At 39.3% G+C, this 288,358-nt stretch overlaps 15 protein-coding genes, 1 long non-coding RNA gene and 1 other non-coding gene across 21 annotated transcripts in view; 7 read left to right on the top strand and 10 right to left on the bottom strand.

Annotated features, from left to right (window-relative positions):
* The window catches only part of plekhf2 (pleckstrin homology domain containing, family F (with FYVE domain) member 2), a 25,281-nt gene extending 12,028 nt beyond the window's left edge, over positions 1-13,253 (top strand). The window contains exons 2-3 of one of the 2 annotated variants that reach the window (XM_075466118.1): positions 1,057-1,200; positions 11,153-13,253. In XM_075466118.1, coding sequence (XP_075322233.1) covers positions 11,164-11,892 — 729 coding nt within the window. In that variant the 5' untranslated portion in view covers positions 1,057-1,200; positions 11,153-11,163 and the 3' untranslated portion in view covers positions 11,893-13,253. The remainder of the gene's footprint in view (positions 1-1,056; positions 1,201-11,152) is intronic. The other variant, XM_075466117.1, reaches the window with a different exon arrangement.
* An 18,013-nt stretch (positions 13,254-31,266) lies between these two features.
* Positions 31,267-45,777, bottom strand: wdr73 (WD repeat domain 73). 4 transcript variants are annotated; one of them, XM_075466801.1, is made up of 10 exons: positions 45,671-45,777; positions 42,034-42,186; positions 36,727-36,905; positions 35,891-35,982; positions 35,593-35,678; positions 35,423-35,511; positions 34,203-34,270; positions 33,597-33,791; positions 33,145-33,510; positions 31,267-31,696 (listed from the first exon to the last, which is right to left on the bottom strand). In XM_075466801.1, the coding sequence occupies exons 3-10, from the start codon at positions 36,783-36,785 to the stop codon at positions 31,431-31,433; spliced, it is 1,221 nt and encodes a 406-aa protein (XP_075322916.1). In that variant the 5' UTR covers positions 36,786-36,905; positions 42,034-42,186; positions 45,671-45,777; the 3' UTR covers positions 31,267-31,430. The 4 variants fall into 4 exon arrangements, with proteins under 4 accessions (XP_075322916.1, XP_075322917.1, XP_075322918.1 ...); XM_075466802.1 differs by lacking the exon at positions 45,671-45,777 and having other exon boundaries at positions 35,891-35,958; positions 42,034-42,270; XM_075466803.1 differs by lacking the exon at positions 45,671-45,777 and having other exon boundaries at positions 33,597-33,761; positions 42,034-42,269.
* Positions 45,778-52,217: 6,440 nt separating this feature from the next.
* On the bottom strand, positions 52,218-68,188 carry cfap418 (cilia and flagella associated protein 418). The gene is made up of 6 exons (XM_075466800.1): positions 67,996-68,188; positions 67,387-67,489; positions 66,492-66,556; positions 66,046-66,111; positions 65,765-65,860; positions 52,218-54,140 (listed from the first exon to the last, which is right to left on the bottom strand). The coding sequence occupies exons 1-6, from the start codon at positions 68,124-68,126 to the stop codon at positions 53,981-53,983; spliced, it is 621 nt and encodes a 206-aa protein (XP_075322915.1). The 5' UTR covers positions 68,127-68,188; the 3' UTR covers positions 52,218-53,980.
* Positions 68,189-70,267: 2,079 nt separating this feature from the next.
* Positions 70,268-70,349, bottom strand: trnas-aga (transfer RNA serine (anticodon AGA)). The gene has a single exon. It is a non-coding gene; the product is annotated as a tRNA-Ser (tRNA).
* Positions 70,350-71,477: 1,128 nt separating this feature from the next.
* Positions 71,478-75,552, bottom strand: LOC142380340 (uncharacterized). The gene is made up of 5 exons (XM_075466116.1): positions 75,447-75,552; positions 75,145-75,278; positions 74,218-74,446; positions 73,205-73,368; positions 71,478-72,993 (listed from the first exon to the last, which is right to left on the bottom strand). The coding sequence occupies exons 1-5, from the start codon at positions 75,520-75,522 to the stop codon at positions 72,841-72,843; spliced, it is 756 nt and encodes a 251-aa protein (XP_075322231.1). The 5' UTR covers positions 75,523-75,552; the 3' UTR covers positions 71,478-72,840.
* Positions 75,553-91,256: 15,704 nt separating this feature from the next.
* LOC142380607 (uncharacterized) lies at positions 91,257-102,386 on the bottom strand. The gene is made up of 12 exons (XM_075466519.1): positions 102,354-102,386; positions 101,835-101,888; positions 101,557-101,610; positions 101,051-101,104; positions 100,060-100,113; positions 99,136-99,189; positions 98,876-98,929; positions 98,168-98,275; positions 93,468-93,521; positions 93,313-93,366; positions 92,526-92,579; positions 91,257-91,280 (listed from the first exon to the last, which is right to left on the bottom strand). Exons 1-12 carry the CDS (start codon positions 102,384-102,386, stop codon positions 91,257-91,259), a joined length of 651 nt encoding a protein of 216 aa, XP_075322634.1.
* Positions 102,387-111,324: 8,938 nt separating this feature from the next.
* On the bottom strand, positions 111,325-115,832 carry snrnp48 (small nuclear ribonucleoprotein 48 (U11/U12)). Its single transcript, XM_075466114.1, has 9 exons — positions 115,538-115,832; positions 114,588-114,701; positions 114,375-114,435; positions 113,961-114,041; positions 112,613-112,786; positions 112,373-112,494; positions 111,980-112,083; positions 111,758-111,871; positions 111,325-111,520 (listed from the first exon to the last, which is right to left on the bottom strand). Exons 1-9 carry the CDS (start codon positions 115,682-115,684, stop codon positions 111,436-111,438), a joined length of 1,002 nt encoding a protein of 333 aa, XP_075322229.1. The 5' UTR covers positions 115,685-115,832; the 3' UTR covers positions 111,325-111,435.
* A 3,650-nt stretch (positions 115,833-119,482) lies between these two features.
* sri (sorcin) lies at positions 119,483-126,682 on the top strand. Its single transcript, XM_075466115.1, has 8 exons — positions 119,483-119,712; positions 121,007-121,051; positions 121,235-121,304; positions 121,452-121,495; positions 123,144-123,291; positions 124,706-124,819; positions 125,260-125,318; positions 126,283-126,682. The coding sequence occupies exons 1-8, from the start codon at positions 119,644-119,646 to the stop codon at positions 126,307-126,309; spliced, it is 576 nt and encodes a 191-aa protein (XP_075322230.1). The 5' UTR covers positions 119,483-119,643; the 3' UTR covers positions 126,310-126,682.
* A 16,937-nt stretch (positions 126,683-143,619) lies between these two features.
* On the bottom strand, positions 143,620-144,370 carry LOC142380858 (uncharacterized). Its single transcript, XR_012769874.1, has 3 exons — positions 144,238-144,370; positions 143,891-144,076; positions 143,620-143,804 (listed from the first exon to the last, which is right to left on the bottom strand). It is a non-coding gene; the product is annotated as an uncharacterized LOC142380858 (long non-coding RNA).
* A 629-nt stretch (positions 144,371-144,999) lies between these two features.
* On the top strand, positions 145,000-161,070 carry LOC142380335 (NACHT, LRR and PYD domains-containing protein 3-like). The gene is made up of 15 exons (XM_075466110.1): positions 145,000-145,089; positions 146,177-146,279; positions 146,941-147,045; positions 148,719-148,823; positions 149,707-149,811; positions 150,284-150,388; positions 151,025-151,129; positions 151,541-151,636; positions 152,231-152,336; positions 153,200-153,428; positions 154,947-156,738; positions 157,810-157,983; positions 158,590-158,763; positions 158,990-159,036; positions 159,507-161,070. Exons 2-15 carry the CDS (start codon positions 146,191-146,193, stop codon positions 160,031-160,033), a joined length of 3,759 nt encoding a protein of 1,252 aa, XP_075322225.1. The 5' UTR covers positions 145,000-145,089; positions 146,177-146,190; the 3' UTR covers positions 160,034-161,070.
* A 943-nt stretch (positions 161,071-162,013) lies between these two features.
* Positions 162,014-175,576, top strand: LOC142380336 (protein NLRC3-like). The gene is made up of 10 exons (XM_075466111.1): positions 162,014-162,245; positions 163,310-163,413; positions 164,487-164,609; positions 165,326-165,395; positions 167,207-167,405; positions 168,208-169,993; positions 170,080-170,253; positions 171,519-171,677; positions 173,350-173,396; positions 174,105-175,576. Exons 2-10 carry the CDS (start codon positions 163,325-163,327, stop codon positions 174,641-174,643), a joined length of 3,186 nt encoding a protein of 1,061 aa, XP_075322226.1. The 5' UTR covers positions 162,014-162,245; positions 163,310-163,324; the 3' UTR covers positions 174,644-175,576.
* Positions 175,577-175,703: 127 nt separating this feature from the next.
* LOC142380606 (penta-EF hand domain-containing protein 1-like) lies at positions 175,704-179,915 on the bottom strand. The gene is made up of 8 exons (XM_075466518.1): positions 179,904-179,915; positions 179,834-179,851; positions 179,416-179,479; positions 179,279-179,322; positions 178,353-178,503; positions 177,881-177,994; positions 177,351-177,418; positions 175,704-175,907 (listed from the first exon to the last, which is right to left on the bottom strand). Exons 1-8 carry the CDS (start codon positions 179,913-179,915, stop codon positions 175,884-175,886), a joined length of 495 nt encoding a protein of 164 aa, XP_075322633.1. The 3' UTR covers positions 175,704-175,883.
* An 8,792-nt stretch (positions 179,916-188,707) lies between these two features.
* On the bottom strand, positions 188,708-193,435 carry mettl25b (methyltransferase like 25B). The gene is made up of 9 exons (XM_075466108.1): positions 193,375-193,435; positions 193,052-193,128; positions 192,753-192,871; positions 191,659-191,875; positions 191,476-191,538; positions 191,110-191,247; positions 189,578-190,383; positions 189,253-189,437; positions 188,708-189,173 (listed from the first exon to the last, which is right to left on the bottom strand). The coding sequence occupies exons 1-9, from the start codon at positions 193,403-193,405 to the stop codon at positions 189,085-189,087; spliced, it is 1,725 nt and encodes a 574-aa protein (XP_075322223.1). The 5' UTR covers positions 193,406-193,435; the 3' UTR covers positions 188,708-189,084.
* Positions 193,436-194,828: 1,393 nt separating this feature from the next.
* Positions 194,829-200,574, top strand: isg20l2 (interferon stimulated exonuclease gene 20-like 2). Its single transcript, XM_075466109.1, has 4 exons — positions 194,829-194,887; positions 196,729-197,513; positions 197,728-197,928; positions 198,240-200,574. The coding sequence occupies exons 2-4, from the start codon at positions 196,857-196,859 to the stop codon at positions 198,351-198,353; spliced, it is 972 nt and encodes a 323-aa protein (XP_075322224.1). The 5' UTR covers positions 194,829-194,887; positions 196,729-196,856; the 3' UTR covers positions 198,354-200,574.
* A 3,953-nt stretch (positions 200,575-204,527) lies between these two features.
* On the top strand, positions 204,528-243,263 carry bcan (brevican). The gene is made up of 15 exons (XM_075466107.1): positions 204,528-204,670; positions 213,514-213,596; positions 213,978-214,370; positions 214,461-214,635; positions 215,016-215,143; positions 216,081-216,374; positions 216,525-217,427; positions 217,746-218,480; positions 219,276-219,506; positions 221,343-221,447; positions 221,562-221,720; positions 239,165-239,247; positions 239,414-239,558; positions 239,677-239,859; positions 240,521-243,263. The coding sequence occupies exons 1-15, from the start codon at positions 204,666-204,668 to the stop codon at positions 240,634-240,636; spliced, it is 3,738 nt and encodes a 1,245-aa protein (XP_075322222.1). The 5' UTR covers positions 204,528-204,665; the 3' UTR covers positions 240,637-243,263.
* Positions 243,264-243,942: 679 nt separating this feature from the next.
* Positions 243,943-260,499, bottom strand: hapln2 (hyaluronan and proteoglycan link protein 2). Its single transcript, XM_075466112.1, has 8 exons — positions 260,359-260,499; positions 252,836-252,898; positions 248,064-248,389; positions 247,818-247,922; positions 245,874-246,239; positions 245,543-245,659; positions 245,270-245,452; positions 243,943-244,977 (listed from the first exon to the last, which is right to left on the bottom strand). Exons 3-8 carry the CDS (start codon positions 248,095-248,097, stop codon positions 244,700-244,702), a joined length of 1,083 nt encoding a protein of 360 aa, XP_075322227.1. The 5' UTR covers positions 248,098-248,389; positions 252,836-252,898; positions 260,359-260,499; the 3' UTR covers positions 243,943-244,699.
* A 2,197-nt stretch (positions 260,500-262,696) lies between these two features.
* Positions 262,697-273,175, top strand: rhbg (Rh family B glycoprotein). Its single transcript, XM_075466106.1, has 10 exons — positions 262,697-263,087; positions 266,448-266,634; positions 267,479-267,629; positions 267,837-267,984; positions 268,273-268,439; positions 269,123-269,260; positions 269,482-269,615; positions 270,040-270,161; positions 270,918-270,991; positions 272,308-273,175. Exons 1-10 carry the CDS (start codon positions 262,895-262,897, stop codon positions 272,383-272,385), a joined length of 1,392 nt encoding a protein of 463 aa, XP_075322221.1. The 5' UTR covers positions 262,697-262,894; the 3' UTR covers positions 272,386-273,175.
* The last annotated feature ends 15,183 nt before the right edge of the window (positions 273,176-288,358 follow it).

Here is a 288,358-nt window from a genome sequence, read left to right as displayed (position 1 = left end):
TTGCACCGGACCTACATTTGTTGACAACAATCTAAAGGTATCATGTGGCATTTCTGTTTTTATTACCTGGTACATTTGTTTTCACGTCAAACAGTACAAATCCAGCACTTCTCTGGTGGACTTTAAGATTGGCAAAAAGTTTTTAGAAAAAAGAGGAAAAATGCTTACGCACTGGTGCATAAAGGTGGAAATACTGTAATTCCTTTTCTTTTGGAGTTATACAAAATCTCTATCTAGCAACTTGGAGAAATGTACATGTCTACACTGTTTATAGAGCCACAGCAGGTGGCTGTTCTCGTACAAGTGCTGTTTCTGTTCAACTGGCTGTGGTCGCGCACGGTCTCGCAGTGGGAAGAAGGCTTGCTGAGTTTTTAGACGTCCAGCTTTCTAATTGTTGTGGGGTTTTTTTTTTTTTCTGAAATACCTGCTCAAACGATGAACCACGAGCAAGTCATTAATAGATAATGGTGTCGTGCGTCACTTCGAGGCCTTATTTTTATTACATGGACTAAGGTTGATAGCATCTTTCCTCTCGTGTACAGAAAGCCTTTAATTTTTTTAACTTCTTTAACTTTTTTACATCTTTCTCTATTATTTCCTCAGCACCTCATTACCATTTGTGCTTGATCAGACAGTGTAGGGGAAAAAATGCTGTGCGATTAAAGCAGCTGAGTTCCCAAAGCATTAAAATGCTAATCCATGAGACTGTAAAATTTAAGTTTTTAAATTCCTGTGAGTGTTTCCTAAAGAAAAATGTAAGCTTGTGCCTGACAATCCGAGCTACTTGGAAAATGCCAACAGGACATAGTACATACCTCAAGTTCTTTGATTCAATAAGCAACAGATAATCTATATAATCTCTCAGCTTTATTGCAAAACTTTTTTCTGTTCTACACCCCCTAAATCTGTGAATGTACTTGTTTTCACTTTAATAGCAAACAGTTTGGATTCTTTGTAGGAAATGTGCCAGAGATAATAAGAAAATAACAGACTTGTAAAATCGCATTGCTTTGTTGCCTTGACCTGGCTCAGTTTAAGCTCCATCTGTCTTTCTAGGAAGCCACAGATGGGTAATCGATGTGTTATGTGAGAACAGACACACAACAGCTGGTAAATTTTACCTCTAAAGAGGAGGGTGCCGGCACAAAGAGTTCAGGCCACTTCCCTCCAGCTGTCTTACGAGCCCGGTCGGTCCCAAAGGTGAGAAACTGACACCAAGTAGAGACGTAATGCAAATAAATAATTGCTTCTGGCTGTGAAGATAAGCCTTTTTGATGTGGAACCACTTACTCAGCTCAGTTAAAAGCAAAGTTGAGTCAATGTATGATCACAGCGGGACAATTTAACTGGACCACCATCATCTTAACTGTATACATGTACAAGAGCGGTATCGAGTTATTGTCCAAAATACAGTGTGAGAAAATATTCTCTGTGGTAGATCTTCGTACATGTGTAGCCAAACTGAATTTAATTTGTGATTTTGGCAGATGTGGTTATAAAATCAGGGTTTATATGAGGAGCAGAGCGGCCTGGAAATGTTTTAAGCAAACACAAGTTGACACTTAGAATGAGCTGAACTGAATTTACTTAACGTGTTCTGACCCGTTTAGCCGTCTGACGAAATTAACAAAAGCATATGTGAACGAGAGCTGCTTCAGTGGGAATTTGGCTGTATGAATATACATGTACTGTTTGTACAAAAAGAAGGAACTTTGGAGCATGTGCAGAGCACCTAGGCTCATTGAACCTAGAGCAGTGACTTGACCCCCAACCACATCATCGGCGAGTGTTAGTCTGGTTTTGAGAAGCTATATTTCACACAATTTCAGTCCGACTAACATGTTTACATGTGTTTTAAGTTTTGTTTAGGTGGGACTTTGCAGTTTGTTTGTTCTCATGTCATGAAAATGTGCTTTCTGAGCGTTTTCTTATCATAATTATTAAGAGATTAAAGTTGGCTGCTTGCATTTACTTCAGAATGGAGAGCTTTTGTAGCAATGGTAGATGCGTATTGAGTTTCACTATACCTCATATACATGGTGATGGTAATTCTAACCGTACGTACACTGAATAGATTAACATGAAAATGATTGTCTCATCACATTCATTGACACTTATGGAGTCAATCTGTTTTAAAAGGTTATAAGTATATTCATCCAGGTGTTAATGTTGCTCCCAAAGCAGATGACATGCAACACGGCAATACTGCGCCAGGCACTGATCCTGTTGTTTGAATTATGAGATCAAACATAAAGAAGTTTTCATAAAGTAGTTTGTGACATGATTTGGAAATTTGGAAAACTTAAACCACTTTCTTAAACAAAATACGTTTATCTTCTAATGTTTTTAAACTGGGATTCGCATTATAACCATTTAGGCTAGCAATTCTAAGGTCGTGAGCAATAGTTGGAAAATAAATAATTGGTGTGCTGCGCAAACAAAGTGACTTCTCTTTTTTTTAATTTAGCTTTCATTCTGTGTAATTGGGGAGTCGCGGTCACTTTGATCTCTGTTAACATAATTTGAATATTATTCGGATGGTTATACGTGGTTCTTTTTCTGCAATACTGATGAGTGTGGATTTTGTTGCACCAGATTTAGTGGGTAGTTTTTGAGGAAAGGTGAGTGATATTGCAATTTTTCACTGAACTGGAGGATTGTTGAGTTGGTCTAAGGTGGCAGAGCAGCTGGTGTAAACGAGGGCAGTGGATTTAAGTTTGCCTCTAAACACAGAATGAGAAGTTAAGCTCAGATCCTGGCGTATCTAACACCTTTTTTATGCCTTTATTTAGCAGCATTCAAACCACAGAGGCCTCTTTGCATGAAAGCGTTGAGAAATCATGTGTAATACTACATCCTCCGTTTCTAAATGGGCCACTAAAAGCTTGATGAAAATAGTCGATAACCGAATAAGTAAAGTGACATGAAGTTAATCAGCTTGGGAGCAGGATTGTTGTGTGAAGATTTGGGAATAACATGCATTTTAAGAATAGAATAGTCATGTTCATGTTCAGATTTACATAAGAAACCAGGTTACTTATGCTGGTATTTAACTAGATAAGAGGGCAACTGACGATATTAAAAATCGTTCTGCAGCCCCTGTATGGGTCATCAGAATTATTATGCAGGAACAGCAAAGATGTTTAAAGGGAAGATAGAGCTGGTATTTTAAGACGGGCAGAAAAAAGCAATTTAAACACATTGTTGCAAATGAATAGGCGTTGATGTAGTGCTGGGCGGTATGACCAAAAATACATATCACGGTATTTTTTCACGGTTTCACGGTATATCACGGTATTTTTTTTTTCATGCATAATTAGGTGTTCACAGCATTTTCTACAGATTGAGAACAGAATTAAAAATAAAATAAAAATTCTTCAAAATAATTCCTTCGTTAATAATTGGTCACACAGAACTTTATTGTATTAATATTCACATCTTCATTGTAAACAAATGAATAACATAGCTAATTACACTGGTCGGACTGTTCAGCTGTTTCAGACTGATACCTCCGGTTCAGGCTGGTCCTCGATCATCCTCAACACGCACGTCTCTTTTTCAATCGCGGAAAATATTTTTCAATACTCATCTGGATTGAAGCAGCAAACATTCAGTGTAAGAGTTTAACCTACTTTATTTGATTCACAGCTGCTAGTGTTTAGACCTCGACAAACCTAACTACATTTTTTTTTTTTTTTTATACGGCAAACTTGCGACTAGTTAACTTTATAAAGAAGGCGTAATCGCTTGTTTGCTATGGTCAGGTCGGGACGGGACAACATTGTATTAAAAATATTTTTATAGGACCTTTTAATGTGTGATTTTATAAAGTTGCACGTGATACCAACCTTTTGTGAATTTCACCAGCCGTCTTCTTTCGGTTGAGCTAATCTAACGCGACGCTGAAGCTAGCAAGCTTCCACGCTTCCAGGGATGATATCGCTGATGGAGACACACGCGGTGTGCACGGAGGGGAGGGGCTGTGTGTGTGTGTGTGTGTGTGTGTGTGTGTGTGGGCTATGTGAGAGAGACGCGTGACTGACTGAGAGACGGAGGGAGAGCAGGGAAAGGAAATGCAGCCTAACGAATACGAGTATTTTTTAAATAGCGTTAAAGATAATAATAATAACGAAACGCAATATGTGGCGGCCGGTGTTGAATCTTTGGCGCACCGCCACGAATTATGTGTGGGAAACACTGCTATCCACCTTCACCTTCGTGCACCCATAGACAGTAAACATGCGTGTTTAGAAGCGCAACACTGAAAAGGGTCCCGTCTCAAACAATGTCGCGCGACGCAGCGTTCCCCACGTTGTATAATCAAATACACCGGTATGGCGGTATATTAAAAATTCATATCATAACGAAATTATAAACCGTTATTCGGTGTGAACCGGTATACCGCCCAGCACTACGTTGATGACATGTATTACTTTTACTGTTCCATTATTTGTCTTATTATGAAATGAGCCAAAGTGCAGTGGTATCCACTTATCACGTCCTTGACCTTTTCAGATCATATTAGTCTTTAGCAGGGGGAGGATTCTTGCAGCTGGGTTTTATTCTCATGCAGATGCTTTATAGTAGGAAATAAGTTATTGAAGTCTATTGACTCACCTTTGTTAGTTTCATGTCATCATTTAATGGGTTGATCACTGTGACGGTAATCATGGTAAATGGTTTCTACTTTACTTTATTTAACACGCAAACCAAGATTTCAGATTAATTTTTAACAATACCAGAAACCCTCAGTGTGCACAAGAACGAGCAGTAGCCAATAAAACTCGGGGCATCACATCCCTTTAGTGCCCAGAATCCCGTGTGTGGTAAAACTTTTATGAGGCCTATAAACCAGTCCACTCTCTGGCTTCATGTCGGCCGACACTCAACCGTTGTCCCTCTGGAATTTCTTCACTCCTTTCTTTCAGTAAAGCTTGACAGCCTGAATGAAGAAAGAAAGGGAAAGAAAGGGTCAACGTTACACACTATCCACGAGCCTGAATGAGAGCACAAACCGTTACCACTTGTCATGAAAACTGTGAGCCACCTGCAGCAGAAAGATGCACCTCAGCTTATATTTCAAAGTGAATTTGCATCATAGAGATGTAAATGTGACATGTTATCATTAGCATGTCGATTTGCAATTTTTGGCCATTGGTTGGACCAAACAGGCAATCTGAAAACACCATTTTTTGATTAATTACATTTGTTTCTGACCTTTTAAAGACCAGATAATTGAATATACTTGATGGGCTAATTGGGAATGGATTTTTTGTTTTTTCTTGCTTGTAGTGCTTTTTTTTGCATTCTTTCCAGTACAAAGGCTTAAAAGTGTTCCTGAGGTAAGTGTTAAACATCTTTTGAGAAGTTAAAGACATCAGCTTCATTAAGTATTATATTAAAGAAACGTGTATTGCAGTAAAGTACTCAGATTTTAATTTGTTTCCCATGACTGAGTTCACCATGATTTCCATTAATTACTGCAAAAATGTCTTTTTTATTTTCCTTCTTTAGTATTTTTTAGGTTCCTCTTTTGTCCTGCTCAGATTTGCTTTCATTACTGGTTTGGGAAACTCCAGCATGTATTTATATTGCTCTTTCTCTCTGAAGCCTCATGCGCTTTGTGCCCTCGGCTTTTTGATGATGGGAGTTACCCAGCAGTGGGCAACAAGCCCTCAGTAACAGGGCTGACATGTCAGCAGCCCCACTGTCCTCTCTAGGGCTTTCAAGGCAGCTCGCTTCCTCACTCTGGGTTATTAGTGTGCAGATCACTGGGGAGTCGACCCAGGCTGTGCTGGCATTTGCTGCCTAATTAGCATAGTTTCTACATCTGTGGTTTTGTGTTTTTTTTCTGTTTTTAAAGGGCAGGAAACAAGAGTCTTATCCCACCTACACTTTGTTTCCTGCATGTTGCAGTTAAGTTAATGGAGTTTGTTCAAGTGCGGTCAACCCGCCCATCGATAAACAAGTTTATATTCAAAAGTCAGAGCACTGACTCGGGAGCTTGCTTGTTTTACAAACGCATGGTTACTTTTTTTCAGGGAAAACAGAAAGTTAAGACAACAAATGTCACTCTGGTTTCAGCTCCTCGTGTGAGGATCTTTTGCTTTGCCTCGGTTTTTGTCTTTATTAACGTAATATCTGGGGTATGAGAGAGAGTGTGACAACCACTCTTACTGACACCTACAATAAAGCCCCTTTCACATATCTATCGTGCCTTTCAGTGTGAAAATGATCTCCTTGTTAACCCGGTGCTTTTCCTCATCTTTAATGCAAACATGCCACACAGAGGCGGCTCAGCCTGACATGTGTGTGCGCTTACACACATCAAGCAGGAGTCGGCTAAGTGACGACACTTTGTATTTTGGTTGGTAAATATCTTGAGACTTGGGACCTTACAATCACTGACCAAGTTGGTAACCTCGGAGTGTTGATAGACTCAGATCTGACTTTCAGCAGCCACATCAAAGCTGTCACCAAGGCAGCTTTTTACCACCTCAGAAACATCAACAGAATTAAAGGTTTCCTCTCCCAAAAAGACCAGGAGAAACTCATCCATGCATTCATCTCCAGTAGACTCGATTACTGTAACGCTCTTTTAACTGGACTTCCCAAAAAGAGCATTAAACATCTGCAGCTCATCCAGAACGCTGCTGCTAGAGTTTTAACTCGGACTAAGAGATCTGAACACGTCACACCAGTTTTAAAATCTTTACACTGGCTTCCAGTCAGTCACAGAATAGATTTTAAAAGCCTGCTGATGGTTTACAAATCCCAGAATGGTTTAGGCCCAAAATACATCTGTGATCTGTTCAGAGAATATAAACCCAGCAGAGCTCTTAGATCCAAGGACTCAGGCCAGCTGGTCCAGTCCAGAGTCCAGACTAAACATGGAGAAGCAGCATTTAGCTGTTATGCTGCAAATAAGTGGAACAAACTGCCAGTGGAGATTAAACTTTCACCAAATGTAGACATTTTTAAATCCAGGTTATAAACATTTCTTTTCTCATGTGTCTATGCATGAAATATCTTTTAACTTATCTAGACTGTTGCCTGATTTTAAATTCATTTAAATTATTTTATTTGTTTCTCTTTATATTATTTTATGTATTTTTAATGCTTCTTCCACTCCCTGCTGCAATGCTTTTATTTTATGTGAAGCACTTAACTGTTTGTACATAAAATGTGCTATACAAATAAATTTGATTTGATTTGATTTATTTTCACTCATGATGCAGATGCCCAACGAGGGCACATCAGTCCCGGCTTGAAAAGCACGTGTGAAAAGACCTTCTCTTATAGTCCGAGTCTGCTTTGAACTCCATGTTCTCAGCATCAACCCTGATAGGCTGTAATAGCCGCTGAAGACGTACTATATTTACTATTTTCACAATCGTAGTTCAGTGTTTTAACATTAACATTAATTTTAACATTAATTAGCATTTAATTACTATTTACAGCTCGAACTGATGAGAATATCATTAGTTTGGCTTGTAGTCAATTATAAACTACATAAAATACTGCAGAGTTTTAACATTTTGATGGGGTAAAGCAGTGGGAAGAAGTCAAAGTTTAAGTCAAATTGAGTTAATTTTTTGTAAATTCATGAAGTGATTTTTAAAATCACTGAGGCTACCTTTACACGGAAACGATCTGAAACCAAAAGGCAAAAGTGGCGTTTCGTTTTCACTTTTAAATCTGCATTTAGACGAGCGTTTTAGGGTGAAAATCTGCGTGCATACGGAAACGCAAAAGTGTGTGACGGTTCATATTTATCGATGCAGTAAACACGCCAGATGGCTAGGTGGCAACACTACCAAGACCAAGTCTTTCTACTTTCTATGTGACGAGAAACGCAGTTTTGCGTTTTTCATCCTTTACACGGTGGCGCGACAGTGGAGCGTTTTCAAGAATTCCACTCTGGAGGGCGGTTTCACTTTTTTTGCGTTTTCATGCCCCCAAAACGCCGTTACCATCTAAACGATATAGTGCATCTGCAAAAAAGTTTAGCGTTTTTAACCCGTTTTCGTTTCCGTGTAAAGTGCCCCTGAGCTGAGTTGGATAAATCCTCAACGATGATGAAGGTCTGTACAAAATCTGAGGCAATATGTGAAAGAATGAAATATTTCGGTGATAACCAAAGTGCCCAACCGACGGACTCGATGGTAAACAGTGATATCAGTGAACATAATGCTTAGTGTTGTGCTTTAGGCCAGTTCACTGAGACATTGACTCAGTTCTCATCATTTCATTGTCTTAATGTCTTTACAGGCATAGAACATTTTGTGTGAAGGTATGTCATTTGACTTTGACAGTTGTTTATTGGTGAGCTGTCTAACACAAAGGAACCGCATTATTCAATTGTAGATGTTTATTTTTTGTGTTACTCTGTCATGAGTTCTGCTTCTTAGCCTGCCAACTCCAAAGGAAAAATATCAGGCCCTAAGTGCTAAAAGCTTCCATGTGTTCACCAGCTGCTCTTAAACGGAGCCTGCTTATTGTTTGATGCTGAGCAGGTGCTGCGAAGGGTGTTTTTAGGCTTCTTTTTCATCCAGTGGAACTACTCTACGACAAATGGTGCCTCTGAACTGGCTGTGTGCAACAGTTGTTGACATCTTATTGCTTCAAGGAGGAGTTAACACTGATGTATTGCAATTTTCTGCAGTTAATAATCTGTCCCTTGCTTACATGTTTAGAAATTCTTGCAGCAGTTTAGCAGTGAATCACGTTGCCACGCAGGAATAAGTTTAATTCAAGCCGACTGGCCAGCACCAAATAAAATGCAGGAAAAACAGATCAGTCCTTAGTATTCACGGCAGTTGGAAGCAATAGATACGTAGAATTAAAAAAAATAAAGGCTTAAGAATGCAAGAATGAATTTCACCCGAGGGATTTTGCTGTACATATCTGCACGAATTGTGTTTGCTCTTGTGCCCGTACTTAACTTTGTGTGTGTTTTTCTGAGATCACCACTCTGCACTCACCCCTCGGGCTTGCCAGAGAGAGCCAGAGACCCTTTCATCGCTACTCTATTATCACTGACATTTGACCTCCATCGATGTGCTTTAAGCCAAAGGAAGGAGCTCGGCTGTGCTACCATGTGGGTCACGGCATAAAAGAGAAACCTGTCGGTGTTTGATCCTTTGTCTCCATTGAATTTTTCTCCGGAAAGCTTCAGATGGGGAGTCATTTAAAAGCAAAACCTTTATTTACAAAGGACACCATGTCCCTAACATTTTCCTTAATATAGCTTGTATAACAGCTTGGTAAATGTTCAAGAATTTTCTTTGTACCAAGATGAGCTGAACATCCAAACAACTCAGAGAAAAGTGAGTTAATTGCTGTTTTTAAAGGTCTGACTTGCAGATGTTGATCTGGTCAGATTCTGATGATCTTTCCTGTTATGTAGAATCGAGAGCATACAAAATAATTTGTGTGTTTGGTTCATGGAAAATTCAGCTGCACTTGTAATAAACAACTGATGATGAATAACTTTTACAGGCTCTTTGTCTTTCTGAATCTAACGACAGAGCTGCTGTAAAAATGTGCACCAAATAACAAGACGTACAATTTTATTTACAAACCTTCAAATGAAAGTTAACGAGATTTAAAAAGAGAAGAATGTACCAAGTTTTCATGATTTCCTTGAGGCTTGAGCTGTTCATGCGTTCATGTTAGCTTTGATTTTAGCCTCTTTGCTGTATCCGTCTGATCCGTGCCCTGCGGGGTGATGCTGCTTTAAGAGTCAGATTCAGTTTGTTATTCCAGGCATTTTGGTGGTTGTTCTTTCACAGCTTAAAGACATTTCATGGTTCACAAGAAGCAGAACTACATACATGCTTCTTTTCAGGAGAGACTTGACAGGGAAGTTGCCATTATCCACACCTCTACAATGTCCTGTTGACTGATTACACGTCAGTCTGAGCACACGTTCCCAGCCTTATTTTGTCCTCATAGATACAAAAAATTGACGACTTCAACATCAAAGACATGCTTGTGGTTTATCTGAGTCTAATTTGCTGGTCAGCTGTCGGACATCTCTGTAATGGAGGCTGACACCACATGCAATGTTCCTCATGTTTTGAACAGATTTCATCATTTGTCATTTCATTCTCCAGCAATATTCACACAAAGGCAGAGGCTGGGCAGTAGATAAATATGGACTTTGGTCCTGGGTGGGTGTATGTCTTGTACAGTTAACACTTTTCACCAAAAAGTCTGGGCTGTTTGTTGATGTTAGTGCGAGAAGTCACCAGAATAAAACAGATTGGGAAGTGAAGTTGCGGTGTTACTTGTGTGTGTTCTTTCTATTAAGACGTTATCTCGTGTTGTCCGAGCTGAAAGCCTTACTGAATTGTGGATGTTACCATTGAGTGCATGTGCACTGAGGCCATTTTAAGAGCCATTTAAAAGTCTGGGAGAGGAAGATGAGAAGTTTTTATTAAGCGGTGTGAATGAGCAGGTTGCTACTTGAGGTAATATTTTCATTTCCAGTAAACAGACACATTGTGTAATGGTTAGATTAGCTGGTACAAAGCTAATATGTAACAGATGTCTTGATTACATCAGATGGTTGTGGAAAATTTGGTGGCTTGGCACTATAGCAGTACCACAGTGAGTTGAATTAGGAAAGAGGAACAGTGAATTCAAGTATGATTTCATTAGATGGAGTAGCACAGGTACATGTAATTGTAGAAATATAGTTATACAGGTTTCATTGATGGGGAATGACAGTAAAAGCATAATGTTTTAGCAGAGAATGGGGGAAATACACCATTGAAACAGAAGTATCTTCTCATTTGAGGCATAGTGTAGCTCTTTATGTGCATATCTTTCTTTCCCCACTTTTAAAGATTAAAAGCACTGTTTGCAGAAAAAAAAACTGAGTTGTGAAAAGATGAACTAAATGAATTGCTATGGTTTATAAACTGGGCGGGTGTACAGCCAATGCAGTGAACATGACCATGAGTGAAAAATGGATTTGAGGGTCACTTATTGTGGAAACAAAGTGATGAATGATGTTGGAGAAAACAAAATGTCATTTGTCATCAAAGTGTATGTGAGTTGGAGTAACAACATGTGAGCATCATTGATGTGAAATGCATTTAGAAGAACTGTTCTCAGTCTTTCCTCTCATTCTGTTTTCCAACAGGTGAGGTGAAGATGGTGGACCGGCTTGCTAACAGCGAGGCCAACTCCAAGCGGATCGCAATGGTGGAGAGCTGCTTCGGAGCTGCGGGCCAGCCGCTAATCATCCCGGGCCGCGTGCTGATCGGAGAGGGTGTCCTCACCAAGCTCTGCCGCAAGAAGCCCAAGGCGCGGCAGTTTTTCCTCTTCAACGACATCCTGGTCTACGGCAACATCGTAATCCAGAAGAAGAAGTACAACAAGCAGCACATCATCCCTCTGGAGAGCGTCACCATCGACACGGTGCCGGACGAGGGCGACCTGCGCAACGGTTGGCTCATCAAGACGCCCACTAAGTCGTTTGCCGTCTATGCCGCCACCGCCACAGAAAAGTCAGAGTGGATGAACCACATCGGGAAGTGTGTGGGAGATTTGCTGCAGAAGAGCGGCAAGTCCCCGACTGGCGAGCACGCCGCTGTGTGGGTGCCTGACTCTGAGGCCACCATGTGTATGCGCTGTAAGAAGGTAAAGTTCACGCCGGTCAGCCGCCGCCACCACTGCAGAAAGTGCGGCTTTGTGGTTTGCGGGCCGTGTTCGGAAAAGAAGTACCTCCTGCCCAGCCAGTCGTCCAAACCGGTTCGTGTTTGCGAGTTCTGCTACGGGCAGCTGATGTCCGGAGGCCTCGCGCCGCGTTCAGACTCCATCGGCCGCTCAGGGTTCAACAACCCGTCAGACGATGACGACGAAGACGACAGCAGTGACTGAGGAGCCGCCCTGAGCTGCTCCGCCTCTGCTCTGAGGAGGAAACACTCTTCTCTCATGCTATTACTTTACTACTTTCTCCTTTGGTTTTCTTCTTTCTCCCTGATTGAATCATGATTCACTGTGAGAAGAATTCCACTTCTGAGGAATAATTCATTAACTCGCTCTGGAATATAAGTATTTTCTATGAACCTAAATGTCTATTTTTCTTCCTCTAATTCCAGGAGGACTAAATATTTACGTGAACACAGTGATTAATCAGTAACATGTGGAATTAACTGGGTGAAGAGCAGAACTCTGGGATTGATTCTGACTGTTCATCACAGCCACTCTGCTCAGTCCGCCCTTCTCTCACGCCTCTGAATTAGGCTGCAATTAGTCACTACAGAAAACAACGGTGCTAATGAGGCTTCTCCTCTGCGCTGCCCTCATAAGTTAATTACATCTTGATGTTTTTGGGTTTTTTTTTTTTTTTTTCTGCCATGCTTGCTTTCTGTCCATGAACTAAAACACAGTCATTGTTTACAATGTCTACAGGGAAACAGAAAATATTTAGGCTATTTCCTCTTGTCTCCTCTGTCCAAACAGGAGTCTATTCTGGCATTTTGTCTGTCCCAGTTATGTTTTAAAGTTTCTCAGTAAAATGCAAAAAAGACAAAATATAGATATGCAAAACCAACAGATTCTCTAGTTGACCTTATGTAGTTGCTTCTGACAAATCAACTAAAGCTTTTCTTGAATTGAGTGTTAATCTCTCTTAACACACTTTAGGGAGTAGCTGTCAAAAACCTAACTCAAGCCCCAGCCTATACGATCACGTTGTGCCTTCTGGAAGACTTCACTCAGTCTTGGAAAAAGGAAGAGGTTATTGGTAAGTGAAACCAGGCTGTTTAAAAAAAGAAAAAAAAAAAAGAACAGGAACTTCATGATAGGTTGGCTCTGAAACGCTTTAAGCTGGGTGTGTGGTTTGTGTGTCAGCGGCACAGATTACTGACCAGCCGGCACGATAGAAAGGTTGAGTTTGGTCACGGAAATGCTCGACAGACACTTGAAGCAGCCATCCCATGTTAAAAAGAATCTGTGAGGATTAAGTTGAACGTTGTGCTTTGTCCTTCCACTTTGTTTTGTGCACACAGTCCTCAGGTTACTTAGATGAAAAACAAGGCAGCAGAACATTTTCTGAAGCTGAATGTCATCTGAATATGGTACTGCTCCCCTGCGGGGCTTTGCCTGAGCACACGTCCTGTGCTGTTAAGTATGTTTCTGTGCTGCACAGACCTGAAAATTCCTGGAACCTGGATTTAGTAGCATCTCATGGGTGGAGTACAATGGAAACAAAACAAAAAAGGTGGTGGGGGGGGGGGGGGGGTAGGGCTCATAGCTTCATTGTGAGCCAATACAGTTTTGAAGTGGGAAAAATGGAAGATAAACGAAGATTTAAAGTTTTCCTCAGACCTGGATGGATTATTTTTTCCAGCGTGTCAGACTCTGTCTGGCCTGGTTTAACGCTCTGACTTCCTGTTGGTGTTACACTAATTAAGAATCCTGACAGAGAGTAGGGAAATGATTCGTCGGTGTACAGCTCAGCTCAAGTGCTTGTATGAAATATTCTGAAATGCAATAACCAGGAAGTGGAAGGGCTTGTTTTGTATGTGCTGCACATAATTCAGCACACACTCAGTGGCAGAGGTGGTTTTCTGGAATGAAAGTCAGGAAACCAGTGTGTCGTCTTCCTGCCGGGGACTCCTCCCTGTGCCGCTCTGAGGTCAGATGGCCACACTGACTCATAAAACAAACGCACCTCCTCTGAACTCGGCTCCTATGCAAGTTTTTTTAAACCAGCAGAACTTTCCAATGAAACGCTCAGCCTGTTGATCACATGACACTGTCTGTGATGTAAGTCATGTGATCACTCACCGAACCAGGAACTGAAAAAGGCTGTTGAGAGGAATTAGGACAAACTACCGGCGTCAGCCTGCAGAGACTTCAGGTCCCAGTGATTCTCTAAGATGTTCATGTCCTCACTTTCAGCCGGAGCTTCTCTTCCCGCTGAGTCCCGGAAGAGTTTAGGAAAAGTCAGAGTCCACTGCAAATTAATTTGATTCACAAGTTAGTGTGACCAAGTCTAAATGAATGTCTTCTCTTTTATTGGTTTTCCCTCTCTTCTTGATATTTCAATCTTTAAGATCCCAGGGGCTGGTTAATGGGCTCGAGGTTTCAGGTCCAGATTCGGGTCAACGGGGGGGAAAGGTGCCCACTTTTCTGCCATCTCAGAAATGCCGCAGTTGCATCAGGTCTTGGTTACTCTTCCTTAAACTGGTGTTCAGACCAAAAGCAGCGCATGTTGAAACAGGAGGTTCTGTTTGACGTTTAACAGAGATTAAATGCTAGCCAAAAACATGTTGTTGTTGTCAGTTTAAACTAGAAACGCATTATGGGGCCGGTGGTTATATTAGACTGCGTGATCTGTTTTTGTTTTACAAAAGTTGACCAGAACTTCGTGCGCATCCCCTGACTTTGCAATGTGAAGCGGCACATCAGCAGCAACTTCTGTCTTCTGTCAGTGTTAGTCCTGTAGTTCAGAGGAGGATGGACTTAAAAAAGATCCAGCTGTGTGGAAGATGTGACCCGTTACAGCTGGTTTAGATGATTAGATAATAATTTCACTTCATAATCAGACAAACTAGCAGACATCTGTGGATAAGCTGTCACACCAGCCTCAGTCATACCAAAGCCTCAGGGTTATCTTTTATCAATTGTTCATGTTCCAGGAGATTTTGTTAGGGTCATTTACAGGATTGTGGATTCGTGATGACATATGGTCACCAGTGTTTTGGAATGAAACTCCTCAGAGCGATATAAAACACTGTATAAAACACCAAATAATAGAAGGGATCCGATTTATATTGTTCATGAATGGAAATAGAAACCACAAAAATCTTTTTTACGCTTGATTCTGAGTTTGTTTAGGGGAAAAAAAAACAAGTTTTAGATGCTTTTAACTGAACGCTTAGTCTTTGTCTTCTTGTTTCCATTTATTTTTGTTTTAGTTTTTTTCTGCAGTGTCAGCGTTACTCAATGCCTCGTCTGAACTGCAACTCAAAGGAGCACAAAAAGAAGGAGGAAAGGGATTGTTTTCTTTTTTTGTCCTTGTGATTTTAAGGATTTCATTTGCTGTTGATATTCATGTTGCGACAGTAAAAGCAACCTAAGTGATTAGAAGAACTAACGCGTTAATGATCACTAACTAGCTGTCCTTTATACTCACTGTGGCTGAGGTGCTGACGGAGGAGACGACTTCATTGTCCAACCCAGAAGCACAAAGTCAGGCCTCAGGTTTGCTGTGGATTGCACTTAAAGTTGGCACATGGACTCTGATCCAGGTCGTTACCACATACTGTCAGATCCACAGTGACTCATATTCTTTTAATCCTGATGATTTTTGTACATTTGTACAGATTTCTTTTGAGTTATGCTTTTGTTGTACAGTTCTGAAATCACACTCTTCCTCTTCCTCCCCCCCGCCTGTCGCAGAGATCTGCAGCTCTTAAAACGCTCATCTCAATCACAAAAGGAGCGAGGAAGTGTCTTTATATACCGGCGGCAGATCATTCCTGAATGCGGCTGAACTCTGATGGTGTCTCACAGCCGACTACATCTTTATTTCAATTATCTCGTTTTCTCAGAGAGGTCAAAGTTCAGCAGCTGAGGGGAATTCAATCCATCGATCTAAGGGACCAGAACGTTCGGGATCCTGTGCTTTCATGTGCACTTTGGTAACTGCTCGCACTCAGCTTTCCACGGTAAACTGATTTCTTGAAACACCGGTCCTTGTTTTTTCAGCAGAGCAGGCAGTAGAGAAACACGGTGACATGCTCTGGTGTTTCAAAAACTCCATCCAAAGTCCAAATGAAGCCAACAAAGCCCAACATGTTCTGTGATGAATGATTACTGCCTCATCAGACACAGAAACAGAATAGAAATCTGGTGAATTTTCTGATTAAGCTTCATAGCAGGAGTGAATCTGGTAACTATCGCGCTGCGTGTGTATTGATTTAAAGGACGCATTACACAACAACGTGGTTACCTGAGTGCATATGAACTCATGTTTGCGTGATTCTGCTGCAGTCTGAAACACAACAGCAGATCCTCTAAGTGTTGGCTGCTCGCGCGCTTTGCTGGCGTTCTTTTCTTTTCCTTTCTGGTCAGAAATGTCGTGCTCTGAGTAACACTGTTCAGCTTTTTGTGTGTTCACACTGCGAGCAACATGGTTTAAACATGACTCTGCTCTTGCTGATTGTACATTGAAGGTTCTTTGATGACATTGTGCTTTTTTTCTTCTTTTTTTTTTTAACTGTTCAGCTTTGATTACAAAAATGATATGTAAACAAATCGTACATGTAATTACTTTGATTTCATTGTTATGTGGAGGGTTTATTTTAAGTAGCTAAACAAGTGCAGAAATGGTCGCATTAATAAACATTCAAAAATTTGCCTCAAGAGTCCATGTAATGTGTATTTCTTTTAGAAACCTGGCGATGACTCCGTTCTGCTGATCTGATCGCTCCTCCGATCCAAGGTCACGGCCGGGTAAATGCTCACAAACTGATGAAGCAGCGACAAAGCTGCTGATGGTTGTAAATATTCAAATATTAACTCCAGGTTTTGTTTCATGGACGCGCTGAGGCTTAATCATTTGTATGGAAACAGCCCTGCTTCACTGGCTGGGAGCGTGACAGAGCCATTCAGTTTGTAGGTAGAATTAAAGGTGGGGTCTGAGATCTTGGAAAAACGGTTCCTGCTAATATTTCTAATTATGGTCATTTCTATTAAAACAGCACCACCCCATATGAGTTGTAAGGTGCTTGACAGTAGACTTTACACATCCAAAAGCTTAAATATCTACATTTTGTGAAGAATTAAAACTTCACAACTTAAAAAAAAGGATCAACTTTAGTCTGAAGACAAGAAGAAAATCTTGATATTGATACATTTAATGTTCCATCATTCATTGACTGAATGATGGAGCCTAATGGTTCTTAACCTCTAATGTTCTGATGATATCTGGTTATTATATTTATTGGTTCCTCCTCACCCCAAATAGCTTGAAGAAATCTAAAATGTAAGTCAAACCAAAGCTCGGGTGTTGGAAGGTTATACATATGAGAAGAAAAACAGAAAATCCCACAGCGTTTGAATGCTGCTCGGCTCATGTTGCTCACATTGTGAACACCGATCTGTGAAGGTTTACGTCATCGTAAAGTGAAGCGAGCTGCAGATCCTGAGGAAAACGCTTTTTTTTCTTGTTTCAATTCTTTTTTTAAAAAAGGGCTTCAACCTGAATGTAATCCTGCTTATCTTAGATCCTAAATATTTCAGAAATACTTAATGAGTATATATATTCTGTATAAATAACGTACTGCTTAAAGTTTGGTGTCTCCTGCCGTCTTTGTTCTGCTCCTCTGAATTCTTCCAGGAAACAAAGAAGAAACGCAACAACAAAAACTGAATGAACTGGATGAGCAACAGTTTGGTGTTATTTGATAAAGCGTGTTCGCAGTGTGGAATATGTCTCAAAACAGGTAAAAGAAATTAAGAAATTACCTGAAAACAATCGGGGATACAAGAATTGGACTCAAATGGGACAAATGGGATGTATTCAGCCCACCTGCATCTGAATAAGCTGAGCTGGTTTGCAGAGGTTTGCTTTTTGATTTCATCTTCCCCGCCTCGGTTTCTGTTCTGCTCGCCTTTGGAGCCCAGTCTCTGTTCTCTAGGCCTCTTGGGGCCTTGAAATGTCATCACAGGGAAGCTGATAACTGATAGCAGTCAAAGGTTACCTTACACCTTCTTTTTAAGGACAGCAAAGATCTGAGAACACTCAGGTTTATCACACAAATTGAGTGATGTAGCATTAACAAGGCATATTTAAGATGCCTACTAAATGGTTTATTATAGTTTTATTGTAGATGCAAACTCTGCATGTTATGGAATGATTAAATATAATTTGATTTAATGTTTTATGTTGAATTGAGCAGATTTATTGACTGATAGGATTAATTTGTGTGTTTGAACTCACTATTTAAAAAAAATATTGGCTGCGATGTGATGCAAATGTTGAGGGTTTTAGTTTTTAAGAACTTCTAGTGAGGTCTGAAATATTGAAAATAAAGGTTTTTGCAGTCAGCAGGTGCTACACATTTTCCTGCTTCTCAGAATTATAATAGAAAGGAGAAAAATCTTCACAGACGTTCAAAAAAACTAACCATCCCTTCCCCGTTATCAAAACTATTCCCTGACGTGCCAAAACACAGAGTTTGGGAATCAAATATGAATTGTCTATCAATAATACACACTCAACTGACACTGAACAATGGTCTAACTTCTTTGATACCTCCATCCAAGCTGCTGTCGCTGTCAAGGAGAGTACCGCATAACTTAGAATGGGGGGGAAAGGTTTTATCTTTAAAATATTTATAAAAGCAGTGAAGAAAATATCAAATGCGGTTCTACTGAGGCAGATCTTGGACTTTAGATGGTTCATCTGAAAGACGAAGTCAAAGTTTTCTTTTCTATAGCACGTTTAAACCAACCACAGCAGACTAAGGTGCTGTACATGCTGAACAAACATAAATACAAATATAATTTAGTAGTTTATTATTGATTCTTAAAAACCTAAATTATACTGGTGCCTTACAAAGGGAGAGGAAAGTACAAAAGCATGCCACGTGTATTACAGTACTCACCATTTTTATGCTCAGTTTCATTCTCCATGTCACTTCAGAGGGAAATAATACACTCTGAACTCCTGTTTAGACATAACTGATGTAATGATTTACTTTGCAGAAAGTATTTAAATAAGCATACAGTGTGAGTTTTACCATAAAGGAAAAATTAAAATATGAAAATCAATTTCAAATAATTATGAGCTGATAAGCAGTGATGATATTTAAAACCATGATACTTATTATAGCCACTCAGAAATTACATCTTAGACTATCTTAAATGGGGAAGAATTACTGACTCTTAAATTGATGATAAGAAACCATCATTTTAAAACATATATTGTCCCAAATATGATTTAATATGACCAAAAATAAAGGAAACTAGTTAACAGACGATGTTCATGACATGGCAGTAAAAGATGAATAAAGACAAATGCTCTAAAATTGTCATAATTGTTATCAAATGTTCATGGATCCTAAAAGCATTAACTGTGCACCACATGCGGTTACCATCGCCGCCACTGGGGGCGCAGTTACACACAAACAGAGCCGTGATGACGGACAGCGAGACGTCTTGGAAGAAAGGTCAAAGGTCAACACTCAGGGTAAACATAAACTAACGGCCTTAAATTGAACTGATTAACATTGAGAAATAGATAACTGCATCGTCAACTTGGAAGAAGATGACGAAGAGGTTATTTTCTTTAGGTTGACTGAGTCTGAAGCCGCCGTTGATGCTAACAACTAAAGTCCAAACAGTGGAGCTCGTTAGCTCACCTGTCCAGCCGCACCTGCTCCAAATAAAACATTTTATATGTTGTTTTATATGATGATGGAAGCTCCCGTTAAAAATGAGGACAAATTCACCCGACCTGAGGTAAGACAGAAGTATTTTGCTATGCTTTTATGAGGGTTCTATTTTTAATTTTGTGTAAAACAAAGTTTTGATGTTTCAGACTACTGTTTCATGAGTAGTTGAAAAAAAAAAACATATAGATAAATGCTCTACACCCAGATATTAGATTTACTCTTGATGAACCTAATTTTCAACAATATTTTTATTTTATTTTTTTCTTCTCCCCACCCCTTTTCAGTTTTATATTAAGATGTTTAAAGTTTTGTCAATGCAGCTTAAGTAAAAGCATGAATTGAGTGAAATTCATGAAATCATATGCTTCGAAGCATGTGATTTAAAACATGTACTTGAAAGCAGGGCTGGGGATCCATTGATTTCCCTCATTTGTTTATTAATTTAGGGATCTTTTATGTGATATTTCTAATTTAGCTTGAATATAAACATGCGTAATAGGTTGCTCCGTTTTGGTCTTATGTGAAAATTAATTGTAAAATGATTATGAAAAATGTTTTATCGTTTAACTTTTAAGTGAGTCTACAAATTGATTGATTGTCTCCACTATCTATCTCATATATATATATATATGCATGCATTTTTTTTTTTATTGAAAGTTTTGCAGAGCAAAAACTAATTTGACTTGAGTATGAATGAAGGACAAAGATCAGAAACAGAAAAGATGGATAAGAACCCGAATCAAACTTGGACATAATTGTCAGGTTACTTATTGTTCCTCTCACCCCAATCTATAGTCTGAAGACCGCTTCTGCTCCCCCAGACAGTCACTTGACGTGCTAATATTTAGATCCATCTGCCTAATAAAAAATGATGGATGAATAATTTTCTGGCAGGGCCCGAGTCCAGCATCTCTGTGAGTGACAGCTAATTGAAGCAAGCAGTAGCCATTAGTAAGCTGCGAATGGAGGATAATAGCGGTAATTATGTAGGTTATCTCAAAGCTATATTAATCCTGCATTACACGGGTGCTGTATGATTTTGAAACTCCAGGTCAGACTGAGGCTGCGTGCTCTAACTACAGCCAGGAGCTAAAAAAGTCAAATGTACTTTACGCTATTAAAGAACATGTTTGTTTTTACACCGGATCTAGACAAGTGTGAGCTAAGTTTCCTTGAAATTCACTCCACTGATATTTACAGTCCTGCTTGATAACAAAAGATTTGTATTATTCCTGAAAGTTTCCTTTAGAGCTATTATTGGAGCTAAAGTTTCCCACGACAAGCAGTTCTGTTGATGCTAAGACATGTAAAAGTTTTGGCCATTCCCTACTTTCATCTGAGAAAACCTGTGATGGGGCTCGGTGGTCTGAACATTTTGATTCTATTATCTCTTTAAAGAGAATAAAGGATTTAAAATCAGAATCAGTACCTTTTATGTCAAAATAGGAGGAGGCAGCGATGGATAAATATGAAGTCCTGCCTGCGTGCTCTCCTGACCCTGTGATTTTTGTCCGCTGAGTCTTTAAAATCAAATCAAAAGCAACCGCAATCAAATATAGTGATGTAGGGCAATCTGTGGCTATTCCTGTTTAAAGATGGTCGACAGTAAAATGAGCTGTTGCCCCCCCCCCTCATCTCTGCAGCCTGGGAGCAGCTTCTAACTCTCCCAGGCATTTTATATGTAAACAGCCCAAATTAAAGGGATAAAAGGGTTTGTGAAGTACTTATGAGCAGTGGGTGTCTTAATGAAATGGACAGGTTAAAAAAAATAAATATACAAATGTAAAAAAAAATTCTTGACAAAATTCTTTTTCATCAAAGCCTGCATTCTGGGAGACCCTTTAAACTTAATCTGACCACAACTGTTGTTTATAAGTGGAAAATCCTTCAATTTATTTAGCATTTCAGACATTGACAGAAGTTGTAATTCTGTAATTGTTGAATAAACCGAATATTCATGAAGAAAGAATTGTGTTTTTCAGAGGAAAATGGCCACAGAAGCAGATTATAAACGCTGTACACCTGGTTGTGGTTGTTTCCTTTCATTAGCTTCAACAGGAGATTATTTTAATGAACATTGCAACAGTTTTTGTTTTAATTGAAAACCAGAGCTGCAGCTTCATGATAATAAAAGGGACAAAAAAAAAAACTCCTGCAAAGATGGAAGAAAACATTTGTTGTGAAAGTACAACGGGCTCAACACACTGAACTGTAATTTAGAAGAATGAACAGCCATGTTTTCTCTCTTTTGACTGGATCAGTGCAGCTTCTTCACCGAGTCATCCTCAAAGAAAATGATGAAACTGTTGTATTGTACAAAGACTTGTAATTTCATTGAGGCTCTTTCAGGGGCAGAAACGAGCTCTTTACAGATGATTGCAGATGTTAATCAGCTTGATGGGGAAGGAGTTCTTGCAGGTTTCCATAAAAAGTCAGATTTCATATCTCTAAAGATGTTCTGTCAGCCAGCAGCTGCTATATTCAGCTCAGAATGGGATTATTTTAACTGTTCGATGTTGGTTTCTAAAGTTTCTTTTGGTTCGTTTGTTTTTATCCCAGAAAAAGACCCAGGTTTGTTTTTTTTTTTTTTAAACAATCAAATATTCATTTTACCACCACAGTGGACCGATGAATATTTGCATAAATGGAACCAGGCTATTGGCATATTTTCATAAAAATGCATCAGTTTTATCGTTCAGATAAACAAGTGTGAAACGCTGGTATCTTTTACCACAGCTCTAATGTACACAGCTCTAATGTATGTACCACAGCTCTAATGTGTGTAGGTGTCGCGTGGTAAATCTTTAGCAATAAATCAAATAATAGGCTGAGGCTGTAGTTGCCTTTGACTTTTGTGTCTGCTGTGTCGCAAACTGAAAGCTTTTCATTCAAATTTGCCGTTTATGACTGTTTGTATGAAAATCATTTGCTTTTCCTTTTTAATATGCACTGCAGATGGTTTCCTTGTGCTTTCATAGGTCAGACTCGCCTCCAAAACAAAATGGCTGCTCTCCTCAGTTATTTTAGTTCGGTTTTGTGACCTCAGACTCAGGAACGAGAAATGACACGTTGCAAAAATGTGTTTTTGTAGGCTGTTGCTGCCAAAGATGGGAGCACAACCAATTAATTTCAACACCTCAGAGAGGTGGGAGAAATGCTGCAGCAGGCCTTAAACTCCCCCGTTACGGGAGTCGTTTTCATAGTGTATCATAAGAAAGGGGGGGAAAGCCATCAAGGATGTGGTCGCGTTGCATATCGCTAAAGCTGTAGCGGCCATATATACGGTGGAAAAGCCCGACTTTATTCACATGCTGAAAACTTAAGACATCATGTAGGTGCCAACAAGCATCTGTGCTCCACATACATCTGCACACGTGAAAAGATGACGGCAGGGCAGCAGGGAGGAGGTGTATTTCAGTTGGTTTGAAGTTGCACAGTGTGGGGTGTATTCTGAGAAACTCGCATCCTGAAAGCTTGTCGTTTCTTGTTACAATGGCAGGGTCCGCCATCTTGTTTTACACACGTTTTAAATTTCGTGTTTAGTTGCACTTTATATTTGGATAAACTCCCAGAAAAGATGGTCAAAATAAATGTCAAACTTGTTGAGTCATTTCTGTTTTTGAAGAAAGGAAAGAATAAAAAATGCTAAATTGAGATCTTATTTTTATGTCATCACCCGGCACTAGTTTTACTTTCTTGTTTTAAACTTTGAAGATTTGTAGAGGTCAGGTTTAACGGTGCGTTCTCATCTCATCAGTGTTTGTGATTGGACATGTTCTGCGTTTAGCTTGCAAGCAATCATGGGCACGTAAACGCCACTTTCACTGCCTCATCAAAGGGAGCCACTCGGGTGAGCTGATGCTGTTTAAATGGCGTAAAGACTCGTCTCATTAGTGCTGCCTTCTCACCGTTACACTGTTTACTGTAATCTGCTGCAACACCTCATTCTACCAGGTTTTGGCATGTTGGCGCCTGTTAGTGGTGGCGTAGGTTTGTTTGACTTGATGAGTGTTCATAAAGCATCATTGCACTCCTCTTTTTTTTTTTTTTTTTTTTTTAAGTTTAGAAAATTGAGCCGACACACGCAAGCACGGGCTTGCGTCGCGTCTTGCGTCACCGACCATAAATTGACTTTTAGGCTACGGCTACACGAAAACGAAACGAGTTTTTTTTTGAAAACGGGTTCGAAAATTCTTGCGACCACACGGAAACGCGCTGCTGTCCAGACGACAACGATGAAACGATACAATACACACGCCACTGTGTCACGCCACGCTGTGAGACAATAGAGAAGTGTTAAAATTGGCTCCCAGCGTCAACGTGTGACTGACGCAAAAACGTTTTAGCTGTAACAATGGAAACGAAACGAGGCCGTTTTCAAACTTTCCCACTCTGGAACCCGTTTTCAAAAACTATCGTTTTGGGGTAGTGGGAACGCCGGCTCCGTGTGGCCGCGACAGCGAAACGATAAGAAAAAGTATCGTTTACAGTGAAAAACGTTTTCGTGTAGCCGCAGCCAGACGGTTGAAACTCCCTTAGCGGAATGAAAGGTGTGTGTTTTCACACCCTTGGACTGCATTCCTGCATTCCTGCTTCCCAGAGAGGGTGTTTCTTCTTATCATTTGAGTTTTACCTTAACAAATGAATGAATAGTTCAGCATTTGTTATAACAAGGGTTCATATCAGCAGCTGGCAATTAAAGGTAGGGTAGGAGATCCTGGATTTTGAGTCCAGTGAAGCTGCATTTTGAAAATACACAGGTAAAAAGTCCCAACCCTTTTCTTCACTTTTCCCCCCCGAAGGCACGCCTCTAGAGTACATGAACGCGCACGAGCACGAAGGTGCACGAGCGCTGTTCTGACAGCAAGCATCGATCGTTGCCGTATTTAGTATTTAGTTTATGCTAACTATACGTTTAATAATGCTAGGTGCTAGCCAAGCAGGCTCTAGTTTAGCTTCCTGCCAAGCTTCGTTCACGGAGCAGGGTACGCGCACAGGGGGAAGGAGGGGGAAGGAGGGGGAGGGGGAGGGAGGAGCAGATTGCAGTTTGATAGACGGCATCAGAATCCAATCATTGTGAACGGTCCGTTCACAATGATTGGATACTGTTTTTCCTAGATTGTACGTTCTAGAGGCCACTAAAACTTTTCATATTTGTGTCAAAACTTTTAATTAATTGGTTGCAATGGGGGTGTGAAGAGTATTTCAAGCAATATGTAAAAAAATGTTCCAGAAAAAGATCCCCTACCCTGCCTTTAAGTATTTAAAGCGAGACTGTGCAAGCTTTGAAAGATGAAACAGACCACCCTTATCTTAATTAAAAGTCTAATTCCCAGACAGTTAATCACTTTTTTCCCACGTTTTACACTCTGCTGTCCTTGCAGATGTGGCCGCGGTTAGCAAAAGTTGCTTGTGTCTATGTTGATGAAAAATATGTCGTTGAACTCGAGTCGGTGAGTTTGTGCTCATCTGTTTGTGCTGCAGTTGCATTACGACGCACACGGTGGTCATCAGGCCGCTGATGTAGCTGTGTGAAGGTAAAGCTGAAAGTTCTCATTATGCAGAACAGAATTTTAGCTTTCTAAAGAATCCTATTACAATACATTTATGAAACTTCCTGGACAAAAGAATGGAAAAAAAAACAACTTTTGAGTGAAACTCTAAATCTTTCTGGTGAAGAATGAGTCATTACTGCAGTGCTCTGTGATTTTTCTCCAGGCAACATTTTCTTATTAAAGCACGATGACGCAAAGGTGAAATCACTTTGTGTATAAGCTGTTAGAACACCAGTTATTACCAACACGGCACAGCTCTCCACTTCGTTCTCAGCAGAATGGAGTCTAATCAGGGGCTCATTCAGAGCCAAGCCGGTTCACAACCACTGACACAAATTCATTGTGTGTGTGTGTGTGTGTGTGTGTGTGTGTGTGTGTGTGTGTGTGTGTGTGTGTGTGTGTGTGTGCATTAGCCACATTCTGTGTCCTTGGAGGGCTGACTGTTTGGGACACTTTTTTTTTTTTTTCTCTTTAAATACGCTTTATTTTCTCTTCAAGGGGTTCATATGAAAAAACATAATTGCTGTCTCACCTGGGCAAATGTCTCGATATGATGTAAACCTTCCCATCCCGACAGCTTTAAAAACATTTAGATTCAGTGTCTTCAGAGATCATCGGTTATCCTGCTGAAATTTATGGAGGACTGAAACTCCAATGAAGGAGGAGAAAATGCAAATAAAATTCATGTGAATTTAAAAGATTTGCACTGATTTAATGTTAAAAAATAATGGAAATGATAATGCAGGAATAAAAAAAAAAGTAAAATAGATGTTTTGATACATTGATGATAAATTATATCAAAGTGGAAGTTAAAGCAGATATGTCCATTTCCCAGTATATGCATTCAATAGTGCACAAATAATTTTTTTAACTTTTATTTTAGTTGCATTTATTGGCATATTGATTAATTGATGCCTTTATATATTTAGGATTCTGGCAGTTTTAGAAACTGGATGAGCAGAGAATGGATGTGACTCATTATGATCGCTTAGTGAAGATCTGCCATAATGGCAGAGAATAGAGTTCAGCCTCGCAGCTCGCTACTCTGTCAGTCAATATAATTATAGACTCGTATCATTTCAAAAGCCTCTTCATCTTTATCTCCAAAAACACGGACGCACACGGTAAAAGTTCTCAGAAGTGTCCTCCAGACCTTGTTTGCAGCTGATTTAAATCTGATTTAAAAACCTTCGAGCAATACATTTTGGTGTAATTTTTAAAAAATATATTTTTACATAAAAGCTTTAGTAATGACTTCATGTTTGTGCCCGCTAATTGGAACCAAAATGCTTTAAAATATCCTTGATGGTGTATTAAAAGAAACTCATAAGATTAAAATCTGAGGCTAAATTAAAAAGAGGCACATTAAAAAGTGCATTTAACTCCGAATTCAACTTAAACCTTTTTGTGTGACATTCACCTTTTGGTGTTGATTCATCGATCTGTTTATCACCGCTTCATGTCATTTCTTGCTCCTTCGAAGGTGGAGAAATGGAAAACTCAACTGGAACCTTTGCCCAGAGTTTCTTCATTGTGCACTCAGTTGGTCAATCGGTTAGTGTTTTTGTGTTTTGTCTTAATTGACTTATCGCGTCAGTTCCTAAAACTCTGTCGATTGCTTTGGATTTTCAGTATATCAAGCCAGTTTTTGAATTTCTAACTTGCTTTTAACATCAAACGGTAAGAGACTCGGCATGCACTCGTCTGTTGTGACGCCTTGTTTTTCTGAAGAGTTTGAGACGGAGTGAACTTCCTCTCAGTATTTCTCCTCCTTCATGCATTCAGGCCCCTTCTCTGCTGGAAGCTCAGTGTTTTGCAGTAATAAATGTATTTTGATGTGATGGCCGGACACATTGGCTGGCTGTTCGTTTGTGCTGAGCAACAGACTGACCTAAAATAAGTAACTGAGATGAATAAATGTAATTTCTGTCTAACTTTGAGATCTTTTTCTCAGCTTCACACATTAACATTTGCATTCCTCTTCCACTCATTATTATTAGAATTATTGTTGTTCTTTTCCACACTCCAAATGTGTTTGAAGAGAGCAGAAAAAACTTAAAATAACTCCATTGCTGCTGTTACATCTGTCCCAGAGCACCAATTAATTGTCGTTCTTCAAGCTTCGCAGCTTCATTGTTATCGTGTTTTAATTGAAAGGAAACCAAACGTTTATTCTTCATTTATTTTGGCTTATGAAACGGATGAGCTCAGCAGCTGCTCAGAAACGTATTAAAATTTTAGCCATCATGCTGTGCTAATATATTAAGACATGAAAACTTGAAATTCCTCACATTGTAAAGTGGAGCATGTTGGAACTTTAGCCTCTGACTGAAATCTAATTATTTTTTTTAGTTTTTTTTTTATAGGCAGTATAAAAAAAATTTTCAGCAGTACACAAAGGCTTGTTCACATCTGACATTAAAGGGAAATGTCTGAATTTTCTGTGCTTTAAAAACACATCCAGGCATTTTGTTTTGGGCCGCATAGGTTTAAAGATATCTCACAACTTTCATCACTCGTCAGTTTCACTCCACCTCCTCTGAGCCCCACCTGCTTGCATTCACCCTGTAGACCGATGAAGCTTCGCTTGGAAATGTTCGGTCAGCTGTGCTGAGGAGCATGCATCTTACATCCACCACCACCCTCAGAAGATAAACTATATTTGAGGGTAATGTTTCAGCAAGAGTTTGCATACTAAAGACTGTCTGTGCAGCAACCACTTTTTATCAAACTGTTTTAACAACTTATACCGGTTCAACGCTGGACTGAAGAAATTAGGTCTGCGACCAGTGACAGGTGAACTCTTTCTGTAGATGTTATGGATGTAAACCCACAGCTAGTAGTTCAATGTCCCCGGTACAAATCCTCTCCTTCAGTAACATGTCCAGGATTACACCATCTGATGTTAACGAGCACCGCGATGCCTCCACCTTTGCTTTTGTAGCCGTTTCTGTTGGCTCGGATCGTCTTGAAGCGGAATAAAGAGGCGTATATGATCCTCCGTCCATGTCTTTTTTTTTTGTTTGTTTTTTTTTTTTATTTTTTTTTTTTTTAGATAATCTGTGTCCCTGAGCGCTCCTGTCCATTTTATTTTCTAGCAGTTTGACATTCCCCATCAGTATCAAGGGAACACCTTCCCTGAACTAGCTCCTCCCTGCCATTTCTGGCTTTAGTTGAGCTAAACTTTCTAAACAAGTCTTGCGTTGGCATGGTAACTAAACATAACAGATATTGAAAAGTGTCAAAAATACGAGAATACACTTAATTGGCACAGCTTCCAACCGATGCGGTAAAAAATCCCAACCAAGTGTGGTTCATATTAGGCTTCTTCAGCTATTCTGTCATCCAGAGAGATACAGGAGGTCATTCCTACCAGCAGCAAAAGCTTATGATTGTTTTAATAAGAGGGGGAACAAAAAATACTGGAACAATATGATTTCCCTTTGGGATAGTCTGCTACTAACATCAGTGAATTTGAAAGGAACATTTGCTCAGCTATGACGGAGGTGAATAACACTTGGGTGCAGGGCAGAGCTGTAGGGTTAGTCATAATTTAGTGACATTAGTGTTGGAGGTGAGTCCAATGAAACGTTTAAGAGGTGACAAAGGAGGCGGTAAAGTATGAAATTAAGTTTTGTCTGCTTGATTTCCATTTCATGGAGCTATTTTTTTATTTTGCAGTGCTTTGGAAACTGTGGTTGTCCAATTTGTTTTCCATTTTTAACATCTGACAGCATGACTGGCATTTGTTCCACTGTGCGAGTCCGTTTCATCATGCAGAAGCAGGAAATACTACAAAGGAAGCTTCAAATACTGTCAGGTGTGTGTGTATGCCTGTTTTATCAGTGAGTAACCATTTAATCATGATTTGACACCAGTTTTGTTGTTGCAAACATCATTAGTTTAGGCCCTCTGTAAACGACCTACCTGCTTGTCCCATACTTTATAAATCTTTGTCCTCTTTGATTAGATGCCTGTTTTCAGTGTCAATGTTGTTAATCTCTCTGAAGTCCACTTTACTCAGATAATGGCTATTCAGCTGGCTTTACTCATTTAATCCTTTTCCTGCACTTTAATTAGACTGAAGGCTGCAGGTAGAGCCATTTCAGCTGGTGAAACCTGAGCTTTTTCACAAACCAATATGTCCACAGATCCTTATCTGCGAAAGCTTTCATTGATTTGGTGATGCTCTTCCCTCTCCCAGCGAGAGCGAATTCTTTACAGATTACTTGGGCTGCTTTCGTGTTTACAGGCTAATGCAAGACATTCAACAGAGTTTAGAAAGTATAAATGGAATATACATTTAAGACTTAACTTTAACTTATAGTAATTTTCTGTGTACATTTTTGTCTAAACGGCACAGTTCCACCATATTTTGTTCAGATTTGAATCCTTAACCCAACGGTGAGCCAGTGTGGTCATAGTCTAAAGTACAGGAAGCTTGTGGAGTTTAGTAGGTGTTCTCCACTATTCACCCTGATCGAAGATCTTCCCTCCGAGGGTAAATGAAACCGGAGCCGTTGATACAAACAAGTCGTGTGAATAAATAATTAAAGGTAGGGTAGGAGATCCTGGATTTTGAGTCCAGAGAAGCTGCATTTTGAAAATACACAGGTAAAAAGTCCCAACCCTTTTCTTCACTTTCCCCCCGAAGGCACGCCTCTAGAGTACATGAACGAGCATGAAGGTGCATGAGCGCTGTTCTGACAGCAAGCATCAATCGTTGCCGAATTTAGTATATGCTAACTATACGTTTAATAATGCTAGGTGCTAGCCAAGCTGGCTCTAGTTTAGCTGGACGCGTAATTCGTTCACGGAGCAGGGTACGTGCACAGGGGGAAGGAGGGGGAGGGAGGAGCAGATTGCAGTTTGATAGACGCATCAGAATCCAATCATTGTGAACGGTCCGTTCACAATGATTGGATACTGTTTTTCCTAAATTGTACGTTCTAGAGGCCACTAAAACTTTTCATATTTGTGTCAAAACTTTTAATTAATTGGTTGCAATGGGGTGTGAAGAGTATTTCAAGCAATATGTAAAAAAATGTTCCAGAAAAAGATCCCCTACCCCACCTTTAACTTATTGCCTCATTGCGTCAGACTGACAGAACGGCTCCGTTTCCTCTGATGTTTTGATGCTCCGTGGCTGTCGGTAATCATTTCTTTACTGAGAATTTACCGGCATGCTTGTTCCTGTGTACATCACCGCAGACGCTAATTTAGATTAAGATGTGGAACCAAAACCTTTCAAGATTGGAGGCAGATGAGAAGTCTACAAATGTAGTGACTAACTCACCAGCAGTGGTCTGTGCACATGTGTCTGCTTGATCAGTAAAAGGAAAAATCCTTTTTTTTTCTTGTCTTTCTTGGAATTTTGTCATAATCTTGTTTGTTCAGTACTTTACAAAAAAAAAAAAAAAATCTTTATAAGAAACTAAAGTAATTCATTGGGTTTGATAACCGACTGTTGTGGTGTGCATTAGACTTTATTTTACTGATTTTTTTTTTTTTTTTTTTTTTTTTTTTTTTTTTTTTTAAGCTTAAAAACATCCCATTTTGATGTAATTTATTTATTTTTTTACATAAAAGCTTCAGTAATGACTTCATGTTTGTGCCCCACTAATTGGAACCAAAACACATTGAAATATCCTTGATGGTGTATTAAAAGAAAATCATAAGATAAAATCTGAGACGAAATGAAAAGGAGGCACATTTAAAAAGTGCATTTAACTCCGAATTTAACTTAAAAACAAAACCTTTTTGTGCCATTGTTGTCCTTCTCGACTCGGTGTTGATTCATCGATCTGTTTATCACTGCTTCACCTTTTGTTTTTAGAGCTTCTTAAACATCTGTTTAACTTCTAATGTGCTTTTTGACAATGTCATTTCTTATTGTGCTCCTTAGAGGGTGGAGAAATGGAAAACTCAACTGAAACCTTTGCCCAGAATTTCTAAAGAGGACTTTCTATAAATTGGGTTATGAGTGTCGATACAGGAAAATGTGAAATGATGCCAAACGATGGAATAAACAACACAATTCTCCAAGGAGCAAAACGGCTTTGCTTTGTTTAGATCTACATGTCTGCAGTGATTCTTTAACTTAATGAAAAAGAAACGTATTTGAGATTGTAGAAAATTGTATTTTAAAAAAAAGTTTAGGCCAGATTCACAAAGGAGTCTTTGAACTTGTGGCTAACACAAATTAAACTAAACCTCTAGGATTTAACTTGTGCCTAAACACCAGCACAAATGTGTATTTAAATGAGAGCAGTTACCAGGAACAGCTGTGAATGCAATTTATTTTCAATTTACAAAAGGCAACGTTCCATATATTCCTGTGAAATCATTTTGCAGTTTTGTGTTCTTGAGTTGTTCAGAAGCAGAAACTGATCCTATTTTCTTGCTCGGCACCTCAGCCATCGCTTCGAGTTAATTTTAGTAAACTGAATTCTCACTTTGTTTCTAGTGTTGGATCATCAGCAACTGATCCATCTGGGTTCACCCAGTCCCAGACGTGAACAGAACCATCTGAGGCTGCAGACAGCAGCGTCCGCGGCCGCTCGGGATGCCAAACGTGGGAGGTGACGAAGACGGGGACGCAGCCGTCGGCCTGCTGGGATGAAACCACATGTCCACGATGCTGAAACAGCGGCTGAGCTTCCCCTAGCTCGGTTTTCCAGGCAGACGCGTCGTAGATCTGAACAACTCCACTGAAACCTGGCGGAGAGGACGGTAAGAAGTTTTAAGGGTTAACTGAACAGCTCGGTTAGTTTTTCACAACTACAGCTCCTATTTGTAATGGTTCAGGCTGGAAATGAGACGTTTATTATCTAAAGTCAGATTAATACTATACAAGATGTAGCTCAACAAATCCTCCCCTCCAGACTACTTTAAAACATTAAACATGCCAGGTATTTAGTGCGATAACTAGTGAACAAAGTGCCTCAGATCAGAGCCATTTGCCTGCGATTTGTCTTGCATAATGATCAAGGCTTTAATCCCTTTTTAAATCGGCGTACAGGAAGACTGTAGTAGGAGTTTGATTCTGGACAAAGACCGTATCCATGTCACAGCTGATTTTATTTAAAGATTAAATTCAATTTACAAGTAACCAGCAACTGATCTTCCTGTCGGGCTGCATATAATTTATCCTTCAAAACAGTTCGTAAAGTACATCCACGTTTCTTCATCCATCACTATGACAACCAGATAAAGTAAGATGTTTCAGTCAGCTTAATGGGCCTCTACATGTGGTGTTAGGTGATCAGAGCACAGCACTAAACACTCAGGCCGTTTTTGGATTTAAATTTGTTTAATAGTCTGAATAGAATTAGCCTCGGGAATGGCTGCTGGCCTGACAGAACTCAACACGAGAAGTAGATTTAGAAGATTAAAGGTTCGCTGTTTTTTTTTTTGTTTTTTTTTTTTTCCAGCAGTAAATTAGTTATAATTAATTATACAATAAATTTGACTCTCTGATCTCATGTACGTATGTGTGGTTTCAGAGAAACATCAGTATGCACGACTGGAAGAAAGGTGTCGGTGAGGAGCTACAGCCAATGAGAGCGTAGCAGACGGCATCAGGGAACACAACAGAAGTATCATGACGGGCTCGAGAGAGGCTGCAGATAAACTGGGCTCATTAAAAGGAGATGAGACGGATCCAGAGCAGCTTAGTTCACGTTCAACTAAGCTGCACAAAATGGAGGTTCTGAGTTTTAAAGCTGCTTTTTGCACAAATATTTTTATGGAAGGCAGGAGGAGGAAAACTGAGCCAAACAACTCTGTTTGGTGTCTGAGCTGCTTGCATAGAGTCATGTCAGGTTATGGACTGTGATCACATGTTTAGATGAAGGTGTCTCAGACCGCCTGCGACATCCATGTTAAGCGTGTTCACGCCTGTAACTAGTCCCGTCTGCTTCTTACCTGACCGGAGAAGCGTGGCGGATGTTTGAGTTTTCAGGATCATCTCAGACCCGTCTCAATCAGCAGGTTGTTACTAATATACGTAATTACGTCCTAGAACACCATGCATTAAATTTTTTCTTGAATTGTTTGATGTTTCAGCACTAAAATGTGTCCATGAGGGTGTAGCTTAATGAACTGACTTGGCTTGTGGTTACATTTCAGAACAAGCATCTGGATGGCTGCATGTTTAAACTGACCTGACACTGAGATGCAGTCGCCCAGCGTCGGCGCCCACGACACTCTGACATCATCCAGTTGGCAACGGTGTGTTTGGACGTCCAGCTGAGCCTGACACACGGCTCCTCCCAGATTCCTCAAGTCTGAAATCACTGCCTGTCCACAGGAAGACAGTCTGACAAGCCTGCAGCTGGACTGCTGTGCACCCACAGAGGCGTCCGTCCACCACAGGACTGCTTCGCCTGGAGATGCTGGTGGAGGTGAAAGCTGAGGAGCTCCAGACGTCCGTGTGTCTGCGACATAAACGCTCCCGTTACAGCAGCCGGCGATGAAAACCGTGTCGCCCACAAACTGTAAAGAACTGAGAGGCTCTGCTGAGCTGGTCTCTGTTGGGACAAAATAACGCAGTGAAACACCAAATACATCAGAGTATTAGGACCATCAGTTACCTGCGCAGAGTTAGTAGGTTCACCTAGTTCATACAGACTCTGTCCTGAGGTCAGCTCAGTCAGCTGGACATCGCTGCTCTGAGCTCCATGAAGGACTTGAGGCAGGGACGCGTCTCGAGCTGCGATCCTGCTGCCAGTCTCTGAAACCTTGCTCCTGCCCTCGACACTTCCCTTTTTCTTGATCACATCTGCCGTTGGACGACAAGACAGCAACTGAGCTGGTGGTCAAGGCGTTAAATTTCATTTTAAACACACTTATGTGTTTTCTTACCAGCTGTTAGACGGTGACATTTAATTCCTACTGCAGCTCTATTGATCTAATGTTAAAAAAAAAGACTAAAGATGGTTTGTAGAATTTAAACTTTTTTTTTTTTTTTTTTTTTTTTTTTTAAAATAGTGATGTGATTTATTCTGTGGAGTTCTAATGATCTACAAACTTTATTCAGCCGAACTCTGCAGGAACCTGCTTCCTAATAAAGTTTCAAACATTACTGCTGAATGAGGAAAAACTGAGAAGTGGGTTTTCTCTGTGAATTAGTAGTTTCCATCAATATTAGATGGAAAGTCTGTGTGTGGTTTGTTTTGTCTGAAATTGATCCGTCACAGAAGTTCAGGCAAATAAAACTCACCGCTGTCGTCTCCTCCGAGGTCCCACACCTGCAGGTCAGAGCTCCGCCCATCATTGGTTACAACACACCTGACAGAACAACGATTCTAATCAGAAATATCCTCCCATTATAAATAATGTCTTAGATACAAGAAGTTCTTCTGTCCACACAAGCAAAGACTCTAAACCAGCATCCGATAGGGAGAACTGCCGCTAATTAATTTACATCAGTCGATGTAATTATTGTCCTCGTTAATCTTTTGGTCTTTAAAATGTCAAAACTGTTCAGCCAGTATAATAAATAACTAATTGTGTCGGCTTCTGTTCGGTCGAGGATAAAGACGGATTTAATGCAGTTTAACACAATTAAGCAAAGATGACTGATGATTGTAAATGTTGCTGCCCTCCAGCTTCAGGGGAGGTAAAGAAATACTACATCAGTCATCCAAAGAATAACTTTGATGTTTATGTAGGATGTATTAGTTTTTCCCAAAGTCAAACTAAGAAATTCTTCAGAACAAACAGTTTAGTGGAGATTTATCAGTGCACCTTGTATGTTCTGTTGAATTCATGTTGCAAATTGTTAATAAATAAAATATATACTCTTTCTTTGCTCATTTTCAACTTGTCATGATTCATTTTGTGGCTTAGTTCATGAAGTTACTTTGAACGTCTTTTTTTTTTTTTTTAAAGATGGAAAATATGGTGGCCAACGTGCAAACAGCAAAACAAATCCAACAGCAAAAAACTGCAAGAGAAAAATGCGGCAATCAAAAACGACCGGAGCACACGCGCTGCAAATTTCAGAACACACGCAAGAAAGAAAAACAACTGAAGTTCGCCAGGCCAGCAGGGGGTCTCGAGCTGTGTGGGATAGGGTTCATCCAATAGGCCATGATAATGAAGGAGAAGAAAGTCTAAAGGTACGTTGTCCTTTGATGCCAAGTGTTTAAAAAAAGACCTAAAGGACAACGTACCTTTATACGTTATTCTCCTTCGTTACTCCTCTGATCTCACAGTCAATCCCCTATCCCAAAGGTTGAGACCCCCTAGTGGCCTGGCGAACTTCCGTTGTGTTTTGAGTGAACTTACAGCGTTTCTCTCTTGCAGCATTTTACTGTTAGATTTGTTTGCGTTTGCACGTGTCGGCCACCGTAGGGAAACACCACAGAGCTCAGACATCAGTTAAGGAGAGGTAAGAATGAGGGAATTCAGCTGAATTGTCTCTGTGCCAGAACTCACCTCGTTCCTGGGATGTGTCTGAGGCAGCGAATGGGGCCTTCTGTGAAACCACCGTGGACAACTTTGAAATCCCGTTCAGCACAGAGACCCTGAACTCGCCAACAGACACAGACAGACTCAGTGACATCTAGATCACCTGCTCATTATAATAATCGGACGCTGATTTTCACCTTGTTTTCATCAGCCAAAAGTTTCAGCGGCAAACGAAGCTCCAAAATTTCATTTCTGGACGAACTGTAGCCGGCGACACAAACAGCTGAAAACACAACAAACGCACATAAATACGGTTTGATGCTGTGCATCACTGTAAAGATTGTGCAACATAATCAATAGTGTACAACACCAAATAAATAATAGAAACATACAAGAACTTCACATGACAACAAATAAAATTGGTAGGTGAGTGTCAGGTGTCTCTGGCAAAGCCCGATGACAATGATGATCGTTACATGAAATAAATCCACTCACTCTTCCCTGATGTCCACTCGATGACCTGGGTGGGGTGTTCCAGCTGGTAAACATGAAGATCTTTGTACCTGCAGGACCCAGAGAATACGTTTCTGCACAGATGATAGATAACAGAGAAACACAACTTTACATTGTCGCATTACCTACTGTAACCTGGAGATTCACTCATTTCTAAGCTTCAAATTAATCTTTAGAATTAACCAAGGGTGTTGATAACTCAACTAATTACTGCACATAATTTTTTGTGCAACAATAGCTTAATTATCAAATGGGACATAGCAGAATTAAACTGAAAAGGTTTATCATCAACCTACATTCAAATAAAGTGAGAGAAAACACAGTTCAACAAAAAACAAGTTTCCTCTTCCTTTATCCGTCATGTAAAACTAATCAAACAGTTTCAGGTTTAGTTCATCAGAATAGTACTTTAACTAAACTAAACTCGTAACTATTTGCATGTAAACAGCCGTAATATTGATAAAGACAATTGTCTGACTGTATCATTTAATTCGTCTTCAAAATGACGCTTCAATTTCGGAGCTTTATTTTTAAAAAATGATCCAGTTTGGTCGTAACTCATCGCGGTTTATGTCGGAATTGGCGCAGCTGAAGTTAAGTTTTAACGACATTGTTGCTACTTGATCAAATATGAGCAAGCCGAATTTAAAAATAATACAATGTGTACAAGTAACTCTTTTGGTTAGGTCTTTATGATGAATCTTAATTTCCTGGTAAGCAGAATTACTAAACTTTATGGAAAGCGCTTTGAAAGGAGAGCCTCGGTCGTTAGCAAGATAAACAAGACGGCTTAACAAAGGTAATAAAAGTTCACTCACGTTTTCAGGGACTCGATAAACCAGTCATCTAAAATATCATCTAACTCTGTGTTGTCCATCTCTCTCAGGCATGATGCTCCACTTCCTCAGTCTTTAACTCAGCTGCTGCTTCAGTCCATTTAGACTGTTGCTGGAGGGAGACAGCGCCACCTGCTGGTATGGAGTTTCTGCAGTCACTCCTAAGAAACTATCGAGAGGTTCTTCTTGTTAGTTTTAGCGCAGAAATCTTTACCAAAATGCAGAAAATGTGATACAACTAACATGAGAATATGTTAACACTGTGAAACGCCATCTGGGAACAGATTGGAATCAACTAATCTCTTGTTAAATCAACTTGATCATTTGAGAAATTGTATCAATTCCGACTTGAAAAATATGGTGAATTTCTTCATTTATTTTCCACTCAGTTTAGTAACAGTTTTGAAAGAAATACAACTATCATTTTGGCAGACTTTCCTGCATGTGCCGACAGAGTTAACGATCGTAACTTGTGTCATTTTTTGTCTATCATTCAGATTCAGTAAAGTTATTTTAATTTTATTTAATTACTTAATAGAATTTAGGAGGCCCGTCCCATTTTCCTGCAGCTGAATGTTTTTTTATTTCATATAATATTGTAAAAGGAAACATAACAAGTATGTAATTTGATTAATCTTCATGTCTTATTGTGTTTCTCTCTCTCTCTCTCTCTTTTCCTTTTTTCTATCTTTTTCTCCCTCTCTTTTCTTCTCACTCTCTCTTTTTTTCTCACCCCTTTCTCTCCCTCTCTTTTCTCTCTTTTTTCTCTCTCTCCTTTCTCTCTTTTTTCCCCTTACTCTCTTTTCTCTATCTCTTTTTTCTCTCTTTTCTCTCTCTTTTTTTCTCTCTTTTTCTCTCCATTTTCTCTTTCTCTCTTCTCTCTTTTTTTCTCTTTCTTTCGAAAAAATAAAAATAAAAAAACTCAAATACTGGATGTAATCTTTAAACATATTTTGGAACAGAAGCCGGTGCAATTGAAATGTGAAATTATTAATATTTTTCTCATCTTACAACAATGAACCGTGGCTGATTTGATCATACGTATAATTAAACAGTCAAGTTAGATAGACCACGCTGACAAGGAGAAGCCCCACAGTACAAAACATCCATCAAACCAACTGAGCCTTCTTCAGGCTCCTCTTTTGAAATACACTTAAAAAATTAGCCATGTAGTCATCTAGAACTGTGCTGAGATACAAAGTCCATCATCCAGGATAAAAAGGGCAGGATCGATAAAATGGATGGCTGTCATCCCTGATAAAATATGGGGTTGAATGTAATTAAAAGTTGAGTAGACATCAATAACAACAAGGCATAAAAAAGTCTTCCCACCCTCATGGTGTGATAGAATCAAATGGAGTAAGAGTATCTCTCGCACCGTCAGCATCCAAACCAGACCTACACACAAACTGAAATACATACAGTTTTGTACGTACTCAAAAACTCATCCCTCACAATCTTTACAAAAGTTTTCATCACAAGAGACTCACTCCATATTCAAGTTCGCAGACGACACAGTCGTGGTGGGGCTGGTAAACAACAATAAGGAGACAGGCGGAGGTCCTATCACTGATTTCCTGGTGCCACACCAGTAACTTGATGCTCAACACCAAGAAAAAGGAAATCATCATTGATTTCAGAAGAGTATAGGACACCAACTACAGCTGTCTGGTTATTCACAGAGAGGAGGTGGAAAAGGTCTCAAGCTTCAAATACTTTGGTGTGTTACCAGCAGAGGATTTAACGTGGGGAATTAACACCACAGAGCTGGTGAGGAGAGCAAACAACATCAACAAAGACTGAATGTACAGCTGGAAGGCTGAGCCAGACTTGCACTTTAAAATCATGCACTTTTTTGCTTTTTATTGACTTATTAGTCTTTTATCTATTTATTGCTGCTACATTTTATTATTTATTGGTGTCTTTTTACACGTGATGCTGCTAAGCCGACGGCTGCTGTCAATCCAACTTTCGTTGTGTAGAAATATGAAAAGATAATAAAGAATCCAACTTCCCACCTATGAATGGGTGTAGAAACTCCCTCAAATTACCATTTCATCTAAAAACACTGTTTACATCACAAGTTATTGCAAATGTGATGCGTCTCAATCCTGGAATCACAAACAAAAATAACTGAACAGGAAAAAAGTAATGGATGCTATCACCACTGAAAGTTGAGAGAATGAGATCCTGCAGAGGTAAAAATTGCACGGTAACAAGACCACCAGCAGCCACTGATGCACAAATATCACACACACAACTGCAGCTATTTACAGCTACCGCCTAAAAAACATGAAGGAAACAGGCTCAGTGAAACTTTGTGTTGTTTTCTGAATCATTGAACATACGGCTGCATACTGTAGATTTTATTTGTAGAGTTATTTTTACCTTCTTACCAGACCAATTTACATTAGTAAGGTTAGGGAGTGCAGAGTGCCAATCACACTACCACACAATTTAAATTCAGACTATGTCTTTTCAGTCTTATTTCTAGTCATTCGTATAACTGTTTGCATCACTATGCATTTCAAGAATAAAACATGCAACACTGTAAAACAGCTAAATTATCCCAACAGGCCCATCTGGTGTGTATAGAGGTGTGTGTGTGTGTGGTTACGATGGCATCATTTTAAGATGATTGAATGAAGGTAAACACAATGCCCTGTGAGGTTACTGTGCTTTGACAGCACATCTAGCAACGAGTGTCCTGCTGCCTTCAGGTGGCTGCCGACACTTCATAAACTGACATACGTTGATATCTTAAGTGGATGAAACTCTCACCTCTGTTTGGAACCGCAATAACACAGGAAGATCTCCCTCAAGTGTGAGATACACGTTAACGCCGTCACCTTCACTTTTAAATGAATGAATTAATGATTATTTTTAATGTTTTTTTTTATTTTTTATCATTATTATTATTATTATTTTTAATGATTTTATTGCCTTCTTGTGATTTTATGTAGCTGTGAAGCACTTTTAATTGCCTTGTGTATGAATTGTGCTCTATAAATAAAATTGCCTTGCCTTGCCTTAAAGTACAAACAGTGAATTTCAGTTAGTGTGTAAGTTTCCAGATGACCTTCCAACTGGGCTTTCAGTCCAAAGTGGCAAAAGTAAGAATGTTTTCATCATGGCTATACTTTAACATTACCCTTCAAATGAATGATTATTCGTCAAACTTAAAATTCAACTCTTGTAAACTCTTGTCTCTTTAACTTTATATGCAACATATACATAATTATCCAGCATTTAAACAAGGAAAAAAAGGTTAACATCTGTAAGTGAGTTCAGTTTATTATTTTCCCTTTGGTAATTTATTTCTTTAAATTACCAAAGGGCATCCCTTTGGTAATTCATACAAACCAAAAAGAGCTGACTCAGCACCATATCAAAAAACCCTTTCCACACTGCTGATCCAAGTGTACATATACACTGATCCGACTTCATTGTGCATTGGTGTCCTGTTTGAAGTACAGATGTGGAACGGTAACAATGAAAGTGACAGACCTGAACTGGTGTGTGTGGCGAGCTGCCACAGTAGTACGCACCACTGTCAGTCATCTGACTCTGCAATGACATGCTGCTATTTGTAAGAGCACACTGATGTAGCATTGATTCACCTTTACCAAAGGGGTACAAGGAAATAGCAGCTTGTATGCGCTTACAAGCAGCAAGCCACTTACGTGAAATCAGCTGAGGAACACAATCTCCTTAAAATGCATCAATTTGGGCCAAAACTAATCTCATTTGTCTAATTTCTGCTTCCTTGTCCTCTCTGTCCATGTGCTTGTGACCCAGAAATAGTTCACAGCAAAAACGTTCCAAAGGATATCGCAAGTCTTTTAATGTGGAGGAGGCAGAAAAAAGGGAACTTTTAAGCCTGGATACACCAGTGTTATCCTTTGTGAAATGTCTAAAGAGACCGTCACTTTTCTCAAACTTTTAATTTAATCAAAAATAAATCATCACAGACAGATTTAATTCCCATCTGACAGAAATAGTTGAATAAAGTGGTAGCCTGCCACTTAATGGTTAGAGAATTCAGTTGTCTTAAAAGTTAACACTGGTTTAAATTGATGCTCTGGAGCAAGAACAACTCTTTTCATTCAAAGCTTCTAACTTCACCTCCACTGCTCGCCGCCCTGGTGAGAATGACACAATGCAAATAGAGGAGTGGAGTGTATGGAAATTGGGAAAAAGATTAGAGGCCTGCGACTGCTTCCACTGCAGGTTCAAAGGAAAACCGGCAACAAAAAGCCTCCTCTGGTCTTACAAACAGGACGCCGATGCACAACAAAGTGCATCCAGCATACACGTCCAGCCTTGAACAGGCAACATGAACGGACCAAGACATCGTTTTTCTGAATTTGCTGTATGAGATGGGAACCGTGGAGCAATAATTCTTATAGTCTGCTTGGAAAACAGAGTACTAGTATAATGGCATCTGCAGAAAGATGTAGTCAACGCCTATGCAGTACGAAGTAAGTTACCAAGAAATTAACAGATACAAAGCTCTTATCCTATTTTCACATATTTAATTCCTCTCCTCATGTCTTAGTCCGTCCCAACAGAGATGTGAGCAGAAGAAGTTGGACAGACACAAAAAGAGAAGAAGGTGAGGTAACATGCATTTAACCAATTGAGACGTTCTTGTTTCTGTCATTTCAAACCAGCATCAGTTATATATGACATGTGACAAAGCTGCATCAGATTCTACAGCATCAAAAACTGCTTTGCTGAAATGAGACAGACATCTTTCAAAATGTTTTGCTGAAAGCGATTTCCAAGTCAAATACAGTAGGACAGAGGAGACGAGGAGGCACAAATCAGACAAATGAGACGAGCCCAAAGCTATCTGCAGAACACACCCTCTGATGGCATTTGAGTCATGTAGATCCAATCTGCGTGTTGAGCGCTCGGTTATTTGTTCAGTCAACATTTCAATATGGTCACTTTACTCAAATCTCATAAAACGGCACACATTGAAGACCTTATAGTCTTTGTTCCTTATAATTACCACACTAATGAGTGCAAAATAGCTGAAACCATTGAACTGATTGCCAGTTTGGGACAAACAGCCTGACAAACAGCAGTGCTCCTTGTATGCTGGTCTGCGTGTTCGTTCTCAGACTTTATATTTGTTTTATCGTGCAGAAATGAAAACTGCATTTATTGTCCTCAAGTAACTGAGACAATAACATCTGCATCTGCCCACTCTCCTTTTGGCAGAGAAAAAAATGGATTTTATTACATAATCAAAAGAATCCAATGCTTAAGAATGAAATCTACCAGCCATCAGGCGGCTCCCTCTTGGCCCTCGGTTCTCTCGCAGATAGGTTGGTGACAGTATCCTGCCCACGCCTTGCAGTGCTCCATCGCTGCAGCTGTTGTTTCCTCCTCTTCCTCCCCCTCTTCAGCAGCCCTGTCATTCTGTTTTTCCTGCTGTCTGACAGACGAGAATCTGAGTCACATTTATGTCACTCCATCTTCCTTTGAAGATGAAATATAGAACCCAGCACAATCAAAATGACATGAAAACATGAACAAATGTATGCACTGCTGTCCTGGTGCATTAAACCAACTCATTAGACAGATCATTTACGTATTTCAGGCACCCATTTAGGTATCTTGCTCTAAATTCCGACTTGTTGCTTTTAAAAAACACACTTTATTTCCCAGAGAGAATCAAGTGACAGACCTGAATCTTTGCCGATTCCAACCCAGAGAATAAATTCTACAACCCTTTCTTTCAGTGTTCCTGAAGCAAACTTTATTAACTCCTGGTTATAAGCAGGCTACAGCAGACTCCTCATCAGGATTCCTAATTATGCATGTATGCTAACAAATCTGAGTTTCGAGATTATATTTTGTTTTGCCACAAGGAATGAAATCAAATAGAAAGTTTAATTAACAAACAACAGCAGTTTCTCATGAGTAGGTTTCGCCGCCAAATCAGATTTACAATTCAGCTGTACAGTTAATGTGTTGATGTTACACACAGACTCATCGGGGCTTTTCTGCAACACTACTGTAAGTCCGCACATTGAGAACAGCAGCAGCCAAACACATTTGCCAAAGACGTATAGTGGCCCTGTAATTCTGGCTAGAAGAGGGGAGGGTGATGAGTTTGGAGGCAGTAAGTGTGATTTAGCTGAATGCCTTGAGGATGGTTAACTATGTGAAAACAGAGGGCAAACAGTAGAACGAGAACAACAGGGAAGGTTTAAATATGCTGGTAAAAAGCATCAACAGAAGGTGGCTACAGATCTGTGAATGTTTATGAATGTTTTAGTGAAACTCCTCCACTCTCCAAGGAAAAATGTTTTGGGTTTTTCTGCATGAATGACCAGTTCTTTCTGTTATGTTCACATTAAGTTGAATGCTGTCAAAGTACCAGTATCTGAAGTGTTGATTAATATCATTGTTTAATCTGAGCAGGAAGTATTTGTGGTATGTAGAGACAGGTGACAAACTCGTGTCATCTGTGTAGAGGATTTATAGTTCCGTGCCATTGTTTAGGTTTGAATATACAGAGTCTTTATTTAACATTCACTGGAACTAATATAAATGCAGAACAAACATGGTGATGATTATGCAAATTTTAGGGGCCTTAGGCTTTTTACTGTTGTGGTTAAGTGGCTGAAATGGGGACCCGCGTGCACAAAAGCTCAGGAGGGCAGCTGAGTAAAGAGCAAAGGATGAATTTTAATAAACTTGCTGGTGGTTCAAAACAACAGGTGCTGCAGGGCAAGAACTCCAGAGCATTAATACACAAGAATCCCAAAAAAACAAGCTGACAGGACCCGAAATAAACAGGGCTAGAGGGAGGACATGTACAGAGGTTGGACTAACACAACACTGGCGTGCGGCAATCTGCAAACTACGACCTGATGCGAGTCAAAGACAGGGGGAAAAAAAACTGAAAAAAAAAATCTGGATTGAATAAGGAAAGCAAGTCTGAGAAAATAATACACAAAGACAAAAAGTAACAAAGACACAAAGCAGAAGCTCTAAAAAGCAGGATTAACAAAGGCACATTTCATGCTTTAATAGTCTCACCTATCATTCATATTAAATGGGAAGACTTCTTGCGCTGCCAATTTGAATTCTGGAATCCAGGGTATGCTACTTCGCTTTGCCAGCGCTCGCCACTCAGATTGATGGACTGAACGAATGTCTAATTTATGACCAACTGATATAATTCCAAAGGTCAGACTGACCCACTGTCATGTGTTGACATGTCACACCTGTGTGAATCCTGCCAAGCCGATTATTTTAATGGGTTGTGTGGAGCAATGTACGGTCCTCATGTGCCATTATGAGTGACACATCCGCACACAGCCAACAGACACAATGGATGCATCCAGGCATGAAAGGAGAAATTTAGAGTTTTTGAATTCCCTGAAGAGTTTGAGACAACTTTGTTGTGCCATCCTGTCTCCAGGGACCACTATCTGAGAGCCGAGTACACTTCTGCTGTGTGTCGCAGCACAAACTAGAAAATCCATCCATCCATCCATCTTCTATACCCGCTTAGTCCAACCAGCATGCTGAACTCAAAACATAAGTAGTATTCGGTCTGAAAGGGCCACGATGAAGAGTAGAAGCAGGTTTTGCAAAAACGCTCCAGCATGGCAAACAGCAACCACAGGGATATAACCCCTGCGCATACAAAGAGGGTTTACAGCCTAACTCAGGAGCCAGAGTCAAACTATAATATTAGTGGTGAAAAAAAATTGGAAGCTTGACCTGAAGAGGGCAATTAAAAGCAAAACAGTCCCACCAAAGTGGAACCTTAGTTCCACAGGAGGCCCTCCCACTTTATGCTCATGCACACATTCAATTTATGGCATATGCATAAATATGCACATCACTGTGGGTTTAAGGAGGCACTCGTTTCTTTTGCTGTGGGATGTTGCAGATTTAATAAAGTCAAAGGAAAGAATCTGACACACATCAGCCATGAGCTGCAAAAAGACAAGAGCAGATCTATTAGAGTTTCTACAAAGTTAAGACCATGAATTAAGACCAGCATGCATGTCATAACATGTCCTCTCATCCTCACACTGTATGTGAACTACATCTACATTTTGCCAGTCTAATGCTGTCGTGTTCACGGTTGCCACTGACATAAACACAAACGAGGTACCAGAGGTTTCCTCTGAATGAGTCATGCAAATCGGCGCTCCCTGTGAAGCGATTGCGCTGTTTGCGCAGCCTGTCATGCTAACCAAATACGTGGTGGCTAAGGGGCAAATAATAAACCTTCCACGTAAAACAACAACTTGCACACTGCAGAAACGTCACACCACTTTATAAACCATCCAACAATAAAGGCACAAGCCTTACCATCAAAACCATATGCATGGTTCTCACATTACTGGCATGGGGACGTTACAAAACAACTTTATAAACAGCATGTCACTCACCGGTTATTTGTACGCTCGCGCATGTGAAAGCCCAAAAGAGTCGATGGACAATAATCACATATACAAAGCAATTATCTTCTCTAGAAAAACTGCGTTCAAGTATTTAAAACATTACAACAATACATGCCCAGTAATATTGTTGTATTAAATATATTATGTATATTAGTAATATAATGTATTAAATCAATTGAAGAGACACAATCTGGAGAAAGAGACGAGTGTTACTGTGTTTCTTGCTCTTAAGACTACCTTTATTTTACAGATTTTCTTTTTGTTATTGTGGTCATCGTGCCAGAGACCCGTAACACTTAGGCCTAAGAGCAACATGTCAGTTTGCCATTACAATTACAGCACAGGAGTCATAGTGGGAGGTGTATCTGAAAACACACGTTTCAGCTCGTTTAACAAGTACTCTGGCAGGTTTTTCACTAACAATGGTTTCATTTCCCTTTAAATAGCGGGTGTAACTGTCAACTGTAGAAAAACATTCACTTCACCTGGGTTTGCCATCTCCATCGCTGCCTTTTTGCTGACCGCTGTGTCACTCCTGTCAGACGGAGAGGAAAAGCTGCAGCTCTCCACCCAAAACAAGGCAGAACATTCACCTGTTCATTACAGGACAGGTTGCACAGTGCTGGCTTCCTGTGGAAAGCAGATCAGATGCCAAGTTAAAGCTTCCTGTTGATGTGACTGCAGCAGGTCGGAGATGTGCCATGCTGAAAGCAATATGAAAATGTCACCAGATCTGACCAAGTAAAACTGCTGTCAAATTTTCTTTACAGAAAAACACAGAGGCTTTCATTCAGCCAAGAAGCTGGCATATTCAGCTGCCCTCACATTAAGGTAATGAGTGAAATGGGATCAGGAAGAGTGCTCAGCTGGCTCAACTGTCCACATCTGTGAAGGTGGGGATTTCTTTCTTATTTTTCTAAAGTCTGTGTCAGACCGTTTCAGTTTCAGTCCACACATTGAACCATTTCATAAGCATGTGAAAGGCTTTGAGATTCGCTAAACTGTTAGCTTCTTAGTATATTTGAAGTAACTGAAATTTGCCCATTTACATGTAGGCAACTTATTAGATAGTAGCTGAATCCTATATAATTGTAACCTATATAATGATAGTGGTGAGGAAAAGTTGTATGACCATTGCAAAAAAATTATTCTGACTGGATGAGTCATTCAGCATGCAATTCTTCTGCCGAAGGAGTAAAAAGCTGCTTAAAACTAAATTTAAAGCTGGGGTTCCTATCTTACCTTACTGTCTGCATTTTATAGGCTTTTGAGGGTTTAAGTGACAGCAGGCCATTATTCCCTTCAGAGATCGAACTCAAGCAAAACCATTTGATGAAACTGTGACAGGTCAATTAACATATCACATTTTATACTTTAAACACGCTCTAACTACCAGCTCTAATCTGTTACAGAGCCAAACCCAACACAACAAAGAGCAGCCGGCTTCATGTTGACATCACAGAGATCTGGCACACTTCTCCCACTGCTGCTATTTCACACTCGCAGCAGGAAGGCCTTTGTTCTCCTCAGATACGATAATTGTCAGACTATCAGTGAGAGGAGCCAGAGCTGTCTCCAGCTGAGGATCAAGCATCAACAATCCCAGTGTAGCACCTCCACTTTCTCTTTTTTTTTTTTTTTTTCTCTCTCTCTCTCTCTCTCTCTCTCTCTCTCTCTCTCTCTCTCTCTCTCTCTCTCTCTCTCTCTCTCTCTCTCTCTCTCTCTCTCTCTCTCTCTCTCTCTCTCTCTCTCTCTCTCTCTCTCTCTCTCTCTCTCTCTCTCTCTCTCTCTCTCTCTCTCTCTCTCTCTCTCTCTCTACACATATATATACACACACACACCGTTGAACGTGGGTCTTATGCAAACTGTATGCAGATATCAACTATGCACTGAACCAAGCAATTAAAATGTACTGGAACAGACCATCTAATTAGACCATCTTGTAGTTCTGAACTTCTAGGACAAAAACAGCCTCATATAAAGACCAGATGAAAAAAGCTTGAAAGGCTAGAAAACTTTGCATGGCAGTTAAAATGGCACTGGAGTTTCAGAATGCTAGATAGGTACACATTGATCAGAGCACTAAATACACATTAAAGTGTTAGAGAAAGAAATGTGCACAAACACATTTGATGCAGCTACAGCTTCTACTCCCTGTCTGACTATTAGGGAATATAATCACTTGCTTCCCGTTTTAACTGAGTTAGCTTGTGAGGCTGATATGAATCTTTAGTGGCAAAATGACAAGTGAAACTCAAAACTCTTTTGAGCGGTGCCACAACCTCATAAACAGTTGTGATGAAGACAGTTTCTTCAGGTGAAGTAAAAGTTAATTAATCCCTCACAACTGCTTTCATTCAAAGCCGGTATGTATTACACCACCTTTCTGCACTTTGAACAACAGTTATATTATGATGGGACACAATATTGTGGTGTTATACCTCACTAACCTCACTTCCAGTGTTGGGTGAATGGCACAGGTGCAAACCTTAAGGAAGCAATGAGGAACATTAACAAAAATGACAGATGTCTACATGACTGAGCGTCAATGCTTCAACACACTGGCCCTCATTTATCAAACTTGCGTAAGACGAAAAACATGCGTAGGTCGTGTGTACGTTCTTTTCTGCGCAAAGGTTGGCATTTATCAAATCCATCGTGAGCGCAGGAAAGATGAAATCGCCACGACAGGTCTGAAGCCGTGTACGCACTTTTCCATTTTTACTTGCGGTGACTGCAATAGCATACATAAACAGCAGCGTCACTAGTGCGTGCCTCATGAGTCGCAACAAATCCCTTGGTTAAAATTACAGACTTATCACTTCAAAAAAGGCCCATGTTTTATTTGACTTCAACATAAATATAAACATAAACGCAAATTAAATAAATAAAAAAATTAAACAAGTACAACTCCATAATTGGAAGAGTGATGGCTCATTATTCAACCGCCTATTTAAGAGGTGATTCTAGCGGCGCGGTAATGGCGAAACGATGGCAGATCTGGCTTTGTTAGAGGACCTGAACGCGCGCATCAGGCGCAAGAGAGTGTTCCGGACCGGCAGAATCTCTTTCGGGAAAATGATGAGTGGCTCATGAGCCGTACAGGAGAGGCGCTTTAACACCCCCCCCCCCCCCCCCCCCCCGTTTGTGACATGCTGCGTCGGAGAGCTGCAAATTTCATATCGGACCACTTCTTCCTGATCTTATTGGAGAAAAAGTAAAACATCGTTCAATTTTAGATTTCATTTAATCTGGAGTTTATCACATTTTATTGACCATCACAGTAGGGGAAAATACATAACTCGTCCAGTCTGCGATTTACATCACCAACGCTGTTGACAGCCGTCCCAGCTGTCAACAGCGTTGACAGGGTTTCTTTGCCGCCTTTCGTCTATCCATGTCGCAAATTCCAGAGGTGCGGCCTCTTAACCCCCTTTTGTAGAAGGCGTGGTTAGGATCATTACGATGGATTTCGGCCGCCGGATTTATCAACAGCCGCTCGGTTTTACGATGGGATTGGTGTGGTACGCATGTTCTGTAAATCTCACTTGAGCCTCTGCGTACGACGAGTTCTCCGCTCATATATACGATGCTTTCTACGACGGCTTGATAAATGAGGGCCACTGTGTCTGTTAAATGATCTTGGATGCCATAAGAAAAAAAAATGCAGTGATCGGCAAATGGAAAGTGACCATTTTCTCTACAGGCATTCATTGGTATTCAGTTGGAAACGCAGTTTTCCCATCCCGTTATGAAACGATACCTTCCAAAAGCTCAATGTTTGTTGCTCTTCACTGACAATAAGAAAGTTCTGGCTTTGCATCTGATGTAGATGTAAGCACACAACACAGTGGATGTGTTTACACTTTGAAAAACAATGTCCTCGGTCACCATTAGGTCATTCTGGAGTAGAAGCGATTGTGGAGTACAAGTGACTTTCTAGCTAATTTTGTCTGATGGAGCGATGACGTGTGACACAGCAGTCTCTCTGTGTCTGATACAGTGGCAGCAACGCAGTGTGCACAAGACTTAAGTCTAAATCTAATATTTTTTAGGCCCATTGGTCCCAAAGCCCAATGGTCCTACAGCATATTCCTGCTGCTCCATGTTCCCACATTTCTAAGAATTTATTCAAATTTAGGCCCTATGTTCCACAACTAATAGAGAAAAAAGGTGTGCAGGCCAAATGTCTTTACACCTTTTTCGCTATTAGTTTACTTAGAAATGTGAGAACATGGAGTTGTGGGACATAGGGCCTAAGCTGTGGGACCATTGGGCTGTGGGACAAATGGGCCTAAAAAATAATGTTAAAAGTCTTTGTGATGTGGGACCAATGGACTGTGGGACCAGTGGGCTGTGGGACCAATGGGCTGTGGGACCAGTGGGCCGTGGGACCAATGGGCCTAAAAAATAAAAATAAGTCTTAGTGACGTGGGACCAATGGGCTGTGGGACCAATGGGCTGTGGGACCAGTGGGCCGTGGGAACATAGACACCCTCCCATGACGCAAATGCTCGCAAGCAACAGGTAGGATATACCACCACTGTTTGCTTCTCCTCACAGCTCAGGAATCACTTCTAAGTCATTATTAAAACTTTATTTCTCTCTAGAAGAAACTAAAGACTGATTAGGAACTCAATAGTGGGTTGTTTTATTCGAACACACCATATTCAGCAGTATAGATTTTCTGATTAACATGTTGACCATGACGCATTTCTGTTGTTTACTGAAAAACACAAAATCTCTCAGTAAAGCTTTCTAATATATGTTTCCCATAATAGCCAATATGCACTCAGCAGTGACATTCCTAGAGCAGCATGAGGACACCATCAACAGTCTGAATGTTTCTATAGTTACAGCTTTTGCTGGATAGTGTACTCCCAAAAGCATCAAAAGTGAAATACTCCACCAATTGGAACAGAAATGTACCAATTTCTCTTCTTTGGGTAGCTTTTGATAAACATTTTACTGAGCTTTTTTTAATTAAAACAACTATTTAAAAATGTGAGAGACGTCATAGTTTGTCCTTGTGGACAGAAGAGACTAAAGCAAAGTGATTCATCACTTGTCATTGGATTTGTTCACAGGAAGAAAATTCAACATACCAGATTCAAACCTTTAGATTTAGATTAAATTGCTTTTAAAGTTGCTGTTTACACATAAGAATGTATCATTCTTTTATTACAATATTAACCAAGTGTTACAACTGCACCGGTCAGCCATAACATTAAGACTACCTGGATAATATAGTGTGTGCTTTCCTCATCCTACCAAAAGAGCTTTGACCATTAAAAGCATGGTCAAAAAACATCTGAAGGTGTACTGGGGGATCTTAGCCAAGGATCCTTTGGGCCCTGTGGGTTGTGGGAAGGGTCTTCGTGTGTTGGACTTGCTTCCCATCAGATTGATATCTGGAGAGTTTGGAGGTCAGGGGAACACCTCAGGCTCTTTGACATGATTTTTAGCCCTTCAGAAGCCGTTCCCTCTGCAGAGAGCTGCTCGTTAGGGGCTGTGGGGGGTTGATTGTTTTGCAGAAATGTTTCGGTAGGTGTCAAAGTGAAATTCATACGAGTCCCTGGTTGCAGGTTTTCCCAGCAGAACATTGCATTGGATCAAGATAAGTCAGTGAGGTTACATGGCACTGAATGGATCGGATTAATGGCTTAAAGGGATAGTTCGCCTCTTTTGACATGAAGCTGTATGACATCCCATATTAGCAATATCATTTATGAACATTGACTTACCCCCCGCTGCGTCCTGTGAGCCGAGTTCCAGCCGAGTTTTGGCGTTGACGAAGGTAGTCCGGCTAGTTGGCTGGGGCTTAAAAAAATAAAGCGTTTTGCTTCTCAAAACAATATGCGTTCAAAAGAGCAATACATTTGCATCACAAAATCGTCCATCTAGGCGAGGCCATTTTTGCCTCCCTTGATATCAATGCGTCCAGCCACCTAGCGATAGCCGCACCTGTTTTGGTGTTTACTGCTCGGAAGCAGGGGACTGCTCGGTCTGCTCTTCGGTCTGCACAGTTTACACAGCCCGTAGTGATACGAAGGGAGAGAGAAATAGCGCCAAGCGATGAGGTCTGACTTTTTCTGGATGGACAATTTTGTGATGCAAATGTATTACTCTTTTGAACGCATATTGTTTTGAGAAGCAAAACGCTTTATTTTTTAAGCCCCAGCCAACTAGCCGGACTACCTTCGTCAACGCCAAAACTCGGCTCACATGACGCTGCAGGGGGTAAGTTAATGTTCATAAATAATATTGCTAATATGGGATGTCATACAGCTTCATGTCAAAAGAGGCGAACTATCCCTTTAATTACAATAAGACTGAGTTATTAAGTTCATGTAGACACCTTAAAGGGATAGTTCGCCTCTTTTGACATGAAGCTGTATGACATCCCATACTAGCAACATCGTTCCGAGCAGTGAACACAGTAACAGGCGCGGCTGTCGGCCGCCAATTTACCATTAGCTAAATTGTTGAGGTTTTGGTCTGTGACATAATGGGTCGAATGGAAAAAGCCCACCAGAACATACTGAATACATGTAGCTCAACATAACTGGGCTTGTTTTCATACTGATCGATAACTCAGCTCACTTCCATTTATGGTAAATGAGCAGAATTCATAAAGCACTTTTAAAATGGTGTTGACCACTCAAAGCTCTTTACACCCTTATTGAATCATTTCACAGCTGCTGTTACTCTGCAGGGTTTTCTTTATATTAGCAGCTCATCAGTAACATATAATCCCTTTAAACTGTGATTTGACTGTGAAGCACTGAATAAAATTTCATCAGACTGTCATCACTTCAAAAGCCGACACGAAGATCTATCGGGCAGGAAACTGCAGGTCTGTCATGTCACAACATCAAACCGCAGAGGAACTGCAGCTTTCTTTAAACTTTGATCACCAATAACAGGATGAGTCACGTTGTTAATAACATGTTTGACAGCCAGACTGTTGGATACATTGACTTATGTGTTGGTACATAAATATAGGTACACAGAAAGCATGAACACAACTGATGAAATTTGCCGTTCTGACATTTATGAAAGGAAAAAAAATTATACACAAAATATGAATCAATCAGGATTTTGTTTGGCTGATGACCCCCCCCCCCAAAAAAAAAAAAACAAGTTAAGCTGTTAAATATAAAGGGTTTAAATTCCAGATATCAGAGTTATTAGAGAGATGTTATTTACTTTTAGATGTATAACAGTAACTTGTTGGTATACATGTGAGTTAAATATAGTTACGATATAAAATCCTATGTATGCTAATATAAACAAAAATTTTTCAGAGGTTTATGCATTGAATTAAATTAGAGTTTTATCATAGAAGTATATGCTATATACACAAGTAATACTGTGTTATATTTGATCATATAAATACAGACTTATTGAGTATTATCAGTTGAATTTGCTGCTCAGCTTTTAAGTAGCTTTAAAAAGGGAGTTGAGCTCATTGCTTAGCCGTCTGTTTACTGTACTGGTTCCCTCTTTTTGTGAACTTCAATTTCAGCAAGAGTTTTCCTTCGATTTCAGTTCAATTAAAGAATATTTAATCATTTTGTCAAAACATTAAAATACATCACATCAGAATTACTCCTGTCTCTAATTACGCCTGTTACTTGTTCTGTGTTTGACGGATGTTAAATTCTAGACATCAAACTTTAACACTGGGGTGACCGAGGCTTTTCTGTAACTGCCCCCAGGCTCTGGAATAAGCTCCCCGTTGAGCTGCTTCTTATTTCTGACCTGGGCCTCTTCAAATCTAGGCTAAAAACCTACTTATTTAGGATTGCTTTTAATACCCAGTAGCATGATGACACTTTTATCTTATTTGATTTTGTTGTATTCTATTACTTTCACTGTTCTTTTGTTTTTACTTATTCTTCTCTTTATTTATTACCTGCTCTAAAGCACTTTGGTACATCGTAACGATTGTCTGTAAAGGGCTGTATAAATAAAATACATTTACATTTAATTTCAGCAATAAAACTGTAATCATCTTTAATCTGCTCATAATTTAGTCAACATAGCTTTGAGCTATTGTGTGGTTCCTCTTAAATTAAACATGTCGTTTCCCAGGTCAGTAATCAATTGAGCATTCACAGGTGATGAATAGCTGTATTCAGAAGAGTTGAAAGAAAAAAAAAAAAAGAAGTGTTGTGGCAAGGTTTCAGTCACTAAGTGCCCCTCAATATATTTATATAAACACTTTGTCCAGTCAGGTTTCACATATCACTCTCCAGCTCCACCTTCTTCTCCAAGTACGGTCACTTCTGGTTCCCAAGATTGTGACAAAATGCTAAAAAAAAGCTTCAAACAGCGGTTCACAAACCACTGGGTGACATCACCATGGCTTTGTTGACTTCTTTTATGTCTAAAATAGTGACTGAAGCCACCAGAACAGCTTCAGTCACAGTTTTAGTGGTTTTAGTGGAGGGATTGGACACCACTATTCCAGAGGATTATTCCCTCATTTAGGGTTTTGCTAAATGAGGAGAACGCCGTCTACAATACAAGCGTTGGGCAAATAAAATCATCTGCTGTTATACGACTCATCTTCATACTCACCAAACCATTCAGAGAACATTGGGACCACTTTCATCAACAATGATATGTTCCGTAGAAATGAATTTAGTCTTTGTGAAGTCTCTGATGGATAGACAGATGGATAGTGGGAAAAAAAAACATCCACTAAACAGATCATTTACAGACAAAGTGAGTGTCTTGTGTGCTTTGGCCCATTGGTGAACAGTGTGTTTGTGACTGAGGGGGAAACATTAGTCCTGGTGTTTGCCACAGACCCAGCTGAGCTGAGGCTGGTCCCTGAGGTCCGTCGGCTCCGAGGTGGAGAACCAGCTGCACTGGCAGGCATACGCCCGCAAACCTCTCCTCTTCTTTAGCTTGGTCCTGAGCTTCTGACGGTCGGGCATGTTGTTCCTGCAAACAGACCGGCAGAGACAGGATGGGGGGGTTTATTATTAATGAGGACATGACCTTAATATTCTCTCCTTGCAGACAGCTCCCAACTGTGGAGCTGCAAATCAATTCTTCCATTTCAAATTCAACAAGAGATTTAATGGGTTTGTTGGTAATTCAGATCTGCTGAAAGGAGACGTTTCTGTGCTGTGGAGAGAAAAGAAAAGGATTGTCCCGAGATAACCTTTTAACTACAAACAGATGTAAAAAAAAATCCTGTCCATATAAATCACTAATATATAATTAGAATGAATCCTTTATCATTATGAAGCTGTGAAGGACAGTGCCAAAGATCATTGTTGCAGTCGCAGGTTTGAGTCCCAGCCTTACAGAAAAGAAATGAAATAATTCTCCACAACATCTGAGAAATCAAGGCGAGAAAGTCAAATGTTAATCTTCTATAATCAAAAGACATTTATATAAGACAAAGAAACATCTGAAATTTTTTTTTCCATTTATATTTTTCATTGATATTTTGCTTTGAAAATGAAAACTGAAAGATACCCGACTAATGCTCAACAGAGCTTTTTAGCCTATTTTAGCACCTCATTTTGGTTTTTGCAGCACATTTACCCCATTTCAGCCTCAGTGTTTCCAGGTATAGACATCTTTTATTGTGACATTGTACATTATCCCTAAGGGAAGCACTATTTCAGAGATGGCACACTTCTACCAAAAATAAACATTTGTGAAAAAAAACTCAAGCTGCAGCATTAGAAAAAAATAAAAAAATAAATAAAAACATGAATGAACAAAGTGAACTAAAGCCCCATTTCCACTATGCAGTCCGGTACGGGTCGATTCAGAACGGTTTGCTTATTTCAGTGTTTCCACTACCACGAATGCGTACCGGTCCCATGGTACCCGTTACCATTTTTGTAACCCTTCTGCTTGGGGTACCTAGCACACGGGACCGGTTCCAGGCTCTTCTCTCCGTTGTTGGCGAGGAGGCTGTGCAGCGGGAACTCGATGACGCTGTGCGAAACGAAAAAGTTTTCCAGCTCATTGCTGCAAAAATGGCAGAGAGTAGTTTCAACCGGACAGTGAGCCAGAGTCGCATTAAGCTGGATTTACAGTTGACGCGTCGCTCACGGCACAGTCGACCCGTGACGTCAAAATGACGTTTCAGGCCTGCAGGCGCTTCCCTTGAAAAGATGGCGCAGCGCGTTGTCGTGCACCAGTCGATTTTTGTAACTTGGCTGTGCCGAGAACGACAAACCGGATGGACCAATTTGAGACCAGGCTCAGTGAGGAGGTGCGTCTGTACAGCACCTGTACGAAACAGCACAGGGACCAACGTAAACTCCCAAAACTGGTGGACAGAGACTGGCAGAACTTTGGGGAAAGAGGGAGAGTTCTGTAAGAATGTGTGGAAGAAGCTACGGGACAGATATGTGAAGGCAAAGAAGAGGGCAGAGACTCGAAGTGTTGATGCCGGGGGCTTCAGACCTTCACCTCTATTGACAGAGTAGTCTTGGCTCACCAACTTCGTGAAACACAGAAACACACTAAGCATTTCATCTTCCAGATCCTGCAGCAGTATCATTGATGACAGTGTTCCTGCTCTTGACAGGGGTATTGTTTTCTTCTAGACTTTCTTCGTTGTAGAGCAACCTTCATGTAGCAGCGCCACCTCTGTGACGGACAAAATTGCAACTACTGGCGCAATCGACTTCCATCCATCCATCCATCATCTTCCGCTGGTCCGGGGATCGGGTCGCGGGGGCAGCAGCTTGAGCAAAGAGACCCAGACGTCCCTGTCCCCGGCCACTTCCTCCAGCTCTTCCGTGGGGACCCCGAGGCGTTCCCAGACCAGCCGAGAAACATAGTCTCTCCAACGTGTCCTGGGTCTTCCCCGGGGCCTCCTCCCAGTGGGACGGGCCCGGAACACCTCACCAGGGAGGCGTCCAGGAGGCATCCTAACCAGATGCCCGAGCCACCTCATCTGACTCCTCTCGATGCGGAGGAGCAGCGGTTCTACTCCGAGCCCCTCCCGGATGACCGAGCTTCTCACCCTATCTCTAAGGGAGAGCCCAGACACCCTGCGGAGGAAACTCATTTCGGCCGCTTGTATTCGCGATCTCGTTCTTTCGGTCACTACCCACAGCTCGTGACCATAGGTGAGGATAGGAACATAGATTGACCGGTAAATCGAGAGCTTCGCCTTCTGGCTCAGCTCCTTCACCACGACGGGCCGGTGCAGAGCCCGCATCACTGCAGACGCCGCACCTATCCGTCTGTCAATCTCCTGCTCCATTCGTCCCTCACTCGTGAACAAGACCCCGAGATACTTGAACTCCTCCACTTGGGGAAGGATCTCATTCCCGACCCGGAGAGAGCATTCCACCCTTTTCCGGCCGAAGACCATTTCATGCCGGCTATATATGGTGGCGCAATCGACTTGCGCCACCATATATAGCCGGCATGAAATCGTGACGTCATCAACACCACTCGCGCTAGGAGACGCGGCAACCATGCTAGAGGCTACGCACTCCGCCCACCCCTGAGGGTCCCCTTGGTACAGTGGGAACGCAAAGCTGACCCCACAGCGACCCGACCCGTACGAAGTGACCCGAACCGTACTGACAGTGGAAACGAGGCTTAAATGGTTGAAAAGTGAGTTGTGAAAGGCAGGCTGGGTAATTGGATTAATGCTGAAAAAGCCCAATTCTGAGCCCACCACATGCAGCATCTGTGAAAATCCAGGACACATTTTCTTTTCCATTAAGATATTTGATGTGAACATTAGTTACAGCACCTGACTGATATCTGCAGGACTTCATGTGCCGTTCTGCTGCCACATGATTGGCTGGCTGGATAAATGCATGAACAAGCAGGCGTCAGGTGTTCTTAATAAAAAATATTTGGTGTAAGTACTTCTGCTTCCTAAGATAATTGACGCAGCTTTAATCAAATACTCGGTCCAAATGCACAGTAATTATTGTTTACGTTTATGCACCTGGCAGATGCTTTTATCCAAAGCGACTTACACTCATATCCCATGTAGGCAGGCAGCATTAGGGGGTCTTGCCTAAGGAATTCAAACCCTGTGCTGCCACCTTTCTTGTGGCTATCTCACCACTACACCATCCAGTCACCGTATTCATTGTAAACATCTGGACTGAAATCAGCCTCTAAAGACCTATAGCATCAGGATGCACTAGTTCAGCAGCTGAACTAACATCAGGAACACCCAACAGACAAACCGTGGAAATTTCCTGATTCATAACACTTTTGCAGTTGCAAAACAGATGTTTTCATTATACATTTCATATCAAGAAGGTAATCCTCACCGATTGGTAAAGATTTTGTTCCAGAATTTAAATGTCTGAATAGTGAAAATGTTTTTCAAGATTATAAATGAATCGGTCATAAATAAAACATTATAGGATTCTTGGATACATTAAATTAGATGCAACGCTTATAAAACAAAAACATTACTAATTCTTATAACCGTTTTAATTTATATTTCTTGGAAAACATTTACAGAACTCAATAATCCTGAATTATTGTTGTACACGGAAAAAAGAAATCCTTTAAATCTTCATTAAATCAAAAAAAAAAAAAAAAAAAAAAAGTACACTTGTGGAAAGAAAATGAACAAGCAGACACTAAACTGAAGAGCTCTTAGTGCACTTTTCTCCTTCTGGTGGAAATAAAAACACTTATCAGGTAAGCCTCCGGTGCAGGTAGTGACAGATGAACCATTTCAAATTAATTTGGCAGTATAAAGAGAGATTTGTCGATGTGAGGATGAATATTATTATATGAATTGGACTCATTTAGATTTTAATCAATTTGATTATTATTATATTACGACGAGTTGGCTTGAATTAGCTTCTCTGTAGGTCCTGAGATGCCACTTGTGATTTGTTGCCATATAAAACAAAACCGAACTGATGGAGAATACCAAATCAAGGCCAAAGGAAAAACAAACACGCTCCTCAATCTTCCATTTAAAAAAATAAATCTAACTAAATTAGTTACTTTAAATGTCTTCAAACGCATGTAACTGAGAGTCAGGCTGATGCGCTCGCTCTTAATTTAATCACATATTTTCGGTATATTCATAAAGGGTCAAAGAGTAAAACTTTAAGATTTGAAAGATTTTAATTAGAAGCCGTAACAAACATTTTAACCATCTGAGCTGTTCGTTACTCTTCAGTATTTGTAGCAGGAGGGTCAGAGCTCCACTGCTGAGGGACTTTCTGGATGATGTGATTGACATAACAACATGAAGGGCAAACTCAACATCTTGAGTGCTCCTGAGTGTTTCCAAGTGCTCTGAACTTAAAGTCACACTAAAAGTACATTGCACACTTAAATGAAAAAAAATGCTTCATGATAAAATGTCAGTGGCATTAATGTGTAGGTTTTAAGTTGGTGTGAATAGTTGACTCATGGTCAAGTTACTCTGAAGGTTTTGTACCTTCTCCGAGAACTTCGCCAGGAGTTCTGAAAACAAACAGCTTTTTCTTCATCTATTCACTTTTAAAAAGCAAAACATGACGACTACAGGAACCAGCTGCACAGTCCCCATCATGTCAACAGAACATTTGAGAACTCTAGTATTTAATTTCTAACAGCTCCCAGCTGTTTGGGCTGACTTTTTTTTTTGTTGTAAATTTGACACATTCCCATCTTATTTCAATCTCATTTATACATGGTAACAGAAGGGTTTTGTTCAAACTTTTGAAAAACACCCCTTTCATTGAAACTGATTCACAGCACAATAATAATTTGCATTTGAGTGATCCAGACCTTTCGTAGGAGTGTCGTAAAATAGTCCGCTGTTATTCGAATCGAGTTTGCTTGACTAATGGATTGTATATTTAATTACCTTGAAGCAAACATGAATAAATAAATATATACATTATACCCCAAAATGATGCTGACATTATTCTGTTGAATTAAATGATGCACTAATTGAAGGTTAATTTGACTCTGTAAATAACAAGGTCAATGGGAAGTGTAACCAGCGGCTGACTTGCTACTTTTGGATGCCTTAGCGCGTCAGGCTCTTGGAGACAGACGAATGGCTGACATCGCGATTAAGACCCCCCTCATCGACGTGCCATCATGATGAGGCAACAACTGATTGCACGGCTTTTTTTAAAGCCATTTTCATATCAAACCATTTCTTTTTTTATTTCAGGGACATTACGAACTACAGGAGACACGGAATAAACAGCACTGGTAATTGCTTCCCATTTCTTCGCTTTAGCAGGTCCCGTAATTCCACTGCTGACACTGCTAAAAATGACAGATTTTCCTTTTTGGATCTCTGAAAGCAGAACTTCTCAGAACCCCTAAAGTTGTTCTTTTTGCGCCTTGAGGCCATTCTCATGACTCAACACTTCCTGGCACAGGAGCGAGGAAGCACAGCTCATAATATGGTATAATCATTGGCGTGGAGTATGCAAATTTACTTTCCTTGTGAATACGCACGGGTGGCATTCATCATTTACGCAGGTCGTTTACACACTTTTTCCGAAGTTAAGAGCGTTTGTTGAATCTGACGTGGCGTGTTCGTACGAGACCTTCGCACGAAAAAAAAAAAAAAAAAAAAAGAGACAAATTTAGAATAAAAATAGGAAAATGTTCTTGCATGAGACCCAATGATCTGATTGCAATGTAGGCCGGGACGAATTGCAATCAAATCACCATTTCACACTTGTTTTTGTCGTCTAGCCATAGCAACAGAAAAAAAACAAAAAAAACAAAAACAAATGAAAAGAACTACAATACGAGAACTGCAGCACTAAAACACTAAAAGTGCCAGTACACTTGTTCAGAACTGTTTAGAGGAGTCAAAAAGTTTCTGGGTCCTTCTCCATCTGAGCCATGCTTAGGCTGACATGAACATGGGGTTTTTAAAAACTGGGCGTTTCCCTCCTCAGTCCTCCAAAAAATAAAAAGCCCACATCAAACATTTAGAAAAAAAATCTATTCAAATAGAATTGCAAAACACAAGCCCCACAGTGACATAAATGCATACACACATGGTGCAAGTGATAATACTTCCAATATCATTGCCCAGACCACTTTCACTGGCAGTAAGAGGCACTCTTCAAAGGGGAAGATACCGCACACTCTTGTCCATCATGCTGAATTTATTGTAGAAACAACGTTTCGGCCAGTGTGGCCTTTATCAAGTTTTTACAAAAAGTTTTTTAGTAAGTAAGAGGCACTCTGTCATACCTCAACTCACCTGCTAAATAGTTCAGTTTTTTTAACCTTCCTAACAGCACTGACAGGTGTCGTCAGCCAGACGTCTTCGCAACCACTTTATTCTTAAAGTTGGACAGCTAGAGGTCCTCAAAAACCGGGGATGTTGGTGCTGGATTATGTAGCAGTGCACTCAGTAGCACATTACGACACCTCCGTTCAGAGTCACTGTATATTTAGGTGCAAACATTTAAAAAGTGCTCTTAATGAGGTTAGCACCAACATCTTGCTGACATCTCCCGTAGCCATGGCGACAAAGAGATACGCGGCACATATTTTAACGTCGGACCGAGGAGATAATGATGCACAGTCTGCCATCGCAGGTCAAAAACCCCAGTTTTCAGTCTATATATAAAACCAACTAGTCAGAAAAAAACTTCACTCTAAGGTGTTTTCAAAAAAGCTTCAGTCATTAAAATAAAATAAAAATCTAAGAATACTTCTCATGTAGAATGAAGTCAGTACGTTAAATAAACAAGTCTCATTAAAGCACATCCTGACAATAAGACAGTCCCCATAACCAGTTCATGCAAGGTTAATTCAAACTGGATCACCATATCCCATGAAGGTTACAAGTGAGTTGAGATAGAGCCTTGGTACAGGCCAAGGCTGAGCAACAGGACATCACAGGAAAAGAGATTTCATAGGGCCTATATAAAGGGGCACAGGAGAAAAACTGTCCATTACATACAGAAAACTGCTGCTTTATAAAAACAAGTTCATTCAAGCTAGTTTTTGATTAATCTTTTAAGAGCAGTCATGTGACAAACCGATTCACATTAACACTCAACACAAATGTTTCACACCTGCAAGAGACCCAGCTGATAATCCATCAGACGGACACTAAAATCGTTCAGGCCATTCATCACAGTCAATGGTGTTAACCTGCATGTCAAACAGAGCGAAACGAAACCATCAATTCTGGGATAAAAATCAGACTTAACCCGTCTACACGACAGCAGACAAAGTGACTGCAGCTCTGCTCAAAAACAAATGTTTTACTTCTCAGATCCAGCGCTCATTTTCATGATCTTTAACTCAAAAAGTGGGCTAAACAGACAGTGAAAACAGCCAAAATCCAATTGGAAAAAAGGAATACCAAAATATCGAATCAAAAACTTCACTGTTACACATTCTCCTTTAAATATGAATTCAATATTTCCATCATTAAATGTACACCTTTTTTCAAAATCGAGCAAACAAAAATAACTGAATGCACAAGATTATGGTTCCACTGGAGTTGCAGAAGGGTTGAGCAGATGAAAGTGGAGTTGAGCTACAACAAAGGACTCTGAAATAAATGATATGCAGACTACTTTACTGAATTGTGAATAACAGCCTGACCTCTAAACCTTTCCTCCATAATTCACTGAACAAGGACATAATGATATGAACATATTGGAATATGTTATAAGAGCAAATCATTTTATTATTTTTTTGCATAGATGAAACTTTCACAACGGTGCTAAACTGACAAGTCAAATGCATCAGGGGAGCCACTTTTACCACAAAAAGCATGTAATGCAGCAACCCTAACTGTGGAAGATGCTAATCTTGACACTATAATGAGCATTTTAATTTGTTGTTGCAGTCCCTTGGTTTTGATAAGAAATCATTGATTTTTTTACCGTTTATGCACATCATGCTAAATATCAGTGAATAGTTGTTCTAAAGGTTTTTAAACGCAGCTAACTTGCCAAGTCAAAGCGACCAGTGCTAGAAACGGTAGGCGTCAAAGTGAAATTCTTGCGAGTCCCTGGTTGCAGGTTTCGCCAGCAGAACATTGCATTGGATCAAGATGATAAATCAGTCAGTGGGGTTACATGGCACTGAAAGGATCGGATAATTGGCTAAATTACAATTATTAAGTGCATGTAGACACCTTAATCCGACAAGAACCAGAAGTCGGAAGAGACGATATTACTGTTGTTGTCGCCGTCAGAAAGAAACAAACAACTCGATGGAGAATGCGCCGTTGTGCATCGCGTTTGTGCAATAAGCAGCTCATCACAAACGAAATGTAGAGGGACGTAGCTTCATTTTGCTCTTCATTCGCCATTTCCTCGAATTCCCGAGTTTGATTCGATTCATTCACCGCCATATATCCCAAGGATAATTGGGATAAAATGTTTTTGAACTGACCAAATGACTCCGATATACAGCTCCACTAAAGCTCTGTGACTTGTGTCTTACGGTGTAATATCAGCAGGATGTGACTGAGCCCCGCAGAGGAAGATAAAAGGATAAAAATCCAGACTGAGTTCAGCAAATGTCTCAGCGCGCCTACACGCCTCCATCATCCGAGTTTGATTTCTGCTGCAGCCTGTCAGGTGCAGTTACAGTAAAAAGGATTACATGGTGTCACCAGGAATTAGCCTTTACCCTCCTGCTGCTGCACATGAGCACAAAATGGGACCATCATCAGGAGTAAGAAGGAACATGAAATGAGTCATTTTGTCAAGTAATCAAATTATGTAGAGCTAGTTTGTCAAATTATCATAATTGGATGAAAAGGCGAGGCTTGAAGTGGAACATCAATACATTTGGTGGGTTGATTAAACTATGCTCACAGATCAAGCATAAAAAAAATAAAAATAAAAAAAAGAGTTAAGAATTGCGAGCTGGCACCAAAATACTCATTTAAGTTGGAAAAATTAACTTTAGGGGAAATTATGTTTACAAATAGAAATTTTTATAATTTGCTGTTCGTGGGAAAAAAAACAAACAAAAAAAAACTAACCAACCTGATATGCAAACTTAAACGAAGTTCAGTTCAGGATTTTACATGAAAGTGAATTTTGTACTTTGTTAAATGATAAATAATTCAAATGAATAAGCATTTAATTGCATACCCAACTTTAAAAAAAAAAATAAAAAAAAGTCACAGGATGGTGTAAAATAATTATTCTGCTACTTTATATTCCAGTCATGCTGATCTGAAGACGCAGAACTGTTCCTATTGGGAGTTAAATGTAACTGCTGTTATGGTTTATCCTGGATGTGGGCAGCTTAATGGAGGCTCTAACATGAATTTTAAACATGTTCATGTTTTCTTAAAAAGTATTTTTTTTCTCATCTTTACTTGTTTTAAGAGTCTGTGGGTGGAAAGAAGGAGCCATCAAGAAAAAGAACGCAACAGCTTCATGGTTAAATACTGCCACCTACTGGCCTGAATGAAAAACAACCAAAACTTTTCCGACATACAGATCCACTTTAATAACAAGCTCCGTTAGTCATGACAGATATTTGGGGTCTTTGGCAACATGGCATAATGGAATGCTGCAAATGTTTTTTGTTTAGACAGATATTATCTAAGAAAATAACAATAGAGAACCTAGTCTTCTCCGAAAGATCACTCATATATAAGTGAAATTAAAATAACAGGCATGTTTATGTTGCTGTGAGACCCTGATTAACAGTCCAGGATCTCCCTTGCAAGTCAACATTGAACTACAATCACTGTAACGTAGGATTTTACTGCCAAGTCTTCTTGCTTTTCAGATACAAAATGCAAGATAAACCATAATAAATATAATTTAATGCTCAAACGAGTTATAAAGCTTTATTCACTCTGGACTGGTAAAAAAAAAAAAAAAAAAAAAAAAAAAAAAAAAAAAAAAAAAAAAAAGCATCTCAGATGCTGCTGCATCATGTTGCAGATTCTGATTCAATTTTTGTGCCAAATTGCTGCACTTGTTGCATCAACAGTGTACTCATTCAAATTCACACAGTGTTGTTTCCTGTCAAAACACAGCAAGGAGCTCACAAAAGGCTGACACCCACAGCAATATGATGGATGTCGAGCAGACTTGGCTCTGGCAGACTGGCTTTGTGGGAAAGGTGAAGTTCATGTGGTTTTAAAAAAAAAAAAAAAAGCCTCATTTGTCACAAAATTTAAAGGAGCTCCCTTTGAAAGTTTTGCATCATAGATACAGCAAGGAAAGAAAGTAAAAACAAAAAGTGCCAACAGTAATTTGATATAACCCATCATCCGTTCTTGACCACCTCTAAATTACCGTTTCATTTCATCTTCTCAGGGGAAAGACCTATTTTTCCATTATTTTTTGCCAAACTGGTAACGACTGGTTGAGCAGTAGAGTCGCTGATAAGATCGTGATGGGAAAAGGTTCAGCAATCTCCAGAAAACTATGATTCAAACTGCAATTTAACAATCGTACAAATTCTAAAATTGTGGAGACAAAACTGCAAAGACTATTCCATCGTCTGAGGTGCAAAATATTAATAAAAGATTCAAAGGAGACATCCTGTGGGCATCCTTAGGCCAGTGTAAAAACAAGCATGATTCTGTAATGGAAATCACTGCATGGGCTCCAGAACACTTTGAAAGCAAACGGTCTGTGAACACAGTTCACTGAGACATCAGATGCAGGTTAAAGCTTTACTATGAGAAGAGGCCATATGTGAACATGATCAAGAAATGTTGCCGTCGTCACTGGACCAAACCTTTAAAAATGGACCGAGACAAAGTGGAAACTGATCTGGGGGTCGGGTTAATCAAGATTTTAAATTATTTTTTAAAAATTTTGGACACTGCATCCTCTGGACTGAAGAGAAGAGGGACAATCAATGCCGTCATCAGCGCTCAGTTTAAAAGCCTGTGCCTCTGATGTATGGGAATGCATTAGTGACTATGGAGCTGGTGACTTGTACATCTGGAAAGGCAACAGCAACACTGAAAGGTTTAAACAGGTTTTAGAGGAACATATGCTCATATCCAGGCTTTGTCCATTTCAAGGAAAGCCTTGCATGTTTCAGCAACACTAAAAACATTTGGCTCATTTCAAAATGTGAAAAAGACAACCCAGAACTGTTAAGCTAGAATCCTATATCAGAGAAGAATGGGACAACATTCCTCTGCCAAGAGGTCCAGCAGCCGGTCTCCTCAGTTCCCAGACGGTTGTTAAAAGAAGACGGGATGCTACAGTGGTAAACTTGGCCCAAGTTTTTAAGCAAGGGAATTGTTTCATTAAACATATGAAAAAAAAAATAAGAAAAAAAGGTACATTTGACTTGTTTTAACCCACCAGGACTGATTATAACATCTTGTGATATTCATTTAGTTTTGACACGTTTGTGTTTGCCTCAATGATTTATCCATTCAACAATCTTACATATTTTCTGTTGTATGTAAACGACATGCATTCTGCTGTATAAAAAGTGCTGACCAAGTAATCTCCAGTGCTGGTCAGGACTCTTGATAAATGATCAATTCAAGAAAAATTAAATCAAGTGAATATTGGCTGCATGAGAACTGAAAAGAATAGAACATGAGATGATTAAAGCGGAGAAATTTGTTCTCCTGTGAAAACAACGTGGCAGGAAGCCTTCAGACTCACCTGAGGAACAAGTAGTCACATGATGGGTCCCACTCACAATCATCAAACATCAGCACCCGGAAGTCACAGGATATACACCTCAGTTGATCACATGACCTATTGATTCACATCACCAGTCAGTTAGTTCTTTAAACAAATAAAAAATGGCTATCATTCAATGTCCAGAATTTTAATTATGAATGTATTTGGTAAAGTTTTGCATCTTGATAATACAAAAACACATGAGAAATGACAGAAGTTCTTAGTGTGAAATGGTTTTTTTTTTCTCCCCCTTCCCACACCTCTTGGATGTGGCTGTTCCAACACCATTAGTGACTGAGCTCCCACCAACGAAAACAGGACAGCACCTGGAAGCACAAGATAGCGCAAATAAAAAAAAATAAATGCAAGAAAGTAGCCAGAATAACAGGAATCATCCAGTTTTGATGTAATGATTAGAAAAGAAATGTGCAGCCTACTTCCAACTTTATGTACTCGCATTCAGTGAAGGGATGTGCCAGTTATTTGGCTTAAGGTTTTTCCTCACTGATGCCAACAAAACACTTTCAAAACAACAGACCATCTTCTTTGTCTCTAATTAACTCTCCTTTAGACTATAACTGAATAAAATAAAATCATTCACCTGCTAAGGCAAAGTAAAGTGAACTTGCTTTAAATCTTTGTGGTGTTTAATATCTCTTGACAACAAAAGGTTTTATTTTCACTGAAAATTAACTGAATAACTTACTTTCTTCCTACGGACGGAAAGGACTGCTTCTTCTCATCTTGTCGTCCTTTAGAAAGCTGTTCAGGCTAATATGTTTGATTTAAAAAGAAAAAACATGATATAAAATCCTTAATCTACAGCCAGCTGTTCCTTCCATGTGTTTAGCTTATATCTTACAGTTAAATAAAATGAACACAAGTGTTGTCACATTTTCAAACCCAGGCATCTGTGTATGGTTCTCATTGGTTAATCATAGTGCAGGTTAAGATTTGGAGATGTGGCAGCTGCTTCATATAAAAAAAAAAAATTCTGGCTGAAAACAAGTGGAATAACTTTATGATAAAGCCATAAAGTATTTAAGCTACATTTAGTTGTAAACAGCTTCCTCTTTTCTCAGAGAGTAGCTTAAAGCCTCAATTTAAAACAGCTGCCACCTGCCTTCCATTTGGTATCAAATGTAACTGTCCACACCTGGATTTCATTAGTGCTGAAGCAAAGAACAAAGAGCAGCCCTAAATGGTAGGACAAAAGAATCAAGAAGAACCATTTTTTTTATTTTATTAATTTTCAGGTTATCTAGCTTGTCACTAACTTTGTTTTTTAAATAATGTGGCATCAATGTATGTTTATGAAAATCTTTAATCTTAAAACAGCTACAAAGAACACAGTGCAATCACAGAAAACGCTGAATCAGAAGACAAATCTTATTATTTCATTAGTTAGAAAACTAATTAAAACTGTTGTAGGGTTATAGATGCACTATGGTATATATTTTTTGGAGCAGTGACGCAAAATAATAGGACACAAAACATCTTTGACCACATCTTGTTGAAGCTGATGAGATAAGTCATCCATGGCAGTTTGCAAAGCTTTACTTTCTCTTCCCAGCTGGTTGCATTAACACATGAAACTTTACCTTTGATTTTAGGGAATCGCTGAAATCATCATCCAGTAATTCTTCCAGAAGGGCATCGATATCCTCTGAAACGCTGCTTATCGGCTGCTCAGGTTTCGAGGCACTAAATCAGTAACAAAAATGAGTGTCTCTGCATTGTCCCAGTGGCTTGTGACAATATGAGTGAATTTCTCACACAGTTAAGCTGTGTGAAAGATTCTCCAGTGTCTTTGGCTGTAAACCTTTCAAACTTGTGTAAATAAATATTGAAATATCAACCTGTTTATGCCTCGGAACAATTTCTTGTGATAGGGTAAATAATACTGCATGAATTCATTTTTATTCATGTTGTATTTCAAGAGTGGGTTATAGCCACTTCAAGCAAGTTATCAATATCAATCAACAACAGTGACAAAGAATAAACCTAAAGCCTAAAAGAGATGTTGTCTATTACAAATATTCACAGCATAGCTGGTGCTACACAAACTGAATTTACTGACATTCTGTAACTTTAGTTAGTCAGAGTTATTTAAGGCCCACAATATATTGTTAATTAGACGTCTTCAACGTTTGAAAGCAATGCTTATTAGCTTTTAGCTAATATCGGCTAACCAAACTAGCTTTATTTACCTGTATTTTCTCTTCTCGTCTGTTTTTAATGTCTCGCCCGAGGCCTCGTGAGCTGAAGACGCCACAGAAACACTGCGACAAAACTTTTTTTCTACTTCATCCAGCAGTTCATCCAGATCATCATCGGCCATCGTTACTGCCTCTCTTGCTCTGGAGCTAAGCAGTATACAGGGCAGCTTCCATTATTGCTCAGAGCGTTCGCTGTTGCTATGTAACAAAGCGGAAATGACGCTTAATCAGACTTCAGAATAAAGATCCAAATTAAAAAGGGACAAAAAAAAAACAAAAAAAAAAAACAGAGACCTGGCCAGGAAAGATTAGTGGTATTGTTTTCACATTTCAAGATGGAAAACTCATTATGAAATTAACATTAGTTCCCCGGCTTCCTCCCACTGTCCAAAGACATGCATGTTATGTTAATTGGTGTCTCTAAAATTGTCTTTAGGAGTGAGTGTGAGCGTGTGTGGATGTTTGTCTGATTTGTCTCTGTGTGGCCCTTTGATGGACTGGCGACCCGTCCAAGGTGTACCCCGCCTCTCGCCCGATGACTGCTGGGATAGGCTGGGATACCCCCCAAAAGGGCCCTTATATGATTGTATGAGTGAGACAAGAATTTCATCACGCATTTTTACTGAACTAGTCCTTATTTCTTAGTTCATATACATATGGAAATTGAACTGAAACATATGTTGGCTCACCAGTAACGTCATTATACCTCCAATCAAAACCCAATGACATCATCCTGATAACGTCTCTGCCTTAACATATAATGATAACAATAATAACTTGCAGCACTCCTAACTTTGATACACATCAGGCAGAACTTCAATAGTTCAGGGCTGTGTGAAAAATAAGTACGTTCTACACCACTGAACTGCGTTGGTCCCAGCACCATGTTACGTTATGATAGCGCTAAGGATTTTATTTTGAATATGAGACCGGAAGCTCTGTTATTTGCCTTTTTTTTTTTTTTTTGTAAACACATTACATTAGTGTTAGCCTGATAAACCAGCCTAAATGGATTGGATGTCTAATTTAGTCTGGCACCGATCAATGGATACAACGGAACATTGTTGATGAGCACAACCCGTTGTCTTTCAAACCGCGTCTGTGCCTATAGGCCAACGCTCTGACCAATCAGCGCAACTGACTGTGACGTAGTAAGCGCGACAGAAAGCTTTGGTGGGAGGGGACTCTTCCAAAACTGATGCCAAGCACAGATTCTATAATAGGACAGATACGCCACTCACGGTGCATTTCCGGTTTCCAACGAGGCGATTTTGGTTGCAGTTCCACCCTCTTTCCACGTGGGGCGCCCAATTTTGGAGACCAGAATGAATGGAGTCCTATGGAGCTATACGCCCTTTCGTGCCCTTATCTCAAGATATAATTTTTTCTCTAGTAATTCGAATGTTGTTTTCGAAAGAGGGTGTTTAGAAAATACCCATGGCTGAGTTTTAGATTTTTAGAGCCACTAATTTGCTTAAAAAAAGGATTTGAAGTGTATATGACGTCATACATAGCTGGTCGACCAGCTGTCATTAGCACAATGCTAGCGCGTTGTGGACAACAAGAAGCCAACCAGTAAGAAATCAAAGGGATATATGTACTCGTTCAGTTGATTTTTTACTTGAAACCCATGTTGAGCTCTCAGAAACTACATTCAAATCTGAGCGCTCTTGAGGAGACTTAGGTGAAACTGACCATTTGTAGCATCTAGCTCCATTGGGCCCCATTCATTCTGGTCTCCACCGACGCTCCCAGTGGAATTCTGGTGGAACTGCAGCCAAAAAGCCGGTACAATGGGGCTTAATAGAGAGTGGCAAGGCTGTTCGTTATAATGGCTGTGTGCCAAGGCTGAATCAAACGAGCACTGTTCCATTGCCGCCGCCATCTTTCTTGTTGTGCTTTCGCTTGTCTATGTTCGCTTCCACTGCCCAACGTCGCACTGCTCTGTCGTCACTCCCTCAGAACCCTCTGGCCCGCCCGCGTTGATTCAAAACACATCTCTGCGTTGTGATTGGTTTAGTTGCCATCTGCCAGATTCAGGGCAGTATTTTCAAAATGACAAGTGGATCGAGGCCAGACCCAACCGCAGGCAAAACATTTTGCCGTCCAGCAGTTGGCGCTGGTTTTCCAGGCTACATTAGTGTAACATTCTAGTTAACCTTAAAAGGCACTAACTTTCAGGCTTTTGTTATTTTTTAAAGAAGGGAACAATATTTCAGCATTTCTTGAATTCTTGAGTTTTGTTTCAAAAATGAAAACGTATCGTTGTCGGCAGGATTCGAACCTGCGCGGGGAGACCCCAATGGATTTCTAGTCCATCGCCTTAACCACTCGGCCACGACAACATGCCTCATACGTTCAAAATAAGGGCATTAAACATCAGATATCTCACGTGTAGTCATGTTGTTTGTATTTTCACATAGTATATAAAGAGGACAGGACGAGAGGAATTAAATCACATGTATATGCATGTGAAACGAAAATATCTTTACTATACACAGATAGTTACACATAGTTACACATAGTTTATTTTGGAAAATGGCGTCCTGCATTTAGTGAGTTCCACGTGTGACGCTAAAAGGTGCCAAAAACCACAAACCTAGCTAAAAAAGCAATAACTCTCAGGGAAAGGAAAAAGATACGTTAAAGGTTTTCTCACTAGAGAGAGAAAAAAACATCTCCTTTGAATAGTAGACAGGTACTTTTATTTCGGGCTCAAACACAATGAACATACACAACAAATATAAGTTTAAATGCAGGTGCCTCGTGGTCGCTAATTGATAAAGAAAGCTAAATGTCTAGAAGTGTTCACATACCTGTCTTAAGACCCGCAGAAGACCAAAAACACAAAAAAATGAATAAAAACAGAAGGAACAAGTTCGATACACCCAACAGAGTTGTTTTGGTCTTCTTAATGTAACATTTAAGAACAAATGGTTGAGCTTAATTAAAAATATGTCACGTTGCATTATGGGGAATGTAGGACCCGTCAGGAAAAAAAAAAAAAGGAATATGTCTGCAGCTAATGCATCGATTTTGAGCCAAAACTTTGAAAAAGTGCCTTAAAGTCTGAGTATACAAAGGTTGGCCAGAAAAATGGAAACATGTTAAATTAATTTTTTACTTTACCAGGGCACTGGTTTAATCTCCAATTTGAGGAATCCTTTGGCAAGATACTGGACCCAACACTTCTCCTCAGTGTGTTCCTGTTGATTGTGAGGACCAGCCCAAGTGGTCCAAGGCCTGCCATTCAATGCCATTACAGGACCATAAATCCCAAATAATCACAGCACTGCCTCCATGTTTCAAAGTTGGGGTCATGCAATCAGGATCAAAATAGGACATTTTTTACACTGTGCAGTTTCATTGTCTCTGAAATAGGCTGGCCACAGGGGGGTGCTGGAGATAAGAAAGAAATAAACTAACTTTGACGTCAACAAACAAGGAGCTAAAGGAGAGACACAAATCCAAAGTAATTGACCATTTTTATTTGAATATTAAAGCACATTACACTCTTCAAAATGTACTTGCTTATCTATAAACAAGTACTTTTTGAAGAAATTTGTGATATGACACAAAATACACATAACAAAAAACAAATTCTTATGTATGACAGATATGCCAAAGCTGTAAATTTGCCCCAGTTTTCACATTTCCTTTTTTTCCCCAGGAGGTTTTTACATTTCATAATGACATGCAGATTGAAAAAATAGTAACTTTCATACAAACTTTTCTGATGAAGCATCAAACATAACTTAACTTCCCCACGTTTTTGCAGAATGGCAACCACAGTGACACGATGGAGTTCCCCAATTAAAGCCCGACATAGGTTTTGCCCCAGCTTCCTCCTCTGTCAATGCATTGTAAATGATCTATTTCCTTTTATACGTTGCTAGAAATGTTCTAATTAAAAGCTTGTGAGATAAATGTTCACATAAACCATAGGTTTAGTTCCTCATTGGAAAATCTAAGCATGTGATATTGGCTACAATTTGGTCATTATTTTCATAAGGGAAGTGCTCAATATGAAAAAAGCCCAGACCTTAAAAATCCACCCTATGACTTTCCCCAAAGTTAAAAAAGCACACAGAGCAGAGGCGTATGCATATGTCATCATTTCTCAGTTCCTGATTTTAAAGGGCAATGAGGTTCACTATCTACCAACATGTGTATTGTAGCTTTGATGCTTTTATCATTTGTGTGGGCAAAACAATGCTGACAGTTTGTATAGTGAATACCTCAGGATTGCATTTATCCACATCGTCAGATAAAATAAATGAGAAACAACCATTCAAAGTTTAAAAGCAGAGCAACTTAGGCACACAGTGTTTTCAGATTCACACACAACTTGAGAACATTAAACAAGCAAAAAAACAAAAATGAAATGTAGTATAAGCTGCATTCAGTCATGGCTCAGTTAATGGACAACACATCACTACACACTCTTCATTCTCTCCTGTTCCATTTTCTACAAAACACATTTCACATATTACAGTACCTGCGACTGATCTGTCTTGATAAAACATAAAGTGCTGTGTGGTGGGACAGAATGGAGGCAGTGCGGCTTCCCTCCACAAATCAAAGTGGTATTTAAAACTAATAGTGTACCAACATCTCTCTCTCCATAGTAACTTCTCCTAACATGTTGCCAAATGCACAGCAGTGGCACCGTCACGATGACTAGCTTGCAGTCTCATCCAGATGAACCTCGACCTGTGGCCGAAGGAAGCAAAGCTCGACATGCCTACTGGACCAGCTCCGCATCCCGGGACCCTCCCCTCAAGTTCTTTGAGTGATTGATGAAGATAATCCTGAATCTTGCTCCAGAGAATGTCTTCAAACACAGACATGCTTCATAGTGGATGGTTTTGGACCCAAAGTATAGATCAACATTAAGTCCTTCTTCTTAAGTTCTTTGGCTGGTGCATCCAGTAAAATTTCCTTTTTTGTTGTCTTTTTCTTTTCTTTGAAAGTACTATTAAAGCAGCACTGGTGGAGAAAAGAGAAAAACATTTAGATTAGGAATCAACCAGCAACGTACACCAAGCCTGTCCGTATATGTTCATAAATGCAGTGATAATAATTTTGTGTGATGAATGAAATGATCATCAAGCAAATCTTCCAGTGTTACATAAGACCATTCAAAATGCTAGTATGGAAAATCCTGTAACAGTCTGTGCGAGCAAATTCCATTACTTACATGGATAATGGAGAGTATGACAAGTGCAACCATTATCAATGCCATGGCACATATAACCAGGTCATTGGTCATCGGATCTTGTGCGGGGACAATAGGAAAATCTGTTGGGCCAACAAGATCATCTTTAAATTCTTCAGGAGACTCTGTGGGGCCAGCTGGGCAATCTAGAAATGGAAAAAGAGATCAAGGTTATTTCAGTTTGAGGATTGCAACATTTGCAACACCACAACATATCAATCCGTTCTGGACTTTCAAGTAAATGAAAGGAAAAATCTGTGCAGTGAATCTGGCTTTATCTACAAGTACAAGGATCTCTCACAGAGAAGTTAGAAGCTCCGAAACGTCTTGAACATTTGCTCACACATACTTTAATTAATGACTTGATTCCCTCCTGTGCGTGTAAAACAGTTTCAAAGGACAATGTTCCGGTTAAATGGCCCAGTCAACATGCAACTGCAGCTCAAGATGCCCTGGCACTGTGGCAAAAAAAACGAGCCCAAACCATCAGCCCTGCACCACCGTGCTTCACAGCTGTTATGAGGTGTGTTGTGTTCGCTTTTGTCCAAATGTGGTGCTGTACATTATGATCAAACTATTTTCCTTGCGGTTTGTTTAGATGCAACTATGCAAACACAAGTGTGATATGTAAAAAATTGAGTTTACTTTCTTGTTCACATGACTGTATCCTGTTGAGTGTTTATTCTCTGATTTTCTCCCTCTCCCACGACCTTCTGGTTGAGGTTTTATGTTCCCAAATAAAAATGTATCCCATTCTTAATGCTTAAAAAGAGCATATGCTCATGACAGATCCATCCCTTGTGGCAAAGACTGATGTTCTTCTAAAGTCTTTGTTCAAAGTTAACAGCCGACACACGTCTCCCAATTTTTCACAAATCAAATCTAAGACACAAATGCTTTGGGAAGCGTTGGTAAGTTTGGGAAATCTGCTTGAGGGATGAAAGTAAGACCTGAATGGAAACATTAGAGATGACCCTTTGACACCCAACGCTCACCTGTCAGAGTGAGGAGAACCCTCCCCTCCCGGTTCCGCTCTCCTACAGGTGCAGACAGCTTACACAGGTACACGCCGCCGTCTCTGCATGTCAGGTTGGGCAGGAAGATGTTGTGGGAGTCGTCCACCAGCTCCACCTCCCGGTCCAGGCCAGCGTACCAACTAATCATGCCATTCGGGAGTTCTTTTCGCAAAAGCCCACTGCGAGGATGTGACGGGTTCCCTCCGAGCTGTAAAACAATTAGCGCAGTGATTAGATTTAGGTTAGAAATGCTATTTTATCGCCTAAATGATTAAAAAAGAAAACAGATAAATGGACAGACAAATGTTCTTGTTTCTTACATTCTAGGATCAAATAACCAGGCACAACTTCTCAAATTTGTTGCATTTCTCTGTTTCTATTTCACAGTAATGCTTAGATTTTAGGTTTTTTGATTGTAGGTCAAGTTCAAAAGGCATTTTCACAATGTTTTTAGTGTTTTACAGACAACAAGTTTGTTTATTGCACTGTTATAATACTGTGCTGTCATTTTAAAAGTTACAACAAATACCCATAAAGGTTGAGCACTCTATTTTGTTATTGATCCAGTTTAAGAGCATCAAGTTAACTACAGCTCGCTCCTTTGAAACAAACATTTCCATGAACACCAAAGCTGCTGCTGTCAGTTCTACTAAAGCAGTTTTAGGTCCTGATTCATCTCTTTCATTTTTCAGAATTCCCAACTTCTACATAAGTCCTTACAATACAATAATAAATGTATTTGCATTAACCTAACCATCATTATGTCATTTAGCCTATAACATGTGCTGTGTCTTCTTGCAGAGATCACGCAAACAGAAAGTGAGAGTATTCCTCAGACAGCCAAAGACAAACTTTAACTTCCCGAACTTCTTTCGTAAAATCACTTTTAAAAAGCACAATGTTTACCTTATACCAGCTCACAGCAGAGTACTGGACACCGGGTTTGTATTCCGCGGTGCATTTCAGGGTACAGTTCCAACCTGAGAGGGCTTTCACCTGTCGTGCGTCACTGACGACCCTGCCGCCCACGAGGCACACATCTGAGACATAAAGGAAGCATTATGTTTAAAATTTGAGGGGTAGACCTATTTATTTCTTATCAAATCGCAGCAACAAAGTCAGTTAGTGCATTTCGGTACATCAATAAACATCAAATAAAGGATTAAATGACAAACGTAACATGTTAAAAAAAAAACTGATAAACTTACACAGTGGCAACAGCAGCGCGAGACTCAGCACATCTGGAATCATCGTCATGTTGATGAGGAAAGTTGACAGTCGCATACACAGACACGAAACCAAGACGCAAATGTAGAAGCATTGAGGGTTTTTATGTGATGAAATCAGGTGGACGTAACGTGACGTAGTATCACGTGAAAAGGGGCGGAAACACCACTCTGGGCGGAAACTTCAGAGATACCGATGAAAGCCGCTATAATGATGTCGAACGGTGTATTTCGCAGTTGTGTGTTTTCATGTGAGTATTTCAACAGTTTAGACTTTATTATGTTATACGGTTGAAGTGTTATTAGTGCTGACCGGTGGATTTTACCCCGTAAAGTTAAATTCTTACGCTCACTTAGCGGAGCAGCGACTCTGCAGCCTTTTTCCGATAATAGATCCTTCGTATAACTGTAACTAAAATGTACTGTAGCTTATTTTCAGTGCTTCGGCGTTTATTGTGTAATTCTGTAACAAAATGTTATTTCTGATATATTTAGTAACATATAAATAACATAATAAATAACTGAAAGTAAAAGCCGCGTGGTCGGGTATTCCCCCGGGATTCCAGAACTTTCCAACGTGTAAAGTGACAGCTACACTTGAAAACGGGTTGGGAAATTCCCCTCTATGAATGAAGTAAATAATATGTAATGGCACTTGTTTTGCTTTCATATTCTCTAAGTAAATCGGATACTTGTCTTAGTCTAAACTATTCCAATATGTCCCCCTTATTGAGTTGACAGCGGGCAAATATATTTAAAAAAAGTAACACAAGCCTAAAACGTATAAAGGGTAAGTCACAAATGATATCGTTTCACTTGCACAACTTGTTATTTAATCTTCACTGGATTGTAAACACAGATCAGATTTAAAGCGATTGTTTTTGTATATCTTAAGTGTTTGATTGCCACTACTATCAGTCTGTTTTGACATCAAATATAAAAGCAGGTTTGGCCCCAAAGAATCTAACAGTCATGTATTAAGGAAGGAGAGGGGGTAGTTGCAATAGGTCTTACTGAAACAGAAAACAGTACAGAGATCCTTACTGTGGATACTAATAATGATGTGGAGAAAGTCTGAACAAACAGAGCGATGCACAGATTGTGAAATACCAACATAGATGTAAAAAGAATGTGGCAGCTGGATGATAGCGGCTATCGATTGTTTGTTTTTTTTACATTTACTTTCTCTTTAGTGTCTGGGAAACAGTGAACTAGGGCATCGTAAAAAATAAACAAACTTTCTGAACACAAATTCATTCATATAACTGTATCAACAAAAAATGTACTAATATTATTATTTACTAATATTTACATATTAGGTTTCACATCAACAGATCCCTTGTGTAAAAAGAAAACACTAGTTTCTTTAGATGTTTAAAAGAGCACCAGCTGAACTACCTTTATGTGTTTACAAAATGAAACATGAATACATTTTGTCTGGGCAAAATTTCAGATTGTCAGATTGGTGTAGTCCAAGGAGTCTGTGAGTATCTCAGAGAACAATCATCAGTTTCAATCATCCCCAATTTCCATCACCAAATGGCAAGAAGTGTAAAATCAATGCCAAAATCTGCCAGTGAAAATGAAGCAAGAACAGGTGAACAGAGGGTAAGAGCTTGCTTAATTTCTTCTTCTTCTGTATATGTTGCAGTGGCTGTGGTGTATGTGGGGAGCAACTCAGAGGTGAAGGAGATTACACAGTTCACCTCCTGCTGTGGGAGCCCTAAAGTGCCTTTTCAACCATCATGTGAGAACACTTGGACCGCAAACGACACGGTACAATAAAACCTTCAAGTTCATCTAAGATGTCACTCTGTTCTAGCTTGAGAACAATATGATGGCTTACAGGTTATGTTGTATCAATGTTTAGCTAAATGCTGCAATAATTGATGCACCACTCTGAAGTAGATTCAGATATCTGAACAGCTGTTTGGTGGATTGTTGTGAATTTTTGTACAGAGGTTCACGGCCCGCAGAGGATTAACCCAAGGTAAACCTGCTAACTCTCAGTGTTTTAGCTCTGTTTTTGTGAGCATCTTGCAAGGCTAGTCTTAGCATTAAGCCTGTGTCCTAAATCACTCCTCGTTTGGTAATATTTTCTGTTCTCTATGTAGTTCCCTTAAAAACTCCTACCGTGGAAAGTACATTACTTTCCAACAATTTATTGCTATGTGTTTTGCAACGGTAAGAATTACCTGTCATGTGACAACTCACCTGTCAGCGTTGGTGTAAAATATTGATAGTTTACTGAAATAGTCTGATAATCTGCTTGGATTTTATTAAATCCAAGCAGATTAGTATAATTAGTAGGCAGAGGTGCATGAGTGGACAGGAGGGTGATTTATGACACTGCAATGTTAGCAAGAATAATGTAATACCAAATTTGCAGGTGCAAATTGAATTACATTTTCTAAAGCAATTGTTTGTAAAAAACAAAGACAAACTACGCCGCACCATTATTTTTTTTTCCGGAGATTGCCCAATCTTCTAACAAAATGTCTTCCCTCCGGATCATTTGTTTAAAAGATTAACATTACTGCTTTGACGTCTTTGAATGTGTGCTTGTAATTTGAACTCAGGAGTCCCAAAAAGACGTCATATTTGCAACACTCGCAGCATTCGGTGCATTTCAAAGAGTCACCTGATTGTCACTTATTCTTATTTCTGCAGCTTGGACTGAATGATCAGCATTAGTTGAATTCATTCAAACTGTACATCATATCAGCTGTCACTTGAATGCACCTAGCATGTCCTTGTACATGCTAAGCGCCCTGCATAGCCCATTGCAGGCATGTACTGCTTTCCTTTTACGCTTAAACATGTAAAAAAGGGATATCTTCACTGGCATCTATCCACCTTTGCTATGTTTTACTCAAACACTGTGTGGCATTCCAGTTGGTGAATGAGAACTTTAGTTGATATACTATCTAATCTTGTGCGATTGGCAAATCACTTTCACAAGCATGTCTGGAAGAAGCTTTGAGGAACTATGTTTAAATGATTTAATGCTGTCATTGTAACAGATTGAGCCATTAAGATAATGTATCTCACTTCTGAAAAGTAATTAAGTCCCCATGACACCCCACATGGGAGTTGTGGTGAAGATAGTAACTGTTCAAAAAGTCATTTTTATTTCTATGTGTGTTTTTGCTTTGTTCTTGTAGACATTTGGTCACACTAAAGGGAACTCGAAAACTTGCCGTCCTCCGTGCAAGAATATCGAAGGTAGCAGGATGACCTTGGACGCTTGCATCAATGTAAACCTCTCCTCGGTGTGCACCAACGTATGTTGTACACTAATACCAGCCTAATTCCTTTAGAGATGGAAGTCACAGCCATCTCAAGAGTAAAGCAGAAACGTGGGTTTGGATCTAAATAGTGGCATAAAATGTTTACAGATGGGTGTGACTAAGGAGAGTACAACTGTCTACCTCAGCCGAGAATGCCAATACTCCCCTTCCTTTGGGATGCCACATGGAGGTCAAGGTGAGTCGAGGTGTTCTGATTTCTGACAGTTCTGATTTTCCACCATAAGCACTCCATGGACTCATTGACTCAAACTCAGTTTGCTGCATTCAAGAGGCACATTAAAATCTATGACTAATTTTAATGTTGTTAAAGTTAACAGAGAACATGCAAAGTTATAAAAACCTAAACTGTGAGCCAGGAGGCTTTTGAGGGAGGCTTGGCGGCAAGATCATAGATTGTGTTTTTTCATAGTAAAACATTCACTTTAAAAGTAACAAATGATTTAGCATTTGGACTGTTAGAACCAGTCGATTACATAGAGCTTTAAGAGACACTTTAGTTGTTGCAACAGTATCAAAGTCGTTATCTACGGTGATTCCACGCTGTGAGAAGACCTCAGTGTCGGCACTGCTAACTGTGCGGCTGCACTAATCTATGCAGCTTTGCTGCATTGTGGGTGTTGAAGTGCCAGGTTTTAGATATCTTTATACTGTCTTATATTGCACAGATTTTGATAGGTTTTGTCTTAAAACTTTGTGTTAAGTTGAACATGTTCCGTCACAAATTCAAAAGATTGCCCTCTGAACCCTGATAGCTGTACTTATGAATGAACAGGAAGTTTAGAAGAAAGCTGTCCCACTATATTACATTTTAGAGGCCTGAAAGACAAGATGGCTGTATCTAATCCAATGCAAATAGAAAAAAATGGGAAACAGCTGCCTGTTAAAATGACCAATGACTGTAAAAAAAGACTGTTTTATAAAAGATAGACCTAAGTTCTTGTCTGAAAAATGAAGCCATTGCAGAAGTGCCTTAAACCTGTATCATTTATTGTTGCCTGTTAGAGGTGGCTCTGGTGGTTTAATAAAGAAGTCAGATTTTATGGAAGTCCGTATGAAAATCCCACTACCCCTTGCTTGATTGGTGATATCAGTAAACATATTGCTATTGAGTTTGGAGTCTCCAAAGAGGAATGTATGTGATGTCATTGGTGCTATTCGGGTGTTTAGTTATGCCTATCAAGTGACAGAATCACACTTAGTGACTTAATATAGTCTACAGTCTGTTTAACTGGTGCAAAAACACAGAAAAATGTCTAAAATGGGAAACAACCTTTGTGTAATTTAATGCACGCCCAGAGTCAGCAAGAATTCAGGGTTATCTTTTTTTATTGTAAGCCAAATTAATATCTGCATTTTGTTAAGACAACTGGAATCCAGGCTCATAAAAGTGGATTTACAGTGAACACGTGATTTCTAACATGAAAATCCTGATTGTATAATATTTAGATGAGCTACTGTACTCATCATTTCCTATGCATAGTCCATGCAACCTTCATGGCTCTAACATCGTTGATCTGTCTGTTTGAATTTAACAACACAGGTGAAAGTGAATGAGTTGGCTATAAACATGCACCGCAGTTTGACTGTTTTTACCACAAAAGTTTAAATTGCATAATCACTGGTGGTACTTACAAAACTGGATTAATAATTTGAGTTCTTGTCACCTTGCTTTTGCTGACAAATTCCCCTCTGACGTATAACCAGGCATGCAGGGTTTTATACGCCAGAATTCAGGCTCTGCGCCCTGAATTTTTCAGGAGTAGAAATGAGTATACGTATGAAGAAACTGGATTTCTGGATGGAACCTTGACCTATGGACATTCCCTCTATTGCTGTTATCTGATTTCTTTGACAGAGCATTATGTTTATTAGGTAAATTATTGTCCAGTTTATGGTCAAATTTGTAAGATTAAATGGTTTATGCATACTTGAACTGGAAAACTAGCACGCAACATAACTAGTTACCACAAGAAAAATACATAGTGAATGTTTATATTTGCTATTTTTATTTTATTTTATTTTGTTTTATATTTATTTACTTATTTTATTCTATTCTATTTGCTTGTTTTTACTACTTTAATTGTTTTCATATCTTTACTGTATGCTGCTGCAACAAAACAAAACAATTTCCCAACTTGGGATTAATAAAGTATTTATCTATCTATCATCTTTAACACTGTGGAGGAGTTACAATAGTGATTAAGGATCTAATTTCATGGTAGTGCTTTAATTGTTGGGTCTGAGTTAACATCCGTCTACATGGCTGAGGCTAAAATGAATTTGCTCATTGATTTCATTGCTGGAAAGTTGGAGCTGCTGTGAGCTGATTTTATTTTTCTCTCCTCTGTAGGTTCGCTTTATTTGCTGGTGGCCTTGATGATCGGATGGTATCTGATGGTTGAGTGATCTGACAAGTCATCTGCTATGCAAAGCTGCAAGAGAAACTCTATTTCTATGCTTGCTGTCCTCTGCACTTTACTTTATGTGGCACTTTACAAGGCACATATCTATTTCTGGTCACATATCAGGGCTGTATTTACAAAGATTTAGAGTTCACAGATCAACACTGCTATATAGATTAAACCAAGAATAAGCCAAGATCAGATAAAAAGCTAGTAGCATTCCTTTTCCCCATAGACCCCAGAAGGTACTGTTGATCTCAGAGAAACATTTCACCTCATGTATACAAAAGGTTTATTGTAGTTGATTTGCTAAACTATGTACTTTGAATTTGATTGCACTTTTTTTTTCTTTTAAATCAAATCCTTTAAACCCTAAAATGTAGTTTTACCACCTTAAATTTAAAGAAACTAGTATTTCTAGAGTTAGGAGATGATGTCATAATACTGAATTCGAGCCTGCCAGTATGGTGTTTACATGTTAGATGAGGAGGGCTTGTTTCCAAACAATTCTGTTTTTGCACTAAAAAAAAAATCTTTTGCTGTGAAGCACATTTGTTCAGATTTATCATCTAATCTGGATGTAGGATAAATTATTGAAGGATATAAGTTATCAGCAACTCAAACTTGGAGTAAAAGTATCGGCTGTTGGAGCAAGAAAGAGCATCTGATCACAACATGAGTCTGTGGGACAATCCAAAAATTAGAAACTTAAATCATCATCCTTGCTGCTATATTATAGGATTGGGTTTAACCACTGACAGTTCACTTCTCACATCTCAGCTGTATATATACCGGATAGTATAAGTCCTGTAGCAACCAAAGCTACAGAGCAAATGTCAATTTTTAAACTTTTTTCCTAACATTTATCTTAAACACTGATGGATTATTCATCTTATTGATCTCAAGTAGGATTTCTCATTGGTCTGGCTGCCTAAAAAGCTTTTAGGCAGCCAGACCAATAAGAAATCCTACTTGACAAGCAAATGAATTAAAGTAAGAAACTACAATACCAGCAATAATATCCTTAAGGCTTAAAAAGAACAACATGGGGAAATCAATTGTGTTCGGGAGCTCAGGTAATTTATTTAATGTCTATTTTGTTTTTATTTATTTTTATCTATCTATAAACATATTTATTTGTGTGGGTTTCTATGGGAGTTTAAAACTTTTTACACTAAGTTAACTTAAAGTTCTCAAACTATTACCAAGTTACATTTGTAAAATAAAAATGATGATGAATAGATTGTACATGATACACCAATTATGCAATTTCGATGAGCACAAACTACATGTAAACTTTATTTTTTGGTTCCTGGGAAGAGAAACATTTGGACTCATGGTGAATTTCACGTTATCCGCAGTCAACTTAATTCTCACTACAAGTCACAAGTAACATTAAAATCATGACACACTGATGGGGGATTAATTTATCCAACATCATTGAATATCTCTGGTTCTCTATTTCTTCATTAAATGATACTCAGCAGATAACAAACAATTATAGTTCTCTAACTTAAATGAACTGATGCCACACTGATCAAGGTTCCATGAAGGATATATTTAGAATAGTTATTATGTGCATATATATATATATATATATATATATATGTGTGTGTATATATATATATATATATTTTAACTGAGCCTCATGTTATAAATCAGTGAGAAATCCAACTGTTTGTGTTTTCAGACTTTGTCAAAAGTTCTTCCAGTTTAGTTCACAGACTCTGTCGATGCTCTTTGTTGCTCCACGACTTTGTTTTGATCAGCTTGGTTAACAACATTTAGAAGGGAAACTTTACAGAAAAAGGGAACTAACATCTGTATGCATTAACCACTCAGACCAATCAGATGATATTGGTGCTTTTGTTCAGCGTGCTGTGGACTCCCTGTCATTCGTTTTGATTTTAGAACAGATTTATTTTTCCCTCGGCCAGTTTTTTTTCCTCATTTTGTACTGTTTTGGGAAACTGAATCCACCAAAGTCAATAATTTGCCATGAAAAATATTGCACTGTTTTTTTTTATCTTTATACTGTGAATGTAAAATATCCCCTAGTGTGACTATTTTTCTATCTTTTGCAAAACAAAAAAATAAATGCACTTTCAATCTTAAACCAGTCTGCTTAATTTATCTTTATTTCTATATCTGTTAATGACACACTGTATGTAACAGTTAGACTTACGGTACTTGTACAAGAAAAATACTGCTTGACCATTATTAGCTTATTCAATTCTTCAGTTATGTGACCAAGATAACCAATTAAGAAATTTAATGTTAATAGCAAAGCAAAAAGCTTTCGGTCCTGAGGTAAAGCGAACATCTAAACTAAAGTTAGGCTGAGATACAGAGGGAAAAGGTTGGATAATGTTGAGAAGTGACATAACTTACCCTCTGATCAGAAGGGTTTACTGAATTTATGGGGCCCAAAACAAAATGCCAGTTGGAAGTTGGAAGAGTTGGAAGTGACTTCAGACACCCAAATATATGCTCTCAAGCACAGAAAAAAGGAGATTTTTCCATAATATGCCTCCCTTTAAATAATCTGAAACTAGGCTACTTCTGGGATTATTTCTCCAAAAATAAATAGAATAAAATCATAACCAAATCTTGAAAAAGTGACGACTGACAAACCGGAGACTCGGGTTAAAAAAACATCAGTTTATGTGAAACATATTTTAAAGCACATCACATGCATTTAAGATTCTTTACATGATATTTACAGAGCATTATTTATTTATTCATTCTTCGTTTACAAGAGAAAAAAGCAAATGGCAGGAGGGAAGTGGGTGGGGAATAATTTACTTTTGATCCATCAAATTACACCAGATTTGACTGAATCTTTCCAGCAACAATTGTGGCAGAGTTCGGATATTTATGAAGTCTGACCCTCTGTAGGATGTTAGTGTTTACTTGAAGCCTTTTCTGGCTGATATGGAAGGTTATGTCATCTGGTTTCTGCACAGAGATGTCAATGGGGCGCCCCATGATACTATAGACTGACAATTTCCTCACGGCTTTTAAACAAACCATTGTTATAACTGTATTTAAGATACTTTTCTCCATTAAAACCAGCTCCCGTCTGTGTTGTCACCGGGATGAGCCACGACGCTGTCACCAGAAACTCTACGCTCCCGTGGTGGTCCTCGTGTTCAGGCTCAGATTTTTGCACTCGCGGGTCTTTTTACCAAACCTTGCTCTTTGCGCATCACAGGCGCGTGAATGCTGCAGTCCCGCGCCTCGCAAAATCCCGGCACGCCCGCGATTCCAACCATACCGGAAGGACCCACGGGGCCGGGAAAACCACGGGGCCCGCGGGGACCCTCCATACCGTTTTTGGGTTCAGCAGGGTCACCCGTCAAACCTGGAAAAGGTCATTATAAAAACGTAGAGGTCAGCAGAGTCTCTGCTTTAAAACAGCTAAAAATGAACATCAGTCGATAAAAGCTAACAGTTCATTTTAAAACTTTAGAGAAACAATGTATGATTTAAAATATTTGAGCTGCAGTGAGAATAAGACGCCTCGTATCCTTGAAAAAACATTTAGTTCCACTTAAGTGAGAGGAAATTAAGGTATCAAGTACAGATTTTGTCATCAGGACAGGAGTTAGTGTGTGAAGAGGAGGAGTATCGCACCTCGGAGTCCCTGTGGTCCATCTGGTCCCGGCAGGCCTTTACCTGGATCACCCGTAAGGCCTTTAGGGCCCTTCTGACCTGTTGGGAAAACACAGAGTTTGTAGGAAAAAGTGACAACTCTAAAGTTGGATAAATCCGTTCCCATCGGGTCAAACTTCTGAGTTCAAAATTCATTTTGTTCATTAATTATTAAAATTCTTATTTTATACCTTAAAATTGCTAAATTACTCGCTCAAAGTGCTTCATTTCTGTTGTTTCTTCAAACAACATGACCGTGTAATCTGAGGTCTGTTTATGTGTTAACACACAGAAACAGAGGAGACAACCGGAATAAAGCATGATGATTCTAGGCAATGAGTAGCCTGGCTGACGCGTCCACATCTCGATGAGATGGTGGTCTGGGAACTAGGTGTGCATTTTCTCGTATTTGAGGCGTGGTTTACGAATGCCTAGAGCCGTTTATTGGGCGCTACGAATGTCTATCAAATGGCGTCTGGTTCTTCCCATGCTGCTTTGCGCGCGATTCATAGCCAATTGTATCACTTATACCAGATGACGTATGTAGAGCGACAGAAATTCGACGAGGAAGAAGAAGACGTGTTGCTCTTTTTTAAAAGTAAACTTGCGTTCTAAGCTACTTAAAACACTTTCTAAGGCTGCATCGAACGGTAACGTTGTGTCCGCTGCCATGTTGGATTAACACTCTACAAGCTTCGGTGTCGGGCATAGACGTCGTCATCGTCTTGCTGCCCCCCCCCTCCGTTCTGTGATTGGTTCCCTAACTCAGGCAAAAATAAGGGCGGTGGTTTCCAGGCTGACTTTGCAGTGAGAATGAAATTGCACGCAAAGCAGCATGGGAATTCCCAGGCTAGGCAATGAGTGAGTTAACGTGGGAATTTCACTCAAACATAAATAAGAGTTTACACAGTTGCATGTAATTCTAACAAATGTGAAACAAAACTGAAAGTAACACAACTCTTAATTGCTCTGAATTTACCTAACAAATAGGAATGGATCCACCTGGAGGCTTATTTACACATGACTTCACCAAAGTTTAACCCTTTAGAAACTAAAAGTGAAACTGGAAAAACATATATTGTGAACAGCTGATCTTACCTCTGTCGCCCTGAGCTCCCTTCTGCCCCTCCAGCCCTCTGTCACCTTGCACACCTCTGGCTCCCTTCGCCCCAGCTTTTCCAGATTTACCCTGATAAATGGAGGCAGAAATTGTGTGTTTTGGGAAAGAATACATTTTGGATGTGTGCAGAAATGAAAATCAGTAGGAATCTTTCATTATTAAAAATCTTCATACTTTCATTAAATTAAGAAAACTAAGCACAACAAACATTAATCTGCAGTGAAACTTACTACTTTGCCCGGTGGTCCCGCTTGTCCTCCGGCTCCCGGGGGCCCGATTAGTGTCCGGTTATTGATGGGACAACCCTGGGTGCATTTGGCTCGGATTGACTGGGCATACTGTGAAATCTGGGCTGTGACCACTCCTCTGCAGAGCTGCAGGACCTGCTCATCAGTCAGACCGGGACCCTGTGGGACCGAAACCACTCGGTTCATCTCCTCTGCCTCACTGATTCAAAACACCACCTTAACCCATCAAGCAACTACAGTATAATCTGTATTCCAGTTTCAAAAGTTAAAAAGTCTGAACTTAAATTTAATCTGAGATAAACTGAGCTCTTGTTTTATTAGGAAATCCCAAAACCAAGAATATTTTAAATTTACTGCGATAAAAGAAAAACTTTTTAGAACCGGTGCCATCAAATATTTTGTGATTTTCCATGAAAAACGCATTAATGCTTTTAGATGCTGAAGAAAATAGCTGCAGATTTATTTATTAACTGTTGTTAATAGTTAATAAAACTATCAGGCTGCCGTATTAGCTCTCTGGATATATATGGAGCCTTTAGATTGAGCAGAACTTCAAATTTAAATACACCTGCAACAGCTTTCTGAAAGCAAAAAAAAAGAAATGAATTAAAAATTATATTTAGAAGCTAAAATAAAAGTAAATTGAGGTGGGGTCAGCAGTCTTAATTTCCTGATGTAAATTAAGTTTAAAGTTCGCCTTCGTGTAGATGTTACTCACAGATGGGCCTCGAACTCCTTTTGGTCCCGCTTGGCCTTTGACACCCAGGTCACCGATTGGACCGCGCTCTCCTCTGGTCCCGGGGATGCCAGGGGGTCCAACAGGGCCGGGGACGCCGGAACGACCGGCCGCTCCTTTTGGTCCTCGCTGTCAGAAAAAAAAAAAAAAAGGGAATGAAAGTGAACGTCTGGCCCTCTTGCACATACCGTGTGTTTGTACTGTTTATTGTGCATTCTTATGTTCTTCTGTACCGGAAAGCTGCTTTACATTTTTTATCACGATTAGAATATATATATATATATAAATATAAACCATATATACACCTCTTCCACTGTTCAAATGCTAAACTATGTTTAACTGTATTAACACTTTGTTGACTCTAATTCATATGTTGCTTTACAAAATGTTTTCTCTAAATATAATCATCCCACACAAACTAACAGTGGAAGCTAACCACGGGAGTCAAATGGGTGTTCATGATATTTTTCAGACATACGTTGATATTTTAGTTTTAAACTTTGTACTGGAAGATTTGGGTTGATTTTTTTTTTTGCTGTTTCATCGTTGCAATGACCCCCATGCACAAATCCAGCTCGATAGTTAAATGGTTCTCTGACTTTAGGGTGATGAAGGTGACTCTGGCTGCTAATCAGACCATATAACCCATAAATATTTGTAGTTCAAGTAGTAGACACGTAGCACTGCTGATGGGTTTGCATGATTATGGAAACTCGATGTATATAGAATCAAAACAGATTCTATTATTAGTATTTGTATTTAAACTTGCACATTTAATCTTACTTCATAAAGTTCTTTTGAGAAGTAACCATTAACCTGAATTTAATTATTCTACTGACATGGGCATTAGTGGAGCTGGTACCCGTTTCAGAAACTCCACCTGCGGCAGATGTGTGTGCTTTTCTATGACATCATTGTAAAAAAAGAATGGAAATCATATCATCACCTGTCCTTTGTCTCCTCGATCTCCTCCGCCTCCCTGAAAGGTAAAATAATAAGGAAGTAACTAATCAGCAAAAAGTCCCAGGAAGTGTAGGAAGGGAAAATGAAATGGAGAGTACCGTAAGTGGAACAACAGTTTCATCACCTTACCATCAACCTGAAAGATTACCTTTTGTCCTTTTTCCCCTTTACCTCCCTTCTTCCCCACGGCACCCTGCAGATAAACAATGCGTTGTGAAAGAGGAAGTTGTAATATCAGTTAAAAGGTTTCACAAAAACAAAAACAGCAGCAGACGGGTCCTCCATGAGTCACAGCCAATCATATCACACTACAGCTTGTAAAACAGGCCAAACCAGATAATGTCAACAGACGGCAGGGAATCCCCATTTGTCACTTATAGGTCAGGGGTTATCTACTCGAACTGTTTGGTTTTGGTAATGCACAGTTTATATGTCATGCAGCTCAGAAAGTTTCTGGATCCTTCCCTAACACACTCAACCCTAGGTTGCCATGCAATGTTCCTCACTTATTAGTTGCTTTGGACAAACATGTCCGCTAACTGAATGTTTTATGTTTGTTAAGACAAAAGCTGAACTGAAGTTTGCAGGATGTTTAAGTGCAGTATGGAAATGTGTGTTTGGACGAATAAGCAAGACCAGTGATCCATCTCGTGATCTACCTCTCAGATGTAGCCAAAATGCAACATTTTATCATTTCATGATAAGCTTATCAGGGTGATGCATCCGGAATCCAAATCCTGTAAGATCCATGAATGAATAACTATTATATTATAAGTGAGAAATGTATGCCGGCTTCTTGTTAAATAATAGCTTATCTATCATCAGAAACAGCTGTGGTAGGTGTTTTCTACATGTTGTCTACTTCAAAACCTGCATTGCTGAAGTGTAAAGACAAGTCTTTACCGCATGCTGCTGGATGGAGGTGATACTGAACCACAATTCATAACTGAAATGATTGCCTGAATGCTCAGGAGAGTCTAGTAATTTCTGTAACACCAAATCCATCTATCATTTAAAAGCTGAGATGTTGCTGGGAGTGTAAGACCAGATATCATTTCTAATTCTTTCCTTTTAATTAGACCAGCCTCTGATCATTTTCTATTCTTCTACATGAACCTTCGAAGTACCTCAGGGGCTGAAGTGAGATTTTTGGTAAACACTCACTTCTTATTCTATACTTCTATCACTAATCTTATAAATCAAAACTAATGAACACAAATTTTTCCTTCCTCTTCATAGCACTGTTTTCAAAATGTTGTCAAAGAACTCACCGTCTCTCCGTCAGACCCCGTCTCACCTTTGGCGCCCTGGAGGAGAGGCATTAGTTCAACACATAACCCAGAAATACAAGCACATTTTATACGTCTACAGTAGTTCAAAACTAAAAGAGTGATGGTGAAGTCTTGACTGGAGTCAAAATATTCACGGCAAACTCAACAAATGTATGATCATAGTATGAGTAAAGAGATACACTTAAAAGTGGGTACTAGCTTTTTTTTTTTTTTTTACTTAAGCTTTCATTTGAGAGCCTTTATGTAGGCACCATGTCTGTAAACTAACACATTATACGACAGCTGGATCCACTCATAACTCATTAAATATTACAAGCCTGACAATTAGAATCCTTAAACCGGAGTGTTTTTATGTGTTGCATGTTGGAAGAACCAAATGACGTCTGATATCAATAGGAGATTATTTCAGTGCCAGTATTAATAACTGCAGCTTCTTTGGTGTTACAGTTTGCATTGTTTACTGTTTGACGTTCTGTGTACACACAGTCTGTCCATGGAGGCCCTTAGGTCCTGGTTTTCCTGGTATTCCAGCATCTCCTGGCTCTCCTTGAACTCCCTGTTGGACAAAAGTTTACAATATTTATGTATCTTTTTAAGGTAAGGCTCTTTATATGTCTGATTTCCTTTTATTTGGTTTTGGATTGCGTGTTTAATCCAAAGCATAAGTGCTACACTTTTTTCATATACTACATGCTGAACTACAATAGTACTGAAGTAATAAACAACACTGATAAAAACTTAATAAAAGAATAACAATGATGAAACAAGATAAACTTAACTTGGCTGTAACATATAAAACACAGTAAAGATTAATAAAGATATTCTAAGGAAATTAAAGACATAAAAGTAAACTCTTTAAGTACATTTAAGTAAATTCTAAACGTTTTTGGGAAAAAACCACAAACATGTGTCTTTTTATTGTGGCAGACATGATTATTTGATCTAAGAATATGACTAGACAGTGACTTATAAAGTACACAAACAGTCATAAGTCTGTTTGCATTATTATGACAGTTTCAAAGAAAAGCTGCAGGCTTATTGGGAAATTATCTTTCGTGGTTTGACATTTTGACTGGCATCTGCTTAGTGGCCGAAAGGTTTCGCTTAAGCATGAGAAAATGAACCTGTCCCCTGCTGTATAAACCTGAACATTTCTTGTGGAGTACCACAAGGTCCAAGACGAGGCCCAGATGATACCCTCTCCCTTCAAAACCTATTTCAAATGATGTTAATTGCTCTTTCTGTCACTTTGCATACCCGCTTCATCATTCAGTGTAACATGGAATAAGGCAGTCCATTACAGGAAACTACGCTATCTACATCAAACTAAATTTTCTAACATTTATCTTGTCTATAATTACAGTCTCCATTTGTCCCCACACATGCAGTAAAAACATGATATGGCCTCATTCACTGGCTACCAGTAAAATCTTCTCCTACAGAGTTTCAATAACTGCCACCTCTCACCGTCCAAAAACATGCATGTCAGGTTAGTTGGTGACTCTAAATTGTCCCTAGGAGTGAGTGTGAGTGTGCATGGTTGTTTGTCTGTGTGGCCCTGTGATGGACTGGCGCCCTGCCCAGGGTGTACCCTGCCTCTTGCCCAATGACAGCTGGGATAGACACCAGCCCCCAAACAACCCTGAATTGGATTAAGCAGGTATAGAAAATGGATGGATAAGTTAAGATATTCTTTGTATTCTTAAATCTCTTTGAAAGAAACTTGTGCCAACTCTCGTGCTCTTCGAATAGACTTAACTTCAGACAATATTTTTGGCAAATACATTGAAAAACAGTGATCCAGAACCAAAAGGGCAACACTTCTGCTTTTCTGAGAGCTTTAAGAAAACAGAAACCCACAAAGTGTTTTTGTCCTTATTTCTCTCTCTTAGGGACATTCCCTTCTATGGTTCCACTGAAACAGAGCTGCTGATGGTCACAATTATATTCTGACATTTATTTCTGTGGTAACTTCATAATAATTCCCTTTACAAAACATCTAAAAACTCCCAATATTATTTTGTCTTTTATTTCCTCTTACAGATTTTTTTTTCTGTAGAATCTTCTCAGTTTACTTGTGATTTACTGATCTGCACAGTGTAAATAGATAAGACATTTTAACTTATAAACATGGTGTAGGTGTCCTAAACTGAGTATAAAACAGTGGACTAAAAATCCTGTTAATCAAACATGAAATTACCTTTATCTTAAATCTTTACGTTACAGATCGGACATGTGATTATCTATTTTTCCAAAACTAGCTCAGTTTCATTTGCCAATTTCTGCATTTAACTTTATTGTTTTTGCTTTTGTCACCAGGAGGAACTGATTTTCACTTTGCAAAGATTGTAGAAAACACACTCAGAACACGCTGCAACTAAAGCAACGTCAGGATTTCCCTGAGCGTGAAGATGCTCCAGAGATTTAACATATTCACACATGGTTGCAGAATTTTCCAGGCTTAAAAGTGTGATAGTGGTAAAACAAAAGATGCAGTGTTGCACCTGACCTAAACTTTAGCATGAGTCAACCAACACCGTTTGAAAATGTTTCTGATAAAGGTTTCTATTATAAGTTTGTAGCCCTTGTGGAATCAACCCTGGTTGAATTTGAATTTGTTGCTAGTTCACTGGCAGAAGGGTATAGATGACTTTCGGAAGATAATCGACTTACTTCTTAGAATCTGTCAATAGTTATTTGTAAGGAGTGATTTGCTTTGTAAAGAATATTTATGGTGATTTTTGCTGATTTGATCAATTAATAAGAATAAAGAAAAATAGAAAAGCCTCAGAAATCACATTGAAAAATAAAAGATATTAAAAAATACTCATGAATAAACCTGTACTGAAGAAAAGCTGTGTGACATGCTATGATTGTGATGAATTTTCACAGACAAAGCTCCAATAGTGGCTTCTCGTGGCTATTTTCACAAATTCATCAGTAAATTTGATGGAAGATGTAAAGTTTTCCTTCAATTGCAGTGGTTAACAACTCTGTTCATACACTTTGCATCCCAAAATAGTTTGAACTATCCAGTTCAACCCAGAGAGCTGAAAGAAAGCCTGATGTGCACTTAAATCTTCGGATTTCTCCCAAGTTCATCCAGAAAATGCATGGCAGTGTACTGCTGTTTAAACTGAAGTGTTTCTTATGTACAACACTGCTGAAATGAGGTATTAATCCAGAATAAGTAACAGGGAGAGTCAGAGAAGACAGTTAGGATGGGGTTCAAACATTTGTCTGTACTGTCAGTCTATAAACTGTCACCCCAGTGAATCACATAAATGTTGCGCTCTCATTTGATGGTGCGCTCTCATTTGATGGTGCGCACTCACCGCTCTGCCCAGTCTGCCACGAGGTCCTCTCACACCACGATCCCCTTTGCTGCCCTGCAAATGCACAACAGGTATGAATAAACTACAAGAAAAAGATGTTCAAAAGTATGAGCAGACAACATACAGTATAATGTTTCTTTGGTTGTATTATAATTGGATATTTTTCATGTTTTAGAATGACTTTGTGGGACTTTTGCCTTCATTACTTAACGACATACAGAAGTTGTGCTGCACGGTGTCACATCTTTGCATCATGGTTGGATTTTTTTTAAAACTTCCTTTAAGTAATCAACAGTTCTGTGTTTCTAAAGGGTGAGTTTTGGCACCAATCAGCATTTCCATTTAATGCTTTCATAGTTTCTGATGCATTCATAGATTTTAATCACTATGGAAGAGAGCAAATGGTGACAGTGGGTTAGATCAAACATCCAGATTTCCTGCCCCCTTTATCTTGTCTAAAGAAAGGCATCATTCATTTCTCATTATTGAGTCATCTGCAGAAGATAAGCTGGAAAAAAGGGGTAAATTTGACGTTTTCAGAATCTTTATCATCTCAGGAGTAAAAGGTTGAGCTTAGTAGAGGGGATTTTAGCATTATGAATCAATTTAATGCTGGATTTTGAAAGAGTATTTTTCTCCTGATTGCAGCACTAAATACTGATAATTCATTTCTATAATATAAAACTAAACGGTTATGATGTGATTATGACGTAAAAAAAAAAATGTAAGCTGAGAACCAGTCGTTGTTCCTGATATTTGCAAAAATGAGCAAAAACAAAAGAAATACCTTGACACCAAAAAGTCCAGGCTCTCCCATCAACCCCGGGACTCCTATAGGACCCTGAGGAATAAAAGGAAGTGGATTTAGTTTTTTAAAAAAAGAGAAAGAAAGATGATTCAGTAGTTTCTAAAGAGTTTCTGCTCTGAATTTAGTCCACTCACATCTTCTCCAGGGTCACCATCACTGCCTGGAAGGCCACCCTGACCTTTAGAGCCCTGAGAGACAGAGGAAGAGGAAGAGGAGGGCATTGACAAAGAGAAAACACAATCTTGATTTTAGTAATGTGGAATCATTACGGTTAGATATCAAAAGTTCTAAATAATATATATTTGAATGCATTACTAGACTTTTGAAAAAGTAGTTTATTCAAATTCTTTGTGAAGAAGGTTCAAGTTTCATCACGCTGATGATGCTGGCAAGTCAGAGCTGAGATCATTCATTGTCTAACCCAATGAAAACAGTCTCTGAGATAATCACAGCCTTAGTTTTGTAGGTCAGGTTTTTAGAGGTGCAACAGTTACTTGCCAAATCTTACTTGGTTTAAATAAAATTCTCAAGCTAAAAATGTTCAGTATTTCTTTGTTCCTAATTCTCAAAATCGAATATTTTCTGTCTCAATCAGTTGGACGTGTGTGTGAATTGGACATTTTGGGGATTTTTGAACATTTTTTGGGACTCAATGTCGTAATTGACGGTTTCACATTGAGCTCAGTTGTTTTTGATATTACCCACACAAAAATTCAGTTATTTAGAAAAATACTGACAAATGAAGCGTAGAAAAAAAAAGAACCCCAGAGACAGCTGCATTTATCTTCCTGTTGATGTCTTATCAATATGTATGTATGGTACTAACTGTGTGTATTGCACGTATGCCCTTTATGTACCACAGAAGTATTAAATTGAGGAAAGTTGACACAAGAGGGCTGAAGCTATGAAGACAGGAGTGTGGACAAAGCTTGTTTCTGATATAAGGTCATAATGGTGTATTGAACAAAGAGGAAATAATTAAATCAGTAACTGAAAGGGCGGTGATTAGGAGGGACCACATAACAAACAAAAGACGAAGCCCCAACACAAATAATCTGATTGTGTTACTGCACATTTGGCCTATATTTTGATGTTGGCTAAATAAATGCACCCTGCTTGCACTTTACTGTCTACAGAAGATTGTTTTGGACTCGTCTTGTCTCTTGACTCTATTGCTGCCACTGATCAAATAGAAAACTATCTTTGAGAACTATCAAGACCAGAGTTTGAACCTGCATCCCAGTCTGACTGAGGGGACTATGAGACAGGGGGTGTAGGGAAACATTTCTCTACACAACTTATCATAATAACTATCACAACATTTTCTCAGCTGATCTCTAGTTAAATGGGAAGTGTTAAACATGTTGACTTGATGGTTAGTCTAGAAGAAATAACAATGGTGCATTAGAGCCTGGGCTCCTGTTCCTCCTGGAACAGCTGGCAACCAAAAGTGTGTCCTGACTTCATGTTGAACATCTTTGGGCGGCATACTGGACCCTTTGTTCGTTCAGTCTTTTATCAGCGTGTGGCAGAATATAAGTAAATATCTAAAGCTCTTGGAGTAGAGATGCCATCCATCTGTCACTTGTTAGAACAGGACCTAACACGGGACCCTGTGTTTGATGTAATCCAGATGCTGTGACTCAGTACATATGAAGAAAATGCGAACCCAAAAAGCTGCTCACTTTTAATTAACGTCTCTTGTATTTACTGTTACTCTTGTATCGAATCTTACTTGAGTTTGTTTTGCCTTCTTTATCTATAGTCTAAGATGACATTGCATTGCAGGACACAAACATTGCAAAATGTGCACTCATGAGTTAGTCATGAGTAAAAATATCTGGTGCAATTCTAGTCCCACAGAATGCAAACACACAGAGAATAGTTGGGGAAATTTCAGAAACACCATCTCGAGACAACGTGCTTTCATTTCACACTGTATCATAGTTTCAGCATGCACTCACTTCCGGTTTCTATTTTACAGCGATCCTGTCTGACAATCTGCCTGTGTTAGTCAGAGTGTGCTGTTAGAAAAAAGAAAGTAAAGGCTTTATCTTTGTATAACTCAAGCTAACAAACAAAACAAAAGTCCTCTTTCTGAATGTGACATTTAGAGTCAGATGATACACGAGATGGCAGAGAAGACTTCCCTCCATGTGATTACTTGAGTAACTTGGTCATACAAACCAAGTTGGTTTCGCTAGGATAAAAAAAATCAGTAAACATGTGATTATAAGACATTTGGGTGTCAAATAATAAGTCTTAAAAATTAAAAAAAGAATTATTTTACATCAAAATGAGCAATCTATATTTAAAGGTTCGGTAGCACCTGCTTTCCTCCAGCCATGTCGCAGCACTGTGTTACTACAGTAGCTTGGAAGAGACAAACTAAATGCTGGCTCAGTGGGTGCCATTTATGGTCATCATTGTTTTCTAATACAAGTAGAGGAAGATGGTGAGATTGGGCTATTCACATTGTTGCAATCTGCAATTTTGCAACTGGTCATAAACTTAACATAAACTGTTCCTAGTTATCAAATAATTATCAGATTTATCACATACTGTGCACACAATGTTATGTCAGAATTACCTATCAATTGATCACAAGGAAAAAAAAGCTGTCTATCCTCTTTATCCTCCCCAAATGGTTCCCCAAATAAAAGAAACGATTCAGGAATTTGTTATAAAAGAGTATTTGACTCCTTCTAAACAATGAGATGAAATCAGCCACCATTACAGCTAGACAAGGTGTTGGTTTGAAGCATTTGTCTGATGTTTAGTTATTCATTATTGGACACTCACTCATTTAAAGTCAGAAATTGTCTCCTCAGGTGATAGAAGTGCTGGTAGATAGGTTTCATTAGCTCTAGTGAAGGTAAAACCAGCTGTTTCCAGACCTTAATCTAACCCGCATCCTGACTCCCTCTCCGAACTTGATAACAAGCATGAAATGGAACTATGCTCTAATCTTAGAAAGATCGCAAGTTAGTATGTTTACAGACTTCTCCTTCAACTTTGTCAATATGCCACAAAATTTAAAGTCTTTGTAATGCTACTTTGCTTTGAAACATAACATCTGCACTCTCATAACAACTGAAACTCAGTTCTGAATTGTGGGTTAGAACGTTAAATTGTTTTTGCATAAAAAATTGTTTGGTCAGGTCAGAAAGGCTGGATCCCATCCCCAACACTAATGTTAAAAATACTAGTTAGAGTTAACAGCTAAATATCTTATTATACCATCCAGCTGTGCATGTTTCATCTAGTCAGCTAGCTATTCTGCATTTATCAGGTAAATGTATTTTCTCCGGACGCCAGAATGGTCCTTATCTGAAATCCGTAGGAGATAGAGAAAAGGGGGAATAATTTTAGGAAGAGCCGAACTACAGATCTATTCTATTTATTAGAAGGCTACGTATTAAGTACTCATAGAACCAGAGTTACACCTAGCTGATAGATTTTATGAAGGACGCTGATGAACAGCATTAATCAAATTTGTCCATTTTCATTTAAATAAAAGAACAGACTAACGATCTAAAGACTTAAAAGTACCATCTCCAGGCTAAACCTTCATAAAACCTTGATAGATAAATTGAAACTTATCTGAGCTACCATTTGGGGTTGAAAAACCTACACAGGTTACAGGTCAGTCACATGACTAACTCTGAATTATCATAACGTGGTTAGAAATTTAGGAATGATACTTTTTTTTATATTCTATGCTATCGCTTTAAACAAATCAGCTTGTTCTGTTTGAGGGTTGCAATAATTTAATCCAAAAAGTTAGATGATTTAATTTATTCGACTAACTTTAGTGATCTGCAGACAGTTTGGCTATTTCCATAGAATTACAAACTGGTGTTGGAAGAAGGACTATGAAATGCCCACAATCAAATGAAAGTCATCAACTGTGGCGTACAGATGTGCACAATAATAATGTTGATACTTTAAGCCACACTCCAGAGTGGAAGAGAGTCCATTCCCCCCTCTCGAGGAGGCTGGTTCCGGAGCCCAAGCCATGCGTCGAGGTGAGTCCGACTATATCTAGCCGGAACCGCTCAGCCTCGCGCACCAGCTCAGGCTCCTTCCCCAGCAGAGAGGTGACGTTCCACGTCCCAAGAGCCAGCTTCAGTAGCCGAGGATCAGACCGCTAAGGTCTCTGCCTTCGGCTGCCACCCAGCTCACACTGCACCCGACCCCCTTGGCCCCTCCCACGGGTGGTGAGCCCGTCGGAAGGGGGACCCGTGTAGCTTCTTCGGGCTGTGCCCGGCCAAGCCCCACGGGCACAGACCCGGCCACCAGGCGCTCGCCGGCAGGCCCCACCCCCGGGCCTGGCTCCAGGGGGAGGCCCCGGTAACCCGCGTCCGGGCAAGGGTACACGGTGTCCAACTGTTCTCTTCGTCATAGGGGTTTTATGAGCTGTTCTTTGTCTGGTCTCTCATCTAGGATCTGTTTGACATGGGTGACCCTACCAGGGGCTTAAAGCCCCAGACAACATAGCTCCCAGACACATTGGGGTACGCAAACCCCCCCACCACGGTAAGGTGACAGCTCATTCCAGACATCTGAAGGGGGATTTACCCATTTATAGACTAACCCACATTCCTGTTATCGATAATATCTACAGTGCTTCAGATTCCTTCCTGGAGTTAGAGAACAAAGGCCGTCATTGAGAAAGTAAAACTCTCCCATGAAACACAGACTGATAAAGTCTTATCAGATACCATCCATGCTCACTCATCCACTGATGTATGTAAACTGGGAAATGGCTTTGCAGGAACAAGTACAGTAAAATGAAATGAAAACACAGGAGCTGAATCCTCTGTGTGTGTACCTTTGGTCCACCTGATCCGATGGCTCCTGGCTGTCCTGGATAGCCCTGGGAATGACAAAGAGGAAAAAATCTTCCCACACTAAAAAAAACATCTCTATACAATAAAGACTAAATGATGCAATGGTGGGAAATTAATTGAAAATCAAAGGAGTGCTGCCAATGTCAGGGCATAATCACACAGGGAGCTAATCAGACACAGTAAATAAATGACTTATTATCAGGATGGCTGAATCTTAAAGTCCTCCTGTCGCTTTAAGAGAAGTCTGAGTGATGTAACCTGTAACTAAGAGAACAGCAAAACTTGCTGAAAGAAGTTTGCAACAAAGCTGCAACAAAAATAGTAACGTGTCACATGCTTATTTCAACATGTGTCGTAATGGAGAGCAAATAAGGAAGAAACGTGCCTCCAACAACTCTACATAGAATTACATCAATCTTGAATTTCTCATGATCTGGGAAGTGATCTCTATCTTAGTTCTTTGCAATGAGATATTTCAAGCCCAGAATAAAAAGCTGTATTACTTTTTCTGGCTCACAAGTGATTGTGATTTTCTTGGTCATACGTCATATCTTTGAGGTGTTTTTTACTGTTCAGATGAGATTCTGAAAGATAAATTTGATCAAATTCAAATCCCTAAAAGTTCAGGAGTTTAAATCATCAAAATCATACCTCAGGAGTCAGAGGTAATGACTGAGGAGGTGTCTTACTGTGTAGCCTCTCTCGCCGACGTCCCCTGGAAACCCAGGTGCTCCAATCTGACCCTGTGAGAGAAGACCTGATGGTTAGAGAGTGAACCCCTGCTGGTCAGCTGGTGGATATGCAACTAATGACCATAATTCTTTTTTCTTTTTTCAAAACATCCTGGAATTAAATATTCAGAACAGGAAACGTCACTTATAATCAAATTAAAAAATGAAATGAAATTCTAACTTTCTTTATTACAGGCCTTAAAGTTTAAACTCTTTACCTTCAGTCCATCTTTTCCCTGAGCACCCTGTTTACCTTGGTCCCCGAGAGACCCCTGAACAGAAAACACACACAAGTGCCAAAACAAATCATTTATCAAATATCAAAACGGATGAATGGTAAAATGTCAAATACAACAAACTGCTTATTCATAGATGTTTATGGATTTTAGGAGGACCGGGAATACACTATTTACATAATGGGGGAAAAGGTGGTGGATGACTAATGATACCTGGGAGTTTACCTGGACACCCGACTAGACTGAAATGCAACTTTGGGGCTATCTACAAGAAGGAACACACTGTTCTTCAAAAGGAAACTTGTGTCCTTCAGTGTCTGCACCAAGATGTTGCATATCGTGTACAGGGTGCGAGTCTGTGTGCAGCCATCTGCTGGAGCAGCAGCATCAGAGCCAGTGAGTGGAAACTGAACAGACTGCTGGCTCTGTGCTGGGGACTGCTCTGGAGCACCTGGACCTGACCTGGAGAAGAATGCTGCATAATCTAATGAATCTAATGAACAATACTGCCCCCCTGCTACATAACATAATGTTACAGAACAGCAGAGTGAGTTCAGTCAGAGGCTTCTTCAGCTCCACTGCAACACAGAACAGGAGGTCATTCCTGCCAGCAGCAATAACCATACATAATGACAGCTTTCGTTTTGGAATTAATAAACTATTTTTTAAATTGAATCTTTTTACTAAAGGGATCATTAATTGTGACAAAATGTTCATAAAACACAAGAACCTAAGATGTGATGAAACATCATGTGACAACCAGATGATATTTATCAAAATAAATAAACATAAAGTTGTTTAGCACCCCTGGGTCTATAGTTAAGTTGTGTTTTTGTATTTCTGTCTGTCGCACATACTGTAAATATATAACGAAGACCAGTCCAAAGATTAAACAAGATGTGTTACCTTGATACCTTTTCCACCTTTTGATCCTGAAGGACCCAGGTCACCATGAAGCCCCTGGAACAAACACGACAAAAGTGATGATGCAAAAACTTAAAAGTATGAATTAAAATGGACACACTCAGTCGACTCTAAAATTCACAGCTATACTTTGAAATGAAAGCAAAAACAATCAAACTGGCCAACATAAACTAAATACATTAAAATGAAGATCTAAACGCATGCATGTTATTAAATGATCGTACAAAATATTTGGTTCTGTATATTCAGATCAAGTGTTTCCATTTGAATTAATAAGCATTTGCAGGCTTACAAGCAAAGTCTTCTGAGATTGAAAGTGAAAATAAATCCAAGGTTCAGATCTAAACTTCCACTTAAAACACATATATTATTGCACTTTAGTCTTCAATCAGGGGTCACATTGATTATCAGTTGTAGCTGCTTGCTGGTAAACCCTCAAATTCACCATCTGCCTCCTTTGTTGCGTCACCTGACAGTTAAAGGCCGCAACAATGCGGGTGGTGGCAGAACCAAAAATGTAGGTGATTTCCAAGAAAACATGTTGTCACCTGCTAAAGATAACCTGGCTCACCTTGTTGGGCAGGAGTTGGTTTCAATAACGTTATTATTCCTCCCTCTAATCGCCTTCATCATCTTACAAATACTTAAAAAAAAAGAAATAAAAACTCCACTGGTAAAGTCTGTGTTAAAGTGGTCTGTGAGGCTTTAAATCCAGAAGTGTGCTGTTTTAACAGCTCCACTATCTACAAAATAACAGTGACGCGACTCTACGCCAGGCATTTTCATTACTGTATTAAACTTATTAATTATTTCTCTTTTTAATGCAACTTTTCAGTGTGGGCAGATTATGATGCCACAGTTTCTCTGGAGTCCCTTCATGAAATTAATGATGTGTAAGTAGTGGTTTCTGTTTACGTATGAGGAGTTAAACTTTCCACCACAGAGGGGCTGATGGGTAGCTGCGTTTCCTTACAGTCTCACCAGGAGCTCCGACTCCTCCACGGGGTCCCTCCATACCGACATCTCCCTGTGGACAGGACGAAACGCCACAGTTACTCAGAGTTGCGCCTACTGGGGCTACATCTGATGCCAGAGAACTGATGGTGAGGAAACAACATAATGTGGCCCAACTGAGTTTAAGATGAGAGAAATCAAAAATATTAAAGATGCAAAGTTTCTAGACACCAGTAGAAATGGGATAAATACACAGCTGGCATTTGTCTCTGTTCTGAGAGAGACTGCTGAGGCAAAGTTTGCCTGGCTAACGGTGATGCTTCTGCTGACACATCTCCACTCTTATGGATGAAAGTTGGCTCTGGTTTGAGCCTAAGTCAGCAGGGAGAGCCTGTTGTAGTTTAGTTAGCAGTGACTTAAATTGGGGCTTGGGTGGCTAACAGTTTAGTCTTACAATAAGTCAGCCTTTTTAATTTCCAGTCAAACTATAAGTTGGTATGCATTAGTTGTATGCTGTATATTTACCTTCAGACCGAGATCTCCACTCTCGCCTGGGTCACCTTGAAGTCCAGGTTCTCCCTGAAAGAATCAGTTCATGAACTGTTTGTTCATAGATGTTTTAAAGCTGCTCATTCAATTAAAGCTATGTGAGGTGGGGTTGTAAAAGCATTTTTACAGGGTAATCTTAGATTTACCGCAACATATTGCTTTCATATTAGTTTGGATGTAAATGACGTATTTTAACTCAGTCAATATAAAGTTTCATTAAAGGCCATGACTGTGGTTGGAAATTGTGAACTCACCATCCCTCCAGAGAAACCAGAAGCTCCGTCTTCCCCTTCAGATCCGCCATCGCCCTGCAAATGGAGAGAACAAGAAACTAAAGATAGATAAAAAAAAACTCAATAAACCATAAGCAACTCACACTAAGCACAGTGTTTTAAATATACTGGAAAATAAATAGTATAAACGACTCTGAACTTTATTTAATTGAAACACTTTAATGTGTCTGATATCTAAATGTGTACAAAACAGTAAAGTATGCATTCTTGTTTGTTTAAATCTAGTTTTCACCTTTTTTCACTGTGCAAACGTGAGTTTTTTAGCCTCTTTAAAGCTTAGGAGCAGAATAAACTGCGTACTTTCCTTTAGCTGCTTCCTTCCTGCTTTCACTTTTTTGACTGTTTTCTTTTCTTGCCGTTTTAATTAAGGAGTGTGATATTTGGTTTAATTTTCATTTATGTTAATTTTTTACCTTTTAGCTTACTTTTGTGTTTATTACAATAACATTATCATTTCTTGGCCATAGCCCAGAGGGTAACCTCATCTGTACAGGCTGTCGTGCCCGGAACCATCATGTGTTTACTTACAACTGGCCCCGTGTCTCCTCCTCTTCCTCTAACTCCTTTGGTTCCTTTATAACCCTAAAAACACAACAAATACAAGTAAAATAAAGTGAAACAGGACATGTAGTCACTATGTTATTCATACTCTGATAAGGTTCTTTCATTATCATAAAAATATAGCGTATTGTTAAGGCTATCACCTCTCTGCCTTGAATTCCTGGTTGACCTGTTTGACCCTGCAGACCTCTGGATCCCTGACAGGCAGACAAAAAGAATCAGATTAAGACAAACCTGCAGTACTTGAAAGGCAAATTCTGCCACAAATAGCCAGAAACACCTGCTATGTTCTTTTTTTACATGGCAATGTATGTTTTTACATGTTACATGTTTGATTTAATTCTCATATACAAGCAGGTGAAGGTGTGGAATAACCTGACTGGACGTTTGACTGGATGCAGCATCATTTTCTAACAATATGAACAAAGTATACAGAGGACCAGGGATACTGTTTGTTCGCTACAGAATAAAACATTTTTAAAATATGCCCTTTGTCTCCCCAATCAATAAACACAGGACAACAAATCAATAGAAAAACAGATTTGCAAGACTTAACGTAAACTCATTAAATCCCATGCTGCAGACATATCTCTGTGATTTTAATTCATCAAATGAATTGCAATTATTATAATGCTATTTTCTATATATACCAGAGGAGTCCAAAAGGCTTCATCCAGAAGACATCAACTCAAATTCATAATGAGTTCTTGATTTTTTTGCTACCTTTGATTATCTTAGTTGTGAAGTAGAGGGAGGCACTCCATCAGACGACTGGGAAACATTTGTTTTCTAAAACAATCTCTTTATTTCAGTGAAAAGAAATTATCCCCAAAAGGCTCACTCACATTTATCAAAATGACAGCGATGACATGCAATGAGTTGATACCTTTGGTCCTGCAAATCCAGCAAAACCTGGTTCCCCCGGTTCACAGTTGCATTCTGTCGGCCCCTCTTCCCCGAGCGCAGCATCAACCCCCGACTCCTCAGAGGAGTCAGTGTCGGGTCCTGCTGGAGGGTATTCATACGGCACCTGAGGCACAGAATTATAGCATAAATTTGACCCAGTTAAAGCTAAGTATGTAACCTTTCAGACACAAAAACTGAAGAATATATAGTTGAAAACGTTATGGATTTATTTAATGTCTTGTTTTAACTTGTGTCCATCATCATGTTGATCTTGTTCAACTACTTTATCTCAAAAAGCTCTTTGTCATTTTACCTTTGAAAGTAAAAGTATTTGCATATTTGCAGTTTCACTTAGCATGTACCTAAAAACTTAACCCCTAAATGTTAAAACTGGAAGTGACACTATTTCACTTTTGAAAGAAGATGTTTTCTATAATCATTATCTATTTAAAAAAGACAACTCCTTTTCAATAAAAGCTGTCATTCAGAAGAAAAGCAAATAATGTCACTTCAATTTCTCTTACTCAAAAAAGTAAATGACATTTGTAACATTCAAAGTGACTAAACAAGCAAAACAATAAAACTGCTCTTATATTAAGGATTATATGTCATCAAATTAATTCTACTCATTTTCTAATTAATTTTGAAGCTTTAATTTGACTCAGAGTTTCTATAAATTTTTTACATTAAAGAGTGGTGTTAAGGATGCATTTTAAGAAGGATTTGATCTAAATGGGAGTAATTGATTACAATGCAAACCAAACCTGGGTCGAGTTCTGCTTTTTCCTTCCCACTAAATGTACAACAATATTCGTCTTACACAAAGAAAGGCTCATCAAAAGTCATATGACGGAGATTACATAGTTGGTCTATGGACTATGGTCTATGGTGACCAAAACCTCCAAAATTTCCTTTAAAAGTGCTGATCTTGTTGTTTGTTTTGTTTAAAATAAGCCATTTATGGCTGGGAATTCATAAATCTTCTTTGTGTGGAGTTTTAAAATTTTGACTTTGGCGACTCCTAGTGACAATATGAAGAGAGGATCAACTTATTTACAGATGAAGGTGAAAAAAATCCGACTCAGAACAGGCAGACTGATATAAAGGACTATTTCATTTAATAAGAATTAAAAATGTTCCTTTCATCCAATCCTTAGAGAATTTAGGTGATATAATGTTTGAAATTGTAATCATGAAAACCTTCTAACTACAAAGTTCATGAAGCGGCTGTTGTTGAGCTTTTGGTCTCTTTACATCTTCTTTATCAGTAGATGGTGGTTCTAACTGTTTTCCCAGATGCTCCGCTCTTAATTTTCCAAATGCGTGCTTTGAAAGGGAAAACTCAAGCTCCAGATCAGCTACTAAATGGCCCTTGTGGGAAGATAGTTCTTTAAATAAAACTGATTCTGGAGCAGCTCTGACCACAGTTAAGCCCTCCAGGCGTCAGCAGCCCCACCTGCATGGTCTCGGTGTCCTCCTTGGCGTAGTGAGACTCGGTGGTGGTGGCAAAAGGAAAGACGTCCTCAGTGATCATGGTAACCTGAGTTTGGTCGTAGTCCTCTTCCTCTACCTGTTGGTCCTCATAGCCGTGAGTCGGCTCAGGCTGGTAATCTGAGAAAACAACATTTTGACGTTTAGTGCTGGGGCATCACACTGTGTATTTACAATAGATGGTCCTAGTTTTCAGTTAAAAGGTTTATCATAGGGCAGAGTTCGCTGTGAGGGCCATTGGTCTCACCTGGTTGCCGAGAAGCTATGTTGTTATAATGGTCGACTGCAGACGACTGGTCGTAGGTGCGTTCCTCACCTACACACAGAAAACATTAGAATGTCAGAATGTTCATTGTTGAATTAAAGTGAGAGTGGCTTGTTAATCTAGGGGTATGATTTAGGCTTTGGGCACAGGAAATCCTGGATTAAAGCCCTTAATTTGCATGAATAGAATCCACTGACAGACATAAACAATGAGGACAGAGCAACCTATAACCATGGCTGTAAAATAAGACAAACTGACAAACATAATGCAAAAACTAAGAGAAAATAGAAATATAATTTTAAAGAAATTCATCTGTGTTGACAGGATTGATTTCTATTAAATGATTGATTAGCACTCCCTGTAATTTGCTGATCAAAGCAGCTGATACACTAGAATAATCAGTTTTTATTTGTCCTTGAGTAAAAATGAGTTAAACAGCCATTTTATCATGATTTCAGTGAGACAGTGTGTGGGAGTTAGAAATAGTTAGAGTAGGAAAAGTGGTGCTCAAAGAGCTGCATTGTGTGGCAGCTCTGACCTGAGTTGTATCCAGAATATTCTTGGCAGAAAGAGGAGACGACACACAGTAAAAGCACAAGGAGCCTTGAGAAGAGCGGCACCTGCAGAAAAAAAACCAGCAGAGATTTCATTTGAATTACATTTACATACAATGGGTATGAAGATTAGAGCAGCCCAGACATCAAACAGCCAGACCAGGAGAGGGAAAACAGATCTTGACTTAGAAATTTGAGTCAGTGACTCATACTTTTTTTTTTTTGGTATCGATTTTTTTGCCAAATGATAAAAAAAAATAATAAACTAAGCTAAATCTATATATTTTTGTCTTTTTTTAATGAAATAATCACAGAATTTTGAACACTGTTGATAATTTGTACTCAGTTCAATGAGCGTAAACGGACTCTTTAGGGTGGATACGTTATAAGGGATATTTGGATGTTGTTCATGTCATTGTTTATAAAGATGTTTTATCATTGAAAAATATCTAGAAAGCAAGTGAACACAAGAAGCCATTTCTATAGTTCCTGTAGCCACTTTATCCTGTGTAGTCACACAGAGCTGGAGGCTATCCCAGCAGCCTGTGGGTGAGAGGCAGGAATCATCCTGGACAGGTCTCCAGTCACAGGACTAACACAGAGGCAGAGATCAGGTACACCTAGACTCACCAATTTAGAATCCCCCTCACATGTGGGTCTCCTAATCTAAGATTGTTGATAAATGAAAGTGAACATTTCATGCAACTGATTTGTATCCAGAGGGTGAGAATACTCATCTGAAAACATCTGAATTTTTGTTTACCAGAATAAAGAATATATAGAGACTAATCTAAGATGGTTGTCAAACAAAACTTTATTAAAGTCAAACACTTGAAAAACATTTTAGGATCATAACATATCCTGCTGAAGTTTTTTGGGGTTACGAAAGAAAAAAAGAAATGGTTGTCCTATCGGATTTGGAATGATTTGCTTTTGATTTATGGGATCATAAATTCCACATTTTTTCATTTTTCATTTTCAACAATAACAACATTACGGAGAGAAAAAAAAGAAACAATACAGTCATCGCTGAAGAAAACCCCTTCAAACCAAATTATGACTCGAAACATGTCACGTGTTTTTATATTTACACAACTCTGAGCTTATCTGCAGAGTATCTGAGTTGTGTGAACAGCAGTATGGAGATTGTTTTTAGTGTATTAAAAACAAAACCTCAGCATAAATCCTGGTGTCAGGACAGTGGCCACCAGGCTGCTCACTGGGAGTGAGCCCACACACCTGGGGTATCCTCAGTGAAATGAGGTCATGAAAGGTCATAGCTGTGTGAAGCAGTAAGCTGTTAGAAACAATTATTTTGGCATGTCACAGACTTTTTTATTCAGCTCTAAGGATAACATAATATATCTCCTTATCCTTTCATCCTCAGACTTCACTGGCAGTTAGAAAAGCTCTGACATGCTACACCGCCACCTACTGGATTGGATAGTGATAACACGTGGCTGGGTGCTACATCCAATGCAGGTTTTTTTTTTTTTTGATAAAAAAAAATAAATTGTTGGTAATAATGAACTAATCAAAGTAAATGGACTGTATTTAGGTTTCTTTTTATTTTTTACTCTTGTTAACCATTCAAAGCACTTTTACACTACAAACCCCGTTCAGATGCCACTTCTGAGTCTTTACAATCTCTTTTTTCTTTTCTTTAACTTGTTTAGTGCTTTTTCTTTGTCACACACACTCAACCATTGATGAACGCACCATAGGAAATGTGGTGGCCAGTGTCTTTCCCAGGGACCCTTGGCCATGTGTACTAGAAAAACCAGGCATTGAACCAGGGACTGAACCACTGACCCCCTGACTGAGAGATCAGAAAGTCGGTGCTCTATCACAGCTCTATCTTCTGAGCCCCTGCTGCTCTAATGGAACTGTGCTTCTGAGTTCAGTCACATAAACCTAAATGTAGTAAATTTAGCATTTCTTATTGAGCCAAAACTATTGAAGTGATATTTTGATGTGCTTCACATTCCTTCTGGACGTGATGAACAGCTGGTGTAGGCCCAGTCCAGATGTAATATTTAAAGGAAACACTCCTAAGGTTCACCTATAAGAGATACATTATCAGCACATAACACAAGTTTAAGATCAGCTTCAAAACAACCATCACTGTATACACACAACTATTGCTTTTAAAACAAATGTGTCACAGCCATAAAGATGACATCCTCAGACTGCATATATGTGTGGTAAAAACTAAAACCATGGTTATAATAACAGCTGTCTCACTGCAGTCGTGATCAGATTCTGTTAGATTCTGATCATGCTGAACTCAGCTGTTCCAAAAAACATTAAGCCACTCTAATGGTTATATGATTTGATGTGTGTAGATGTTTTAAAAGTGCGCGTAAAACAACATTGTTTTTTGGATAGTGCAGTACTCGTCATAAATAAGATCAAAACAAACGTCCACCCTCCACAGATACAGAAAAATCCACAAGCACAGGTACTCAGCTGCAGGTAAGTTAAAGAAGACATCTGCAGTCATGTGCATCAATGAAGCCTCATCTATCAGACTGCATCTTATCGGCTGCAAAGAGACTGGGGGAATTACAAAAGGTAATTTCACTGATGGACCTACTGACCTCCGAGCAGAGCTTTTGGCATCAACAAGGATCACAGAAGTATATAAAAGCAGATTAATCTTTCAAGACCTGCAGAAATCTTTAGATCTCCTGTGGCTGCAGAGGGTTTGAGTTTCTCAGAAGAGACGGAGCTGGTGTTTGGGTGAGAATTCAACAGACTGAGGTTTCTTTGTCAGAATCAAAGCCGCTGAGCTCTTCTCAAGCTCATCTGACATTCCTAAAGCCGCTCCGTGAGCCTGAACACCAACCGAGGAAAAGCCTGCGCCTTTAACCAGACAAGCTGCATACTGTTCTTTGATGCAAGGTCATCCAAAAATAAACAGAGAGTGGAGGAGGATAAAACCTCGACCATAACCGCAGCTTCCTTGTGTCAATCTCAGACTGAGTTTGTCAGAAAGAACATTTTGGAAAAAACATGGATGCATGTTCTGAAACCCCAAATAATTCATCAACATGCATCTTTATGTGAATAAGAAGTTCATATGAAGGAGAAACTTTAAAGAAATTCAACAGTGAACTGTACATAAGAGATAAACAACTAACAGCAAACAAACAAGAACATTTGCGAAATTTCTACAAGGCTCGGCATTGATGCATTGTAACGCAACATGTTGCATTGGGTAGTTCGGACATATATCTAAGAGATCCTGGCAGTTTTGAGAGAATGGTGAAGTGGGAATGAACCAATAATCCTGAACTGCAGGACCTCCGGGGCACTGAGGTGAGAAGCATTCTTCACTGACGCAGCTTTTGCTTTATTATGAACTAAAGAAAAAATACCAAAGACAGTAAAGGGACTATAAAATCTAAGTTGATGAAGAGGAACAATATGAATAAAAGTCAGCTATTTTATAATCAAAGATGGTAAATAAATTATCCTCAGAAATGTGTTCTCGGAGACAGATTATAAAACTCTGCTCAGCTCCCTCCGTGTACTGAAGAAAAGATTACAGGCTTTGTACAGGTAGCAGAAAACAATCTTCATAAGACAATTTAAAGACCAAATATTAATATATTCAAATGTTGAGTCCCATCTGATTTCTCTCTAAGGGACACAGTGTTGAATTATATCGTCACTTTGCTGGAAGTACAGAACGAAGTCGATCTATAAGTGTTAGATGAATGGGTTTTGTAATGATACCTCTGATGTTGCTGCTCAAAACATGTAAAAAATAAGACCAAGGGTTTAGTTTTTCAAATGTTATGGCCTTCTGACATCCTGAGAAGCTCTTTCTGGCTGATTGAGCAGATTACGAAGTCAAACTTAAACACAGCCTTGGTTATTTCAACAGACAGCACCTGGTTAATGTTATATTGTCCTGGAAAATGACTTACCTGCAAAGTGTATCTGAAACATGTCATCACTACACAATCCAAAACAATTGTTAACCATATGTTAGATATGAACTAATTTCAGTTTAATCCCAGATAATCTAGACTAAAGCCTTAACCTTTGCCCCTTTGATGAAGCGGACCCAGCCGGGCTACAAGCTAAACCCAAACCATCTGCTCATACCTTGTCACTGGAGGCTCCCATGGTCCTGCAGAATGAGTCTCCTCAGACCAGACCAGGTCCTGAAGAGGATGATTTCAGGATACAGATGAGGAAAAACACAACCCGATTAAGCGTTCCCTGAGCAGTTCACCTCACAGCATTGTCAGTCCAATGGTTCTCCCTGTCCTATCTGCCTCCTCTCTGCCTGTCCAGGATCCGTCAGGTTCCCGGGTGCTGATGGGATCCTCTCAGTCTTGTTTTGTTCGCCTCGTCCTCTATCTCTGCTTCTCAACAGGGTGAGAAATACCTGTGCAGAGTCCAGCATCAGCAGAGAAAGACCCAAATGGAGAGAAAGGGAGATGCAGGGCCTGGTGCAGATGGGTCAAGCATTCAATCTAACAACCGCCATCACATGATATATGTCTACAACTGAAAAATAAAGAAAAATCTGATATAACAATTAAAACTGTGATGCAATTCAAATCCCAGCCACCGTACCAATGGCTTACATGGTTTGAAGTAAAAATAATAAGCAATAAAATGTAGTTCTCTTCACTTTAAGAAGACATACACTGATTTGGAAAGTTCTGGAAACAGCTGTCTGAAATAAGCTCATTCATTCTGGTACACTTGGAAGTTAACACAGTAAAGGAAATCATCCTTATAAAACTGTTTAGAAATGGGTGACAACTTAAAGGAAAACCCAGTATAACATGTCTCATGTCAGTTTGAAAAAGTGTAAAAGTGTCAATACCAATCTTTCAAAAGATATTCCCTGATTTAGTATATTGATGATAATGTTTAATCTCCCATGATTATATCATCTGGATTTGTTTTCATAAAGTGTTTGGTTCTACATTTCATTACAGAAACCAATACCTCTGCCTGAAGTGTGCTCCTCATCATCTTACAGGATAGTAGCCTGTAAAACCAACCCAAAATTTTCATATTTTGTCTAAGAAAAAACAAAAAGCTATAAACAAACCCAACAAATCTTGTCTAAAGATCTGAGAAATGTCCCTGGTGGAATAAAGGGTGAGTAGATGCTAGAAGTAAAAGTGTTCAGTGAGAGAATCTGGTGACCCGGTCAGTCTGAACGAGACATTTCGCTGTCGTGGTTTGCGTCTGCTCGCCACCTTGGAATTTTCACGGTTTTCTGAATTCTGTGGTGAAACATTTCTGTCCTGATGGGAGTGGTTTGTTTAGGGTGACGAGCCCTGCGCCCACTGCATATGAAAGCTCTTTAAGTAGTTCTCATGTTAACTCAGATGAACATAATGCAGAACTGCAGAAATCATCAGCCCAAATATTAAGCCCAAAAAGGTGACCTTTGACCCTGTAGTGAAAGTGTGTCAGTTATAACACTCCTGTTCAACATTCCCCAATGTCTTCACTTTGAGGAGAAAAAGAAACACAGTAAGCGGCTCAGGCAGAGGGGGGCGTGGCCTGTTCACGATTAGCAGACATGTAATCGAACTATAAAACAAAACATGAGTTTGAAATGATTCAAAGATGTGCACATGATGTTCACAAAAAGGTCAACATGTTTACGTTGTTGGTTTAAAAACTTTATTACCATTTACATTTTCCAAAATCCCTTAGCTTGTACACTTAAATGTTAAGACGCCCGTCAAAAGTAAGGTTCACAATGACCTCTTCTCATCCGACTTCTGTTGTTGATCCAGCACTCTCACTTCTCTTTCTCCTTGTTGTCTTTCTTCTTCTTCTTCTTCTTCTTTTGGTCGTGGTGGGTTTTATGTGGAGAACGGGAATCCCTGGGAAGATCAAAAATATTCTCCAACATCCAAAATGCACTTTAAAAAAATTCTGACGTAATAAATAAAAAAAGTATAATTGTATTGATTTGGCCATTTTTAATTATTCTTCTCCAGTTAAAAAGAATCAGATCAAGATGAGAATTTACTGATATAAACACTGATAATTTCAACTTGTCCTGAACTCACAATACATAAAAGAACCACAGCACAGATGCTTTATTCGTCCACTCTCACCTTTCCTTCCTTCTCTTCTTCTTCCCCTCTCTGCCGTGGCTTCGGCTGCGATGGCGCTTGCTGTGCGAGTGATGCGACTCCGAGGACGCTGAACGTCTTTTATCCAACCGCCGACTGACAAACGCATAATAATCATGTCTTTACCACATCCACTCATCCGATCTGAGGTCTTTTTTATTTAACGAGACACAAATAAACATCAGGAGCTTTTCATAACATTACCTGTGGGAGGACTGCTCAGATCTCAAAGACGCCCCCTCATCCTCTTCCTCTTTCCATTGTCTGGTAAGCTCTACTGAATGGACATTGATTACCTCTCTGATAACCTGCCGAGTGATCACATTGAAGTCAAATTACACATTAGTTTTTCCTCTTCATTTTCTCTTTTTTGCTTTCTAATAAAATCATCAATAATTAAATTCATATTAAACAAGACGAGACCTCAACAAACTTCATGTGGACTTTAATCAAGTTCAGAAAAATGCTTGAATGGTAAACTGATTATATTGTCAGCCAATAAAAACCCAGATGAAGCTACATGTAAAAAAAAGTTCAATTCAACTGAAATCCCAGAGAGGATTCAGTTCAACACAAAAGCATCAGTTTATCATCTACCTCAGTGTAGGATTTCTTGGTGATGTGAACGTTCTTGGCTCGGTAGGACTGACGCCGCCTCTTGTAGTCCCTCATCTCTGCCATCAACTCCAGGTGACTCTTTGGTTCATTTTGCTCTTCACCTGCAGGCAAACACACAAGCTACTGGTCCATTTGCACAAACAGATCAGAGACTGCTGGAAGATCTCTTCCTACACCGTACAAACGTCAGAGGAGTCCCCCACATCGAGCAACTCTTACCTTTTTGGAGTTTGGACACCAGATCTACGTAAAGATCTTCGTTGGTGGACGACGTTGCTTCTTTCTGTTGGCTGACCACGTGATCGTAAAGAGCCAGTCGGTCGGCAACAGTGAGGTCACACACGGCTCGCTTGTGGTTCTGAGGCACGTCGACAGGTTGGCCGGAGTACTGACCTGATGAACAACCACAAAAGTTTTACACCGACAAATGACAGACACTCGTCTGCCTGATCTGTTGTTTTTCACGTATTTACAGACACACCTTGATTTAGTCAAAAGAACACGTGTCCATGACACAATACCGATAGTTATTGATCTCCAGACGTTCATCATTACTTTGCAGCAGTGCTTTAATTTAGAATGGTTAGAAATAAACAGATAAATCACAGCATGCAGACCCTCGATTTGATTTACATTCATAGTGTAACTGGCAGAATTTTAATGCTGTTTGCTGGTTTAAGACAATAACTTTTCTATGAAGCTATTATAATCAAATAAAGAGTGCACAGAGATGGAAAAATACTCTTAAATTAGGCTGGTGCTTTATCTACTTACCTACATGTTAGATATTAAGTTACTGGTCTGTCTCACAGATGACAAGATGATCTGATACAGCTCAACAAATCCTGAAGCTATTTTTTTTTTTTTTAAAAAATGATTTATTTATCTGTATTCAAAGTCCTGCTGTTCATTGTTGTTTTAGTTACTGTACAAGCTTTTGTCAGTAAGTAATCCTGACATTTAAGTAGAATGCTTTAGAGAAGACTTTATGGATATTACATTGGCATTTTGCACATTCAGTGTAAATCAAATTGACAGTCTGATGCACGGCCTGGACTCTCCCCAGCACGTAAAGGGAAAGCTGTGTTTGTGTGCATATGCGAGTATGAGAATCCCGCAGCCCAGCCCTGTGCTTTGAAAGGATATGACATTAAAAGGATACTGCACGTAATCAGGCAAGCCTGAACCACAGCAGCAGAACTTTCTAGAGCCCATCTCCTCTCTAATACTCACCCCTGTTGCTGTGAACAGAACACACAACACACGGAATACACGATCACACACCAGAAAGGAAATTACATCAAATGAAGGCGCAAATCCTGTATAAAAGAAACGCCTAAAAATTGCATGAGTCCCTCTTAAACTGAGATTACTATTAGCATTGACAGTTGAGAGAGTTTAAAGAGCTCTGCAACATGCTGATTAGTTTAACAGCAGAGTGACATCTAGTGGAGTTACTCGGCCTGTAGTGTAAAGGTAACTGTTGGGTGCATCTCGGTTTGGGGTGGCACACATAAGCGCCTGTAAGAAACTGTTTGGAATAAAGCTTCTTAAAATGAGCCGATACCTTGCCAGAAGACCCCTTCCATCCTCATCAGCGGTGCTGCAGATCTTGCCTGTAAGATCACCTGGTGCTGGGTGGATTTATCTGCATTAAGGAAAGAAGCTTCTGTTTAATTTCTCAACGGAAAAAGTTTTTACATTCAAACAAACATAATAATAAAAATGCATTTTAAGTGAATATTCATAACTGGTCAAGGACAAAATGTTGTTGCCTTAGAAACAAGTCTTCGTATTTCATCATGAAGGCTTATTTCATGGTGTTTACGGTCAAACGAGGTAAAAATGTTCAAATATTCCTGATTAAACCAAATCAAATGTATGATTTTAGGAATACAAACTACAAAAGCTTTTGGAAACATCTGATTGGGACCGTCTGACCTTCAGATGATAAAGGACGGTCGTCATCACAATGACTCACCCATGGTGAAGCTTCTGATTTTGCTGTTCTCGTAACACACAGAGGGATCATACATCTCCGCCTGCAAAATAGTTACAAAATCTTACTGCCACACTAACACTGGACTTCACTGTGTTTAAAAAGGCTTTTTAAGTCTGTTTTCATTGATGTTTTGTAAGACAACAAATAGAAAAAGCTGCACGAGTAGCATTAAACTGTAGCAATGACCGTTACCTGCTCCTCTGCTGAGTAGCCCATTTTCCGAAGCCTGCAGGAGGTTTTGTGTTTCTCCATGGTCCTCACTGGGACTCTGTGGCCGGGGTCATAGGGACACTGCTCCATTGGTTCCTGAGGACACACCGGAAGAAAGGAAAAATTAACAACTGGGAATTCTACTCACACCGTGTAAAAATATAAGTAAAATTTGAAAAAATAAATCTATATGTATTTCATTCTTCATGAGGCAAGCATTAATTTAATGGCAGTACAAAAGTACCTCCCCTGTTTGGTCTCTGGTAGGATCCAATAATCTGTGAGCCGAGTGAATACGTAAGACCGGATAACTCAACTCGATTGAATGTTGTGAATGAATAATAAGCCCCTATATGTTAGGTGAGCTTCGACGGGAGATTAAAAACTGTGTGTACGTCAGCCATCTAAGGCAGGTAAACTTTTATACCTATTTTATAAGGGTAAACCCATTCATATCAACACACAGCTGAAACACATTCTGAAAATGCTGTGAAAGCTGCATTTCAATGTAAGATGCAAACAGAAAACCTTTTATTGGAAAACGTACAACACATCAGCGGTTGGACCAAATTAAATGAAAATCTGAAACCACACTTTACGAGTTTAAAGAAGAAAACAGCAAATCATCCAGGAAAGCTGACTGATCATGACACCATTTAAGAAACCGAAAATATTACATTACATTACATTACAGACACTTAACTTCGCTTCACCTGTTACGATTTTATTCTCATCTTTTTACGGTTATATTCAGTTTCAGGCGTTTCGATTCACGTTCACTCTGCAGCTCAGAAACACCGAATAATAATGGTTTATTGTACGTACAAATCATATAAGACAATTACGTTAAAATAACACATTTCAGGTTCTTTTTGTTTTAACATTAAACTAAAAAAAATAACTCAAATTTGCCGCAACTGTCTTCAAGCTACCTGGTTGGGAGCTTTGTAGTCCAACGACCATCCCAGCGTTTCAAATATGTCGTTAATCTGTTTTTTACACTTCTCCGTAAATTCTTTCAGCTCCTGTAGACAGTCCAAACGCTCCTGGGGAGTCTGTGGTTGTACTGAATCCGACATGGTTGCGTTATTATCCAAACCAACAACGACTGTAACACGAAATCAGCGGTGATGAATTTCCACTGCAACAAGGGAAGCCATTTTCTGCGCGTGGTGATGACGTTGTAGAGATGCTGGCGCGTAATGGGGAAACAATGCATGCTGGTAGTTGAAGTTAATGCCTGTAAATGGATTGGGCATGGTGTGATTGGATGATTATAGTATGATATCATATAATACTGAAAAATAAGAAACAGCAGTTCTTTTTAATTGATCATAGATGAAAATGTTTTTTGTGTTACAAAAACATAAGAATGAATGTAGAACAGACGTGTGAAAAAAAAAAAATCAGATGAATACGTGCATAATATCTTTGTTTTCAGTGCAGAAACCAGAACATAAGGAAAGTAACGCAGGTTTCATGTGGGGTATAGCTGTTCATCTTGCAAAACCTCAAGATCCATCAGACCATCAGCATAAACATCTTCTGTTCTGCAAAGAGAAAAGCAGAGGCCTTTATTTAAAAAATAAATAAATAAACATCCTATGTTGTTGTGCTTGTATAAATTTACATGAAAAAAATCTGTGTAGTAGTTAAATTATGAGGAAATCTTTTGTATTGGTATGATTACTATGAATTTGAATTTACAAAGTACTTACATTACTTCCAGAGTGTCTTCAACAGCAACCTCCTCCACTACTTCCACCACTATGTTCCTCGTCACTGCATTAATCAAATAAAGAATGTTATTGCAATTGCCCTTAAACTCAATATCAGTGCTCAATATGGGACACAAACTCAATTTATCAAAGGTCATTGATTGTTTAATTCATGAAAAAACTTAGTGATTGTGGTAAAGGGTAAATGACTGAAATACATGGGAAAAATAAGGAACCAGAGTTAAAACATCAAAGGATGGATGGTCAAAAGTATTAATTAGTATTAAGTATTCATTGTTTTTGACTGTGAAACAATTAATATCATGAAACTCCAGTAACATAATACTTGTTTGTCAAACCAGAGAAACAATATAGACAAGCAGGACCATCAATCATAGCACATGTGCAGCCTCCAGTCTGCAGATGCCATGGATGGAATATAAAGTACCTTTACATGAGTACTGTACACATAAAACGTCTTTAATTTTCAAACTTTCTACCTTTGCTCATTTGTGTCATATGCCCCTGCATTTTAAAGGGAAATTAGGATTTTAATCTAATTCATTTGACTTGACTGGATTACAGTTGCGTTACAATGAACTTGATTGTAAATTGGCTTGAATAAGATTATATCTTTGAAGTCCCTTGAGATGACGTTTGTTGTGATTTGATGGTGCATCATGGTAAAACTGCATCGAATTGCACTCACCTCCACAATAAATGAATGGAGATGATGCACAGCAGGGGTCAAAATCCTCTGGTTTCCTTTGCTGATAAACACCTACACATCTGTGGGTTTCCATTCTTGGGTCTTCCCAGCAAGAACTTTCAATGAAATATTGCGATATTTCCCTCTGATCAGCTTCGATCACTGTTATTGGATGCTGCGATGAATGAACACCTGGGTTACATTCAGTCAGGCCAGATGTGGTCGGGATCAGTGAGCCGACAGGAGGTCTGCAGGTGAACCACTGAGCGTCAGCAGCCTGACCGATGATGTCATCACAAACTGAAGGTAAAAGGGAGACAGGATAAATATGATCAGGCAGTGACTATGGTCATCATGGACAAAAACTGCTGAGCACATCATATAAAAAAAAAAAAACGACAAAAACTAATTATTTTATTTCATACGCAATCATCAACAACTCAAACATGCATGGCTGATCAATGCTGAGGGATTGCTCATCACTGCTGAGTCATATGTCTGATCCATCTGTTTCCTGTGCCTGCTGAAGTGACCTGCTGGGCTTGGACAAAAACACGATCAGCAGTCCGCACCTCTAACTGGCACAAATGCACACACAGAGTACGCATGCGCTCACAGCAGGGAATGCAAGACTTCAAGGTACCAACAATAAAATCACTGCACCAGCACATACAGAGAGCATCAGGAACTGTCAGCGATATTTCACACGTTCAAAACTAAATCAGTCGAGCTGCGTGAGATCGCTAAGGCTTAATATGATTCCAAGTGATAAAAAGACAGCCTCCCCGAGCTCAGGATGTCAAGAGTGGGGTGTCAAGAGTCAGCAAATTGTGGAGTCTCCTCTGATTGACTGTGGATTTAATGTAAAAATAAGTGGGTTACATTGAGGTAACCAAGGGGACATTTACTGTTGCTAGAGAAGGCCAGGCCTATTTTTTTTATCCTTCACAGCGATGACTGGGATTTAAGCACAAGTGATGAATAAAATAAATAAATAAAATTGTTACTCTTAGAGTTTCTTAATTAAATTTAACTGAAAAATACCATTTTCGAATTTCAGTGAGATCAGTATTTTATGTTCCATTCATATGTTTTTTTTTTATATAATTTTCTATTAATTCATACTGTGTAGCTATGCTTTATCATCTTATCTTATCTTATCTTATCTTATCTTATCTTTATCTGATTTCATCTTATTTTATCCTTACCCATGGTGTGGTGACACGCAGTAGGAAAATCCTCTGATTGTTCCTCCTCTTCTTCTTGGTTGCTCAGCATGCCTGAAGCAATGCTCCTTGAATTTTGAGGAATGCGACCCGTTGGAGGTCCAAGTGACCAAACCCAACAGTTAGGTTTCAGTCTGTACATTCCAGCTCCAACAGTGGGATATAAAATGTATGATTTCTTTCTTTCAGCTCTGCCCCTGAAACGAACGATGAAGCCTCTGATTGTTTTTTTTTGGACTGGAGTTGGACACAGAAGGAGTGACTGCATGTGTCATCAGAGAATAAGCTGATTGGACAAGTTTCCTCAGCTACTGATGTCATGTTTTCCATTAAAGGATCATTTTTGTGTTTTCTCATCCCCGGGACGCCCATAAACTTTAATTTGTTGTTCCACATAATTAAAGAAAAAACAACCCAAAGAGACTTGAGGCTACCTTGAATTCAAACAAATTAAAATAGGAATAGGAATTTAATTCATTTCAGCACGTAATGTTTATATAGCAGTGTGACTCCGATAGTTGATTATCATACCTTACATTTGTAACACTGTTGTAATTGATGCAACAGTAAATATAGTAATTTAAAAAGACAATCAGCTTTCTTCATCTTAACTAATTTTAGTTAGGAATACTTGTATATATATATATATATATATATATTACACTTAATGCTAACTCTATTCTATTCAATCACAAGTCATTGCAATATCTTTTACTAACTTCATTCAACTTTATAGTAGTGGGAATACCCTCACATTGACATCTCCATCATAAACTGGGCAATAGTTCTGTTATCTGTATCACACATTGTGTAAAATCAGCTTGTAGATAATCTTTGTCCAAGGGTCAAAGAGCAGGAAGTATTCATCAAGATCCTTGTGATCTCTCTTGCAAACACTGTGCTTGTAATTGTAGAACGAGTTTAGAATTATATTATTTTTTAACTAAACAGGTGATGCACTTTGAACCTAATGCACATCTTTAGTGTCATTCCCTCCAGGCATGCCGGTTGTTATTATGTCATGGCTTCTTTGTTCATTTGAGTGCATCGAAACTACATGAACTACATATATTTTTGGTGTTAATCAATCATTCATAATTCAAGTATGCATTACTTTACTGCTCAAATCAATTGCTGGTTTTGCAGCCAGCGTATTTGAGGGAGCTGCTTGTCTAATTAAATACTTTAAGTCACGTGATTTCTCGCATCCAATCAGAATGCAGCGTTAGAAACGGGAAACGGGACATTTGATAGCCGAGCGGTTTTACATCTGTCGGTATCAATACCGCGTTACTTCTTTATCACAGCTTTTAGTGGTTCGGTTGAAGAACGCCGCATTTCGATTAAACTTCCTAGATTTGTCGGTTCTGACGCTCTTTTATCAAATGGCGTATCCCGGATACGGAGCACCTCCCGGTGGAGTCCCAGGAATGCCTGGAATGGTGCCTGGAATGGTAGGAAATCATAATATCGGTGAAAAACGGGATATGTCACATGTGCTTAATGTTTAGATGTTCTCCTGGGTCCAGGTGGGCACGTTGTCTACACAACGCGGAAGTCAGACCAGGTGGACTGATATTAGGCGCTCAGTTTTCAAAGACACACAGCTATATGTTTGGGACTTTCACCGAGCAAATGACATCTGACATAATGAATGATTGTAGAGATGTAGCTCGTTGTCAGAAAACTATCTCTGCTGTCATGGACCTCATAACGTTAAGCTTTTCAATGTGAGAATCCAGGTAATGGTAGAGGGGAAATTAACATTTTGTCAGTAAAAGTAGTATTACTAGGGCGTAAACACACTCTATTATTGCAAATTGGACCCAAAAGACACCGAAAGTATCAAATGTTTTTCAGGCAACATTTTGAAGCATTCATTTTAACTGTGGTTGGGTGAACTAGAGATAATTTATACAAAATATTGTGCTGGATAGTTAAACTGTATGTGTCATATTTCCAACTTTGAGTTATTGAAATCTTGACAACAAATATGAAGTAAGTAGATTTGATGTCTGTTGTAGTATAGTAAAAGAATGCTATAGTACAGTGCATTTTACTTTTGGTGGGGTAGTAAATCCATAGTTTCAAACATTTGAACTTTAAACTCTGATTTGTAGGCTATCTGGTAGATATCTTGTGCAGTTTTAGTGCTGAGGTAATATTTACTGAGCTGATTACAGTCATATTACAATAGGTTTTGGGGGTGAGGCAGGGTGGGGTATGTCTTTATGAGGTCCAAATAGCATGATTATGAGCTGAATCATTTTAAGTGTTGATAGTTTCTCATCTTTAGAGAAAAAGCAATTAGTTATTTAACTGATGAGTTGTTAGAATAAATTTTTTATGTTGCAATTAGGCTAAGACTGGATTTAAAAGGTAAAACAGGTAAAGATGTAGAACTTTGCTTATCTAAATTGTGAGAACTGATATTGAGTTTTTCTTTTTCATCTGGGAATAGTTGTAGTTCTGCGTTAAATAATTACAACAATTTCATATTCTTTTTTAGCATTTAATGGATAAAAGATAAATTAATGAAGAAACTAATGCTAATAAAAAAATAATCATGTTTTGCTGCTTTTTCTGATGGTAATATTTGTCTGTGTCATTGCCATTTTCATAGTACTCCATAAGCTGGTGCTCTGAGCTTTTACATTGCAAATGGCAAAACAAATATAATAGCAGATGTTAATAATTCCAATAAGCTGGCTTAATGTCTGACTTACATATTTCTTTTTTGACTCTCAGCAACAAGATCCTCTCTATGGATATTTTTCCGCAGTAGCTGGTCAGGTAAGAAAACACAGATTAAAGTAGCAAACCTAGTTTTAACTTCACCTGATACACAGCATGCCTTGAACTCATGCGCCGCTCTGCCAGTGAACATTGTGGTATTACAGCTTCTGTAAATCTTTGTGCAATAACTGACAGTTATTTTACTCTTGGTGTTGTCTTTCTGTTTTATGAAACTCTCAGGATGGACAGATCACAGCAGACGAGCTGCAGCGCTGCCTCACACAATCGGGCATCTCTGGCTCATATCAACGTAGGATCAACAGCTTTTATTGACTATATAGTTCGTGTTGAATGAACTTTCTCCAAACCACCTACTTTTGATGTTTGAATTCTATTTTTTGATTTGCCTGTATGTGTGTGGACATGGTCTTGACTTGTGTGTGTTCGCCCTCTACAGCCTTCTGCCTGGAGACATGCAAACTGATGATCAACATGCTGGATGTATCCTTCAGTTATTAGATTCAGTGTTTTTATTGAATGTAACTTTATGATTTTCTTTCATAAAATGTCACTTTCTAAAGTCAGTGTCCCAGCTACGAAACCACAGCAGTACAAAGTAGGTTCTTGTTGCCGTCAAATCTGCTCTTATATTGAGCATACCTCTTTCAAATGGGAAACATGAAAACACAATTTCTTCCTAGTTGGGAGTAGACTTTAGTAGAACTAAGTGTGGTGGTCCACAAACCTTTGTCCTAAAATTAGATGCAGCCCAGTACGATCATATTAACTTAGCTTCAGCTCTACTGCTTTTTAACAGTGACCGCTGAGTTCTTCTCAAATTGATCGATTGATTTATATTTTTTAATTAATTAATTAATTTAGTCATTTATTATTATTAATATTATTAGTTAATAGTAGTATTTTTATTAGATTTTGTATTATTATTGTTGTTGTTAATATACAATCATTGTAAATATTAATATTTTTTTTGAGCTACTTGACTAATTTGAATTCCCCCATTGGGGGATGAATAAAGTATTTTTCTATTTCTATTCTACTGCATGTGAGCGTTTACTTGACCTGTTGACTTGACTTGATCTGTTCTAATGTTCATTCACTATTCAGTAAAATTATATTACAGTAGTAAAAATGATCATTAAAAAACGCTCTTGTTGCAGATAGAAAACAAAATGAATAGAGGAAAAATAAGCTGACAAACCTTTACAAAGTTAAAGTAGCAGAGAGAGGTGTGGTTTAAATGTTCAGAGATTACTATCAATGGATTGGGGTGTTGTTTTTGTTGCTTGGCAACAACTTAGCTGATGATGTCGCAGGTAACACAGGTGAACTGTCTCAGTGGACAACATGGACAGGAACTCACAGCCACGTGTTCAGCATCTCAGCCTTCCTGATATCCCTGCTGTGATCTCACACTTCCCATGATGACCAAGGGCAGAAATGATTGAAACTTCCTCCTCTGTTTCTCCATTTTGTTCCTGCTCTGCGTCTTTGACATCTCCTCTTCAGTCATATGGATTTGGAATGCTCAATTAGCTGCTCCAAGATGCAAATAACTTTCTCGTCACCATGGTTATGCATCATAATCGATGTAAAAAGAAGTCTCAGAATTACCAGCAGAAATTATTCCAAGAAAGAAATTTAGTAGAAAAGAGGATGCAAATAAAGAGCCAATATGTCCAGATCTGCTGCAGTAGGCTGCCACTAGTGCAACGCTATTCTAATACAGTCTTCAGCCTTTTTTTTTTTTCTGTTCGGAGTCAGAGGATGTAGAGTCACTTCCTGCTAACACTGAGTGGGAGGTGACCTGGCTGTGAGTAAACAAACCGCAAACAATGAAGAAACCTCTTCATGAAAATCTTTTAGCCCTTCCCTGTTAAGTTAATGTGACATCGGCTTGTCTTATATCCTTACAGAAATTGATTGGATATAAAAAGTTCTAATATGATGTTTGCATATATATATATATATATATATATATATATATATATATATATAAGCAGTGTATAGTCATAATTTACTCTTGAGCATAATCACATAATCGTGAGCATAGAGAAATGATGTTAATCATTTGGTTTGTTAAGTAAAGAGTAACGACGTACGAGTGAGGGGTCCTTGACTGTTTTCTCAGAGGGACATGTCAGGGACGATGGGCTTTAATGAGTTCAAGGATCTGTGGCAGGCTCTGAACGGCTGGAAGGCGAGCTTCACATCGTTTGACAGGGACAACAGTGGGACAGTAGAGGGCCATGAGCTGCAGCAGGCCATTGTATCCATGGGTATGTTCAAAATAATCGTTCAACATTTTCTTGTGCAAAACAGAGAGTATCATCAGGTAAGTTTCTGTTTGATGGCCTTTGTTCTTTGAAAAAATCATTCTAAAGTTGACCTGAAGCTGTTAAAGGATAAGACCGTTTTTTTGACATTGGGCCCTTGATTTCACATTATAACATGATGTTCTACTCACCCCTGCTTGTTGTTGAACATTTGGAGCTGTTCCGAAGATATTCGCGAGGCGTCTGGCTGCTCTCTTGAGATATTCGGCCATGAAACGGTTTCCTATGGGCAAGCTTATACAGGCACAAACTATGCTGTTTATAATTTATTAATTACTGTACACTAGCACTGATAACGTGGAGGTGCGTCGCTTACTTAAAAAAATCCGGGTTACTAATTTTGAATTTTAGCCGAATGAATTAATAGGCAGCAGGTCTGTGGGCTGTCTGTGGCAGTAGCACGACGATGACGTCAGTAACACCCAATTTACGACAAAAAAAATCAAAATTACAATAACCCGGATTTTTTTAAGTAAGCGACGCACCTCCACGTTATCAGTGCTAGTGTACAGTAATTAATAAATTATAAACAGCATAGTTTGTGCCTGTATAAGCTTGCCCATAGGAAACCGTTTCATGGCCGAATATCGCAAGAGAGCAGCCAGACGCCTCTCAAATATCTTCGGAACAGCTCCAAATGTTCAACAACAAGCAGGGGTGAGTAGAACATCATGCTATAATGTGAAATCAAGGGCCCAATGTCAAAAAACCGGTCTTATCCTTTAAACGTTACAGTCTTTGTAGTATAAATGACCACAGTTTTTATACTTGGCCCAAACTGCATCTCAGTCAGGAAGAGCTGAACATAAAGCGGAGGAGACTGTGGATTTTGTCCTGTTTTACACTGTGAATGCAAAAAAGGATATTTCCATTTCAAGCATGAACAGGAGAAGTAATTTCCTTTTTTAGTGTTTTAGGACTAAAACTGACAACTTCACGTTGTAAAAAACATTTTTTTAGTTTCTCGTAACATTAGTAAAAGGGTTATTTATACTCCCTTTTATTCTCAAGTTCCCGTAACTCTCATGAATTAAATCCCCCCGGATCTAAAGGTTTGGGATTTTTCCAAAAATGACCCTCTTTATCGTTTTGTGAATTATGGGATGTTTTACTTTACTTGTCTTGTTCTGTTTATCTCCCCTTTTTTCCATTAATTATTATAGACTTAGTAAATTGACTTTCAAGTTTACATCTCCTTCATAATAGTTTGCTCCCATTTTGATTTCCGATCCATCTATTAATCATATCCATTTAATTTAATTCAGTTGTTGGGGAGCTGCTTCATATTTGCCTTTTTGAAATTCTTCTTAAATATTCCTTCTGTAAAAACTGTTATTGTTCTCTACAATGTGTGCAGGTTACAATCTGAGCCCTCAGGCTATGAACTGCATCATGAAGCGCTACAGCATTAATGGCAGAATCCCCTTTGATGATTTCGTGAACTGCAGCGTGAGACTGCGCGCCCTGACTGGTGAGTTGTTCAAGAAATGCATGAGATCTGACGAACAGTGACGAAAAAAAGTTTGCTAAATGCAGCTCAGTAGCACACAAAATGCTCTCGGTCGGTAAATGATCTGTTTCAGCTTCTTTAACCAGTTTGCCTTCTTCTTTTGGGTCATTTATAACTCAGCTTGTCCTCTGGCAGAACGTGTTTATGACTGAGGACCTCTCTTATGTTAGTTAATAAATGTTTGTGGTGTTAAAGTCAAAGACATGAAAATAAGAAAGCAACTTTTGACTTTATAGCTTTATTTTGCCTCATACACATACATCACGTGGCGAACAATCACCCTCAGAACTCAAGGTTGGTCCCAGCGGACTGAGCCATCAGATTATTGGTCAACGTCAGCTATGAAATTTGTGCTGCGACTCATAAATGAGATTTTTTCCAATGTGTTTGTGTGACTTCAGATCAGTTCCGGAGGAGGGACACAAGCCAAAGTGGAAACGCCTCATTTCAGTATGATGATGTAAGTTTTTACAACAGAGACGTTTTCTTTGTCATTTTCTAAAACTTATGATGACTGATCAAAGCAGCATTCACTAAAACTATGACGGTCCTGGTAATGTAAGGAGAGATTGTGCTTAGCTGTCAAACAGTCAGTAACAGACAAGTGTTTAATTCATCCCCTCAGAGAAAGAATAGAAATAGATGTTGGTTTTGTGGTTGGGTCACCTCAGTTCCAAACTGTTAGTGTCGAACCAAGAAAATGTTCAGATTAGATTTTCAAGTTACTTAGTAAATGATGCTAATCGGCTGGTAAAAGTATTTCCTTGAGCATTAATGTCATTATGAAATTTAAGCGGTTGTTAAAAGATTTGAAAGACAGAAAACATTTAGTCAAATCATTTATGTTTTCATTTTCAGAGCAGAAGCTCAGTTACTTAACTACATTTCTATGTTTGTTAGAATATTTATTTTAATCATATAAGAACTTTTCTAGTCAGTAGAGACCACAGATCTTACTTAAAGATCACATTACTGTGCCTGGATAAAGTCAAGGTATCGAGGTCCCACCATTTTACGAAATATGAGCGCAACCTGTTGATCTTAAAATCGTCCATCTGATGCTTTTTCGGACTCTCATGGATACTTTTGGAAAATCCTCAGCTAAACTTGGCAGCTTCCCTTTTAGTGACAATTGAGCTTCACCTCTGGGGAATCTCGTTTCGTCCACCTTTTTAAACAGTATGTTGTAGAAACACGTGATAGTTGAATCAAATCTTTAGCTGCATGATTACCTGCTGGTACAGATTTACTCACTTTTCTCTTTCTATGTCTTTTTCTATGACTCCACACTACTGTGCAGTAGTGTTGTTGTGTGGACAGTTTTGTCCTGATATAAGTTGTGTTGGAAATTACTCAAGGCAGCTTGATGCCTGATCATTGGGAGTTGCACAGTAACACTGTACATATTTCCTCTGTCTCTCCAGTTTATCCAGGTCACCATGAGCATATGAAGAAGACCAAGGACTACACCACACAGTTCTTTTATATTCTTTTTCATTAAGATCATGTCTTTTTTTTTTTAACTTTCTACTTTCACTAATTGTTGTAAAGACCAGGTCAAAATGTCACATTTCATTTGACTGGCTTCTTTTAAACTTTCTTCTTTAAAATAAGACAATTCTTATTGTAACAAGCTAATAAGGGTATACTAACATGAGGCTATACCACTGACAGACACTTGAGTTCCTGTATACTGGAAAATATAATAACCCTTATATCTTTAACATCCTAGTGCGAAAGAAATCATTTCAGCTTGTAGTGTTTTCCAACATATCACTGTCAAGATGTATGAAACTAATAAAACATAGTAGTTTTTACTGGTAATTGGCTCTTATTTATCCGATAACGTTTGTCATTTTTTGTCTTCTTTACTCTAAATTCAGATGCTGAATGATAAAGTTTAATTTCGTTTTATTTAGTTATTTTTAAATCTGTCATTTCAAAGCGCTTTGTGAGGTAAACACTTTATAATACAAGATCGTAAGATACAGGTACAACAAATGGTACACTTTGAGCAAGGATTTTGTAAAATAAGGAAGAAAAACTCCACAGCTAAAAAACCTTTTGTCAGATTCAGAGTCAGAGGAGATGGCCATCTACCTGGAACATTTGGGGTGAGAGAAAAAACTGCATCAATAAAGATGAACGTGACTTTCTGAGCAGATTGGTTTGGCCAGTGACCTGTTAAAGAAATATGAAAATTACTCTTAAAAAGTCTGATTCTAAGTGTTATCTATCATTATCACCAACTCCATGGTTGTACTTTACTTTTTTGGAAAATATTATTTTAGGAAAATGGCAGCACCTTCAAATATTAAGCTTCTGTCATCCTGTGTAACTCTGCCTCCAGAGCTAGTTAACCAATCGTAATACTGTGGTTTTTTTTTCTGGCTTATGTGCCTGACCTACAAATGGGTAATAAATTAAGCGAGCGAGATCAGCTTCACAGTATGTTGGCAGTGATTATATACATATATTTATGTGTGTGTGTGTGTGTTAGAGAACCATTTGTACACACAGCTTTATAAATATGGCAAATAAAGTGTAGAAAGACTAATCCATTCGTGTGTCTCCAGCAGGTTAGACTACTGTAACGGCCAGCTGACTGGGCTCTAAACGGGCTGTAAGACAGCTGCAGTACATCCAGAACGCTGCTGCTCGAGTCCTGACTAGAACCAGGAAATACCACCATATTAGTCCAGTGCTCAGGTCTCTGCACTGGCTTCCTGTCGCTCAGAGAATAGACTTTAAAACAGCTCTGCTCGTCTCTTCATGGTCAAGCGCCAAAGTACATCTCTGACATGTTAGAGCCATATGAACCAACTCGGGCTCTGAGAACCTCAGGGAGGGGTCTCCTGCTGGTGCCCAGAGTCAGGACTAAACAAGGTGAGGCTGCGTTTCAGTTTTATGCTCCTAACATCTGGAACAGTCTTCCAGAAGATGTGAGACAGGCCTCAACTCTGACAATGTTTAAATCCAGGCTGAAAACACTTCTGTGCATATGACACCTGAAAGTATTTTATCTGCACTCTTCACTTTTAAATTAATTAATTAATGATTATTTTTATGGGGTTTTTTGGAATGATTTTATTGCCGCCTTGTGATTTTATGTAGCTGTAAAGCACTTTGAATTGCCTTGTGTACGAAATGTGCTCTACAAATAAAATTGCATTGCCTTGCCTTGTATGTACAATTCTGCCGAGGTGTAAAACTACACACAGTTTCATGCATCTAGCCCTTGATGTCCATCAAAAAATAGAGCTTGTCGTTGTGCCAGAAGTTTTACTACTTTGAGAATATTTTCCCTCAGTCTTTTAAATGGATTTGGACAAACTCCAAGCTTTTTGGCCTTTTAATTTTTCTATCATACAGGACTGACTGATGGGGTGCCACTAACATGATTATGATCTATAACTCATCACTATTTTATCAGAGGGGTATACAGAGATTGCTTTTAACATCATGGCTTAGTTTTGTTCTGACATACAGTGTGAAAAATGTTACCTGTTATATACATGTCTTCTTAGGTTGCACCTTAATGGTCAAGTCAAGTGTTTTATTTTTGTTTGTAAATTTGTATTTCCAAAGTGAAGTATTTTGGTTCAACTTCCCTTTTCTGCAGGAAAACCTGTAAATGGAAAACCTACTTTTAGAAAACCCCTTAAAATCACCACATGTTGTATTAGTTCCCATTCAAAATCCCACTGAGCGCTGCAAAGTTGGTTCTCAAACACTAGAATGTCTTGTTTACTCTTAAAGCACTGTAGCATACATAGAATAGTTCTAAAAGAAAGTATGAGACGGTTAATGCTCCTTGTTTTATTTATAATAAGATTTCATGTCGTGTTAAGACCTGAAAAAGAAATGCAGGACAACAGAATTGTCCAATAGTTGTCAGCCAGAACTCTTAACAGGTGATTGCCCATCACATTTTGCATTCCTCTTCCTCCTCTTCCCTTTAAGTTTCTTGCAGATAGTATTATACCAGGTGTCAGGCTGTGAATAAAACAGACTAATTTGAGTTTTACAGAAGCATTAATAGAGAACTAGTATTGTGGTTATGGATAATTAGGAACTATGCAATCACATGTCCCCCCCGTTGTAGCTTTATACACTAAGTAGTAAATTGTAATTTTTTCCTGAACCATACAGTTCCATTCACAATCATAGTGTTTGTACATGATGATGAAAAGCAACATCAATGATATTAAATTTGATATATTAAATCAGACATATAGAGATAGAATAAAGTATATTTAGCCTCATACCTGTTGTGAAATTGCTTTTCCATAACGCACATAAGTCGCAAGGTGTTCGCAGTTGTTTGTTCCTGCATGATATTGATCACAACTCTTAAGCATTTCGATGATGCGTTCTCTCATCTCATCATCACTTGCTATTATATCAATTTCTTCGTCCAGGTAATTGTCTCGTTGGGGTTCTGTTTGTTCTGCCAGTTTTCCAAAAACACAGTGTTTTCCTTTGGGAAATTTTTCTATGGGAGAGAGGGAGAAGAAAATTTGGGATATACAGTGAACTTAACCAGAAACTTATATACATCCTTTTTTTTCTTGTTCTTTAAGTTCTTTTTCTTCCTCATTCAAAGAAAAGAATGCACATTTCTTGCTTCTGTCTATTCTTTCCTGTATATTCAACCAAGTTGGAAGCAGAATGCAACAAGTTGACAGTCTAACCAATATCAAGCAAAGACTTTTCTGGACTTCTGCACAGAAAGGTACCGTAGCTGTATATCAGCCTAATGTTTTCAGTTTATGACTTCGTCAGTCCACAAATAACTTAACTTCATTTGGTGTTATTAGAAGATGTATCTATTTTTTTTTCTTTTAACTGAGCTGACAAAACAGTTTCTCACATCTCCAGTTTGTGTAAACAAAGATTAGACAGTGTTGTTAGCAGTGTTTCTTAGTGGATTTATATGATTCATCTTTAAGGAAGAAAATGTGTTTTTTTTGCCAAATACTGTATATGTAGTGAACATGCCCATTTGCATTTTCAGTTTAACTAATACTTACCTGTACGGTGAAATATGTCTTCATCATCTTTTTTATTCACTCCCAGTAAAGAGCCTTTTCCCACATACACAGCAAAGTGTTTGTACGACGCTTTATCGCAGATACACGTTCTTTTAAAAGAAATGATATCTCCAAATTTGTACTGTAAGTAGAAGAAAACAGCATTCACTGCAAAACAGATCAATGAACATATTTCTATTGATAATAGTTTTAAAATTCAAAATGTTGGTCACGTGGGACCGACAAGCACGATGGTCAGAAAATTCTGAGCTCTTCACAAATCCCCAAATTTAGCAAATTTTACGGGCTCCTTTATTTTAAAATTTAACATTAGTCGACGGCGGAGGAGTAACAGTCTAAAATATGTCGAAAAACAAGATTAAACCATCTCCAAATGCTTCTCCCAGTGGGAAACGTCTGAAGCCGAGCATGGATGCTAGTGGCAATGACACTATCCTGCTAGCACTTGAGCAACAAGAAGCCAGAATGGAGGCTATGGTGGAGAGGGTTCTTCATACCGAACTTCGTGGTGTGAAAGACTTAGTCAATGCACTACAAAAGTACTTGGTGGAACATATGACAGCGATGAAAGGCCTTGGTGAGAAAGTGGATCGCATTCAATCAGAAACTAGGGGGCTGAAGCGTGATTTTGTTACTGTCAAAACTGACGTGGAACGGCTTGAAGAAAAGCTAGCAGAATTGGATGATCGTGAAAGACGTAACAATGTGAGGCTAGTGAATTTAGCAGCTAACAGAGAGGGAGGAGATGCCATCAGATTCCTGCAGGAAATGCTGCCTAAATGGATCCCTTCTCTTGGAACAAAAGTCGTACAGATTGAAAGTGCACATCGAATCTACTCCACCAAAAAGCCCAATAGTCTTCAAACCCTCATATTCAAAGTCCTAAACTACCAGGATCGGCAGGCCATTCTACAGGGTGCCAGACAAGCCAGGAGAGACAACACTCCAATCGTGGATGAGGGCAGGGAGCTACTGTTCTTCGCCGACTACAGCAAGTACACCAGCGACAAGAGGGCAACGTTCAAAGCTGTGCGGCAGGACCTATGGGCGAAAGGTCTATCTACATTCCTGATCTACCCTGCTATCCTACGAGTTTCCTATCGAGGCCAGGAGCTGTCGTTCGAGACAGTACAAGAAGCGGAGAAGTTCAGCAGTGAGCTACCCAAACGAGCGACCAACTCCCCGAGAAGGATGCTAACATTCCCTGCACTGAGCGGGGATGGCATGGATATGAATGCTAACATGGAGGAAGGCGCATCGGCTGCCACTGACTGATTTGAACTTGGACTGTGTTGCATACTAGTTCTAAACGAAGATGGCGAAAGTTGAACATTTCTACAAGTATTCGTAAGCATATCATAATGCGGACCTTTTGGGATGGTCTGAATACAAACCACCGAACTCTTATAGTTGCTTCTTGTGGTCTTCATACGCTGGGTGATATATACAACAGGGATGGACTGATGAGCTTCCAAAATCTTTGTCAACTTTTTGATATTCCTTAATCCTAATCTTTTCTCTATCTCCAGTTGCGGTCAGCACTACGTGCTTATGGGGTACCATGGAACTCAAATGTGCAAATCCACCCTGTTATCTATAAATTACTAATTTCTCCCTGCAGAGGATTTGTCACCTTTTCATATCGATGGCTCTTAGAATCTTCTTACTCTACCCTTTTTGTAGCAGCTAAGTGGGAAAGCGACTTAGAGACAGACTCTATAGACTGGGAAAGGGGTATGGGATAATGTTTTCAGTGCATCAAAGAACCCTAACCACCAGTTGATTAATTTCAAGTTTTGTCACAGGGCGTACTGGACGCCCATTGATAGGTTCCATGCGAAGCACAGAAACAGCCTATGCTGTAGTCTATGTAACAAAGATATTCCAGGTACAGTACCTATAAACATATGGTTTGGGATTGTGAAGAGGTTAAGTCTTTTTGGAAGGTAACTTTAATCCTATCTGAATTATTAGAAATAGAGATTCCATTACAGCCAAGTTTGTTGTTACTGAATGATGACTCACAGTTTGAATGTACAGAGAAACAGCGAAAAGTGAGGCTTGCAGGCCTAACAGCAGCAAAAAAACTAATTGTTCAGAGGTGGCTCCCTCCACACAAGCTTTCTGTTAAAAAAATGGTTGTTGTACTTTCAAGATGTTATAATGATGGAACTCTCTACTGCAAGAATCCATGGGGCAAGAGTCTCAACAATACAAATGTGGGAAAGAACTGCAGAGGGGGTTACAGACTTGCTGAATCATGCACAATGAGATGTCTCACATGCTTTCTTTTGTGTGTTTTTCTCTTTCTACATTTTGATACTTGATGTCATTATAGCATTAGGTAAAAAATACATGCTTTGACTATTGTTAATTGTAACTGAACTTTTTCTTTTCTTATATTTCGCTTATGACCTAATGGGTCATGTGATGTGTATCTAAGGTTGGGGTGGGGTGGGTGGGTGTTGATCACTGATTTGTAATGCTCCTGTTTCCCATCTTGGGATTTTGTTCATAAATAAAAAACAGTGAATCATAAACATTTTTTTTTTAAATGTTGAAACTCTGAAAGCTGTCCTTAATGAAATATTTTCTACCATCCTCTGCAGTAAAACAAAAAGCAAGTCTAAGGCCCTTGAATTATTTCAGAAGTAGTTTAGTTTTTAGTTAGACAATGATTTTTAAAATTTGTTTAAAGGATTGTGTAAATTGATTTTAAATTGAGCATTTTTAGTTTACAATTAAATCTTTAAATCTACATTCAGAATCCTGATGATACTAATGTAGATAATCAGTGTTCCAAATTGTGATAAGCTTTATCCCATTTGCTCTGATTATCCTTGGGACTTGTTAAAAACCACTAGGGACACTGAAATGGCTTGCAGAGTGAGAGAAAGATTGGCCAGAAAGAACCCAAATGCCCTAAAAGTGATTCAGAAGGCCTCTGTAAGGATGGGAGAACCTGTCAGAAAGATGATAATTTCGGTAGGGCATCATCAAATAAGTCTTTATGGCTAAAAATGTATGAAAGTTATTTTAATTTTGAAATTCAAACATTATATCTGATGAATATCATCTGACACATCCCTACAGTGAAGCATGGTGGCAGAATCATGCTATGTGTGACCTTAGCCTTTCAGACTGAAAATAACCTACAGTATACATCCATGACAATACTGGAGTGGCTGTGATATAAATTTCTGAATGGAACTCAATTTAACATATGCCAAGAAAGTCAAAGATGGCAAAAAATCAAAAAGATTAATGGAATTTCCCAGGTAAATAATATTGATTCCACAAATCCTATTGTTAAAACACTGCAGTTACTTTGCAAAAAAGAGTGAAAGAAGTTTCTTACTCCATTGATCTTTGATATTATGGTTGCCAGATGAAGGATCACCGCACACAGGATAAGGGTCCTCATTTTACAAGACATTCTAAACTGTTATGATAAGTAGAGACAACATAGTAATTTCGTCTGGGTTTCTCTGCTCAAGCTGCTGCCCCTGCGACCCGATCCCCGGACAAGCGGCAGATAATGGATGGATGGATGGACATAGTAATTGTGTTAAATTCATTTTCTTTTTAGGATTCATAAAATAACAGACAGACAAGCATAAAAAAAATTTACTTACTGCTGATGTGTTGAGGAAATTATTTTGGAAAAACTTTGAAGCCCCCTAACTCTATAGAATACACACAAAGAGCAAAGATAGAAAAGATGTTTTTAGAAATGCATAGCTGGATCTGTTAGTTATTACTTTTTTTCTGAAACAGCTGATAATACAAGTTAAAGGGGTTTTGAAGTTTTCGTTTGTGTTTATTTAATTGGATTGAATTAGTTTTAAAATAAAATATATTATTTAGCATAATCCTATCACTTTAAAGCTGAGGACATAGGTAAAGCATCTCACTCTTTAGTCATGCATTTGTCATCAAATATCGTATGTACAATACCTATGTAGAAATCCTTCTTGAATAGTTACTTCAAATCAAATCAAATCAAATTTATTTGTATAGCACATTTCATGTACAAAACAATTCAAAGTGCTTCACATAAAGTAAAAGCATTGCAGCAGGGAGTGTAAGAAGCATTAAAAATACATAAAAGAATGTAAAGAGAAACAAATAAAATAATCTAAATTAATTTAAAAACAAGCAACAGTCCAGATAAATTAAAAGATAGCGTGCAGATTTCATGCATAGACACATGAGAAAAGAAATGTTTTTAAACCTGGATTTAAAAATGTCTCCATTTGGAGTTTAATCTCTACTGGCAGTTTGTTCCACTTGTTTGCAGCATAACAGCTAAATGCTGCTTCTCCGTGTTTAGTCTGGACTCTGGACTGGACCAGCTGACCTGAGTCCTTGGATCTAAGAGTTCTGCTAGGTTTATATTCTCTGAACATATCACAGATGTATTTTGGGCCTAAACCGTTCTGGGATTTGTAAACCATCAGCAGGCTTTTAAAATCTATTCTGTGACTGACTGGAAGCCAGTGTAAAGATTTTAAAACTGGTGTGATGTGTTCAGATCTCTTAGTCCTGGTTAAAACTCTAGCAGCAGCGTTCTGGATGAGCTGCAGATGTTTAATGCTCTTTTTGGGAAGTCCAGTTAAAAGAGCATTACAGTAATCGAGTCTACTGGAGATGAATGCATGGATGAGTTTCTCCTGGTCTTTTTGGGAGAGGAAACCTTTAATTCTGCTGATGTTTCTGAGATGGTAAAAAGCTGCCTTGGTGACAGCTTTGATGTGGCTGCTGAAAGTCAGATCTGAGTCTATCAACACTCCGAGGTTACGAACTTGGTCAGTGATTGTAAGGTCCCGAGTCTCAAGATATTTACCAACGCTGACCCTCTTCTCTTTGCTACCAAACAGAATGATCTCAGTTTTGTCTTCATTTAATTGTAGAAAATTCTCTCTCATCCAGGTGTTTACTTCCTCCAGACACTGACTCAGTACGTCTGCTGGGCTGCAGTTGTCTGGTGACAGAGACACATAAAGTTGTTTATCATCTGCAAAACTGTGATAATTAATGTTAAAGTTCTGCAATATCTGACCCAAAGGGAGCATATACAAGTTAAACAGAAGAGGTCCAAGAATTGACCCCTGGGGGACTCCACAAGTCATGGCCACTCGCTCAGATTCATAGCTGCCAATTGTAACAAAATAACTCCGGCCTTCTAAGTAGGACCTGAACCAGTTAAGGACCGCTCCAGAAAGTCCAACCCAGTTTTCCAGCCTGTGCAACAGGATTCTGTGATCTACAGTATCAAACGCAGCGCTGAGGTCCAACAGAACCAGGACTGAAACATTACCAGAATCAGTATTCAACCTGATGTCGTTTAACACTTTGACCAGAGCTGTTCCAGTGCTGTGATGACGTCTGAAGCCTGATTGAAAGTTATCAAGACTTCCACTTTCATTCAGAAAGTTCTCTTCTTTAGGAGTGGCTTAATGGCAGCTGTCTTTAGTGACTTGGGAGAAATGCCTGATGCCAGTGAGCTGTTAACTATTCGTAGGAGATCACTTTCTACTGAGGTAAAAACTGTTTTTAAAAAGTCGGATGGTATTATGTCCAGAGAACAAGTTGTTGATTTCAGCTGCCGAACTGTTTCCTCTAGGATTTTTAAATTAACAATATTAAATTGTGACATAACGTCAGAGTTATTTCTAGGTTTTAGACACAGATTAGTTTTCTTGTTTGTCTGTGTTACGTGAATGTTTTGTTTAATTGTTTTGATTTTTTGGCTAAAAAAGTTGGCAAATTCGTTGCATTTCTCAGTGGAGAGGAGTTCTGGGTTTGACTGTTTAGGAGGATTTGTGAGTTTTTCAACCATAGCAAACAGAGTTTGAGAATTGTTGACATTCTTATTAATCATTTCAGATAAATGCAGCTGTCTGGCCTAGCACAGCTCATTGTTATAACTACGCAGGCTTTGTTTGTACAGCTCATAGTGAATCTGAAGCTTTGTTTTCCTGCATTTACGTTCAGCTTTCCTGCATTCTATTTTCAGGTTTTTGACCGTAGTGCTGTTTCTCCATGGGGTTTTCTGTTTGATCAAGGTGCTCTTGATTCTTATTGATGCAACAGTTTCCATTACATTAAAAATTTTTAAGTTAAAATGATCCAGCATTCCTTCAACCGACTCTGCGCTCATTGTTGGTAACATAGCTATGGCCTCCCTCAACTGAGCACTTGTGTTCTCATTGATGTACCTCTTCTTAACTGAGAAGCTGGTTGTTTGAACATTCTGAGTGATCAATAAATCAAATAAAATACAAAAATGGTCAGACAAGGCCAAATCAATAACCACAACAGAAGAAATATCAACACCTTTAGAAATGACCAGGTCCAGAATGTGACCTCGAAGGTGGGTTGGTTCTGTTACATGTTGCCACAAACCAAACATGTTCAGCACAGAAGAAAATTCTTTGGCATTACCATCCGTCATATTATCTATGTGAATGTTAAAATCCCCGGTCAAGATAAAATGGTTAAAATCAGTCAAAATAACAAAATTCATCAATAAAACTTGCACAGTATCCTGGAGATCTGTAAATGATTAAGAACAGGATTTTAGGAACACCCTTTAAAATAAAACTAAGATATTCAAAAGAAGTGAATTCACCAAATGAGATCTCTTTACACTGGAATGTATCTTTAAATAAGGCAGCCTCCCCCCACCTTTCCTCCCATTTCGGCATTTATCCATAAAACTAAAGTTTGGGGGGGCTGTTTCATTAAGAACAGTAGCACTTGTGCTCTCTGTTAACCATGTTTCTGTCAGAAAAAGAAAATCTAAATTGTGTGAAATTATGAAGTCATTAACTCACAGTGACTTATTGGACAGAGATCTAATATTAAGTAAGGCTAGCTTTGTGGAGTTTACACTGGTCTCTGTTGTATTCTGAGTTGTACGTGGTTCTGTTAAAAGATTAGATAGATTCACCCAGCAGGTTGAATGTTTTCGATTCCTTCTTTTACTAACTAATACAGGAATCCTATTGGGTCCCAGCTTGTTCTCAGAACAGCTGTCAGTAGTAGGACTTCTATAGCAGGGACCCTGAACGCATCATGGCATGGTATCTTTGTTTTGAACTGTGCTATCTTTGTTCTGAACTCTGGATGTTGTGCTGCTCCTTGAACATCCTGCACATCCCCTTGTGTCCTGCTCTGCCAGGACAGATGATGTAAGAGGAGGAGGAGGGGGTGCCCTGCGTTTCTCGGTTGATGGTGGTTGCTGGAGTCCTGGCTGGCAGGGGTGGAGCAGTGATTTTAAATGTGGGGGTGTTCCAGGGGGGGGCACATGAGCGCCACATCAAGCCCATAGACACGACGCTGAAGTTGGCATCCAATTCGCAAATTAAATGGATGGGCATAAAGGGCCATTTCACTGCATTTTTGCATTTTGATCGCCCTATTTTGACTGCTCAAATCTGGATAGAATTATTTTAAAGAGGCTATAGATTCATTAAAACCTTGTTTGGGATTTGTGAAACCTTTTTATGATTTGTGAAAATGCAGAACAGGGCCATTTTACTGCTTTTTTTGTATTCTCATCACCCTAAACTAGGTCCTGTATGGAAACTACAATAGTTAGACTGCTCAAATCTGGATAGAATTATTCTAAAGAGGGCACAGAGTCTTTAAAACACATTGTATGTTGGTGCACTACGAGGGTGGGCAAACAGGTTTACCTTTGGAAAATGTGGGGGGGATGAAATCATCTTGCTGTAAAAGTGGGGGTGTCGAAACACCCCCATCCCCTACGGGTGCGACGCCCATGCTGACTGGGATAGAGACATCCTTTGGAGACCTTGGGTGATGTGGAGTAAAGGGTCTGGTGAGGGGGGAGGGCTGGGGGTTGTTTGCCTCGCTGCTGTGTCCTTCAGTCTAATCTGTACAGTCATGTTTGGGTTTGCCGTCCCAGCATGACGTAAGTGTGCACCAAGTAATCTGCATCCAGTTCGATTCGGATGCACGCCATCAGGTCTGAAACGCTCCTTACAGTTCCAAAAGATATTAAAGTTATCAATGAACTTAATCCCATGGGCGATGCATGCATTTGACAACCATGTGTTTAGGCCAAAAACTCTGCTGAAAAGTTCAATTCCATTACCCACAGCAGGAATGGGGCCAGAAATGGAGACCCGGTGTGCTCCATAGTGACACAGTCTCTCCAACAGCAGAGAAAAGTCTTTCTTCAGGATCTCAGAGCCAGTCTTCCTTCTCAAAATATCAAAAGACCCTGTGTGGACAATGATCCTCTCGTGCCATCTGGATGAGTAGACAGAATGGTCGGCAAAATATCTATCACTTCCCTGACTGATGTATCAGAAAAATATCAGAAAAATATTTTCCGTCTTTGCCATTCTGACATGCTGTGTTATAGAGTCCCCGATTAGAATGGTGTCTATTAACTGGTTCGGCACTATCACACTATCACATCATGTTAAGTATTGTAACAAAAATAAATAAATAAAAATAAGGAGTTTATGGGCATCAAGGGGAGCTTTACATTCATAAAGCTTCCCTTGGCATAGCAAATGTGTTTGGCATAAACGGTATTTAGATTACAATTCTGCTGCCATAATGCTGGACAGGACAAGGGGTAGAAAAAAAAGAAAAAAAGAATGGTGTCTATTGCTTTTTGTGTGGAGGTCTCGATCGCTTCTGTAGTCCTCACCTGGGTTGTGGGATTTGGGCTTCTCCTGATAATCTGGTTAGCCCTTGGCTGAGGTTTGGGGCCATTTCTCTTGTTTTCATTTATTTTTGCATTACATTCATCATCACACACTCTATTTGTAATCAACAGAGTGTATCTATTATGCAATGGAACTTCAGGTGGTGGAGTGAGTGCTGGAGGTTTAGGTTTGGTGCTGGATTTACCTCTGCGACGGACAACATGAGACCAGATCCTGGCTGGGGTTGATGACTTTGGTTTGGCACCAACACTGTTCCAGTGGGAGATATCAGTCGGAGCGTCCAGTTTGGGAGCTTCACCAGATATTCCAGCACAGATATTGGCACATGAAGGCTCCACAGCCTGCACAGGAGCTATAATAGAGTAAATAAATTCCTCGTTGTTACGAATATCTCGCAGCGTTTCAATCCTCTCGAGCTGTGTTATCTTCACAGAGAGTTGCTGACTGATACTGCAGGGTTAGGAGACATTGTTCTGTCCGATTCTCTTTGTAAACAGGAGGGCTAATACCGTTTACAAATATACAATTAAAAGAAAAAGATTATATCCAAAAATTCTATCCAAGATTTGTGGAAAGAAGTAGAATGATTTAAAAGCGAATAAAGCAGTAAGCAGCAGGAGGAAGCAGAGACACGTCTGCACTCTTCAGAAACAGGAAGTAGATCAGGTCTTTAGAGGTCTTACCTTCTTCGATGGGATGTTGGAAATGCGTTGAGGCAATGGAGGGTGTCTTTTTAAATATAATTCAGAGTAATAGATATGATCATATCAAGGCTTTGTCCAACCCTCATATGTTAAGTATGCCTTCTGTGAGAAGAAATTCATTTATGTAAAGCACTTTTCATTTGCTTAACAGCCGTTTTAAAATAATGTATTGTATCATACTGATATAAATCTTCTCTGCCACGTCAGAGTAAGTTGCAAAGCATAATACTGGTCACCTTTTGCCAATCATTACTAAACTTAGATTAATAATTTGAAAGAAATGAACATTTTCCACAATCTCTGAGTTCATTTGTGAAGCTTGTGTCATCCTAGCTGTGTCACCGTGCCTACAGAGCAAGTTGCAATGCTGTGGGTTTTTTTCAGGGTTGTGTGCCTGACCTGGGTTATGGGTGACAAATTAATTGGTCACTATATAACAGCAAGATCAGCTTTAGTGTACGTTGCCATTTATTTTCAGGAGGGATGGGATTCATTGGGCTTATTTGGTGTTTTGATGATTCTGATGGAGAACGCTATGTAACACATTGGTCCAAAGTCCCTAATACTGTATGTGGTATGCAAGTAGAGAACCCAAAAGCAGACTTGCAAGAGGAAGACAGGTGAAGAAACAAAAAACTGGGTTAATTACATTTAAAGTTTGAGAAAAACAAAATGACCACAGGTGGTTGATACGTTCAGGAATAAACTGAAAATAAGCAACATTAATGAAGTCATAAAAACCACAGAATCTAAGGAACACTTTAAGGAATATGTGAGTAACACATGGATCCCATCACAGGCTGACATGGTGTTCCTTTAGGTTGACATGTAATAACATAGCATATGATTCCCATAATTTACACACACATCACTACATACACACTATTTTCGTTAAGTGCTTTCTATGGGGACATAATATTTTCATTTAGAAAAAAAGTGATTATTCAGAACAACTTTTGGACATTAGTGGACTGAACATGCCAGAAAATGTCCCCAACAGATTATCAGAGCCACCACATCCCTACACTGTAGCAGGGTCAGGCTTTTCCTTTAACTTGTCACTTGTTTGTTTTACTTGATCAGCTGGAGTCTTGTTACCAAGTCACAGTTTATATTCCTGTCAAGACCAAGACATTTTCTCTAATAAAAATAGGCAATGAAGCTAAAACATTCTCTCCTGTGGTTCTGTATCTTGAATATGTTACTACAAACTGCCTTATAAGCTTATTTGAGTTCACCAGCCCTGTTTATGCTTTGTATAATAGCCAGCATCACACTAGATAGCATCTCTTTCACCTATTATATTATTGTGCAAATATTCCAAAGTAAGGGCCGTGACTAACACTTTTATAGTAAGCCCGAAAGACGGTTGGAGACATTTTCTATGAATATCAATCTTTACTCAGTATAGCCCAGATGAAATAATCTAAAAATTAACCTAAAACTGTGCAATTTGATTATGACATTATAATATTATGTCTATGCATGGCACCCTGTGGCGGCTTTGGCAGCTCAGGTTGCCACGGGAAGTGACATTATTTTAGTTGCCTATCTGTCTCATTTTCACCCTTTTTTAACCCTTTGATGCGCAACATATGCACACCCCCTCTAATGCACAACATGGGTCAAAAATGACCCGCATTCATTTCTCAGGTAATTTCATGCTGGCTGAGTTTCTCTTTGTTCTATCTTTTGAAATCAATTTAATTTATGATTGAATATTCCAAGTATTCTTTAAATATCTTGTTTTTGATCACCACTGATCATTATTTTCATTTTTACTTTCATACTTTATAAGCAAAAGTAGTTTTTATATTACTACATTGAATTTACACACATGGGTCAAAAATGACCAAGTGTGACATAAAATAAAGTAACTTAATACTATTTAACTCTTTTCAAGTAGTTACTTTAGTAGTGAGTGGGGCCAAACAATTATTTAGTATTTGCAACATGTTTGTCATTTTTTCACACACACACATACTGTCAGGTTTTTGGGGTGGCAAAGCAGGTGGACCCGAATGCAGACACTGCAGGCTGAGGGACTTTGAACAAAGCATCTTTAATATAACCAAAAAGGGTTATAGGCAAGATCCAAAAACAGAAAATGGAAGAACAAGGCAAAAAGGGAAATCATGACTATGACTTTGACTATGACGACTACAATACAAATACAACTACCAGACAAAGACCAGAACGGCAAGACTTACTTTGGAAGACTAATGACGCAACAACAAAATAAACAACTTAAATACAAAGGGGAAGAAGAACAGGTGAAGAGAGGGAGGAGAAGCTCAGGTGAGGGGAGTGAGCAGAACATGGATTGGTGGGGAAAACACTAGCAGGCAGGGATGAACAAACAATACAACAAGACAGAGGTGTGAGCAATCAAAAACGAGTAGGAAAAAGACAAAGACAGTAAGTAAATATGGAACAGAACACAAGAGGACAACCACTACAAAAATTAAACGAGAACTAAATAACAGAACAGAAAATAACAGAACCATGATAACAGATAACACAGATAACCCTAACTAAAATAGAATATGTCAACAGCTAGCTAATAATAATTATTTGTAACTTTCTGACAAGTAATGTACTCACTCTCAAGGTAACCTAAACCTAATCATCATATTATGTAATGTAATGTTATCTTTCACTACTGTCATCAAGAAATCTCTAAAGTAATATTAGTACAATTGAAAAACAAAACTTACTGTACTTAGATGTGTGATGGGAGCTGTGCTGAGCTGTGAAATGGTAAATGCATGTGGGTCCTGTATGACCCATGTGTGTAAACTGGATGTAGCAATACAAAAGCTGTGCTTCTTCATAAAGTAAGAGAGGAAAATAAAAATAAAGATTTGTGCTGAACAAAAACAAGATATTTACTGCATACTTGGAATAGAAAATGATTAATGATTAATTTATTTCAGAGATATATCATAGAAACCCTCAGCCATACATGAAGTAACATAGAAAATGAATGCGGGTCATTTTTGACCCATGTTGCACATTAGAGGGGTAGTGATACAAAAAGGGTTTTTATTCAAAAAGTAAGAAAGGAAAAAATAAAATAAGGATGCATGATGATTACAAACAAGTTAATTGAGGAATACCTTGAATATTGAATGATACAGTTAATTTAATGCAAAGATATGGAAAATTAAAACTCAGCCGGGTCACTTTTGACCCATGTTGCGCATCAAAGGGTTAACCGGCTTTTGCTGGAAAATGTCTAATTGTGTCTGTTTCAACTCTCGCTTTAAATGTTTTGTGATTAACATCTTCTGAATGTTGAAGTGCGGCGACATCCTGCGTCAATCTAAGAAAAATAAAATAAAAACAAACAAAAAGGGAAATCCTCAAAAGCCCATTGCCCCACTTTACATTTGTCTTAAAGTGATGCCTTTACAGACACGTCAACAATAGTATTCCTTTTTCTGAGGACACTTTTCACTGGTTTTCAAGAGAGTCTGGCTGCAGACCTGCACTGTCAGGACCCACAGACCTGCACTGTCAGGACCCTGTTGCAGACCGTCACCTGCACTGTGAGGACCGGAAGTGCACTGTGAGGACCGGAAGTTGATTCGAAGCCTTTCAAAATAAAAGCGTGTGTATCGGAAGCACGTATTTTTAAACGATTTTAAACGCTATATTTTCCAAGAGGTCCTCACAAATTAATTAATTAGTTAACAGTACGACATAAAATCTATCAATTCACGGTCTATTGTTTTTATTTGTATTGTAAACTTTTGTTTGGTCAGTGCACACATTTTCTCTTAGGCTCATATTCATAAGCCAACATCTCACAAGATGCCATAGGCCTATACTGTACATTTTATTGTATACTATAGAGTAAGTCACTGCTATTTCATTATCATTTCATTTTGACTTTATCACACTGCTCTTTATATATATATATATTTGTTTCAATTAGTTTTTCTGTTGTATTATTCTGTATTTTTATCCTTAACCACCATAAATTTCATGTTTGGTTCTATGTCTATGCCAATTATGTTCTTGTGCTGCTGGAACACCTTAGTACCACTAAATAGTACCCTAACTCTTGATATCTACAGTATAATCTTAGTCAAATTATTAAGGGATCAATGAGAAAACATAAAAAACACACCAAGTCACAACATGATCAAATGTTCTGTAGTGTTTATTCAGTCAAACATTCACAATATGACAAAAAATCTTTGTTTTTGTCGACTACCTGTTCACAAAATATCAACATGTCGTTAATATTGTGAAATATCATTTTGAAAGGCTCCAGGATCGCTTCTCTTTCATCCTTGTCCAGTTCTTCGTTCCACAACCTCCCATAATGTAGAGCAGCCTCTGCATGTTCCTCTTCCCCCATGCCCAGAACGTCAGGCAGGTCCACTCTGGCAGACAACAGTGGTTTGTTGGCCTCAGCCCACTCTGCTGCATGTCTGCAATTTTGAAGAATGCGATCTTCAACCGAGTCCTATGGAAAAGACAGAAAGAAAGATGTCTGTACTATAGCTGCCACACCAACAGTATCTGACCAATAGATACTGTGCAAAAGCTTACGCCTTCCACTGGTGTGTCCACATCAGCAAGTCTGGCTCTCTTGGAGACCTCTGCCTGCTGCTCTTCTTCCTGAGTACTCAACTATTAATATGAATACATGCATTATACATACTTTATACTCTTACCTGAATTTGTAGTCCAGTTTTCTCTGTCCAGTTGCCAGGATTTAGTGACTGGGATAGGTTTCTAAAAGACAGAAAGTGAGGTGTCAGATGTTCTTCATTGCAACCTACATTCCCTTCATTTTCCTTTTACCCTTTTACAAACCAAACCACAACCTGCCAGAAGTTAGTACCGTTGGCTAATACTTATGAGTACAAACAAACAGACAAATACATTATGCTTACCTTTAAATAAAATGCCACCTTTTGTATGTGCCTCTAAGTGGCTCTGCAGCTTGGAAAATTTTGCTGGTTTAAATTGTAGGCACAGAGGGCAGTGAAACAGTTTGCAACATGACGTGCAGCGTTCGTTTTTGGGCGTAGTGCCGGCGGTTGTTATTGAAATATGCATCTGTAAGAGACACATAATGTCGTAATAAGTAAAACAAAATTATATATATATAAATGGCGCATTTAAGTGAGCACTATCGATACGATATCAACGCTAAAGACTAGCCAAAAGTAAAAAAAACCTGATTCTTTAAAATTAATATAACTTTACAGTATATAGTTATTGAAATATGCATCTGTAAGAGACAAATAATGTCGTAATAAGTCAAACAAAATTATACAAGTGAGCACTATCGATACGATAACAACGCTGAAGACTAGCCAAAAGTTTAAAAAAAACCTGATTCTTTAAAATTAATATAACTTTAGAGTATATAGTGTGCAACGTAACGTTCCAGTGAATAAAGACTGTTTCTGTTTCTTCGTATGAAAGAAAGTTGTTTTCACTCGACTTTTACTCACCTCGTAGTCTCCACAGTTTAAATGTGGAACAAAAAATACGTGCTCCTCGCTTGTCGCTTCGGGTCCTCACAGTGCAGGTGACGTCACAGTGCATGTCTGCAACTAAGGGTCCTGACAGTGCAGGTCATGGGTCCTGACAGTGCAGGTCTGCAGCCAGACGCCTCTCCTGGTTTTGGTGCTGTTGGGCTGGCGCTCCGAGGCGTAAAGGGTGAATACCAGGAAGGAGGGACTTACTGTAAATACTTTCGCTTTCTCATCGGAACAATTCGTATGGCCGTACATGAGGTAAATCAAACATTTGCTGTTTTCATACAATAGGCCTACCTTTATATTTCTGCCTTATTTAACAATTTATGTTGTTTTATGTTACCGAACTAAACATTAAATCGTGCTGGTTAACCGTTTTTGGCGAGAGGCCTAAACTACCAAACCAGTACACTTCCTTAAACAAAGCTGTGGATGTATTAAGGTGAATTATGTGCTGCCGTTTTGGTGAGAAGATGTGTAACACCAGCTGCATTTTCGGTAGCTTTCCTTTCACAAATAAATAATAAATAATATGCAACTGCGCACAGTGTTGAACTGCAGGAAGAAGACTTGGCTTCCATATGAAGCAGATTTATTTGCTTGTAATTAAACAACATTTAAATAACATAACAAAATGTTAAGATTAATAAAATATATTCACATACAATACCAAACTGACATGCAGCACGCAATAAAAACACGACTACATCTATTTCTCTGTTTATGAGCCAAAACTGAGTCATACAATGGTAAATACTGCACTCGTGAGGCCGTTACTGGTACTGCAATTACAACACACTCAATACTTTCATGCTGGCCAATCATAATTAGATCGCTGATGCTAGCATTACCATGAATGAGTCTGAAAACATTTAAGTTAATCAAAGTGAACAATATAAGAGGAATCTGATAATTACCTGCGCAATGGGTCAGCAAATAAACAAGATTTAGGATATCAGTAATTAGCGTATTACAGATTGCACTAAAATGAAAATGTCAGCCCAAATAAAAGTTACAAAACAGTGCAAAACATCGCATATCCGCAATTTATAGTTTATACTTTATATTAAAACTTTTAGAAACATACATCATATGAACAGTCTAGTGCAAATACATTTTTTAAAATTATTTTTATATCAGACCTATAACAGCTCAACCCAGAGTGGTGAAAAAAGAAATTACAAGTGATGAATTTACTGACTAAACCTGAACTGACTTAACTGATCAAAGTTATTACTGAATCTAATAAAATAAGTAGCAAATGGAAAAACAACAACAATAAAATTGAACTAAAATAACTTTATTCATCTACAGCATGTTGATTGTTTTTTTTCTTTTTTCAAAGGTGTCAGTTCAACTATGAGTGAGTCTGAGGAGAAAGACGAGGCATCCCTGCCTCTGAATGAGAGTGACTCTCAGGAAAAAGCCATCCAGACCAGAAGTGAGAGGTAAGATGTTGAAGATCTCCACATGTACATGGTAAACCTCAGTTTAAAAAGAGAGAGTGATGATACCTGTAATTATTACAAGGTACATTCTTCTTATTTGGCAGGATTTGGATGATAAATTGTAATGCACACTACCTCTTTGTAGTGTGAATTTACATAAAACCCCAAAAATATGAATGTTGCATGTTTCCTCTATGGAGCACCACTGGCATCTAACCTCACAGCGCCAGATAAGTTGTAGTGGAGCCTGACACTGGCGAGGGTCACTTCTGTTATTCTTCTCATTCCAAATAGCTCTGTGCATTACTAATGTATTCCTACATGCAAACGTTGAAGTCTTAATTATTTAATTCATTAATTGATCTATTTAAACTCCAATCATTGAGGACTGGCCCTCATCTACAATGACGCTAAGTAACACAATTAAATCACGACTCAAAATTTTTATATATCACTCTTTTATATTTTCTGTCGTTGCCCTATTTTCTTCCTGTTTATTTATTTATTTTGTCTCTTTAAAGCTCTTAAAATGGATTGGTTAGCAGTCAGTTAAACGTTTTGATATTGGCTTGATGTGTTTAGTAACAGGTAATATTTTTTTCACAGTTATTGAGCTCCATATTCTTTTATCTGAATTGTATTTATGCTTCATTTCTTCAAGGACTGACCAATCAAGTGTAAATGATCCTTCACCAAGCTGTGTGTCCATGAAAAGTGACGCTTCCATGGGTGCACCTATGTGCTTTAAAAAGGATCCACTGTCAGAGTAAGTCAAGACTACTTTTGGTAGGGAGCTCTGTGTACTATTGCCCCTTTTCCACCAAACATTTTTGTACCAGTACAGCTCGACACGGTACGACTCTACCCTGATTGGGAGCTTTTCCATCGCGGGTTGAAGGTGGGACCCCTTACGATTTTTAGCACCGGCTAGTACCTGCTTCAGAGGTGGGTCTAGTCGGTACTAGCCGATACTAAAACGTCACGTGATCAGTGCTGTCCACTGATTGGTCAGGTGAAATTACGTCATACACGCCACAAAGCTGGGGGAGCTTTAAATGATCACCCGCCATGTATGAAAACACTGCGAGAGCAACAGAGAGTAAACAGAACTACGAATATGGAAGACCAGAGAAGGAAAGCCAACCCATGGACAGTGAGCGAGGTGCAGGTATTGCCAAAGTTTCCTTTCTTTTTCAAGTGTATTTTGTCTCGCCTCTAATTCTCTTCGCCTGAAACCGACGTCACGTTAGTGGTGAACGGGCCGACTCCGCCCACTTCCAGGTCACGGTTTGGGTGGAAAAGGAAATGTTACTGGTGCCGTGTCGTTTCGTGTAGTGTCGCGCTATATCGAACCGAGTAGAGTAGGGCTAGCTTGGCAGTGGAAAAGGGGCATTAGGTTACCTTGTGGTGGTAGTATTGTATTACTACATGCATGCATCAAAGTATTAATTCCTTAATTTACTCATTTATCTATTTAAACTCCAATCACTGAGGACTGGTACTCATTTACAATGACGCCAAGTAACACAAAAATATCACAACTCAAAAGATTTACCTACATGATAAAGGTAACATTTGATAACGGCGCCCCACTGACATAATGAGACACAAAAAACAGAAACAGAAACAGCAGCTTAATGAACATTATTCAGGATATATATATATTTATATACTAGTGCCAGTGTGCCACCACACCTCTGTCAATGCTCCATTTGTTTTAGGAATCCACAGGACAGAACAAACCCTGAAAAAAGACAGATCCATGGATCAACCTCTCAGTATTGAGGGATAAGATAGATTTAAGGAAAATCAGGATCACAATTGTTTTCAAGTCTGATTGCTCTTTTTATATGTAATTGTATTACTTATTTGTACTCATATTACTCTTATTTATATAGATTAAGATCCAATTTATTGGTCATGCATACACACGAAATTTGTCCTCCACTTTTAACCCATCCAGGTTGGCACCTGTTGACACACACATGCACAGGGTCTCACACTCAGAGAGTGTGATGTCAACCTGGAGCAGTGGGCAGCCATGAAGTGCCTGGGGAGCATGGTGCCTTGCTCAAGGGCACCTCAGCTGTGACAAGGAGGTGGGCTGACAGCCCTCCAGCTATCAGTTCCACCAATGTTTTTTTTTTTTTGAGTGGCGAGAGTGGGAATCAAACCAATAACCTTCTGGTTATTGGACAACCGACTCTAACCACTGAGCCACGGCCACCCACTCTTTTATTAATATTTTCTGTCATTGCTCTATTGTCCTCCCTTATTAGTTTTTTGTCTCTCTTTAAAGCTCTTAAAATGGATTGGTTAGCAGTCAGTTAAACATTTTGATATTGGCTTGATGTGTTTAGTAACAGGTTATGTTTTTTTCACAGTTATTGAGCTTCATATTATTTTATCTGAATTGTATTTATGCTTAACTTCTTCAAGGACTGACCAATCAAGTGTAAATGATCCTTCACCGAGCTGTGTGTCCATGAAAAGTGACGCTTCCATGGGTGCACCGATGTGCTTTAAAAAGGATCCACTGTCAGAGTAAGTCAAGACTACTTTTTGTAGGGAGCTCTGTGTACTATGGTCACCTTGTGGTGGTAGTAATGTATTACTACATGCATACATCAAAGTATTAATTCCTTCATTTACTCATTTATCCATTTAAACTCCAATCCCTGAGGACTGGCACTCATTTACAATGACGTCAAGTAACACAAATATATCACAACTCAAAATATTTACCTACATGATAAAGGTAACATTTAATAATAGCGCCCCACTGACATAATGAGACACAAAAAACAGAAACATTTTACCAACTAAAATAATAAAAGCAGACATCATTAAACTGTAACATAGCATGAGGACATGTCATATCAGTGATTTTCCTTTATTTTTACTACTAAATAAAGCAGCTGAATGAACATTATTCAGGATATATATATATATATATATATATATTTATATACTGCCAGTGTTCCACCACACCTCTTTCAATGCTCCATTTGTTTTAGGAATCCACAGGACAGAACAAACCAAGGCTGTGAGCCCCTGAAAAAAGACAGATCCATGGATCAACCTCTTAGTATTGAGGAATAAGATAGATTTAAGGAAAATCAGAATCACAATTGTTTTAAAGTATATCTTTCTGATTAATCTATTTATAAATAATTGTATTACTTATTTGTACTCATATTACTCTTATTTATATATCACTCTTTTATTAGTATTTTCTGTCATTGCTCTAATGTCCTCCCTTATTAGTTTTTTGTCTCTCTTTAGAGCTCTTAAAATGGATTGGTTAGCAGTCAGTTAAACATTTTGATATTGGCTTGATGTGTTTAGTAACATGTTATGCTTTTTTCACAGTTATTGAGCTCCATATTCTTTTATCTGAATTGTATTTATGCTTCATTTCTTTAAGGACTGACCAATCAAGTGTAAATGATCCTTCACCGAGCTGTGTGTCCATGAAAAGTGACGCTTCCATGGGTGCACCTATGTGCTTTAAAAAGGATCCACTGTCAGAGTAAGTCAAGACTACTTTTTGTAGGATGGTAGTAATGTATTACTACATGCATACATCAAAGTAGTAATTCCTTAATTTACCTATTTATCTATTTAAACTCCAATCACTGAGGATTGATACTCATTTATGTCACCTAGTAACACAAATATATTACAACTCAAAATATTTACCTACATAACAAAGGTAACATTTAATAATAGTGCCCCTGTGACATCATCAGACACAAAAAACACAAACATTTTACAAACTAAAATAATAAAAGCAGACATCACTAAACTGTAACTCAGCATGAGGACATGTCATATCAGTGATTTTCCTTTATTTTTACTACTAAATAAAACAGCTGAAGGAACATTATTCAGGACGTTTTGATATTGGCTTGATGTGTTTAGTAACAGGTTATGTTTTTTTCACAGTTATTGAGCTCCATATTTTTTTTATCTGAATTGTATTTATGCTTAACTTCTTCAAGGACTCACCAATCAAGTGTAAATGATCCTTCACCGAGCTGTGTGTCCATGAAAAGTGACTTTTCCATGGGTGCACCTATGTGCTTTAAAAAGGATCCACTGTCAGAGTAAGTCAAGACTACTTTTTGTAGGGAGCTCTGTGTACTATGGTCACCTTGTGGTGGTAGTAATGTATTACTACATGCATACATCAAAGTATTAATTCCTTCATTTACTCATTTATCCATTTAAACTCCAATCCCTGAGGACTGGCACTCATTTACAATGACGTCAAGTAACACAAATATATCACAACTCAAAATATTTACCTACATGACAAAGGTAACATTTAATAATAGCGCCCCACTGACATAATGAGACACAAAAAACAGAAACATTTTACCAACTAAAATAATAAAAGCAGACATCATTAAACTGTAACATAGCATGAGGACATGTCATATTAGTGATTTGCCTTTATTTTTACTACTAAATGAAGCAGCTGAATGAACATTATTCAGGATATATATATATTTATATTCTGCCAGTGTTCCACCACACCTCTTTCAATGCTCCATTTGTTTTAGGAATCCACAGGACAGAACAAACCAAGGCTGTGAGCCCCTGAAAAAATGGATTGGTTAGCAATCAGTTAAACGTTTTGATATTGGCTTGATGTGTTTGGTAACAGGTTATGTTTTTTTCACAGTTATTGAGCTCCATATTCTTTTATCTGAATTGTATTTATGCTTCATTTCTTCAAGGACTGACCAATCAAGTGTAAATGATCCTTCACCGAGCTGTGTGTCCATGAAAAGTGACTTTTCCATGGGTGAACGTATATTCTTTAAAAAGGATCCACTGTCAGAGTAAGTCAAGACTACTTTTTGTAGGGAACTCTGTGTACTATGGTCACCTTGTGGTGGTAGTAATGTATTACTACATGCATACATCAAATTAAATTCCTTCATTCGCTCATTTGGGACACCAAGTATCACAAATATATCACAACTCAAAATATTTACCTACATGATAAAGGTAACATTTGATAATGGCGCCCCACTGACATCAGACACAAAAAAACAAATATACACAAATATTTTACAAAATAAGAAATAAAAGCAGACATCATTAAACTGTAACATAGCATGAGGACATTTCATATCAGTGATTTTCCTTTATTTTACTACTAAATAAAACAGCTGAATGAACATTATTCAGGATATATAAATATTTGCCAGTGTGCCACCACACCTCTTTCAATGCTCCATTTGTTTTAGGAATCCACAGGACCAGACAAACAAAGGCCATGTGCCCCTGAAGAAGGGCGATTCCATGGATCAACCTATGTCCTTTAAAGATGATCCACTGTCAGAGTAAGTCAAGGCAACTTTTTCTGTAAGTCTGTAATGTGTCCAAACTGTGATGTGCCATGAGGAAGTGTTGGAAAAAGTTTTCCTTCTTCATTTTATTCTTCTTTAAAAGTATCCAGTAGATCTCAGTGCAAATCTGCAAAGCCAGATTGACAGTAAACTTCTTTTAATTATTTTGAATCTGTAATTTCCAGTCTGTCATCATCACAGATGCTTTAAGACATCACAAAGTACAGTATGGTCAAACAGTGTGACTATTGTAAAGGTGTTGGGAGTATAGAACCAAGACAAAAAATGTGTCAGTCTGTACACTTTTTGACTGACATGTATCCATCATATAATTGAAAATCTTGTAAGTCCTTTGGCTCAGAGATGGTGTGAAAATAGATAAAGAAGAAATAAGGAAATTCAAAAGAAAAAATCCTTGAAAAGGGAAAACACATCACAACATAAAGCTTTCATTGCATGTATACTGTATTTTTAACACATCACAGTTATGTGATGGCAGAAGAGTTTCTTTTTAACAAGCTGTGTGTTAAAAACAAAGGACTGACGCATGGATCTGCTTTTATTGTTCACTGCCGTGCCGCATTAAAGCAGTCCAGCTGTCCACGCTAATGAATCAAGCCAACTGGAAAGAGTTCACCAGAAGACATCAGAGGTTCCCACAGATCATCAAACAAACCTGGATGCAGTATTTCAGGTTAGTGACTCTACCTAGTTAGTATAACAGTATATGTACACTAATAACTGACTTCTGTGTTAATACAAGTCAGATAGATATAATATAGATATATATCCTCCTACGACTTCCTACAAATTTTCTTTCAAAAAGAGCTTAATGTTCCTAGATAATATCTAGTTATTATACTTATAACCTAACTCCTAACCCCTAATGACTAGAAGAAATATAAAATGTAAGTCACACCAAAGCTCGGGTCTTAGAATTTTAATATAGAGATGCAGCAAGTGTGTTAAAAAAAAATTTATTTTGCCAACAGCTAATATATTGATTGTCTCTGTCATTTTTCTCTTTCTTTGATGTCAATGAAATGCGTGTTGTAAAAAATAATTAAACAGTTAGTATTTCAGTCCTTCATTGAACTATGACTGAGCTCAGATTCTTTCATATAAATGTATTAAACAACCTTTAATAGAACCTTGCACATGAGAAAAATCCTTTGTGTGAAAAATAACAGTTTTAAAAGCCCTTTTAGACTGTTAAACTAATACTTTTTGGTTGTTGAGTGGCCCAACGAAATGTCCCTGTGATAAATAAATGACTTTCTATGGAATCCTGTCAGTTTCAGGGCAAAGTCAATGCAACATCAATTAAACATTTGCCAATACTCAGCACTGAATTTGGTACTATTGATTGACTTTCAACGCTTGTTTAGAAGTAAAAGTAAATTAAGTTGGTGGTCACAATCGCTAGTTTAGAAACTTTGAGGTGGTAACATATGCCTGGCCTGTTGTTAGTGACATGAGACTGGGTCACCAGTCCAGTGTGGCTGAGGCATGAGTTTCTCAATCCGAAATTGAAATTATTACATTGTTTTGTTACAGATTCTTGAGAAGAACGTGATGACGTTGGTGAAGAACGAGCTGAAGAGGTTACGTAAAGTTTTGAGTCCAGATTTTCCAGAATGCTTTGAAACCCTGGATGAGGACGAAAAAGTCATTCATTGTGAGACGCAAGAACAGATGATGGGCAACAGAGAGGCGATTCTGAATATTACTGTGCACTATCTGAGGGAAATGAAGCAGTTGGAGCTGGCTGATTCTCTCCTGAACAGTAAGAAACATTAAATAAAACAATCGTAGTAAAAGAAAAAAAATGTTGATTTTAATATTTTACGTCAAACCTGTAAAAATTCAGTGAAGACTTCTTAGCTGCACACACATCTTTTTATCCAGGGGCCAGATGCATAAATCAACTGTACACACACATTTTCTTCCAAAGAAACTTTTTACAAAGCAATAATTTACAGGGAGACTGTACACACCTCTCACATAAGCATTTCAGAGCAACTGAAGCCTAGCATGATCAAAAGGAAAAATAAAACAAACAGTTTCATCAGGATAGTTTAATTGTTTGCCTGAATCTGTTTCTTATCATTGGTTTTGATGTCATATTTTTCTTTTATTGTGGTTGCTATAATTAGTTGTTGCCGTGCCTCACAGTCATGCGTAAAGATTAAAAAAGCTTTTCAAAGAGAGCACGTATTTAGAGAATATTTCTCTGGCATACAAGTGGATCATACCGGAGCTTAAGGAATGTGTTTAAGTTCCAGGTTCCATTACTTAGTTTTTTAGTTGCTTGTCCTTCACCTGTAACTCAGATGCTCTATTTCAGCTGTTTTCTCTCGTTGTAATCGATGGATTGTGTCCAGTTTTTTCCCCCCATCCAGTAGTTTTTGTTTTATTTAGGATTACAGAGTTAAGACCACCAAATAAAACAGATTTCTCTATTTTACACGTTCATATATTAGTTTTATATCTGGTAAAACTGCAGTTCTTCATCGTTACTTTCATTTTCACTTCGCTTTAGCTGTGGGGCACACCCTTATTTTATACATGTGAATTAGGGAAGTATTTGCATCCACTCATGGCTATAAACTGGTGTGGAACTCGAGTTGTGTCACTAACCATAACTAAGGACAGCTATATAAACCTGGTAAACAGGATAAACAAGGTATGGCATGAATCTAAATGAATTATATCCATCTAACACCAGCTCGTACGTAATGTGGAGATGCAGGTGAGGCAGAATCAAGGCTTTTTGTCAAGTTGAATAAAAATCAAAGACTTTTCTACAGGGCTTTCTGCGAGAAAGATTTTTCAATCATCATGCTAATGTAAAACTGCATTTGACTGCTATCCAGTATTTTTCTGAACAGTCCCATAGTACGGCAGTGGTTTTTACCCTTTTCATGAGTATGTAGCATAGCCAAAATGCCAGTATCAGTTTTCTGATAAAATAAATGTGTAATGGGATTTTTCTTGGAAAAACTAACATTAAAACACGCACAGTAACATAGCAGTAACCACATTTGAAAAGGGAATTATTTTTCTATTCCATATAACTCTTACAGCTCCTATAGTCTTATTATTATTCATTTTGCACAAATATGAGCTTCTGAATTGAGTGTTATCAAATGCTTTTTTATTGTTTAGCTAATTAATATTTTCTTGTCATGCCATTAAGAGTGATTCATATTGATATGTTCATATCTGTCAGCTTGCCATAACAATGGTTGGTGCCTGCATATCATGGTGTAGACCAATACAAATGTCTTATTTTTCCTTGTAGAAACACTTGCAGCCAAGTGTCACAGAAAGCTGAAATCCAATCTGAAGAACAGGTTTCAGTGTGTGTTCGAGGGAATTGCTAAAGCAGGAAGTCCAGCCCTCCTGAATCAGATCTACACAGAGCTCTACATCACAGAGGGAAACGCTGCAGAGGTCAACAGTGAACATGAAGTCAGAGCGATTGAAACAGCATTTAAGAAACCAGACGGATTCGAAAAAATCAGACGTGAAGACATCTTTAAACTCCCTGCTGGAAGAAGAGAACCAATCAGAACAGTGATGACAAAGGGAGTGGCTGGCATTGGGAAAACAATCTTAACACAGAAGTTCACACTAGAATGGGCAGAAGGAAAAGCCAACAAGGACATGCAGTTCATGTTTCCATTTTCTTTCAGAGAGCTGAACACACTGAAGGAGAAAAAGTTCAGTTTGGTGGAACTCATTCATCAGTTCTTTTCGGAAACCAAAGAAATCTGCAACTTTGAGGAATTCCAGATTTTGTTAATCTTTGACGGTCTGGATGAGTGCCGACTTCCTCTGAGGATGAACAGCAACGAGGTGGTGACTGATATTACAGAGTCCACCTCCCTGGATGGACTCCTGACAAACCTCATCAAAGGGAAACTGCTTCCCTCAGCTCACCTCTGGATAACCACTCGACCTGCCGCCGCCAGTCTAATCCCCTCTGATTGTGTTGACATGGTAACAGAGGTGAGAGGGTTTACAGATCCTCAGAAGGAAGACTACTTTCAGAAGAGATTCAGCGAAGAGGAGCAGGCAAACAGGATCATCTCCCACATTAAGGCATCACGAAACCTCCACATCATGTGCCACATCCCAATCTTCTGCTGGATCTCTGCCACAGTTCTGGAAGATACATTTAAAACCAGAGAAAAAGCAGAGCCGCCAAAATCCTTGACTGAGATGTACGCTCAATTCCTGGTGGTTCAGTGCAAAGTGAAAAAGGTCAAGTATGATGGAGGAACAGAGGCAGATCCACACTGGAGTCCAGAGACCAGGAAGATGATTGAGTCTCTGGGAAAACTGGCTTTTGAGCAGCTGCTGAAAGGAAACCTGATCTTCTATGAATCTGACCTGACAGAGAGTGGCATCGATATCAAAGCAGCGTCGGTGTACTCAGGAGTGTTCACACAGATCTTTCAGGAGGAGAGTGGGTCCCAACACAACAAGGTGTTCTGTTTCGTCCATTTGACCATTCAGGAGTTTCTGGCTGCTCTTTATGTCCATTTGACATTTTTCAACTCTGGTGTTAATTTACTGTCAATACAACCGCCAACATCTCAGTGGTTCAGACTGTTTAAAGGTAAAGCTAACCCAACACATCTCTACCAGAGTGCTGTGGACAGGGCCTTAGAGAGTCCAAACGGACATTTGGACCTGTTCCTCCGCTTCCTTCTGGGTCTGTCACAGTCCGATATGACTCTCCTTAGAGGCCTTGTGACAGCACCAGCCGCTGGCTCAGTGGTGAATCAGGAAACAGCTCAGTACATCAAGATGAAACTAAGTGAGAATGTATCCCCAGAGAAAAGCATCAATCTGTTTCACTGTCTGAATAAGCTGAAGGACTGTTCTCTGACAGAGGAGATCCAACAACACTTGAGATCAGGAAGACTGTTGGCCAACGAACTGTCTCCTGCTCAGTGGTCAGCGCTGGGCTTCATTTTACTGACTTCAGAAGAAAGTCTGGATGAGTTTGACTTGAAGAACTACTTTGGTTCAGAAGAGGCTTTGCTGAGTCTGCTACCTGTGGTCAAAGTCTCCACCAAAGCCATGTAAGTTAAAGAATATTTTTCATTAATCAAATCTTGCAAGTTAATACAAGAACAAGTCATTTGAAAAAGTGGTTTTCATCTTACAGCTAAAAGTAGTTTTCTATCAGGCACTTTTTTGTTATTGTTTGTTCTAATGTCAACCCTAAATGTTAACTATAGTTTTTGATTTTTGATGGTGCTGGTTATATCTAATGCTGCGTGTACACCAAGAGCGACCTACGCTACCTGAGCGCCGGAAATCATTATTTCTCTATGGAGGGTGAGCTAACTGGGCGACCAGAGCGGATTCGCCAGTGGCGAAGAGAACTGAGCCACCAGAGCGGATTCCAGCGATTAAACTCAAGCTAACATTATGGTAATGAGCTATGACGCGTTTCGGCGAAAACCAATGACAATCCACAGATTGTAGGGGTCCGACAATCCGCGTGGTTCGCGGAAACAGACGTGTAAACTTTGGTTCCTATCCAAACAATAGTCGTTTAATCCTGAGACTGTTGCAATTGCCGTGTCGAGTGCTTCAATACAATAGTGTAGTAACCCCACGCATACCTTTCTCACTGCAATTAAGTTTTATTTTGGATTTTATTTCGAATTTAGTTTATTTTTCACAGCTGCCTCTGCTATTCCTGCTCTCCTCAGGTGTACCTAATGTAGTTTTACATCATTTGTAACGTGATGTAAATCTTGTATAACAAATTGTAAATAACAACACGTTTATTCGTGTCCCTGCCCTCTCTTTCCTCATGTTCTTTTCCGCGGGGGTGCTGCACCGCCGCGGGGCCTTTAAGAATTGAACATTCTAATCTGACGTCACAAGCTACCAAAGCTACCAAAGCAAATTCTCAAGCGAAGCTTCTCCAGCAACCAGGTAGCGGAGGTCGCTCTTGGTGTACACGCAGCATAAGAAAGCAGGGTTACTGACTGACTGTTGATGAGTTGTTGATTAGTAACAATGAGAAAGGACAAGGGCCAGGCAGTATGCTTGTTACACGTTCACATGTTTAGAATGGGCACTACACTTGTATATTAATATTTTGCCAAAAATGTGCATTTTTTGCTGACTTTCATCAGGCTGAGTTGCTGTAATCTCTCAGAGAGGAGCTGTGAAGCTCTGGCTTCAGTTCTCACTTCCCAGTCCTACAGGCTGATGGAGCTGGACCTGAGTAACAATGACCTGCAAGATTCAGGAGTGACGCAGCTGTGTAGAGGACTACAGAGTCAACACTGCAAACTGGAGGCTCTGAGGTCAGGATTTACATGTTGGTTCACACGTCATTCCAGCCACACACCCAGAAAATAGAGAAAGGTTTATAGAATATTAATTCTACAACCATCAGATTATTTTGGGACAGGTAAAGGTGTCAGGATTGGGTATAAAAGGAGCACTGATCAAAGGCTCACTTTTTCCAAGCAAAGGTAATTTGGAATAACAAGTGCAAACAAAAAGTCAGGCAGCACAAAGGGGAGAACTGTCAGTATAGCTGCAAAGATAGCAGTCAAAGTAAATATTTGATCAGCGAGAAGGAAGCAGAGGAAATTAATAAGAAAAGGACATACTGTCTAATATGTAAACAACTTTACAATTGGACAAATAATTTGTTGCAAACCTTAGTTTTACTTTTGAAATGATGATTTTTGTCTTATTTTGCATATGCATATGCACATCAGTACACAATAACAGCACACAAGTATTAATATTGTGCACAATGGTTGATTGGGGTGGACCAATTCAAATTATGGTTTGACTTTTAAAAACTTTACATTTTAAGCTGTTATTTTTTTTATTTACAAAAGATTAATGACAGATCTGCTCCTCAACAAAAATGCATGCATATTTGTGCTTCTGTGAAGGCTCTCCGGCTGTCAAATCACAAAGAAAGGCTGCGTTACGCTGGCGTCTGCTCTGACGTCCAACCCGTCTCACCTGAAAGAGTTGGACCTGAGCTACAATCATCCAGGAGACTCTGGAGTGAAGCTCCTTTCAGCAGGACTGGAGGATCCAAGATGGGCATTGCAGACTCTCAAGTATGAACTGATAGAAACATCCAAGTTTTATCTTCTTAAAACAAGACTAAAAGTCTTTAAGAGCCAGTGAAACAGTAACAATACTTATGTTGACCTGTAGCATGTAAATATCCATGCTTCAACTTTTGATTTTTGAGATATTCTGTCAGTGTTCAGTTTTACAAAAAGCACAAGTTCAGTAACCAGGATGTTGCTTATGAATTGTTCATCTGTGTTTTTGTATCAGGATGGAGCCCGGTGGATCACAGTTTATAAAGCCTGGTCTGAACAAGTGTAAGTATGCTTTTCTAATAATCATTAACAAAATTTTGATTTACAAAACGTTTAGTCTGGGAGAATAAATAAACCATGAGCCTTGCAGAACGGAAACTACAAATGCTTCATCTATTGCAATCTTATCACACTGTTGCATGAAAATGATGCCATATATAATATTAAAGATGATATAGAATATCACTTTACTATCAGAGTAACTGTAACTACAATAATGAGTCAGTGTGACTGGATGCAAATAATCGAGAGTTGTTGCTGAAGTACAGGAAGTAAGCTAAACAGAAACCACAAGGAGCTGTGTAAAAGATTAACTATGCAAGATTTACTAAAATATTTACTAAACCAGAACAGGAGATCTTCAAAAGCAGAACAAAACAGAAAACCCAACCTGACCTGAGAAATTAGAGCAAAGCAATACAGAATCAAAAACATCGATTTAGTTAAGTAATAACCTGCTGTCTCTTCATCAGATGCCTGTGAAATCACGCTGGACCCAAACACAGCACACAGAAAACTCCTACTGTCCAACCACAACAGAGTCTTGACAATGGGGAAAGAGAAGCAGCCGTATCCTGATCATCCAGAGAGGTTTGATTACTGGAAACAGCTGCTATGTACAGAGGGTCTGACTGGTCGCTGTTACTGGGAGGTTGAGTGGAAAGGACAAGTCTACATAGCAGTGACTTACAAAGGAATCAAAAGGAAGGGAGAAAGTGACGACTGCACTCTGGGAAAAAATGATCACTCCTGGAGCCTGCTGTGCTCAGCTGAGAGTCACTCTGGCCTTCACAACAACAAAAGAGCCTCCGTCCATGGAGCCTCATCCAGCAGAGTGGGAGTTTATCTGGACTGGCCTGCTGGCACTCTGTCTTTCTTCGGAGTCTCCTCTGGCAGACTGACCCACCTTCAGACCTTCCACACCAAATTCACTGAGCCAGTTTACCCTGCGTTCAGGATTAGGACTCAGCCCTTGAACTCATCACTGTCTTTGTGTTAGATAAAGATGACCAACTTCATTTTTTTCTTCATTTCACTTTATTTTTGTTTGGTCAGTCTTTGGTTCAAGTAACACAATAGTAGTAGTTATTTTTTTTTTTCAATAGTAGTAGTTCTGATACTTCTATCTCATGAGTTGATTATTTTTTTAATGCTACTGATTTCATTGTATAGTTTGTGGCTTCGATCTTCAATATGAGCCTGTCCTCCAGTCAGAAACCTATCAGCAGCAGCAAATCAGCTGCTCCCTTCTTTAAAGATGGAGTCCCTTCAGACATAACCTTGTTGTATACAGAGTGATCATTTTTTTATTTGTACCATCTGAGATGTTTTTTTTAAAGTCGTTACTTTTGATGACCAAGCCTCTCACTTTAATAGACAAACACCTGCTTTTCTCTCAGTGTAGCTGTATTTATTTATATTGTTCATCCTGATGCCTTGCTGCAGGCTTATGAAGGTCTATTGCTGAAACATATTGGTGTTGACGCTCATTAAACTGGACTATAAACCAGTGAGTGTTCTGTCCATGTTACCATCAGACCGAGTACAACCCTGTTTCATTAATGAGAAACTGAACAGTTCATATTAGATAGTAATATTTGTAGTAGTTTCACTTGGCTTTAGATCAGACTATAGTACTATATGCATAGTACTATTACAGCATCTGTGCCTCTTACACAAAATATAGTGCAATAATTAGGAAAAATGAATCAACTTGTCTAAAGCATTTTACTGAATATAACTCCTAATGCAAATATGTGTGTATGGATATCTATGTATCTGTCTACAAATTCACGCTAATTCTTTTTGAAACTGTTGTAACAACGTATTGACCTACTGTACTTACCAACTTTTTATGATTAACTTCAATAGTCCTAAATACACTATATCTGTTTTAATAGGGTCTTTATTACATAATGTACATAAAGATGATGTCACCTGCTTTGTTAGCGTAATGGCTGAGGTTTATTTGAGTTTTTGATAAGGCAATATATGATGAAAAAACATTTTAAACAAATAAATACTTTGAGGTGTGAATCAGTTTCTCTGTGATATTAGCACCTCACACACAGTTCACTGCACATTATATAACCTCTTATAAAAGACTAATAAAATGACCCTTCCACCGGTTTATTATTCTCTCATCCATGAATTATATGATCTGGCCACACTACTAAAATACTACACTTTTCACTTTTAGAAAAGTTTGATTCTTTGGGGCTTAATGCTATTTATGCTGGAAATGTCAGCATTAGTGACGTCTTATAATTTACCAAACAGGAAACTCTGAAGACTTTGCTCTTTGAAGACGATAACAGCCCTTAGACACCTTCTGCTCTGTTTGTTTTGGTTCATCTGTTTTGGATATCATATGATAAGGTGAAGCCCCTCTTTAGTTCCCAGCAGGACCTCAGCAGTGATGTTTTATATAAAGGTAGGTCAGGTTGAGACCTTTGGAAGATTTGCATGTCACAGATCCACTCTGCTCTGAGCAATTGTTTGTAAAAATGTGACCATCAATGATAGTACGATTCTGACATATTTCAACAATCTATCCATTAATGTAATACTTTCTTTATATCAGTTTAGGTCAGTCAGTGCTTGGTTTGAAAACTGGGAGAATTTCTAACCTCTTTTTGAAAAGTTGTTTTCTCCAACAACCTTAAACAGGAAACATCAAGAAAACTAGTTCATCTCGTCCAACGAGTCTGACAGTCCTCCCACTCCACCTCAAGGACATAAACATTTACTTTCTATTCCTGCCTTTCAGTTCTGATACATAAGATTAGAGAAATGTGGCACTGGGAAAGGTGATTTGATTATATACACATTCATACAATCATTGTTCAGCATTATTTACTTACTGATTTGGGAAACACTGGAAAATGTACAGTTCAATGAGCAAGTGGAGAAAAATAATCCTATAATCCCAAAATACTTTTATATAAAGTACACATACATGAACGTTTTAGTACCATTCAGTTTGTAAAAACACCTAAAGTATATTTGTCAATGTAAGTACAAATGTATACATACATAAGGGCAATTTCAAGTTTAGATAATTGCAACTGATGTTACCAAAGAAAGAAACAGGAGGTGTCTCAGCCAAGAGGAGAACTCATCAGGGAGCATTCCTCACCCAAATGAACAAATGTGTGAGAGCTGCTTTCTCCTCTTTAGTCGTGTGACGCACTTCACTTCGGACGAAAAAGGTATTGTAAAAATCTGATCAAAGGTTTATTCTTTTTATCCTAATTAAATATGAATGGTTAGAGTAATTTAAGGGTCACAGTCTGACAGGTTTATGACAGCTCACCCTCTTAATGTTTGAAGTAGACTTGTAAGCATAGCAAGTTGTGTTGTCTTGTTAGTTTCTCTCTCAACCATTACAGAAACACAGCTGATTCATGTCTGAATTACATTTTTTATATTTAAATTATATAACAATATCATTTTGTTATTCACTCTTATAAAAGTCTTTGTTTAAGCTGCAGCAATTTCTGTTTTATGAGCAAAACATTGCTTATGAAATGTTCACAACTTTATAATTTACTTAACTTCTTTCACCTTTCACTTGTGATTAACTGCTTTAAGGTGTTAACTATACACAGTTTAGTCATATGAACACAATCCTACACAAAATAATTGGCAGCAAAAAAACTTGACATGTCACAATTTCTGAGCCTTTATTCAGACATTAATGCGTTTGATTACGAAGTGGATAAATGTATATATGACAACTTCTACAGTGAAACTGTTTGGCTGGGTCACTGCTGATTAAAGTAGCTATTATCAAAACTTCCTTAATCAGTGTTATCACAGTAAAGTTAATCAATTAAATCAACTTTAAGAGGAAAATATACTTGACTTTTGGACCTCTTGAAGAAAATGAAAGCAGTGAGTTACTGTAAGATGAAAATGAGTCATTAGATTGAAACGAAATAAAGACCTGTTTTACTGTTTAGAGAAGAAGATTTGGTATCGAACCATTATATATGAAGTTATTTTGGTAATAGTTTCTTTATACCTGTAACACATGGTCTGTCACTGTGGTATGGTGCTGTGTAGAGAAAAGCAGATTTAAAATTCTAACTTCACTGGGACTATAACTTACACTCAGATTTGCAACAACACATTGTTCAAATATGCAGGAAATTTAGCTTTCTTCAATCTGAATCCAAAGACTTTTGTGACAGTTAAAATGTAAAACATTATAAATTTACAATACGTTCGTGTTGTTGAAAGAAGTCTTGCTGAAAAAGTACGTTTGTATAAGGGTGTATGCTCCACCATGAGTGAGTCTGAAGAGAAAGAGGAGGGAGCTCTGCCCTCCAGCACCATTTTGTACAACAAACATGACGACAAGACAAAACTTCAGAGGTAAGATAAAGATCTCTGAATTAATCTGATTGTTGTTCACTGACAAAATCATCATATTCTTGCAATTTTTTAATTTCTTAAGCCTCACTTCTGCTCAGAAAAACACAAATGAACATTTAAGATAAATGGTTATACTACTTAATTTTCTAATGGAATGCTATTATATATGTATATATATATGTGATATACAAAATGTACATAATACATTATGTAAACGTAAAATATATATTATGATTTAATAAGGATTTCATGTTCATGTAACAAAATTTGGTAATAACCACCATTATTACCAGATTTTTGTTACATGAACATATATTCATATATATATGATTATATTATTATATTATTACCAGATTTTGTTACATGAACATATATTCATATATATATACATATGATTATATTATTATATTATTACCAGATTTTGTTACATGAACGTTAAATCCTTATTAAATCATAAATAACTCAAATATAACAAGTAAAGGGGAGGCTGGAGCGGTTGAGAAGATTGCAGCATCAAATGTTTTCTCCCTGACTGATGACTAAAGATCACTTTAGACTGCCCAAAACAACTTTGATATGTCTTCCAAAATCAACCCATGAATGTAATAAAAAAGATATTTATGTGAAGATTGGATGGATTGATGGATTGATGGATCCATCCAATGATGAACTTTACATCGTTCTCTTCTGTGAGACAGAGGTGAACTGTTTTCTCAGTGAGATTATGTTTTCGCCTGTTTTTGGCTTTATTTTATTTCTCTAAAAGACAGGTTGTTTATTCATAGGAGGTTATTCTGACTCTGGTCTACTTTCTCAAGAGGCAACTTTGTCCACAAATTCATATGATTTTATCCTGGAAAAGAAAAGGAATAACTGACAGCTTTTACTGCTGAATGTATCATAACTACTATAACAACATTGTGGGAGTACATTGCTGTTTGAGACAGAAAACAGTTCTGTTTGTCACACTTGTTAACTCAGATGGAAGGTCAGGTATAACAATTCTTAATTAAAAAAGAAGGAAATGAACAAAAACAGAAAAAATAAACACTTGTTTTGTTTATTCTTTGCAGGACCGAACCGCCTCAGATTCCTGCAGAGAGGAAACCATCAGAATCTACGTCCTGTATCTCCATGAAAAGTGGCAGGTCTATGGAGGAACATAATGATTTTAAACAATCAAATTGTTCTTTAGAGTAAGTCAAGAAATAACTTTTTCTCTGAATATAGATATAATTTCTACTATATTAACTTATTGAACAGTTAATGTCATGGTTCAGCTGTGGCTCATGTGAGAAAGGGTTGGTGAATTTCCCAGAAGCTCCCCTCCTTATTTTTAGCTTCCATTAGAGCACGGAACTGAACTCCTGCTTGCTCCATGTATGTGTAAGGGGAGAAATATGAGTGTCTGTGCGGTCCAGAACCACCATTTTCATTCTTTAAGGGACAATCTAGTCAAAAACTTTAATTACTACTTTAAGGTTTTGGCATTTTTTATCCTCTAATCTGTTAACTTAGCACATACTCGATATGGTGGATAACGTTTTGTGATGTCGTCCTGTAAACTGCCATTCTTTACTTTTAAAAAAATGTGGAAATTAAATATTAATTCAAATGATAAGTTGCAATTTGATATTCAAGTATCTTGCTTTTTCTTTCTTTCTGTCTAACTAGATGTAAACTTGTCATGTTGATTTTTTACAAAAATTCTGAAATAACCAATAAAAGCTATGATGTCATAGATATCTATCCTGTAAGGGGCGCTGTTCTATAACTGTGACAAACATGAGCTAATATATTGAGCTTAACTATAAAGTTCACATCACAATATGCTTTATGATCTTTAGAATTTTTTTCAGATTTTTCAATGCATTTAAAAATTCATAATTTTCTAATATTTGTTTCTGTCCAGGGTGGATGAACCAGCAGAAGACAGTTGTCCTTCACAGATGGGCACACCTACACCAGTAGAGACATTCAAGGTGTGTAAATGAACAGGCTCATATTACACATGTACAACAGTTCAAAGTAAATATTTGCAACATAATTTTTAAAAATATGCTAGTTTCCATTACAGGAGTCAAACAGAAGGATAGAATTTGCATCTCTTCGTATCAGTAAACATTTGTTTTCAGCTTTTCAGAGGTTCGTGCCAGTAAATTGTTCGAGAATCATTACTTCAGATTATATAAATGTAACCCCAGTTCTAAACAAGTTGCCACTCTGTGTGGAATATAGATAAAAACAGAATATAACTGTGATGGAGCAGCACAGTCTCACCCTAGAAATTTAACATTTATCCACAGTGCAAAATCTTAATGTCACACTTAAAGGGATAGTTCGCCTCTTTTGACATGAAGCTGTATGACATCCCATACTAGCAATATCATGTATCAACATTGACTTACCCCCTGCTGCATCCTGTGAGCCGAGTTCCGGCCTCGTTTTGGTCTTGAAGAAGGTAGTCCGGCTAGTTGGCTGGGGTCACAAAAATAAAGCGTTTTGCTTCTCAAAACAATATGCGTAATGCGTCCAGGAAAAACTCAGACCTCACAATCGCTTGGAGCTATTTTCTATCCCTTCGTATCACTGTGCGCTGCCGACAGCCGCGCCTGTTTCACGATGTTTATTCATGGATGTATTACTGCTCGGGCTAGGCACACCACACCATCATGCCTCCAAATGAGTAATGAGGAATTGCAACCAGGTGTGAATGGCTGGAATAGAGCAAAGGCTGGAAGTCAAATAAACTAAAGTGATGTAACAACATTTTGAAAATGAAACAGGAACTGACTAAAAGAGTTCAGGTGAATAATCACAGAAACAACATATACAACATGTCATTTAGTAAGTCCATGGGGCTCAAAAACAGGGACCATCAGATTTGTTGCTAGTACACAACTTAGATGTAAGCATCCATAATGGCACTGGGATGCATTTGCACACATGGCATGTACATTGCATTCAAATGAAGGCACACAAACAGACAAACAAAGATCAACAATACTGTTGTTACTTAACAGATAAAGTGCAGCCAGAGAGGGAATTGAACAGGCAAAACTAATTGGGCAAACAGAACAAGAGAGCCCGGGCTGTTAACCGGCAGACACATACCTGTAGGGATGACAAGGAACTGTTGAAGAACATGTCAAATAGGGAAGCATTTATACTGAGGTGAATAGGAGAATGCAGGTGAGGGGTAATCCAAAAAAATCTGTCCCAGCGGTCATCGGGTACACCCCGGACAGGCCACCAGTCCATCACAGGGCCACACAGAGACAAACAACCACACACACACTCACACTCACTCCTAAGGACAATTTTAGAGACACCAATTAACCTAACATGCATGTTTTTGGACAGTGGGAGGAAGCCGGAGTACCCGGAGAAAACCCACGCATACACTGGGAGAACATGCAAACTCCACACAGAAAGGCCCCAGCCGGGAGTTACATGAAAACATATATATATATATATATATATATATATATATATATATATACATATATATATATATATGTATATATATATATATGATTAACGAGGCCCTGAACAGGTTATCTGCTGAATCCCTAAATCAACCAAGAGTGAAAAAAATTTACTGTCATTTTGCTGGTCTCCTCAAGTCCTAAATGTCTATGGACTGATGTTAAAAGAAGGAGGTGACTGAACTAAATGGTAAAGAAGCTCTTGTCCAGGCTTTTTTAAAACATGTAATGCAATATAAAATATTTGCAAATTATATGGGTTTAGGTCGCCAATTAATAAAATAAAGGATGTTATTCTCTTACAGCTTCTTGAGAAGAACATAAATCAGTTTGTGCAAAGTGAACTGAACAAGATTCAAAGAATTCTGAACGTGAAATCAGAAGAGGAGATGTATGATGATGTAGAAGAACCAAGAAAGAGAGCCACAGATGCTTTTCTGAAGATCACACTGTACTTTCTGCGGAGCATGAAGCAGGAGGATTGGGCTGACTTACTGGAGAGCAGTAAGAAGTTTTTCTCTTTTTTTTAGATTTAGTCATGTTGAAAAAAAAGTATATACAAATATGTCTGACATTTACTGAAAATGCACAAGATCAGATCATTGAAAGAAACACATGTCGCTTACTGAATCGGAAAAAATGGGAAGCTGACAGATACTGGCAGCCAATTGGAAGTTTGGAGTAAATGTAGTTGGTGGAGACTGGCAAGGCAGGCAAAACACAAATGAAGCTGTGCAACTAAACGCATAAACAAAGGGAAAATTAACCTATTGTCATGACAGAGACCATAACAGTCATGTCATATTAGTCAGGACTGTGTAGAAAGAATCGAAGTCACACAAAGCATTTTTTTGGGGGGCTTTTTATGCCTTTAATGATAGGATGGTTGGAGAGAGACAGGAAGCAGGGGGCAGACATGCAGCAAAGGGCCGCTCGGTGCGGGACTCTAACCGGGGCCAGCTGCAGCGAGGACTGTAGCCTCTGTACATAGGGCGGCTGCTTAACCCACTACGCCACCGACCGCCCCACACAAAGCATTTTTAATAGATTACTAACCAAGTTGACTCTGAATTGCTCTGATTTCATGCACACATGATCCAGTAATAACATGACGAGAGAGCAGCCAATGTAGTTTCTCTGTACTAACTGTGGAAAATGTTTAGAAAATGTTTCTGTGAAAATACGAAACATTTCCAAATCTTACAGCCATTTTAAATGGAAACGCTTATTTCGGCACCTGTAACTCCTAATGTAATCCTGCAATATTTTTCATCCTATTAATCATCATACTATATTATTCAAACAGAAACGGTTGCTGCCAGATGCCAGCGTGAACTCAAATCAAAACTGAAGACAAAGTGTCAGTCTGTGTTTGAGGGAATTTCTAAAGCAGGAAATCCAGCCTCTCTAAAACATATCTACACTGACCTCTACATCACTGAGGGAGAAACTGCAGATGTCACCAATAAACATGAAGTCAGACAGATCGAAATAGCACGGAGGACATTTACCACACATGAAAAAGCAATCGGATGTGAAGACATCTTTAAACCCTCGCCTGGAAAAAATAAACCAATCAGAACAGTGATGACAAAGGGAGTGGCTGGCATTGGGAAAACAGTCTTAACTCAGAAGTTTACACTGGACTGGGCAGAAGGCAAAACTAATCAGGACATAAAGTTTGTGTTTCCATTTTCCTTTAGAGAGTTAAATACACTGAAGGGGGAAAAGTTAAGTTTGGTGGAACTTGTCCATCTCTTCTTTCCTGGCATCAGAGAGGCAGGAATCTGCAGACTTGAAGAGTTCAAGGTTTTGTTCATCTTTGACGGTCTGGATGAGTTTCGGCTTCCTCTGAATATGCACAGCAGCCAGATCCTGACTGATATTACAGAGTCCACCTCAGTGGATGTGCTGCTGACAAACCTCATCAGGCGAAACCTGCTTCCCTCAGCTCACCTCTGGATAACCACTCGACCTGCAGCAGCCAATCAAATCACTGCTGATTGTGTTGACATGGTAACAGAGGTGAGAGGGTTCACGAACAACAAAAAAGAAGAGTACTTCAACAGGAAATTTGCAGAAGAAGAGCAGGCAAAGAGGATCATTTCCCACATCAAGAAATCACAAAGCCTCCACATCATGTGCCACATCCCCATCTTCTGCTGGATCTCTGCCACAGTTCTGGAGGATTTGTTTAAAACAAGAGAGACAGAAGTGTTGCCCCAGTCACTGACTGACTTGTACATCCACTTCCTGATCGTTCAGTCAAAAGTGAAAAAGGTCAAGTATGATGGAGGAACAGAGGCAGATCCACACTGGAGTCCAGAAACCAGGAAGATGATTGAGTCTTTGGGAAAACTGGCTTTTGAGCAGCTGCTGAAAGGAAACCTGATCTTCTATGAATCTGACCTGATAGAGAGTGGCATCGATATCAAAGCAGCGTCGATGTACTCAGGAGTGTTCACACAGATCTTTCAGGAGGAAAGTGGGCTTCATCAGAACAAGGTGTTCTGTTTCGTCCATCTGACCGTTCAGGAGTTCCTGGCTGCTCTTCATGTCCATCTGACATTCATCAATACTGGTGTCAACCTTCTGTCAGAGGAAAAATCATCGTCTCAGTCTGGTTTATTCAGTGGCAAATCTGAATTCTTCTACCAGAGTGCTGTGGACAGGGCCTTAGAGAGTCCAAACGGACAGCTGGACCTGTTCCTCCGCTTCCTTCTGGGTCTGTCACTGCAGACCAATCAGACTCTCCTACAGGGTCTTGTGATGCATACAGGAGGCAGCTCCAATGAGAACATAGTCCAATACATCAAGAGAAGGATTGGTGAGAATTTATCTCCTGAGAAGAGCATCAATCTGTTTCACTGTCTGAATGAGCTAAAGGACTGTTCTCTGACAGAGGAGATCCAACAATACCTGAGATCAGGACGTCTGTTGAAAGATACACTGTCCTCTCTTCAGTGGTCAGCTCTAGTCTTCATCTTGCTGTCATCAGAAGCAGGTCAGGAGTTTGATCTCAAGAATTACTCTGCATCAGAAGAAGCTCTGCTTAGGTTGCTGCCTGTAATCAAAGCTTCCACGAAAGCTGTGTAAGTTAATTCATCAACGAATTGTCGAATACATCAAATAAAAAAAAAATATATATTTTCTGACTTTGTCATCATTGTTGTTACAGGCTGAGTTGCTGTAACCTCTCAGAGTGGAGCTGTGAGGCACTGGCCTCAGCTCTGAGCTCCCAGTCCTGTACGCTGAGGGAGCTGGACCTGAGTAACAACGACTTACAGGATTCAGGAGTGAAGCAGCTGTGTGAAGGACTGAGGAGTTCACACTGCAAACTGGAAACTCTTCGGTAAGGACTCTCAGATTACAGAAAACAATAAAAAAGCTCTACTTAAAGCTTTCTTTTTGAAAGACAATACACTGCTGAACCTAGAACTGATCACCTGAAACAACCCAAGATAACGAAAGTTACGTATGTAACTACGGTTCTATGAATGCTGGATGACTGCCAGAGGCGGTGCTTCAAGCACTGAATGATACATCTCGCGCATGCGCAGGTCGAGTGTTTATACCAACAAAGTCACTCGTGACCCCTGATGACCCTGATGAGGGTCATCAGGGGTCTATATCTGTCTGATGAGCCTATATCTTCCGGTGACATCAGCGGATCTGTTCCTACAGAATCTTCTCGCGAGTACACAAGGATTCTGAGTGACAGAACGCTCTGGCGGTCATCCAGGATTCATAGAACCGTAGTTACATACGTAACTTTCGTTCTATTTCATCCTTACTGACCGCCAGAGGCGGTGCTTCAAGCACTGGATGACTCATACCAGAAAAGTCACGTTCAAAGGGAGGTGAGCACAGAGCGCCGAGCACCAGGTGCAGATCCCATGGTGGGGTGCGCCGCACTTGTGGGGGGCGCAACCGCCGCGCACCCTTCAGGAAAAGAGACACCAACCTGTGGCTTCCCACCGTGCCGTTATCCACTCGAGCATGCCGAGAGGAAATGGCTGTCACATACACAGGCACATACTTACGGCTGTACAGCACCGGGAGAAGGAGCGAACACGCCGCCTGCACCGACACTTGTAACAACCGGCAGTACACTTCATCAGCCGAGGAATAAACAGAGTTACAGACCTCTCGGCAGAGTTCGTTGCGGTCTCTGAAGGGCGAGCAGCTCGCAGCTCCGACAGAATGTCGCGAGACCACCAGCAATGAACAATGAAGCAGTAATGGTAGTTTGAAAATTCGTCTCATATGTAGTGCGTACCTGCGAGCGAGAAGATGAAAGGAACAGATCCGCTGATGTCACCGGAAGATATAGGCTCTCCGGGGTCATCAGGGGTCACGAGTGACTTTGTTGGTATAAACACTCGACCTGCACATGCGCGAGATGTATGATTCAGTGCTTGAAGCACTGCCTCTGGCGGTCAGTAAGGATGAAATAGAACTTGCTTTGTAAAATAAAGATGGTGACTTTGTTTTGGCCAAGTAGTGCCTTTTCTGCACTGTCATTGGTTATACATTAAGTAACATATGTTGTCCTGACAGTCCTTTTGAAGTGATGTGAACATGATTTAATGTGATTATGTTAATGCATATGTGCAGGCTGTCAGGTTGTCTTGTCACTGAGGAAGGCTGGGCTGCCCTGGATTCAGCGATCAGATCTAAGCCCTCCCATCTGAGAGTGCTGGACCTCAGTTACAATCATCTCGGAGACGCAGGAGGGAATCTCTCTGCTGCAAGCTATGGACTGGAAGTCCTCAAGTATGGACATCAAGGCTATGGGTTATTTTGTTGAGGGAATGGGGTGAACATAGTTGGAGCTAGGGTTCAAAATGAATAAATTATTTTTTTTAAGAGGCAACATCTGTCCACAGCTCATAATCCTTTCTACAGGTCTAATTCATCTAACTAAATCTGAAAATTATGATTTTTGAGAGTTTGGTTATATGAATTAGTTTGTGTTACAGAAGATAGACTTTTTACAATTTCATTAACTGGAAATAACTTTGCATTTATCATATCAATGACAAAAAATACATTTGGTTTCCAACTTACTGAAACACAATAAGTACAAGTAACAATACTTGTGTAAAAATGTTAGTTTTATTGATCTGAAATGATTCAATTAATCTCTTTGATGAGTTTTATAAGATTTTTCTGTGAAGTGAGCAGAACATTCAACTCTTACACAGTAATAGAAATTACAGTTTTTATTCAAGAACAACGGTGCAGGATCACCAGTAAAAGTACATCAAGTGAACTGTGACACTTGTTTGGAAAGAAACAATAAACTCTGAGATATGTTTTCAATGTGTCAAACATTAATTTAATTAACATTTTTTCCTTTCTTTTTTTAATATAATTTAGGGTTCAACTAAATCCATACATCAAACTGTACTCTTATGCAGTCATAGACTCACTTAATGAATGATAGTGAAAGAATCTTGATGTACATGTAGATTGAAAGAAACAGGATGAAACTTCCTTAATTCATGCAATGCTCTTGTTAAAGCTTAAAATCTTAAAAATTTAAAGTGCAAATCCCAACATATAAATAACTAGAAATGCACTCAGAGAGTGCAGACCTCCGCCAACCGCCAACCGCCAACCTACCTGTGGATAGCGAGCCATGTATGGACATACGTTCCTGATGTGGGCTACTTGTTCTTTGGCGCTGTCAGCAGAAGAGGCATTCCCTTCTCCCTATTCATTATTGAACAGCAGTGTTCGCCGTTATTAATTATTATTAATATTATTATTATTATAATGTTCTGTCGGGAAGCAGTGTTCGCCGTTATTATTACGCTATATGCAGTTATGCACACTGGCTTGCCGTTGCAATCTTTTGTTGTGCTAATTACAGCAAATCCGCGCAATATGCATTCAATCCGCGCACTACGCATTCTGTCTGGCTTTGGCTCTGTTTGGCTTTGGCACTTTGAGGTCGCGCCACCTTGTGGCAGGTCGCAAGATTGCAGCACGAACAGACGAACGAACATCCAGACAAAGCAACAGACAAACTCGGGCGATCACATAACCTCCTTGGCGGAGGTAATAATGGTGAACAGTAAACTAAATCTATGTCAGCTTAAAAGACAGATAACATTTCAAAAGAGGGAAGGAGAATAATTATAAGTAAGTTGGGCGTTCAATAGATTATTATATTTTCACTTATCTAAACCATTTGCAGAAGTTTGTCTTACAAAATGACGGTCTTGTCCCTCGCTCTCTTGAAAATTGTTGTGGCAACTGACAAGCTCAAAATACATTTTAATTCTTTTTAGATATTGGTTGAACTGAAGTGAACATCAAGCAAGCATTTAAACAGCAGCAACTAATACAGAGTTTCAGCTAATGCACAAAGATGTACATAGATGATTCGAAAGTGCATTTACATACTTATCTAACTTTATGTTTTTAACTATTCTTCTAGAGTGGACCACAATGAAGCCAAGATGTTGAAACCTGGTCCAAAAAAATGTAAGTGTGCCCTTTCTTTCATTCATTCTCCACATCAAATGTGGAGCTGCAAAGACTGAACCTGAATCCAAAAAAAAGATATCTTTAGTAAAAATGTTATTTTATATTAATGCAGAGCACTCTACATCTGTTAATACAACACTGATATCAAGAATGAGTCAGAGAAGGCAGACATAGAGCTTGTGAGAGTGGAAGTGAGCCATATGAACAGCAGAAGCATGCATTAAAAACACAAATGTGAGGAGAGCAATAATACATTAGGTACAGTTTAATGGTCAGTACAGGACACTTGATATACTGCATTGAAAACTGTAGTCTGAACCAGAACTACTTTTGAACAGAACTTCTTTAAATACTAAAGTACTTTGTGCTTACTGAATTGAATTTAGTGTTATTTTGTTCATCTCTTTTGACCACTTGTATAACATTGACATCCTACGTTGTGAGTTGTGACATTTTAGGTTGATGCACATTGTTAGCACTTATTTCCACACACTGCACCTTTGGAGAAAGTATCATTCAATACTACTAATACTATTTCTAGTTGTGTTTGTTTCCATCTGATGATGAGTGATGTACTTAAAGCTCTGCAGCTTAAGTTTCTAACTGTATTTGTCTGTTATTTGCTGAATCTTTCCGAATCATTACTGATTGAGGTACCTTTCACTGTGTTTGCATCTATTAACAAATCTCTCTATTCTGTGACAGATGCTTGTGAAGTTTCACTGGACCCAAACACAGTGTACACAAAGCTTAAGTTGTCTGAGAACAAGAAAACAGTGTCACTGATGACAGATGAGCACCCATATCCTGATCACCCAGAGAGGTTTGACTACTGGAACCAGGTAATGTCCAGAGATGCTCTGTCAACAACTGACCGCTGTTACTGGGAAGCTGAGTGGGAAGGAGCAGTTTATTTAGCAGTGACTTACAAAGGAATAGGAAGGAAAGGACACTTTGACGACTCCTGTCTGGGAAATAACGATCAGTCCTGGAGTCTGACGTCCACTGATCCTTGTTGGTCCTTTCTTCACAATAACAACATAACATCACTCTATATCCCCACTTCCAGCAGAGTGGGAGTGTACCTGGACTGGCCTGCTTCCACTCTGTCATTTTACAGTGTGTCTTCTGAAAAACTGTTCCACCTCCACACCATCCACACCAAATTCACTGAACCTCTCTACCCAGCATTCAGGTTGAAGCCTTGGATGAAGAAGCCCTCAGTGTCTTTGTGTCAGATATAGAAAGGAGGTAAAAACAGAGGGACTCAAGCTGAGAAAATGTTGTCTCAGAACTTTTATCTGTTGCTATACCTGTATGACAACACTGGGAGTTTAGGTGATTCTAATTCTGCTGCCTGTAAGGTCCCAGACAGGCCAACCTGCAACATATGCCCATTTATTATTTCCTGATACTAACCATAGACACTCTTAAAATGTTTTTACATGAAATCACATTTAGTTCTGTTTATATTTTGAAACTTTTTTTTGCTGATTTAGAATTTTAATGTATATAAATGTATTCATCAGCTCATGGAAAATATGTCCAATACATTCTGTTTGATTTCAGTGAGTCATGCATACTGTAAATAAACTGGCGTCATCCTAGTTAGGATCTGTTCTTTCCAGCATGGGCCTTTGCAAAGTGTTTTTATTTATCCTTCACCTAATAAATTAGGAATGTAGATGATGGGAATGATTCCTTTTGACCTTCAACATTATTCATATTTTATTAAGTTGTAAGTTTCTCACTTTATGCATCTGTAAAGGAGATTAGGAAATGAATTTAAGGAATAATACCTTTTTTGCATGGCTTTATTTACAAATGTGTCTTTTTTATTTCATTAGTCAGCTTATACATGTAGATTGTATCATTTTATTACACGTCCATGAACATAAGGCATCAGAATTTGAGGTATTTTGTAGACTGTTTTTTTAGGAGCTTGGGCAGTTTCACTTCATGCAGATTTCTCAGATTACTCACCTTTCCACACCATCAGAGGAAATGTGCTGTTTGTTTTAACATGATGACACAATGTTGAGATGACTCAACATTATTGTTAGTTTGACAACTACAGCTTTCTGAAAATGAAACGTTAGCGCACATCGAAGTTTCTCTCCTCTGTCCTGCATTCATGCAAATTTATGGCTCCAATAAAAATCTGCAGTAAATATTAAGTTTTTATTGTCTGTTTTTTTTAAACACTCTACCATGGCATCGCTCTGAAGCACAACTTTATTTCCAATATTCTGACAAAATAACTATTCATACATCAAATGAAAATAAAAATATTTTGAATCATCACTGACTTTGGGAATCACAATGAAATAACACAAAAAGTATGCATATATGTTTGTTTTTTTTCCAGACTTTTACAATCACAATATATTTCTGAAGATGATGAATGAACTCATAACAAGATACATGATTCCTTCAGTTTAGTCTCTCTAAGCTACCACATGGTCCGTCGAGCTCCGCTGATCCTCAGATTATGGCTGATTTCATGAACTGAAAATGGTCAAATATAATAGAAAATATTGTTAGCCTTATGCACTTATTTTGAAATAAAAATATAATAATTTCTTATAATCTTTAATCTGCAGTACACCAAATATCATTGGTGAAAGCCAGAAATTCACTCGGCAGTTGGTCGTTTATAGTGATTCTATTACTGCAATACCAGTTAAAGACCAGCAGAGGTCCCCATTTTAGATTCTATAAAATACTGAAACTTCTCAGCTCAGTTGTCTCTATATTTGAAATGAGAAGAAGAAAAAAAAAACTTTCATGAATTGTTGGGAATGAACCCTCTGGAGTCTAAGGCCTTTTCAGAGACTTTGAGGCAGTTCTCACCACCTTGACATTTTCAAGTATTTCAACTAACTGTAAACATGTATGCAAAAGTGACACATATGGTTGTATTCTGAAAAGCCTAACAAAAAATAATATGAGAGTGAAGTGAATGTAATACAAACAAGTTTTATTTAAATTGAGGGAAACACAACTGTACAAAAAAACAAGTTTTAGAGGTCTTCAAACAGTGCAAGAAAACACACTGTAAATATATCTAGCCAAGACTTTTGAAGGTTGAACCTTGTAAACAAAAGTGTTGGCTGCATAAAAGTAAAAAGTGCAGTCAGAAAGGTTTTTTGTTTTCACACAAACTGTAAAAAAGTAATTGTAACTCCAGGTAGTGTCTCTGAGAGTTGAATACTAATTAGATGGCTGATTGCCCCCACCCCCCTGTCACTCTCCATGTGATAATTGTCTGTCACTGGCAGGACATTGCTGCCTTCCCCCACATGCTGGCTGAATGGGGCGTGTTCTCACCTGTGAATAGCCACTCAATCACCTGGTACTTTACATGTGAATAGCGATAGGTGTGGCCTAGGAAGCTGCTACAGTCTGAGACAACAGAAAATCCAAAGATTTCTGTTCACTCTCCTTAAAAATGGCCAGCTATATAATTTATTTTAATATATATATATTTGAAAACTAAAAGTTTCAAGGTTTTTAATGGTGTCACTTATATGTTTGAATGACAAAAGCTCACAGAGTTACAGATGTGGTTTTAGAGAAGTGTCAAAAAATCCCGCCGGCGGGTTTTAGACTCCAGAGTGTTAACTTGTGAATTAACTGGAGTTATCTCTCTAATATTTAAATTGTTTTCCTATTGCATTTTTAAAAGTCTGTTGCCTGTTGTCTATTTACTTTGTAACAGCGGTTGCTGGTTTTCTAACCTTCATGACTAATTGAGCTAATACTCAAACAAACAAAATTTTTATACCTATCCTATCTGCAAAATTAAATTAATAACATATCTAAATGGTAACTGTATCACCCAACTTGTACTGTAAATCTTACTGATGTCAGTTTGTGGATTGTAAACAAACAATCATGTACAAGAGACGTAATTCATTTGACAAGATTAATAAAACTGTGTATAGTCACCTGCTTGAAAGAGAATCTGGCAACTCGGCAGTCACACGGCAAATTGAGCAGATGGGCCTGAAAACGATCTGAGACACGAAGAAGATATTTACAGCCATGGGAAAAAAGAGTCACACTACTTTCAGTTGTTCAAAGGTTTTACAAACTGGGACATAGTAAAAAACTAAAATCTGAGGTCGTTACCTAATCGTGGCTCTAAATAGTCTGATAGATCATTGTCCGGTTTATGATGACTATGTTGGATTTGTTTTGCCGTTTGCAATGCGTTTGCACGTCTCGGCCACCGTAATATAGCAATAATAAAGATATTCAACAAATTCACTGAATTTTACCCACATTTTTTTTACAATAACCCAGTGTTTTCATACTGACTCTCCAGATCATTCCCCTCACTTGCCAATACCACTTGGACAAAAAGGAAGACCTAATTATCAACATTTAAAGCAGCTACGTTAAGTGATGAGATGAAAATGTAGAGAAAAGAAAAACTATGTGTATTATGAAAAACATCTCCTTTTTGTGTCAGTTACCTTTGAGGATGTGAAGTCTTGTCAGGGCTGCCACATAGTCGTTGTACTCGATCCCACCTTGGGAGCGGTACTCCAACCACAGAAATTTGAAAGTTTCCTCATCTAAATCAAAATCTGCATTAAGAAGACAATGTCTGAAAATCAGTCTACAAACCAAACCTTGTGCATTTTTAAAAGTTTTCAGATCATAGCAACGAACCTGTTAGTTGTTTAGTAAAATCGGATGTTGTGCATCCAACATGTGACAGTGGGTGTGCATTTCATGTTGGACCATATTTGCAAACAGGATCACATGCAAACATTTTAGTTTTGTCACAGCATCCTGCATCCAATCTATGATGTATTAACTTAAGTTTCACTTGTGTTTGCATCTCTTGTATCAGTAATTTGTCTTTTTTTCTCTTCCAGGCTTGGCAACAAAATGGTGAGAAAGATGTTTGAAACTTTACTTATTAAATATACAATTTCATACCATGGGCGGCGAGAGCCTTCTTCATCTGGGTCTGTGTGTCAGAGGTTGGATTACTGCTCTCGTAGCTCTCCACATACTCTCTCCTGACAACAGCCACATAGTGTTCCAGTTTGAACCACTCCACCACATCCAAGTCTCCCGTCTTGTCCGCCTAAAAGTGCTGATTAAAGAGCGTAAAACTTTTCATAAAGCTCAACACCTTCTTGTATGTTGGCCTCTCCAAACTTTTGATGTTTTGAATATGAGAGCAGAGCTGCTGTGTATGGAAGCATTTTCTCTAAATGATATCACCTTATATGTTAATAATATGACAATGCATAACACTTTTAAAAAGCGTTATTTCCTATTTCTTATTTTCGCCATTGATTATATTGTCTTTGTACTATTTTCAGGTTACTGAACATAGAAACACAAGAATCTTCAGGATAATGTAACAGCACAGCATTCTGATATTTATGTTTCAGACAAATCAGATTTGACTAAGATGACTCCATCAATGTAGTTACCAAGAGAGAAAGAAACGCAACTATTGGTAATTACATAATTTTTACCTTATGTCTTTCATTATTGGCTAACAAGATAATTTATTTGGTCTCACCAAAGATGGTCAAAGACCTTTTTTCTTACATTTATATTTCATATGTCTTATATCGAAGAACTGTGCTTCCATAGTGAAAAAAAGGAATAGACATAAAAAGATAAACTAAAATTGGGAGGGACTGATACTGCAAAAATCTCTTGCTAATGTGGGATGACATCTTTAGAAATTGCAAAAATGAAGAGAGGAGCAGCTGAAGCTTAACACAAAAGACAGTTTCCTCATTAATTCCTCTTAACCAGGAACAAAATATGTCTCTATTTATATTGAGTATATCAACAGAGTTAATAGTAAAAAAAAATCAAACAGTTGCAGTTACAAAGGATACATCCTTGAAAATCAAGAGCAGGTGGGCAGTCTTGAGAGTTAAGGCTAAATTTCAAACAATAAAATCAAATATGAGTTTAAAATGTTCTCATTAAGCTCATGAGATAATGAGGTGAAATTACTGGTAATTAAACTGACATTTGCCACGAACGGTGTAGCCGCCGGAATTCAGTTTAGCAAGAACATCTTCAGCTCTCAGTACCTGGAAGTAATGACGAACAAAATCAGACAAAGGATGATAAAACTGTGTTCTGTTTCACATAATATGCAGTATCCTCATAACACAGAGGTTTATACTATTATTTACATTAGGTTATTTAAATTGTATTTATTGAATGCACAACAAAATATCCCTTGCAGGTTATGATTCCTACAGAAATGAAAGAAAACAAATTTGACGCGATCTATAAAGATGTTTTTAACCTTTTCATTTTCTATTTTGTTCTGCTGCTAGTGTATCTTGTCTTCTATTTCATTTTTTTAATTATATTTTTGAAATCATGAGCAAAGATTGTTCAAATAAGATCAAATTTCTGAAAAGATTTGATTTACTCACCTTTGTCCTGCTTTGTTCCTGTGACAGAAAAATAGAAGGAAGTTGCTTTTAAACATAAATCTAGAGATGCAGTATTGCACATGGATTTTGTGTTCAGTACTTACAGACACACACATTTCCTCTGGGAAAGAGTTACACTGCAGCTGTTCAGGCCAGGAGACGCCAAAACTGGTCATCAAACCTTCACAGTCTCGTCTGGATTTCTCACAAAATGATCTGCAGGGCATCTGCACCTGCCCCTCCACGCACTCTGGGGCGTACACCCTACACAGGAAGTGGCGGATGTCTGCTGAGCATAAAGTCTGCACCATCGAGTTGAAAAAGGACATCTTTGAGACTGCTTCTCTTTGACTTTTGTGGCCCAGAAGATTCGGAACAATGGTCTGGTTGTAGGACAAACCCTGACACATGGGTATGGTGATCGGCTCACAGATTCCCCCGTTGTTGCTCACGCCGTACTGCAGACATAAAAGTACAATCCTCTGTAGTTATTGCTGGGAGCTGATTTATTTAGTTTTTAGCTAGACTATTTCTGGTGAAAATGCCAGAGACTTTGTCTGTAAGAACTGGACCACTTCTCTGTTAGGCCAATGAAGGCCTAAAACATAATCAATAAACTAGTGACCTATGTTTTTTTTTATGTGGTTGAGTGAAGTACTTCTGAGCACTAAGTGTCTTTCCAGCAGAACACAGCAATCAGCATCGCTGCTATCTTATTTTTTTGTGTTCTGAGATTAGACCATCAGAATTGTGACATTGGTAGGATACATATCATCATGCACGCAATGACACGTGGTAACACCGAATGTCACCCACTGTTTTATTTGAACTCTGCCCATTTTTTTAAATTCTATAATTGCTCCCTGGTTTCAGAGCAAGAGATTAAAAAAAACATACAAAGTCTGACTGAAAGCTAATTTTGTATTACCAGCTTTATAAAAAAATTACCCTGTCTTAGGTTTTCCTATAAAGATAAATGTTATAAATATGAAATAAAAATCCTACTTGAGGAGGAGACACAAAGATTTAGGTTACGAACAGTTGAAAAGTACAAGACACAAATGTTCTTGTAAACATTTCCTATTCTTTTTGTCTAAGAGATGGGGCTGACTTACCAGTCCACAGGACTCTGTGCTAAATGTCTCACAGTTGAGGATTTCTGGCCACTGAACGGCGAACCTGTTCATCACTGGCTCACAGCCAGTTCGTACCTGCTCACAGAGCGTTCTGCAGGGACTTTGAACTTTCCCTGACTCACATTTAGGAAGGTAGACAGAGCACAGGAAAGGTTTCAAATGAGGAGAGCATCCAAACTGTACTAGTGGCACAAGTCCACTCATTGCCAGATGGGCCTCTTCCTGTGTTTTGTGGCCAAGAATGGTGGGGACCACAGTTTCTGTGTAAGGCAGATCTTTGCAGAACGGCAGTGTAATGGTCTGGCATGTTGATGGAGACATTTCAGGAAAATTGACGAGTGAAGCCTGGATAAATGGAAACATAAATCAGTCCAGTAAGAACAAAGTTGCCATTGTAGTTTTCATGCACATTCTCACATGCACTTTTTTGTCTTGCTGAAACTGTTACTGTTTGAAACTGCATGTAGTTTGATATGTGAAAAGTGCCGGATCAAAAAAAAAAGAAAATCATTGTTTATAAGTCTATATGTACTCTCTAATTTTGATGTCATTATCAAAGACTGACCCAACACCTGATGAAAATCCATATCTCACGTTGCTGCTGTAGTTTGTTGCAATACTGGTTTACTCACATTCTCAAATGCTACTCACAGTTTCAGCTGACACCAAACGTGGCAGAAGAAAACACCTTTTAAAATTTGGGTGCTCAGTTTTTCTTTAAGAACTCTGCATTTATTGATCCCAAATATGTAAATATCTCCTCATCTTCAAGTCAAAGTAGTTAAAGGTAGACTTACCCGTTCACAGGACTCTGTGGTAAATGTTTCGCACTTGAGGGCCTCAGGCCACTGAAACCCAAAATTGTTCATTAATGTTGCACAGCCGGACCGTGCCTGCTCACAGAGAGTTCTGCAGGGAGGCTGACATCTTCCTGACACACATTTAGGTATGTACACTGAGCACAAGAAAGGCTTCAGTTGAGGGGAGCATCCCACTTTCACAAGCGGACCATACTGATTTATCTCCAGGCCAGCATCTTCCTGAGATCTGTGACCTAGAATATTGGGCAGGGTGGTCTCTGAGTAAGGCATGTCTTGGCAGAGCGGCACTGTGATTGGCTGACATGTTGCGGGGGGTCTTTGTGTAACGGGGACTACTTGACCCTGAAAGACAAGAAAATACAAAGACAGGGATATATTTAATTATCAGCCATTTTTATTGCCCTTGCTCACTGGTGGACATAAATATGAACCTGGATTTTTGACTTGCCATGGTAGCATCAGGTTAAGATCTAGGTTTTAAACGTCATGGATATGCTTCACTTCTGCAGAGGGCACAATCCTGTGGGGATTCATGCAAAAATATATTTTTTAAATATCAATAAATTGCTGGACCCTTGATCCTGTGAATTTCTTTCTGTATTTTATTTTCATAATTGATTGCCAAAATGTCATTGAAAATGAACTTAAATGTAATTACATTCATTAACTAGTTTGTTCTCCCAGGATTACACTTGAAAATAAGGCCTACATGTACTGTGTAAGCCAAGAATGCTTTCATGGGGCAGTGATATAGCAGCCAAATCCCACAGCAAAAAATGTGCAACTAGCACAAAAGCTGTATCTATTGATTTCCTCCTTATTCTTATTTATTTAGCTATTTTTCAGTGCAGACAAACATTTATGGCTGAACCAAGGAGGGAAAGGATCCAAACGAACTTACAGGAAGCTGAAGAAAACAGTGACTTCATAGATAACAAAACTGCAGAGGCAGAAATAGCAAGCAACCAAACTGAAAACTATCAAGAAACAAAACCCAAACAGGACTGACCATCAGGGAAAGCTACGGGAAAAAAATAATGACAATGATCTGGCAATGAACTATGGAATACAAGGAGTATTTATACTGAGGGAGCAAATGACTATCTAAAGGCAAGTGGCGGTGATTAGCTAAATCAGTCCAGGTGTAAAAGAAGAACAAGAAGTAAGCTTAATTGTCTTATTGATAATCTTATTTGTCATTTGCTTTAGCTTTTCAACCTCCTAATTTCTTTTATTGTTTTCCTTCTGTGGTTATTATCACAAAACAGTGAAGAAAACCACAAGACTTTAGAAGCACAACTTTCTTATAGTTAACTTAAAGTTGCACAGAAAGATCTGCGCAGAACATATTTAGCATGGAAGATTATATTTTATGAGAATTGAACTTTTGGTGCATACAGCAGTTGTTTGTGTTAATTTTAGTTCAGGTCTAGTTAGACAGTATATGTGTAAGCATGTATATTTGATAATTATGGGTGATGCAGTAGATACAGGAGAAGCAGTTCATGTGGCTGTGGTAAAAGTTTATAAAATACACCAACCAGCTCAAACTAATTAGTCACTATGTGAACAAAAACTGCAAGGCAAAAAACCCAAAAAACTTCTGGATTTAAGTTTCTAGGTCTTATGCAACGATGACTTGCAACCACTGTAATTCTTACAGGAAACTTTCTGTGCAGATTGCACCAGAATATACAGCTGCTAATTTGTGAGCTATAATGCTGCAGGTTGACTTCATCGCAGATATACCACACTGGCTCTTTTCCTCTGTTTTCAGTCTTTACACTGCTTTTAACTGCTTTACATTTACTATGCATCTAAATGTTTCCAAATTTGCCATCCAAAGTCATTCAGAGAGATAAATAAGTCCCCGGTCCCCTTCATTATGTGAAGAATGATAACAACAAAAACCTTTTCTCATACAAAATCATTTTTTCATTCTAACCTGTATACAGTTAGATGCTGGTAGAGTGTCACACCGGAGCTTTGTCGGCCAAGACAGACGCTTTGCTCTCAGTGGAGACTCACAGTCTCTTTTGACTGTCTCACAGAGAGCTCGGCATGGTTTCTTTCGGCTGTCATCCTCTGAGTTGCATTCAGGCACAACGACACGGCACATGAGTGTGGCGATGTGCGGCGAGCAGGCCGTCTCTACAATCTGACCAATTTGCTGCAGGGTGAAGCCTTGGACTCCACTCTGATGGAGGGTGGTGGTATATCCCAAACCTTGACAAAAGTTGGATGTTACTGGCTTGCAGGTTGTCTTCTCATCTCTCCAGGATTGTGTCTGCTGAGGAAACAGCAGCAGACACACACCCAAAAACCAATGCTTCATATTTCACAAGGACCTCAAAAACAGTTTTCGACTGTTTCACTGAGCTTTAAGAGGTTTGGCATTAAGTGTGCACTGCCTCAAGTTGGAGGAGGAGTACGAATCCGCGAATGATGTTTCCACAAACAGCACACTGATTTAGGACCACCGGTGAGGTCACGAACAATAGGATGCTCAACATGTAATGTAAGCCGAACTGGTCTCAGAGCAGTAGCCCTACTCTGAGAAATTCAGTCCAAGTGATTAACAGTTTTGCAGCATGCACAACATCTGGTTGTTATTATGGGCTTTCTGAGTTACCAACGTAGGGGGTGTTTGTGCTTAAAGCTGGCATAATAAACCTGACTTATGGATGGAAAGTACTTCAACACTGCCAGAAATGGAAACGCAATAACTATTGACATTTGAGAAAAACAAAACAAAACACTGTTTTACGGATGGTTGACATTCTTGCTGAGTGATACCAGAGTTTTAGCCAACTTTTCATTGAAAGCCCGACTTTCACTGGTCAGGAGACCTGAAAATCAGATGTCAATCACTGAGATGAAGTGTGACACTTTAAAAATATTTAAGTTTAAACAGTCTTAATAGCATGATGCAGCTGATACGTGTAAAACTGAGAAATGAAAGAAATATTCACAGTTTTAAACAGACCTCATCTCTGTACCTGTTTGTTGAATACACTGCTTGGTGTGTACAAAAAGCACTTAAAGTATGATGGGTTCTGTCTTTTAGTTTATTTTTTAAATGAGACAATTGTCATGCAAAAAAAATCATAGACTGAACTGAACATTGGAACAATTTATTAAATGTACATAATCTACACCAGCACTGATTATCTTAAAATAAAACTAAAATAAAATAAAACATTATGATTGAGCAAACCAATAAACCCCAAGATTTTTGGGATTGGGGGTATTCAATCTTCAATATAAACATCTCTCCATCTTAAGATATGTGAAAGACATAGGGTTGTTTCAAATTATATGTCAGACTTTCTTGTTCCACACATCCTTCTCATGGAATACATGGGTGCCCTAATGTGTTATCCATAGCCTCCTTCAAAGAACATACTGGAGAAATGATTGCTTTTAACTATTTCTTTTTCTACAGTATGTTGCTGCCAGACAAATGTGACACCTTCTGTAAATCTGTTTTTCTCATCCGGCTGCAGTGACAGATCCACTGGCATCACTGTTTGGTGAACACAACCAAAGAGGACAGAGAAGCAGCTATGTTTTTCAGCCAGTGCTCACTATTAAAAAAACTCTCCGTTCACAGGACTCTGTAGTACACGATTCGCTCCTGAAGGACAAAAAAACATTAATCACTGTTGTACAGCCAGACTGTACCTGCTCACAGAGTGCTCTTCAGGGAGCTTGAGGCCTTCCTGACGGATATTTATGTGTCAAGATTTAGCACAAGAAGAGCTTCAGTCTGCTTTTACAAGTGGGAAAAACTGACATGTCACCATGCCGGCCTCTACCTCAACTTTATGCCCTACAATATGTGGCAGGATGGACAGCAAATGCTTGACATGTTGCAGGGGTTGCATGAGTAACAGGGATGGCTTGACCCTGGTAGAGCAGAAAAATGATCATCTATATCTGTAAATTTTGTGCCCTTTCTGACAGTGTTCAGCCTTCTGTCACCTTCATTCCTGCTAAATTCACAAAGTACCATTCTAGGTTTTACATTAATAGATATTAATGTTAAGTAGATTGATTCCATCTTTGTAGCAGACTGCACTGGTAGAAGCATTTAGCCTGCTCTGCTAAAACACCACCAACAAGCATCCATCCATCCATCCATCCATCCATCCAAATTTTTAGATACAAATCTTCCGATGAGTCATAGGTTCAGCCCTGTGCCCTCCAGCCAGTTGACCTGTTCAGTCTCTAATGGATGTGTCCATAGTTTCTAATTATCTGGTGCCTAAACCACCTATACTGGCTCATTTCATTCTGCGGGAGAAAAAAACACAACAATGTGCAATGAACAGGCCGTCTCTACAATTTGACTAGTTTGCTTCAGGTTGAAGCCTTAGACTCTGTTCAGTTGGAGGGTTGTGACATATCCCAAACCTTGGCAAAAGCTTCATGGTTCTCAGTGATGTCGGCTCGGCCCTGGACTGTTTCACAAAATTTAAGGAGCTCAAGTATTAGTTTTTGTTAGTGTTTTCTTAAGAGGTGGATTACAAATCCACAAATGTTGTTTTTACAAAAAGGGCACTGATTTAAAACCAATGTTAAGGTCGCATATGAGAGCTAAACTGGTCTCTCAGCAGGAATTTTACTCTGGGAAACTCTGTCCCAAGGACCCATAGCTTTGTGGCATGTGTAAGTAACATCTGGTAGCGATAATGTGCTTTCTTAGTCACCAAGGGGGCTGAAATTTTGCTTCATAAATCTGGCTCAACACACACAACTCGGATTGAAGGAATTTTAGTTCTAATATAACTGAAAAACAGTTTCCAAAACTGCACATCCACTATGTGGCATCATGTTGTTGAGTTTATCATTTTGGAACTAAATAAAAACTTCAGTGTAACCAAAAGTTGGAGGAGGATATTCTCTCTGAAGGATAAAGCAGTGTTGTCCCCTTTCTAGCAACTCAAGAAGGTTCATGTTTGAGTCTTCGAGTCACTATGAATGTTTACTCATGTACAGAATCTACTTCATGCACTTTGCTTAAATCATTCTCCAGAATGATCTTAGTGATGAGGACACACTTATCTACACTTACACCTGGAAAGTTTAGTTAATTAATTCTGTGGTGCAACCATGATATCTGCATTGACATTTATATGTGCTCAACTAACAACAGCTTTTTATACAGCTACACAGTTCTCATTCACAGTTTTACCTGAAAAAAAAGATAAATAGGGCTCTTGAATGTCGGAACTGGTAGAATCCCCATTAGCAGCAGCTACCTTTATTATAACCATCCCTCTGTAATCATCTAGGTGTGACCAGGTGAGGCATTACCATCAAGGTGACATGTTATGATGAAAAGTGACAGCAAAAAGGAAAGTATTTATGAAATTGATATAAACTGAAGTACATTTAACACAGCTGTAAATAGTGTGAGACTGTACACAGTGAGGGTATCTAACACAGCCCAAACTGAGGAACAAATATCTCTGAACTGTGGTGTTTTCTATATCTTAAACACTGTTTTGCAGACTCTGGAAAGGTGAATCAACACTTTTTTTTATTGCTTTGTGGTCTTGGGGCAGAAGTATTCAGTACAAAGAATTAGGAGCAACACTTGGTTGTGATTATGTGCTGTTTGTGTAAACTGTGGGTTGAGAATTGGATGCAGAACGCTTGCACAATAAATATAACCTCTGGGCAGAAAAGCGAAAGAGAAAACAACTGTTTACAGGATTTTCAAATAGCAGTGTCTGAGTCTTTTATTTCTAGGCCTTTCACTCTGTGATACCGTGTTGTTTCACTGTAAAGAGAATAAGTTGCGTATCATATATGCGGTGACTTATAAAGACAGGAACACAAACGCTGGTTGACTTTGTTGTTAGCAGACAGCAGATTGTTCTTTCTCTTTTCAAAGACCCCTGAAATTCAATAACTTTGGTCATCGGTCAGAAAGCTTAGATTTCCAATGTCGGTTTCTACAATGAAATATAAATGATCTAAGATAGAAATTTAAGCATCTCTGTGGAATTTATGCTTTTTGGACTGAAATCTGGAGAAACAATGCAAAGGTTTTGCTTAAAAGTAATTTGTGAACTTTACTTAGGTATATTTTACTCATAATAGAAGTTTCTGAACTTTAACTCTTTTCTTAGATAATACACTCCTCTGCTGCCCTAGTCTTTGCAGTGCATCTTTTATTTGGTGTTTGTCTATAATGGTCTCTATTGTCTCAAGCTGCTTCACCTGTGAAGGTGAAGATATAAGGCATGCCCAGTGAAGCTTGCATCACTTCTTTTTGCACTGCATCATCTTTGATTTACTCTTACTTGTTTTTTTCCAAGTCAACTTTAAATGTCATGTGTCTGTGCTTTGTTTTTTCACTTATGAGCTAGGTTGTAAATTAGGACTGATCAGCTCAGGTCCAGTGCTCTGCTGACTCCGGCTCTGAGTTGGCTCTCAGAGAAACAGAGAAAACAGTGTTATCAGAAATCCATGAGCCCTCATCTCTTTGCTTACAGATTTAGTCTCTGGGAGAATTTCACTGGGGCAAATTCTTGTAATATGTTGTATTTACACAGATATTAGTTTAATGCATTTCCCTATTATCTGTTCTTCAACAGATAATAGGTCCTAAAATAGAACTGTATTCATTCATTTTGTATACCCGCTGTTAGCTAGACGAGCATGAAGATTCTTTCAAACCTCGGACCACTGACAAAGGCAAGATTGTCCAAGACTCTTAACACATTTAAAGAAAAAAAAAAATTAAAAAGCAAGTGTGCCAAGTTTTCTGCCCTTTTACAACTATTATAACTCCAACTCCAGGTAACAACTGTTGCCCCCCCCCCCCCCCCCCCCCCCCCCCAACAACACTAAAACTGGATTTTAGAGGGGTGAGTTCAGATCATTTTACAGATTTAGAGTTGTAAAATACATCCCAAAGGGGCTCTTACTTTCGCCATATAAATACTGTGAGCTCAGTGCACTTCATCTTAAAAGTAAATGAAAATAAACAAAACATAGTCAAGCGAGGAAAACATTACAGAACACAGAAATAATCTGTAGAAACATAAAACACAGACAAAGAGATAAAGAAATCACTCTATTTTATACATTTTTTAAAAACTTTTTTTTTCTTAAGAAACCATGATTACAACAGATGAAGATACTAACATTTGTTTAAGTCAAAACAGACTTAGGATAGATGATGTCCAAAGGCCAGCAAATAAGAAATCTTCCCTACATTTCCATTATTTAATACAGCTAAAATTCAACAGCGAAAAGTCTGAATTTTTCCTTTTTGCCCTCACTGTCCAGGAGACTTCAGAGCCACAAGCACAAAGTTTCTTGGGGAAAAGTTTGGGTCGAAGAGAGGAACCAACTGGCTGTCCACACCTGCACAGACAGTTGATGCTTTAGTTGAAAAATGCGTGAGCAGAATATTACATATGGGCCACAGCATCGTCTGGCTCACCGTTCTCCTGCAGGTAAATCATCCTGTCCAGCAGCACCAATGTCTCAACCACAGGAGCCAGCAGCAGAGCTAGGCTGAAGTACACCACCACCCTGCTCTGTTGTTCTAACATGGCCTCCACTCTCTCTGGGTCCAGGGGCAAGGTGGGAGGCAGGCCGACCCGAGCCAGACCCAGACGGGCATATCTGGGAAGGAGCATAAGTGTAAACAGAATCGATTTAGTGCTGCTCCATAAAGCGTTGTCAATACAATGGAAATTGAGAGTATCTGACACTGGCAACTTCAGTTAGTAATATCAGAAAAGCCAAATGCAGTGTTCACTTACTCATTAAAAGGTAATAAGTATGCTTTCTTTATGGTCTGGATTCCCGCCCTGCGAAGTTCTGGCCTCGTTTCCCTGATGAAGATCTCCAGCATCGCACGGTAACAGTGTGTCCTGAGCAACTGGCTTTCGTCCCTGAGCCTCCGCATGTAGTCCTCCACAGCGTGACATGCTCCCTCTCGTGCCTTATAGGACAACTGATGTCCCGGCAGCCCCCCCACCCAGGAGCTCATCGGGTAGCCGAACTCAGAGGGGGACAATTCAGGGTTTGCAGTGAGTGGACTGGGAGGTATGACCAGTCCTGGAGGGGTGGGGTTTTCCTTCGTTGTGATTTTCATGTAACAACATGCTACAGAGGTGATGCCACGAACATGTGGGCAGTTGACAAAGTGGCGGAGGAGAGTGGCGCTGAGGTCGCCGCAGGCATGGAGCCCAGTCAGGACAAAGTGTGGATATTCCCGCAGGGTGTTTTCCTCTGGGTTTACAACCTCCCGATCAACAGCCTGGATGCACCAGCTACAGTTCTCTGCAGATAACTCACCTTCAGTCTCATTCTTGTTTGAGTTCCGTGAGTAAGCATCGTAATGTGTGGAGTCACGAGAGGGAGGAGTCTGGACAGCGAGGGAGCATCTCTGATGGTCGAAACCACGCAGTCTCTTTTTACTGGGTCCAGATGGAGTTGAGGGACCTTCACTGGGATGATCTCCGGCTCTTAGCTGCTCGATGAAAGCCTCCCACGATGCTCTGGGGTTTACCCAACCGGCCACATGGCGGGGAAAGGGTTGGGATAAAGGCTGCAGGGAGCAGTTCTAAGACAGAGAAAGATGGTCATTAACATTTACTTTTTATGTCATACTTAGAATGAGGTGATACACAATCTGATACAATAAACAATTTATCAAATCAAATCAAATCAAAAAGCTGTCATTAACTGTGGAAATCACACATATTTATCCTTTTGACTCTTTAGCTCCTTTCATCTCTTGGATAAAGAAACTTTAGTCTCTGGACTCTGGATACAGACACAACTACACCTCAAAGGAAGATGAACTCTTATATTCACCAGGTTTACACAAAAAAAAAACACCCCAGATGAATTATATTGTTGTGCTACTTCTGCTGGATGTTTGAAAAACATCAAAACCAAATCTGTAGTTCTTGTGTTTGGATTCTGAATTTGCTGCCTCCCAGTGGACAAAAACAGTGACTGCAGCTTCAACATTTCAGGTATCTCTCTCATAAAAGTTTATTTTTGTTAACTATCATATATATGATCACATATGATTTATATGAATTCAGACATCAGTTTGTCTTTTTTTTTCTTTTCCATTTTCTCATTTTCTCAGTCCTCAAATTCCCAGAATGGCTTTCAATCAGACCCTGATGGAAGCATCAACTAAATAAAATGCATAAATGAATATGACAACGATGTAATCAGCACTGGAAATTTAACAAAAAAACATGTAACACTAAGAGGCCGCCATCTTTCCAGAACATGACAATGTGAAATATATTATTCATAGCCTATTACTAACCTTTTTCTGCTTTTCCTTTTGTAAAGTCCAGAGTAACTGTCCATCATATTTGGTTGCCATAGAAACAAGTGTGTGGTCAGCCTCAATGGCAGTAACAGGCAGTCCAAGCCCAAAGGACAGGAAACGAGTCAGATGACCCTGTTCAGAGAAAAACGTGAGACAAGATGAAGCTTCTAATATTTGAATATTTCCAAGAAATCTGACCACAAACATTTTGATGCTTTTTACAGCTTTCAGAGCTTTTTTTTTTAAATTTAGAAACCTGCTGAAGGATTTTTTTAATTAAAATGCTGCTGACAGCTGATAAATTCAGGGATGCAACTCCTGCATGTCCCACAGTAAATCATTGCAGCCAGCGAATGATACCTGCCCAGAGCCAACATCCACCACTCTCCTGCAGTCAGTCTGGTCACAAAGTTGTTTTACTAGCTGTCAGGGGGAAAAAAATTGAGTTATTTTTACAACATTAATACAAAAACAATGAAAACAATTTAAAACTATGTTTTAAACCAACACAAAAAAACCCAAACAAAAACAGAATTCCTGTACCGTGCCTAGCTTTCGGATCTCATGCTGCTTCTTGGGTTTGACGTGTTTCCTGAAAATGTGCCCGAGCAGAGAACTCTGGCTTTGGTTTTTCTGGAACTCCTCAGGCTTCAACAAACCAGCCATGCTGCCTCGGTCATCCCCGCACTCTCTGGGGAACGCCATGGCGTGAGCTGTGGCGCGGAAAGCCAAGAGAGACAGAGGCCACACCGAAGGATACCTGCAATGACAAAAGTCTCTCGCTATTATTCACCTCCCTCTTCTCTATTTATTTGATTAATAATATGAATTTTTAAATGAATTATTAATATGAATAATATTCAACATGGGTCATAATTTTGTTTTTTCCTAGAATCAATCTTTAAGTTTACAGTTGCATGTCAACCTCAAATATCAAATATGTTGGAAAAATGTATATAGATTTTCATTTTGAGTAAACAACATTTTATAGACAGACATGTAGTGTGTGAACTTTGCTTAGTGTGATACAAAGTAGTTAAAGGGAACTGTGAGAAACAGGGTGCTCTGGTCTTCCCATGGAGGAGAATGTGCAGCCACTCAACACGTGAGGAACTAGATGTCCCAGTGAAACATTTGTTGCATCTTGCTCACAAGATTGTTTTACGTATGCTGATTGTAACTAAGCTGTGTAATAAAAAGAACTACACGGGGAAAGTCGGATGGAGTCGTTTGAGCACGGGTGAAGGAGTAAGTTCTGGCACTCCGTCCGGCTCCCCTTGCAAGTAAAAATACAATCTTGTGCACTAAGTTTTGTTGATCACTGGGGTTGTCTTGAGTGAACTGTGTTCCAGCTGGGTTGACTTTTAGACCCAACACAATACATGACATTACTATCTACATAAAGCAATTTTTTTTTAGATTTAGATAAAGACTTTATTTCCAGCCATGTTTTACAAAATAAAATAGTCAAACAGTTTCCATGTACAATAGAAGGCTGAGACTCCTGCAGAGTTGAGGGATGTATTGACCTTTTGTTTTGTTTCTAGTCTTTTTTTAAACTCGCTTTATTTCATTTCTAATATTTGCAGCCTTCATTTGAACATTTGTGAATGTACATCATGATAATCCAGCAGTACCTCCTGTCTTCATGAGTCGCATCTAATAAAAGGTCTGCAGTCTGTGGATATGTCAGGTCCTGCAGCACAGGCTGCCAGCTGCTGGGTAACGTGTGCCATAGATCTTCAGTGAAGAACTCCTGAAGAAGGAACAACCAAGTTTTACATTTAAGATTCATTCCACAAAAAAAAAAAACAGTGGTTCTTAAAAATACACAGGATTGTATCTGACTTGTTTGGATGGATTTCACTAATTTGCTGGTTTGTAGGAAGGCACAAATAGCACAGGCTGCAAATTGTATGACGCAATCTATACGCACAATGATATAGGAGTCGGTCAGGTTGCTGTACTGAGACAGAAAAGTAGCGAGTCTCTTCGCCAGCTCCCTCCGTTGCTCTGCAGAGAAACTTGGTGTAAACATCTTCACATCTCGTGCAGCTGAATGTTCTTCTGACAGGATTCAAAGGGAGCTAATGCTAATATGCGTTAGCCTGGTAAAGCTACGTTATTGTACCAATTCAAATGAAGAGTCTAAAATACATGGGTTGTTATCAGCTGGCTCTTAAAATAAGCATATATTACGTAACGCGGTGCTTTGAATTTTGAAGACAGACTGCTTTAAAACACTAGCTAATAGCTTACTGTAACTTTCACATGTAGAGTGCTGATGCATTCACATCCTCCTCGTAATTCCTCCTTTCATTAATGTCCAATTTAAGTAGGGTTTGGGTTGGATACATAGCTTTGAAATATTGTATGTTACAGAAAACAAATGTCATTTATAAGTCACATTTGTAATTAATCCATTATAGATAAATTTTGATCTAATCTAAATACTTTTGGATTACTTATGGGTTAGCCCCTAAGTATTTGGGATCCCAAATTGTAATGGTGCATACTCAACATGCCCATGAAACAAGAGCCAGTGTCCGCTCCTGTAAGGTACCATCTGCAAAGAGCGCGGCACGTAGCTCTTTCTTTTATACAGGGATTATGCTATGGAATAGCCTTCCACTAAATATTAAAGAGTCAGAAACAAAAAGGGTTTTTAAACAAAGAGTTAGAGGTTTTTTGTGGAATAAAGTAGAGAATTAGGTGACTTAGGAATGTGATTGTATACGAGTATATGTGATATCTGTTGCATGTGTTTGTATGTCTTGTCATTTCCCATCAGGGACCATGTTGGAAATAAGTGTTTTACGCTTTTACATGTAATCCCTTGGATACCCATTGTCTTCCTATATCCATAAATAAACCAAACCAAACCAAAAATACTTCAAAATTAAACAATTTATCAAAAACGGAAACAGCAACACATTTTTTCAGTTCAATTTCTCTTTTTGAAATTAGTCTCTATCATATAAATGAATACATAAAGAAAGAGTGAAAGGAAGAAAGATAGCAAAAAGGGGAAAAAAAAAAGCACAAAAACTGAACCGGTACAAAGGACAGCACCGGTGATGTTTTGTCTTTTAAGTTTTGCTGCTCCTCTTTTCATTGAGGACAATCTCAGAAATGTTCATCTTCCACTTTTATTTTAAAGCAATAAAACTCTATTATCCCTAATTATCACAAAACCCCCCCAAAAGCAATATAATGTTAGTAAAGCCACCAACTCAAATGGCAGCATGAGAGGATAAACTAATTTAGGCATACTATAGAGGACAGTCTGCATTAATCTGTCAATATAAATGCACAAAGACATACTAAATGTATACAGCTGTGTGTGTTTGTTTTGTTTTTGCATTTGCTGTAATATTTTAATCAGAATCTACTTGAGTTATTTTTGTTCAATGTAACTGCAACTTTTTACTTGTTCTTTAGTAATTAGACTACACCACACATGTGGTCATTTATTACCTAACTTCATGCCTATATTCTGGCCTCTCAAGTTTACTAATTAATTGTAACATTGTGCGTTTCAGTTATCAATTGTGTTATTGATATTTGATACTGATCTAGTGATGATAGATGCCACTTTCGACGTGGAAACAAAGTTTTTTATAAGTCTGAATGTAAAGTTATTACACAACTATGTTAAAAGATGCGTTTATTCTTGGTCCGGATGCCGCACGCAGTTCTTGAAGGCATCATGCCCCGGATATTGATATCTTGTTGTGGACAGGAATCCTCGTGGAGTCCTGGCGCGCAGCAGGTCTGGTTTTGTGCTTCAGATACTTATTCTCAGATATTTCCTCATAGGGAATCTATCGATATCAAGCAACGATTATTTACAAATAGGATGAGTCGAATTTCCTGTTCGGTAACCGTCATGTTCAGTTATTGTAACCATCATCAGCAATTAGCAAGCTAACGTTAGCTGTTGTTAGCGTCATCAACCGCTAGCTAACGTTAATGTCAAAAACCGAAACTAACATCCAGCGACGTTGAGGTGAAGAGTTTAATATTTATGGAAACACTTGACATTAACAGCATTTCTCTTGTCCACAGATGGTATTTATTCAGTTGCTTGCCCGGTACTTCTGTAGTAGTGTTAAAAGTCCCCTGAAACCCAAATTCCCTGTTGAAGTGTTTATGTTTTAAATTTCCTTTGAGCCAACTAAAAGAATGTCGATGACTCAACGTGCACCAGGAACACAGATTCATTTTTGCGTCCAATCAAACATCATCTTGAATCGAATGCACTTCCCCATAGCAGATTCAAACAAAAAGTGCATTCGTTAGCATCATTGTGACAATGACTGACTTGATGCTAAATGTGAGCTTCAGATGACTTCGGGTGGATTATATTAAAAAAAAAAAAAAAAAAAAAAAAAAAAGAAGATCGTGTTCAATCCAGAGCTGGTGGTTAGTTTATTCTCTTCTCTTCTATTTCATTTGTTAAAATAATGCAAGTGCAGTGACTTTTTCTGCTGTGTTGTGCTCTTATGCTGCGGATAAAAGCCTTTTGCATCGTTTTAAGGCTTTTACTCCAACAACTACTCATGATAACTATGAAAAGGTGATTGTTATTATTCTTCTATTTGAAATAAATGGCAGAGTTCACTCCTCAACTGTAATGGCAAACATTATCGCTGGGATTTCTTTTAGGAAAGGTATTTGTTGAGCAATTGGAAAAGAAAAAGTAGTCCAAAGTACACCAGGATCATGTCTCTTACTCCAAAGCTGTGCTGAAAACAATTTTGATTATCATTTATATTTTTCACCGTAAGAATTGATCACCAAAAAATGTACTTAATAAGTATTTTGTGTCTGAAGTTTTAGATTGCCTTTATTTTGGGAGCTAATTACTGGTGTCGCAGAAACTTTTCCTCTGAAATCACAATACAATTCTTTAAAGAATGTTTTATTTTTGGCTCTGATGGTGTCTCTGAAGTCTTTACTGATGTCCTCTTTGACACTTGACAGCACAGAATGGCATCAAACTTATAATGAAGCATATGACTTTATGAATAAAACGTGTCCGAAGATTCTCTTTATTCCACTTAAAATTTGTAAAATTTTATGACCTTTAATTCTTCAACTGCAGGACATAAAGTGTGTTTGGCTTCACTGTTTAAAGAATATTAGTTATCAGCAATGTGGATTCTCTCCTTTTTCTAGTTTTATTTATTGTCATGGTTATCGTTCTTATTGTGGGCGGCCCTCTAGTAATCTATATGTCATAACAGCGAGCGTTTTGCACTCCTTTCTGTCATGTTTTTTTTAAGTTTCTCTGTGGCTTTGGCGTGAAATTAGGAGCAGCATTCTTTAAAAGTGATCAGTTATGTGTAACTTAACCACCAGGATGTTTACCGTGTAAATGACTTTGTCTTTAAATGATAGTCGAGTTTCTGTAGCTTTCATTTTGGCTTCTTTCTGCAAGTATCATGTGCAAAATGGAAACTCCAGTTAAACCTGAACATCGACATGTTCAAGTGTTTCGCTCAGAAGCAGGAAGGTGCACATTTTTGATGGGGAAAAAAAAAACAAAACTTGCACAATGAATTTCAGCAAATCAAGACAGTGTTTGATAACGTTGTGTCTGTTTTGCAGGATGATGCGACTAAACACGTTTCAGCTGGTATAAGTTGGACTACAAAGAACAGAGACCTGTTGAGGCTGTCAAAAAAGGAGACATTTGTAGGCAAGTTCTGTGGGAAAACGTTACATTTAATGTCAACATGTCAGATCTTGTGATCAACATTTGCCCTATTGATGACACCCTAACGGGTAATAATAATAATAAGAAGAAACAGAAGTTCTATCATAAAAAGATGCGGTACTTGGAGGCTAAGGGCTACCTGAGAGGTAAACAAAATAACACCCACCACAGGGCAGACTACAGACATCACCAAAGTCAACGACAGAATGGATCTTTCACAAAGTATCCTTTCTCTGCTGCCCCAAACAAACATTCGCCTCATCTCACAAGTGCTGCCGGTGCGTCTCACTGTAGCTCCAGGCCCTCAACATCCACCAACAGCCAGCCTTCAGTATCTGTCACTGTGAATAGCAACGGCAGACAAGAACAGCCAAAGGAACCTGTGACCGCAGCCGCCGACCACAGGCCTTCAGCATCGGGCAGCCATAGACCCGCCACCACGACAGCAGGAAACCCCAATAAGTTCCTCTCTATTGACTGTGAGATGGTGGGTTCAGGACCAAAAGGCAGCATCAACCAGTTGGCGCGCTGCAGCATCGTGTCCTATGAAGGAGATGTCGTTTATGATAAGTTCATCAAACCCTCGATGCCTGTTACGGACTACCGCACGCGATGGAGCGGCATTCGACCCAGAGACCTCATCAAGGCCACGCCGTACTCGGAGGCCAGGAAAGAGGTGAGAAAGTCTTTTATTCTGAAACAGTTGAAACAGGTCATCACACAATTATTGGTTTAGCACTTTTAGTTTTAATGCAAAACAAAACCTAACAAGGTACTGGAGAAATAAATAGACACTTAAGTTAGGTGACTATTGATTCCAGGTGTGTTCAGGGAACAGCAAACACTACAACAGCCAGTAATTTAAATGTTTTGTCCATTTGCTTCAATAGATACTGAAGCTGCTCATGGGGAAGGTGGTCATTGGCCATGCCATCCACAATGACTACAAGGCCCTCGGTTACTCTCACCCCAGTGTCTTGACCAGGGACACATCTCGGATCCCTCTGCTCAACCTGAAGGCTGGCTTTGCTGAGAGTGAGTGCGCTTCACTGAAGAGACTCACCAAAGCCATTTTCAACCGTGACATCCAGGTAAGCAAAGACTGTTTGGCTCTTAGTGTGCATTTTAAAAGGAACCACAACCTAAAAGGACTTACCGTGTTGTTAGTATCTCTTCCAGTTAAAGGTTTTTAAAAAACGGATAAGATATTTATAGTATTTTAAAAAAGTCTAAACCTAAGAAGCTGCCTTAACTTGACATGTGCAATGCATTTTAGGTCGATGACATGATCTGGCTGAAGCAGAATCACAATTTTCAGTCCTAAAATGAAAAAAATACTGTCATCTCAATTTAGTTGATGTCGTCAATGTGACGCTGAACTCTTCCTCTCATGTGTCCACAGACTGGGAGGAAGGGCCACTCTTCTGTGGAGGACGCCAAAGCCACTATGGAGCTTTACAAAGTGGTGGAAGTGGAATGGGAGAGGACGCTTGTCTCCAAATCGATGGCCAGTTAGTGCCAGGTTCAGGGAGAAATCGCAGGAATAAACTCATTTAAGCAAGTCTGTTTGTTACGCTAAACAAAACCTCATGATCAAAAATAGCAGTTTAAAGCCATTGCTGAGCATTTTCACCTTGGAGCTACGGTGTACCATTGACAGTCTCGACCACAAGGACTCCAATAGCTGTTTTTCAAATGTAACAGACTTTGAGCTGTTGGGTCGACTTGGAGAATCGGACTGGCAATCAGGAACAAGAATACGCTAACATGAGCGACACATTGTTGTTTTGTTTCTTTCGTTCTTTTTGGCTTTGTAATGTGTAGAGAGGCAAAGCTAATTTAGATACACACAGGGCCTGCATTGTAGATGCAAATTCAAGGGGTAGAGTCATGTAAAACTGCTTGAAGGGATATTTTCTACATTTGTAACTTTGATGAACAGGCATGAGAATCTACGCAAACATTTTCACTTCCAAAACGTTACATTCTTTCTCAGGGCTTTTAATAGAGTCAAAATGGTGCTCCTGCCACTTGGGGGCAGCCATGTCTTTCCAGCAACAAATACATGATTGAGACGGTTTGTATGTAGCCATACAGCAAAAATGTTGCATCAAATATCACAAGGCAGATGTTGTTTTTTTTTAAAGGGTCAGTTGACTACATTCATCCCACATTTGTGTATTCTCATCTTCCTATTGCGTGCTCCCTGATGATGGAAAAAGAAAATTAAAGGAGAAGTTCTGTTTAGTTTTTTTTTTTTAAACCTGGACCTTATTTCTGGTATAAAATACGTTCATCTACTCACTGATAACAGTTTGGTGAAAGTCTGCGTCCTTCGGAAGATATTTAGATTACTCAAGATCCGCGTATATCCGTATAACGGGACAGAACAGGGCATAGACCAGGGATGTCCACATCCGGTCCTCGAGGGCCGCTGTCCTGCAGGTTCTACATGTTTCCTTGCTTCAGCACACCTGATTCAGATCAATGCATCATTAGCAGGCTTCATCTTTTGAACAGATCCATTTAATCTGAATCAGGTGTGTTGAAGCAGGGAAACATCTAAAACCTTCAGGGCAGCGGCCCTCGAGGACCGACTTTGGACTTCACTGGCATAGACAATACAGCCTGTAAATAAGGCATTATCTGTCTTTATTTCAGCAATACTTTAAGCCGAATGAATGAATGAATGAACGCGTACTATTGCACTGTTAGCTATACCATGTTGTTGTTATCCGGGTCTATCGGGGGGCTTATAGGAAGCTTTCTACACGCGTCTAGTGGGATGACTTCATCAACGCTCGCCGCTGCAGCACAGCTTATTTACTCTGTGCTCTGTGACAGTCGGCCAACTTCCCACGGAGTTTGTAGTAGCAAACTACTGTGTAGAAAGCTCCCTTAAGCCCTCCGATAGCCCTGGATAACAACAACACCGCAGCTATGAGCTAACAGTTAAATGGATATACACGGATCTCGAGTTATCTAAATATCTTCCGAAGGATGCCGACTTTCACCAAACTGTTATCTGTAAGTAGATGAACGGATTTTATGCCAGAAATAAAGTCCAGGTTTAAAAAAACTGAACTTCCCCTTTAAGTTGGAGAAAAATGCCTCAGACTAGGCTCTATCAGATTTTGTCAAAGGGTTCACATGTAAGTAAGGGATAATCCCAGACGAGGTGTCCATTATCAGAAATGAATGGACGAAATTCTTCTTCGCGTCGGATGGTTCACGCCGCCACAGAATTTACACGTTGGAATGTCTTTTCCAGGTTCACGTTTTAACCTACACCCCCCAGCCAATCAGAATCGAGTATTCACGCAGACCATGGTATAACCGGTTATGTCCCTCAGGGCCGTATCATGCAAGCATGTACGTGTGTAAAGAACATTCTCAGTTCATGGATGTTGGTGATACTTTATTTTATTGCAGTAAAATCAAGATTATTTGAAGCCTAAAGGGAAAATAAAAAGATTTCCCTTAAAAGTCAAGTTGATTTCTAAAACCCACTTATTCTGCAAAATACGAGGACTTATTGGTCCTTGTTGGTGGTTACGACCCTGATGGTAGACAGACCACCAGTGTTAAGTTGATCATCTAAATGCATTTATTCTGAAAACTGAATTTCTCTTTGATTTCTTTCAGAGTTTGTTGAGTTTCTGTTGAGTCTCAGACAAATTCATTTGTCTTCTTTACATTCAGCCTGGTTTTAACTCCAATAAATCATTACCATATTATTTCTGAGGTCTTTATTGTCATAACACTTACAACACTGATGTAACTATAACAGCTGGTACCATATGTCCTATGGTGAAATGTATAAAAGAGCTTTCAAATTTTCACTTTCAACTTGTAACTTTGGAAGTTTCTTTCAACTTTCATGTCACATTATCATAGACATCATCAGATAATGTGCTGAGAGGTGTGACTAGAGACTTATGGTCTGTTACATCATTGAATGCAGAAATAATAGTAAAAACATTGTGGTTAGACAAACACCACAAGTGCATATAAGTGTATAGTCACAAGTGTGACTATACACTTAAATCAGCATCACAAAAACAACAAACTTTACAGTGGTATTAATTATTTAGGGCTCTTGGATTAGACTGCAATCATTTTTAGTGAAATGTAAATGGGAGGAAAGGTGAAGCTGTGCATGTGACAAGTCCTCTGGTTTTAATGTGTATTTTCTTGTTAAAACTTGTTTATGAAATGTTCTAAAGCTCAATGTCTCATCTGAGGGATTTTAGGTATGAATACTAATACATTCTAATAATGCTGTTTTATGGTTCCCACAAATTATCTTTTTGATCTCAGAGTATCAACAAATTCAACTGTTTTACTTTATCCGTTTTAGATGATTTTTCCAAGTATTTTACTGTAAATTACTGTGCACTATCGTACATATTCAAAATTTGACTTAACCATGACTTCTTGGAATAGTTTGCTGGGCCAACTGATCTATTGTAGACGTTAAGTTTCGATTCTCAGTCAGGGGATTATTGAACTAGATGTAGTAATTACAGATGTCGTTTTCATAATTTCATCTTTTGGATACGAAATTCCATCAAAATCATTCAACTGAAATAATTCACTAATAATTAAAACAGTCAACCTCAGGTTGCTGCTTGAGGAAAAGTCAAGAGGGTCAGCAGGATCTATCCTCTTGGGACCAACAAATGTGTCGGATTTCAAAAGAAGGCATCTAAAAACGGTCTTGTGCAGACCTAAGTGATGATCCAACATATGCCTCTAACACATTTGTCTTATTTTCTGAATCAGTTTCTTTCTTACTTTTATTAATATAGAAACTAAAGGAGTATTTTAGCTTTATTACCAGCCTGTCTTAATCCGCCTAGTCCTGCTTACAAAGCCTTTGATCTGTGTTGGATATAATTTTACCACCTGCCATGTTTGGCACCCGTCAAAACTATGGTCAGAGTCTCACTGCTCCACTTTGTCTCTCCTCTGGCAAGTATTTGTCCTTAAAGCTCAGTGTATCAGCACTATTTCCCTGCTGTGAATTTGACACCAGCACATTAATTATACAGCATGCCATCCATACTGAGAAAGCACACCAGACACAACTGCTGGGCATAAAAGCCTCATTAATGAGGTAGAAAAGCACCAAACATCCCGCACTAACCCTAGCCATGATTCACAAGCACTTTTTAATAACATATCGTGCTGTTTTTCTAGCAGTTGTCCGGTCATAGATTTGTTTTCATCTGATCATTACCTAGCGGGCCATGTGATGGACTGCAGACCTGTCCAGGGTGTACCCTGCTTCTCACCTGCCGGCAGCTGGGAGAGGCTCCAGCCCTCCAGCGACTCTTAACAGGATAATTTGGGTCTAGAAAATGAATTAATTTCCCAGAGGTCACTCTAGATGTTGGAGTCACCCAAAAAGCATTTTCTTTATAAACCACTGTTAGCAAAGGGGTGTCAATCTAATACTTAATAGGACACCAATTAAAATTGTCAGCATTATTGTTATTCTCTTTCTGTTAAAAGAATGAGTAACCCATCAGTGTCTTTATTGGTGAAAACATTTTCTTATCCTTGGAAAAAACTTACTGATCTCAGTGTAAAAAACAGAATGCCTGAACTTAGGCTGGCAGGAGAAACGCTAACGCGTGCAATGGACTGGCCGGTGCTGAACCAAACCCCAAATCTTTTGGAGCTCCTCCACCTCATTTCTTTTGGTTTCTATCTTACACACATAATCAAATCCTACCACTCTGTTGTCATGTGAGGCCCTTCGTTCACAAAGTAAGCCTAAACTGTGTCAGCTTTTTGGGTTAAAGTCCAGTTTGTGGAAAAAGTGCTGCATCTATCGCTCTGGTTTAGATGATCTGTGAATCATTTAATTTTATTCATTTGGTTAGATTTATAAATTAAACCCAGAACTTTAACAACTCTAAAGAGGATTTTTTTGTTTGAGTTTGATATGTTAGAAATATGTTTAAACTATGTTTTCTTCATCAAGTTCAAGGCTGAATATTTATTTTCTATACATGTCATTTAGTCCTCGGTAAAATGTGCTCGCACAATATTAGTTTAAGTACTGTTCTTAAGATGTGATGTTAAAGAAGATTAAGGGATCAGCTGCTGTATTAATAAGACCCTGAATTACATGAAAGAGCACTGCTGGTTTTGTTAGGCAATTCAATAATGATTTTATGGAATTTATCGCCCCACGGGTCAAGTTTCTGGAAGCTAGACGCTTTATATTACTCTTTATTCTTTATTGTATATCCCTTCCCATACACACATCACACACTGTAGCCTACATATTAGTCATGGCCCAGCATTATCACCATGTGCATAATTCGCTTTTTATTACACAGTGCCACACCATCGGGAATTCGTCCAGTCTACAGTTTTTCAGATGAACTTACACATATAGCATATACAATGTGCACAGTGTGCACAGGTGTGTAATTCAAGCATCCTGCAGCTCCTCAGTAAGATAAATGGGACCATTGATTAGTTCATTATTTCATTGCCCCATAAATCAATATCTCTTGTGAAAAAGGTCACCCTCAGTGACCAGTACTGAGAATAATCATGTTTCAGGTGGTAGAGTACATCTGGGTGATTTCCTTTTCATTCATGTTTTCATGTTAAAGTCTCTCTGTTCTCAGCTTTGAAAACACTGTGGTAAATAATAGGTTCAGTTGTCTACTGTAAGCAGGTTGTCATACTAGAACGTTTGAGTCACTACATGCAAAACAATTCTAGCATCAAACATATTTACATTTATATATCGTGTAAATATTTATGAAATGATTATTCTATAGTTATAATGACTGATTATTTTTGAAGTGTTGTTACCTTTAGCAGACATCTGGAAGAGTTTTGATCTCCTGTGAAACAGCTGTGACAGGTCAGTAAATACTCAGATTGTTTCTAATTATCAGATAATTGACTGTTATTCTTAATCTCCCAGCAGCAGAAGCCTTATGAGCTCAATAACTTAAATGACAAAAATACATTCCTGCTGAACTTCCCATGTTATCCGAGTTTTATCTATGTGCGTCATTGTTATCTGACTTGGAGGCTCGTCTTTAAACTTCAGCTTCTCGTAGTTTTATGACAAGTTACAGTAAACGTAGGAATAATCGGTGTCATTGTTTTCAGAAATTTCACAGAAGTTTCTGAAGCGGTCACCGATTCGTGTTCTGGGATTTGACTTGACCTTCTGTGGGCAGATAAAAACATTTCTGAATAAAGATAAAGTGTCCAGGCTCTTCAAGAAAATGTCATGAACGGAATAGTTACCAATTTGAATTTGCAACAAAGGAGGCTAGATGAGTTGGCAGTATGCTACAACTGAGAGCCAGAAAGTCTCTGCTTAATCTCGTTTTTTAGGTGGAGTATAACTGAAGTTCTTCTGCCCCCTTGTGGCCGAAAAAGTCCGATGAATTGCAGCTTTAACATTGAGTCGTTTGTTGCCAAAAATCAGGTATTTCAATTTATATGAGATTAACAGATGAGGACCTCCCACTTAGTTTTCATTTCACAACGAAAGTGTGAGAATAATTGATTAAGGTTGTTATTTTACAGCATTCACCTCTCAGCAGGTTTGAGGATTTTCCAGGCAGGAGGAGGAGGGGAGGGAGGGGGGTCCTTGGTCCTTTAACACTGCGCTAATCCCGGTTTCTCCTCTCTTCACATCCCCACATCCCGGCGGCAGACTCCCACTTCAGCGCAGAGGGGGCTGCAGGAGGAAATAAAGCCTGCACCTGTCCTAAGGTTTCGTCCAGAAGACACCGCGGCGTCACAACTTCTGAAAAGCGAGACAGAGTTAACCCCGTTGAAAATGAAGTAAGTCCGCTGTTTTTTTTCATGCTTGTTAATGGTACAAACTATGACCGGGTCTTCTGTAGCTTACATTTTTTTTACATTATTGAGCTTGCATGTTCTCTTTGCACAGGAAAACACCACCATCAATGAACAGGTTACATTTTGATCAACATTAGATCTTTTAAACCAAAGAGTGCGACATGTGCGAGGCGCATGCAGAGAAATGGGCTAACAGCATTAGATGTCACCTGCTGCAGCATCACTGCATGTTTTCAAAGAGAGTCCCAGTGACCTTATTGAATAGTGATATCAGAGCACAAATAATCCAACGCACGGATGGTAATAGCGATGCATTCTTTGTAAAAAAAAAAGTAATCAGCAGATTGTTCAAGTTCCAATTTCTAGTTGTGAACAATAATAATGTTGATAATTATGATAAAAATAACAAGTTTGGTTAATTCACTTGAAATATTATTTGCCTAGCCCTTTTTTTTTAACAGTACCAGAAGCAGATAGTGTGAGTTTAGTCAGGTGGATTTGCCAGAGCTTACAATAATAAATTGCTTGATAAGTATATCAGACTTCGCCAACAGCTTTCACAGAGTGGGACGTTTTAAGGAAAGGTTTCAAAGCACCAAACAGACTTGGTGTAACTGAGTTCAGTTTGGCAAAGAATTTCCTAAAATGGAGGCTCTAATGGACAAGGCCCAGACTCCCTTTGTCACAAACTGTGACCTGGGAATAGACAGCTGGGCAGTACCTGTGGATCTCAGTGGTCAGAAGGGAACACAGCGGGTCAGTAATCTGTGGAACAAACTACCTTTTACGAACCATGACCATTTGAAAACACTGCTGACAACCTATTTTTTTGCCCCCTTGATCGCTTTTATAGTAGAAACAAACTGTTCTTTAATTTTGTTTAATTTAATTTGATTTGTTTTACTTTTATTTTATTTGATGAGGGTTTTTTTGTTGCTTATTTTAGTTTATATTTGTTGCTGATTTAGCCACAGCTGATTACATTTATATTAATATATCGTTGGTTAACTCAGGTTGTTTTAAATAAGCTATAGAAATAAACTTTGATTTGACTTGAGATGAGATGTATTTCGTGGCAAGGTTATTCAGAGCTTTAAAGTTGAGTGACAAGCATTTAAAATCAATATGAAACCTAACAGGAACTCTGTGCAGAGAGGCGAGCACAGGGGTGGTATGTTCGCCCTTTTTTGTCCCTGTAATGAGTCCAGCTGCAGCATTTTGAACCAACTGGAGGCAATGAAAGGAGCTCCGACTGATACTTGGTGCATTACAGTAGGCAAGATGAAAACATGCAAAACATTTGATGAGAAAACAATTGAGAGGAATGACTTGATTTTGAAATTAGTGTGAGCTATCTGCTTCCAATAGGAAGCTCGAAGTTTAACCTCATCATCATTGTTGAGGGAAGCCATGGGTTACAGTCAAATCTAAGAAATCTGAACAGAGATGTTATTCGTTTAAGGTGTGAGTGTCTCACAGACTGAATTCATTTCATATCTTTAAATATATTTAGCTTTACACAGACTGATCAATGATAAGTCACTGATCACTTGTTTTAAAAAGCCACACGATAGACTTTACACAAGGCACCAGTGAATGTGCCCGCACACATAAATCCTCCCCTTCAGGGCACCACAGTTCTCTCACTGGAGGGCAGAGTCACATTTCCAGGAATTCTGATAGCATATTTCCTCACTTAATCAAATCAACAGTGAACAAAAATTAAATTAACATTTGTATGTAAATTATTCCTTGTTATCAGAATACTTGTTATAGGTATTTTAAGTTTTTCCTCAATCCATCACTTTTCCTAATTCTAGACTGTCTGTCTGTACGCAAAAATAATTGAGTTGTTCTGAGCAGTGTTTTTCAACGTTTGATCGATCGAGTGTTGGAGCTTTAAGTTCAGATTTATTTGGGCCGCCCAGTAAAGTATATCAAAGTTTCTTCTTGGTGCAGGCAGCAGGTGATACAAGTTATTGTGTTGTTGCAATTTCCAGTAACTTCAGGAGGTGCCACTTCTCCACAGCAACCGCAGTGAGTTTCCTGCAGCTCCTCAGAAAAGTGACTCAAACAGTATGAGTCAATACCAATTCTGTGGTTTTTTTTCTCACCCCGTTTTAGGTGTCAGCCAAACTCACAGCAGTTCTGTCTAATCAGCTTGTGGCACTTATTCATACTCCATTTGAAACTCTGCTGCCGCAAACAGCCGAGCAGCTCAGCTTATGGCTTTTGTCAGAGCTTTAACAGTTTTGCCCTCCAGCGCTGAGAGTCAGCAGCTAAAAGCTAATAAGACATGGCTGCTGCTTGAGGCTGACTGGTGAACTGTTCCAAATCATTCCCGTGAACTTAACATCTCTCTTAGCACTCAGTCATGCTGTACGGAGCCTTTTTCTTTCCCGCTTCTACCTCTTTTCTCTGAGAGGTCTCCCTTGCTTCCAGCCCTCCCCGGCTGCTCCTTGCTTCCTGTCAGATTGTGTCTGTCAGGGGGGGTTCAGGTTGCCCCTGGAGATGGGCATCCTTTGAGGTGGTGTGATGTGGGACTGGTGGGCTGGAAGGATGACGATCTGCATGGGGCAGAACAGTGTAACGGTGGTGGTCCTTGCCGTGAGAAAACGGAGGGTTGTGGGGGAGGTCAGGTTGGTCTAATAGTGGCTCAGCAAGTGGTCTTGCGCTCATTTTCAAATCTGAATGACAGACGCGTTGGAAACGGTGTTTGGTGCTCGTGTTTTGTATGTGTGAAAGACTTTCAGTGTCACTGAGTTCGTTTGCATTTGTTCGTTTGCATTCATTGATTTTAAATGCTGCTTTCAGTCCACTTACCAAATCTGAATAATTAGAAAAAAACAACATATGGACAGTTCTGTTGATAATCACCTTGCTGTAACTTAAAAGGCAAGAACACCACTAGTTAAAGAAATGGTCCAATCTGCATATTCATCAGACAAGATGAACAACAGCCTTTGTTTCATCTGAGCACATTTTTCATTACGCCTGCAGTCTGGTCAACCAGTGTATCTTTATCACTGCCATTATTATGTTTCCGTTGTGTTTGGTTTTAATAGGCTACATTTTTCTGAAGTTTTCAGATGTTGACGGTGCATTCAGTGACATTAGGCGAATCAGAATTTCCAGTTTCTGAATGCAAAAAACTAAAGAATGCCCCCAAAAAAGTCAAATGTAATTGCAGGTATATAAAACACGAGACAAAGACCTGGAAGAGCATGAAGAACATGTTTTCTTTTTTACTCTCAAAACTTAAGCAAAAAGCAAAAGTAAAAAAGTTTCGACTTCCCACTTCAGAGGTATATCATATCAAATCAAATCAAATTTTGCAGCAGGGAGTGGAAGAAGCATTAAAAATACATAAAAGAATGTAAGGAGAAACAAATAAAATAATTTCAATTAATTTAAAAACAAGCAACAGTCCAGATAAATTCAAAGATATTGTGCAGATTTCATGCATAGACACATGAGAAAAGAAATGTTTTTAACCTGGATTTAAAAATGTCTACATTTGGTGAAAGTTTAATCTCCACTGGCAGTTTGTTCCACTTGTTTGCAGCATAACAGCTAAATGCTGCTTCTCCATGTTTAGTCCGGACTCTGGACTGGACCAGCTGACCTGAGTCCTTGGATCTAAGAGCTCTGCTGGGTTTATGTTATGAAGAGGGAGAAGCTCCGACCTGGGATTATGTTGTAGAATTCCACAATAATTCTGAACAGATTGATGAATGATACGTTTTCAAATCTATGAGACAGCAAACATATTGTCAGAGTTCTTTTTTCTTGAGTTTTAGAGTTAGTGGGGACTTCAGACAGCCAAATATATGCTTTATATGCTCTTTTTTTTATTTATTAATTCATGTATTTATTTATTTTTTCCAGAATATTTCTCTTTAAATGCAGGGCTGTTTTCTGTCTGAATCCCTCAGGCTTTTAGTGTGTTCTTGTTTACGATCCTCCATACATCTGAACACCAAGCGCACAGCTTATCTGAGAGATGCTCAGTGAAACTGATTTGAAACTATTTAAACAAACTGCTACTCTCCGAAAGTCGAGAATAACCCTCCATCCACAAATTGACTAAACCCTTGATATGCAAACATGAGATAAAAGTCTCAAACATCAAGATGTTTTTGGACAGTCGGATCATTTCAGAGTGAGCACACGTTTTGTTGCATGTGCTCTGCACCGGACTGTCTGCTGGAGCACCAGCATTGTCATCACACACTGGATAAAGTGGCAAAATGGGCCAAACTCTCACAAAGCTGGTGCACTCCTTTAAGAATGTAGTCCCCCCCTTCCTTCTCCCTCCTCCTTTGCAGCCTCAGATGACCTTCTCTGGCAAACTGAGCAGTCAAACATCCTCTCTTGGCCCCAACCTCCTTTCCCTCAAGGTGAAGTCATAGACTATTCAGCCTCTTGCGATGCCTGTCTTTCCACTTGCGATGTTGCCTGGGATGCATCCTTTGCCCGGGGAAAACCACCTCTCTCTTTCTCCCTCCCCCACTGTCTCCCTGCCTTCCATGCTGTATGGAAATGAGGTAATGGCAAGAAGCCATACACTCAGGTCAGGGCCAAAGAGGGTGTGATTGAGTTTTTGAAAGTAAAATTATAGATATATTTGGATAGTAAGAAGATTATTGGCTAGATAACGATCGTCCTAACAATCCAACAAATCTTTTCTGGTGCCCATCAGTGTGACAAAAAAGGTGTTTGATGCATTTACTGTCTACTTTTCAGACTGTTTTTTTTTAAGGCTGATCTCACGTCTGTTTAATTTGATCTCGTATTGTCCACAGTGATAGTTATTGCAGATTGTTTTGTCAATATCAATGTTATAGATGGGTTGTGAGATTAGATTTATTAGATTTAAGTGTTTGTTTGTGAAACCCTCTTGGAATGATTTTTGTAGTGGGTGGATATATATACTACAGTATCAATGCTATGGAGAAAAAGCCAGTCAGACTTTATTTTTTCATTGTTTGCACATACTCAGCAGAGAAGCTGAAAGACAGTCTGACTATCAGTCAGCTCAGATTTTCTAACAGTGGTTTTAATTGCTTTTTAAAAAATAGTGCTTTTCTATTTGCAATAGGTCATCAGTAATCAGTATTTGGTGCCACTGATTTCCTTAGGTATCTTGTAACAATAAGCAACCCAAATATTTCTGTCTTTCATATTCAAAATAGATTTGCTGCTGCTCATCTGTTGGACTTTCCCATGTATATTTTACTAATAACTGGCAGCCCCCAGCTCTGTTCAGTAAAACAATTCCAGCAGCTAGCTTTATCCCGCGTGGCTTTTTTGTCTTCAAAGCTTTCATTTTAGATCGGCGGAGCGAAAATGAGGCATAAGAAGAAAACCTTTGAGTAATTACATATTAATCCTGTTTTGATTAGAAGTCTGTCTCTACTGAGAACCACAAAACAAACTTTAATTTCCCTCTTCATTGCAAGTTTAATACTCCTTTCAGTCAAAAGAAAAGCTTGCAGACTCTTATGGCTGATTCCACTGAGATGTTTTCATTTATTCTCATCTAAGACTCACAAATAATAGAGACTCTGCTTGAACCAATCACTTTAATTTAGCCTCATTTACCTCCTTCAGTCAAATTGCTTATTAATACAGGTGTGTGTGTGTGTGTGAAGTCCGGTCTTGTCCCATTTTTTAAGGAGTCCGGCAGGTGACGGAGGTGACCTGCTGTTTTCCTTTTGTGGCTAAATAAGATGATCAATGATATTAATTTCAAGAGGAAATGATTGTTTGTATTGTTTGTTTTCTTCTTTATATTAATTCGACCCAGTGTAGCTCATGAAGATTTTTTAACTCCTGGCTTCTTCCACAGTGCTGCAGTAATACTGCAAGTGATGATACTGTCCGAATGGGACAGAACAGTTCTACCTTGGTTTAGGAGCAAAGTATGATGCCCTTTAAAACGCAGTGAGGATAACTCCACAAGTGCTTTTACATACACAAAAAAAACCCAACGTTGATTTAAATTTAGATAATGTAAAATCTTCATATGTATTCAGCAGTCCTTTTTTGTTGTACAACTTATATAGGACTCCTTTGAAATATAAGTTTTAATTTTTACAGCACACAATAACTCTGCAGTCATTTCATGCGATTTTATTAACTAGGCTTCCTGTTCTTGTATGAAAGCCTTTCACAGTTGTTAAAGTGAATCAGCATATTTGTTTGCCACTAATGTGACGAGAGGCAGTGGGAAGAAAGCTAAAACAGTGCTGTAGGAAATTATTCAATTGTAACTGAAACAGGAGTTAAAACAAAACAAAACAAAGATAAGGAAACAAATGTGGGTATACTTCAGCATAACTGGGGTGATAATCATGTAAATCTGGTTAAGCTGGCAGCTGGGCTTCTGTCCGACCCTCTTGGAAGTTTTAGAGGAATCAGAATTCAGCTCACACTTTGCAGCTCCTGAAGTCTGACTCAGAGCTGCTAGAAAACTCCAAGGACACACAGGCAGTCCCTCTGTCTGTCTGAGACTGTCTATTGCAGCAAACACACTCATGTATTCCCACGGGGTGGTTCCTCATGGAAATTAATGCATTCTTTTGCACCCCAGCGTAACCTTAACCATCATAACTGAACCACAACTGAAACCTAATCCCAATAATTACCCCTAAGACAAGTCTTAAGTACAGTTTATTTCCTCAGTTCACATGGATTGATGTGCATGACAAACATAAACAAACAGCACAGTTACCCATGATTACAAAAAAAATCAACATTATGGTTGTATAAAAAAAAATATCACATTTTCCAGCTACTATAACTTCAAGCCATAAATAAACTAGGTTTTATTACATTCTGATGGAATCATCAGTCTGTACAAGTTTGCACAAATTAAAAATTTAAATATCATTAAAACTGGCTGTGTTGAAATATTTCTCACTTTTTTTATATATATATATTTATCAAACTGTTTATCACTTTCTTCTTTAGACTGTAATCCATCCTTTGTACTCTGAGTTAATTCTGGATCATTAGAAATTTTTAAAGGGCAGATCGTAGGTTTTTCCACCAGAGTCCAAGTTTGTGTAATATAAGATACGCAGACTCTGCTGCTAAAGTTGCTACCCTGTTCTGCTCTTACAAACCATTAATAGTTCACATAAAACGCCTCACTGCCATTTACCAACTGCATCTGCTGTCACGCCCATCAGGGTAAAAATTCTGGTATAATTCTGGTTAAATCTAATATGGTTGAATACACATAGCTTTAAATGGCTTAATTAACTTTGTGTGCAGCCACCTGTGGATTATGTGGGTATAGAAAATGGATGGATGGATGGATGGATGCACTTATCTGACATGGAGCTCAATGTAACAGATGTTTATTTTGAGGTGTCCCTTGTGGGAGATATAACTATTGTGTGATATATCAGAATGCCCTTGCCAAGATAGCCTTCAACAACATGGCCTAAAGCCAAAAATAAACAACATAAGGCAATTATAATACAATTATAAATCTGTTAAGATTTCTAATATAATCACATAAAAGATTGTCCTTCGTGGAACAACAGAAATAGAACCTTGAAAGGGCTTGAAATGCATCTGAAACTATAAAACAAAGAAAAGTGACCTTAAATCTAAAACCATCCTTTATGTTTTCTGCGATGTAGTCATCAAATCAATATGTTACTCTTTATATAATGATATCTGTGGCACTACTTTGTGTTAGCCATCTGTTCAGGGAAGATAGTTGTCAGAGTTGCCTACAACAGAGTTAAAAAAAAATATGTGTGCTTTAACAAAGATACAAAAAGTGCACTCTGAAAATTAAAACAGACAGGAAAAGCAAAATAAACTCTACAGCTTCCATCAAGTGTCTGCTGTGAGGCTTAATATTTAACGTGGGAGGTTAAGTAAACAAGTTCTGCAATCCAGTGTTTCAGTTCTTTGGATTGGTGTTTGTTGGCAGCTGACGTCAAGCAATATCGTTAACCCTTTTCAAAAATTTGAACTGCACTTTAAATATTTAATGAAGAAAAACAAACATTTAAAGACTTCACAGCATTTAAAAAAAAAAACTGCACTGTGAAATAAAATTAAATCAATGAAATGTTCATCAATATGTGCAGCATTCTCTGCACAATCAGCTCCAAGAGCTGCGAGGCAATCCCCAGCATGGAGCCAGTCTTCTTATCAATCTAAGTTTCTCTAATGCTTCTGCCCCAGCTGATGGCTGCAAAGCATAAAGCACTCCATAACTTTGAGTTGTCAAACACATTCACCTGAGCAGTCCTTAATATCACATCAGTGTGAAATTATAAATCAGCTAAGATAAATCTGGCTTTATGTCATTACTTCAACAAGGCTGGAGCTGAGAGGAATCTGATTGTTAAGAACTACTCTGCTGAATTCCACTGACTAAAACAGGAGGAAATAATCATTTTGTAGGGGACTTATCTCCAGTAGTTGGTGACGTGACCTACATTTCATGCTCTCTTGAGTAGGTTTGGCAGCAGGATTATTCAGGGTAAAATAAAGTATCACCAAGTGCAAAATGTATTTTGAATATTTTTTGGAAAATAATGGGGGAATAACTTCTACTGAACGTTAGATTCTCTCTTATCAGTACACGTTGAACCAATGACTCATTCACTTAGATTTTTTATTTGCTGATAAAGACGAAATTCATTGATAATGAACAGATGACAGAGCCAACATTTGTCCGAAGCAAAATTTTGAATGAATGACTGTGTCCAAAGACTTATTGAGAATCCATAGTGTAGATTTCCTTGTCATGTTTAATTTCAAACATTATGTCTCCTTCTCCTCTTGTATTTTAGACTGGATGTGCCTCCACCTGTGCTGCTGTTTGCCATCTGTCTCCTTGTCCTGCCATCGCCCTCCACAACCCACCACGAGTCAGGTATGCACACGTCCCTCTCTATCTGTGTCACCTCCACCGCTGCCATCCGCTACAGACATCTGTGATTTCATTAAGTCATGGTGACCTCTGACGTTTTGAGACAGTGGGGTGGTCTTTCCTTATTTCTTGTTGTTTACTGTTTTTGCTGACATGCACACTCTGGAGTCTTATTTGTAAGGGTGATAGTGTCCAAGAAAATCAAGGTTAACTGAGGTGGCTATAGACAAACAAAAATGTTTTGTTACGATACGATCTTCTCAGCAACGTTAGCAGATCACCTTCTGTATTTTTCTAACAGAGGCTGAAAGTAAAAAGAAAATGATACATGATAAATGATGTGATCAATAAAGAAGTTCATTTAAAGCTTGGTCTTTTTCTCAGATGATTCAAAGCTCCTCCAGGTAACCATCACCACCACGCCGCCTGTGATTGCTGTGCTGGGTGGTTCTCTAACTTTACCCTGCCTGGTGTCGTTGGCCCACCCGCCACCGTCCCCCTCTACTAACGGCCGTCATGCTGTGCTGTCTGTGCCCCGTGTCAAATGGAGCGTCCTTACTCACGATCAAGAGACAGAGATCCTGGTGGCTCGGGGTGACAGGGTGAGAGTCAGCGAAGCCTACAAAGACCGGGCCTCGCTTCTCAATTACGCATACTCCCCTGCAGACCTCACCCTGCACCTGGAGAGTCTGAGGCAAAACGACAGCGGCTTCTACCGCTGCGAGGTGCAGCAGGGCCTGGAGGACGCTGATGATGTGGCTCAGGTCAAGGTCAAGGGTAAGATGTCAAAAATATTATTCATCACACTGAAAGAAAAGAGCAAATTAAACTAAACACTTCACAAAGCTCTTCCTCTGGGGTTTCCAGGTGTGGTGTTTCATTATCGTTATGCATCCAGCCGGTATGCCTTTACCTTTGAGCAAGCCAGAGAGGCCTGCGAGGAGATTGGTGCTGACATCGCCACTCCAGAGCAGCTCCTTGCAGCCTATCACAGCGGATATGAGCAGTGTGATGCCGGCTGGCTCTCAGACCACTCAGTGAGGTCAGGACCTTAGAGAAAATGGTCCAATTGGACACAACATGCTACACTTGTTGGGCTCTGAGCTTTCAAATTCTGCATTTTGAGTTATATAGAGTAGAATCCCAGTTTCCGAGTGTATATTTGGCACCACTCTAAATTCTTTCATAGCTCAATAATAACAGCAGTGAATGACAAGTGTGGCTAAGCATGCATCCAGTATGGAGGTCAGTCAGTTAGAGGTGCTTCCAGGTAGCATTTTATATGCCCTTTACCTTTATCAGCTGATCTCAAACCAAATATATCTGCACACCTCATCACTCAGAAAAGTCCTCATTCTGGTGTTTTCATTACAGAAGAAGAGGCAGTTGTCACCTCAATGACATGTGACATTCCATCCACAGATATCCCATTCAGATGCCAAGAGAAGGCTGTTTTGGAGACATGGATGGCCAGCCAGGAGTGAGGAGCTATGGATTCTTAGAGCCTGATGAGCTCTATGACGTCTACTGCTACATAGAGAATATTCATGGTTAGACAACCTCAATGAAAAACTCAAGTTTAAATTTTTTAGCCTCTTCTTTGCTTTTGTTCTCTAAACGGACTCCTTTGAAATATGACATGTTTTGTCACCATGTTTAACTTCAAACAATATTAAAGGCGCAGCATGCAACCTTATGCAGCCACTGGATGTCACACGAGGATTCTTACGTACTTAGAATAAAACTTAAGCTACCTGACTCGTTTAGGCTGCAGAAGCTACTCAGTTTACAATACATTGAACTATTTCTGAGTGAAAGATTGACATTAGAACAATCCAGGGGAGTTAAAGTCACTACAGCAGCAAATTAATGTTTTTAATTAATTGTTTCAAGGTGACATAGTGGAAATGGAATCATGTCCAGATATTTTTGATCATACAGTTATAAAAAACATGGAGAATACACTCCAGAGATCTATTACAATTATATATTGGGATGCAGTAACAGGATGTAGAGTCAAGAAAAGACAAAGCCAGATAATATGCAACAAGCATGAGAAGTCAGGCAGTGGAGCAAACAAATAGAAAGGCAGCAGGCAGCAAAGCAGAATAAAATCTCAGTCTGAAAACACTACAGGGACAAAGAAATGTTGGGAGGGAAAAGATTAGTGTACAAACAAGGGAAAGACAGGTATAAAAACACAACATGATGCCCCAACAAAAGAAGAACAAAAAAAAGACTATCTGGCGAGCAACAAGAGAAATAAGGAAGATAACTATCCAAGTGAGTGATGACTGATGACAAACAGGTGTGTATAGACAGAGCAGAGCAGTGGGAAAAATAAAATGATAAAAAAAAAACTGTGGATAAATTGTAAAAATACTTAATTTGACTGCTAACTGTGACAGGTGTAGCATCTAAAACTACAGCAAAAGCAACAGTTAAAAGATTGAAAAGAAATCACGACATCTATCTCTCTACTTAAAGGTGAGGTGTTCTATGGCTCCGCCCCCCAGCGTTTCACCTTCTGGGAAGCCATGGCTTACTGTGTGAGTCACGGTGCAGAGCTGGCCACCACAGCTCAGCTATACGCAGCCTGGAGTGACGGACTAAACCACTGCAGCCCCGGGTGGCTGGCAGACGGCAGCGTGCGTTATCCCATCGTCACCCCTAGAGAGCGCTGTGGAGGTGGCGAACCTGGCGTTAAAACCATCTATCAATACAGCAACCAGACAGGCTTCCCAGAGATTCACTCTCGACACGATGTTTATTGCTTTAAAAGTAAGAAAGCAATCTTTTTTGGGGGGAAGCTACAGTTTTTTGTAAATTTACCTGTCGGGGGAACCATTATAAGTCTAAAGGTCAAGAGATTGTTAACAGGACAGAAAGGCAATATAAATAACTTTTTTTAACACCTTTATTTTTCTCCAGGTGATAATGGTCCTTACACTGAATCTCCCCAAGATTTTCTTGCCACTGAGCCAGAAGACATTGGCCAAGACATTATTTTCTTAACAACACAGGGGGACGTCAGTCAAAGTGACATAACGCCAGACAGAGTTGAAGAGGTGCAACGTGCCCAAACAGCAAATCCAGTAAAGCAGGGCCCTGTGGACGCTCAGTCCCCAGTAAGAGGTTATGCATTCACAGAAGACCCTGCTCAGTCTGTGACTCCTCTGTCTGAGCATCAAGACAGCTTGTCCACCAAATATGCCTGGGAGCTGGTAAAGAAGGCCAGCTACCCAGAGTCCTATCAGCCAGCACCTGAAGAAAACCCAGAGACAGATCATGAACAGTCTCATCCAACAACTACTCTAAAGCTTGATGCTGTGGTGACTCTTGGAGATCCTACCATAACAACAACTGATGTTGGGACTTCAGAAAGCACAAAGCCAACAGAAGACCATGTATCTGAGACTGAAAGCATGGATATTCACTTTGTGAATGCCACATCTGAGGCAGATGAAATTCAGGTGCATCAGGAAGAAAGTGATCTTCCAGTTTCACAAGAGGACCACACTCAAGATGTCCACATGGAACACAGCTCTGTAACTGAATCTGATGTCTCAGGACAGCCAGAAGAAGCCACCACCGATACTGCTGAGGAAATATCAGCTGACATTTCACCCCACACTCAAGAAACTTATGTCCACAACACCACTATGTTACCATCCTTTGATAACAGTACACCTGAGAAACACCCAACAGAAGAGGGATCTGAAGAGGACACCACAAATCCTCTTCTACATGAGGAAACAAACAACTCTACTAGCCAATGTTTGATGGGTATAGAAGTCCTTACCACCTCTGAAGTGGTCCCTACTTCAGATTCAAGTGAGTACATGTCAGCCTCTCATAATAAAATACTTCTTAGACTCATTGTAGACCTGTATCAACTGTTTTACGTCACAGCTGCTGACAAATATATTCTTGTCAAACTGGAGTTGTCGTTAATTTTTTAGCAAAAATTCAATATTTGTTTCCTCCATGTGGAGTGAAATGTCTGCACAGTTAATGGTAAAAATGCAGGAGATATCAAGCTTCAATTCTGACTGAACATTATCTGCTGCTCTGTTTTTGCATATTTTTCATTTTCAATCTAAGCTGCTTCAGAAGTGGACAGATGTGCTTGATTATGTTCCCTCTTTACAGGTTTTAATCCCACTGAAGAGCACTCAGGTGTAACAACAGAGTCCTCTATCCCGGTGGACCACGGTAATGAGGAATTCAGCAGCACTTCAGAGGAGACGGCACCAGATGATCCAACAGAGCAGAGTGGACACATGTATCCAGTAGAAATCCCATTAGCTGGAGTAGTTCTAAATGACACATACTCCAGTCTACAAAATAATTCATTTACATTGTTGGCATCCCCAGTGTCTGTAACCCCATTTCCAGCTTCTGTGGAGACTGAAGCCATCTCACCAGAAATTGTAACATTCCTACCACTAGATAATGTTTCATCCGATGCTGAATCTCTGGAAGATGTTCAGGATAAGCATGACCAGCAGGGATTAGGAGAAAACCCTTCAATCTTCCTCAACACAGCCCAGAGTATCACAGACAACGATCCAGAGGGATCAGGTGAATTATCAGGAGAAAGTCCGCAGATGAAACTGGAACTCCATTTGACAAACCCAACAGTTCCAGTCGATCACACCTCGGATGGAATTACTGATGAGGCTGGCACTGATGCACCCCCCCCATCAAAGATAAAAATCACACTGATCCCTCATTTGACCATGACACCTGGCTGGGAACCAGAACCTTCCTTCTCCACTCCGCAGGAGTCCCGCTCTGATCGGGAATACAGCGCTGTGCCTCCTGTCACTGAGGAATCTGAAGACATCTCTATGGAACAAGAGATTACCACAAGCAATATTAATGGTAACATTTTGTGTATCCAACAGTCACTTCCTCTACTCTGTTAGTCAATTATATTGCTGAAACAAAGAATAGGTTCACATGTTTTTTGCCACTCATCATAAAGTATTAAATCAAACAAAGAAAAATGATGTAAACAAATGTCAACACTGAACTAAATAGAGATGAATAATTCAATTAAATTCAATGCAGTTTTATTTGTATAGCACCAAAATCAACTCAACTCAAGACACTTGAAGGGTATAGTCTAATTCAAACCAGTATGTTAGGATGTTCCCAATCATGGCAGTATTACAAAGGTTAAAGAAACCAGTCTTTTATGGGAGTTGTCAAAGGACAGAGTCGGGTCCAAAATCACTCCAGAGTTTGTCAAGGTCATACCGGAAGGTAAGGTAATGCTATCTAGAGTAACCATATAGCTAGACAGTGACTTCCTGAGGCGCTCAGGTCCAAAGACAACCACTTTAGTTTTGTCTGAATTTAGAAGCAGAAAATTCAGAGTCAACCAGGTCTTCAGACCTTTAAAGCATGCTTGTGGTCTAACCAACTGATTGGTTTGAATAGCTGAAAATGACCAGAATTAACAGAAAAATAATCCGTAACCAAACCATTACTTAAAATGTCAAATGCACCCCTGAAACTTAGAAATAAACTGAGCAACAGATTCAGTACTCACCTTTTTGTTAAAAAGTTCTCTGTGAACTCATTTTTTCTTGGAAAGTATTTGAGTGACATTATCTGTCTATATATAAGCTACGAATATATACAGTAAGATGTCTTATTAAACTGTCTCAACAGAACATGGATCTGAGCGAGCTGAGGGGGAGCCCGGCACAGACGAGCCCTCGGTTGACATATGCACATGGCGTCCTGAAGAAGAGAAGACCTCTAGTCCAGCACTCACCACCGACGGCAGTGATGTGACCATAGTTGCTCCCACCATTCATCCTGAGTATCTTACAAAAGAAGAGGGGGCGCAGACAGCCATGGGTGCCTCCCTGCCGGCTGCAAAACAAGGAGGCATTTCAGGTAGTTGTACTCCATAAAGCACAACAGCTGGTGTTAATGTGCTTGTACTGTTGTTTAGAATAGGGGGAAGCAGATTCAAAACAACAGATGGAGCCTTCCATTTTATCTAATACATTTGGATGAATAACTTAAGTGTATAATTTACTGTACTTTCAACAACACTAGTTTGAGATGGATTTCTTTTCACATTACTGATTCACATCTACTCATTTGGCCGACACTTTCAAATGACGTACAAATGAGCGCAGTCCGTTGTTTTCTTTGACAACTCACACGATGTTTACCTTACATGAGCAGCTAACCATCATGAAAAATGAACAGAGCTACATTTTGAAAAGATTACATCATTTACATGGATTATTCTCACTTAGAATATACACTTAATATATATATATACTAAATGCCAATATTGTTTGTGGTTGAAAATAAATAGCTCAAGAATGTCTTATTTATTATATTGTACTGTTGCATTTAACATTACATTACATTACATTACGGTCATTTTGCAGACGCTTTTAACCAAAGCGACTTACAATAAGTGCGTTCAACATCGGTAGGCAAAAGAACTTCAGGTCACAAGAAATCATAAGTGCATTTCCTTCCAAAACCAAACAGCTAAGAGCAAAACTAGTGCTAGAGTAAGTGCGATAAGTTAGGTACCTCAGCCTCTCACCAACTGCACACGAGTCACAGCGGGGTGGGGATGCAAACCCTGGTTCGGGTAGGGGAAGAAATAAAAGAGGTAAGAAAAGCAGGAATGGGATTCAAACCCTGGTTTCGAGTTCGGGTATTTAAGAGACATTTTCATATTATCATATCAATATTAATTTCTAAAAGAAAAAGGTTAATTCTTAATGATAAGAAGACCCTGTAGGAAGATTTGCAAAATATATGACACTGTAATCAGTTAGTGGAAACCAAACCTGATGTAGCAGCTCCGCCTGCTGGTAGCTTTCCATTAAAAAAAAAAAAATGCACACTTGAATTTCAGCATCATTATGCAACAGGAGATTGATTATATAATGACATGACAGATGTAGTCACTTTGTTTTACAATAAATGGACATCTCTTGATGTTTAGTAGATGGACCCTAATGTTTTACTGAATGCTTTAAATCATCCTCTGCATGTGTTTTTGAGCACATTCAATGCCACTTTGTGATGTTTCTTTCTGGATGCTCTCAGTTGTTCCTGTTCATTTTAGGCTTTAAGAAGCTGTCTTGACTGGAGTTACGATTTGTGATGACCATGGCAGGCTTTCTATAAAATGTATTTCCACGAATCTAAACATCTTCTGCTCCACCTCAGCTCCACTGATGGAGACAGGGTCGTGTATCTAGATACCAACTAGTCAGACAGCAAAATATTTGAGGGCTCTTCTTCTGAATGCAGTTTTGTATGGGTCACACAAATACAGAAAAAATAGAACCAAATTAAAACAATTGTTGGCAAGATAGTAGGAATAAACAATAAATATGATTCTCATTCAGATTGAAAACAGCTTGAAGCATAATGTGTGCGTGACTTCAGTTATGGCAAAATTAAGTGGTGACTTGACAAAGAGTTTCGAAGGAAAAGGGACTTAGAATTAAAGTTAACTGAAAAAGAAATAGCATATACAGTGCAGAAGTGAGCATGGTAAGCTTCAGCATGAGAGGTGAAACCCTAATAGTGGCACCTTCCCAGCTTCAGCCAATTAAGACCTTAACAACTCTGACAACTAAATCTAATGCTATATGGCATTATTCAATTTCTTCTAAAATATGAATATTTAAAGTTATATTGAATATTGTCCATACATATTCTGATTTAATTTTCATCCGCTTGTGTTTGCAGATTCTTGCCTGGAGAACCCTTGTTTGAATGGAGGCACTTGTGTTGATGGTGAATCAATAAGGTGTTTTTGTTTGCCCGGTTACGGAGGAGACTTGTGTCAGACAGGTGTAGTGCCGGCCATTTTTAACATAACACATTCTCAGCAATATGTCTCCTCTAACTCACATTATATTTAACTCTTTGACATGTGTCTTTACCGTGTTATCCACTCTGTTTTAGATGCAGAGGAATGTGAGCCAGGCTGGGAGAAGTTTCAGGGTTTTTGTTATCGTCACTTCAGTAAACAGCAGAGCTGGGAGGCAGCCGAGCAGCACTGCCGGATGTGTGGCGGACATCTACTCTCTGTCATGACTCCCGAGGAGCAAGTCTACATCAACGGTACAAACTTGGTTTGAGGTCTGCTAAGATTAAGATGTTATTACTTGGAGCAAGTGAATCTGGCAAGTACTGTACAGCACACCACATTATCTAAGATTGAATGTCTTAAAGGCAGTGTTTCCCAGTTTCATCATGATTGAAAATCCTATTGCAGTATTTGACACATTCAATCCATCAGGGCAAAGATTAACTTCCTCATAATCTTAAAAAAGCTATTTAAGTGCAGATTTTTTTGATTGATTGGTTAAAACTCTAACTCAATGGAGATATAGTACACTTAGGTGCTGTTTACACAAACCCGGGTATTTTGATAAACGCATATTTTCTAACCTTCGTTTGCAACAATGACTAGGTGCACACAGCCCCGTTTAAAAAAAAAAACACGTCTACATTGATCAGCATAAATACGCTATCAGGAGCTGTTAAATTACACCAAGCCTCACGGTGGCAGTGTTAGAACAATGAGAATTCCACACAAGCCAATCAGAAGCCTAATAGAGAACCGCTGACAGGAAGAACTTCCGGATCCTTTTCAAGAAGAAAGTATGGCGCCAGGCTCGTGTGTGGACTGACAGCAAGACTGAGTTACTTTTAAATGTTGCGCTGGACTATAAAACTGCGTTTTCACTGTGGCGTTTTCACGCTAGCTTCCTGCCAACATGGCGGATAGGGGCGGGGCTCTGTACTATGACGACAACTCCTCATTCTCAATTGCCCAAAACTCCGTTTTTGTCTCTTTCAACCAGTTTATACACAAACGCTAAACGGAGTTTTTAAAAAATCTCCACTTTTGCCGGAGTTTTTTTTATGCTTCGTTTTCGGAGGAAAAAACTCCGTTTGTGTATAAACGAAAGGCACAAACGAAGGGAAAGGTCTTCGTTTATCAAAATACCTGGGTATGTGTAAACAGCACCTAGCGTAAATGATGTTTGCATAGTGGTCTATGTTGCATACAGTATAATATTCTAAAAGACATAAAGGTGTTGTGAGGGGCAGTCTTAGTATTCTGTCCTGGCTGACAGATAGCGAACAAAATGAGAGACCAGTAGTTTAACTGAGGTTGCTTTACTGAATCTTCTGTTATATTTTTATTTGTAAAACTGCAACACAAGAAATACACAACATGTTACAGTATAGATAAATGAAATATGTCTAACATACTATTATCACCTGAATGCACACACAGGAAAGTAATCATAACATGAAATACACTCAACTAAATTAGCCATAACAGCTTAACTAGCTTCTTGCTAACGAAATGCTTCGCGATTAGCATTAGCATAGTTAGCACGGTTTTCGTAACGTAAATAAATGCCTAAACATAACCTTGAACAACACAGTGTCATGAAACAACTAAAATACACCAAGTGCATCAATACTCACTGTTGGTTCCACTCCAAGGCTCAGACAACCAACTCTCTGTGGTGGAGCACTTGTAGCTTATGCATGAACACTGGAAGCAGCCGGTAATCAATGCAGCAATAACCGAAAATCACCACCAGGGGGAAACTTAACTTTCCCAGTCACTGACAGGAGTCAGAACACTCCCCGCTTGGTATACAATTGTTATACCACTGTTTACTCTTTCTTCTGCGGCATAAGTAAAACAACATCACTGATGGGTCTAAGATACTCTTTAATTACCCCTTGACTAAGAATCTTCACTACGACCTTACGGACTTTGCAGTCTGAGCTGGCAATGGCCTTAACTATCCGTCCAAGAGGCCACTCGTTGCGTTTCGCTTGAACGTCCTTTATCAAAACAATGTCCCCTTCCTGGAGGTCAGGCTTCTCTGAGGTCCATTTCCTCCGTGGTTGAAGTGTTGCCAGGTACTCCAATCTCCACCTTTTCCAGAAGGAGTCTGCCAAGCTCTGGACCTGGCGCCATTGCACCTTGCACAGATGGTCCAATTCAAAGTCTCCTAGAGGTGCAGGAGTAATACTCGCCTTCTGGGTGAGCAGGGTGGCAGGTGAGAGCATTTCAGGTATCTCTGCATCATATGAGACTGGAACCAGTGGTCGAGCGTTCATAATGGCCATAACCTCGGCCATCAAGGTTGATAGCACTTCATGAGACAGTCTGGTAGCACCATCCTTTACTAGCAGTCCATCCAGGATGCGTCTTGCCACTCCTATAAGTCTCTCCCAAGCTCCTCCCATGTGTGAGGAATGGGGAGCATTAAAGGTCCATGTACATCCCTGCTCTTGCAGGTAGTTCTTGATCTCAGAATCGTCTGTGTTAACCTTAAGTTCTCTGCAAGCACCGATGAAATTTGTTCCTCTGTCTGACCTTAGGTGTTTGATAGGTCCACGTATGGATAGAAAGCGCCTCAAGGCGTTGATGAAACTCGAGGTTGACATGGTTTCAATAACTTCAAGGTGCACAGCTCTTGTACTTAAACAAGCAAAAATGACCGCCCACCTCTTGCTCTCAGCAGCTCCACCTCGTGTCCGTCGAGTGTTGACACTCCATGGACCGAAAACGTCTAGCCCGACATGAGTAAAAGGCGGGTCCATTTCCAGCCGGTCAGCCGGCAGATCAGACATCTTTTGAACTTCTCTCTTGCCTCTTAACTTCTTACAGATGACACATTTGAATATGATACCAGAGACAAGCCTCCTCCCTCCTACTATCCAGACACCAGCGGTGCGCAATGCACCCTCTGTGAAGTGGCGACCTTGGTGGGCTACTTTATCATGATAGTGTCGGACCACGAGAGTGGTTACATGATGGCCAGCTGGCAGGATGAGTGGATGTTTCTCTTGGTCTTCCAAATCTGCCCTGTTTATCCGACCTCCAACTCTAATCAATCCGCTCTTGTCAATGAAGGGATCCAGCTTCGCAAGGGGACTTTGGCAGCGCACTTTGGTACCTTGAGTTAAGCATTTCAGCTCCTCTTTATACACATCCTCCTGCACAGCCTTGAAGATATCCATCTTCGCTTGAGAACGCTCTGTGGTGAGCAGCTGATTGCATTGATGCCATCCCTTACAACTTTCAGTCTTAGCCTCTCTTGAGAATGACTTGACTACATGAATGAGAAATGCCACACCTCTTACTAGACTCTTCCAAGTAGAGAAGCGTTCAAATCTTGTGGATCCAAGAGAATGATCTGTGACCTTGGTTAAAAGAGAGGTGACTTGGGCCCGAACGTCTTTGTCTTTGTCTGGGTTTACAAGCTCAAATGGTTCTGCTTCATCATCTTGACCTTGGTTTAACTGCCTGAGAAAAGGGGGGCCAAGCAACCAACTGGATGAGGACAGGTAAGCTGCTGAAATTGGCCTGGTTCCCTGGTCTGCAGGGTTTTGGTCAGTCAACACATACTGCCACTGTTTTGGTTCAGTAGAGCTTCGAATACGAGCTACTCGGTTGGCTACATAGGTATAAAACCTTCGTGAACTGTTGTGGATGTAGCCCAGCACGATGCGACTATCTGTGAAGAACTTGACTGCTTGCAGCTCAATATCTATTTCAGATTGGATCACTTCTGCCAGCTCGACTGCCAAGACTGCTGCGCACAACTCCAGGCGAGGTACAGTGTGCATGGGGTAAGGAGCTAGCTTTGACTTTCCCATCACAAACCCTACATGCCATTTTCCCTCTGAATCCAAGACACGCAGGAAGGCTACAGCAGCTATAGCCATGGTCGAAGCATCTGCAAAAACACATAGTTCTGTCCATTTAGAACATGACATAGAGACTGGAATGTATGCTCTCTGAATGCAAACCTGTTCTAGCTCAATTAAGGAGTTGGTCCATGCTTTCCACTGTGTCTCTTTCTCTGGTGGGAGAGGCGTGTCCCACTCATACTGCTCTGAAGAAACGTCTCTCACCAATGCTTTGCCTTGCACTGTTATGGGGGAAGCGAATCCAAGGGGATCATAAAGACTATTTACTGTGGACAGCATGCCTCTTCGAGTAAATGGTTTAACATCTCTTGCCACTCTGAAGGTGAAACTGTCTGTCTGGAGTTCCCAGCTTAAACCCAAACTTCTCTGGAGGGGCAAGGGGTCTGCTCCCAAATCTAGATCCTTAAAGTCACTTGATCGTTCTTCCATAGGAAAAGCCTCCATGACCTTTGAGCTATTGGAAGCTATCTTGTGAAGTCTTAAGTTAGATTCAGCTAGCAGAGCCTTGGTTCGCTGCAGAAGATTGATAGCTTCAACCTCCTTGGCCACTGAGGCGAGTCCATCGTCGACATAAAAATTCCTGAAGATGAAATGCCTTGCGTCTGTACCATGTTCAGTCTCTCCCTGTTCTGCAGCTTTCCTCAGCCCATATGTTGCTACAGCTGGGGATGGGCTGTTCCCGAACACGTGCACAGTCATCCAGTAATCAACGATCTCCTTGTCTGGATCATTATCTTTGTACCACAGAAACCGAAGGAAATTTCGGTGGTCCTCTCTGACCTTGAACCCATAGAACATCTGTTCTACATCGGCTGTGACAGCTATTTGCTCCCTTCTGAATCTTAGTAGAACACCAATTAGCGTGTTGTTGAGGTTGGGTCCACTGAGAAGCATATCATTCAATGACGTTCCCTTGTACTCAGCGCTGGAATCAAAAACGACTCTTATTTTTCCAGGTTTCTGGGGATGGTAAACCCCAAAAGTCGGCAAATACCAACATTCCTTCCCCGGCTCTAGTTGAGGAGCTTGCTCTGCCTGGTGGTTGTCAATGACCTTCTGCATGAAGTCAAAGAAGTGCTCTTTCATCTCAGGTTTTTTCCTGAATGAGCGCTGGAGAGAGGCGAGTCTCTGGGAGGCCTGTTCTCTGTTATTTAGAAGGGGCTTTCGAGGTGTACGAAAAGGTAGCGGTGCCACCCAGTGGTTTTCATTGTCCATATGCACCTCCTTTTCCATTATCCTCAGAAAATTGTTGTCATCCACTGACATGGCTGGTTTGTCATCTTCAGGTGTTTTCTGAAACACACTTTCCCCCAGACCATCTTTACATGTCTCCTGAGATATTTGCTCAGTGTGAGATGCTGTTTGAAGACTGCACTGGGTTGGACCTTTAAGCTTCTCCTTTATATGGATGCTATTGGTGCATGGCTTAAGGAAAGAGGAGCGTCCATTTTGGAGGACATGCGTCTTGTAGGCGTTGACTACCTCTGTCTTGTGAGCGCCACCTAAGCATAACTCCCCAACTATGACCCAGCCAAGGTCAAGACGCTGGGCATATGGCGAGTTGTGAGGCCCATTACGCTGTTCACGTACCTTGTGCAAGCTCAAAATATCCCTGCCTAGCAGCAGCAGGATGGGAGCACTAGTGTCAATTGGAGGGATCTTATCAGCCACTGGTCTGAGGTGAGGAAAATATTGGGTGCACTCAGGAGTTGGGATCTCAGATCTGTCATCAGGCAGATAGTTACACTCCAACAAGGTGGGAAGTGTCACCTTGGTTTTCCCGTCAAGTGACTCCACTACGATGTTACTCGCTTTCCTCCCTGCAGTCTCCATTGTGCCGGAGCATGTCTTCAGAGTGTAGGGGGATGCACTGCTGTTAATGTCCAATAGACTGAAGAACTCTGATTTTACTAAAGACCGGTTGCTTTGGTCATCTAGTACTGCGTACACTCTGTGAGACTTACTTGGATGGTCAGCGTGGGAAACCTTAACCAAGCAGATTTTTGAACAGGATCTTGGCTTGGGGGCGCCGCCACATATCTTGGTGCATTTGGAGGTGACCATAGGAGGTACAAGGTCTTCATTCTCCCCGCTTTGCTTGTCCTCAGGTGAGTGTTCAGCCTGCCCACCAAACGACCATGGAGCTGGACCAGGATGCAACGCTGAGATATGTTTTTCACTTTCACACTCTATGCATTTAAGCGTGGTCCTGCAATCTTTAGCCATATGCTTGGTGCTGGCACAACATCGAAAACAGATTGAATTCTCCTTTAAGTAGGTCTTCCTCTCATCAAGATGCTTTCCTCGGAACCCACGGCATTTTGATAGCGGGTGAGGTTTATTATGTATAGGACATTGCTTGTCCGGTTCTTCTTTCCTGATGGCTGTGTTAACCTGCGGCACACTGATTGCTGCAGCGACTTCAGTTTTCCTTACTGTCACAGTTGATTTTGGAAAGTATTTTGGTACTTTTCCTAACTTGTGTTGGCTGGGAGTAGAGGAGATGTTAAATGCAAAACTGGGGTCGTTGCGGGTTTTAGCCTGGGAACATACAAAGCTGACAAAAAAGCTGAATGGTGGGAAAGGGACTTGATAATCTTTCTTATACTTGGATCCCTGTGTGATCCAGCGTTCCCGCATGGTGAAAGGAAGCTTTTCGACTATTGGGTTCACACCTCTTGCCGTATCTAGAAACATGAGTCCAGGCAAGAATCCTTCAGCCTTTGCGGCTTCCAGCTCTTTTAACAAGTCACCTAATTCCCTGAGTTTGTGTGTGTCTTTGTTTGAGATAGCTGGGAAAGTATCTAGTTTTTCCAGGAGAGCACTTTCAATCACCTCCGGGCTTCCGTATGTTTCCTCCAAACGCTCCCATACCATGAAGACACCTGCTCTAGGCTTATTAACATGTACTGACCTTATCCGCTTGGCTTGAGCTGATGATTCGGGCCCCAGCCATTTGACCAGAAGGTTGAGCTCTTCCTGATCAGATAGGTTCAGTTCCCTTGTAGCTGCTAGGAAAGACACTTTCCATGCCCAGTAATTTTCTGGGCAATCATCAAAGGCAAGGAGTCCAGAGCTCACCATCTCTTTTCTCATAAGATACTGAGCTAAATCTGTTGTTTGAGGAGTTGAAGGTGAGTATTTATTACTCTGTGCCAGATGAGGAGCTTGAAATGTAACCGTAGGTGATTTATTTTGGGGGTCAGGAGTCACAGGTGAATACTCTTGCTTTGGGAAAAATACCCTCGGGACAGGGGGAGGTGTGTAGCCTTCACCAGCAATGGGTTTGTGCTCGTCTTCATCCTTAAATGACTCATACAGTGAATCTTGTGCCTTACTAGAGGGTCGGGTCATCACTGATTTATGATGTAAGATTGGTGGAAGTGACATAGCAACTTGAAACTCCTGTGGAGCATGTTTATCAAATGGCTGCGTTTCTACATAGTCTTTGGTGCGTTTTATTGGATCTTCAAGAGCTAAATCCTGTAACTCACGAAGAGCGGATTCTTCCACATAGTTGACTGCTGCTGCTGCTTCTTCGAATATTGCTGCCTCTTTAGATGCTGCAGTAGTTTCTTTCTCTTGTTTTAACACATGAAGACTTGCTTCTATTGAAGCCTTTTCTTTCATCATGGCTGCCTCCTTTTCTGCAAAGGATACCTTAATTTTTGCTGCTTCTGCCTTAGCTCTAGCCCTTGTTGCAGCGGCGCTGACTGATGTCCGGGTTGAAGCTCTGGATGATTTGTGGGAAGCTGAGACTCGAGACCTCGTCTCCAGCTGAGACCGACGTTCTTCTTGGTCACTCATCTTGCTATGCTTCTGCGTGCTGTTCACAGCTGTTCAGTTGCCTTTCCCCGCTGAGTGGTCAACATTTTACTATTCTGTCCTGGCTGACAGATAGCGAACAAAATGAGAGACCAGTAGTTTAACTGAGGTTGCTTTACTGAATCTTCTGTTATATTTTTATTTGTAAAACTGCAACACAAGAAATACACAACATGTTACAGTATAGATAAATGAAATATGTCTAACATACTATTATCACCTGAATGCACACACAGGAAAGTAATCATAACATGAAATACACTCAACTAAATTAGCCATAACAGCTTAACTAGCTTCTTGCTAACGAAATGCTTCGCGATTAGCATTAGCATAGTTAGCACGGTTTTCGTAACGTAAATAAATGCCTAAACATAACCTTGAACAACACAGTGTCATGAAACAACTAAAATACACCAAGTGCATCAATACTCACTGTTGGTTCCACTCCAAGGCTCAGACAACCAACTCTCTGTGGTGGAGCACTTGTAGCTTATGCATGAACACTGGAAGCAGCCGGTAATCAATGCAGCAATAACCGAAAATCACCACCAGGGGGAAACTTAACTTTCCCAGTCACTGACAGGAGTCAGAACACTCCCCGCTTGGTATACAATTGTTATACCACTGTTTACTCTTTCTTCTGCGGCATAAGTAAAACAACATCACTGATGGGTCTAAGATACTCTTTAATTACCCCTTGACTAAGAATCTTCACTACGACCTTACGGACTTTGCAGTCTGAGCTGGCAATGGCCTTAACTATCCGTCCAAGAGGCCACTCGTTGCGTTTCGCTTGAACGTCCTTTATCAAAACAATGTCCCCTTCCTGGAGGTCAGGCTTCTCTGAGGTCCATTTCCTCCGTGGTTGAAGTGTTGCCAGGTACTCCAATCTCCACCTTTTCCAGAAGGAGTCTGCCAAGCTCTGGACCTGGCGCCATTGCACCTTGCACAGATGGTCCAATTCAAAGTCTCCTAGAGGTGCAGGAGTAATACTCGCCTTCTGGGTGAGCAGGGTGGCAGGTGAGAGCATTTCAGGTATCTCTGCATCATATGAGACTGGAACCAGTGGTCGAGCGTTCATAATGGCCATAACCTCGGCCATCAAGGTTGATAGCACTTCATGAGACAGTCTGGTAGCACCATCCTTTACTAGCAGTCCATCCAGGATGCGTCTTGCCACTCCTATAAGTCTCTCCCAAGCTCCTCCCATGTGTGAGGAATGGGGAGCATTAAAGGTCCATGTACATCCCTGCTCTTGCAGGTAGTTCTTGATCTCAGAATCGTCTGTGTTAACCTTAAGTTCTCTGCAAGCACCGATGAAATTTGTTCCTCTGTCTGACCTTAGGTGTTTGATAGGTCCACGTATGGATAGAAAGCGCCTCAAGGCGTTGATGAAACTCGAGGTTGACATGGTTTCAATAACTTCAAGGTGCACAGCTCTTGTACTTAAACAAGCAAAAATGACCGCCCACCTCTTGCTCTCAGCAGCTCCACCTCGTGTCCGTCGAGTGTTGACACTCCATGGACCGAAAACGTCTAGCCCGACATGAGTAAAAGGCGGGTCCATTTCCAGCCGGTCAGCCGGCAGATCAGACATCTTTTGAACTTCTCTCTTGCCTCTTAACTTCTTACAGATGACACATTTGAATATGATACCAGAGACAAGCCTCCTCCCTCCTACTATCCAGACACCAGCGGTGCGCAATGCACCCTCTGTGAAATGGCGACCTTGGTGGGCTACTTTATCATGATAGTGTCGGACCACGAGAGTGGTTACATGATGGCCAGCTGGCAGGATGAGTGGATGTTTCTCTTGGTCTTCCAAATCTGCCCTGTTTATCCGACCTCCAACTCTAATCAATCCGCTCTTGTCAATGAAGGGATCCAGCTTCGCAAGGGGACTTTGGCAGCGCACTTTGGTACCTTGAGTTAAGCATTTCAGCTCCTCTTTATACACATCCTCCTGCACAGCCTTGAAGATATCCATCTTCGCTTGAGAACGCTCTGTGGTGAGCAGCTGATTGCATTGATGCCATCCCTTACAACTTTCAGTCTTAGCCTCTCTTGAGAATGACTTGACTACATGAATGAGAAATGCCACACCTCTTACTAGACTCTTCCAAGTAGAGAAGCGTTCAAATCTTGTGGATCCAAGAGAATGATCTGTGACCTTGGTTAAAAGAGAGGTGACTTGGGCCCGAACGTCTTTGTCTTTGTCTGGGTTTACAAGCTCAAATGGTTCTGCTTCATCATCTTGACCTTGGTTTAACTGCCTGAGAAAAGGGGGGCCAAGCAACCAACTGGATGAGGACAGGTAAGCTGCTGAAATTGGCCTGGTTCCCTGGTCTGCAGGGTTTTGGTCAGTCAACACATACTGCCACTGTTTTGGTTCAGTAGAGCTTCGAATACGAGCTACTCGGTTGGCTACATAGGTATAAAACCTTCGTGAACTGTTGTGGATGTAGCCCAGCACGATGCGACTATCTGTGAAGAACTTGACTGCTTGCAGCTCAATATCTATTTCAGATTGGATCACTTCTGCCAGCTCGACTGCCAAGACTGCTGCGCACAACTCCAGGCGAGGTACAGTGTGCATGGGGTAAGGAGCTAGCTTTGACTTTCCCATCACAAACCCTACATGCCATTTTCCCTCTGAATCCAAGACACGCAGGAAGGCTACAGCAGCTATAGCCATGGTCGAAGCATCTGCAAAAACACATAGTTCTGTCCATTTAGAACATGACATAGAGACTGGAATGTATGCTCTCTGAATGCAAACCTGTTCTAGCTCAATTAAGGAGTTGGTCCATGCTTTCCACTGTGTCTCTTTCTCTGGTGGGAGAGGCGTGTCCCACTCATACTGCTCTGAAGAAACGTCTCTCACCAATGCTTTGCCTTGCACTGTTATGGGGGAAGCGAATCCAAGGGGATCATAAAGACTATTTACTGTGGACAGCATGCCTCTTCGAGTAAATGGTTTAACATCTCTTGCCACTCTGAAGGTGAAACTGTCTGTCTGGAGTTCCCAGCTTAAACCCAAACTTCTCTGGAGGGGCAAGGGGTCTGCTCCCAAATCTAGATCCTTAAAGTCACTTGATCGTTCTTCCATAGGAAAAGCCTCCATGACCTTTGAGCTATTGGAAGCTATCTTGTGAAGTCTTAAGTTAGATTCAGCTAGCAGAGCCTTGGTTCGCTGCAGAAGATTGATAGCTTCAACCTCCTTGGCCACTGAGGCGAGTCCATCGTCGACATAAAAATTCCTGAAGATGAAATGCCTTGCGTCTGTACCATGTTCAGTCTCTCCCTGTTCTGCAGCTTTCCTCAGCCCATATGTTGCTACAGCTGGGGATGGGCTGTTCCCGAACACGTGCACAGTCATCCAGTAATCAACGATCTCCTTGTCTGGATCATTATCTTTGTACCACAGAAACCGAAGGAAATTTCGGTGGTCCTCTCTGACCTTGAACCCATAGAACATCTGTTCTACATCGGCTGTGACAGCTATTTGCTCCCTTCTGAATCTTAGTAGAACACCAATTAGCGTGTTGTTGAGGTTGGGTCCACTGAGAAGCATATCATTCAATGACGTTCCCTTGTACTCAGCGCTGGAATCAAAAACGACTCTTATTTTTCCAGGTTTCTGGGGATGGTAAACCCCAAAAGTCGGCAAATACCAACATTCCTTCCCCGGCTCTAGTTGAGGAGCTTGCTCTGCCTGGTGGTTGTCAATGACCTTCTGCATGAAGTCAAAGAAGTGCTCTTTCATCTCAGGTTTTTTCCTGAATGAGCGCTGGAGAGAGGCGAGTCTCTGGGAGGCCTGTTCTCTGTTATTTAGAAGGGGCTTTCGAGGTGTACGAAAAGGTAGCGGTGCCACCCAGTGGTTTTCATTGTCCATATGCACCTCCTTTTCCATTATCCTCAGAAAATTGTTGTCATCCACTGACATGGCTGGTTTGTCATCTTCAGGTGTTTTCTGAAACACACTTTCCCCCAGACCATCTTTACATGTCTCCTGAGATATTTGCTCAGTGTGAGATGCTGTTTGAAGACTGCACTGGGTTGGACCTTTAAGCTTCTCCTTTATATGGATGCTATTGGTGCATGGCTTAAGGAAAGAGGAGCGTCCATTTTGGAGGACATGCGTCTTGTAGGCGTTGACTACCTCTGTCTTGTGAGCGCCACCTAAGCATAACTCCCCAACTATGACCCAGCCAAGGTCAAGACGCTGGGCATATGGCGAGTTGTGAGGCCCATTACGCTGTTCACGTACCTTGTGCAAGCTCAAAATATCCCTGCCTAGCAGCAGCAGGATGGGAGCACTAGTGTCAATTGGAGGGATCTTATCAGCCACTGGTCTGAGGTGAGGAAAATATTGGGTGCACTCAGGAGTTGGGATCTCAGATCTGTCATCAGGCAGATAGTTACACTCCAACAAGGTGGGAAGTGTCACCTTGGTTTTCCCGTCAAGTGACTCCACTACGATGTTACTCGCTTTCCTCCCTGCAGTCTCCATTGTGCCGGAGCATGTCTTCAGAGTGTAGGGGGATGCACTGCTGTTAATGTCCAATAGACTGAAGAACTCTGATTTTACTAAAGACCGGTTGCTTTGGTCATCTAGTACTGCGTACACTCTGTGAGACTTACTTGGATGGTCAGCGTGGGAAACCTTAACCAAGCAGATTTTTGAACAGGATCTTGGCTTGGGGGCGCCGCCACATATCTTGGTGCATTTGGAGGTGACCATAGGAGGTACAAGGTCTTCATTCTCCCCGCTTTGCTTGTCCTCAGGTGAGTGTTCAGCCTGCCCACCAAACGACCATGGAGCTGGACCAGGATGCAACGCTGAGATATGTTTTTCACTTTCACACTCTATGCATTTAAGCGTGGTCCTGCAATCTTTAGCCATATGCTTGGTGCTGGCACAACATCGAAAACAGATTGAATTCTCCTTTAAGTAGGTCTTCCTCTCATCAAGATGCTTTCCTCGGAACCCACGGCATTTTGATAGCGGGTGAGGTTTATTATGTATAGGACATTGCTTGTCCGGTTCTTCTTTCCTGATGGCTGTGTTAACCTGCGGCACACTGATTGCTGCAGCGACTTCAGTTTTCCTTACTGTCACAGTTGATTTTGGAAAGTATTTTGGTACTTTTCCTAACTTGTGTTGGCTGGGAGTAGAGGAGATGTTAAATGCAAAACTGGGGTCGTTGCGGGTTTTAGCCTGGGAACATACAAAGCTGACAAAAAAGCTGAATGGTGGGAAAGGGACTTGATAATCTTTCTTATACTTGGATCCCTGTGTGATCCAGCGTTCCCGCATGGTGAAAGGAAGCTTTTCGACTATTGGGTTCACACCTCTTGCCGTATCTAGAAACATGAGTCCAGGCAAGAATCCTTCAGCCTTTGCGGCTTCCAGCTCTTTTAACAAGTCACCTAATTCCCTGAGTTTGTGTGTGTCTTTGTTTGAGATAGCTGGGAAAGTATCTAGTTTTTCCAGGAGAGCACTTTCAATCACCTCCGGGCTTCCGTATGTTTCCTCCAAACGCTCCCATACCATGAAGACACCTGCTCTAGGCTTATTAACATGTACTGACCTTATCCGCTTGGCTTGAGCTGATGATTCGGGCCCCAGCCATTTGACCAGAAGGTTGAGCTCTTCCTGATCAGATAGGTTCAGTTCCCTTGTAGCTGCTAGGAAAGACACTTTCCATGCCCAGTAATTTTCTGGGCAATCATCAAAGGCAAGGAGTCCAGAGCTCACCATCTCTTTTCTCATAAGATACTGAGCTAAATCTGTTGTTTGAGGAGTTGAAGGTGAGTATTTATTACTCTGTGCCAGATGAGGAGCTTGAAATGTAACCGTAGGTGATTTATTTTGGGGGTCAGGAGTCACAGGTGAATACTCTTGCTTTGGGAAAAATACCCTCGGGACAGGGGGAGGTGTGTAGCCTTCACCAGCAATGGGTTTGTGCTCGTCTTCATCCTTAAATGACTCATACAGTGAATCTTGTGCCTTACTAGAGGGTCGGGTCATCACTGATTTATGATGTAAGATTGGTGGAAGTGACATAGCAACTTGAAACTCCTGTGGAGCATGTTTATCAAATGGCTGCGTTTCTACATAGTCTTTGGTGCGTTTTATTGGATCTTCAAGAGCTAAATCCTGTAACTCACGAAGAGCGGATTCTTCCACATAGTTGACTGCTGCTGCTGCTTCTTCGAATATTGCTGCCTCTTTAGATGCTGCAGTAGTTTCTTTCTCTTGTTTTAACACATGAAGACTTGCTTCTATTGAAGCCTTTTCTTTCATCATGGCTGCCTCCTTTTCTGCAAAGGATACCTTAATTTTTGCTGCTTCTGCCTTAGCTCTAGCCCTTGTTGCAGCGGCGCTGACTGATGTCCGGGTTGAAGCTCTGGATGATTTGTGGGAAGCTGAGACTCGAGACCTCGTCTCCAGCTGAGACCGACGTTCTTCTTGGTCACTCATCTTGCTATGCTTCTGCGTGCTGTTCACAGCTGTTCAGTTGCCTTTCCCCGCTGAGTGGTCAACATTTTACTATTCTGTCCTGGCTGACAGATAGCGAACAAAATGAGAGACCAGTAGTTTAACTGAGGTTGCTTTACTGAATCTTCTGTTATATTTTTATTTGTAAAACTGCAACACAAGAAATACACAACATGTTACAGTATAGATAAATGAAATATGTCTAACATACTATTATCACCTGAATGCACACACAGGAAAGTAATCATAACATGAAATACACTCAACTAAATTAGCCATAACAGCTTAACTAGCTTCTTGCTAACGAAATGCTTCGCGATTAGCATTAGCATAGTTAGCACGGTTTTCGTAACGTAAATAAATGCCTAAACATAACCTTGAACAACACAGTGTCATGAAACAACTAAAATACACCAAGTGCATCAATACTCACTGTTGGTTCCACTCCAAGGCTCAGACAACCAACTCTCTGTGGTGGAGCACTTGTAGCTTATGCATGAACACTGGAAGCAGCCGGTAATCAATGCAGCAATAACCGAAAATCACCACCAGGGGGAAACTTAACTTTCCCAGTCACTGACAGGAGTCAGAACACTTAGTTTAGTTGTTTCTATCCAATGAAAGACTTTGTTTGCTATTCCCCAGATAAGCATTGCAGGCTCCAAAAGAAAAAAGGTTTAAAAAAAAATCTCAGCCCACCATTCCCCCCTAACATTCCTTACGATGTAGAGGGGTGAAATATGTTCAAACACGACATAGACGTTTTGAAGTGTTCCATCTCTCTGAATCTCTGTGTCACGGTCTTGAAGTCACTATTTTGTCTGGCAGCAGGGTGATGAGATAATTATCTGACATTCCTCCGGTTCCTTTTTCACCCTGTAGGGAGTTGCCATGGATCATATTAACTGATGATCAGAGTAAAACATGAGCAGCTCTGAATGAGACGTCTTAACAGAAAAATACCTACAACTTTGTATGAATTTAAAAAACTTTGTTGTATATTGTAAAAGTTTATGAATATATCATGCATTGTGTATTTGTTGTTCAAGTCTCAATCAGGGGGGTCAACCCCCCCCTGTACCCCCCGTAATTCGAACACTGGTTGTTGCCTTGAAAAGGACATCTGATCTCAGTTTTTATTGTGAACTGTACACATTTTCTCCATGTCTTTTTGAAATTGGACATTATTCATACATAACTTTTTAATCTTCCAGTTTTAAATGTAAGGATAATTTTTTGACTGGCCACCAACTCTTAAGCTGAATGTAGGCAAGGCAAGGCAAGGCATCTTTATTTATATAGCGCATTTCATACCACAGGCAACTCAATGTGCTTTACATAAAGACAAGGCATTTAAAAGAACAGCATAAAGCAGCATAAAAACAAGCAATTTAAAGAGAAAACAAAAATAGAATAAAAATTAAAGCAATCAAAGAAGAGGGGAAAAAGAAAAATATAAACTCAACGATAAGCACACCGAAAGAGAAATGTTTTTAACCTGGATTTAAAAGTGCTTACAGTTGTGGCTGATTTCAGTTCTGCTGGTAGTTTGTTCCAGTTGTGTGCACCATAACAGCTAAAAGCTGCTTCACCGTGTCTAGTTTGAACTCTGGGCTCCACTATCTGACCTGAGTCAGCAGATCTCAGAGCTCTGCTGGGTTTATACTCTGCTAGCATGTCAGTCATGTATTCTGGACCTAAACCATTCTGTGATTTGTAGACGAGTAGCAGAACTTTAAAATCTATTCTGTATCTGACCGGGAGCCGATGTAAAGACTTGAGAACTGGGGTGATGTGATCTGATCTCTTTGTTCTGGTTAAAACTCGGGCTGCAGCGTTCTGAATGAGCTGCAGCTGTTTGAGACTCTTTTGGGGGAGTCCAGTCAGAAGACCATTACAGTAGTCAAGTCTGTTGGAGATGAAAGCATGAATCAGCTTCTCCTGATCAGTTTGGGACATGAAACCCTTAATTCTGGATATGTTCTTAAGTTGATAAAAGGCTGATTTGGTGACTGATTTGATATGATTGTTGAAGGTCAGGTCTGAGTCTATCAGCATGCCGAGGTTCCGGACTTGGTGTTTAGTTTCTAGAGACAGTGACTCAAGATGTTTACTGACAGCAAACCTCTTCTCTTTGTTGCCAAACACAATGACCTCAGTTTTTTCTTGATTTAACTGAAGGAAATTTAGTCAGTTGTAAAGTGTTAGTTGAGCATAAACCCTTAGTATTTAATTCTGAATTGGAGATGATTATACAGTTTTATTTAATCGTGTCTTGATTAAGGGAAAGCATGTTTTAAATTGCAAAACAATTTAAATAAAAAAATGATAAAACATTTCTCCTTAGATGGGCTACATGTCGAAGTGTCCTTGGGCAAGACACTGAACCCCACGTTGCCTACCGATAAATCCGTCGGTGTATGAATGGTTGTGTGAATGATTATAAAGCACGTAGTGTGTATAGATGTAGACGTGCTGTATGAGTGTGTGCGAATGGGTGAATGTGGCATGTAGTGTTAGAAGCGCTTTGAGTGGTCAGTTAAGACTAGAAAAGCGCTATACAAGTACAGTCCATTTACCATTTACTTAGACCTCAATGAAAAATAGCATCATAGAGCTGTGTTCCAGATTGATAAGAGATAGGGACAGGACTCAAGGGAATGTAAACATTGATGGAAAAATCAACAGATGGCTGATTCAACACTAAAGATATTTTGGAGTCATTGCTCCTAGACTGGAGAACTGTTTGTTGACTTAACATGTATGGATGTTAACTCTTTACACTCCCACTTTTGCAGTCATGACCAGTTTGCAGACATTCAATATGTGCCTTGTAGTTTGAACAAATATTATAGTTGTATGCAGCTTAAAGGCATTGCTATTCTTTATTCGTGTACAGTATTTGTTTAAAATATAAACTTATATATACTTTATATTCTCACATATGTGTTATACTGTAGGCTGTTTTAGATATTCAACAGGCACTGTGCCTGTTCATAACATCTCCACACATAGGTGCTGTTACACTGCTGACCAGACGACAGTGTTTGAGTGAAATCCAACCCTGTGCTGTTCAAGGACCTTTTAGAATTGTATTTATTTTTGGTTTCACTGCCAGTCCAGCTGGTTACGGTGGGGGGATAAAATAAACAACACATCATTATGCTTAAATATGAATAATTGTATGGTTAACAGTTGGCATCAAGTTATCTAACCGCTGCCACTGATCTCACAAGTTCTTTGCCATTTTTCTGACACAGCTTCGTTTTTGAAAACATGAATAAACGTACTTGTCATATGTTATTTTGTGAAACTGATTAATTTTTCTTGTTCATTTCTATTTTAAGTATCTTGTCATGAAGTATTTTGTGACATCTGATCTACAAAGGTGCCACAGAAGGGAGTTTCACATGACTGTGTTATAATTTCTTACCGCCATACATATTACATTTACCCATAATACATATTTTGATATTTCATTTAGACAAATACAAGGAATATCAGTGGATTGGACTAAATGACAGAACCATTGAGGGAGACTTCCACTGGTCAGATGGGAACCCTCTGGTGAGCAGACACTTCGACTCTTTCAACTGTTTCCAGTTTTACCTTTAAATGTTCTTAATTTTCACATCCTTTTTGTCTGAAATCAGGTTATTATGACATCAAAAAGCTGCATTAATTCCCCCTGTTCCTTCTTGTGTATGTTTTAACCTGCTTACCCGTCTGTCAGCTCTATGTGAACTGGAACAAAGCCCAGCCTGACAGCTACTTCCTGTCTGGTGAGGACTGTGTGGTGATGGTGTGGCATGACGGCGGCCGCTGGAGCGATGTGCCATGCAACTACCACCTGTCATACACATGCAAAAAGGGTGTCTGTGAGTGCTAATTACTTTAAGTTTTCTAACACCCTCTTTTGCAAGTTTGAAACTTTTTGTATGATTTATTTTGTTTAATCATTACACTTGATGTAAGAAGCAAAGTTGTTTCCAACAGCCTCCTGTGGAGAGCCACCTCAGGTTCCCTTTGCTAAGATCTACGGAAAGAAGTCGTTGCGTTACGAGACCAACAGCAAGGTGCGATACTACTGTGAGGAGGGTTTTATTCAGAGACTCAATCCTGTAATCAAATGCCTGCCTGCTGGCCAGTGGGAAGAGCCTCTGATTACCTGCATGTCAAGTGAGTACATCACATGTTGTGGACTTTATTATCCATTCAGATCCATCCATTCAGCAATCACAGGCTCACAGAAAGTTAAAGCAACCTGAACGATTAAATAGTTTCTCAAATACTTTATGCCAAAGGTCATATAATAGCTCTCCTAGCAAGCCTCCTCTCTCCTTCAGGTGTATTTTATTGATGGAGACATGATTCAAAATATTTTGCCGTGAATGATTTTTAGGTCAGAGGCAGGGATGAGAGAGGAGACACGGAGACTGAAATTAGAAAATTGAGATGGACAGAAAAATCAGAGATTTTGAGGTGGGGACAAAATGTCAGATCATTTATCTACTGTATCTTCTTTTACCCAGAGCATATTGAAGATAAACTGTGAAATGTAGCTAATGGATGTCTAAATGTGGCTCTGGATGTTGGGAAGGAGCCTCCGACTATAATTTGAAACATGTAGTGAGAGAAATATCGTGGTATTGGTTTTTGGGTTGAAGATCAAGTTTGAAAAAGCAACAATATCTCAGTTGTCAGATGTCTCTTCTCTTAATCTTTAGTCTGATAGGCTTTTAAACCAGCAGAGCAATGCTTTAGAATAGTGTGCTTATTTTTACAGAATTTCACGAGACCTGGCTGATTATGATTTCTATCGGTTTTCTTCCACCTTTAGCGCATTCAGTAGAAGACGACTCGGTTACCTCACAGCCTGACCGGCACGAGGAGGTCATGGGTGAAGCCACAGAGAAAGCAGTCCCACTGTTTTGGGACATTAAGTGGAATATTTAAAGCAAAAAGTGGCATTCCTTCTTCTGTTTTCCAATTTTTCCTATGTTACAAAGGACTGTTCCATCCAATTTCTGTATTATGTTAAACTTTTAAAACGATTTGGATTTAAAACTCATCTCAAAACCACATTTCCATAAATCCTGGACAGTTTCTAAGTGCTGTTATCCAAATATGTGTCTTCCAGTATTGCAGAGTCTGAAGTTTGTGAAAAACTCTTGCTTTAGAAGAGTCTGTCCATTTGACCATTTCAAATATAAAACACTCTTATCCTGATAGCTGGTTAAACTATATCTCTGAAAACAACCAAAGCTTTCCTATGAAAAAGTCACATTTTTATCAAAAGATAGGATCTTGCCCACTGTTCAAAACGCTAAACAGTGGTTTTGTTTTGACAGCCAACTTTTTGGATTAGAAAAAAGTTTCCAATGCAGCATTCCTTGTTTTTTAACTATCATACTAAAGGATAACTTTTGTAGAAAAATCTCATGCCTGTGTGGGCCTATTTTTTCTGGGAGATAAATTCAGTCTTCATTCAGATATTCAAGTTGCCCATATAAATGTACATTTTAGAGTCTGTATTATTGGAAGCACACCAAATTCGACTATCATGTAAACCAAGTAGATGATAGGAAACTACATGATGCGACGAGGTTAATAAATGAAGAAAGACAAATGCACATATGAAGGTCAGTCATTGCAACGATAAAATAATACCAATACTGCTTAACATGATATGTGATTATGTAGCTGAATCTAGTTGTTTTAGGTGTTCTTAGAACAGTATATATTGAAATAAGGCCATTATATAGCAATGTTAAATTCATAAATCTGCCAATCACTGCATTTTAACATTTGATTAAAAAAACCCAGACCATAATCACATTTTGCTGTATCCTTTTTTTATTTTTTAAATTTATTCAAACACTCATCCAACTCATTTTCAGAATCAGCTGGTCTGACTTTCACTAAAACTGAAATATTCCTTGGTTTTATCTTCATAGGAGTTCTATTAGTGTTGAAAACTGTATTCCACAGGTTTCACATTTTTCAAGACTTACTTTTGCTATATGTTAACTGTTAGATAACATGCAGTTATCTAATAAGTGCAAAGAAAGTAAAAGAAATGCACAAGCTCTTGTAGAAATGAAAAATGTCACTGGTCTGTTCTAAAGTTATAATGGTACAACACTGCAGCAGAGGGTGCGGACTGAACATGCAAATCAACTCCAGTTGTAAAAGCATTTAAAAGCACAATCATAATTGTTTTCCTGGACACGTTATATTAACTTATATCAACTAAAGCAGGCTTTTGCAGGTGCTTTAGTTTAGGTAAGTTATGTTTTGGATTTTTCAGACAAAATTATTTTTGATATATTGATCTTCCATTATTGACATTAATACACTGAACTGTGAATTAGTTCTTCAGTGTTTCAGTTACAAAATACAACATAAGACACAACCTGTACAAGAGGAGGACTTTAAGGGACGTGCCATAGCTGTTATTTAGCCAGATAATGGTGAGTAAATCTGACTTTTGGAGCATCTGCTGCATTACAATTTCAAGTGGGTAATGCAGCCGAGTTGGCTACCCAAACATTCGTGTGATATGACCCACTTCTTCTCCATTATACAGTAGTGGTTCCTTCAGTCTTCTGCAGGAATTCTGTATTGTGTCTGCTTTCTTCTTTTCAAAAGAATGACTCAACTCTCCTTGATTTTATATGGAAGCTCGACATAGCAGGATCAGGCAGACCCGCCAACTTGTAACACAGGCTTTTCTAAAGAACTTTAAAAGGACAGTTAACAGTTGATTTTGATTCCATTATCTGACTAACATATCCCTTTGAATACAGTTTGTTTTGTGTTTGGTGATACTGACATGTTTTTCCTGTACCGGAAACCTTTTAATGCACTTTCATTTGACACCACTCTGCTGGATTCTCCAGAAAGTGATCACACATGAAGTCCATTTTGCCAACTTAACTAAGCTCCAGCTATGTCAATGCAAATCATTTCTTTTGACTGCCATTCTGCCGTGTTGAGACTGCATTGTTGAATACATTTCTATATTTTAAATGCACTTTTCATGTCAGCAGATCTCTGCTGTTCTTTGTTGTTGAAAAGAAAATGGGTGCCCCATCTTACGTTGTGAAATGAATAAATATCACAAAATCCAGTCAGAGCTAAACCACCTCATGTAACACTTCGCAGATCAGTGATTCTGCCTTTTCTCTGGTGCTTTTAATTCAGGTGTCCCTCAAACTTCGTACTCTATGTTGCTAAAATCAGCTTCACGGTATCTTTGTTTGGCCACAAATGTATTAACAAACAGTATAATGATAATAGACTTTTTTTTTTTGGCTAGATGACAGTGTACTGACTAATATGACAGTTTTTCTTCTTTGAAAACAAATATTCTGAAGATTCAACTAATGCAACCATTGACTATCTAATTATTTTCACGGAGTAATGTAATAGGTACAAAAATGATTATTCAGGTTATTTTAATTGTTCATCTAATGAACCCATACAAATGGATCAAATGATAAAGGGAAAATGTAAATTTGTAGTCTGGATAAGTGTCTGTTGATATAACTGTGTAAAAAAAAACACGCATTAAAATTATCCTGGAAGAATTCAGTTGTGATTGCCGTCATTATTATACAGTTTAAGCAGACGTCTTGGTTTTATCAGTGGACATGTTGTTTTACATAGTTAAACACCTCCTACGACTAGATGTTTCACAGAGTCACGTAGAACACCTTCTCAGGGAGGTGTTCCAGATTATGTAAATCAACAGTTTTGTCTTTTGGCTAAGGTCTTTCTTCAAACAACAGATTGATAACACACCAAAACCTGCCTGACAGTTTCTTGTCTGTCTTATAAGTGAACATAACCGGATGTATTTAAACTTCTCCATTTGATGCAGCAACTCACAGCCAAACTCGAGAGGGCAATTCACCGTTTTCCAACAGAAGGCAAAGGTCTCAGACTTGTGGCTCATTCTCATCCTGGGTACTTCACACTTGGCTGTAAACCATCAGCACACGCTGGAAGTCTGCACTTGACAAGGTTTATAGGATCACATCATCTATAAATTGCTTTAATGATGCGACCCCGAGCCAATCAAACTGGAAACTCTCCAGCCGTTGGCAGAACTTCTTCCCATTAAAGTTATTTGCAGAATCTGTGGAAAAGAGCAGCTCTGCTGGAGCCAAAAACTCACCAGAAATGTACCAAAACTGCCCCCAAGCTTTCCCTCATAACTTTATAGGTAAATAATTATTGACAAATAAGAAATTGGTATCTGAACAAATCTTTATTGACTACATTTAAGTACATGCCATTAATACACAAATAAATGACTTTACCTGTAATGTAAGTTTGAGCTGTTTTGAATGAGCTTGCAGCAAGCGGGTCACAGCCGTGTTAATGGACACTGGTAGATTTACAAATCTGTCAAGAAGCTAAGTTAACTGGAAGATGATTGTGCTTGTGTATCATGTTCAAATATCATTGATCCCAACAGCTTGTGTCATCTAAGACCGTTCCAGTAAAGTTTCTATCCAAGCAAACAAACAATTCTTTTCCAAATGATTCTTGTTTTTACGAGTGTTTCTGACTGTGTGAAAATCTGATGCAACTGAATGTTTGGCTGGTAACCTATGGAGCCTGAAAAATGATACATCCTTTTTCTGTCAGTTTTCCATACTTAACAGCACAACAGTTTATAAATACTGCTCTTTCTAGCTGCAAAATTGAACTGATCTTATTTTCTCCATCCACCAAGTAACATGGAAATTCATCACCAACAGGCCACTGTAGTTATTTGACAGCTTCAATGTTTGTCCAAAGATTAAATTTCATAATTCAGCTTTCATTAAGTTTCTGTAGCTCAAGAGTTTAAAGGTTTTTTTTCTTTCGGACAACGTATGCAGGATATACTTGCACATACTGCTTGATCTTTCTCGGTGTGTCAGGTTTTGGTACTTAGATAAACTGTTCTTTTTATACACTGATCAGTTTTTTATTGTTGTTGTTTTAAAAAAACAAAACCTCTCAGCTACCTATAGCAATAGGCTCCATAAAGATGTGTCGTCTTGTTGGGGAATCCAAATGAGCGCACACCTGCCTCCGGGATGCCTCCACAGCGCCTCCTGGGGTTGCTGATGGGAAACCGCACACTGCCGTCTTTCAGCCAACCACCATCACACTGGTCATAATTTTGAAAACGCCAAGCGGCATAAAGCTGCCCGACCAGTGCCATGTCAGATCCCTGACGTTTGCAAGCGTGCACTGCCTGATCAAAGGAGAAAGACCCCGATATGTAGAAGACAGAGCCTGTGACAGCAGGAAAGATTTACAGAAACACATGTAGAAAGTCATTTATATGCTGATGTTATCTTTTTGAAATCTTTTTTTCTTTTGAAAGTTCAGCCTCATTTTTCAACTCATTTCATAATTTATTTATTTCCACGTCTTAACAACTGTCCTCTGCCAACCTCCTTACTCTCATACAGGAGCAACAGGTCAGTCTGAAATTGTTAATTCACTTTATCGATTTACTATCATTATTTTCCCTTTATGAACTCTTCAGCGGCCCAAATATAAATCAGTTTTCCTCCTGGCTTACCAGATATCTGGGAGGTAAAGCAGAAAGCATCAAACCGATCATGATTTTTATCTTTTGGGCCATAACTGCGAATGCCTGGGAGCAGATCCCCCCCACATACAGGGCGTGGATGAATGATTGGGTAGTGAACAGTTCCATCACGAATCCAGCCAGCATTACAGCAGTCCAGACCCTCAGTCCAGGCTGCAGGAAGAGAAGGCTTGAGTGATATAGCTGATAAATATAAACACCATTTATTGTTTGGTAAGAAATGCTGTGGATGGCGTGTGGTACCTCTGTAGAGCTGGCTGTAAGTGGCTAATGCAGCATCCTGCTCAGCACAAGCCTCCTTGGCTTCATGGAATGTGAACTTGTACCGGCCGTTTTTACTCTGATACGGGAAGACCACACCTAGAAACAGAACTGATATCAGTGTTTGTTTCTCCATGATCTCTATAAAAGAATGCCTCTATGTAGGTGTGAGAACATTTCAATGTTCACCAGCAGCTGTAGGCGGATTTAAAACATTTGCTTTAGCTGCTTTGCAAGGGGTATGGATTCAAAACTTATACTGTCCACCAGAAAAAAAATGTTTTAAACAGACACTGGAAGTTGTTTTAATTACCTTCAATCCTCAAAGTGATGGCAACATTCTCATCCTCTATACCATTTATCAGCTCACAGCGATATGTGCCGCCATCCTCCAGCTCAAGATGGCTTATTTGCAAGGAGGCGTCCATGGTGTGAGCCCCCCGGAGAGAGGCCCGCTGTCCAAGATGGCCGTATGGCTTGAAATCTTTCGCATTTGATATCATGATGATGTTCTCATGCCCGATGTGTTCATGCTCCAGCTTTGTCCATTTAATCTTGTAATGGTTAGGTTTGGTTCTGAGGATACATGGCAAGGTGACGTTGTCTCCCCTTCGGCCAGTGACCTCTGCATACACAAGCGGCTCAAGAAGATACTGCAGCTTCTTGGGTATTGCAGGTGCTGTGGGTGAAACAGCATTCAGCAGCTGTTAGTGTCTCTCTAATAATTTCAAATAGGCAAGCCTGATCAAGACCAGTCCACATTATGTATTTGATCTACAAAATTTTAGCAACCATCAGCATCTATGATGAACAGCAATGTAGCAGCAGTTGTCTACATTCATGTTTGGTTTTCAATTATTGAGGTAAAACCTTATTCTGTAGAGCACTTTTTTATGTTACTTAAGTCTGGCATATTTTCAGCAGTTTTAATCCTATTAATTCTCTATATCACTAGATATTAGTTCTGGCAAAGGTGGCCTTCTTAATTCCTCTTTTGTCTATACTGTAGCAATAGATTTTTTTAGACCATGAGTTAATTCTCTCTATAAGTTAAGATATCAAAACTTGTTTTCCTATAAGAAATAGTCTATTATTTTGTAATTGTGAGGAATATATAAAGCGTTTATATTACTGAAGTTAACATAGCATGCAAAGACAGCATGTTGACATCATGTTGACACCTTGTTGACACCATGTTGACAGCTGTAGTAGGTATTATTGAAGCAGCGTTTTGCTGAAGCAGAGAAGAAGAAGGTGGTCACTGTCTTAGCTTTTCCTGCTATCAGAAGATATGATCATCTTTTATCAACTTAACGGCAGAAAAAAAACGACTACACATTTGTGCTTTGATTTCAGATTTAATTGCAGGTTCTCCCAAAAAGTCCTGACAGGTATCCGATTTTTGAAAACAAAAATCATCCATCCATTTTCTGTACCTGCCTTATCCAATTTAGGATCGGGGGGCTGGAGCCTATCCCAGCTGTCATTGTGCAAGAGGCAGGGTTCACCCTGAACAGGTCGCCAGCCCACCACAGGGCCACACGGAGACAAACAACCATGCATGCTCATATTTCCTCCTAAGGACAATTTAGAGTCACCAATCAACCTAACCTGCATGTTTTTGGCCGGTGGCAGGAAGCCGGAGTACCCGGAGAGAACCCACGCATACACGGGGAGAACATGCAAACTCCACACAGAAAGGCCCCAGCCGGGAAAACAAAAATCAGATATGAGTCAAACACATTTTCAAGTTCTCCACTAGGAATAAAGAGCATTGATCTGAGTGCCTTTTGCCCTGATAATGTTCTGGGTTTTTTTAAATCTAGAAAGCAAAAGGTCTTGTGATAATGAGATAAATTAGCATCTCTTATCATTTGGTTGATGCTCCATATCAGTCAATGTATTCAGTCATTATCTAAGAAACTGCTTTAATAAATAGAGTTCCCATCACAACCAGACACCACAGTCTTAACCAATCAAATGGGTCTGCAGTAAGTCTGGAACAAAAAAGTGGTCTTTACTCATTCAGCAAGGATTCTAAAACAGTGTTTTTCCTCTGTACATCTCTGTATGAAGGCTGACCTTAATTGGGCGACTTTAGAGTTGTCAAGTCAAGACTTACATTCTTGATGTTTGTGTCAAAACTGAATATTGTTAACAGTTGTGCTACTGAAATTAGCCAAGTGGCAGACTTGGCATATACATTTAAGAGGAAAATTATATCAGCTTTCTGCCAAAGTTAGTTTTGCAATATTACCTGCTCTGTTGTGGGTATAAAGAGCTGAAGACCAGGTGAAGCAGCTTGATATTAACCAAAAAATCACTGCACAATTCACTTTGAAGGGTGTCATTCTTCCCGCTCCTGCAATCATTAAAAGATACATGGTAGGACTTTTAATCATTATTCAAACACCAATTACACACCCCTCATGCTATACCTGATATTTTAACCCAATATGACAAACATCAACTACTGTATTTTTCTAGTTTTAAATTGGCAGACCTGTGTAATTGAGATGATGCAGTTGTCCAGTCATCCTCCTGTACTGTCCGACATGACAACCCCGATTTCTGTTACCATCCAATCAGGAAATTCTTGGATAATTCATAACTTTACTCATCTCCGCTCTTAATCTCCATTTGGCCCTCTGTCCAAACTGTGAGTGTTCAGCTGTAATCTATCCCTCACTCTCACCCCCCTCTGTCCTCACTCTGGTCAAATGGTCCTCTCTGTGATCAGCAGCATGTAAACAGGACCGTTGTCCTCTCCGCTCCAGATGTTAATGACCATATGAAGGTCTGACAGTCCCAGGCTTTGTTTCTCTTTTCCTGTTTGTGTTTATTAAAAGTGAGACAAAACAGAAATTTCAACACAATTAATCGAAACTTGAATTAATTAACGTACGCATCACTCTTGGTAAATAGAATGACAGCTGATGTGTCCACTTAAACAGTACAAGGTAGTTGAAAAGCCACAGTTTGGTATTTCAGTTGACTCTGACTAAACCCTACTTCCTCTGCCAGCAGTTGAACTCAGCCAGACCCATCTTTCATATTTCTTCAGGCGAAAAAAGTGATATTAACTGACAGAAAGTGAGAGTGGTGCCTGAACTGGTTCATTTGTGAAAATGGATGACTTAGATGTTTTAGGTGATCAATACAGATCTGAAAACAAAACGTTCATCCAGGACTCTGGGTTTTTCTACAACATATTTGGACAGTTATTTCTCACTGTTTTCATATCATAATAGCTTTCAGTTTTTTAGGTTTAGTACCGAAATTGTACTATATTCAAGAAAATTATTTAGTTTAGCTTTATCATTTGAGAACCTCTGCATTGTTATTAGCAGGGGGATACAATGAAGGCAATGAAGGCTACATGTGGGCAAGTATCAAGCATAGTTTAAAAGAAACATGGATGAAATCAGTATTGGTGGTATTCTAAATCTACATGCTGCTACTGTATTGGCCCCTGCTGTCAAACAGTATATTGTATCGTACAGCGCATACAGTGATGAGGCATTCCAACAAGCTTGGATGTGTTTTCTAACCTTTCCCAGAAGGCTTTTGCCTATGAGTACTATTGTAAGCATTCAGTTATTTGTTGTTGCACACATGGCTCCGGGGTCAGTAGGAGAGGATGCTGTGTCGGATGCAGTTCGCTCTGCCACCGTGGCTCCCGGGCACAAGGACGGCATTGACAGGATCACGCAGAGACAGCAGGCGGTGAACAAACAAACACCATCCAATGTGGAAAAAAGATGCAATAATAGGATTCCTCTGTTTTTGCTTGTGTTGCTTCCCCATTGTGCTCCATTATCAATGGGACTCTTTCTTGCCCACCAATTAGTATTCAAACAAACACCTCTAGGTGACAACAGCCAACTGTCCCTACAGCACTTTATCCAGATACTCCAAACATGCATCCTATATTTCAGTTCTTAGTTTCTCTTTGGCATGAAGTGTTCCCCAGATGATTCATTCTGATGTTGGCCACTGTGGTACTGTAGGTTTACATCTTTATTTAAATGAAATGTCTCAGCAGCTACTATATAAACTGCAATACAATCTGGCCCTTGGTTTGCTGGAACTGTATTGTACTGGCTTCGCTTTTCTTGTATCAACAGGTGATTGCTTTAGTTGTTCTGAGATAAACAACCTGTCAACTATTGCATGAATATCTATATAGTTTAGTACAGACTTTTATCATTTTTTAAAACTATGACTTGCTGACCATGACATTGATTACGATGTTACGTTCTCACAGTGACAATAGTACATTTGAAATTTATGAAAGAAACACATTTGATCAAAAGATCTAAAAGTTGTTCAATCCTGACATCAGTTAACTAATGGGAGATAAATATTCTTTTATTGAAATGCTTGGCTAAAAATGGTGCATGATTTAAAGGGAAAATTTTCTGGATTTCATTGAAATATGTTTTTTTCAAGTGATGCTTGAAGTTTTTAGTCTGCTTATGAATTCAGAATATGTACTCTCAGAATAAAAAGTTTTCCCCCTCCCCCTCAATATAGGCTGCTGTACTCTACTTTATTCTTATCCCCTGTATTTGTGCATACTTTTGTGACTAAGCAGAAGAAACATTGCCCTCTGCTGTTCATGTTTCAGACAGAAAAAATGTAAAGTTACATAAATATCCTAAAATTCCTAAAAAAAAATGAAATTTTATTAACACCTTTAACATCTTCAACTAATTCAAGTTACTTCAAGTGCAAACTGTAAATGCAGGAATTACCCCAAAGCCCTGAAAGATTTTTTTTTTTTTTAAAGAGATCACTCATCTTGAAGCATCTCCTTGTCACCCGGTCCAGCCTGCAGGTAAACACTCCCTTTGACTCCATGACATTTAATTTCCATTTGATTGATGAATTTTACTTTCGTGCCTTGCAGTTTACTCCTGAGGTACATGAGATACTTTTGAGTGTGGGACCGTAATCGCAGACTCTAGTTCTGATTACTGGTCATATTCAGATGTTATTCTGCACACTATTTCAGTTAGAAAGAAACAAAAGTGTTCCGGAGGTGTTCCTACTTTTCTTTGCAACAGACAAATAGTACTGTTACGGTCCCTGACCTCCAGGGGGGAGCTCTCATCACGAGACACCCTTCTTACCTCTTCCTGTGTTTCAGGCCTACCTTGCTGCCACAGGTGATTGGTATTACAGCTCGTCAGCTGCTCCATAAAGAGCTTCACTCAACATGTGCCAAGCGCCCTTCCCTTTTCCTCTGGGCCTTGATCTGGTGTTTGGGCTTGGGTTTTGTGTTTCGTGTTTTGTGTTTTGAAAAGGTGTGCAGTGTTGGCATTTACTTTAGGTCACTGATGACTAATTTTGTGTTTTGTTTTCACAGTGGAAGCTGGTAGGGGTTCTCTGCCTTTATTTTTGTTCTCACTATTTTCTCCTGTTTTTTTGGTCAGGCAGGGAGTTTAGCCCTTGTAATTTTAGGTTGACTCTTAGCCAGAGATCTTTTCTTTTCACAATTAGAGGGGGTGTTTTGTTTGTTTTGGCCTCGGAGACCCTGAAGAGTAAGAGCTTCTCTGTGGTTTTGGATGATCTTTTGTTATGTTACCTTTTCAGAATTGTAAATAAATTATACTTTTTCAATGGATATCAACTGACTGAGGTATTACTTATTTTGTTTGTGTTACACCCAGTGCCATGACTTATCATAATTAAGAGGGTTGTAACAAGTACTGTACCGTGTCATTTGTAATAAAAGTACTGAATCTCCCTCCCATCTATCTACAATAGATGAGGGATGCTGATATAAGAGCGGGTCGGCCCGCCTGCAGCCCTGATGTGGTATCAGCATGCGTGATGGTGGCAGCGGTGCATGACTATGTTGACAGAAGCTGTGACATGCTGTGGGGTCAGGAAGGAGCCACATGAGTAAAAGTATGCACTTTCTGACAACATTTCTACCACTCTGATTTCTAAACTCTTTGGCCTGTAAAAACATGCAACCCCTTAAACATTTTTAACATTCTAACAAATGCCCCTGCTACTGACCCCCACTGCTGAGAGTGACAGTTTTCAAGTGCACTCTTCTTCTAAGGCAGACAGTTTCAAAAGTCTGCCTGACTGAGAGCTATGTGTGCCCCCTTGTCTCCATGAGGGAAAATGCAGGTATCTTTGTAGTCTTTGCATACCTTTAGCAGAGCCTGAAAGCCTAAATGGGACAGCATTTGGTCTGGTAGCTTTTCTTGTGCAGCGAACAATGAACATTTTAAAAGAGGCAGTGTGTAACTGAAAACTGTTTTGCATTCTGTTCCCCAGTAGACGTTGATTGAATACATCAGTAGAACAGGAACTGTGCGTGAGACCAAGTTTACTTTGAAAACTGAGAACCTGAATACAGCAAAGCTCTTTGAGTGTGTTGAATTTTTTTGTTTGAGAACTTGAATAGAGCTATTTTTTTCTAATCAGAATTCAATAACTTTGGTTTGGTTTGGAACAAATGGTTATCAAATAAACATTAAACATTGAATAAACCTGGTTTATCTTATGAAAAAAGACTCATTCATAATTGGTCGATGCTTAGTTTTTATGATGTTGATAACATGAACCACTGAAAGAGTAAACTTTTTGTTTTTTTTAAAAAATAAAACAAATGTGCTGAAAAATGCTAAAATGTCGTGAAGACCTGCAGGATACAACACTGTTAACTAATCATTTTTGGAGAGCTCATCACTTTAAGCAGCCTGTTTCATATTACATTGAAACTATCTGGGCAGCTGCATTTTAAGTAAAACTGTAGCAGTGTGCTGACACATAAAGTTTTGTTTCTTTCTTTCTCACTGTGGTATTCTAGGCTCTGAATACTATTTATCTTGTAAGATTTATGCCTAAGTGTGGTGTTTATAGTTTTAAACCATTCATACGGATACCAGCAAGAAGTGTCACACTTTTCAACATCTTCACTTCTCTCTGCCAAGCGTTGTACAATGAAAATAATCCTAAATTGAGACATCATTCTTAGAGTCTGTACCCTGGAGTACCCCAACACGTTTTCACTTCTCTAATTCTAAAACCTTGATAACTTCTTGGACATAACACAGTTTTTTCAAATGCATTAGTTGTGCACTTATTTGACCTAATGTCCTTTAGATGGAGTGATTTATTGAAAAGCCTGAAGCTTTTCAACCAATCACTTACCAGCTGAGTTAGTTGCGTAACATATGAAGGAGAGTCACACAGCCAGATAAGGATCTGGAAAGACAGACAGGAGAAAAAGATAACTTAACGTTCCCATACCTGTTTTGCCCCGTTTGGCCTGGAGCTCCTCCAGGTTGTTTCCTCTTCACTAGCACAGAAAGCCTAAAAAATAGAATAACAGGACACCAACACTGTGTGTGTGTGCGTGTGTCTGTAACTATTAAATAACAAGGATTGTGTTTTCATACTTTCAGGGAAAAACTATGTACTCTACTCTTTGAGTAAGAGTAAATTCATTGTTTTCTCAGCAAAAAGCATATTTTTTTCATGCCATAAATTGACATTATCAACAATATCAAATTGAGATTAATGTCACTGTCAAATACATTTGCTAGAAGTTCATTATTTAAAAAAAAATAAACATTTCAAGCCTAAATTCATGTTATTATTGGGAGGTTATCATGTTATTCTTCATCCATGGATGAATAAAGTATTTTTCCATTCTATGTAACATTTTTCACATAAATCATATATGAATTAATAATGAATTTAGAAATTTAGAAATAAATTTTCTCTTATGATGTGAGGTTTAACTTGCAGATAGTTGCTTTTTGTTTTAAAAGATTGATTGTAACACCATAGGTGAAACACAAAGACAGATGCACTGTATTTTACAGTGTGCTGTAATGGCTTCATGTGTGAGCAAGTTAAGTGTAAAGAACCCATACAGCCTTCTAATGTATGTTATCTCCATGTTATGTAACTGGCAGGTTTAGTCTTGCATTTATCTCTTGTCATCTGGTGCCAGGCTTCTCGTGGCCTGTGTGTAGTTACTATTGATGCTCTCCTGCCTCTGATTGGAAGATTGTATTATCAGTTGGGCCCTGGAGCCAGCTGCACTGATAAAGTGACAAGAAGCACCTTCTACTACAACACAAAAAATGTGCGGGATCTACTTGTACCTGTATAGTTTTTCTGAGCATGTGAAGAGTCAGGTGAAAAAAAAAGAAGAAGAGGGGGGAAAGAAGCAATATTTAACAAAGAAAAAAATAAATCTCTCCCTAAAACTTTGACATGAATGTTTATTGAGTAAAATGGAAAATGGAAGTAAACTGCAGCTTCGTTGGTGGTTTTGTACAACTATAAAGCAGTATTTTCTATGTTTTGCAAGTTTTATGCATTTGATATATACATATATATTTATATATTTATATATATGTATCTCTATAATGCCTTTTAATGCCTTATGTATGCATCTTTGCGTTCAATACAATTTTCTCATTTCCTTTTTCAAATCAGCTTTAATTTAGAATATTTCTAAATGTTTTGTAATTTGTTCGCTACTCAATCCAGTGGGAATTAATTTGTGAAAGTTGTAATGTCACAAATCATTTAAAAGTTTTATCCATCATTGGGTTATCTATACAAAAAAAACATGCAAAGATTTATAAAAACTGTTTAACATAATGTTCTCCTTGCTGGCATTATTAATTTCTGGAGGCTTCTGTAGAAAGTTTGGAACCTGTGGTTTGATGGCAACGATTCACTAATTCTTCATGAACATAGTATCATATACTGTACATCACATAGAAGTTACTGAACACCAACACATACTACAAAGATGAAGGAATAAGACACTAACGTGGAATCTAAAGCATTTAAGGAACTGTTAACTGTAATCTTACTTGAATACCATAATCACAGGGATGTTTTGTATTTCTACAAGCACGACACTCATAAAGGGTGTCAGGTGTCTGTCACATGTTCCTTCAGCTGAGTACATTCTGGAATGACAGCAACTCTTGGCATGTTTCTGTTATTCAAAACAAAAAATTTCAAGTTCTGTAACTGCACTAGCCCATTTCCTGTTCCTTAAATGTGGGATTTATAATCTTATAGATAATAGAAATAGAAACTAGATGTTTTAATGGAGGGTCTATGAACTATAGACCCTTTTGCATTATGATGCAATTATCACACCTTATTTTTTAGTTATTTACATTATTTTTCACCATATTAACAAAAGAGATTAAAGTGTTAGTTTGCCATTTTGCACATTAAGCCCTGTTTTTAGGTAGTCTGGGGTGAATTATAGATGTTCTGATCACAATTTGGACATTTGGTGCTGAACGGAGCATTTAGGTATCCACTGCTGCAGCCCCCCCACCTTTGCATTGAGTCAATGACCACTCAAGCAAACAATCATAAAACGGCATTAAACTTTCGTTTGAAAAGACATGGAACTCACCGTGTGGTCAGTGGTGGACAGCGATAAATTGACCCGAAAATCGCAGCGAAATGTGCCTTCTAACAGTTGTTTTAGCATTTGGTGGACCTATTTTTCCGGACACCGTTGAATAGCATTGACTCAATGCAAAGGTGGGGGGGGCTGCAGCAGTGGATACCTAAATGCTCCGTTCAGCACCAAATGTCCAAATTGTGATCAGAACATCTCTAACTCATCCCAGAATACCCCCAAACAGGGCTTAATGTGCAAAATGGCGAACTAACACTTTAAGTTCTATTTGTTATTTTTGTCACTGTGCCCCACTGTGTTTTATCTCATCTTGTAGGCTAGACTCTGAGATACTAGTCTCTTTCAAGCCGGGAATGAAGAAGGAATTATGTTTGAAAGTAAGAGGCAGAATATTGTTGATATGCTGCCAATATACCTCTGAGGTATAAGGGAGGAAGTAATAGAGATGAGATGGGCCTTTCTGCCTCATTACACACATCAAGCAACTCGCCGCTCTAACAATGCTGTCGTCACTTGGCTTATTCTGCGACGATGGAATGATGTATGTAAAGATACAGTGATGTCGGGCTAAGCTTCCTCTGTTTGGCATGTGTGAATTACAAGGAGGAACAATGGTGGGTTAACAAGGACGTCCATTTTCCACCTGTAAAGTGCAACCAGTATGTGGAGGAGACAAACTGAAACTCCTCCATTTGAGGAAACAACTCTCTGCCAACATGAAGTGGGAAATCACTGACCGTGTCCTCAGACCTGGAGGTGCAAATTCTCATCCCTGATTTTCATGCAGTTGCACCTGGAGGACTGCCTGAGGCCCTCACTTGATAAATTGAATCTATTTACATAGCTCTTTTCTAGTATAGTTGACATAGTTGATGTTGGACACCTGAGGTTGACTTGCTTGCATGTGGTGCTTCTGCTTCTTCACTTTGGTGGCAATCTAGCAAGTGAGGAAACAGAGTTGCTAACATAGAGTCGGACTATGGCTTTCTGTCAGTATCTGCCTGACTGATATGTGAGGCGCATCAGTCGGGCTAAAAGGATCCTCAAAGTGTACCTTTTACAGACAAGATCCCAAGTTGAGGTGAGCAGCAATCCATCACTACTGGAAATTGCGCTGGTGTAACAGAGTTTACATGGTATTTAATTACACTTGCCTGTGTAAAAAAGTATTGTTTCTGTAGACATTTGCTGGCTCTTGGGTGCCCTCTTAAAACTTTGACAATTTATGAGAGATATTCCCGAGGTAATGTTGATATATCTGGAATGTTTATAGTATGAAGATAGTGTGCTCAAGAGACTTCTTGCTCTTTTGCAATGTGCTGCGATTGTGCTGCCTGCGGCAAGCCAGCTGTATGTCTGACCATTCAGATAGTGAACTGCGGCATGACATGACAAGCAAGCTATCCCTCCATCCTTCTGTTTAGCCTGCTGGTACCTATTAGCTGCCTCTGGGGTCCCAGAAACTAACTGAGCTCTGTAGAACTCCTTCAGCCTGATGGCTCCCTCCACCTGTCCTGCACCAAGTTGAGAGTGAGACATCTTTCAAGAAGCCTGATGATGGATTCAACAAGGCATCTTGCCAATTGTTAGGGAGATCAAGGCTTTACCCTGAAGCAAGACCTGGGGAGAATCTCATCGGGAAGTGCCAAATGTTTGGGTCTTCACCCATGGCATGGGGACTTACCAGGCACATCCTGAATGAGCTACATGGGACCAACTTACTGTGGAAGCATTTTAAGGAGTTTTTTTTTTTAACAATAAGTATTATTTGTTTAGATGGCTATCATTTACTCTTAACTTTTTAAACTTAATTGTGAAGTCTTATTCTGTTTTCTTCTATGTTTTCAGAGAAGACCTCCCCTTTTGATTAAGGGATCAAGCACCACTGACACACAATGAATGGAGAGGTTTATTATTGTTTTTTTGATTGTCAGCTTTTACCAAACGGTTAAAAGGCCACAGTATCTGTAGATATCAACCCACTGAGCAGCTGCAGTGTTTTGAATTTGTACCTGTTGAGAGTTTGAGCTTAGGACTGGCTCGACAATTTTTTTGCTGCTAGTCAAGATGAGACATGTCTTTGCACATTCTTGTGGATTGAAGTCTCAGGTTCATTTTAAGTTATTAGTTAAGAGAATTAACATGAGCTAATGGGTCTCTTCTCAAGACTACACCTGCATATTTCAACTCTTGTTCATGAGTGCAGATGAATAAATTACTTTCTTCGTGTGAACCTTATCATGCAGCAGTTGAAACAAGAAACTTCCATAAAAATGTTAGAAATATTCTTGATCAGAAAGCAATTTCATAAATGGATATTACACATGAAAATGTTTAAATCTGGGTAAGTCTATAATAAATTATTACTATTCCACTGTTAGGGAAACGTTATTATTGTAGTTATTATTGTAAAAGAATGCAGATGTTAGCTTTTATGTGCTAGGGTAGTCTAGTAATGCAACACAGAATACACCTGTAAAAAAATCTTTTTTGGTGTTATTCTAAATTTTCTTTTCAAATCTCACAAAAAGTCTTTTCAATAAGTTTAGCAAGTTTCTCAGTAATTTCAAAACTTCCTACCCTGGCTTCATGTCAAATAAATGTATAACATTTGATTATTATTATTGTTTTAAAGGTACAGCTGTTCAATAATAATTTTTTAGTGGCAGTTCTGTTTGGTTTCCAATGAGTCCTATAGTACGTGAGATGGGAGTGGGATGGAAAATAAAAATGTGTGCTTATGAAGTGGTAATTAAGTCACAAGTTAGCCAGTGCTTCAGAGTGACTTATTAATTATTTTAATAGACAACACTGGAACTGAATGGCACAGAGGACATACAATACTTCCCAGTATATTATAGTTGGTTTGGTTCTTTTAATGAAATTTGTTGAAAAATCCAGAATATTCAGCTTCACCCTTTCATAAAGATATTTTCTCCACAGTTCATCACACAACTGAATGAAGGGTGATGTAGAAAACCAACCATCCAATTAGTTGAGAAACTGTTAGACTTGGTGACAGGAAGCTGGATAAACAGGATGCAGAAAAGACATGGTGGCCCTTTTGTTTGTCCGTACTAAGTTCATGTCACGCCCAGAGACTCTTGTTTTTAGTTTTCATGTTTAGTTTATGCTCTTGTTTACAGCCCATGCTTAGTTTTTGTCATGCTTTAGTTTCCCTGCACTCTGTCCATTAGTTCACTCACGTCACCTGTGTTTTTTCCTCAGCTGCACTCACTCCCCAATCACTCCTAGCCCTCTATTTAGTTTCCTGCCTCCCCTGTCAGTTTTGCCGGATCTTTGTTGTTGTTCGTCACCCTTGAAACCCATGCCAAGAGTCCTGCTTTCCATGATTTCCACGTTTTGTCAAGCTAAGTATTTATTCCATGCCATGTTCTTTTTGTTTTGTTGCAACGTTTTTTGAATCCGGCTTTGCCGCGCCTTTAGTTTGAATTTTGTTTTTTGTTGTTAATAAATCAACCTTTTTTGAAAGTCTGCATCCGTGTCCTCCCTAAAACCCACACCTGACAGTTCATTGCATCTCTTTGCCGCCTGCAGCCTCAAGAGGGGTGTTAGATTCACACAACAGCTATACAGGTGCTGGCCAGTAAATTAGAATGTCATCAAATAGTTGAATTATTACAGTAATTTCATTCAAAAAGTGAAACTTGTATACTTTCCTTCCACACAGACTGATATATTTCAAGTGTTTATTCATTTTAGTTTTGATTATTATAACTGACAGCTAATGAAAACCCCAAATTCAGTATCTCAGAAAATTAGAACATTTTGAAAAGGGACGCATGAAAGACTTGAAAGGTTTCAGCTGTCGCATTCCTTGTGTCAAGCTACTCTTGAACAACAGACAGCGTAAGAAGCGTCTTGCCTGGGCTAAGGACAAAAAGCACTGGACTGCTGCTGAGTGGTCCAAAGTTATGTTCTCTGATGTAAAGTAAATTTTGCATTTCTTTTGGAAATCAAGGTCCCAGAGTCTGGAGGAAGAACGGAGAAGCACAGAATCCACGTTGCATGAAGTCCAGTGTAAAGTTTCCACCGTCAGTGATGGTGTGGGGTGCCATGTCATCTGCCGGTGTTGGCCCACTCTGTTTTCTGAGGTCCAAGGTCAATGCAGCCGTCTACCAGGAAGTTTTAGAGCACTTCATGCTTCCTGCTGCTGAACAACTTTATGGAGATGCAGATTTCACTTTCCAACAGGACTTGGCACCTGCACACAGTGCCAAAACCACCAGTACCTGGTTTAGGGACCATGGTATCCCTGTACTTGATTGGCCAGCAAACTCGCCTGACCTTAACCCCATAGAAAATCTATGGGCTATTGTGAAGAGGAAGATGCAATACGCTAGACCCAACAATGCAGAGGATCTGAAGGCGACTATCAGAGCAACCTGGGCTCTCAAAACACCTGAGCAGTGCCACACACTGATCGACTCCATGCCACGCCGCATTAATGCAGTAATTGAGGCAAAAGGAGCCCCGACCAAGTATTGAGTGCTGTACCTGCTCATTCTTTTCATGTTCATACTTTTCAGTTGGCCAACATTTCTAAAAATCCTTTTTCTTCATTGGCCTTAAGTAATATTCAAATTTTTTTAGATACCGAATTTGGATTTTTCATTAGTTGTCACTTATAAATATCAAAATTAAAAGAAATAAACATTTCAGATACATCAGTCTGTGTGTAATGCATGAATATAATGTGCAAGTTTCACTTTTTGAGTGATATTACTGAAATAATTAAACTTTTTGATGATAGTCTAATTTACTGGCCAGCACCTGTAATAGCAAAACACCAGAAGAAACAGAGAGAAACCAGAAGTTGGTATTGATGTGCTTTTGCAAAAGGGAGAAAGCAGAGAGTGTGCCCTGTTGTCAGCTCCACTCACGGACTCTCTCTGCCTTCCCTCCCCGCTCTAGCCTTCTTTATTGCATAGTTATTCAGCGGTTATGCGACAAGATGCAACAAAATGTTTCACTGGGCATGGGAAGACCAGAGCACCCTGTTTCCCACAGTTCCCTTGAATTACTTTGTATCACACTAAGCAAAGTTCACACACTACATGTCTGTCTATAAAATTTTGTTTAGTTCGAAAACAGCCCTGCCATCATATTGTTAGTCATTGATTTAAGACAAGGAATAATGCACATTGTAAATAGGCAAAGCAGAAACCAATGAAGAAATTCACACAGAGTAAATATGCTTGATTTCCTGCTCTATTAGTTTCAGCAGTCAGCAAATAAACAGAGTAATTAAGCTTGTTTTATAAACACACAATAATAATTATCCTTACAAGGGGATAGTTTAAATTCTTTCAAATCATAACAACATTCTTTTCAGTTCTTTCACCTTTCTTAGGAGAGGCATCCTCTGCTGATGGAGGACACAGATACAGGTATGAGAGGCATCTTTTATGAAAAGTCACAGCAGGAGGAGGAGAAGGTAAGTAGTAAAGTATCCCTTAGCTCAACCCCACCGCCAGCATGTAAGTAGTCATTGAGCTTCTAATATCTAATCATCTTCCTCCAGCCCTGTATACTCACTCATCAAAGTATCCTCCCACATCTTTTTGTCAATGTGACCAGCACAGTCAATGGTCTGTGACCAGCACAGTCAATGGTCTGTGCTGTTGTGGTTTCAGCTTTTGCTTCCAATGAATACAGTTTTAAGAATTGTATTAGTGTCATTTCCTGTTAATAATGGTTATGGCTCTTAATTTCCTTTTAGTATTAGATTTTTGATAGGGACAACATTGTATTGCCAACTCCCCAGAACCTAAAACTCTGGGTAAATGGAGACCCGCTATGTTAGTTATGTTCGTTATGTTCAGGTACTGCAACTCTAAGGCATATTTTGTCAGGTTGTAAGGTTAGTCTGTCACAAGGCCGGTATACATGGCGACATAATCAAGTATTAAGAAGCTTAGCTGCAGGTATTGAAGATAAACGAAGGCAGGTAAACTTAGGAGGGTCTAAGGTGAAAGGTGAAGAGTTGCAATTCAGTTTGTTCAAGAGGAGGAGAAAGTTAATAAGACGATAAGGAGGCAAGGCAGCTTGGAGGATGCTTGTGATTGGGAGATGCAGGTAGATTTAGGAAATAAGCTTATTGTTCCCCAGGATATAGCCTACAAATCTAAGGCCTGATATAGTCTTAGCAGTAGAAGATGGAAGGTTAGAATATGTCCAGTGGAAGTAGGATGTAGAGGATTTGTTGCAAAGTCTGTTGTCTCATTGTTGAGGGAGCTGGGTGTAAGTGGACAGAGTGTGAGGAAAATAGTGAAATGTCAGATGAGGCAGTAAAGTCCAGTCAGTGGATTTGGATTAGAAGAAGCAATAGCAGCTGGGGGCCTAGCAGGGGGGGCACTTAGGGTAAACAGACTTTGGGAAAAAGCAAAGAAGAAGTTCAAGATATTTAAGTGGAGGTTATGGCCCATGTGAACCTTTTGAAACCAGGCGGCCATTTTGGGTGAGTTGGTGTTGAGTGAGTTGTATGGCTTTGTTTTTGCTGGCATTTTTATTGATTATAGGACTGCTTAGGTGAGTTTGTCTGCTGAATCTGCTAGTGTGTCTTGTCCTGCCTCCACCTCTGGTACGCTCTATATTTTTATTACCCCCTACCCGAACCAGGGTTTGCATCCCCACCCCGCTGTGACTGGTGTGCAGTTGGTGAGAGGCTGAGCTGGCTATTGGCTGTGGGGGGGAAAAAAGATGGTTGTTGTGGTGTGAGGAGCAGTGTTGGCTGGCATTAGGGGGGGTAACTCTGGGACACCAGTGGTCATTGTCTAGCCTCCTGGAGGTGTTGTGGGCCCAACTAGACGAAACACTGATGAAAGGAGGTTCCCACCTGATGACCCCAATGACATGTTAGTCAGCACTGCTCACTTGTCTATATAGGGAGTATAGGGAATTACTCACTGAGTCTGGACCATTTTTATCTTTAGCACAAGTTTCTTGTGTTTACCTTGAATAAGTCAGTTAATCAGTTAATGAGTCAGTATGGAGCTCCAGCTTTACCTGGTTCTTGTTTTGTCAGAAGTTTTTTTTTCTTTTCTTACGTTCTTTCTTTCTTAACAAATCTATACTTGCATTTGCATCTTACTCCTACCTCGGTTATCAATCATGACATGATCATTCTGCAAGAAGCAACAATTTTTGGTTACTTTTTCAATTTTTTCTATGCTATGAACAGAGTATTTTCAGTCATTAATCTTTCTTATGCCAGATTAGCGCTTATGTGTACATGATAGCATTGCCTGGTGTCTTCACATAAACTGCCAAAGCTGCAACTCAAAGATGTGCAGAATGCTGCAAAATAAGACTAACAGACAGACCGACACGACATGTCAGACACAACTGAATGGCTTTACTTTTGTATGAGTCTTTATGTTGATATTGGTGGAATTTTGCTGTTATACTGTCTTTGAGATTCAAATGGCCCTTTTCTTGGTGTAATTGTAAATGTGAAGCTGCTGGGTGGAATTTGATCATTCACACCTAAACAGCTGCTGATCAAGTTAAAAATAAGTGCTGGTGAAATCAAAAAGCTGTAGATTATTACTTGCCTTCTACAAATCAGGTGAGCTGAAGCCCTTCAGTCTACCTTAAGAAGTATAGTAAGAAGGGGTGGATCTAGCTGCGACTCTGCCTTCTCAGGCCCGGTAGGTGTAACCTGGCAGAACAAAAACACACATGTAAGGCAAGCTCTTGTGTTTGTTTTTGAGCTTCTTCTTCCACCCTCTTTCACGCACACACCAGCCTCCGGTCTCCACACTGAGGACACCCCAGTGTATGTGAGAGAGAGACAGTGTGTCTCCAACTCTCTGTGCTGGATCTTTCACCAAGAACAAACCTCACTTCGCCTCTCCTCATCCTGCTGGGAAGAAAACATGACAGACGCAAGAACCAACATGCGGCTGAAGCTGCCAATCACCTGCTTCATCCTGGAGATCATCCTCATCATCCTCTTCGGCGTGCTGGTGGAGTACGACGATGATACTGATGCAAAGAAGTGGCATGCTATGGTCAACAAGTCTCAGGGCCATTCTGAATATGAGAATGAGTTCTACTACCGCTATCCAAGTGAGTGTGGTTCGGGGGTCAAGATGCTCTTATTCTTTGCCTCACTTCAACAGCTTTGTAGAGAATATCAGAATTAGGATCAGAGGAAAAATAGCAAGCAAATATATAAACACAAACAAAATATTTGAATTTTTTTTACAAACTGTTTGTATTACTACCACGATGATGAGATTTTAACACTGATCCTAAATACCAGTTAATGAGAAACTTGCTGCGTTTGAAAGTTAATCATTTCCATGTAACATTTACTAAAAGCCAAAATATTTCCATTGAAGACAGTATCCTGTCATGACTTATTAGAAGATGTTAAAATTCTTAAAATAGAGGCTAAAATATTGATGTTCTCAACAACAAAAATTAATTGATTCTATCTAGCTCACAAATAAATAAAAGTTACCACATACTGTAATATCATGCAGCAGTAACTTTGAATTCCTTAAAAAACAATTGATGTTTTTCACACGTTTACTCTAAAATCTTTTTGTGTCCTCTGTGATTCATGCAGCTTTTTTGCTTTCTTTTTGTTAACCTCTTTGCACAACTGTTTTGTCATAGAAAATGGTTCTGTGCAAAAGGATAACAAGCTGTTGAGTTGCATTACAACAGCACTCTATTCCCTAATTGGACCAAAGCTATTCTTCGTGTGTGAACTCTTCATAGAGATGTCTTCCAGTCCACTGGTGTCCTACAGAGACATTGGTCTCGTTCATCATTAATTTCCTGATTCATTCAAACTGACGATGTAGAAAGAAAACTTTTTGCACTCATTGAAGCAGTCACGCTCATTTATGAAAAAAAAAATCTGTACATTCTTACTTTGTGCACACAAAACTAAAACAGCAGAAATATTCAACCATAAGTAAGAGCAGACTTACAGTCTGAACTAAGCTTGTTGATTGGATACAATTATAATTCAGTTAACAAGTCAGAGACCTCTATTAGTATTTGAATCCTGTTCTAATATCATACAAATATTGTTTAAGCGTCCCCATTCACTGCCTCCATGTGATACAAGAATGTAATATCACCTCAGGGCATCAGGTACTGCATATTTTCTTCAAAGCTACAAGTTTAAATATTTCACATGTGCAGTTGTAGCAAAAACCGTCTGTTCTCCAAGTCTTGAAACCATTTTTCAGCTCCACCTTAACAAACTTTAACAGAAAGGACTGAAGGCTTCTGGGTGTGTCTCAAGAATTCAGACGCTGAACAGTTTACCTGTAGGCCTCTTTCAGGGGAATGGGAAGTGGCCTGCGGCAGAGCAGAGAATTTAGAAGGAATTTAGAGATGAGGACCATAATTTTTACTTAACACTTTATAAATCTTTAACCGATCTGCTCCCTTCTGCAGGCAGGTAACTGTAGTGTTTTCCCGCCCCTCATCTTTTCAGTCACAGAACTGCTTACCTTTAAATACAGGGTATGCAGCATATCAAATGTAAACTTCCTGGAACATCCTCTTGAAGAAAATTAGTTGCTGATGTCAGCATTCCACAGTGCTGAAGTCCAGTTTCACAGAGCCATTAGCATGGCTGTGAGCTCTGAGACTCGTTTCATTTTCCCTCACTGAGGGACTTCCTTTTCAGGATCATTAACATAATTTAACTTAATGAACTGGCACTTTAGTCTAAATGACAACACATGCTGTCTGTCCTCTTAATGCCACCAAACACACGAGATGTGAGCTCCAGTTACTCAACTCAAAGTCTTTTACTTCTAGAAAAGAGACACAAAAACAGTGGTTTTCAGTCTTTGAACAAATGATGATTTGTGTCTGGGGCACTCCTGAAGGTAACAGGATGTTGAAGGTTAGGAAAATAAAGGTAGAAAGTAAGTTCACTGGTTTCCATGAAGTTCGTTAATGCTTAACCTGACACCTTTACTGTCATGGGAGCTGAAAATGAAGTTTACCTTCATGTCTCAGGGATGTTACTACTCAACCTGCATCCTGTATCTTTATTACATACCTTGGAAAAACGATATATGCAACAGACAAGTTCATACTGGTCATTCTCTACAAATCATGTACATCTTTTTGCAGGTGCGGGTTATAAAAGCACTGTTGCTGGTGTGTAGTATGTGTTGTCTGTGCTACATGTTTCTACAAAATAACGACAGTGTTTCTAGGGAAATATGCCTTACAAGTCTTCGTCTTGCGCAACAGATCACACGAAGGTGAACAAAGTCATGTGATGAAATCTCATTCTCCACAAATACATCTATCACTCTAAGAATCTATTTATTAATTTGTCCTCCAGCATTATTTTTATTTGTAATAATATAGGTCATAGGATAGTTTTAAAGCTGCCAGACACAATAAATAAATAAAATGAAAAAGATTTCTTTCAGCTCAGCTCTGTTTACCCTAACTCACAATATTTGAATTTCACTGTGCCTCTTTTCATTTAACCATGCTGATAAATTTGTGGTTTAGGTGCTTGTATAGGTACTTGTTCATCCAATTTGTGAAATCTGCTCACTATGATAAAATCATAAAAGAATGTTAGCTAAAACTATCATTATAGGTGTATGATTAAAGTTTTGACTTGAGCCCTTTTATTCCTTTGATACGAAGGTATTCGCCTGGGCCACTGGGAACTGTGTGTATCTAGGCCAAAATGCCAACAGGGATGCTTGCAAGGCCTCTGCAAGGCCTCTGCCAATTAACAGTTACCAAGGCAACAGCAGACAGGGCACAGTGTAACATTGTGTATGGCAGTTTGGGACAACTAATAAGCAGTGCTCACAAACTGTGTGAACTAGGAGAAAGATGGCAGAGGAATGCAGGTTCAGGGTGTTTAGATCCAAAATGGCTGGCTCAAATGAATGGATTCTACTTTTTTTTTTTTTTTTTTTTTTTTTTTTTAAATTGAGGAAATAAGTAAACTTTTAAAAGATTTAAACAAGGAGTGTGCACGATTTAATTCTAAGCACTGAGCATGAGTCATACTGCACAGGTCTTGAGTTACAACTAAACCTGATGTTCCAGTCAGCCAAAGCTGATGCAAGCCTGCGAAGAAATGTTTTCAATAATAAAGTCCTGAAGTGACATGATTCTTGGCTGTGATATGGTTCAATTACTGGCAAAGGCCATAAATGAGGACATTTGGGAGTGATGTAAAACACTGACATCATACTGTATCTGAACTAAAAAACCCAAGAAGGTAAACTAAAACTAAAGTACCTTTTGGTTGTTATTTTAAGAAGTTGTATTCTTAAATGTGGGGTTTCAGTTTTTTTTCATTTATTGTTTTGTTATTATTATCACACAGCTGTCGAGCTGATCAGTTGATATGTTAAAAATTCATTTTGAACACTCGAAGGCTCAATGATTTCATCCAATCTTTTCTTCATTGCACAGGTTTTCAAGATGTGCATGTTATGATCTTCATCGGCTTTGGCTTCCTCATGACCTTCTTGCAGCGTTACGGCTTCGGCAGTGTGGGCTTCAACTTCCTGATCGCAGCCTTCTCCCTGCAGTGGGCCACTCTTATGCAGGGCTTCTTCCATGGCATGCATGCAGGCAAGATCCACATCGGGGTGGAGAGGTATGTTTAAACATGCATTCATGAATTTGACCACAAACACACATATACATACAACTTATGTTCATTATTGACTCTCTTAAGGTTACACTTTAAGGAAGACTTTGTGATCAGTATATTGAGGCAAAGAATAAAATCCAGACGAGCATACTCAAAAAAAAACAAATCACTTTGTCAGTGGCCTAAATCTTTCCACATGATGATGGCAACAAAAAATGAAAAATGATAGACATGCAGATTATGAGACATGTTCAAATCCTCATAGAATGAAAAAGTCTCAATTAATTTGCGATATTTTAGTCTTGAAGTAAAGGCCATCAAATAATCATTACAGTTGAATTTGCAGTATTTCGTAACGCAAATCAAAATATGAAGTTCATTGCCTTACATAAACAACATATTCGTCAATAAAGACTCTGCTCAAAGTTCTTTGTTGCAACCAGTCTATATATCATTGCTGTTGTAATTCCCTACTACTGCAGTGTGGCTCAAGTCTCAGCAGATAGTGGGTTCTTGCTTACCCACTTGCTTAAGTTGCCTACCTTTGCTTTGAAAGTAGCCTTCATCTACTTTTGCACACACGTGGGAGAGTGGTCAGAATACTGAGACCATTGCAGTCACCTGGTGATTGCAACTCTGAGCCCTTTAATTTGAGTTTCTACCGTTTGGTACTGACCATAAAGCTTTCACCTGAAAAACAAAGATGTTATATACAATTACACAAACAATTACAATTTCATAACTATGTATATGTTCTATATCAAACACAAGGATACTTGAATTAGTCCAGCAGAAAATCATCTATGCCCCTTGGAAACTGTTCTTAAACTCTGTTTTTGCTTTTCAGTATGATCAATGCTGACTTTTGCACTGGCGCTGTGCTGATCTCATTTGGAGCCGTTTTGGGTAAAACCAGTCCCGTCCAGCTGCTGATTATGGCCATCTTCGAGGTCACACTGTTTGCTGTCAATGAGTTCATCTTGTTGACCCTTTTGGGAGTAAGTTACTGCATAAAGATGTTCTGTAATTTATTTAAAAAACAGACTGAATCTTGTTAAGGCCCTATGTTAAGACAATAACACAATTCCTGACAAAGAAGGAACATTTTGCCCTAAAATTCTTCAAGCCCATATTTTGCAATATGTACATAAACTTCACTCCTACATTTAAAACAATGATTCAAACCAAGTTGTTAACTGTTTCAGACAAAGGATGCTGGAGGCTCCATGACCATCCACACATTTGGGGCCTACTTCGGCCTGATGGTGACCCGGATCTTGTTCAGGCCCAACCTTGAGAAGAGCAAACACAAGAACTGCTCCGTCTACCACTCTGACCTGTTTGCAATGATCGGTAATAAAAATCAAAAGCTGGTGTTGGCATGCTACCAAGTGGTTGTTAATTGCTCAGTCAACAAGAACTGTTTGTCAAATTAACCCCATATAACAAATATTAGTGCTACAATCCATTTTTTCCTATCAGAATAACATCTCAGATTAGCAGCTAAACATGAGCATGATACATGCCAGTTAACAGTATCAGGAGCCATCTTTTGAGAAATGTCACAGTGCGGCACTCAGTTTAAGTATCTATACTCATAAATCTCTGAAATGTGTCTTTTGTTGTTTTCATTCTATATAGGTTCCATCTACCTGTGGATGTTCTGGCCCAGCTTCAACTCTGCCATTACAGAACACGGAGACGACCAGCACCGCACAGCCATGAACACCTACTACTCCCTGGCAGCCTGCACCATGTCCACTTATGCCATGTCTGCCCTCACAGCTCACGACGGCAAGCTGGACATGGTGAGATTACTTGATTATCATCCCTTCTGTGAAACCTGATTTCCAGAATTAAACCAAGAAGAAGTAATCAACTTGGAGTCAGACAAAAGACTGAAAGACAGGTTTCATAATTCCTGTCAGCAGAGTGGATTTCAGATTATCAGAGATGAAAACACGTGAGTTACAAAAGAGATAAAAGCTGACTAACTAATCAACTGAAGCACACACCTCTCACAAAAAATGCAGATTGCGAGTCACATGGACAGTTGCTGCCAAACTTATCTGTCATCAGTGTTATTTTACATAGTGTGAGATCAGGTAGGTAAATAGTCACAAGATCGAAAAGGGAGTTTCAACACTGATGGTTATCAGAACTAAGAATACATTATACTCTTATAGAGCAGGAACTTAACAAAGACAGTGCACATGCTACATTTTTTAAAATAGTCTCAGTCCCTGTCAACTCAACTGTTCAGTGACACTGTGCATTTTAATGTCTCAAAAAATTGCTCAAATAAAAAAGGGAGAAATTGAAAATGCAGTTAGAACTGTAGTTAGTAAATAGTCTATAAAGTAGATCAGATATTGTCAAAAGAAAAATCATATGTCCTTGGTGCAGTGCAGCATGGAGTAGCCTCAGGATAAATGTAAATGTCACAGATGCTAAATCAAAACGCTCCCCTTGTATTCTGCTTACATTTTAGGTACACATTCAAAATGCTGCCCTGGCCGGAGGAGTCGCAGCGGGAACAGCTGGTGAAATGATGCTGACGCCTTTCGGCTCCATGATTGTCGGTTTTTTGGCGGGCATGATCTCTGTTCTGGGCTTCAAGTACCTCTCAGTAAGGATGACTTACATTTTATATTGAGTGGTTACATTATTGAATTTATTGAACGCATGATAGGCAGAGCTGTAGGACATAAGCTGGACCCTGACACGTATAGTACCAGCCGAAAGTTTGGATATCATGTGTGCTAAGTTAGACTTTCTGTTAAAGTTTAAAAAGCTATCGACATCAGTTTTTGTTTCAGCTACATCTCATCTCCTGCTTCACTCCTTCAGCCCATCCTTGAAGAAAAGCTGAAGATCCAAGACACCTGTGGGGTTCACAATCTACACGGCATGCCTGGTATCCTAGGAGCTATTGTGGGAGCTGTTACTGCTTCTGTGGCAACTAGAGATGTTTATGGAGATGGGTAAACACTTCATTTCTGCTGTGATTTAATTTGACATTATCCCAGACATTTTTCCAAATGAACTTTGTGTTCTCACTGAGGAAAACTTTACATCTGTTCTCATTCCCTTGTAAATAAAGACCATAAGGATTTACTGATAAGGATTTTTAAGTGGTCTTACCTCTAGAATGTTTGCAGTAGTAAGGCAAAGTGACTACAGCAATAACTTAACTTGAATGTTTTGTACTAAGAGGCCAAAAACCTCCAACATTTCCAAATTGTCATTTAAGCAGTTTGAATAAAATACTCTTGGTCTCAGAGATTAGTTTAGCTCACATTAGATGAGAGGAAAAACCTATTCTGTGCTGTATTCTTGTAAGCTCAACTAAGTCCACATCTTTTAGTTGTACGTTGGCTTGATGTTTTCCCTCTGTCTGTCTCACAGTATGATAGATGTGTTCCCTGATGTGGCAAATGGAGAGAGAACAGCATCCTACCAAGGCGGCGTCCAAGCTATTTCCCTTGCTGTCACTCTGGGCATTGCTCTGCTTGGCGGACTTATTGTTGGTAGGTGTCACATCCTTCTCAGGTATTTGGTGAACTGATTCTGAGAGAAAAAATAAACATAACATAAAATAAACATTTGAAATGTTAAAACCAGTTATTTAAGTGGCATCAGAGCAAGCACCATTTACTTTGTTTCACATGCAACTTGCCTTCATAAACTTCAAGCCTCTTCTTGGAAACCCATTTTTGTATTTTAACAAATTTATAACCTACATAGTTAAAAACAAAAAACAAAACAAAAATCTTGCCACAACTAGATTATGTTGTTGTTAATTCATGACTGGCAATTTCAGTTTGCTATAAGTAAAATGAATCTAAACTAGAGAGATCCTGAAGCAATAAACCATAGACTTACACTGACATGCTTTTATACAACGCATATTCATTTTTTTTCTAAGAGCATCTAGTGCCCTCAATTCCACTGAGGTAATAGTGGGGTACAGTTTAACACAAATGAAGATTTCTGCAGTTATCAGGCTGGAAAAGCTTATAAAGCAGCATTTAGTCCTGAGATAGTGACATAAACAATGATGTTATCAAGTGCATCAGAAGAAGTTTGAGGTAGAATACCGTACTACCTATGAATTTAGATTGTTTTACATTATTATCCCACTACAGTGCTTTATCCAGGTCATGATCACATTTTACATGGCGCCAATACCAGATATGCATTCACATAGTATTAGATAATTATTCTTCTTATCTGATCATAACTGAAATACTAAAATCTAAGTAGAGTTCTTGTCTTGTGTTTAGGTTTCATTCTAAAGCTGCCCATCTTCGGTGCTCCTCATGACACCACCTGCTTTGAGGACAACCTCTACTGGGAGGTGAGTCTGGTGACACAATACAGTTATGCAGTCATGCTCATCATTTATTAGTCTAGTGGCAGGAATACAAAGCGACACACTTAGATACAGTCTTGTAGAGAGAATTTCCCCATTATAAAGTTTGTAATGAATTAATCCATATTTGGTTTCAACTGGCTCAAGGCCCTTTGCTCTTTATAATATGTAACACAATGCATGGCTATTTCCAGGAAAGTATTGAAGAATTGGGTAAATCTTAGAATGAAATGTTTCTAATCTAAGTATTTTTAGTGTACTAATAGAACAAGATGTTTCTTATAGTTTTCCAGTTACTTCCCATACAGATAGGGTTTACCTATGTAAAAATCTTTTGTGCATGACTACTTTCAATGAAAGATCTTTCCCTATTTGGCATCCAAAAACAACATGTCAAACTTAATTAAAGTACCAAATATGAAGTGTTTATTTATCTGCAAAAACTGGATGGTCCTGGTGAACAACATCCATACGATGATGATATTGAACCAACAATCGGGTATCAGTGACCGTCGTGTTGCAGATCCTAGTCAGTTGAGGCAGCAGCGCTATCTGACCACTAGGTGGAGCAAATTTACCAGCACACAGGGCAAGGATCTCTGCTGGATGATGTCAGACCATTTTAATTTAGAGGTGACGTCATTCAAATATCCCACCAGCAGATTGTGTAACATATCTGTTGTTTATCATGCTTATGATTTAGGTCTGAGGTATTTTTTAATAAACATGCTATTCTCAGGATTTGTAGAAATAAAGACAGATGAACATCTTATTTCTCACATAGATACTTTCTCAGATTGCAAGATAGTAAATCAGTTGTAGAATATATGGTCCTTTGATAGTTTATACATACACGTGTGCGACCTTCAATTTATCATATAATTTTGAACTAATGTAATTCTGCTCAGTTTTTACAACAGTATTTGTTCACTTTTTTAAAAATATTGTTAATTCCCTTTCCTCTGCTTTAAGAATTAGCATCAAATAATTCCAGTGCAGATGTTTTTAATGCTGAACTCCAACTTAATGTTAATTAGTTTTATTTTTGATAGAAATCAGAAGAGATGAAAAAGAACAAAAGACTAATACAGGGTATATGGAGGACTTAATAGAAAACTGGAGAAAATTAGAGTGTAGAGGCACAGCACAATGAGAAAAATGTATGTCGTAAAAAGATAAAGGAGCTACTAATGTTGACCTTGAAAAGTGACAATTTGACTGCATTAGTAAAATCGAAGGAAGATTCAGATGAAGTCATAAAAGTCTGGAAACGCATGTTATCTCCTCATTCTCTGCCTCAGATGCCCGGGGAAGAGGCAAGTCACGAGGACCAGTTGACCACTGTGAATACTGAAGAGGCCGCAAAGCTCAACAGTTAAATGGGAACCCACTGAAAGCCAGAATCATGGACACACACTCTGAGGTTTTAACATCCTAGCACTTGAGAGCCAGCACGCTAAAAAAATATTAAAATAAACCCATGTTGTACTCATGTCAACTGCCAAATTTATGTTTTTTTGTTTGTTTGTTTTTACATGCAAAGTGTTTTATCTTCTATTTCTCTTTTTCTTTATATACTTTCCAAACTGTAAAAAGAAAATCACCTTTTGCAGATTATTGATATCTTCAACCACCAGAGGTCATTCTGATGCTGCAGTACTCTGTTACAGGCTTGTGAGGCTGCACTGGGAAATTATGAGTCTATTTGCATAAAACTGCTTTCTAATTGTCCAATAAATGGTGGCATGTTACAGAAATTGATTTTAACAGCCAGTTTAAACCAAAGACCAACATCCAGAGCTAAAAACCTGCGTTCATTCCCACAGAGGCAGGGAATTTTCATAGGCTATATATGCTTTCAAATAAACCTGTTTTCCCCCCCCCCATTCTCTTTATTCACATGAGAAATTTCATGCAGAGGCATAGTTATATTTCCAAAGTATCTATTAATTCCTAATAATTCAGGGTGGGGATTTTCTGCAAATGTTTTTCCTATTGAACAATGCATGTATGTGAATTGTTAGAATAGAAATGCCCCTCTCACTTTAGTCATGTATGTTTCATAGCTAGGCCTAGATTGACTGTATAGTAGATGATACATTTGTTTAAGTTGGACTTTTTTAAACACAATATTGGGTTGTTTTTGGCAAAATAAAGAGTTCAAAAGAATGTTTGGCCTTGACTGATATTAAAGAATTAATTATCATCACAAAGGTTTAACGGAAAGAGGTGTAACTATCATCACAAGAGGTGTTGCATCTTGTAATTGATCATCATTCATAAGTCACCACCAAAATGGCATATGGCGAATTTTTGTATTTTATGGCTGTTATAGGGTTCTGGGATTTCATGAAATATGGGATTGTGACAAGGAGCTATACAATTAAGTCTCTGCTGTGATGAAGACATGCCATCATTAGTCCCTTCATCTTAAAGGCTTAATCACTGTGGCAATTATGATGGAAATGGTTGAAACCTTTAATAGAGATTGGGTTTGCCTCTCACCAGTAGTTCACACGGCTTTGCATTTGTGGGATGACTGAGTTGTAAAAAAGAATTGTCCTTGTAAGATATGGCCTGCAAACAGCAGGAAAAATGATTAATGCTGATGACTGAGCGGAAGCAAAAACAAAACACCTTCCATTTCTTTGTTTTATGACGGGAGATTTTGAGATATGACAGAATTCTTATGTCTGAGCATCATTACACAGAAAGAACAATAGAAATGCATAAAGGCTAATTGAAATAATTTATTTCAGTGGTGCTGGATTCATTTAATGGTTCTCTATTGAGAGTAATCTCCAATAAATCTGACTAAGGTAAATCTTAATCTGATAAAAGGTTTTGCCTTTGATTTCAACTATTCTCTCATCAGAATCAACAACCATCAAAAAATTTGCCAGATGATTGTGAATAGTTTCCATGGTTACAGTGCATGTCTTTTCAGGAAGCAGATACACCAAGTAAGTGACATCACACTTAATGTTTGCATCACATAGGGATTAACAAACAAATGTTTGTCTGTTCATTGCTTCCCACTCACTGTTGCGGATATGTCCAAATATATGTAAATCATCATCATCTCTATGGCAATATCTGCAACATTATTTGGCATCATCTACCTGTTGAGAACTTCAAGCTTACTTTTTGCATCTTGTCCAGCCTCCTGTGCATTTTGCCTAAGTAACACTGTAGACTTTGTTCTATTGTGAGAATGAATCTCCTGCTTTCTGGTACATGTATGGATAAGCAACTACAGACAAAGTTTGGACCTGATTCTCTGGACATTCTCTTGTTTTTGTGTGATGCTGACTTAAGATATACACAAGATATTCTCAGTGCAGTGACACTAAATACAACCAAATATTTGACTACCACTGCAAATGTGCAGGAATTGAAGATGATTTTTTTTTTACATGTGCGGTTAGGAAGTGGCGAAGGATGTTTTCCTAATCCCACCTAAGTCATTTTGATGACAATGCCTAACCAAGTAGTGTTTGTGGAAAAATATAACCAAACATCACATAAAAACAGATATACATCATTTCCAAAAAGTGGTCTCAAGCAAATCTGTCATAATTCAAAGTCATGCAATATCATCCCTCATGTGGGCTGAAAGCGTAGATCAAAGCTTGGACATTGCCGTGCCATTTTAAAATGTCATCATGCCTTAATAACAAAGATTAAACTGAAATGAGAAGTCATATCTTTTACATCAAATTCTATAACAGTAATCAATAATCATGAATAGTTGGAATGTCTAACAATATTGTGCACGTCAATAACCTTTAACAACATCCAGTTCAGCCTAAACCACCATGAAACTAATTTGTTCAAGAGACAAGAGATTTGCCAAACCTAAACCTTGAGAAATAATTGTCAACAAATTAGTAATTCACTATTTTATGATGTGACAGTATGATGTTGGTTAGCTGTAGAAAGAAAAACGACTTATGCCAGAATAGATTTAAGGAAAAATGTTGGTTTGGGTTGGAGGAAGTTGCCAATTCATAAACATTAATGGACCTTAATTGCCATGGTTAAACTGAAGGCTATGGAAGGGTCCTGGCCAAAAGTGACAGCACTGTAGAGGTGCACAAATTAGGATTTTAAATGACCACACACATCTGACCCAAACCTGATCTGCAGCTCCTGCAGAATCCCTTAACCATAACTGTGACCAATAGTCCTACAAAGCCATCTTCTCCAGTTATCTTCACTCTTTTTCAAGGTTGTCTTTTTGTCAACTAACTGTTTTAACAACAGCAGACGAAAGGTCTGAAGCCTCCAAATTACATCTAAATGGATTTGAGGGGCAGATTCTGTTTTTACATACACACTAAACCCCTGAGATTTTCTACTGTCCCCAACATTTCCTCCAGCGCTCTTGCAGAGACTACCCAGCCAACCAGTTAGTTGTGATACTAATAACAGCAACAAATTCTCCAGAACATCCTGCTGTTGCAGATAATCCAAATACATTTAGTACTGATATCCACACCAAAAACAGTCATCTTAACTGTCAGGTTGGGAGCACCACAGCCACATTTTCAGTGTGTTGTAAAGAAAACACTGAAAATTCCACAGCATAGTATTTATATCATGACCTGCCTCCTGTCTGCTACCCAGGCACCACATCGGTTCTAACTATTCTGATTCAGATTTACTTTATTTGACATTTCCCTTTCTATTACTGACATAAAAGAAACAGAGAAAGTTTCTCATCAGCATAGTTCAGTGCCATAAAAAGGCATAGATAAATGAATAAATACAATGTTTCTCCTGTGATGAATCTCTGGCTGTAAAGAACATGTTTGAGCAGCAACTGCAGAAAAAATCCGGACCTCATTCTCGGGACATTCTCCATAAAATGATCAGTTGTGCATGAGTGACAACAGAGAGCGCAGGAGATTGTGCAAAATAGACAAAAATCACAAAATGTCTGTAAATTATCAATTACTTAAACTAAATTATGGATATCAACAAATTTTAATCAGATTCACATGATAATTTACATGATTTTTTATTAATCCGGGATATGAGTAAAAACATGAAACACTTCAACACTGACTGTGTCATCAATGTCAGTCTCGTGTGGTAAAGTCTGGTGATTTGTCAACCATCCATCCTCCCTGACCTCTGTAACACCAACCCCTGACCTCTTCCTGTGTTTCTGTTGTAATTAGGCTACTTTATCTACAAGAAGAAGATGTCAACAACGAAAGCAGTTTCAATTGAAATTTAATTCGGAAGCTTTTGCCGAGACATTTTATCGTCTCATATGACCTCTCGATGTTGTTTAACAATTAGCAAGTTATAAATGTTACAACAAGCAGCTAAACCATAGGAAAGCAGTGACTGATAAATTTGCGAAGAATTCTTAGTATATTGGTCAAACAAGCAAAATCATGTCATGAACTTTGTAAAACACGCATTCATCTGCAGTTAATCATAATAAAGTACCTATTTCTCTGTTTGAGATGTGTATTTCTTTTAAGTTTGAACTTTTCTAATGAGGCTGTTTGCTGTTTTGATATCCTGCCCGTCGCTATGCAGAATTAATCACCCCACATAGAGGTCCCCTTGCAGTCTGCTGAGCCTTGTCTGACCCCCTTCCCTGCCCAGTTTGGTGATGGTGCCTTGGCGTGAACAGACGCTGCAGTCTTTTCCCAGGAACCAAAAGACAGGTGGACAGCTGTTTACTGAATAGGCGCTCATTCTGAAAAGCTTAATTGAGCTTCATAGGGCTAATTAAAATGCAAAGAAAAATAATCATGATTATGGTAATTATTCTATTGTCCAGTATGTCTTCTGAAGATGTGCTTGTTTAGCGTCATACCTGTAGTGCTGTACAGACAATAATAAAGAAAAGAAGAAATCATTTGTAGTTTTTAAGCATGTGCCAAAGCTGTCATTTTGTTAGAATAAAATCATCATGTTAATTGTTCTGATTTCTGTTGCTTAAAATATTTTTTTTAATAAGCAGGTACATAATAACATCTAATTAAAGGCTGCATGGAAAATTGTGTTTGAGTTATAATGCTTTTGGATAGAACTATAAGCATATGTTCATGGTGTATGTTAAAGTCTTGAAAGGTTTCAACATTATCTTAAAACAAAGACATGCGATGGGCAAAAGATTAGATGACACTTTGAAGACATATCATTTTCAGGTGTGAAAATGACTTATCAGCACATCTAATGACAATATGCGTCATTTAATTTCATGGAAAAAACACACTTTACCCAAAAGACAACTTCTTCAACTGTAATATGACATATAAATCAGAGAATATAATACCCTTGACCTTGTGACTGTACTTCTCCGTATGTGATCATTGACAAGGCACACAGGAATGGTGTGGATCAGCCCCTCAGGCCACAGGGTCATTTTAAGCAGCTGTGCCCTCCTGTGGCTCAGCCTCCAGCTTGTATGCAATTGTTGTCCTTAACTCTGCTCTGGAGAGGAGGTGAACATAATAGATTAATGGGCTCCCTCAGGATGTCCAAATCTCCTGGGGGAGCCCTCAGCCTGCTTACAGGCCTGCAAAGACTATAATGGGCCGAGACTAAAATCATTGTCACTCTGACACGCTGACAGGACAACAGGCCTTCGAGCAAAAAGGCATTATTTAATTTAGACGATTGTGATTTATTTTGATGAAAGGGATGTCTTACCTCTGAAACATTTAAGAAAATGTCACCTTAGGGGGATAAAACTAAAATTTAATAAAAGTACCAAACTTTATGGACCTTTTGGCTCAATTATCAAAAAACTTTACATGTTTTAAGACTAATAATTTGTCCATGTGCATATGTGTTTTGCTGAGATCCTTCACAGCAAAATTCTCTCAGAATAAACATTAACACTCTTAAAGTTCATTTATTACACATCATAAGTTTGAGCAGACATGCCAAAAGATCTCTGAACTCTCTGAATAGCTTGCCAGTTGTAAATAATCATCTCCAAGAAAAGTGCAATGTGGAAATCCTGTTGGAACAGGCTATGGGATGTGACTGCATATGAAGAAAAAAACCCTACAATAAAAAGTCACATTTTAGGACTTCAACAGTGTGTTCTTTTATTTCATATCCCCAAAGCTGTTGTAGCCCCCTCGTCACTTTTCTAGAAGGAGCGGAGACATGCTGAGAGGTTGTGACTGATGCCAGCGAAGCACGGGGATGATGGAGCAAGGGTGTCAGTGGGGGTGCTGACTAAATGCAGGAAGTTGTTCAGCTGAAGAGGGTTTCAGCCACTTGACTGAAGGGAAATTGCCTTCAGTGCTTCAGGAGTATGTGGGAGTGCTTCACTTGAATTTCCTTCTCATAAAATGGTTGGCCCTGTGAATGCCAAATCAACAAAAGTAGTGGCAATGTGCATTTCGGGCCCAACAACTGCTCAACACTTTCAAAGCTTGCGTGTGGTCGAAAACTCCTGCGTGTGAAAGTGCAACCTGCCAATAACTGGAGGTGTGCTCAAGTCCAGCATGAGCAAATATTGGTCATATCAGTTGTGGATATTCAATGAAAATATGATATCTCCTATACAGAAGTCAAAATTACAAAACATATAATAACCCAAGGTTAATACAGACTTGAGATAGAGAATATCATTGTAAACTTTCTGTGCAACATTTAAAAATGTTATGTTCCTTACAATTTTAATATAAACTGTCTTGTACTAATTCCACAGTTATATTCAGTCAGTCATTTATTATTATTTGGGGGACAGCAATGGAAGTCCATTCAAACAATCAGCAAAGCTGGAAAACCATCTGCAATATAGCCCAAACAATTAATTTTTGCATAGCTCCCAGAATAAAATAGAAAACATATCTTATTTGATATCAAATGAGCACCAACATGTTTGACGAAAGTTATTAACCAAGATACATGCCTAAATCAAGCTTTAAATTAAATTTAAATTCAGGATTAATAAAAACAGAAACATTAAGTCAATTTCTGCAGCTTTCCACATTAATAAGCGGCTTTCTCCATTAATGCCTTGGGGTCATTATATCATTGATGTACCACTCTGTAACACACACTTCCTTTATTCTTCCTGATACTATATGCTAGTCCTTTAATTCTTCCTCGGATGACTAAGCAAACCCAAATTTAAGGCCCTTAGAACAAAAAAGCTTTTTGCAATTAAGATCTAAAGAATCATATTCATCCACTGGCTGAATGACCATTGTGACAAGGAAGGATAGGGCAGAATGGGGCAGCCCTCTAATCCAAGAGTTCCTGCGAGGTCCCCTGGCGTAGCACCCTGCACACTAACAAGGCCTCCCATTGGACCCATTACAAGGGGAAAAACCAACAAAGGCAGTTATTACACACTCTTTATGAAAGACACCAGGGGTGATGGGGGCCAAGATGGACAGCGCCGGAACAAAAGAGCACTGACCGACCCCACCACCATCACCGCCCGTCCCCCGCCTCCAACCTATTTGCCCCCACTTCCACTACAAGCATGCTTCTGAGCTGCAGGCCTTGTAGAGGGGGTCTGCAGAGGTTGGGGCTTTGTGGCCTCCTAATTGAGGCAGCCGATTGAGGAAGCATGTGGCTCATCAGGGCCTCACCAGGGGCCAGGCCAGTAATGTGAACGAAGAAGAGCAGCTATGAAGTCCCGTTAGGATTGCTGGCACACCACAGGGAGAGCTTAGGGGAAAAGACAGTATGAACATTCTCAGTGCATGGACCCATTGCAATTAGGTAGCATGAAGGCACAGAAGCGCTACTCCTGAAGTCCTAATGAAGACTGCATCAATTTTCATGGAATTACAGTACTGAGCCTAATCCTCTGATTGAGACCCCACCTGTTAAATGTGGTTAAAAAGGTGGATTAATACCCACTGAATTTAAAAAAAATACCTGTCCCTGTCAAAACAATTTAAATAACATAGTTATAATGGTCATGTTGCTTGTTATTACTACACATCCATAGGTTGATGTTTCTGTGTCATTTCACACTATGTAGGGGTGGCTGTAGCTCAGGAGAGAGTGGTCATACTTCAATTGGAACAATGCTGCTTTATTCCCCAACTTCATCAATCTACATATTGAAATATCTTTGGGCTTTATAACAAACCCCACATTGCTCCAGAATGTGTTCCCTTCTTGTGAGTTATTTTGTGAAAAAAGTGCCTGCTAATTGAATTAATACAATGCTTTGTACAGGATAGCACTCTGCCCTGTACTTATGCTAAGCATTTGGCAAGTCAACTTTAATTGCATAAAGTAACAAGCAAAAGTGAACCACAACTGAAGTGCTATCAATGCACATTGTTACATATTGACACAGAAGAAAACAAAACAAAAAGATAAAAAACAAAAAAAGTGTCACTGTTCGGGTTTCCCTTTGTGCATGGTTTCTTATCATAACCTTTATGGGCAGAAGAGCAGCTAAGGGAAGGAGGGTTTCAACTTCAGTTGGCTTAGGATTGCATATTTGCTTTTTTCAGATGATGTGGCCCTTTTGGGAAAAGTGAGGAGCTATCTCTAGCGTGCACTAGGGAGATGTGCCTCCATTTGTTAAACAGTCGAGATGAAAATCAACCACTCCAAGTCTGATTTCATGGTCTTCATTTGGAAAAGGGTGGATTGCTCCCTTCTGGTTGAGAATGAGTTGTTGCCTCGTGTACAAGAATTTAAGTCTCAATGAGTCTTGTCCACAAGTTAAGGTAGAACAGAGTGGGAGACTGACAGAGGGATTGAGACAGTACAGTATCTGCTGTAATGTGAACACTGTACCCGCTTGCTGTGGTGAAGAAAGAGCTGAGCTGAAAGTCTATCTATGTTCCAGACCTCATGGAAATGAGCTATTGGTAATGACCAAAAGAATGAGACTGCAAGTGGTGGAAACGAGTTTCAGGCCACCCTCCATATGTCTCCCAGAGAAGTGTCCAAATTTTGAAGGTGTTTCAGGTCTTTGGAGTCACTCTGGAAGAGTTGCAGGAGGGAGGTCTGGGGACCTCTGCTCAGACTGTCACTATGACACTGTATAGGTAGGATAAGCAGAGATAAGTAGAGTGGCAAGTTCTGTGTTGCCGGGTTAATGTGTGAAAGCACACACAAGGCGGGATCATTTTGCCTATTTTACCACCTCCCTTGCCAGCACAGAGGCTTAACGGCGGTGGATCAACTTCGACTCCCCATTCCGCCTCTGACACAATGCGCAACGAAGGCACATCAATCCTGGCTTAAAAAAATCATTTGTTAAAGCAACTACTGGCTCACCATTTCATCTTGAGGGGCATACTTAAGCAGTCGTACAAAGTTGGTTAGGGAACTAAGTTGAAATTTCTGCATCAAAATACTTTGACATAAAGTCTTAGTTGTTATGATTTAACTTTGTGTTGATAACTTTAGTTCATTTCAAAGGTTTTTAACTGTTTTTACATTAACAATCTTAGTTGTTCAAACTGTTCATTAATAAGCCAAAAGATTGAATAATATTTAACAGATACATGTAATTGCATGTAGACGCATACCATGCATGAAGGACTTTGATTCAATAAAATTGCAAAGACAAAATCTTTTCTAAGAGTCATACAAAGAGCGTTCGAACCGTACTGATGCAGTCATAATCCCTGCAGGGCTCCCCTCATACTGTCCCTCTTTAAGTTTTAAAGTCAGACCAAAAACTGAGTAGAATATTCCATTAGATAGCACACATCATTATTTGAATTTAAATTTAAATTCGCTCAGCATACTCAGGTGACTCAACTTACTTTACTACATAAATTTATATCAGATGACTCCACCATCTATTTTGCCTAACCATAAAGCTAAAGATACAGGAAAATCAGACAGGGGTGTGAAGAGAGATCAATGGTTCTAAAATCATTCTGGGGTTATTTGGACAAGATCTTAGGTGCACAAGTGCTGAATCCAGATATTAATTCATTCCATCAATACCATTTTCTTCAATAGTTAAGCCTTCACTCAAGTTCATCTCTCCCACTTCCCTCACACTGCACATAACCTCTGTGTCATCAGAAAGAAAGACAGAAAAGAAAACTACTGATAAAAGACAGAAAAAGCCCCAAAATCTGATACAATCAAAAAAGAAAAGGATGGTAAGGGAAAAGGATGGGGCATGTGTTAATTAGCGAGCCACTAATCTCAACCACATTAATAACCGGGTCATGGGTGTGAGGAAGAGAGGGATGAATGGAAGGAGAGGAAAAAGAATAAAAAGAGAAAAGATGTAACATGATGGGTCTGGGTACAGCGATGGGAATTTTGTCCCTGTCTTTTCCCCATAACCCCTTCTAACCTCTTCCATTCTCCTCAGCAGTCCGATCACAAACCCTCTTTGTGACTCCCCCAAAAAACCTTCATCAGATGCCAATTTGCATAAAGGCAACAAGCAACAACTTTTTTTCTCTCCGGTGGGATAGGACAGCAGCAGCTCCTCCCTTAGCAATGGGGCTTCAATTCTTCTTGTTTTAGGACACACATGCGGCAGCATACGTGCAGAATGACATGCCGATGAATGTGCTTGTTTAATGATTGCCTCGGTGCACATACTATATGTCGTTGAACACTGCTTGCTCACATATACACGCACACATGCTGCTACCACATATTTGCACTGAAGCATTGCACATGCATTTACAAATACAGCATTACACACATGCGCACTCACACAGATACACACACAAAGCCCTGACATGGCTCCTTTTTGAGCATAATTAAAACAGGAGGTGCTCACACAATATGCTTTTGTCTTAGAGCAGAGGAGAGGTGGGGCGAGGGGCCTCTGCATATTAATCAGGAGGTGATGGTGTGAAAGCCAATCAGGCGTGTTAAACAGATGACATACTGGGACAAATATGGCACTACTTTTTTGTTGCTCTCCCACGGTGGCGCATGGATACAGGCGGTGCACGCAGCCACTTCCGGCGATGGCATGCTGCCAGTGGTTGGAAATTAGCAGCAGGAGCTGTGGGGATGAATTAGCAGCCAGAACAATACATGAGGCTGTGTGCTGAACAGCAGGGAGATAAGAAGTGGCTGATGATGTGAATGTTGAACCATTAGATGGCGATGTTGAGTCAAGCACCCGAAGAAACTCCTTTTTCTCCTCACAAATGTCAAAATGCTCATTTTAACCTGAGGTGTAAATAAATTAATGTAATCAGAAAGGTATGCTTTGGATTTGTGCTCTGGGCTTTTTATAGCTCAGAAAGAAGTTAAGAAGTAAGCTTACCTGGAAAGCATTGAGGCACTACAGACACTTTTTATTTGATCTGAATTAAAACCAGTAAAGCACATAATAACAACACATTTCAATGTAGCGCCTGGTCATCAATGTACAGTATTTCCCTGACAACAAAAACCGTTAAGCCAGATTTAGTATCAGATGTTCAATCCAAACTGGACACATCTGTTTGGTTATCAATAACCACTGTTTGGCATGCTGGCAGCGCCCCTCTTTTTCTCCCATTCACAACACTGTTCAAGGAGAACAATTCAAGTGTTATAAATCACCAAAATGGGAGCGAGCCAGTGAGAGGCTGACAGGCAGTACAGTGGCAGAAGGAGACCTCCAGAGCCCTGCCAATGTTTTTTATCCCTCAGGGCCACCCAGTTTCATTGAAGCGGGCAATCTCAACCTCCGTTTCTTTGTTTCTGCTGCTCAATTTCCCTTTACTCCAAGTTTCCTTTCTCTGGCATTCTGTGTTCTATTGCGAGGTTTTACTCCATTTCCCTCACATCCCTTTTTTCCATTCGTTCCTCCTACACGCCAATTGAGTTTGTCTCATTGGGTTAATCTCTAATGCTCTTTATCGGCCTTTCTTTTTACTGGGGCCTTTCCCCACCTATTCCTTCCTCTTTGCTTTCCTCATCTTTGCCAAGTCACCCTCCCTTTCTCATTCTCACAAGCCATCCCCCTCCCTCGGCTCTACCCATCCTTCTCCGCCATTTCCCTAGTAAGGGGGCACTTTGCTGCTCCTGTCTTTCGATCTCCGCTGTTGGCACTCAGTTCTGAGCGCCAGGCCCAGTGTGTACGGAGGGGAAGCTGTGTTTGAGCAAACGGGTGCCCACGCCTGCCCCCGGGACCACAAAAGAGGCTTTCTTCGTTCATCAATAGCTTCCATTAATGCCGGGCCCTCTGCCTCTGGAGGGGATGTCAGGCTTCCCGAGATGGCATACAGAGATGGCCATTAGAGGCAGGAAGCCGGGGGCAGGGGTATCTTGGGAGAGCTGCCAGGGCAGAGGAGGAGGGGCACAGAGGGCATGAGGCGGTGTTTTGTGTTTAAACTCAGTGCTGTGTGTAGACAGATTCAAACTCCCAAAAGGATACATTTATTCTCTCACGCAAATTGAAACTTGCTTACATGTGTGTGCGCATGACAGGGTTAAGCCTCTGCTAACTTTTGAAGACAGAAACAAACATTTTAGGAACCACCTTTTAGATCTTTTGTGCTGATAACTTCATCTGAATGGTCTTCCAGATTACACCTTTTGTATTATTTATAATTAGCAAAAGTGATGAAAATCTACAGAAGTGTTGATTATTGTTATTTTTTTATTTTTTTAAATTTATTTTTTTAATATCTTAGATTATCTTAGATGTTGATTATTGTTCTAAATGTTTCATGATATGTGAATGATAATTAACCAGCTCATCATCAGCAAATCTATCAAATGGCTTTTTCTTGTAAGACACAGGGGAGCTTAATTTTCATAGCACCACTTTCTAATGTCAAATCTAAAAACTGTATCAAATAAATACAACGATTTCATACATTTTCACTGCACTGTGCACAATGAAATGTTAGTGGACCTTTAAGAAATGGTTATCCAAATACAACCGTGCAAATAATAATAAGACTGGCAATATCCTATTATTTTATGTAAAAAAGAATATAAAGGCCTATCAGTATGATCAAATTGTACAATGCTTTTATTATGTAAATTTTTTTAAGAATATCATTTTCTAATTATTATTTCAATTATAATCAAATGTAGTTCATGTCAATGGTTACTACAGAAGGTATATGAGTAGATTTCTGAGTATTATCAGCAGTGAATGAATCATCTTCAGCAAGCATTACAAGCTGTTTACAGCACCTCTCCAGCAGTTCTACACAGATATATGCAGCTTGCATATATATGTGTCAATCAATCAAACATCTTACATATGAATGAAAAAGCAAGTCAAAACTATTCAATGAAACTTGCTATTCAAGTAGAGAGGGGCATCTATTTGACTCATGTCTCACCCATACACATATTTTTTTGCTCTGTTTTTTAAAAGCTTCTGAATGAGTTTATTCTTAAACTGCAACTGTTTGAAAACTGCTTTTAGTAAACTACAGTGCAGACTGAGAGAGGAATAAGAAGATGATAACTTCAACACATCTATATGTTACCCTCTAACTTTTGCTTTAGGTTCTGTTTTTAGGCAGGTAAAGCATCATTGAATAATTTGAAAATCTCTTAGTGATGAGTTCTAATATATATCATATAAAAATATTATTCTAAAGTGGTGAAGGCGGATTGCTTCACCAAAAACATACTGGTTGAGTTCTTGAAACCAGCTGAAATATACTAGGAATAACTTAACTGCACTGGCAGGGGTATTCATTCAAGCAAAGAATGACATATGATAAGACAAAAAAAAAATTCAGTATGACTTTAGTGGTCAGGGAGCGCAGGTACAATATATGCCAGCTAGGAGGTAAAAACAAGTGTAAGAAGGAGGACTTGTTTTCATCTCGTCTTGGGGGTGAGTACAAGAGCAATCGAGTCAGGCTAAGATCACAGCTGCATACAAAATGAAGATATGAAAAAAGGCGGGTCGGCCTTCTCAAGACCTTCTTAGAAGACGGCATGGGACAACGAAAAGGAGGGTCAGCTCTGCAGGGGTGGGGGCGTGCTGTGAGAGCAGGTGGGGTAGTGAAAAAGAGATGGGGAGGGTGTGCAGATCAGAGGGATGTATGCGAACTGCGGACGGTCAGCATCCACTGATCTAATGAAGGCCCAACTTCAGAGCAACACTGGCTCCCTTTAAACAGCACCAATTAACTCCAAGGGTGGGGACAGTTGATGGACAAGTCTATTATTAGCATGTTAGAAGTGCCGCAGTGTCTAAAAGAAATCAAAGAAAGGAAAGTCTTGAAGGAAGTGGCAAATGCAAAGTGAATGCAAGTGATATGCTTCATTGGTCCAATTGTGGTGGTATTGCTTTTCTTCTCCTGTTGCGCCCCCAATGCCACCATATTTTCTTATGAGCAAAATACAGAACTGCTCTGCAAATGATGTAATTTGTGGCAGAGGTGTCCCTTCTCTGGTGCTTTACTCAATTATGCCTCACTGAAACAAAAACTGAAAATACTCCCCTTTGTTCAAAGAAACATAAGGGCGTCTCAAACCCTTAAATCCTTCCAGCTGAGAGGAGTTTTGTGCTTCATCCCTCCCTGTTCTTCCCAACTATAATTATCTTCAACCAAATGGGGGCCACTCATTTATTAGGCTCCATTCCAGAAAGATTTCTCTCATATTTAAAGTTTTTTCAAAGGTGATTGCTACACTACTCTCTAGGTAAAGAATGAATTAGGCATGAAATGCAAATCACTGTTTTCATGCTGATGAAAACAAATTGTGCTTTTTTTTTCATCTCAAAACAACTTAGAAAGTAATGTATTTTAGCAGGCGGTTTCTTTTTGTGTATTTTGTAGATTTGACAGGACCTGACATGGTAAGCTACAAAAAGAAGATTTGTACATGAGGTATATAACCTCAGGAAACTACTGTGAGCAGCAGCAGTAGAAAAACCAACCGTCAAAACTAAAAGTGAAACCTAAGGCGCAACCCTTGATATAGCCTATAAATCTTAGCCAATTTGGACTCAGATCCCATCCATGTCTTTGTGGGAGTGATGTTACTCAGTGGAAAAGAGGTTAGAACTTTATTCACTCTGAAAAAGACGCGGATGTATGCTTGAGCACATCTGTCTGGACAGTCTCATGACAACAAAGCTAATGAGCAAGAAATACAAGAGACGAAAGGTAGAGAGGCGTTGCAGTTTATCTTCACATAGTAACGGTAGTCATTGTCTTGCCTGCAATACACAGCGCTCAATGTCATATTAGTCTGAGCAAACGCTACATTGTGGATTTCTACAACACACCACTTTTAAATCAGACAGTTATTTACTCTGTTGCTACATTTCACAGCATCCTGCAGTAAAACTGGCAAACACTCCTGTGATGTGTAACAAAATGCTCTGAGACTGAATTCATACACCCTGTCATGTTTGTTTTCATATACAAGAACACAAGTAGTTTTTTACCCAAGGATACAAATGAATAGATTACGTTTTGTAACAGCTTCACAAACTTCTGTTAAACACAAAGACTTCAAACAACTTTCTAAAAAACATCTGGATCTAGATCAACTACTGTAATCTTACTTTATTCATAACAATCCAGAACAGAACTTCTCTGGAAGAAGTCAAAGCTCATTATCCTTCCTCAATTACTATTAAGACATTTTTGTGTGTTTGCGAGAGAGAAAAAGAGAGTGAGTGTATAAATGATTTGTAATGATAAGGGCACTCAAATAAAACACGAAACATTATGGAAGATCATGTGCTCAAGACACTAGAGTCAAGTATTGAGTGTCTGTGTGCATGTAATCCAGGTAGGAAATACGGTTATATACTGCTTCATCTCAGCAGGATCATTAATTTGCGTGATCAAAGATAGAATGGCTATCTCATAATGCATCTAATGCCAAGCATGAAACGGCTTTGAATATATCTCCTCTGCAATGATTTGCTCTGTAAATACAGTCTGCAGATCAGGTTTGACTTTGTGCTCTGCTTCTCTGTTTGTGCGGCCTTACAGAACCCAGTCAGAACAGATCTCAAATGATGGAGCTGATCTACTGCTTTCAGGATTATGTTTTGCTTTGCCATAACAGCCAATCAGGCGATGTGTGACTTCAAAAGAATGAATTAATTCTCATTTTTTAATCAAGGCTTAATCTTAATGTCTGCTCAGCACTATATGGACTCAGATAGGACATATGCAGGGATTAAAATTCTGAAAATGAAATGCTAATGAGAGTGTCATCAAGAAGAAGAGGAGCTAATATAAAGATTCACTAACTGTTTCCAAGTCAAAATGGAGCAGATATAAATGTAGCAAACAGGAAACATAAAGAAAAGATCTTAAAACAGTCATTATGATGCATTTTAACTCAAATCTACACATTTATTCAAAGTTCAGTTAATTTGATTTAATTACTGGGGATGTTTATGAACACTCATGACAGACGGGAAGCTTCCATTTGTATTAAAAGTAGAATTATTAATAGTCATTAATGGAA

This window comes from Odontesthes bonariensis, chromosome 5, assembly GCF_027942865.1.
Source record: "Odontesthes bonariensis isolate fOdoBon6 chromosome 5, fOdoBon6.hap1, whole genome shotgun sequence".
Taxonomy (NCBI): domain Eukaryota; kingdom Metazoa; phylum Chordata; class Actinopteri; order Atheriniformes; family Atherinopsidae; genus Odontesthes; species Odontesthes bonariensis.
Note: the sequence above shows the minus strand (reverse complement) of the source record. Positions and strands in the feature narration are given on the sequence as shown.

Bases quoted from the DNA above. Each gene is read 5' to 3' on its own strand.
- wdr73 (XM_075466801.1), bottom strand. From the start codon at position 36,785: ATGGACAACACAGAGTTAGATGATATTTTAGATGACTGGTTTATCGAG. The intron at 34,271-35,422 runs GTGAGTTCTGGC...TTGTTCTGTCAG, and splicing joins AGACACATCCCAGGAACGAG to GTGTGTTGTAACCAATGATG. The intron at 31,697-33,144 runs GTCAGTTTAAAC...CCTCTCCGCCAG, and splicing joins CGACTGCATCTCAGTGTCAG to GTTTCAGTGGAGTTGTTCAG.
- cfap418 (XM_075466800.1), bottom strand. From the start codon at position 68,126: ATGGCCGATGATGATCTGGATGAACTGCTGGATGAAGTAGAAAAAAAG. The intron at 67,490-67,995 runs GTAAATAAAGCT...TTACTGATTTAG, and splicing joins GACGAGAAGAGAAAATACAG to TGCCTCGAAACCTGAGCAGC. The intron at 66,112-66,491 runs GTAAGTTATTCA...TTGTGCTTCCAG, and splicing joins TTTCCGTCCGTAGGAAGAAA to GTGCTGTCCTGTTTTCGTTG.
- LOC142380340 (XM_075466116.1), bottom strand. From the start codon at position 75,522: ATGCGACTGTCAACTTTCCTCATCAACATGACGATGATTCCAGATGTG. The intron at 74,447-75,144 runs GTAAACATTGTG...ATTGTTTTACAG, and splicing joins CTGCTGTGAGCTGGTATAAG to CTCGGAGGGAACCCGTCACA. The intron at 72,994-73,204 runs GTAAGTAATGGA...TTTCTCCACCAG, and splicing joins TCATACTCTCCATTATCCAT to TGCTGCTTTAATAGTACTTT.
- LOC142380607 (XM_075466519.1), bottom strand. From the start codon at position 102,386: ATGGTTCCGGGCACGACAGCCTGTACAGATGAG. The intron at 101,611-101,834 runs GTGAGTTCACAA...TGATTCTTTCAG, and splicing joins CTGGTTTCTCTGGAGGGATG to GGAGAACCTGGACTTCAAGG. The intron at 93,367-93,467 runs GTGAGTGGACTA...TTTATTCCTCAG, and splicing joins ATGGTGACCCTGGAGAAGAT to GGTCCTATAGGAGTCCCGGG.
- snrnp48 (XM_075466114.1), bottom strand. From the start codon at position 115,684: ATGTCGGATTCAGTACAACCACAGACTCCCCAGGAGCGTTTGGACTGT. The intron at 112,495-112,612 runs GTAAGAGTTGCT...GTTTGCCTGCAG, and splicing joins GGTGTCCAAACTCCAAAAAG to GTGAAGAGCAAAATGAACCA. The intron at 111,872-111,979 runs GTAATGTTATGA...TGCGTTTGTCAG, and splicing joins TCTGAGCAGTCCTCCCACAG to TCGGCGGTTGGATAAAAGAC.
- sri (XM_075466115.1), top strand. From the start codon at position 119,644: ATGGCGTATCCCGGATACGGAGCACCTCCCGGTGGAGTCCCAGGAATG. The intron at 121,305-121,451 runs GTAGGATCAACA...CGCCCTCTACAG, and splicing joins CATCTCTGGCTCATATCAAC to CCTTCTGCCTGGAGACATGC. The intron at 124,820-125,259 runs GTGAGTTGTTCA...GTGTGACTTCAG, and splicing joins GAGACTGCGCGCCCTGACTG to ATCAGTTCCGGAGGAGGGAC.
- LOC142380335 (XM_075466110.1), top strand. From the start codon at position 146,191: ATGAGTGAGTCTGAGGAGAAAGACGAGGCATCCCTGCCTCTGAATGAG. The intron at 146,280-146,940 runs GTAAGATGTTGA...CATTTCTTCAAG, and splicing joins ATCCAGACCAGAAGTGAGAG to GACTGACCAATCAAGTGTAA. The intron at 150,389-151,024 runs GTAAGTCAAGAC...CATTTCTTCAAG, and splicing joins AAAAAGGATCCACTGTCAGA to GACTGACCAATCAAGTGTAA.
- LOC142380336 (XM_075466111.1), top strand. From the start codon at position 163,325: ATGAGTGAGTCTGAAGAGAAAGAGGAGGGAGCTCTGCCCTCCAGCACC. The intron at 163,414-164,486 runs GTAAGATAAAGA...TATTCTTTGCAG, and splicing joins GACAAGACAAAACTTCAGAG to GACCGAACCGCCTCAGATTC. The intron at 167,406-168,207 runs GTAAGAAGTTTT...TTATTCAAACAG, and splicing joins GGCTGACTTACTGGAGAGCA to AAACGGTTGCTGCCAGATGC.
- LOC142380606 (XM_075466518.1), bottom strand. The intron at 177,995-178,352 runs GTATGAAATTGT...TTCTTAATGCAG, and splicing joins GAAGGCTCTCGCCGCCCATG to ATTTTGATTTAGATGAGGAA. The intron at 177,419-177,880 runs GTAACTGACACA...TTCGTGTCTCAG, and splicing joins AAGACTTCACATCCTCAAAG to ATCGTTTTCAGGCCCATCTG.
- mettl25b (XM_075466108.1), bottom strand. From the start codon at position 193,405: ATGCATCAGCACTCTACATGTGAAAGTTACA. The intron at 193,129-193,374 runs GTAAGCTATTAG...GTTTCTCTGCAG, and splicing joins CTCTACATGTGAAAGTTACA to AGCAACGGAGGGAGCTGGCG. The intron at 189,438-189,577 runs GTAAGTGAACAC...GCTCCTTCCCAG, and splicing joins TACTTATTACCTTTTAATGA to ATATGCCCGTCTGGGTCTGG.
- isg20l2 (XM_075466109.1), top strand. From the start codon at position 196,857: ATGTCAGATCTTGTGATCAACATTTGCCCTATTGATGACACCCTAACG. The intron at 197,514-197,727 runs GTGAGAAAGTCT...TTGCTTCAATAG, and splicing joins ACTCGGAGGCCAGGAAAGAG to ATACTGAAGCTGCTCATGGG. The intron at 197,929-198,239 runs GTAAGCAAAGAC...ATGTGTCCACAG, and splicing joins TTTTCAACCGTGACATCCAG to ACTGGGAGGAAGGGCCACTC.
- bcan (XM_075466107.1), top strand. The intron at 221,721-239,164 runs GTACAAACTTGG...TATTTCATTTAG, and splicing joins GGAGCAAGTCTACATCAACG to ACAAATACAAGGAATATCAG. The intron at 239,860-240,520 runs GTGAGTACATCA...TTCCACCTTTAG, and splicing joins TCTGATTACCTGCATGTCAA to CGCATTCAGTAGAAGACGAC.
- hapln2 (XM_075466112.1), bottom strand. From the start codon at position 248,097: ATGACTGGACAACTGCATCATCTCAATTACACAG. The intron at 245,660-245,873 runs GTAATTAAAACA...TTCTGTTTCTAG, and splicing joins CATCACTTTGAGGATTGAAG to GTGTGGTCTTCCCGTATCAG. The intron at 245,453-245,542 runs GTACCACACGCC...CTCTTCCTGCAG, and splicing joins TTACAGCCAGCTCTACAGAG to CCTGGACTGAGGGTCTGGAC.
- rhbg (XM_075466106.1), top strand. From the start codon at position 262,895: ATGACAGACGCAAGAACCAACATGCGGCTGAAGCTGCCAATCACCTGC. The intron at 268,440-269,122 runs GTGAGATTACTT...CTTACATTTTAG, and splicing joins ACGACGGCAAGCTGGACATG to GTACACATTCAAAATGCTGC. The intron at 269,616-270,039 runs GTAAACACTTCA...TCTGTCTCACAG, and splicing joins AGAGATGTTTATGGAGATGG to TATGATAGATGTGTTCCCTG.